The sequence below is a fragment of the Hemicordylus capensis genome, chromosome 2 (genome assembly GCF_027244095.1).
Source record: "Hemicordylus capensis ecotype Gifberg chromosome 2, rHemCap1.1.pri, whole genome shotgun sequence".
Classification (NCBI taxonomy): domain Eukaryota; kingdom Metazoa; phylum Chordata; class Lepidosauria; order Squamata; family Cordylidae; genus Hemicordylus; species Hemicordylus capensis.
This window is the reverse complement of record NC_069658.1, coordinates 298,650,225-298,938,582: the sequence shown is the minus strand read 5'-3', so window position 1 is coordinate 298,938,582 and position 288,358 is coordinate 298,650,225. Positions and strand designations below refer to the sequence as shown.

At 44.2% G+C, this 288,358-nt stretch overlaps 2 protein-coding genes and 1 long non-coding RNA gene across 17 annotated transcripts; 2 read left to right on the top strand and 1 right to left on the bottom strand.

Annotated features, from left to right (window-relative positions):
* The first annotated feature begins 83,248 nt into the window (after positions 1-83,248).
* Positions 83,249-139,636, top strand: TXNRD3 (thioredoxin reductase 3). 4 transcript variants are annotated; one of them, XM_053289903.1, is made up of 16 exons: positions 83,249-83,563; positions 96,613-96,673; positions 99,775-99,884; positions 100,412-100,531; positions 104,253-104,325; positions 106,877-106,996; positions 107,663-107,805; positions 120,974-121,089; positions 121,180-121,405; positions 121,616-121,708; positions 122,510-122,586; positions 123,060-123,216; positions 123,803-123,910; positions 132,000-132,095; positions 132,530-132,664; positions 138,395-139,636. In XM_053289903.1, the coding sequence occupies exons 1-16, from the start codon at positions 83,438-83,440 to the stop codon at positions 138,455-138,457; spliced, it is 1,824 nt and encodes a 607-aa protein (XP_053145878.1). In that variant the 5' UTR covers positions 83,249-83,437; the 3' UTR covers positions 138,458-139,636. The 4 variants fall into 4 exon arrangements, with proteins under 4 accessions (XP_053145878.1, XP_053145881.1, XP_053145879.1 ...); XM_053289906.1 differs by lacking the exon at positions 83,249-83,563 and adding an exon at positions 83,578-83,735; XM_053289904.1 differs by lacking the exon at positions 83,249-83,563 and having other exon boundaries at positions 99,775-99,816.
* On the bottom strand, positions 115,644-145,115 carry LOC128342530 (uncharacterized). The gene is made up of 4 exons (XR_008315047.1): positions 144,650-145,115; positions 143,354-143,429; positions 116,693-116,770; positions 115,644-115,952 (listed from the first exon to the last, which is right to left on the bottom strand). It is a non-coding gene; the product is annotated as an uncharacterized LOC128342530 (long non-coding RNA).
* On the top strand, positions 144,333-283,291 carry LOC128342526 (uncharacterized). Of its 12 annotated transcripts, XM_053289891.1 has the most exons (36): positions 144,960-145,193; positions 145,903-146,037; positions 148,082-148,247; positions 149,949-150,034; positions 157,485-157,559; positions 158,483-158,568; positions 159,112-159,198; positions 159,936-160,045; positions 164,101-164,223; positions 164,388-164,464; positions 167,338-167,555; positions 168,557-168,722; positions 172,983-173,189; positions 174,412-174,573; positions 189,965-190,045; positions 191,532-191,694; positions 194,920-194,994; positions 196,033-196,185; positions 200,344-200,452; positions 215,052-215,157; positions 219,744-219,949; positions 221,195-221,283; positions 223,294-223,368; positions 224,546-224,678; positions 225,466-225,620; positions 229,163-229,355; positions 234,002-234,060; positions 244,146-244,238; positions 247,078-247,177; positions 258,134-258,165; positions 261,431-261,453; positions 265,237-265,308; positions 265,722-265,852; positions 277,199-277,334; positions 279,306-279,506; positions 281,152-283,291. In XM_053289891.1, the coding sequence occupies exons 3-36, from the start codon at positions 148,134-148,136 to the stop codon at positions 281,276-281,278; spliced, it is 4,023 nt and encodes a 1,340-aa protein (XP_053145866.1). In that variant the 5' UTR covers positions 144,960-145,193; positions 145,903-146,037; positions 148,082-148,133; the 3' UTR covers positions 281,279-283,291. The 12 variants fall into 12 exon arrangements, 11 of the variants coding, with proteins under 11 accessions (XP_053145872.1, XP_053145866.1, XP_053145875.1 ...); XM_053289900.1 differs by lacking the exon at positions 145,903-146,037 and having other exon boundaries at positions 144,960-145,116; positions 148,082-148,116; XM_053289892.1 differs by lacking the exon at positions 145,903-146,037 and having other exon boundaries at positions 144,960-145,116.
* Positions 283,292-288,358: the final 5,067 nt, after the last annotated feature.

Sequence of the window (288,358 nt, the reverse complement as noted above, 5' to 3'; positions counted from 1 at the left end):
TAATCTTTTAATATTTCAAAAACTATTTAGCAGTGGACGTAGCCAGACCAAAAAATGCTGGAAAACTACAAATTTCAGTATGCTGGGGCTCATGAAATACCCAAATACTATGTAAGGTGTACTTGGAAAACTAAACAGAAGAGTCTAATTCTCTACTATGCATTGTAGCATCACTATTACATAAGTTTTTAAAATAAATGGAGAATTTGACTTTTCCCAGATACTCTGAAAGGATATGCAGAGTAAACTGTGTCACTGCTTGGAATATATTCTAGTATTTCAGAAAGACAGTTAAAATGAGAGAAAGAGAGCAAGAAACTCCCAGTGGGCCTTAATACTAAGGATTTCACACTGATTCAAAGACAAACTCACCATTAATAGCCATATTATAAAGACATCACATTTAACTCACTTGTCACGAGAAGCAAAGTAAGAGCAAATGAATACAATCCTAGCTCATAAGCTTCAGCTCAGGATTCACACGCCCTGATTCTCTGTACATAGTGCCAAACTGAATATCTGTACAGTGACTTATATTATATTAATTTTTTAAAACTGGTTTATCTGTAGCCCCTTCAGGGGGCTTTCTAAAGACTGGGGTGGGTCTGCAAAGGTTCCCCCTCCCCCCGCTGGCCTCTAGGGCCTTGTAGGGACCATTTGAGCATGTGCGGTGGCTATATCTATCTATCTATCTATCTATCTATCTATCTATCTATCTATATATATTTCAAATGGCCACTGAAAACAAAATGGCTGCCGTGCATGCTCAAATGGACTCTGCAAGGCCTGGCATGGCCTAGGGCCTCACAGAGGCCATTTGAGCATGTGTGGTGGCCATTTTGTTTTTTGCAGCCATTTTTTAAAAAATTAATTTTAAAAAATGGCGCCCCCCTTCAAGTGGTGCCCAGGGCACGTGCCCTGCCTGCTCCACTGTAGATACACCCTCATCCAGCACTGAATGTGGGGAGGGAGCCAGGGAGGATGGACAATACACCACATTGGCACACAGGGTGTATGTAGCCTACATGCTCCTATTGCTTCACGCATAGGCACTCCATGGAACCATATCATATGAGGAGGGTGCACATGAACAATGTCATAGATGCCATCTCTCATATCCCAATGCATGATTTCTAAAATGGGTGGAATTGGAATATAATTAATGGACAATGTCGCACTAGGAGACTGTACAGGTTGAAAAAGGGGGCCATCAATAACACACATACAGTCTCAGAATTAGAGTCAGATTTTTTTAAAGTTTTATTTTTAAAATAAATACCCCCTAAAAAACATATGCCCCCACTAAAAAAGAACTCAAACTGAAAAGGGGAGAAAATCACATGAAGGATAGATAAAACCATTCTGTTCCTAAAGTACAACTGGGCTCATTGAGTAATATTCTACTCAGGGGGGCCTAGCTAGGGGAGTGGGGGCCCGTATTCACCCCTCTCCCCGGCAGCCCCTCGGAGTGAGGGAGATGATGAGGAAAATAGGAAGGGATGGAGCTGGGGAGCCCGGGTTCTTTGGACCTATCTGTTCAATTATAGTGACACCCCTACAATACTGGAGTACATGCAAAAGGAAAACATAATACCACTGGGTTCACAAACAAGGTCCCAAGATCTTGTTGGGCTACAATTCCAGTCATCCCCAGCCACAGAGACTGAGGGGAGCCATTGTGGATGAGAGAGATTGGAGTCCAATGACATTGGACTTGAGAAATCCTGTAATACTGGATTAGGAAAACTAGATAACAAGCTAAATAATTGCTTACAGATAGAAAGTTACTTCTAAGGCTCATACAGATTTGCAGCAGTCAACAATTGTGTATGAGCATTTCAGGAGAGGAGAGCTGGTCATGTGGTAGCAAGCATGACTTGTCCCCATAGCTAAGCAGGTTCTGCCCTGTTTGCATATGAATGGGAGACTTGATGTGTGAGCACTGCAAGATAATTTCCCTCAGGGGATGAAGCCTCTCTGGGAAGAGCAGAAGGTTTCAAGTTCCCTCCCTGGCTTCTCCAAGATAGGGCTGAGAGAAATTCCTGCTTGCAACCTTGGAGAAGCCTCTGCCAGTCTGTGAAGACAATACTGAGCTAGATAGACCAATGGTCTGACTCAGTATATGGCAGCTTCCTATGTTCCTATGTTTCACAAACTAAATAATATCATTTTGAATCATGTATATGATGATTTGGCAGAATCTATAAAGTTAAGAAAAGAGTTTGAACTTATTAATTTATCTATCAAATTTCTATACCGCCTGACATGTGCATTTCTAGACAGTGTAGATAAGTTAAAATACAACAGAACTTTCAACATCTATTAGCCCTGAGGGTCCCACAGATCACTTTATGGAGTTTGGATAAATGCTTCTTCAGCTTTGAAAGAATTTAAATTATTTAATCTTTCTTACTCAGTACATAAGGTTAAGAATGGCATATGATTCCCATCCCCCCACCACCACCCTCCTTCCTGGAGGGAGCTGAGAATAGTTAGTTCTGTTGCACAAGGAAACAAGAAGCAAGCTGCATCCTCATCTAGGGATGGTTCGGTTCAAAAGTTCGCACTTGAACCAAACCGGGCATTGCATTGGCAATGCCAGTCCAAGTTCGGACCAATCAAACCTGGTTCGCTTTTAACTGGTTTGAACCGGTTCAAAGGCTCGAGCCTCCATTTTAGGTGCAATCCTCCATTTTGTGTCACTTGCGTTGCTTGATTTCATTTGTCGAGCTCATGCTTCGCTGATTGGCCAGATGAATCTGGCTCTCTCGTAGACTGCAGTGGTGGCACTCCTTGAGAACTGGCATCCTATTTGCCAGGGGGGAGGGCAAAGGTGGGGGCTCCAAAAGTAGGGAATTTCAAGTTCTGTTTAAAGGCAAGCCTCTGGCCTTGCAAAATATATCTTGCTGCAGTCCTCCTTGGCTTGCTGAGTGCTGGCTGCTACTTCTGCTGGTGAGAGTCTGCCTGCAGACATGTGCTGTGTTTGTTCCCTTCAGTCCCCCGCCTGCCTTTTTTCCTGCTTCTTCTCCCCACTTTGATTTAAACCTATTTTTCCCTGGTGTGAATGTGTGTGTGTGTGTGTGTTTGCTTCTGCTGCTGTCCCCCCGCTCCCCCACCCTGAGTGAGTGAGTGATCAGTGAGTGACTGTCTCTCTCTCCCCTCTCCAGCTCTGGGCCAGGGTGGGGGGCAGGCCCTTTGGCCTCAGAGGCCTCTCTGGCCCCACTGTCCCCCCACTGTCCCCCCACCTTTCTTGCTTCTGTGTTGAGTAGTGGCTGCTGCTTTTAATTCTGGGCTGTAGAGTCCTCAGCTCAGCAGCTGCTAGTTGTTTTATTTTATTTTGGGAGTTTGGGGGGGTTCTTTTTTTCTGGAGCAGGTGCTTTTCTTTTCCAACCCTTTTCTTGCTGTGCGTAGCACACTGTCTGCTCCAGAGTACTCCAGCAGCTCCTGACTGTATTGTATTGTATTGTATTGTATTGTATTGTATTGTATTGTATTGTATTGTATTGTTGTGGGTGGAGTAGGGTTTTTTTTAACTAGGGTGTGTGTGTAAGTGTGTGGGTTATTTTTTTTAATAGGGTTATTTAGATTTCCCCCCTCCATTTATTTATTTTTTTCTAAAAACACACACACAAAAACCTTTAAAGCCCCCAGGGTTTGGGAATGCTGAGTGCCGTGTGGGGAGAGAACTCACAGCTAGGTGTCTGGCAGAGGTGGGAGGGGTCCCCATGCTGGCACAGGAGGATGGGGTGGGGGCAGAGAAGACAGCATGGGGGTCCCACAGGTCCCCATTGGTGAGTTCTTTGCCCCAGGTGAGATGGTGGTGTGAAGGCTCTCCTATCTGGAGGAGCCTGCTGCTGCCGAGCCAGGCCCAGCACCAGTGGCTGGTCCATTTGGTGTACTGCTGGTGCTGCTGCCCCGTGTGGGGGGCCTCCTGCCAGGGAAGCTGCTTCCGTGGCAGGGGTGGAGGGCAGGGGATTGATGGCTGACAGTGCAGCCAGATTTTCCCTCCCTCTTGCAACCCCTCCAATGCTCCTCTCGCCACTCAATGGGGCGGGGGGGGGGCTGATGATGCCCAGGTCATGGCGGAGTCCAGTTCTGGGTCCTCCCAGTCTGCCTCCAAGGAGGAAGGAAGTGCTGCAGAGGTAGAGGTGGCCTCTCCTCCAATGAAGCCAGGCCCTTCTTCTTCCATGCAGAGTGGAAAGGGGTGGGTGATGGCAGCAGGCAACCACCAGCAGCTTCCCCCAAGTCCACTGTCACTCCAAAGGCCCAAGACGGCATCTAGGACATCGACAGTCACCCAGAGTAGTGATGTCTGGCGGCATTTTGAGATCCTTCAATATGCCCCAGCTGTTGCTCGCTGTGTCCTCTGCAGGGCACAGGTCAGTCAGGGCAAGGAAGCTAAGCATTTGGGGACGACTTCCCCAAATTTGGGCAACACATGCAACGGCATCACCAGGATCTCCATGACAGCGCTACTGTACTTAGTGTGCTTGTGACTAGTGCTGACACAGGCCATGTGAAAGCTTCCATGAAGCAGGGCATACTGCCAGTCAAGCAGTAGATGCAGCCGTCAGTCAAGAAGCATCCTGGTCATGTGGACCCACGTCTCTTCACCCACTTCATAGGGGAGATTATGGCCACTGAAGAGCAACCTTTTCAGTTGGTCAAGAACACCGGCTTCTGCTGGCTACTCCAGATGCTAGCGCTTTACTACACCACCCTCTCAAGGACCATGTTCATACAGAATATGGCCCCCTCCCTGTACAGGCAGTGCAGGGAGCTTGTGTCAGCCATGCTGCATGCAGCACCAACTGGCACCAGCGTGCATTTCACCACTGATCTCTGGAACAGTGTGAGTGGAATGCACGCTGCCTTCTTGGCCCTGACTCTTCACTGGTGAAGCCCGGAGAGAGGGGGACCTCTGGTACTGTCTCTAGCTCCAGTATGTCCCACACCACATTTCGGCACAGGTGGACCATCTTCAGCACAGGTGGGCCATTGGCACAGGGGGGCCATTGGCACAGGTGGGCCATCTCCATCACTTGTGGAGACCTTGGATGCCAAGCACACCAAGGAGGAGGTGGCAGCCATACTCAGCCATCAAACTGAGGAGTAGATAGGTGGGTTGCCACATTGTGGGCTTCATTGTGACAGACAAGGTGTCCAACATCACAGCAGCAGTAGAGTCAGTGTTGGACTGTGTGAACATCCGCTGCATGGTACACATGCTCCAGCTGGTTGTCAGGGATGCCCTTGGCCTCAAGGAGGTGACAGCATCCAGGGAACAGGGCTGTCCCATGTTAGGTGCTGTTGCTGCCATGGCTACGCTTGTGGAGAAGTCCGGCAAGATTTCAGCTCACTTCCACCGGAGCAGGGACATAACTATAATAGGGCAAGGGGAGATAGGTGTCTAGGGTCCCATTGCTTTGGGGGCCCCCACAGGCAAGTCACATGACTGACTTCCCCAGCCACGCACCCACCCGGGCTTCCTTCAGTCGTATTTATCCTCCAAAATTGATGTGAGTGTTAAGATCTGGAGCTACCAGAACAGCATGTCTTTCTCTAGTACCATTAAATGACTTGCATCGTCCACACTTTGCAAAACATTTTTAAAAATAATTTAGGATGATGTTCTATTGTGGCATAGAGGATACACACACACACACATACATACATATATATAGTTATTATGCTTTTTGTTACCACTATTCAGCCTTATTTAAGATTTCTTTACTTCATGAGCTGAGCTTCAGTGAGGGGGGGGCATTTTAAAATCTTATATCTGGGCCCACTCCAACCTTGCTACGCCCCTGCACTGGAATGAGAAGTCCAGGTGCCTGCTTCATGAGTGGCAGTGTGACCTCATTGTGACAGTGTGATCTCATCCCTATGGATGTAGATACCTGGTGGAACTCCACTTTCTTCTTGTTCCAGTGCCTGCTGGAGCAGGAGGTGGCCCTCAACAACCTGGTGAGGAACGAGCCTTTGGGCATGTGTGACCTATCCAACACAGAGTGGAAGCTCATGTCCGAGATGGTTCTGGCACTTAAGCCCACTTGAGCACTTTGCCACGAAGAGCTTGTGTGGCTACACCACTCCTCTGAGTCAGGCTCTGCCTGTGGCTCTCCTGGAGAAGCTGATGGGTGAACTCCGGACCTCACTGACCATGCCAGAGGGCCGTACTCTGGATGGAAGGTTGAGTGCTGGGGTTGTCGACAGACTGGTAGATGAGTTGGGTGACAGAGAAGAGTACATCATGTCTTGACTCTGTGACCTGACCATCAAGGGCAATGTCATTTGCGTGGATGACTTGCCCAGGAAGAGGTCATGAGGACCGTCAGAGACCTGGAGGGTGGTGATGGTGCACCTCTTGAATGTGCACAACCCACACCCAGCAGCAGCAGTGCAGGTGGTCCTTCAGCTCCCAACCATTCTTCTTCCCAGTCCAGTGGTGCAGCATCCCAGGCAGCGGTGCCAACACAACAGGCAGTTCGTCCTGCTAAATCAGCCCAGTGGTTTAAGCGGGTGTGCCTTGGCGCCTTGCCAGGTTTGCAGGAGGCTCGGCCTAACAGGCCCACCGGTGCTGCGCAATGCATTGCCCAGTACTTGGAGAACCCTGTGGAGGAAGACCCCAAGATGGACTGCACACAGTTCTGGGCAATGCACTGCAAAGTTTGGCCGGACCTGGTGGTGGTTGCTGAGTGCCTAATCTCCTGCCTGCCAACCAGCGTCCAGAGCGAGCGGGTATTCTCATATGCTGGTGACGTGGTAACACTTGCTCGGTCCCAGCTAGACTCTGGCTTGGTCGAGCAGTTGGTCTTCCTCAAGGTCAACCTCCCCTGCTGGGCTACCCCAACATGGATGTTGAGCTGGGTGAGTGATTGGCCCATGGTGTTGGTCAGCAACAGCTTCTGCTCATCCTTCCCCTCCCCGCTTCCTTCTTCAGCCATCCCATGTCACAGCGTGCCCGCTAGCGCTGTGACATGACAACTGGACACACACACCCACTGGCATAACCTGATGCTTAACAAGATCGTGGTTCTGCCTGACCACAGCACTCGGGGGTGGAGTACACACATAGACACTAGGCAGTTTTATAGGTTTGTAAATGTGTAGATTTGTAAATATGTAGATTTGTTAGTATGTACATTTTTGAATATGTACTTAGGTGACTGAGGGGGAGGCAGCAGCAGGTACTATAAAAATGTGGATCTGTGAAAATGTAGATTTGTAGATTTGTAGATTTGTAAGTATGTACATTTTTGTATGTGTACATATGTGACTTGGGGGGCAAGTCAGAGGCGGGGGCTGTAAAAATGTAGATTTGTAAAAATTTCAAACTGTAAAGGTGTAAGTATGTGCCTGTGTAGAAGTGATGTGTGCATGCGTGGAGGTTTCTGTTGTGTGGGTGTCACTAGAGGTTTCTTTCTTTTGTGTAGATAGTGTTTTGGAACCTTTCGTTTGTGTAGCTGGTGTGTAAATATGACAGCTGTAGAGATGGATGTGTGTATATACTTGAAAATAATGCATTTGTACAATGTGTAAATACTGCAGCTGTATAGATGGATTTGTATATACTTGTATATATGTATTTGTGAAATGTGATTTTAAGTGATTTTTAAAAACATTTCTCCCATATGGGACAATGGGGATTGAGGCAGCCCAGCCAGCCCATTCCCCACTCTTGGGGGTACCTGGGCAAAGTAAGTTTGGGGGCATGGCAGGTTGTGCCACAACTCCCCCCAGGGACCCCCAAGCCAGTGTGGTTTATGTTTCCCCCCCCCCCAGGAATTGTTTAGTTCCTGGCTTCTTAATAGTCTATCAGAGTGGATTCGTGTGTGTGTGTGTGTGTGTGTGTGTGTGTGTGTGTGTGTGTGTGTGTAAGTTCTTCATATTAGGGATTCATTAAGAGAACTCATACAGCAGCAAGTCCAAATACAAACTGGATTATTGGTTGCTGTATGAGTTCTCTCAATGAATCCCTATGAAGAACTTTTCTTACACACACACGCACACGCACCCCCAAGAATCCACTCTAATAGACTGTTAGTATGTTTAGAAGCCAGAAACTAAAAAAATATTGGGGGGGGACATAAACCCCACCAGCTTGGGGCTCCCTGGGGGGAATTGTGGCACAATCGGCCATGCCCCCATACCCACTTTCCCCAAAGAAGGGAATGGGGCTGCCTCAAATTCCCATTGTTCCCTATGGGAGAAATGCAAAAATTGGAAACATCTTCGCAAAAAAATCATTAAAAATCACAGGAGTGTCCAATTGCTTTGGGGTTTGGGTGGCAGTTGGAACCTCTGGGTGCCTACCACCCACCCCAGTTTTGTGTCCCTAGGTGCTCTGCATAATGGACCAGTATGAGGTTCCATTATACCCTATGTAGAAACTTTTATAAATGGTCCAAATTGGGTTCTAATTAGAACCAAACCAGGGAGGTTCGAGCAAAACCAAAATCAAACCTACCTTCTCTGGTTCAAATTAGGTTTGAATTCGAACCAGATAGGCAAAGCCAGTTTTGTGCACATCCAGCCTATTCTCCATAGAGAAATGCAGCTAAAAGAGCAACCTGGGGATCTCTTTTCTCTTCGCATAGCAAATTAATCACTTGCTGCTATTTTGAACAAGATCAAAATATAAGCTGATGAAATATTGTGACACCTTTTCTTCTTCTTTTTTTTTAGCAGTTGATAGCAATTGCCTTTTTTAACAGAAATATTTTTCTGAGAGTTTACTTGAAATAGAGGAGCTTGTTTATGTTTTATGACTAAAGCATCTTTGCATGTGTCCTTTCAAAAGTTCGTTGTCATTGATGTCTGTCTTGGCCTTAGGCTTATCTAGCAACACTGTCTTCTTTTCTCCGGAGAGACCAGTTCTGCAACACATTGATAGGGGTTTTTTTTACATTGTATAACAGAATCTACATGTTCTGAAGGCATTATTAGCTCAGTTGCTTATATCCATTGTAGGTTGTGCATTTTATTGTTATTTTTATTATTATTTGCAGATTTGGGATTTTAAAGAAAGTTTCTAGCCTGTTTGATTGTGTAGGAAAGTTTGACAACATCAACAAGAGGCTTAGATATTCAGAGGGATTCCAGGACTGAAGTCCTGGTAGTCTGTGCCATGCAATGAAGTTTGATAAACACCTGGGATGTGGAGGAATGAGACCTTGCCAAAACAGACCTTACTGATACTTATATTTATCAGTTTTGCACTTACAAATAAATCACATAATGCCCTTGTTTTCCACCACAGTGTGCCTAGGAATCCCATTGGTTCTTAAGGGATAGGTGTTCTAGCATTAAACCTGATATAAAAACTGAGAAAGACTTCAGTGAATTTAGTGAAACCTAAAAATGGTGTGTGTGTGTGTGTGTGTGTGTGTGTGTGTGTGTGTGTGTGTGTGTGTGCGCGCGCGCATATGAGAGAGCGGGGGGAGGGAGGGAGAGATTATGTCATGTGATTCAGACTGCCATATGATTAGCTATCATATGGGGATGGAGGATGTGATTCTAAATCTCTGGGCTTTGGCAACTCTACAATCTCTACAAAAACAGTGTACGAATATGACAAATATTTATATACCGCTTTTCAACAAAAGTCCCCAAAGTAGTTTACATAGATATAAATAAATAAAATGGCTTCCTGTCCCCAAAGGGCTCACAATCTAAAAAAGAGACATAAGATAGACACCAGCAACAGCCTCTGGAAGGATGCTTTGCTGAGGATGGATAGAGCCAGTTGCTCCCCACCGCACCGCTAAATAAAGAGAATCACCACTTTTTAAAGGTTCCTCTTTGCTCAGATAGCAGGGGTGAACTATATACTCAATATTTCTAAATAGGTCACCATGTCATTTTACAGATGGGGAACATTTGCACATCAGACCCTACCTTAGGGCGGGGCAACCGGGGTGGTAGCCCCGGGCCCCGCGTTTGGAGGGGCCCCACTGTGCCAGCAAGCAGCCGTCAGCCTCACAGACTGCCCGCTCACTCGGCTTCTGGTGGTGGTGTGCACGGCAACCGTGTATGCTTGCCTGGGCGAGGGGGGGAAAGCAAGCCCCGAAGCAAGCTCCACGCTCCGTTTCAGAGCAAATCCTGGCAGAGCTGCGTTCAGAGCATGGCTGGGAGCTGCTCGCAGCGCTAGCCAGCATTAGCTCTGAAACAGGACACGTGGCCCCGTTTTAGAGCGAGGCCACGCCCCCTGCTGCGTCTGACATCAGATGCGGGGGGGCCCTTCACCCCGAGCCCTGCAACCCCCCCCCAAGGGGCGACACTGTTGCACATAATGTGAGACTGGGGGTTGATGAACCCGCAGTTAAAATTTGAAACGGTGAATTGCATCGCAGATGTTTGTCCGACTACAGTTAGCCAGCCTTCGGTTTCAAGGCTGGGTGACCCCTCCTTCCTCCATGGCAGCTGAGGCCGTATCCCATGCAGCCATGCACCACTCGTGTCACCAGACTGAGGGCAGGGTGTCAGCACATCATCCAGGTTGCTGCCTTTGACCACGATCCCCAAGGGGTCATGTCAATCGTTCTTGGCTCGTTCCAGCTTTGCTGGCCAGCTTAGTCGGGTCAATGACAATTTAACCTCTACTGACAATTTAACCTCTACTGACAATTTAACCGTACTCACTCACTAATTCTTGAATCACTCACTAATTCTTTAACAGCAGAGTGGTACATCCACGTGGGGGGGGGCATGAGTCTGGGCGGGGGAACTTTACTTTTTATAGCCCTAGCCATTTGCCTGGATGTGGGCAGCATTGGGGTGGGAGGCTCGAAAAAGTCTGCTTGCCATTCTCCTCTCCATGATTGCCAGATAACTAGACTTTCGACTCCCTCTGCACCCTCCACTTTCAGAACCTAAGGACCCATGGAACAAAACATATCCTGGTTAATTAGAAGCAAGCTCTTTGCACACCATCTACCCCCAGCACCATCCATTTAGAACACAGCAAATGGAGGGGTGGGTGGCATGGGGTGGGCGGGAACATGTCCTCTCCTGCTGCATCCAGCCACCTAAGCTGCCCCCTGGATGTTAGGGGTGTGCACAAAACCAGCTTGGCCTGTTTGGTTTGATTTTGAACACAATTCAAACCAGGGTGGGTAGGTTCAGTTTTGCTCAACACCCCCCGCCCCACGCCGGCCTTGGTTCGGTTCAAATTCAAGCCCAACTCAAACTGGTTCGAAAAGGTTCTACATACTTAAGGATGCCCCATCTGACCCCCTGGGGTGGGGTTGCCTGGGCACCAAAATGGGTTTGCGGGCAAGGCACATTGTGCCACAAAAACCTCACCCCCAAGTCCCAAGCCGGTGGGGTTCATGGTTTTTTTTTTTTTTTTTTTTTTTTTAAGAATTAAAAAGATTTTAGTCAGTTTCAATGCAATTTATATGAATCCCTCTCCCCATTCAGAAAAAGAACAGTGTGTGACCTTAATTGCTGTGAACTCTGTGAACTCAGAGTTCGATTTCTACGCGGGCCGCTGGCTGCCCACTGCCATCACCCACCTCTCTTACACCCTGCGTGCCAGAGGGCATGCTTGAGGCTGAGAGGGTGCCTCCTTCACAGCAGCAGACCCTTCCTCGGAGTCAGACTTGGTCTGGAGGACCCGGAACTGGACTCCGCCACGATTGGTGGTTGGGCATCATCAGGGGCCCCTAGTGAGTGGTGAGAGGAGCGTTGGGGGGGGGGACTGCAAGAGAGAGAGATAGTCTGGCTCAGCAGCAGGCCTCCGGATAGGAGAGCGTTTGTGCCACCACCTAACCTGGGGCAAAGAATTCACCAATGGAGGACCTGTGGGACCCCATGCTGTCTTTTCTGCCCCCCACCCTGGCCTCCCACACCAGTTGTGACACTCCTCCCACCTCTGCCTGCCACCCTGCTACAAGCCTTACTCGCAACACGGCTCTCAGATGTCTTCCCAATTTCCAGGGGCTTAAATTTTTTATTTTATTTTTTAAATTGGGCTGGGGGGGTGGGTTCAAAGAAAAATTCTTTAAGCCCATAGGGTATGTGGGCATGGCCTGTTTATGACCCTCTTCCTGCACACTCTCTTTGGTTCTTGGACAACTCAAACCCTGTAATGTCAGAATGTGTGTGGGCTCCCTCTCTCCCACATGGCCTAAGTTCCCAGCCCATGGATTCCCTCCTTGGCAGTGGAGCAGGGGCGCACCTAGGCAAAACTGGTGCCTGGACCACCCTTGCCGTGAGGCCCCCACCCTCTGACCGCCTGCCACAAAGCCCCCCCCCGGCATGGGGTGGCTCCTACCGCCACCCCACGCCCACCCCACCATGACAAACTGCGATTATCTTTATTTACTTGACTTTAGCCGCCAATGTGTGTGTATGTGGGGGGGGTGAGCCAAGCAGGCCTCCCCCTGCTCCGTGGTGGCAGTGGCCGGAGCAGCCACTGGGCCTGCCTGTCCTTGCAAACTGCAAGGCACTCCTTTCTGTTCAGGCTTGCCGGAGTGCCTCATAGTTTGCAAGGACCACTGGGCAGGGCCAGACAGGCAGGCAGGTTCAGTGGCCGCTCCAGCCATCATGGGGCAGAGATAGGCCTACTCGGCTCACCACCACCCCACTCCACACATTGGTGGCTAAAGTAAAGTAAATAAAGTAAGATAACTACAGTTGGGTGAGGTGGGGCAGCAGCGGGTTAGGCGGCGTGGCAGAAGGCCCCCTGGAACCCCCCCCCCCAGTCCATTGGAGGCTCCCCCAGGCCTTGGAGGCCATGGGCCAGGTCCCCAAAGTTTGGGGTTTAGAGCACCTCTGCAGGGGAGCATTTGCAACCTGGACAGGTAGCAAGAGCAAGTCTGTCTGCCTTGTTGATTCCCCCCACCTCCAACCCCCTTTTGGACAAAGTGGGTACATCCATGCTTTTTTAACCACCAAGGGGGCCCACCCAGAATTGTGATGCTGCCGTGCACATACTATCCCTGGATGTGTCAGCACACACACACACACCACCATGGACAGGAACCAACTTGTCCTTGGTGTGCTGTCAATGGATGTGTGGGCTGCAAGAAAGAAGTGTGCAACACTTTTTTAAGCAAAGAAGAACCCCCACTTCTGGGGATTCTGGAACAGCTATTACAGTAGTGTGTGGAGGGGGGATAGAAGATTTGGAGTTGGCAGGTCAGCAGGGGAAGGGAGACCAGAAATTTAATAGCAACCCATGGGGGTGGTTGGCACTCTCTGTGCACTACACCACCACTCGCTCTGGGACACCCCAGCACCCCCCAAGTGCAGTTATGGGGCTGCTTAAACTTCCATTATTCCCTATGGAGGAAAACCTTAAAGATACGTAAGCTTCAACAAATGACAAAAAACCAGCCCTTTGCCAATTCATCTGAAAAAATTCTAGTAGCTACTTGCCCCCATTGGGCACTACCACCCACCACATGCCACTCTGGGCCACACACACACACACACACACACACCCCCGACATGAAGCGATACATTTGCTGAAACTTCCATTATTCCCTATGGGAAGAATTTTAAAATGGAAAAAATTTCAAAAATCCACAAATACTCACTGGAGTCTTTGATTGCCTTGCTGCTCCCTGGGTGGTAGGCACCCCTGGGACCCCTGGGTGCCTACCACCATCCCCAGTTTTTTGCCTCTAGGTACTCCACACAGGGAATAATGGGCAATAATAAAAATTTAAAAATTCATAAATATCGTAGGAGTGTCCGATTGCTTTGGGGTTTGGGAGGTAGTTGGCACCCAAGGGTGCCTACCACCCAAACCAGTTTTGGAGGTTTGAACCAGTTTAAACTGGTTCAAAACAAACCAGGCTCAGTTCGGTTCAGATTTGAACCAGCAGGTCAAACCCAATGCCTGGTTCGGTTCAAATTCAAACCATCGAACTGAACTGGTTCAAATTTGATCCAGTTCAAATTCGAGCCAGTTTGCACATCCCTAGATCAGGGTGGTGCTCCATGGGTGGAGACTCCTAGCGTGTCTCCATTGTCATGGATGGACCACCATCTGGTTACGTTTGGTTTCATGGCCACAACCCACCTCTTCAGGGGTGTAGAACCTATTAGGATGGTCTGCCCAAGAAGGCTGTTGGATCCTATAGGATTTCAATAGCCCTTGGAGGGTTTGGGGGTTGGTTCTGCCAGTGATTCTGTTGATGCCCTGTTGGAGACCTGGAATAAGGAGCTTACCAGGGCAGTAAACACTATTGTCCCTAAGCATCTTCTCCACTCTGCTTTTAAACTAGCTCCATGGTATACTGAACAGCTACAGGAACTGAAGAGGCAATGGAGAAGATGAGAGCATAAGTGGAGGAAGAGCTGACTTGGATCCGATAAGACATTGGACAAAGCCCATTTGAAGGCTTATTCTGTGGCAATACATGCAGCCAAGAAGCAATTCTATTCTGCACGTATTGCCTCCGCAAGTTTGCGTCCAGTGAAGTTGTTCAGAGTTCTGAGAGGATTGACTCAGGTTCCCTCTTCTGTGAACATAGATCTAGATTTTTCATTATCCCACTGTGATGCTTTTAACAACTTTTTTGCAGATAAAATTTCTTACATTTGAGCCGACTTGGACTCCACAGTTATGGCAGGGTCAACTGCAGACACCAGTATCTCCTCTGGTTCAATTAGAATGGATCAGTTTCAATTTGTGACTCCTCAGCATGTGGAAAAACTCCTTGGAGTTGTTCAGCCTACCACTTGTCATTTGGATCCTTGCCCAACGTGGCTTATAATATCTAGCAAGGAGGGATGTTGTTAGAGATGGCTTAGTTGAAATCATAAATGCCTCACTGAGGGAGGGCAGGATGCCTCCATATTTGAAGGAGGCCATTGTGAGACCTTTGTTTAAGAAGCCTGCCATAAAGCTCTCAGTGATGGATAACTATAGGCCAGTCTCCAAGCTCCCTTGAGTGGGCAAGGTAATTGAGAGCATGGTGGCTGATTAACTCCAGGCAATTTTATTTATTTATTATTTATTTATTTATTAGATTTATATAACGCCCTTCCAAAATGGCTCAGGGCAGTTCACAGCATGATAAAAACAATTAAAACAAATTAACAATCAAAATCAAACTATTAAAACACAATAAAACCAATAAAACAGCTAAAAGCCCTGAAAATCAGGGCAGCAATTTAAAACAGTTAATCATTTAAAACCCTGGAAGGCCAGGCCAAATAGGTAGGTTTTAAGGACTCTCCTGAAGGACTCTTTGAATAATACTGATTATCTAGATCCATTTAAATTGGCTTTAGAGTGGGCTATGGTGTAGAGACAGCCTTGGACAGCCTGATGGATTATCTCTACCAAGGAATGGACAGGGGGAGTGTGAGTCTGTTGGTTCTTTTGGACTTTTCTGCAGCTTTCGATACTATCAACCATGGTATCCTTCTGGATCACTTGCAGGGTTTGGGAGTAAGTGGCACTGCTTTGCAGTGGTTCCATCCCTATCTCTCCAGTAGAGATTCCAGACAGTGTCACTCAGAGATAGTTGCTCTCTGAAACGAGAGCTATTGTGTGGTGTCCCTTAGGGCTCCACCCTATCTCTGATGCTTTTTAATATCCACATGAAACTGCTGGGTGAGATCATCAGGAGATTTGGAACAGGGTGTTATCAATATGCTGATGAAACCCAAATCTATTTCTCCATAACATCATCATCAGGAAATGGCATAGCGCCTCTACATGCCTGCCTACAGGCAGTTATGGACTGGATGAGGGATAATAAATAGAAGCTGAATCCAAGCAAGACTAAAGTACTCATGGTGAGGGGTCATACGTTGAGAGACATAATAGATCTTCCTGTTCTGGATGGGGTTGCAGTCCCCCTGAAGGAACAAGTACATAATTTGGGAGTGCTTCTGGATATAGGCCTTACTCTGATTTCTCAGGCTGAGTTCTTTCTATCAATTTCGGTTGATACAACAGTTACATCCATTCCCGAAGATAATGATCTTTGAACTGTGGTGCATGCTCTGGTAACCTCTAGGCTTGACTTCTGCAATGTGCTCTATGTGGAACTGCCTTTGTATGTGGTTTGGAAACTTCAGTTGCTTCAAAATGCAGCAACTAGATTAGTCTCTGGGGTTTCTTGGAGAGACCATATTATGCCTGTTTTAAAGCAACTGAATTGGCTGCCAATAGGTTTCCGGGCAAAATACAAAGTGCTGGTAATTACTTTTAAAGCCCTAAATGGCTTAGGACCGGGTTACCTGGGAGAGTGCTTCTTCTGCATGATCCCCACCGCACATTAAGATCATCAAGAGTGGTCCATCTCCATGTACTGCCAGCTCGTCTGGCGGTGACTGAGGAGCAGACCTTCTCTCTAGTGCTCAAGGGCTGTGGAATGCTCTCCCTAGAAACATTCATGGCTTAACATCTTTGATTGATGATTAAGTGCCATCAAGATGATTAAGTGCCATCAAGTACCACATAGATTCTCTCCAGGATGATCTGAATTCAACTTGACCTTTAAGGTCTCTCTGTGGTGCATTCATTGCTGTCGTAATTGAGCTCATCCACCTTGCTGCTGGTCATCCTCTTCTTCACTTTCCTTCCACTTTTCCAAGCATTATGGACTTCTCAAGGGATGCTGGGTTTCTGCATAATTTGTCCAAAGTATGATAGTCTGAGCATGGTCATTTGTAATGCGAGTGAAAATTTGGGATTGATTTGTTCTATGATCCATTTGTTTGTTTCCTGGCTGTCCATGGTATTCTCAAAAGTCTTCTCCAGCACCAGAGTTCAAAAGTGTCAATACCTTTTCTATCTTGCTTCTTCAAAGTCCAGCTTTCTCATCCATAGAGTGTCACAGGAAAAATAATTGTTTGAATTATTCTAATCTTTGTAGGTATAAACATGTTACAGCATCTAAATAGGCCTTTATTGGAAGGCCTTCATTGGAACCCTACCAAGTGCTAATCTGCGGCATATTTCATAGCTGCTGGATCCTTTACTGTTGATGGTCAATCCTAAAAGGCAGAAGCTATCCACCACTTCAATGTCTTCATTATCAGTTCTGAGGCTGGTTGCTGCACCCATTGTCATTAGTTTAGTCTTCTGTACATTTAGTAATGGGAGATGTGATGGCTGGGTGATGAGTGCCCCATCTCGATCGTAACACCCACACCCAGATACACCCAAATGTAGAATAAACCCACAATGGGGTCTTGAAAATTAACTGTGCACCCCCACAGTAGCAGCCTGTAGGAATTCAGCCATCTCATATTTGCCAGGAGGCAGTTTGACAGCACAAAACAAGTTTTAAAATGCAGCAGGGAGAGCACAGAATTGCAAGCTATGGTTGATCAGCATCAGGAGAAGAGTGCCCTTGCTGTGGGTGCATTGGCACCCCATGGCCACTACCTTCCATCTGCCCAGGACCCCAACAATGTGAATTGCTTCTGTGCAGATACTACCGCTTCTATGGAGAGCCACCTCTGTTGGGGCTGTGTAGGACTGCAGCACAGGTTTTCAAGCAAGGGGCATAGTTGCATAAGGGACTCACCTGCACCCAAACGTTATTGGGGGTACAGTGATCCCAAAGAGGGGGCCCTTTCGGGATGCAGTGTTGTAGGGATGTGCACGGAACCGGTGGGGGCTGGCTCAATGGTGGGGGGATGGCTTTAAAGGGGGGTGTATGCACTTACCCCCTGTGGTCACGTTTCCCCTGCTGGTGCACGAGTCCTTAAAAGCCCATCGGGGCAGCAGTGTACTTCCCTGCTGCCCTGTGCCAACGTTTACCAGATGTACCCCGAAGTAGGGACTGTGACTGCACGCATTGAGTGTGATGTGCACAGTCACTGTTCCTACTTCTAGGTACATCCGGTAAATGTCAGCAAAGGGCAGCAGGGAGGTAAGTTGCTGCCCCAACAGGCTTTTAGGACTCACGCACCAGCAGGGGAAAGGCTGCAGGGGGGGGAGTTATGTACACCCACACCCACCCTTAAAACCATCACACACACGGCCATCAAATTTTCGAGCCGGCCAGGGTTTGAACCAGTTCATGCACATCCCTACAATGTTGCTGTACAGAGCTGTGTTGTGCACACAAGTGTTTCTGCACATATGGCCACCAGTATGACTTTAATGGCCCGACATGTGCAATGGTGGGTAGGACTGCCTCCTCACTTGTCACCGTCACCATCTTTCTCTCTCAGTTTTCTGTGAGGGCACCCAGCTCCCCTTAAAAGCAGCAGAAAGCCGGCAAAACCCAAAAGGGTTGTGTCTCTTTAAAAACTCTGAATGTGTTACTGTTCCCAGGCAGAATGGGGAAGAGAAAGGAGGGTGGTGGTGGTATGGAGCTTTCCCTGAGAGGCGGCCATTGAGAGCCATGGCATGCATGGAGCTACTGCATCCCTTGGCAGGTCTGGGCTACCCTCTCTATTATTACCATTCCAAAAGCAGCACAAAACTACAGTTATGATAGCGTCCACATTTGGACGCAATGCTGCCACTCAGGCCAACCTCAGGTTGAGGTGGTGAAACTTACTACAAACTGAAGGTTCAAAGTGGAGTATGGTGAGGCAAACCCCTGGTAGCTTTCACCTCAAAACCATAGTTGCACACATTTGGACATAATGGCGCTACCACCTCTGCTCCACTTAACTCTGGTTTCACATTTTGTCCGAATGCAGCCTCTGGAATAGTGATGGCAGGATCCCAGAATTCAAGACCAACTCTGACCTCTGGACTACCTCAATTCCAGATTATTCTGGACTTGGTCCCCTCCTTGGATTGTAGCCACATAAATATAGCTGCCATCTCCAATATCCCTTTAAACAAGTCTTATGTTTGCCCCATCTTGCTTGCATTAGCTATGGCTCCTTAATAATTTAGCTTATACAATCATGGCAAGTAAACAGCATTTCGCTCTCATACAGATGTCGTCGGCTATTTATTATGAATGAGCATCCATAAGTTGTGATACTTGATTATCACTCTGATTATTGATTGATTAACATTCTCAAGTTGTTCCCCCCAAAAAACAGTGTTAACTGGCTCTGATGTTAAGCAGAAATGCTTTCCATCCAATTCTGTTAAGCTGTGATACACGATGCCAAGGAATCTGCTGAGAATGCCTTTGAATGCAGCCAAATATACATGTGCATATATATATCATACACGGGTGCATACAGATGCAGGGATTACTATATAAATAACATTTACAAACAAACAAAAAACCTGTTACACGCTACAGTGGCTTCATGAATTTATAGCATATGGCACCGAAGCACTTGGAAAAACTGTAAACTATAAAGAGGGTTATACAGTTCCTTCATTTATCAAGTTGCAATGAGTAATTTGTACACCAGGCAGGAAGAAGAAAATCTACACAGTCAGAGGCTGTATGTATCTCTGAAGTTCACACCAGAGATCTTTTCAGAAAACACACAGACAATTTGAATTCCAAATCGAAAGCCCTCAGCGACAGCACACAAGCTAATATTATTACAGCAGTAATGTAGCCACTCTAAAACCTAAAACCTGCATCCATATCACAGAAAGCAGCAAGTGGATCCTGGAGGAGCATCTGACACTGGGATTTAAGGGCTTGTAGTAGGGGAATTCCCCCCCCTAGTCCTGCTATGCTGCTTCATCGGGGCGGGGGGGGGGTGTTCCTGGGAGGGCTGAGTGAAGTACGCCAGGAGGTCCACTCCCAGTAGGGTCACCCAAAGCGCGAAGGTCATCCCAGCTGCCCAGCTAAAGCAAGCAGGCACCTATTGGGCAGCAGCGATATAGGAAGGTGCTGGAGGCAGACGATCACCTCAGTGACAACAACAAAGGCATCGTTTCATACTGCGCAGGAGAAGGCAATGGTAAACTACTCCTGTATTTTACCAAGAAAACCACATGGATAGACAAAACAGAATGATTGTCGGTGCAGTGCCAGATGATGGGCCCCTCAGGTTGGATAGTACTTAACATGCGGAAGATCAACTCTGCGGAAGCCAGGTGAGTGGTGGAGCCGATCTCTCACTGCCCAGCACCGCACTGCTGCCCGAAGCAGTTTGCAGGTGCAGCCAGAGTGGAGGTAAGCACCTATTTATGCTTAAAGGTGTCTCTTGCCACCCCCACCCCCAGTGGCGCCCGCACCGGCCGCTACTAGAAGAAGAAGAGATGGAATCGTAGGATCATTGTGGTGGTCATGAAAAACATCAGAAGTAAGAAGTTACATCCGTCACTGCCCAGAAGGGTCCTAGCCACCCCTTGCAATGGCTGAAAACCTGTTTACTTTGAGCAGGGCTGCACAACATTTGCCCTCTCCTGCAGATGTTGGCCAACAACTCCCATCATCCCTGACTATTTGCCACTGTGGCTGGAGATGATGGGAGTTGCTGTAGTCCAAGAACAGCTGGAGGGCTTTCGAGAGTCTTTATAAAACTGCTCAGTTACAGCACGTGGAGCAGACCGGACCTCACTCCAGGCAGAATCACAAAGGCAAGTAGCTGAGGGTGACTTGGGGGGGGGGAGTTATAAAGAGCGGGGGCCTGTGTTCAATGAATGAACATTGGGGGGCCACTTTTTTCATGGCTTCACTGCCCCCACCCTCCTTTTCCTTCTTCTGCCCCTCCCTGCTCCTCACCCCTGCTGCTTGGTAACCAATTCACACAATGATATGTGAACACAGGATATGTACATCACCACCACTACTACTACTACTACTACATATTCCACTCTTCAACCAAAGTTCTCAATAATACATAAATAAGATGTTCCCCTTTCCCCAAAGGGCTCACAATCTAAAAAGAAACATAAGGCAGTTATCAGCAACAGCCACTGGAGGGATGCTGTGCTGGGGTCAGATACAGCCAGTTGCTCTCCCACTGCTAAATAGAGAATCACCACTTTAAAAGTTGGAGGTTTTGCACAGTTAGCACTAGGGGTGTGCACAAAATCAGAAAACCCAGTCCAGCTCGAATCAAACTGGACTTGAGCCGAACGAGGTCAGATCCAGTTTTGTGCATATTCAAACCGGGCCTGGGGTGTTTTTTTTGGGGGGGGGGTGAAACCATACTGGTAAAGGATAATCTGGTAGGGGGGCTTAGCTAAAGAGAGTTTTTAGTTATTTGTTATGCATTTATTTAATTTATTTATATGCCACCTGACTCCGAGGCTCTAGGTGGTTCTGGTTTGTTTGTTTGTTTGTTTGTTTGTTTGTTTGTTTGTTTGTTTGTTTTATTTGATGTATATACCGGCCTTCCAAAAATGGCTCAGGGCAGTTCTAGGGCCCCAACTCAGAGTGTTCTAGTTGGGGTGGAAGTTAAATTTTACCTTAAAGTTGCCGTTGCCACCGGCTGCAGTGGCCATGGGGGTGGTCAGGGGTGGCAGTGGGGACTCCCCTCAAGCCTGTTGGAACAGGCAGGGCTGTTTTGGGCCCAGTTTGGGCCTCTGTGCATACATGGAGGTCAATAAAATGGCTTTCATGCATGCACAGAGGCCATTTGCATGATCATGCAATGTGGTCACGCAAATGGCCTCAGAGCATGTGCGGAGGCCATTTTATTGACCACCACCCCCTGCCCACCCCCATGGCTGCCACAGCCAGTGGCGGCAGCAACTTTAAGGTAAAACATAACTCCCTTCCTGCCCCAACTTTCTTTTGCTAAGCCCTCTGGTCCCTCCGCCCTTTACTGTTAAAGGAGAATCCTTACAGATTCCCCACTTATCAGTATGTTCTGAGCCAGTTCGAGTGGAACCAGGCCCAGTTCGGCTCAAATTTGGGCCAAACAGGGCCCAAACCCCCGTTGAGCTGGCTCTCACACTCCTAGTTAGCACTGGTCATATACACTGTCGTTAATTTGATGGGTAATTAGAAGAAAAACACTGACAGGGGAAGTGCAAGTGCTGAGGCTCCTGAGCAGGCTTAGATGAAGCACATCTCAGGCGTGACTGGTATTTGGGGACACCGATTTTTTTCTTCATAGAGACAGGTCTTCACAAAACATTCAGATTGTCTACATTCTAAAACAAATATTCCACAGTTCCACATATTGGTTTATTTTTTCCTCATTCGTTCTCATGGTGCATTTGGGATTTTGCAGAATGTATAGTATTCTGGTAAGGAAGGGGTTATGAACAAAAAACCTGGAAGGACAAGAAATTTTTATTAAAACCTATAAAACAAGAAGAACAGGTAGTTGTACTACCTGTGATGACTGGAAAGCCTCTTTTGTTTTACAAGTCATTAACTGAAGACATTAACTGAAGAGTTCCTTTTTCTCTTTTGTAGTCATGAGGACTAGAAACAGGCTTTTCATATTTAATGTAAACCAAGGTCTGGACAGAGCTGAATTTTGTGCCAGATTTGCACAAAAGCTGGCAGATGAGCTGAATACCCAAATCATGAGTGACAGCTAGCAACATGGTTTAGGAAATCCAGCTTTGCACATTTCCATTTCCAAGCATGCATGTGTTCAGAAATAACCACAGACTTGAACATCCTATAGTTTCCTAACTGTGAAATGCGATCAAGCTCTGGGGCTTTACGAGATGCCACAACTCAAAATGCATTATAGATTTAATTCCAGAGATATGAACTTGAGTCAACTTGCCCCAGCAGGTTCAGCTCCGTGAGTCTTGTTTTGAAATGGAAGAAAAGAAATATTTGGTGAGTAAAACACATCACTGAGCGGCTGAAGACATGGACTCTGTTTCAAGCTCTGCAACTAATCTGCCATCTGACTTAGGGAATTCTGTCTCAGGCTTCCTGTCTGAGAAGGGACCTAATCAGCATCTGCCTTATAAAGGTGACTCAGACTAACAGCCGCTGACAACTGAAAAGCATATGGTTTGCGGTGATTTTCTGCTGCTGCTATTTCTCCTATTCATTTTCATCTCCATTCTGGATGGAAGTTAAAAGTCTTAAAGACAATGAAACAGACACTATACTGAAAGCTAGACAACAAGGTTAGATAAGATGGAAAGTAACAGATTGCTTATTTTTATAGAAATAACATCATCCTGTGGTGACAAAAACAATTCTTCAACCTTGGATTTGCACTTTAAAAATGAGGAGGGGAGGGGACACACTATATCCCTATTGGAGCACAGTAATATGGTTGGAGTAACCCAGGAGTGTTGATTCAGTCCCATTATTCTCGATCAACAACCCTTGATTACACAGAGAAGATACCTCAGGGTATGTGGACACAGAAAAATAGGAAGCTGTCTTACATAAACCATTGGTCCACCTACTTCACTGCTATTCATGCTAGCTGGCAGTGGCTCTCTAAAGTTTCAGTCAGGAGTCTTTCCTAGCCCTACCTGGAGATGCCAGAGATTGAACCAGGGACCCCTTCTGCATGCAAAGCAGATGCTCTACCACTGAGCTACAGCCTCATTCCCCAGAACCACACTTTTTTTGTTAACCATCACACACATGCCTTGTTTGAGGTCATGTTTGAAGAGAGATTTGAACTGGGGATCTCAGAGCTCGTAGCAAAATAGCCCCATTTTGAGTTGAAACATTTGATGTTTTTTCAAGCACCATTTTGGAGGCCTGTTTTTCCTTGGTGATTGGTTTTCTGGCACTGGCTTCCAATAGGCTTGCAATCTCCTTGCTTCCATGTTGCCTTGTAGGGTTGTGCGCTTTTTTTTTTTTTCTGTTTTGTTTTTGGCCCAAATCCGAAACACCCCTGTTTTGTTCTTTGTTCGAAATTTGCAAAATCCTAATCTGAAACATTTTGGATTTTAAAAAAATGGCCAATGAAGGTAAATTTTACCCTTAAATTTCCTTAAAAGGAATAAGGAGGCAATTGCCAGCAGATCAGCCCATGCTTTCACTGGCTAGTCCGCAGGCTAGAAGGGTCGGAAATTCAAACAGATGTCAAAACTCAAAATGGAGACTGAAGGAGAAAGACTTTTCGCGATTGCAAAATGGAATTCCAAAACAGCCAAAACAACAAAACGTTTTGTATCCGGAATAGGGACATTTTGTTTCAGCTACAAAATTTTGTAGTCTTTCACAGAACAAAGTAGCAGGGGTTTGCTGTCGTTATTAATATGCACATACCGATTTTCTGTTTTGAGCATTGGGTGTTTTGTTTCATCTACAAAACAGCCAAAATGGCCTGTTGGGGCACAAAACATTTTGTATCCAAAATGAAACGCACACCCCTATTGCCTTGTTATCATAAAAACAAAGTGTTGTCATGGGCAACTGTGCCTCCATTGGCTGTGGGGGGGGGGGAGAGGGAGGGGGAGCCAAAAGGAAGCTGTTCTAGTTGAGCTTATGGCTGTTCTTCCTGCTACGGGTTCTGTTGTGGCAGCTGTTGCAAGGCTAAGAAGTAGCATAAGGAGTCATAATTGTGTGAGAGAGCGAGCAACTTGTACCAATGATGTTACTGCAGCACAGGCACTGTGGCTGGCAGTGGATTCTGGTTCAGTGATTCTTTTTTGGCTATTGTTGGACTGTGTTTGAAATGTGTGATCTTTGTTGGGAGGGACAGATTCCCTTTACTGTGTGCTTCTAATCTGTAGTGTTCTTCAAGGCAGGGTTGCAAAATTCATTGCAAATTGCAATGCAAAACGTGTGTGCACTCTGTGAGTGCAGCTTGTTTTGGCCATAGGGAACAACGGGGAAACTCAAAACACTCCATTGTTCCCCATGGGTAGCTCCTAGGGACACCAAAGTGGGTTGTGTGATAGGACATGATGGATCCTATGGGGATCTGGAAACCCACCCCACCCCATCCCCATGAGTTGGTCACATGCCAAAGTGTAAATATGCAGAGTGGGTGTGGAAGGAGTGAGGGGGCAGTTTATGCTGTTCCCACAAGCTGTGTAATGAAAGGCCTGAAGTTGGTGTCTGGACTTTCCAAACCCCCATATGATCCATCATAGGATTCTATGGGGTTTTTTAGGGGGGGTGCTAAAAAGTTGTTAAAAATCACCTGCTTGCCCTTTTCTTTTGAGGATTGGGTAGCAAGTAGCACCCATCATGCCCTACTACCCAACCCACTTTGATGTCCCTAAGAACTACCCATGGGGAACAATGGGGTGTTTTAGGTTTCCCCATTGTTCCCTATGGCTGAAACACTAAAAATGTTCTGAGTTTTGTTTCATCGAAACAACCAGTTCATCTGTTGTTTTGACTAAATGTTTCAGCCATCTGCATTTCCCCCCAAGCTCGAAACAAAACACAAAATCTCTTTTTTTGCACATTGCTACCTAGCTCACACTCTATGCCAGCACACACACAATCTCAGAATGTTTACAACTAAGGATCTCTTAGTCTGAAATAGAATTCTGACTACTTTTGCTTCTCTTGTGGTTTATGATCAGAAATACCCTCCCATCATTCCCACATCCTTCTTTCTGACTGTGTGAATCTGTGAGCCTCTGCATATTTGCAATGCATTTTAAGAAGTGTATAATACATGTCACACACAGTATCTGGGAACTGGATTTCTATTCCCAGTGGAGAAAATGAATTGTGTAATTTTCATCCTGGCCCCCATGTCCCAGTGCAAGCTGTTTAGATCTTCTTTTTGTTTCAGCCAATGCCCCATGGAACACTTGAGCTAGGTTGAGGCTCCTGGGTCATTGCTAAGTCGTTTCTCTTTCATCTCTTTTAACACCAGCAGACACAGCTTGAAACGAATGTACAAGGTGCTGCTTTACAGCATCCCTTATTCACTGGCACCTTTGAGACTCCAGTTCATTGAAAGTAATAAAACCGGATCATCCAAAAAAAATTCTTTTGAACAGGTTTCGGCTCTGCTGTGCTACTTGGTTACGGATATTCATCTTCCTGGAAATTGTGCTGTTTGATTCAGCACTGCAATATGAAAGCACCAGCTGCCTCCCTAGCCTTGTTAACCCATTGAGCATCAACATTCAACACTGCAACCTTTCAATAGCAATGGGGGGGGCATTTATAATGGCTTCAAGGAGAGTGCCATGTTCTTCAGGCTATACGCAAAGCACACTATGGTCAAATGAATCTTCTGCTCCTACAGCTGCAGTGACCCATCCCTCTACAACTTACAACATACGTGACAGATGACACAGTGGGCAAAAGAAGATAATCCTTTTAAAGGGATCCTTTAACATTTGTTTTGAGGCAGGGATGGCATTCATTTGATAGTCCCTTTCTTACAGCCAGGAGGGATCAAGGATGCTGCAATAATTACATTGGCTGTGGTTCAGAGAAGCTTCTGTTTTGTCTTTCAGTAGTTTTTGCAGTTATGGATGGTTTGCACCATTTGTTCACCTTTCACAGAACAAAGTAGCAGGGGCTTGCTGTCGTTATTAATATGCACATACTGATTTTCAAAAAGAGTTCTCAAAGCAGTTTGCACAGAAAAGGGAATAAAGATAAGAAAATGATTCCTGTACCACAAAGACTCACAACCTAAAAAGAAACACAAGGGAGACACCAGCAACAGCCACTGGAAAGATGCTGTACTGGGGTTGGATAGGGATAGTTCCTTTCCCCCTGCTAAATATAAGAGAGTCACTATTTTAAAAGGTGCCTCTTAGTCCTGTTAGCAGGGGATAAAAATAGGCTGCCATCAAAGTAGGCAGAGCTTATTCCATGTTGACTGTGGTCTAACTAATCAGCACAGACATGGAACAGAAGCTGAGAAATGCCAGCGGAATCAAGACCCCAAACAGAGTTTTACTAAATATCAAGGCATGTTTACGAATTGGCAAAATCTTTGCTATGCGAACATACCATTTTTTACTAGATCTAAACCCAGCAAGTAATTGTTTGCTGTTCATTTGGAGAGTTCATAGAACAGGAGGCCGTGGACTGGGGGCCTTTGGTCTCCAGATGTTGTTGGACTACAACTCCCATCATCCCCAGCCATCATGGACCTCAGCAAAAGTGTCAAGGGATTATGGGAAAGGTAGTCCAACAACACTGATGTGTAGGGACTCTCCCTATTCATGGGAGAGAGAGGCATAACTCACCCCCATGCCGTTGTCCCATTCCCTATCAGACCTTTCAGCAGCTTTCCCTACAAAAGTTTTCATATGTGGGGGTGTTAAGCATCCGTTCCCTCTACTCCTTCTCTGCTCCTAACACCCTTACCAGAAGCTTTTCTCCTCTCTTCTAAAAGAGTCAATAGGCTGCCATTACACGTGTCCATATGTAAACATTGACTTTGGGCCTAAAGAACACCTAACACAGACTTATTTTATATTTTATTTATTTATTTATTTATTTAATACATTTCTATACTGCCCCAAACCAAAGTCTCGGGGTGGTTCACAATAATAAAACAATACAAAAGCACAAAACATTAAAATCAATTAAAACACCAAAAAGCTGCCTAAAAACAAAAACAATTTACAGTATTTAAAATTACAAAAGTTAAAAGGCCTGGTTAAAAAGATGAATCTTCAAAGCTCTTTTAAAAACCGCTAGAGATGGGGAGAGTCTTATGTCAATGGGAAGTCCATTCTAAAGTCTTGGAGCAACAACTGAAAAGGCCCATCCCTGAGTGGCCACCAAATGACTTGAAGGTAGCCAGAGACCGGCCTCCCCTGATGAACGCAGTGGGCGATCGGGATTGTGCAGAAGAAGACACTCTTAAATATCATGGGCCTAAGTTGTTTAGGGCTTTATAGGTTATAACCAGCACTTTGTATTTTGCCTGGAAACCTATTTGCAGCCAGTGTAACTCCTGTAATATAGGAGTGATAAGGTCTCTTCGAAATGACCCGGAGACCAACCTGGCTGCTGCGTTCTGTACTAATTGTAGTTTCCAGACTACGTACAAAGGCAGCCCCACATAGAACACATTGCAGTAATCAAGTCTGGAGGTTACCAGCAAATGTACCACTGCTCTGAAGTCATCAATCTCAAGAAACGGACGCAGCTGGCGTATCAACCGAAGCTGATAAAAAGCACCCCTCGCCACCGCCTCAACTTGAGAAACCGGGGAGAGGCGTGAATCCAGAAGCATTCCCAGACTGCGTACCTGTTCCTTCTGAGAAAGTGTGACCCCATTCAGAACAGGCAGATCAATATCGTTTCCTGAGTAATGGTCCCGCACAACATGTACAACAAGAGCCCCTGGTGGCGCAGTGGTAAAACTGCCGCCCTGTAACCAGAAGGTTACAAGTTCGATCCTGACCAGGGGCTCAAGGTTGACTCAGCCTTCCATCCTTCCAAGGTCGGTAAAATGAGTACCCAGAATGTTGGGGGCAATATGCTAAATCATTGTAAACCGCTTAGAGAGCTCCGGCTATAAAGCGGTATATAAATGTAAGTGCTATTGCTATTGCTATTGCTACTTCCATCTTGTCTGGATTCAGTCTCAGTTTGTTATCCCTCATCCAGCCCATTACTGCCTCCAGGCAGGCATTCAGGGAGGATATGCCTTTTCCTGATGAAGTTGACATTGAGAACTAGATTTGGGTGTCATCAGCGTACTGATAGCACCCAGCAACAAATCCCCGGATGATCTCTCCCATGTAGATGTTAAACAGCATTGGAGACAATATGGAACCCTGAGGGACCCCAGATAAAAGCTCAAGTTTTGAAGAGCAACAGTCTCCAAGCGACACCGTTTGGAATCTGCCTGAGAGATAGGAGCGGAACCATTGCAAAGCAATGCATCCTACACCCAACTCCCTCAGACATTCCAGAAGGATACTATGGTCGATAGTATCAAAAGCCACCGAGAGATCCAAAAGGACCAAAAGAGTCACACTTCCTCCGTCAAGTCCTAATTGAAGATCATCCATCAGGCCGACCAAGGCAGTCTCCATCCCGTAGCCCTCCCGAAAGCCAGTTTGAAATGGGTCTAGATAATCAGTTTCTTCCAAGACTGCCAGGAGTTGGGAGGCCACTACCTTCTCAATCACCTTACCCAACCATGGGAGGTTGGAGACAGGCCTATAGTTATTAAACTCTGAGGGATCCAAAGTAGGCTTCTTAAAAATAGGTCTAATAATTGCCTCCTTTAAACAAGGAGGCATCCTGCCCTCCCTCAGAGAGGCATTAATAATTGCCACCAGGCCCTCCACAACAACCTTCCTGCCAGATAGTGTAAGCCACATTGGGCAAGGATCAAGTAGACAGGTGATAGGATGCACCGTTCCAAGCAGCTTGTCCACATCCTCAGGAGTCACAAACTGGAACTGATCCAGTTTAACCACATAAGAGGAGTTGCTGTATACCTCTGCATCTGATACTGCACTAACTTTGGAGTCCAAGTCTAAATCGGCCCGAATACGAGAGATTTTGTCCACGAAAAACTCATTAAAAGTGTCACAGCGGGCAACTGATGGATCCAAATTTTGATTCAAGGGAGCAGGGGGTCCTACTAGCCCCCTCACAACCCTAAAAAGCTCTGTTGGACGTGAGTTTGAGGAAGCAATACAGGCAGAAAAGAAGCGCTTCTTTGCTGCACATATAGCCAGAGCATAGATCTTTAAATGTGCTCTATGTCGCAATCTGTTGGATTCGAGTCGAGTCTTCCTCCACTTGCGGTCCAGTCATCTACCTTGCCGCTTCAGCTCCCGCAAATCTTCCGTATACCAAGGAGCCATTTTTGAAGCAGGTTGGAGAGGATGCTTAGGAGTAATCCCATCTACTGTCCTGGTAAGTTGACTATTCCCATTTTCCACTAGGGCATCAATCAGATTGTTGGCCAAGCCAACATTAAATCCAACCAAGGCTTCTTGGAATCCTATTGGATCCAATAACCTTCTTGGACGGGCCATTGTAATAGGCCCCTAACCCTGCAGAGGTGGGATGTAACTGTAAGTCCAACCTTAACCAGATGGTGGTCCGTCCATGACAATGGAGAAATCATAGGAGTCCCCACCCACGGAACACCACCCTGGTCAGAGTAAAAGACCAGATCAAGCGTGTGACCAGCAGTATGTGTCAGCCCGGAGACCACTTGGGATAGGCCCATAGTTGTCATGGCCGCTATGAACTCCTGAGCTGCTCCAGACAACCCGGTCCAAAAGTGGATGTTGAGGTTCCCCAGAACCACAGGCCTGGGGCACTCAAACATCAAATCTGAGACCAGGTATGCAAGCTCAGTTAGGGACTGTTAGGCAGCGGCGTGATCGGTACACCAACAGAAGTCCCAATCTATCTCTGGTCCCCAAGCGCAAGTACACACAGTCGATATGATCAGATGTTCCGACAGGGATTCTGGTAAGGGAGATATTATCCTTAAAGACCACAGCCACTCCACCTCCCTGCCCACATTCCCTCACCTGCTCCTCAACAGAGTATCCTGGGGGGAGAAGCTGGGCCCAAACTGGGCCACCAGCCTCCCCCAGCCAAGTCTCTGTAATACACACCAGGTCAGCCCCTTCATCCATGATCAAAGCATGGATTACTTCAGATTTATTTTGGACTGACCTGGCATTAAAGAGGAGCAAGGCAAGGCTCTGCAGGTAGTTGGCACTGCTCCCCAAGGTCAAAGAGCTGACAGGGCAGCCGGAAGGGAAAACAGCTACCCTGTTTCCCTGAAAGTAAGACCTAGTAGTAATTTCTGATGTACCGCTAATATGCCCTTGTGCATTTTGGGGGGCTAAAATTAATATAAGACACTGTCTTATTTTCGAGGAAACACATATTAGGTTTCTGATTTCCCTTCCCCTGTAACGGCCTGCTGACTTGCCAACATAGCTTCTTCTATTCCCCATCACCACTGGAATAGTTGCCCCGAGACCAGTGAACATGCCCCTCCAAGTCCCCATCTCCAGAAAGACTCAAAACAATGAAAATAATCCTAACCAGGCCAAACTCACTCCCCACCAGCCCAAAGGAACTGAACCGGAGGTGGGGGGGTAGCCTTTGCCCTTGTTGCTCACCAAGGTGGCTCCCCAAGGAGGTGACTCCCTTTGGTGTCGCCCCTTCAGTGGCGGGCCTGCCACCACTGGCAGCCTTCTTAAATAGCCCAGGGTGGGCAGGTGGAGCCAAGACTACTCAGTCTTGTAGCCCAAGGGCCCCAGCCCTGCCAACACTCACACAACCAGCAGAGGTGGCAGGCAGAAGTCTCTCAGGCAGTTGGTAGCAACAAAAGCAGCAGAGGAGCAGCACCCAGAAGTCAGACACAGTCTCCCACCCTGTGCCCTCCTGCTGATAGATGGAAAGTGGTCTCCCCCTCTGCTGGGCACAGGTAACAGGCAGCAGCTGTTAACATGCATACGCATGAAAGTGTCCAGATAATCAGAGTGACAGAGTTATTCACTCTGGGATCACCAGAGGTTAAGGGTGATGGGTGTTGTTTTTACACTTTCTCAAGTTGAGTTGCAACTCTGCTCCTGATCCTATGCTTTTAAAGCCAGCTTGACATGCAGAAATTCAGCAGGGGTCACTTTCCCCATCACTTTATTTCTATTCCTAGAGATGTCTCTCCTACTAATTTCTAGATGCCAGGCTGTTTTGAGAGGCGCAGCCAGGACTGGCAACCTTGTTTTCAGTGCATTTGTATGTGTAGAATGGGGATTCTAATCATAGGAACGTAGGAAGCTGCCATATACTGAGTCAGACCATTGATCTATCTCGCTCAGTATTGTCTACACTGACTGGCAGCGGCTTCTCCAAGGTTGGAGAATCCCCATTAGTGACTGTGTATGTAGAAACAAGGTGCAGTGGTTAACTTTGATTAAACTAAAAGACAGGTGTAATCTTGAGTCTATGATTCTTTCATATAAAACAAGGAATTAAACACTGTAAGGACTTCAGCCATTATAGCAGCATTCATCATACATAGCTGCTAAATTTTGACTGTTAGAAACTGAGAGTTGGAAAAGGAACACAGAGACATGCCTCTGAATACCATTAAAAGTTAATATACTGTAGATGGTGTCAGATGCTCTATGGGTGGAGGAGTGTTTCAGAGAAGGCCTCTTGTCCATATGTCATTGTTTTTATTCTTATGTGTATATATTGCCTTTCTGTCAGTATGTTCAAAGTGGTTCACAGTTTGAAACAAAGACTTGCCATGTAATAGACACAATACAAAAAAGAGAAGAGACAGTGGAGAGAGAGGAAAACAAGCAAATTCAGGTCCCATGGGCCACTCCACAAGCTTATTCTGGGAGGAATCAAATGGCCATCAGTTCTGGTCTTCTCACTCTCTGATGCAGCCAAGGGTAGGGCAGGACAAGGCAGAGCAGGACTAACATTTGTGATTATGTTTTTGGAAACAGGGACAATAACTTATTCTTAGTCAAATCTTGAAAATTGATACAGGCTGGATGGATTAAGCAAATATTGTTTGCTCTAGTAAGTGGGTCATCTTTAATTGATTCAACACAAAACTCCAACCTGAATCAGCAGAAATGGTGACTATATTTGAAACAGGGCACCTAATGTTTAGTAAGGCATTCCATCCTAATTGCCAAAGAGGGCAGTAGTAGTTGTCACCTGCTAACTGAGCAAAGAGGCGCCTTTTTAAAGTGGTGATTCTGTTTATTGAGCAGGGGGAGAGCAACTGGCCCTATCCATCCCAGCACAGCATCCCTCCAGTGGCTGTTACTGGTGTCTATCTTATGTTTCCTTTTTAGATTGTGAGCCCTTTGGGGACAGGGAGCCACTTTATTTATATCTATGTAAACTGCTTTGGGAACTTTTTGTTGAAAAGCGGTATATCAATATTTGTCATATTGTCATAGTGGAACAGGACAGGGAAAGGAGGAGTCAGCAGTAGGCATGTTAGCATGAAGTAGCTGGGGGATGGAGCTGGGTGAGAGGCCCATGGGGAGGAAATTAGATGTGGAAAGGTCTACCAGCGTGAGTCTCCTTCACACCACAAGAAGGCCACCTTGCCTGTGTTGTCAGTGTTTCCCTTGAAAAAATAACAAAATCTTATTCTGGTTTAACTAAGACTTTATTCAGAAGCAACATCATTTTTATTCCTTCTCCGTCCCCTCCTTTTTCTTTCTGACTCCACCCTCCACACTCTCTACAGGATCCCGACTGGGACAAACGTCCAAACAACACAACACAAAAGATAACTAGATAGAATGCAACCCTGCCAGGTGGTCCCCCTACAGCTCAGGAAAAGTTATGGATGTATTCATTTATTTCAAACATGTATAAATGAAACATAACATTTTCAAATAAAACTCTTCCAAGATGTTTACATTGAGGCCTGAGTCTTTGTTATATGGGACCCTAGGAACATTCTGAGCTATAGGGAAGCTTACACTGATGCCTACCTAGCATCAGATGAGTAGAACATGGTACAAAACAAACCTGCCAGCAGGTGGATGGTGACGGCATACAGCAGTGTAGAGAATGGCCAAATTCGCTTGAATAGCTCTTCATGTGGTTCCAGCATCACTCATCCCACCAGCACAAATATGTTTTGTTGTTGGGTGGGTGGTTGCTGTTTTGCAACACATATTTTCCCACAGGCAGCTGCTAGAATGTGTGAATCAGATCTGCCTCTGCCTGTTCTCTCTGCACCCCAAAAGATTTCATTTGTAGGGTGCATAAAATTGAAGGAGGTAGCTCTGTGTTTGGCTGACTGCCTCTGTGTGACTGTGCATTTATTTGTTTGTTTGTCACATAAAAGCAATTAAAATTACCATAAATAAAACTTTAAAACATCATAAACTAAAAGCCTGATAAAACGGCTGTGTTTTCAAAAGTCATTTAAAAACAATCAGAGATGGGGAGATTCTGATGTCATTTGGGAGAAGGCCCAGTTTTGGATTGCCGCCATGCGAGCAACTGGATCTCCCCTGATGATCTTAATAGGCAATGGGGTTCATGTAGAAGAAGGTGCTCTCCTAAATAGCTTGGGCCCAAGCCATTCAGGGCTTTATAAGTAAGATCCATTATTAATAAGACCAACACCCTGCAAACATACTTCATGGAGGCAGGTGTTGATCTGGCGTTTGTAACTGAGACCTGGGTGAGGGAAGGCGAGACAGTCGCCCTTATTGAATTAAACCCACCTGGGTTTAAAGTTCTTCATCAGTCGCGGGCCAGGGGTCGGGGTTGCTGTCCTTATCCGAGAAGATTATTCTTATAGTGAACTCCCCGCCCCTGAGATCCCAGGAGTTTACTGTGTGGGTTTAAAGTGGGACATTGCTGAGAGTCTAGCTATCTGGTTGGTGTATCAACCACCTAATGCACCGCCAGAGGCTTTGCACATTCTGATGGAGGCGGTAGCGGGGTGGGCTCTGAAGTACCCGAGGCTTTTAGTTCTTGGTGATTTCAATGTTCCCGTCGATGACCCGGTCTCTACTCAGGCACAGGAGTTAGTGTCAGCTATGATGTCCTTGGGACTCTTGCAATTTGTTACGGGTCCTACCCATCAACTGGGTCACACCTTAGATCTGGTTTTTGGGATGAGGTTAGAGGTGTGTCCGTTTTCAACTGAGAGGGTGCCATGGTCAGACCCTTACACTTTGAAGGCACAGCTGGGGGTCACACCGCTGCCCCGTTCAGAGGGAAGGCAGGTCTATGTTCACCCCAGGAGATTAATGGACCCATTGAAATTGCAGCACACTTTATGGGATCCGATGCCCCTTGATGATTCATTGGATGCCCTAGTCGCTGACTGGAATAGCCGGATTTCTGAGGCTATTGATACGATTGCACTGCGGCGTCTTCTGAGATGTTCCCAGAACCCAGCTCCGTGGTATACCCCAGAGTTGAGGGAGATGAAACGGCGTCTCAGACAATTAGAGCAGGGTTGGAAGAGAACCCAGGATGAATCGAAGAGAACATCTTATAGATCATTCATGAGGTCCTATGAGGCAGCGGTGAGGGATGTGAAAAAAGAGTTTTTTGGGGCTGCCATCACATCCACAAGTTCACGTCTGGCTAAAGTATTTGAGATAGATCTCTGACAAGTTTTTCTGGTACAGATCATGAAGTTAGAGAATTGGGCATTGACTGTGAGGTGTTTAAGGGCTTTTTTGCAGATAAAATCTCATTGCTCTGCCAAGACCATGTCATGGCTCAGATGTCTGACTCAGACTCAGAGCAGGAGGATTCGCCTGCTAATGAAGGCTCAGAGGCACAGCAACAGGATTTGGCAGGGAGACCAGACTCTGGAACTGGGGATTCGCAACAGCTGCCAGACATGATTTCTGATGGGGAGGAGCCTAGGATTTCACCTGTCTTGAGAAGGCATCTCAAGGGGCAAGCTCAATGGCAGTCATGCAGGCGCAGGAGATCACAAGAGAGGAAGCCGAAGTGCTGACTCAGGGAAGCCTGATTGGCTGCTGATTCTCTTGAGCCATATATACTTAGCAGTCTCTCACTTGCTCAGATGCTGTTTGCAACTTTCGCTGGTAGCAGATAGTGTGCTATTTAAATTCCAGACTTTTCTCAGTTCCAGTTTGCCTTGTTTATGCTTTCCTGCTCTGTTCCATTAATTCCTTGTTCTGGTGTTCTTCGCTCGTTTCATTCCTTGCTTTGTGTTTTCTTTTCACTTATTACTCAGTTATTGTTAGAGAGGGGTACCTAGTTCAGTTCAGGAGACTTAAGTCATTTACTATTTTCTTTGTGAGCCTTTTCTTTTCTTTTCCTTCTTGCAGTTTCACTACTGCTTTCTGTTATCTCACAGGGGGAATGTTGAAGGGGGTTGCAAATCCTGTTGGGTTAGCTGAGCTAACAGATTTACAACAGACCACCTCCTTGCTTCTGATGCAACTGAGGAATTGGAGGTTCTATGGTCATCTACCGGGCCAATTTTGGAGAATTTTAACCAACTTTTAGAGGCCTATGTTGAAAGTTTTTTGATGGCTATGAGGCCTACCACATGTCCCCTAGATCCTTGCCCCTCTTGGCTGGTGAAGGCTGCCCGGGAGGGGTTGCAGACCTCCCTTGGGAATATTATCAATCTTTCCCTGGAGACAGGGATTTTCCCTGGAGAGCTGAAGGAGGCATTGGTTAGGCCACTTTTGAAGAAGCCATCGCTGGATGTCTCAGAGTCAGCTAACTACCACCCAGTATCAAACTTGCCTTTTTTAGGTAAGGTGATAGAGCAAGCGGTAGCAGTACAACTTCAGGTGTTTCTGGAGGATGCAGCGATTTTCGATCCCTTCCAGTCTGGTTTTTGGCCTGGGCATGGGTTCGAAACAGTCCTTGTTGCCCTAGCTGATTATCTCCATTACCAGCTTGATAGGGGAGGGTCAGCGCTGCTGTTGCTGTTAGATCTGTTCAACACTGTGGATCATGATATTCTCATCCACCACGTAGCTGATGCTGGGATTTGAGGCGTAGTCTTGTTGTGGCTGCATTCTTTCCTACAAGATCGGGGATATGGGGTGGCAATGGGCGATGAGAGGTCTTCACGTCATGTATTAACATGTGGTTCACGTCATGTATTAACATGTGGTGTCCCCGAGGGGGCTATTCTCTCACCCTTGCTGTTCAATATTTATATGCAGCCTTTAGCAAAGCTGGTGAGGAGTTTTGGGCTAGGGTACCATTAATATGCAGATGACACCCAGATTTTACTGCTGATGGATGGCAGGGATGAGGACACCATAGCCCAGTGGACCAGGTGCTTGGATGCAGTCGTAGACTGGCTGAAACAAAATCGTCTATGGCTTAATCTGGATAAGACTGAAGTTCTGTGGCTGGGCTTGAAGAGGTCGGGGGCGTTTCCAATTACCTACCCTTGATAGTGCTTGCTTGATATCTCAGCCTACAGTCTGGGTGTGATTCTTGATGCCTCTTTGAATATGGAGGCTCAGATCATGGAGGTCACTCGAAAGGCCTTTTTTCAGTTATGCCAAATATGGAAGCTAGCCCCTTATCTGTTCCCTCCGGATTTGGCCACTGTGATCTATGCAAAGTCACTTCTAGGTTAGATTATTGCAACTTGCTTTATGTGGGGCTGCCACTGCACCTAACTCGGAGCTTGCAACTGGTGCAGAATGCAGCGGCCAAGGTCCTTACTAAGGCGCCTTGGCGAGCACATGTGACACCTTTGCTCTTTCAGCTGCACTGGTTGCCGATCGAGTCCCGGGTTAGGTTTAAGGTATTAACTTTAACATTTAAAGCCCTACACAGTATGGGCCCTCCGTACCTCCAGGACCCCCTTGTTCAATATGTCCATCACCGGGTCCTGAGATCGGCCACAAGTAATACCTTGGTGATCCCAGGCCCTAGGGATATTAAACTGCAATCAATGAGAGCCAGGGCCTTCTCAGTGGTGGCTCCGGCTCTATGGAACGGTCTCCCGGATAATATCAGAGCTCTCCACGATCTGCTGGCTTTCCGTAAGGCATACAAGACTGAAATGTTCCGTCGGGTGTTCAGTCGCTGAGATAGCTGGTCGTAGAGTGATCTTGTCGTCTATGGTTACTATGTCATGTGAGTACCCAGAATGTTGGGGGCAATATGCTACATCATTGTAAACCGCTTAGAGAGCTCTGGCTATAGAGCGGTATATAAATGTAAGTGCTATTGCTATTGAGTACTGTATGGGGTTGGAGTTGTGACATTATGTAAGATGTATTTTATAGAATTGTGTTGCTGTATGTGTCATTGTTTGTAAGCCGCCCTAAGACCTATGGAAGTAGGACAACATATAAAACTAAACAAACAAACAAACAGTGCTTTATATTCTGCCCGGAAACTAATTGGCAGCCAGTGTAATTCTTTTCAAAATAGGAGTATTATGGTCTCCATGGGTGAGCCCAGAGACATTCTGCACCAGTTTCAGTTTCCAAACTAGGTACAAAGACAGCCCAACGCAGATTGCATTGCAGTGAAGCCTGGATGTTACCAGCATATGAACCACTGTTTTAAGGTTGTTTGTCTCGAGAAATGGACATAGCTGGCATATCAGCCGAAGCTGATAAAAAGTGTTCCTGGCCACTGCCTCAACCTGAGAGATCAGGGAGAGCTTTGGGCCCAGACGTGCTCCCAAGCTATGTACCTGATCTTTCAGGGGGAGTATAAACTGCATCCCAAACAGGCAGAACTCAACCACTTCCAAAGTTCAGGCCTTCCACAATGAGTCTATATTATATCTATATCATTATATCTAAAGTGCTCTACAAATTACAGTTTTGTGGGAGTTCTATCATTTTTTAACCATTCCCTACCATTCTTAACACCTACCTAATGGCGCAGTGGGGAAATGACTTGATTAGCAAGCCAGAGTTTGCTGGCTTGACTCCCCGCTGGTGTGTTTCCCAGACTACAGGAAACACCTATATCAGGCAGCAGCAATATAGGACAAAGCTGAAAGGCATTATCTCATACTGTGTGGGAGGAGGCAATGGTAAACCCCTCCTGTATTCTACCCAAGACAACCACCGGGCTCTGTGGTTGCCAGGAGCCGACACTGACTCGACAGCACACTTTACCTTTATTTTACCTATCTTCACACAACTATAATCCCCGTGATCTCCTGGGAAGAGGAAGAACTCTTTAGAGCAGTTCAAAAACCTGTGTAGATACAGCCTATATACATGCAGGCAAAGAAAACAGTGTAATGTATTATTTTAAGGATATATAAATCAGTGGAATATTATTTTTTAATATATCCTTAAGTATATTGTTTTGTAGCTGCTTCCCTCATACAAGGAAATCTTAAGCAGATTTAAGTAAAGATGTGTTCAGCAACAACTCCATTTTCTCCTTCTCCCCCCGCCCTTCCTCTTGACTCCTCCCCTACACTCTCTACAGGATCCCCCTTGGGACAAATGTACAAACAAACAACAAAAGTTTACTGAATAGAATACACCATGTGTGTGTCTGTGAGTCGACATGAATTTATCTGCATGTTCACATGCATGTCCAGGGCCATGCAGGTCTGCATATGATCGATGCACACCCTAGAAGTGGTACTGGAGATGAGTACATGTTTATATGCATAGAAGCAGAAGCATCGAAGAAGCCTTCTGTAGAAACAGTTCATAAGCTACTAGAGCATTCACTGAGAAGGCAGCATCTCTTTCTAAGCTCTACATCAAAAACAGTACAAAACAATTCTAAACCTTCAGGCTACTGTAGGATTATACAGTCATGAAATACTTTATCCTGCCTTAAAAGCTGTCTTTGACTTTCTGCCTAGGGCGGTTTTACAAAAAAAAAAACCCAACTGCACAGCAGCAAGAGCTGAGTTTGCAAGACATGTGAAGGAGAAATGCAGAAGCCCATCAATTTACCCAGCCCAGAGAGCAGGGCTGACACACACTGACCCTGAAATCATACCCCCCCCTCCCCACGGCCATACATACTGCAGTTAGAAACTAACTGATAATTCAGCCAGAGTATGGGATGATACTGCTAGGGGTCTGTTATTTTGTGAATGGAAGAAAAGAAAGCAAGCCTAGAGTGGGAGAATTTCCTGAAGTGAAGCTTCTGCCATGAATAGAGTCATGCAGGGCTAGCCCAAGCCCTGCTGGTGCCTAAGGCATCACAGGGAGCTACCACCCCCTGGCCTGCCACCTCCCACACCTCTTCCCAGAAGTGTGCAAAGTACTCCATTCCTCCTGCCCCACAACACCCTGGCTTTTCCTTCCCCTCCCTTCTCCCCTCACCCAAAATCTCATCCCGCACCCCCACCCCACATCTTCTTGGTGGTGCACAAAGTGTGCCACTATTTCCACCCTTTGCCCTTGACGTGGAAATCATCCACTGGAGGCTAATTTAGTCAGTGGAGGCCACACCATCCATCAGGTTCAAAGCTTTATTAATTAACATGCGGCCGGGTGCACCTCTAAAACAAAAGGCACACCTGTGGCCTATAGCCAGCAGATTAAATAGGATAAATGACATTATTCAAGTATGCCTTATTGCAGTGGTCACTAAACCAGTCATAAAGATACACAGAATACGAAGTTCTCCTTTTGCATACCAAAAATACAGACCCTCACATTCCACCCACATTCCTATAGCTTGGTTTCCCTTTTATGGCTTGTTTATTCTTCTTGAGTACTTCCTCACACATTCGGACACTGGCCAACACCCTGTCTGGCCTGCTTTTTTCCCTCACTCTCGCTCTTTCTTTCCCTCCTCCCCTTCCTGTCCCCTCTTCCCCCCTCCCCCACAACATCTTCCCAACTATTCCCCCCGCGTCCGCAACCTGGCTGTTGCATACTTCCATTCCTTTCCTTCTCTTTTCCCTCCCCAGCTCTGGCTCTTCTCTCCCTTCCTGGAGCATGCCAAGTGAGCCACTCTTCTCTCCTCCATCCCAGTGGGGCACTCTTTTCTTCTGCTTTACACTTCCTCTTCTGCTCCCTTCCCTTTTTGAAAAGCCAGATGCAGGAGTGAAGGATGAAGGTGGCAAACAGTCTACCACCTGAGGCAGCCACCTCACCCAGCCTCATTAGCAGACCAGCCATGTTGTCATGATAGATAGATAGACCCCAATATTCTTTCCTGCTTTCCCAACATTCCATCACACACTAGATGATTATGTCACAGAACTGAGGATGGGGCTGTGCAGATCTGCAGAGGCTACCAAAAAAGGTGCATGCTTGATTTTGAGTGGTTGGGATCAGCAAAAGCAGAGTGTATGTGTAACCTTGCTGGTGCCCCTCTTTATTTCCCCCTATATAAATGAATGTATGCCATTCATTCTTATGAGGTGGAAACCGCAATGCATGTGGGGACACTTTTGCTGAGGGCAAATGTACTGCCTGCTATGCCTGGTACTGACTGGCTTGGCCTCCACTGACAGAGTTTCTGCTGGGAAGTACAGTACAGCAGCCCTTCCTCCCCACATACCCTGCCCACTATTTTCCAGTAAAAAGACTCTGAATGTTTGGTTGCTTTTTGTATCCTCTTTCAGGTATGTCGCTGTCAGCCTTTAGTAATTGTTTGTGGTTAGTCAACCATGCTCAGGCTTGGCTTCCCGGTGGACATTATCTCTGAAACACATTGGGGCTGAGAGAATAGGACAGCCTTTTACTGCATTCAGTCTAGCCAAAATGTCAGTAACCTTCCTGCTATGCAGATCCAAGCAGAAACATCTAAATGCAGAAATTCGTCCAAATGACCATGTTCTCATCTGCTCCCAATAAGCCTTCTGATCGAGAGAGGTAAGAGGCCTACATTGCCCGTATTGTCAGATTCAGCTTAGTGGCTGTTACACCTCTGTTCTTACACAGAGGTTTTCTTACAGATTCTTTTTTTCAGGGAGCTCACAGAAAGCTTAGCTCTTCGGGAAGGATATGGCCTCCTCAGCTCACCCACAAGCAGCTTACTTAAGCTACCAGACACATGCATGCTGGTCAGGGTGAACTGAGCACCTCTTCCCTTTCTTTTTTAAATAGCAAAGTGCCTACCATGAGCAAAAGGTTTCCCAGAGAGGCTTGAGCTTAAGGAAGGCTTTCTTCACCTTCACCTTTGAAGGTCTTCCATCTTCAAAATGGAGATAACTTCTCTGTGGGAAAATATGTGAGATGTAGAAAACTAACCCCTGCTAACTTGGCAAAGAGGCACCTTTTGACGTGGTGATCCTCTTTATTTATTAGGGGGAGAGTAACTGGCCCTATCCATCCCCAGCACAGTACATCCAGTGACTGTTGCTGGTGTTTATCTGACATTTCTTTTAGACTGTGAACCCTTTGGGGACAGGGATCCATCTTATTTATTTGTTATTTATTTGTGTGAACTGCCCTGAGCCATTTTTGGAAGGGCGGTATAGAAATCTAATCTAATCTAATCTAATCTAATCTGATATATATATCCCTATGCAACCCAACATAGTGCCTGCCCCAGCAATGGCTGTTGCTGGTGTGTCCTTTGTGTTTCTTTTTAGATTGTGAAATCCTTTGGGATAGGAATTTTCTCTTTCCTTTTTCTGATTTCTGGGCCGGCTCAAGGGCTCACCCTCAAGCCGGACCAGACCCAGTTTGGCTTGGCCTCGAGCCAAACCCCTCAAGCCAGCTCAGAGCCAGTTGGGGGGTTCTAAGTTTTGTTTTTTTAAATTAACTTTTAGTACTCACCAGAGGCCCATTGGGCATGCATGGCGGCTTCCAAAATGGCTACCGCCACAGGAGGAAGGGCTGAAGCAACCCGAAAACGGGTTGAGTCAGCCCTTTTTAGAATGGGAGAAGGCTGGCGGGGGCGGGGGGAGATGGCAGAGACACCACCCCCCATGGCCGCCATGGCCAACCTAGACCCAGAGGTGAGTGTGAAAAGTTTTTTTAAAAAATTAAAACTTAGAAGCCCCGAACTGGCTCAAATTCGAGCCGAGCCAGGGGTATCTTCAGGGGGCACAAAACTAAACATGCCCAGATCAGTTCAAGTGCAATCCAGACTCGAACTGAACTGGGCAAACTGGTTTTGTGCACACCCCTAATTTCCTCATTCTTTTTGCTATGTAAATTGCTTTGTCCACCTTTTTTTGCTGAAAAGCAGTATATACTTAATCATAATATGTGTTGATTAAACATGTCATCCTTGACACATATATATTATGACAACATTAACAAAATCTGTGTTTTTGCACTAAGTCCCTGGATCAGGCAACAATTTCAGGCACCCTTTGCCTGACTGGCGCACTTGCAGCACAAAGCATACTCATGTACCAACACTGTAATATGCAATATTTTGTAATATATAAAGTGACAGTCAGCTATCCTTGTTCAAATGAATGGGCTGATGTGTTTTAAAAATCTACTGCTTGATTAGTGCTCATATATTGTTATGGCTAACCATTTTTTGTAAGGCAGATTACTGGTTAATAGCCCAGAATGGTTGGTTAATGTTTCCTCAATTGCAGCTAATAGGAAATAATTGGAAATTCCTCTGTAGCCCTATTGAGATGTTATGCTATAGGTGCACACAGGTGTCTGTATACATGTACATGTTTCTGTGTGAATGACTGCACATGCGTATATTTTAAAAGTGAACCTGGTCCACAAGCCCACTCAAGTGCTGAAGGGTCCCTCTCCACCCCTCTGGCAGGGTGCTTGTCCTTAATTGCTCTGACACCGAGCAGCTGGCCAGCCCTGCCCATTGCTGTGTGAGAGATAGCTGATTGGGCTTTTCCAACTCTGTGGCCTTTAAAAGAAGGAAGCCTCTGCTGGAGGCCCAGCCACCCTTTGGTGGTGGCCTTCAGGGGTGGGGCTGAGGCCAATGCATTGTTTTAGACTCCTGGTAGGGACCCTCCTGTTATTTTGTTGCTGTCCTGTGATTAGCTGAGCCGTAGGTATGTGTCTTGGGTGGTCCAGAGATGGGGAGGCGGGGGGCTTCTCTGGGGCAGCCATTCCAGTGGTGGTGGGGAATCAACCAAGATTTGGTGATGACAGATCAGCAGGTCATAATAGGGGAAGCAAATTTAGTAACTTAATTGTGGTTTCCCCCTCAACCAGGCCTACTACCTCTTTGACCTTGGAGGGCAGTGCCTACAACCCACAGAACCTCACCTTGTTGCTTTGTAATGCCAGGTCAGTCCAAAATAAGCCTGAGATCATCCATGATTTGATCTTGGATGAAGATGCCGACCAAGTGTGCATTATGGAGACCTGGTCGGGGGAAGCTAGTGGCCCAGTTTTGTTCCAGCTCCTCCCAATGGTGGAGCAGGTGAGAGGATGTGGGAGGGAAAGTTGGATGGCTGTGGCCTTCAAGAATACTATTTTCCTTACCAGAATCTCTGTTAGGGAGTTGGCGTATATTAAATGTATGTTCCTAAGTCTAGGGACCAAGGATAGATTGGAACTTCTGTTGGTATACCGAACACCCCATTGTCCAACTAAGTCCCTAACTGAGCTAATGGACCTGGTTGCTGAGCTGGCATTGGAGTGGACCAGTTTGTTGTTGGTGGGGGACTTCAATGTCCACTTTGGGACCCGGTTGTCAGCAGCAGCTCAGGAGTTTATAGCGGCCATGACGACTATGGACCTATCCCAAGTGGTCTCTGGACCAACGTATGGTGTAGGTCACATGCTCGATTTGGTCTTTTGTTCTGACCAGGGTGGTGTCCTGTGGGTGGGGACCCCTGTTAACTTCCCACTATCATCTGGTTAAGGTAAGGCTTGCAGCCACAACTCACCCCTGTAGGGGTGAAGGACCTATTAGGTTGGTCCACCCGAGAAGGTTATTGAATCCAACAGGATTCCAAGAAATCTTGGAAGGATTTCAAACTGGCTTTGCTAGTGATTCTGTCAGTGCTCTGGTGCAAACATGGAATAATGAACTTACTAGAGCAATAGACACAATAATTCCTAAGCATCCTCTCCGACCTGCTTTTTAGTCAGCCCCATGGTATGCAGATGAACTGTGGGAGTTGAAATGGTGAGGTTCAACAGTGAGTGCAAGTGGAAGAAGACTTGGCATTAATCTGATAGATTGTAACAACGAGCTCATTTGAGAATCTATGCTCTGGTAGTGTGGACGGCAAGAAAGTGGCTCTTCTCTGCCCGCATTGATTCTGCAAATTCATGTCCAGCTGAGTTGTCTAGGGTTGTGAAGGGGCTAGTTCATGCCCCCTCCACCTTGAATTTGAACTCGGAACCATATGTCACTCGCTTTGATGTTTTAAATAACCTTTTTGCAGATAAAATATCTTGTATTTGCGCTGAACTAGATTCCATAGTTTCTGCAGAGTCTATCATAGAGGTGCCCAGCAACCCTTCTTGTAGGATTGAATTGGATCACTTTCAGTGCTTACTTCTGAAGTTGTGGACAAACTGCTTCAGACTGTATGTCCCACCACCTTCTCTCTTGTCCCTTGCCCAACTTGGCTTATTTCATCTGGCAGTCAAATTATTAGAGAGGGTCTGGTAAATATCATAAATGCTTCTCTGAGAGAGGGCAAATAATTAGACCTTATTTGAAGAAACCTGCCTTGGATCCCTCAGAGTAAGCTAATTACAAACCTGTGTCTAATCTTCCTTGGTTGGGAAAGGTAATTGAGTGAGTGGTTGCTTCTCTTTTTTTCCCCAAATTTGATTTTTATTGATTTTAGCAATAATAATATTGTCATTCATTACAACATACACAAAAGTGGACTTCCCGCACACCTCTCTTCATGAGTCATCGGCTATAAAGTTTACCCTTGCTATAATAATAATTCAAAACATAAATTTACACCCTGACAAACACAGTTGAGTGAGTGGTTACTTCTCAGCTCCAGGCAGTTTTGAATGACACAGATTATTTTGATCCTTTCCAGACTGGCTTTCATGTGGGCTATGGGGTTGAGACTGCCTTGGTCGGCCTGATGGATGATCTCCAACTGCTGATCTACTGAGGGATTGTGACTCTGCTGAACTTTTTGGATCTCTCAGTGGCTTTTGATACCATTGACCATGGTATCCTGCTGGGTCACTTGAAGGAGGTGGGATTGGGTGGCACTGTTTTACAGTGGTTCCGTTCCTACCTATCTGGCAGATTCCAAATGATGTTGCTTGGAGACTGTTGCTCTGAAAAATGAGAGCTAAAATGTGGTGTTCCATAGGGCTCCATACTGTCTCCAATGCTTTTTAACATCTACATGAAACCGCTGGGAGAGATTGTTGGGAAGTTTGGTCTGGGGTGCTATCAATATGCTGATGACACCCAGATCTATTTCTCCATACCAGCTTCATCAGGAAATGGCATGACCCTCCTAAATGCCTGCCTTGGGGAGATATTGGGCTGGATGAGGGATAACAGGCTGAAGATGAATCCAGACAAGATGGAGGTACTTGTCATGCCCCCACTTGAGGACATTCGAGAGGAGTGGGAGGCAGGCGACTTAAAGGCAGGCCGGTAATGTGAATGGGGAGGTAATTGAGACAGCCCAGGGCGAGTGTTTGGCACAGGAGGGACCAGAAGGACTCGGAGATCTTCGGAGAGAAGGGTCATGATCTGAACTAGAGTTTGAACGGCCACTATCTCCTCAAGAACACAGACAGGGGAAACGTCAGCAGCAGGTGAGGGGATTATGACAAAGTAGTCGGCTGGCGAGAACACAGAAGCTGGATTGAATCTATGGGAGCTGTCAGGGGTGGAGTGTTGATTAAGTGCACGTGGCTGCTGACTATAAATTGGGCAGCCTGTGTCTTGAACAAACTGCTGGAAATCACGTCAAATCTGCTTGGAGCTTTTGTCAGAGAGATTGTGGCATTGGAATTTGGGCTTCTCACTCCTCTCTTCTGTATTCTTGGTGAGACTGTTAAACCTGACTGTTTAGCAGTAAAACTGAAACTTGTTCTGATCTATGTGGTCGCTAAGAGTCGACACCGACTTGACTGCACGTAATCAATCAATCAGCAGATCTGTTGCCTCACAGGAGTGCCTAGTGTATGCCTAAACAAATATGCTCCACTTGTATATTTGTAAACAGAATTAATAATGTATGGCAAAAATGTCCAAAGTATCCAGTGCTCTCTCATCCAAAGGAAACAAAACCTGGTCATGCTACCACTGTTCTTCTCCAATGGACAGTGAGGTAACTGCTCCTAGGTAGGGCTATGCATGGAACCGGCTGGTCTGTTCTGGTTCAAGTCTGAACCAGACCTGGACTGAGCCAGTTCAGTTCGTCATCCCTCTGAATCCCCCCAGGCCACGCAGAGGCCCATTGCACAGGCGCGGCAGACACCAAAATGGCCACCACCCCGGGGGAAAGGCCTGAACACAGCCAGATGGGGCTGTTTTTGAAGGAGGGGAGGCCAGCAAGGGGAGGGGGAACCACTGCAGACCCCACTCCCCGCTGCCTCGAAGAAGAACACCCCCGGAGGGGGTTAGTTTAAAAAAATGTTGTTGTTGTTGTTAAAAAAAAATTCCAATGAAAAGGTTCGTGAACCCTCCCGAACAGGCCGGAGTGTGGGGGGTTCAGTCTGGGGTTGCAACCCTGAGCTTTTAGATGCTGCTTTTTTGGCAGTGTGCTAAATGGCAATTTCAGAACTTCCGTTTCTTACAAATGAAGATGAGAGGTTCTATTTTTAACAAGTAGCAGTTAGAAGCAGTATATTTGGGGGATGGCACTGATCTGGAGGAGATTACTAAAGTAAATAATAAAATAATAAATTAGGATGTATTTCAAATACGCATTTCAAATGCACCTCACACTCAGGCTATTCCATATTTACCTATCCCATTCAGACCTTTTTCTGGAAATGTGGGTGTGTTTGTTTGCGCTGACCTTCTGCATATATATTGGAACTGTCCTAGGATTAAAGTTTTTTGGGTTAGAGTTCTTAACAGTGTGAGGAAATGTCTCGATATAAACTACCATTAAATCCATTGACCATACTGTTTTGTAACTTGCCCTCAGCAGTTTGTTCTGTAGATCAAGAGCTGCTTGCATGCTTATTAACTGATGTAAGATCAGTTATAACTAGTAAACAGAAACTTGCTGGACACCTCCCCACCCCTTTGAATGATTTGTTGACCCTGGCAATGGTAACTCATGCCCCCATCATCTCTCATTTGGATTACTGTAATGCGCTCTACCTGGGGTTGCCTTTGAAGATGACCTGGAAGTTTCAGTTGGTCCAGAATGTGGCGGAGAATATGGGGTTGCCTGCTTATGGGCACTAAAAGATATTATAGTGTTACACCTCTCCTGCAGTCGCTGCACTGATTGCCTATTTGCTTCTAGGTCCAATTCAAAGTGCTGGTTCTTACCTTTTAAAACCCTTCAGGGCTTAGCGCCTATTTATCTTCAGAACCACCTCTCCTGGCCAGTAGGGATGTGCAAACAGGTTCAACTTTGAACCAGGTTGGTTCAACTGTTCGGGGTTGAACCGAACCCCTCCTCCGTTTGGTCTGCCCCCAGACTGAACCCCCTGGCCAGTGAGGGGGGGGGAGTTGCGATTTAAAAAAATAAAATAAAATTCAAACTTAACCCCCAGAGGGGAATTATCCGAGGTGGTGAAGGGTCCACAGAGGTTCCCCCTCCACCACCGGCCTCCCTTAGTTGCAAAACTGGACCAGGACAGTTTGGTCCGGCAACTCCTTGAACCCCGCCCCCACCTTGGATAACTCCACCAAAGGGGTAGGTTTGAATTCTTTTTAATTATTTATTATTTATTATTATTTCTTGTTCACACAGTCAGACAGGTGTTATTGACTGGTTTGTTTTATCCAGACAGCGAGTCCTTCCCAAGGACCTGGGATGGCTGAATTTTATTGTCAATTGTTATAGATATCGTCGCAGAATATAGGCTGTTCCCAGTCAAGCTGCTTATTGTAATTGACTGATGGTGATTTCTGTGGCCCCTATGGTGTTGAGGTGCTCTTCAAGGTCTTTTGGAACTGCACCCAGGGCGCCAATTACCACTGGGATTATTTGGGTCTTTTTCTGCCACAGCCTTTCAATTTCAATTTGTAGATCTTTGTATTTGGTGATTTTTTTCTATTTCTTTTTCTTCTATTCTGCTCCTGGTACTGTTATGTCGATTATTTTGACTTGTTTTTCTTTCTTCTCAACTACAGTTATATCTGGTGTATTGCGTGGCAGATGTTTGTCTGTTTGTAGTCGGAAGTCCCAGAATATTTTTACATCTTTATTTTCTACCACTTTTTCAATTTTATGGTCCCACCAATTCTTGGCTACAGGTAGCTTGTATTTTTTGCAGATGTTTCAGTGTATCATCCCTGCTACCTTGTCATGCCTTTGTTTGTAGTCAGTCTGTGCGATCTTCTTACAACAGCTGATTTCACGGTCCACGGTTTCATCTGCTTCTTTACAAAGGCGGCACTTGCTGTTTGTGGTGGATTTTTCGACTTTTGCTCTTATTGCATTTGGTCTTAGTGCCTGATCTTGTGCAGCCAGTATTAAACCCCCTGTTTCTTTCTTCAAGTTGCCATTCTTAAGCCATTGCCAGGTCTTGGTGATGTCTGATTTTCCACTTATATTGTGTAAATATTGACCATGCAGGGGCTTATTTCTCCATTTTTCTGCTCGGTTCTTGACTTGTTCTTTCTTGTAGGCCTGTTTTGTTTCATTGGTGTTGAATAGTTTTGCGTTATTGACCATTTGAAGTGCATCTTCTTCACTGTCCCTTATATATTCTACAAGGCCTCTTTTCTCCTGCTCTACTGTTTGATGGACTTTGAAGGGCATTTTCTGTTGCTGCCCCTTCACTCTGGAACTCTCTTCCCCACCAGATTCTGTCTCCCTTCTCCCTTTCAGCCTTTAAAACCTATTGAAGACATTTCTTTTCCACCAGACATTTGCCCTTTAATTTGTTGTTCTTGTTCTTCGTTTAAAAAAAACCAAAAAAAACCACGTCTGATGCTATTCTTGTTTTGTACACCGCCCTGAGTCTGTGGATTGGGTGGTATATTAAATCTTTAAATAAATAGATAAAATGTGGGATCTTGTAATTATGGTTAAATTGACTAAATTTATTCGAATGTGGGAAAGTAGGCAACAAGATTATAATTGTATGCTGAATTTTAGTCTTTTTATTAATTGCTGGAATAAGAAGGTACAAGATAATATTCAACCTTTTCTTTCATTTAGTGCAATTTAATATAGTTGACATGTAATCGTGATGTTTTCTTTTCTCTTCTTTGGCTAATGAATGATATTTCTGTTAATGACTAATGATAAATATTTCTGTTTATATCTGTGAAAAATTAAAAAGTATACAGTCGTCCCTCACCAACTCAATTTGTGACTGGGAAATTGTGGCAGGTCTCAGCAACTGAGACCTGAATATCCATGGTTTGGTGAGATTTTTTGGAAATCGGGGGGTTGGGAGAGGAATTTTGGGGGTCAGGAGGTCATTTCTGGGGGTCAGTGGGCAACTTTCAGAGGCCTGGGGAGATTTAGGGGGTCTGGTGATTTTTGGGGGGTCAGGGTTTTTTTTCTATTTTTAACTGTTTTTTTCTGTCTTTTTGTGACCGCGATTCCCCTAACCCCGTTTCCCATTAGTTTTAATGCCTTGTCAACTGCGAATTTTCCAAATGTGAGGTTTCCTAGGAATGGAACCCTCATGGTTGGTGATGATGACTGCATATTCAAAGCACTTCACATGTATTATGTACCCCTGCTAACTGGGCAAAGAGGCAACTTTTACCGTGGTGATTCTCTTTATTTAGCAGGGGGAGAGTAACTGGCCCTATCCACCCCCAGCACAGTACTTCCAGTGACTGTTGCTGGTGTCTATCTTATGTTTCTTTTTAGATTGTGAGCCCTTTGGAGACAGGGAGCCATCTTATTTGATATTTCTCTTTGTAAACCGCCCTGAGCCATTTTTGGAAGGGTGGTATAGAAATTGAATTATTATTATTATTATCTCTGAAATCCTTACAACTGCTCTGTAAAGTAGGCAAATACTAGTAGTAAAGTAGACTAATATTAGCGTATTCATACTGCACAGGAGGGTTGAGACTGAAAGAAGAGTGGCTTTCCTATAGCCCCACCTAGTGGCTTTGTAGCTGAACTGAGATTTAAACCAGGAACTTCCAGGCTTAAAGCTCACATCCTTGGCTACTCAAAGAATTAGTATTAAAGGGACTTCTTGTTTAAGATAAATATTTAATTTTCAAAATAAAAATAAAAAAATAGATTGGATTTATCTTGAAACTATTTTATGAAACTTCTCTAAATATTTGCAGTTAAGTAGATCTCGTTTGAGTTGCCTCTAGATGGAACTGATATAGAGCATTGGGAGGGGATGGATCTTCACTAATTTCTCCTCATCTTTTATTGTGTATGGGCTAGTTTGGACAATACGTCCCATCTCCTCTTAGCACAACATCCCATAGATTCATCCAAACCACCCCTCACATGTGATTTATCATGCCCACCTCCAATTATTAGGTAGCGGAATGGCACAATGGGAGAGGGTGGTATGTGCATGCTCACATCCCTACTTCATATGGATGGGGCTGGTTTGGGCAATACACCCAAATTTTAATATTATTTAATATGATATGTCTGAACTAGCCCTATTAGGGGACACATTGACAAATATGACATTACATCAGAACAATGAGATAAACCGTAGGTTCCTAAGTCTGAGGCAAATTATATTCTTGTCATGGGTAGAAGGAAAGCCTCACCCTGGAATGGAGATGGAGAAAGATGAATGTCACCATCCCCACACCACCCCAAATGCAAAATTTCAAGAATGTAAAATGCTTACAAATTGCTTTATTACCATTGTCATGGATGGATCTGCTGAAGACTGGACTGAGGGTGGACCCAATACACCTCTGCAGCGGTGGGAGACCAGTTAGGATGGTCCACCCTCAGAGGCTTGTGGATCCTAATGGATTCCTGATGGCTCTGGGGGATTTTCCTGCTGAGAGAGTGGACAATCCTGTTGATGCCCTGGTCTCCATCTGGTATGAGGAGATGGGTTGGGTGACTGACATGGTCACGCCTAGGCATCCTCTCGACCCACCAAATCCAAGAGACTCCCTGGTACACAGGTGAGTTGCAGACAATGGAGCAGATCGGTAGATGACTTGAGCATTGTTGGTGGCAAAACAGAATGAATCTCACCAAACACAAGCGAGAGCCCATATTAGGGCCTATTCTATGGTGGTGATGGCGGCGAAGAAATCCTACTTTTCTGCCACCATCACATCTCCTCAATGAGCTTTTTCGAGTAGTTCAGGGCCTCCTATGTGAGGGCCCCAAAGACCATCAAACAGAATCCTCAGCAGCCTGTTGTGATCAATTTGTGTTACATTTTGCAAATAAAATCATTCATTCCCATTCTAATTTGGATGCTAAGGTTTTTGCAGCACCAGAACTGGATGCTACCAATATACTGTTTGGTCTTGTTATATTGGATGGTTTTCAGACTCTGTTGCCTGACGAGGCGGAAAGACTGCTTGGAAGGCTAAGGCCTATCGTGTGTGTGCTTGACCCTTGCCCTTCACCGTTAGTGAAGACTGCTAGGGAGAGACTGGGTCCAGAGTGGGGGTGGGGGTGAATGCCTCTCTGAAGCAGAGGGTGGTGCCCCTTCAGCTGAAGAGGCAGTAATTAGGTCCCTTCTTTTAAAAGCCCTTGTTGGACCCAGATGATTTAAATAATTTCCAAGCCGTTTCTAATATCTTCTCCTTGGTCAAGGTGCTGGAGAGTGTGGTGGCATCTCAGCTTCTGGCAGCCCTGGATGAATCTGTTTACTTAGATCCTTTCCAGTCTAGCTTCTGACCTGGATACAGGATGGAAATGGAAATTGTTATGGTCACCAAGGTGGCTAACCTACACCAGGAGATAGACAGAGGGAGTGTGACTCTGTTGATTCTCCTGAGCCTCTCAGCTGCTTTCAATACCATCAACTATGGTATCCTTCTACATCATCTCTATGGGTTGGGAGTTGGGGGTATGGTTATACAATGACTCTGCTCCTACCTAGAGGATCATACTAGAAGATGGTGCTGGGGAACATCTGCTCCACCCCTTGGCCTTTGGCCTATGGGGTGCCACAAGGATCTGTCCTGTCCTGTCCTGTCCTGTCCTGTCCTGTCTATGCTGTTTAACATCTACAGGAAACCTCTGGGAGAGGTTATCCATGAGCATGAGGTATGGTGCCATCACTATGCTGATGACATCCAGCTCTAACTATCTTTTAAGTCAGCAGACACCAGGGAGGCAGTGAATTATCTGAACCGGAGTCTGGAGGCTGTTCTGGACTGAATGGGGGCAAACAAGCTGAAATGTAATCCTGATAAGATGGAAGTGCTCTGGGTTGAGGTAAATCTGGTCTTGGAAGGAGTCACACTCCCTCTGAAAGATAAAGTCTGCAGCTTGGCAGTGTTTCTGGACCTGATACTGTCCTTGGAGGCACAGGTGGCAGCAGTATGCAGAGCTGCTTTTTACCAGCTATGGCTGGTATGCCAGCTGCGACCCTACTTGGAGAATTTGGACCTGACCTCAGTCACTCATGCATTGGTAACATCCAGATTGGACTACTGTGATGCACTTTACATGGGGCTGGTAAACCTATCGAACTACATTCACCCATATAACCTGCCAGGGTCCTCCACTCACCATCTCAGGTCCTGCTCATGGCCCTTCAACTAACAGAGATCTGGTTGGTGGGGACTAGAGACAGGACCTTTTTGGCTGTGGCCCCTCGGCTTTGGAATGCCCTCCCCAAAGAACTTCATCATGCTCGCTCCCTCAATGTTTTTAAAAAACAATTAAAAACACATCTTTTTAAAAAAGCTTTTTAATGTTTTATCTGCTGCTTATATCTGATAGAGCTTTTTCGTTCTCAGTTTTTAGCTTTTTATTAATAACTTTTAATTTGAAACATTTAAAATTTCTAATTTCAAATGTGGTTTTAGCCTGGTCCTTTAACTTGTTTGGTTTTATTAATATTTTACTTTACATTGTATCTATTTTATTAATGTTGTGAGCCACCCCGAGCAGTAGTGTACTGGAGGGGTAGGGTAGAAATATTTTAAATAATTTTTAAAAATAAGAAATTGGTGGAGCAGGGGAGGGAAGGGTCTCAAGACATTCATTATCTCACAGACATCTGGGGGCATACTCATTAGTTTCTTATCTCTGGTGCTAAAAATCAAATTTTTCTTATTACTATTGCTAAGAAGATAAGAGTTCCTCTCCTAGGGTTTGAAGTTACAAGCACAGCCCTAGTCAGCTCTGCAGATACAAATGTTAATGAACAAATTGTATCTGCATAATCTTATTAATTTGATGAATATAGAACTGATCACAGAATTTGCGTTTTCAGCCAACAGAATTATGGAAATCTTTTTTTAAATATCAAAATAACAAAGCTCTAGTATAGCTGGAAGTAAGATATTTCATTGTTAATATTGAAGTGCACACCTGTTTGCTGTGGAAGCTTTATACTTTTGCCTATAGATTCCTTATAATTAGATTAATAATTCTGTGTTAACATAAGCAATAGCAGCAGAGCTGTCAGTCATTGCAAAAGTCATGAGTCTGAATATCAAACCAGGCAGAGCTGCAAGAAGGAAATTCATTAATTACTTTTCTGTAACTGGCACATGCTTTTTCTACTTGCTTTTTAAAATGACATTTTCTCGGCTATTCGTTTACTGTGAGCATCTTCAGCGGTACTACCCTCCCTCCAGTACAGCCAGCTCCCTCAAGAACAAAATTAAATTTAAGCTGCTAAAGTCAGACCTTTCTGAAGTAAAGAGAATCTTTAGAATGGATTTTTTAAAAGGTCGTTTTGAACTTTATCCGAGTACACAGGAATGGAAAGGAGACCTGTACCATTCAGCTAAATAATGCCATCCAACTAGCTCTGTCACCATTACTAGGACAAATGCATCACTTACTTTAAATTGTCTTCTGCCTTCTGCTCCCCACAAATACTTTTTCCTGAGAGCTGCTCAAACTAAACAGCTAACACTGAAGCAAGTATGCTGGCAGAGCATCAAAGTCTGACTAGAAAAAAGAGCTGGAACTGAAGATCTGTTTCACTGTTCCCAGGCCACTCAGTATGTGACTTACTAAACCTATCACAGCTCCCTTATTTTTGATACTGGCTTGCCTTCTTGGGACCACAAAAACAACTGTATTGTTCAACTCCTGGTAGGCCATAAGACATGGTTGATGAGCTGGGTTAAGTTTCAAGCAGCTCTGGATTATTATAATCCTCATGTTTGAATAATGTCAGATGAATCAATGGAGCTACAGTTTAGAACCAGAGGGAACAAAATGGTCAAGTTGTCCAATCCTCATCCCATTGGCAGCAGCAATATCCACCCAGAAACCTTGTGTATGTACCCACGAAAGCAAAGACAGTGCCGGACATTGAGAGCAGTATCTGAGGATACAGCAGGAGGCGCTGTGTACTCTCAGGGACAAGTTGGTCTTTACAGTCAGAGGCTTCCCAAGCAACAGAATATGGATGTGGGGGAAGGGTGGTTTTTTGTTGTTTTGGGGGGTTGTTGTTGTTTTGCCGATCTCCTCTTCCTCCAGAAGAGCTCTTTGTCTTCCAGCAATATGTCCATGAGGGGACCAGAAATATGTCCCTGAGGGTACACCTCATGGAGAAGGTGTACACAGAATAAATACCATATTTACCTGAATAGAAGACAATTCTGAATTTAAGATAACTTCCACTGAGTCAGTGAGGAAGTAGAAAATACAGAAGCAAAACCAGGAATAGCTCCATTAGCCATGTTAATACAGGAGGACATAGACATATGAATGGGACAGAAGCAGAGTAGCTGCTAGGACTGTGCAGTCATGTCAGTCCAACGGGGATGTTGGATCCAATAAGCCAGGGGTGTAGCTAGCGGGGAGGAGCCACGTGTTCGCCCCTCTCCCTGGCGGCCCCTCAGAGTGAGGGAGATAATGAAGAAAATAGGGAGGGATGGAGCTGAGAGGCCCTCAGAAGCTGAACCCATCCACTCAATTATAGGTACACCCCTGCAATAAGCCCAATGCTTGTCACTTGGCAAGTGTTCCTTGTAACATGGATTCTCAGATGTTGCTGACTACGACTCCCAGCATCCCTAGCTGCAGTAGATTTTGGTTGGGGATTATGGGAGTTGTAGTCAACAATGTCTGGGAATCCCTATCACAGGGAACACTGCTTGGTGGAATCAATTCCTCCAAGAGAAGAGGGACCCCCCACACAACAGCTGAAATTCCAACTAAAATCCCTCCTGTCCTGGCAGAACTCTATTGGGATTCCAACATCCCTGTCGGAGCTCCCCCTGCACTGGCCTATCCCCTTCCCCCTCCTTTCCGCAGCACTTTTCTTGCCTTCCTCTGCCTTCTTCCCATCTCCCTCCCTCGCTTGGGATTCTGGGGGGCCAGGGACAGCAGGCACAATGTCTTCTTCACCCCCTATGGAGCACTGGAGTGAGCCACCACATCTGCTTGACTTCACTCAGCTCATCTTTTGCCTTCACTCAGCTCATCAACTGGTCTGAGCCTTTTTGGAAGGGCAGTATGAAAATTGAATAAATAAAATAAATAAAAACAATATTTTAAAATGAGTGGGGAGTTTGTTTGGGGGGGCGGGTTTGGAAGCATCAGGCCCCTGGCTGGTATAATGGATGACGGACTGTGAAGCTCTTTTAACTGATGCGCCTCTGGTGTCCATTATGAAAAGAAGAGCCACACGGAGGCAAGCAGCTGCCATGCTGGTTTCAGTGCTCCCTGGGGAGTGAAGAGGACATTGTACCTGCTGCCCCAGCCCCCACAGAGTCCCAGATAAGGGAAGAATATGGGGACAGCATGTGGGGAGGCAGGGAAAGGGTGCTGGAAGGGAGGGGGATGAGGACAGGCCAGTTGGGGAGGAAAACTACCGGATAAAATGTTGGTAAAATGCTGAATCCAATCTGACCCCAACAGCTTTGGAGGGTCATATTGGCCCTCTCAACAATTTTGGTGGCTTGGGGAGTTGAGTCGGATAAGACTTGACTTTTTAGGAGGGTGCACAGGCCTAATAGTTGTTGTGGTGTAGTTCAACCATGTAGCTAGCTACTTGTATGTGCATGAGCACAGCTACAGTTAAGAATCTGTGCAGGTATAATGGTCTAAAATGGGAATTCATACATAGTTTAGGCTTGGTCTACACATGGAGCAGAATGAGGTGGTAATTAAACAAGGTGAAGCCTGAGATGGAAGCATTAACCACTTCAGACTGCAGGTGGAGTAATCACATTTTTCAAATGCTCTCCTATGCAAAAGCACCTTGCAAACAGAAAACTAGCCTGATAGGCTGTCAGCAGCAGCTGGAACCTCACTCTCTGTGCTACTTTCTTATTTTTCAGGAAGTGTTTTTGTGGGAGAATATTCAGAAGTGGCACCATCTTCCAAGGTGGTTCAGTCCATCCTACGGCCACCTTCAGACGTACCTCTTAACTGCAGTTGCAAGGTAACCACAGTTACTCTCCGGTTGCGTTCTATTCCCCCATCATGCTCCCAGCCAATGAGGAGCTGCAGTCTGGGAAACTGCAAAGTAGGGGGACTGGCTGTGCAGGCTTCCCTCCCACACAGGAAGCAGCAGCAGCCAATGACATTTGAGCAGCAGGAGAAGCTTCCTCTCCTAACTCCGGTTTTGGCAGCTATAGGAATCTGGATGTCACTCTCCAGCCTCCAGACCCTCAGTTTAGTAAGTGTATCTTCAATCTAACCAATGGTCCATCTGGAGGTTGGTGGGGGGTGGGATCGGAACCATGGGTCGGTCCTGTAACCACAGTTCCGATAATTCAGACATCATGCTGTGGCAATCTGAGCTGAGTTCACCTCCAGTTTCCCATGACATCTGAAGGTGGCCTACGTCTTTAGGATTTGACCCATTGGAGGCACTAGGGGAAGAAAACTGAGGGGAGCACAGAAGAGACAACATGCAGTTTTGGGTGGGCGAGCTACATCCCACATGTTAGATTTCTGGAACAGAAATGAGGGATCAGGTTGGGAGCATTCCCCCCCCACCCCAAACCACTCTTGATTTGACCTCATTTTGCTGCAGATGTACACTAAGTCTTAATTTTACATGGCTCTGTGGAAAAGGCATGGTTGCTGACTTTGAAGCACTAGAACAGCAAATAAGCTCAAAGAAAATATTCATAGCTCTGCCTTAAACCATAAAGATGGATTTGTTCATTTACACCATCAGAATTCAGAGGTGGTTGTCCCCATGTCTTTACCTGGAGAGGCAGAAATCTGTCTACACAGCCAAGGAGTTCCAAGATGATGCAGCTACACCCCTTCACATCCTAACTAACTTGGGTATGCAATCTGATTAATCTCTTCAGTGCGCAAACCAATGTAAGTTGAAGTGAGAAGATGAAGCTATGGCCCTTGTCGGGTCGGAAAACATGTTACTGAATTTAGGTGGAAGTAGAAATTTGTCTCAACATCTTTGCCTCCAAATCTCCCCCTGTCTCCCATCTCGTGTCTATCCATGTCATCCATTTAATCCTTGCTGGTTGCTTCCTGTCATACCACAGAGAGAGCATTGCGACAGTGCAGAGGCCAGCTGCTTTGTCAAGTGCTTCAGGATCTTTCCAATTTGAAAACCCTATATTCAATCAGTGATAAAATGTTGCATTATGATGGGTAGCCAGCCTGCATTATTGCCATCTGCAGTTCATGATTCTTCCTTTAATGAGGCTGCTGTTGAGAACCATACATAATGGGAAAAGATACTGATGCTAGCACTTTCCTATTACTATAAAAATTAAAGCAGTCAAATCATTACAGCATAAAAAGACTGCTTTTTTAAAAACTCTGAAACCCTCACGTTTGTCGGAAGTACTTTTAATTTTCCGTTATTTAGTTCTTCAGGCACTAGAATGGCCCGGTTCCCATCCATGCGACATAATTCTGTAAAATGCTACACAGAAACGTGACAACACACTGCCCTCTGCTGCTTTTTTCCCCCTGTGGCATGTTAAACATAAAAAAGGAAGACCTGTTCATTTGTTGCAAACCATTCTTGGGCTTTTATTGACCCCAGCAGATGGACTGTTTGCACTCTCAAAACTTCTGTGAGCAAGTAACATGATAACCGAACCCATTTCTACAAAAGAGCAGAAGATGAGACTGTCTATTCTGTGGCTTGCAAGTTTTCTCAGTTGTTTGAAATCAATTATCTGTTTGTTTGTTTTTTGAAATCTATTTGGGAACCCCTTTGGATAGCCCTGAGGGTGAAGGCACCTCATTATTGAGCTCAGGGCTAGGTAAGAGGAGGTGCTGACCAGGGTGAGAGTTTGCATTCACCCGACAATATTTTTGGACTGCATTAAGTGTGCTGTTAGAAGGAGCTTGTGAGAGGGGTATTTTTAGACCGTTGCCTACTGATGGGTGTCATGTGTTTTGGGAAGGAGAATGGGAACTTAGATCTGGATATGGCCATTCAACAATTGGTGGGCAGAGCAGAGTTGTGATGGGAGATTGTTACAGGGAAGAGTGGACTGGCCCCACTTTCCAGACTTCCTCCCAGCTAATAGTGTCCTGATTACATTCATGGTGTCCGCCTTACCCCGCCAGGCTTAAAACATTGCTGCTGACTGCCAGGTTAACTAAATAAGAAGGCAAGTGCCTCCTAGGATTTGATCCTGGATGAGCATTCTGACTTGGCATGTATTGTGGAGATCTGGCTGAACATGGCTGGGAAGATGAATCCACTGTCCTCCAGGTCAAAGCTGGGGAGAGGGGTAGGGAAGTGGGTGTTGCCCAACAGTTTTTTAAATTTGAGTTAATGATGTGGTCTTGAGGGTGGTGCTGGAGTTCCCCAGGCTTTAGGGATGAACATTCACACCGAGACTGCTCAGTGCTGTCAGAATTTCATGGCCTTCATGAAATTCTGCTGCTCAGAATTTCATGGCTTTCATGCACCTGTCCCAGGCTATTTTTGGCCCTACTCATGTAGCAGATCATACTCTTTATTTAGTTTTTTGTGGTGTATAGGATTATAATGATCTTGGGATGGGTCAGCTAATATCATCTCCTTCACCAATGACAGATCACCATCTGCTAGGGTTTAGGCTGACTGTGGCCCCTAACCTCTGCAGTGGCAGAGGGGACCTATTAGAATGCTCCAGGAATCTGCTGGATCTGGAAGGTTTCCCAAGAGCTCCTGGGGATTTTCCTACCACTTCTGTTGTCCCTGGTTGACCTTTGGAATGAAGAAATGACTTGAGTGGTTGACATGATTAATTTTTAGCATCCTCAGAACCAAGAAGCCTACACTTCATAGCACTTATTTACTACATTTATATTCCACTCTTCCTTTGAGGAGCTCAGAGCGGTGTACATGGTTTTTTGTTTTTGTTTCAATCCTCACTACAGCCCTATGAAGTAGGTTAGGCTGAGAGATGCACGACTGGCCCAAAGTCACCCAGTGAGTTTCATGGCTGAATGAGTGTTCGAACTTGGGTCTTCCCAGTCCTAGTCCAACACTCTAACCACTATGTTATGCTGGCTTAGAGGTATATGCCTCATTGGCAAGTTATAAGTCTGTCCTAGCCACGCCACAGACTAGCTCTTTTGTTTTTTCCCCCCTTAATTGAAAACAATCAGTTAGTGCCTTTGCTTTTATTTAAATCTGGATATTTGACCTTTATGATACAGCACTTAAATTCCTTTCAACAGATGCATTATAGATGGATTAAGTGCATTAAAATTAACTAGAGAAGTTATTAATAGTCACATGCACTGCTCCTCACTACAGAAGTACTCACCAGGTGCAAGAGGTACTGCTGAACATTTGGATCAGAGAGCAATCGCAACAATTCAAGGTAGACATAGATTTTCAGTATGCCACCGATCTTTCCCTGCATTTTGTATAGTGCATGTACCAAAATAATCTGGACTGGAATGTTGGGGAAACATTAAATAATTAAAAAATATCTATTGTAGTTTCTAACATTGAAGGATTTAAAACCAAAAAAACCTGCATTCTGAAACCACCTAAGGGCTAGATTTCCTTTTTTTACATTCAAGTAATAATCTGAGGATCAGCAATGTACTTGAAATTAATAATTTGATATTTGTGTTTGAAAATCTGACATGATAAACCTGGCATGATCCAGTGAAAGTTAAGCATGTTTAAGTTCCACAAAGGTTCCAAATGAAGAGATTTACAGCCAAACCTGCTTTATTTTGAGGAAATAAGGACCAAACTACTCTTGATGTTAATTCCATCACGAACAGATAGGCATAAACCATAATGCAGCGCAAATGTCCACTTTTATGTTGCAATACAACTGACCCATCCTCAATCCAACTTGGAACTGTGATGCACATTGAGGAGAGGTTAACTGTTTCCCCGTGTGTTATTTGTGCCCAAATTTTCACATGTACCTGCCAAGTAGGTTTGCAAACATTCCACTGCCCGAATAAGGGACACAAGGAGGGGTGCATGCAGGAGTAATTGGGAGCCTGAGTGCTGTATGTGTGTTTACCACTTTCAACTTAAACTATGGTATAAGTTACAACTTAGATTGCTTCTTCTCTGCTCATTATATAACCATGGTTAGCCAAATTGGGTATAATGTAATTTTGTTTTCTAGAAAGAGAAGCGTTGTTAGCCTAGTTTCTAGAAAGAGAAGCGTACTTAGTCAAAGTCAAAGTCCTTTATTTGCAACCCAAGGTCAGCATAACATAACATAAACAAAACATCTCATAACATAGAAAGATACACTTGGAAAAGGAAATATGTAAATATATAGATAAAGAATATAGATATAGAAGCGTACTTAGTAAAAATATGAGGTTCTTCTCACGATCTGTGAGAAGAGCCTGGGGAGGGGTTGCAAGGAAAGCGGGCTAAGCCCGCTCTTCCCGCAGAAGAGCAGCACTCTGCTCTGGGCGGCCGCCCACATGACTGCCATCTCCGTCATGGAGCCGGCGGGGGCTGGGGAGTTCAGGGGCTGCGTGGCCCCTGGAAGCTCCAGCATGCCCTGCGTGAGCGTGGAGAGACCCCCGAGCCAGGAGGCTGCTTTTGAGCCTCTCAGTCAGGGGTCTCTTTGTGAGTAGCCGCGGTGTGGAGCCACACCGCAGCAACTCACGATTTTAAAAACTGGGTTTGTGGAGCGCTCACTCCGCAAACCCGGTTTAAGGGGAGGGGTAGTTTGGTGGGTTAACTGCCTGGAGGCCACCGGGCCTGCCTGCGAGCCCAGTGCTTCTCACAGTCAGGCGAAATCGGGCTAGGCTCCCCTAGCCCGATTTCGCCTGATTGTGGGAACAGCCTCTTCGTTTCACACATGAGTACTATCTAGTACTAGTCATTGCTTGCATGATTTTCATGATTCTGATACCTGGATAATGCTCAGTCAGCCAGTCATCGATGGCTGTTAATATCCCCAGTATGGGACTGTTGGCAACCCTAGGCCAGCAGCCCACCAGCACCACAGAGTACTCTGGTAGGGAGCAAGAACGGAAATGAGTTGGAGGGAGCTCATTAATCATTTCATTATTAGTGAAAATAACTGGTTTGATCTGAGCCATAGGTTCTTCCCATTAGCTGAAAATAAGGGACAAATCGCATCCTGTAAGGGACAGCCAATTTGGGGCTGAAATAAGGGACGTCCCTGCTAGTAAGGGAATGTTGGAAACCCCCAAGTGATTAAATTGCTATTTAGCTGCTTTGGAAATAGTTGTTTCAGGAATAATTTTTCAGCGTAAAAATAGTTCATGGGGAAGCCCCACTGAACTCACATAACATCAAACCCATCAAATCTGCTTGAATTTTACTTCCCCCCCCCTCAAACTGGATTTTAATTAAACATTGAGACAACAGTATTGAGGAGACACTGCACTGTATGGAAGAATATTCAGTTACCAAAGGAAAAAGATGTGAAAAGAGAATTCAGGAGACCAATTGCTAATACATCTGTGACAAAAGGCAATGGAAAAATATCTACTTTTGAATTATTATCTGACCTTCCTGCTGTGCATACTTGAGTTGCTGCAGGATACAATAAATTGGTTGTGTGAACATAACGGCAGGAAATATTTGAATATTCCTTACCCAGAAATGTTAACCTTCTATTGTTGCTGGCCTTCCTGCCAAATCCAAGAATATGACTGTACCAAGGAAAGAATTTCATTTTCAGTCTGTTTTATGTTGTTGTAAACCACCCAGTGATGGAAGTTTGGGGCAGTCTACATATTTGAAAAAACAAACAGATAAATTTTGAATTAAATGAAAAATAGAACTGAAAGCACAGCTAGGAGTCGCAAATGTGTCCACAAAGCTAAATTCCTACGATAAGGACAAACTCAAGGCGATACTTCTCATAATATATATTTTTGAATGTTCAATGTGTTTCTTGGTATCCTTACAACAACTCTTTAAGGTATTAGATAGCATTGTCATCCCCATAGAGCAGATGTGGATGGGTTTGTGGAGGCTGAAAAATAATGGTTTGCTACCTAGTGAATTTGTCACGGACACAATATTTGAACAAGAAATCGCATGAGACTACAGATGTGCATCCCAATTGTCCTGGCAACTGGCCCATTCTGAAGAACATCTCATTTAATCTGGCAGCCTCCTGCTTGTTCCCTGCCTCTCTGCACCAGCACAACATGCCAGCTCCTTTGAGCTGCACAGGAACAGGGTACCAACAACCTATTTATTCTTGGGTGGTAGCATATATCTCCCCTACGCACTGATGTAGACATCATCTCTGGCTGGAGACCTGGCAACCCTTATTTACTATTGTACAATTCACTATTGCATAATAGTCACTGTATTCTAGGGATGTGCCCAAAATTGCTTCGGTGCTGGTGGGGGTAGTTCTTTAATGGCGGTGGAGGGTACACTCACCCCTCCCGCCGCATTTCCCCTGCTGGCGCTTCGTTCTTTTCGAGCCCCTCGCGGTGGCAGCGTTCCTCCCTGCCGCCCCATTGTCTTCATCGGCCGGAAGTAGCAATTGTACGTGCACCTGTCGCACGTGCGCCTGTGCCCATCTGTCGTGCACGCAAGCGCATGCAACGGGCAATCGCTACTTCCAGCCAATGAGGACAACGAGGCGGCAGGGAGGAACGCTGCTGTCCCGAGAGGCTTGAAAAGAACAGAGCGCCGGCGGGGGAAATGCGGTGGGAGGGGTGAATGCACCCTCCCCCACCCTTAAAGAACTACCCCCGCCAGCACTGAAGCGCCAAAATGGCCCCTGGAGCTGAAACGTTTCGGAGGCCTTTATAATGACCGAAACGTTTCAGGCTCAAGCCTACTGTATTTACTTGAATCCAAGACTAGGTTTTCCCCAAGTTATTTGATGTTAGAAATTGGGGGGTCATCTTAAATTCAGGATCCACTTCCTTTTGAATAAATAGTATAACCTATATTTGACCCATAATTTTAAGGGGGTCATCTTATATTCTGGGTCATTTTCTATTTGGGTAAATACAGTATGGACTATTATACTGCACGCTACTACTACAACAGATATTTATATATCACTTTTCAACAAAAATTTCCAAAGTGATTTACATAGAGAAATAAGAATATATATATAAATAAATATGGTTCCCTGTCCCCAAAGGGCTCACAATCTAAAACTCTGTGTGAGGTTGCCCATGAAAATGTTCTGAAACTTCAGCTAGTCCAAATGCAGCAGCTAGACGAATACTGGGAGCCCAAGAGAGAACTCCAGAAGCTCCTCTTGGGGACATCAGAAGCTGCCTCATACTGAATCAGACAACTGATCCATCCAATTCAATACTGTCTACACTGACTGGCAGAAGTTCTCCCGGTTTTCAAACAGGTATTTCCAAGCCCTTCCTGGAGAGGATTCCTTTGCTTTATCTCAGTTATTGCCTCCCAGTCTGTGTTAGTGCTATAGGGTGTAGAGTGACTTACAATGATGTCATTACATTACTAATACTAATAACTAATAACAATGTCTGACAATCCTGACTAAATGTACTAGAGGAAGTCCTGTTGAAATTTAATAGACCTTGAGAATACTGTAATTCCTGATTAGTACTATTATGTAATTTAATCAGGATGTAAACCAACATTATTTAAGAATTCTTGATAAAGTACTGAATGACATGCCCCACAGTTTTACCAAGGTGGAGCAATAGCAGGCGAGGTTTGCCTCACAGTTGCAGTACATGGGGAGGGCGAGAAGGAAGCAATTTTCACTTCTTTCCCCACCTTGCAAAAGTCATTTTTTAGTCTAGGAATGTATCCGTGAGGGCTGTGCAACCCTCATAAACATATTTCTGAACACAAAAATGGCTTTTGTGGAGAGGGGAGAGAAGCAAAAACCGCTTTGCCCTCCCCCTTCCCTGCATGGCAGCTGTGAGGCAAACCTTGCACTCACTTGGTTTGTTAGCCTGCGGGATATATCAGCCACTATGTTATGAGATTTTTTGAGCAGGTCCTTCTCTGTGCGACTCCCACTTCCATCTCTGGCTGAACAGAACAAGAGCAAGAAGGGAAAGAGGGCAGCACCCAAAATGGAGAACAGTTTGAGTTTAAAAGTTCCATATTTAACTCAATAGTATACATTCTGCCCTTGGGCATCAGTTTACCCTTCTGCATGGGGCTGGGCTCAGGTCTTCTCTGGGGTAAGTGTCAGAATTGCTGTGGAAAAATCTTCCAAGGGGGATTGCCTGCGATCTTGCTGAGCCAGTGCTTTTATTCCCCCTCCTGGATGAGTTTGTGCTGTTGCTTTTTAATGCTCTTTTGTTGATCTTGTATAAGCTTTTATTTGTTTTACTAGCTGACCCCACACATAGCATCTGTGCAGGGGTGTATCTAGGGTGGGGCAGGCAGGACACATGCCCCGGGCGCCACTCTAAGGAGGGCGCCATTTTTTAAAATTTAAAAAATGGCTGCCGAAAACAAAGTGGCCACCACGCATGCTCAAATGGACTCTGTGAGGCCCTAGGCCATGCCAGGCCTCACAGAGGCCATTTGAGAATGCACGGTGGCCATTTTGATTTTAGCGGCCATTAAAAAAAAATATTTTTAAAAATAGACACTGCACATGCTCAAATGGTCCCTGCGAGGCCTTAGAGGCCAGCGGGGGGAGGGGGAACCTTTGCAGACCCTCCCACGGCCTTTAGGAAGCCCCCCAAAGGGGCTGCAGATAATTTAAAAAAAAAATAATATAAGTCACTGTACACATATTTAGTTTGGTACTATGTACAGAGAATCAGGGCTTGTGAATACTGAACTGAAGCTTATGAGCTACGATTGTATTCATTTGCTCTTACTTTGCTTCTTGTGATGAGTTAAATGTGATGTCTTAATAATATGGCTGTTAGTGGTGAGTTTGTCTTTGAATCAGTGTGAAATCCTTAGTATTAAGGCCCACTGGGAGTTTCTTGCTCTTTTTCTCTCATTTTAACTGTCTTTCTGAAATACTAGAATATATTCCAAGCAGTGACACAGTTGACTCTGCATATCCTTTAATTATTTACAGAGTATCTGGGAAAAGTCAAATTCTCCATTGATTTTTAAAACTTATGTAATAGTGATGCTACAATGCATCGTAGAGAATTAGACAGGGACTTCTGTTTAGTTTTCCAAGTACACCTTACATAGTATTTGGGTATTTCATGAGCCCCAGCATACTGAAATTTGTAGTTTTCCAGCATTTTTTTGGCCTGGCTACATCCACTGCTAAATAGTTTTTGAAATATTAAAAGATTAACGAGCTTGACTTGTATTTTTCAGCTGATATTATGGTAAAGTTATCTGAAAGATGGGTGTCAGATGTTTGGATGGGGGTGCAATTTCAGTGCTTGCCCTAGGCGCTATTTTCCCTAGATACGTCTCTGCTAACATCGTTGGCACTGACATGCACCACGACAGCTGACTCCTCCTCAGAACTGCCTATCTAGGCGCTGTGTGAACAAAGAACAAAGTAGTATATAAATTATACAAAGAGCATAAGCCCTAAGAAGCCAAGTTAGATGGTTACCAAAGCTGCATTGTCCATCCTTACATGATACATGGAATAACTGCATCAATTCTTTTTTTCTCCGCACGTGTATGTATTTATCATACTATTGTGCTAACTTTGTTACTTTGGACTATAACCATCCAGTTTTTCCAATGAGTGTGGGACCATAACTCAGTGGTAGAGCACATGCTTTACATGCAGAAGGACCTGGGCTCAGTCCCTGGGATGAGGGCCTTTTGGAGTGGATGGGAGAGGGCAATTGCCCTGGACCCCACACATGGAGGGGGGCATCCAAAGTACTGTTCAGTATTTGAAATGATCAGATCAAGCCTTTTCTTTCAGGACAGTAAAACTAATCAGTCAAAACCTTGAACCCCCAGATCAAGAGTTATTTTAGTATTCTTTGGTCATTGCACTAACGCAGAATGCAGTGGCCGACATACTGCACAACATTGCACACATGGTGGAATGAAACATATGCACAGTTGCGCTGTTGCACAAGCACAAAAACGGAACCAATGGAGTTGTGCAACAGTGCAGTCATTATATATAATGGCTGCTCTGTCGTGCAACCCCATTTGCACATATTTTGTTCTTGCACAACGGCACTCTTGCACACCTGCACAAATGGTACATCCCACCACATGCATAACATTGTACAATATGTCAGCCAGAGAGAAGAAGTGGGGGGTGGGAGCTCAGATTAACATCCTGCCTCCACACCTCTTGGAGTCTTAAAAGGCCCTACCTGGCATTTCCAGTCCTCAAGTAGTAGAGCTAGGAAAGATTCTGCCTAAGTCATTGGAGCTGTTGCTTGTTAAAGTAGACCAAGACACTAGGCAAGATGGATCACTGGTATGGCTTGGTATAAGGCAGCTTATACCATACATTCTTTTTACTATTTGTTTTTCAAAATTCCTCTCATAACAATTAACAGCAAACAGTGTTACTCTGCTCCTCAGTAGAGGTGTTTATTCCCCCATCTGCAGAGCAATTGGAGTTTCTGATTTCCTCCTAGCTCTTTGAGAACTTCCTGAATCCCACACCCATCCCAGGTTTAGAGTGCGACTTTGTTGTGCAAATCGCACACGGTAATTACAGTCAATAATAAGGTACTTAATGGTGCCAAAATTTGTGAACCTGCTTCAAAGATGTTTGACTTAATTTGCCATCAACATTAGTCAGTAAATCTGGGATGAAGGCAATTTTCATGTCACCCAAATGACTGGATACCAATGAGGCTTGTGAGAGGCTCCTCCAGAATGGCTGTCTCACTTCATTGTTAGTCTTGCAAAGCAGACCAAGGGTCTTGGATGAATATCCAGGGCTGTCTTCTGGCATACGATTGATTCCTACGATAATCTAAGGTCAGCCATTACCATCTATTTCAAAGAAAGCACACATTCCTTATTCTCTCCATTGCATTCCTTCACTACCTGACAGGCATTTTGGTCAGGGGTGTAGCTAAAATGTATCAGTTGGGTTCAAAGAACCTGCCCACAGCTCCTGAGGGGCCCCCAGGTCCACCCCTCCCTATTTCTTCATTATCTCCCTCACTCGGGGGGGGGGCTGCCAGGGAGAGGGGTGAATGTGGGCCCCCTCTCCCCTAGCTACAACCCTGGATTTTGTAGTTATTTATTTTTAAAATAGGGATACTGCCTATACAAAACAAATTGCTTAAGATATTTCACAATACAAATTAAACATCTATATTATTGATTCTCCAAGACGGGGCATGTGTGGGAATGTGGTAGAAAGGAGGCAATTGGCTGACAGAGTTTGCAAGCAGAAGCACGGCACCTGATTGGGCAGTGGGGATTCCATATGCAGATAGGGAGAAGGAGCCTGTGAGAGCAGAAGCACCATGGTGATTGGGCAGTGGGGATTCACTATGCAGATAAGGAGGAGGAGCCTGTGATGGTTAAGGTCAGTTGGAATGCAACTGTTACTGGTCGGAACGGAAGATGTACTTGATGGTAGAGGAGAGAAATCTATATATATAAAAGGATAGCAGGCAGGGGTCTGCAAAAAGACAAGTTCTGAGGGAGGAAAGAGCCCCTTCAGGAGAAAGAGGATGCTGTTGTGTGAATTAAATGAGGAAACAAGATGAACAAAATATGTTAACTCAGGAAGGGAGGGAGAGAAAAACCATGAAGAGAGGGGGAAGAAAGAGTGGGGAAGAGTGAGTGGAGGAGAGAGAAAGAGAAAAAGAAGAGAGGGGGAAGAGAGACAGAAGGAAGGGCAAGGGATGTGACCGAGCCTGTCAGCAGCCTGAGGGGAATGGGCGGCCATGGCTGCACTGGCAGCAAGGAAGGGCCCAGTCAACCACTGCTGCTGTTTGGGGCTACCGAGGTCATTGTCAGAGGCAGGCAGGCAGACAAGGAACGGGTCTGGGTCTGTCAGTGGCCTGAGGGGAACAAGCGGCCATGATGGTGGCAGCAGAAAGGAACGGCCCGGTCAACCACTGCTGTTGCTCCTGGGGGGAGGAGCAGGAGTGGGTCTCAGGTTAGAGTTGGGAGGTCTCTGGGGACAGGGGGCTGCAGTTTGGCCAATAGGTTCCAGCAATGAAGTAGCTGCAACCAAGAAGGGTGAGGGGGATGGAAGCAACAGAATGGAGGAGGAGCAGGAGTGCAGCTCAGGTGAGGGGTGATCTCTGAGGTGAGTACTAACGCTCAGATGCTCTAGAGCGCTCAAGAGTTCCAGCATTGAAGCAGGGAGAAATAATGGCGGCGGTCAGGATGCAGAAGTGGAGGGCTGGCAAAGCCCCTCCAGCCAGGAAGAGGAGGCGGTGGTGGAGAGAAATAATGGCGGCGGCGAGGAGGTGGGCGGATGGTGGGCAAAGCCCTACCAGCCAGGAGGAGGAGGTGGGAGGTGGCGACGGGATGGCCTAGCCCTGGCCTGCCCAATGGGGAGAGCACGAGCGCGCTGTGGGGGGGCGAGCGGGAGTGCCAAACTAAATATGTGTACAGTGTACAGTGACTTATATTATATTAATTTAAAAAAAATTATCTGCAGCCCCTTTGGGGGGCTTCCTAAAGGCCGTGGGAGGATCTGCAAAGGTTCCCCCTCCCCCCGCTGGCCTCTAAGGCCTCGCAGGGACCATTTGAGCATGTGCAGCGTCTATTTTTTAAAATATTTTTTTGAATGGCCGCTAAAATAAAAATGGCCTCCGCACATTCTCAAATGGCCTCTGTGAGGCCTGGAATGGCCTAGGGCCTCACAGAGGCCATTTGAGGCAACAGCACAAAAGATGATGCCATCCTACAACATTTTCATGAGGAGCAAGCAGATTAAAGCAGTGGACTCATAATGTGCTTTCAGGTCTCTGAACAAGAAACCTCCAAAGAAGGGCAAATCCCCTGAAAAACAGACCCAACACTAACCATATTGAGGGCAAGGATAGGAGGAGGATGTGGCTCCACAGTTTGCAATATTGCCCTGCCTCTTTTTAAAGGGTGCACCTTCTACTTTTAAGCCAAGCATGGCACCCAACAATGGAGACGGGCGAGTAGTCAAAAAGAAGTTTATACTCCCCGTAGCTCATTTTCTTCCTCCTTGTGAAGGCTCATGTCACACTTCTGTTTTCATGGCAATCTGTATGGATCTTGTCATGCAGCAGTAAAATAAACATCCAGGGTAGGTAGTCTGTGTCATAATGTATAGTCTGGGTTGAAAGGCAACAAGGTTCTTGGGATTTTAGCTGAACAATGACAGAAAATTACAAAGGAAAGAAATTATAGCAATCATAAGAGAGTGAGTCATTCCTTTAAAGAAGTGCTTTTTGCCCAGTTGGTTGTGGTAACGTTTGAAGTACTCCTAGTTGTGCAACTGTTGCCTTATTTTCCTTTGCTTTCCTGTTGACATTTTTCTTTGTTTGATCTAAAGATTATGGCCACAGCCCAAACAAAAGTTAAGCATGCTTCTTAAACCCATTGATTTTATTGAGCTTAAGCAGCCTAATCCTGTGTTGGATAGTAGCCCATGAGCTCTGGCAAGAAATCACAAACTTTCACTCTGAATGCAGAGGTCTGAGTTACTGTTATAAGAGCAATGTCTTTTCATGTTCCCCTTATTTATTTTATCCATTTTATTCATTATTCTCTCTTCTGTTTCTGCACAATAATTTCTTCACAGCCGGATTTCTTCTGGTGCTCTGCCCACAACATAAATTTATCTCAATAGAGAAGATGCACTGTCAGACCCATTCCTCCAGGTGGCAGATTTTGCCAAGCTTTCTCATTCCCTAAACTCCAAAAGTATAGAAAAAAGGAGCTGGGTTTTAAAATATCACATACTGCACATCTAAGTGGTTCACTGGGGATATAAGTTCAGCCACATAATTTGTAGGAACCATTTGCTTTGAAAGAAATGTGCAAAATATTTCACAGTTGTAAGTATGTAGTCATTACTGTGAAATTTCAAACTGTGTCTAGCTGATGGAAGCCCAGCCAATCAGTTGATGTGTTTTTCTCATACAAGACAACACAGTGCAGCACAGTGCACAAGCCTAAGTCAATGGCAAGTGGGTGTTATAAAGCACTACCATTGTATGTTATAAAGCACTGCCCTCCCCCAGTAAGTGAGCAAAAGAGATGTTTAAAGTGTTGGAAGGACTTTGCACTGTCTCTTTGCCTCAGACAGTGGAGGACAGACTAGTAAGTCAGAGGGCTAGAGAGTCAAGACATTGGTCATCCCTTCTCCACTGCTCTGATGCTATCCCTTTGAAATGTAGATTGCTACTCTTAAGAAATTCAACTTCCTTCCTCTCTCTCTTCCCTACCTGCCTTTCTACCTTGCAACACGGCAAGCCTCTCTCCCTGCACCATGTGTGCAGAGAAGATGCAGAATCCATCTGCATCCAGCTAGATCCTAACTCCTCACTTTCCTATCTAGAATGGAGTTCCTTAATAAATGCCTTATATATTGATTTGAAACTATGAATTGGCTCCAAGTTACTTTACTCTCAGCGTACACACATGCCTAAGCAAATTCCACTGTGTTGTGCCTCTGTGCACTCTGCTATAATGAAAAAGGGATTCTCTTACCACAGAGAATTTCCAACATAAAGTGGAGGCTCCAAAGAGTGGCAGAAACTGTCCCTATTCCGTCATGCACGGTGCCCCCCCCCCACCCCCGAGGCTGTTTCTGGTGTCTCCCTTGTGTGGCTTTTGAGTCAGGGGAGGATGACTGATGAAGTGTGGCAGGGCAATGGCCTCAGGAGGCGTCTACATCGTGGGACTGAGTGCAGGCTTCTCGCCCCGCCCCCTTTGCCTATGAGCGCTGGTCTGCCACAGCTGCCTGTTCTCCAGCACATCACTGCCCCTCTCTTCTCCATCTCGAGGCTCTGCCTTCCTTTCTGGGCAGGCTGTGGCAGGATTTACAGTACAGATCAGCAGTGGTTGGTGAAGGGATGCTCCTTTGCCAGACATTGCCAACCTGAGCTTTAAAACCCCTTTATGTTCTGCCTAGAAGACAACGCAGAAACAGAAGATGAGGAGAAGTGGCGGGAGGGTGAGGAGGAAGGGGATGGCCCAGCCCCCTGACACTCACAGAGGCATCGGCTTCCCTTGCCCACCTGCACATGTGCCACTTTCCCTAAACATGCGACTTAGCATTACCTTCCAGGCACACTACATTACCTTCCAGACCACTAGGGGCATTAGGGGTAGCTACAGTCGGTAAGGGCATTCCCCTCTGACCATGCTTTCCCTGCTCTCATTCTCCTTTGTTAGACTGATATTCTCAGGTTTCATTATCTCACCTGAAGAGACAAACTTCCGTCTTCTTCTTCTCCCGGTGCAACAAACAGCTAGGCATTGGGCTTAACTATCTCTCTAGATGTATTAGTATTCTCCTAAATAAACTGCTTGGAACTTTAACTCCATGTCTCCAGAGAATATGGCAATGCTCTTCTTACTTGTGCACTTCTGCTGCAGGTGGGGTGGCTAAACAAATTTCCCCTCCAACCTCTAACACATAGAAGGAGATGGATTGGGTCCACCCCTGACAATGGCATCAGTAGACACCAGACTGAAAGACAGTGCTGCTTTTAAATTATGAGCCTCTTTGGGACAGGGAACAATCTTGCCACTCCTTTTGCTATGTAAACTACATTGAAAACATTTATGCTGAAAAGCATTATAAATATTCTAAATAATAACAGTAGTAGTAATCATAGTAATCCATTTAAGGGCAGAGCACATTGGCTGACATGCAGAGCAAGGAAGCACTGGTGCAGCGAGAGGAGCAGGCTAACAGCACACTTTCAGATTTTTGACACCTTCCCCTTCTCTGGGAAGTTGTCTGCCTTCTGATAATATCCCTGAGGGCTATGCAGCCCTCAGGGACATATTTCTGGGTGGCACAGAAGTATTTCTGGGCAAAGGGAGATTGTGCCTTCTTCCCCCCATTCTGCCCTCAAGGAGTGTGCTGCACATGGTTAACACCTGCCAGCATGCCACAGCTGCTCCTACCTCAGCTCCTGCTTCAACTCCACTCTCTTCTCCTCCTTCTCAAAAGGGAGTGGATTTGGCTGCTGGAGAAGTGGCAGTAGGAGACTGTTGGCAGCCCCTTCTTTTTGCTCCACACTCATTTCAGAGCCTGCAGAGGTCGTATCTTTTTTTGATCCCACCTAGGGCTGCCAACATTCCACTGCCTACATAAGCAGCAATGGCTGGTGCGGGCACTGCTGGGGTGGGTGGGGGAAGCAGCGGCAGGCACCTTTAACTGTAAATTAGTAGGTGCTTACCTCTCCTTCCGCCACACCTAAAAGCTGTTTGGAGCAGCAGTGTGCCACCGAGCACCTGCTGCGGTGGAGGATTGGCTCTGCCACTCAGCTGGCCTCCAACCATGCCTGGAGGCCATTTTCTGGCCACACAAATGGCATCCGCCTGCTGAGTGGCAGAGTTGATTGATTCTCCGCCGCAGCGGTGTGCTGGGCAGCACACTGCTGCTCCAAGTAGCTTTCAGCTTCAGCAGCAGGAGTGGTAAGCACCTACTAATTTAGTTAGAGGTGCCTCCTGCCTCTGCCCTCAACTGGCAGTGCCCACACCAGCCACCGTTGCACATAAGAGACAGGAGGCTGGAGTAATTGGGAGCCCGAGTGCGGTATGTGTTTTTAAGACTTTCCATTTAAACTGCGGTATAAGTTACACCTCAGATTGCTTCTCCTCTGCCTATAGATATAACCGTGGTTAGCCAAACTAGGAGTGCTGTAATTTTGTTTTCTATAAAGAGAAGCATTGTTAGTCAGTAAAAATAGGTTTTACACATGAGCCGGCTGTTCCGGTTGCTTCCCCCAACTGCAAGATCCCCTCATGCACCACCTTCAGCAGGTGGGCAGTGCCCTCACTGTACCAGGTGTGCAGGGAGGCCGTGTTGGGGCTGCTGTGTGCAGCAGCACCCAACACCAGTGCACATTTCAATGCAGAACTGTGGGCCAGCCACAGAGGACTGCACATTGCTTTCGTGCCTCTAACTGTGCACTGGTGGGGGCAGAAGAGAGAGGGGACATCTGGCACTGCTGGCATGGACGGCGCCTCCCATGAAGTAAAGCCCCATTGGGCAGTGCTGCATGTGGAAGCTATGGACACAGACCACATGGCAGATGAGTTGTCAGGGGCCATGGACCGTCAGGTGGATGCTTGGCTTTCCAGGGAGCCAATCCTACAGCGAGGCTTCATGGTCACTGACAATGCAGTGAACATAGCCATTGCTGCTGAAGACAGTCGATTTGTGCACAACTGCTGTGTTGTACACACTTTGAAGCTGGTTGTGCAGGATGCACTTGGCCTCAAGGAGGCAAAGGCCAGGAATGATAGGGGGCTCCCACAAACAGGACTTCCTGCTGACCTTTTTCTTACTCCAGGGCATGCAGGAACAAGAGATGGCCATCCACAGCCTGGCAAGGTGCAGTGGCTTGGATGTGTGCAACCTGTCCAACCAGGACTGGAAGCTCATTTCCGAGTTTGTCTCGACACTCAAGCCATTCTTTGTTGCTACGAACAGCTTCTTTGCCAAAACAGCGATGCTGAGTTTGCCCACCACTCTTCTCCTCGAGAAGATGATGGGTGAGCTCCAGTCCACGCTGACCCCTGGGGCAGCAATCTCCCTGGCAGGTTGGCTGAGGACTGAAATGCTGGATTGGCTCAGCAACCTGTTCTCAATAACACTGAACTAATCTAATTGTATAATCAAGTATCAACCGTTGACAGCTAAAGTGTCTTTTTGTTGTTATAACAAAGTTCATGCTTTTAAAAATACTCAGTTATTATTTGAACAGTATTTGATCAGTCAATTGACTCTCTGCTTTCCCTATATGCTTTAATTTGGGTTAGAGAAAATGGCACACACTAGTTATATAGGTTATATATAGGTTATAAATTTGTTAAATAAATAAAATATATTTGAAGAGGAAACAAGGTTGATATATGGAGGATGCAGAAAAGGGCACAAGATAGGGGGCAGACAGTCCTTGGGGCTATTATCTGTATCATCATGAGAGGACAGATAAGTCTGCAAAAAAGGAAGCGAATCCTGCATTTGTGAGAAAACATGCAGAGGATTAGACTTTGCAACAAGTTGGCTCTATTATAAGTTTACAAGCAGAGCAGAGGAGTACAAACCTGATGTTTTGATAAGCTTGAATAGTTGCTTTGCTGGTTTTGGTTCAGCATGCACATGACTGCATTCTGCATCTTAAGAAAAGCTGACTCAAATGGTTTAGAATTTGCAACCACAGAAGATCCAGTTGTTAAACATACATAAGGTTGTGCTCTGATGCCCTGAAAATTTATGTTTTAATGAAGAGTAGGACATTGAATATAGTATTTTAAATGTATAAATAAAGATAAACTATGCAGGAGGCTGCTTGTCAGAAGTAAACATGTAACAGTATATTAAAGTTTGACATAACATGACTGACCTCAGTTTCAGTATTGCTCCACCGAATGGAACAGCGGGGAAATGACTTGACTATCAAGCCAGAGGTTGCCAGTTCGAATCCCCGCTGGTATGGGAAACACCTATATTGGGCAGCAGCAATAGAGGAAGATGCTGAAAGGCGTCATCTCATACTGCGCGGGAGATGGCAATGGTAAACTCCTCCTGTATGCTACCAAAGACAACCACAGGGCTCTGTGGTTGCCAGGAGTCAACACCAACTCGACAGCATACTTTACCTTTTACCAGCCTGCAAAGGAAAAAGATTGGGGCTGAAAGATCTTAGGAAAATATGAGTGCATGGATGCTAAGTTATATGAGAAACTGTGTAGCATATTTGTTGTTTACATGGCACAAAAGGCTGCTACTTTATATATTATATAATTATATATTTACTTATAATTTTAATGCTTTTTGCTGCAAAGTGAATGCATAAGCCTTAAAAGTATTTGTTTCTCAAACTGAATATTTTTAGTTCTATAATAGGCCCATCTCTGGCTACCTTCAAGTCGGTTGGTGACCACTCAGGGACGGACCTTCTCAGTTGTTGCTCCGAGACTTTGGAATGTGCTTCCCACTGACATAAGACTCTCCCCATCCCTAGCGGTTTTTAAAAGAGCTCTGAAGACTCATTTTTTTTAACCAGGCCTTTTAACTTTTTAACTTTAATTTTTGTAATTTTAACTACTGTAAATGGTTTTTGTTTTTAGGCTGCTTTTCGGCATTTTAATTGATTTTAATGTTTTGTGTTTGTGTATTGTTTTATTATTGTAAACTGCCCTGAGACTTTGGTTTGGGGCAGTATAGAAACGTATAAAATAAAATAAAAAGAAATAAATAATAGAAATTAAAGTTAACTGATGATTAGATTAGCCAACATAAAATAAAGGTAAAACATCTCAGTTTATAGGTCGGGAACTCAGACTAGGAGAGAGTGTTTTGTTCAAAGACATGTACTGAGTCAATCTCTGAACCTAGTTTTTTTCCAGGGACTGTTCTCTGTCCATTAGATCATAAATGATTATGAAACTGCCTGCCCATTTCATCTAGGAAGGCTCTGTTCCAGGTTCATTGCAAAAATGAGTGTACATTGTATTAGGAAAACTGGTTCTCTGAGTTCACACTATCTCAGCATCTTTGATGTTAGGCAGAAAGGCTGCACATTTGGTCTTATGGTTTAAAGCAGACTTTTGCACTTCCCAATTTCAGTTTCCATTAAGTTGTTACTCTGTTTGACCAGCACTTGCCCTTAGAGTTGTTAATTTAATAATACTTAGCATTCATTATAGCATACAGAGCATTTATTTATTTATACATGTTTATACCACTTTAACTATAGCCTCTAGTACAAAATTTAAACCACAGTTAGAAAATTAAATGGTTAAAACACATGAAAACAATTAAATGAAATACACATTTCAAATGTATTTTCTTTGCAGAATATCTACAGCAACCCTGTGTTATCCCCAGATTGCAGCTAGGAAGCTGAGCCTGTAGGGCACTTTCCAGATTACCCACTACAGCCGTGGTAAAATGCTTCGGCTTGGCAGGGTTGTATTCACAATGACCCCCAGAATCTAAAAATCCGACAGTGGGAAAATACAGCAACCGTTTTGCGATGCACATACAATATTATAGCACTATATTGCAGCGATTAAATCTGAAACAAGGCATCCAAAATTGAATGGCACCCTGCTGACAGCTAGGGACTGCGGGGTCACAATACAGGAAGTACGGAAGCACATTTAGCAGATACGCCATGACCCCGTTGTAGGGTCTAATCTGGAAAGCACCCTGGAATGGCTTGCCTAAAGTCACCTAGGGAGTTCACAGTTGAGATGAGATGCTAAACAGGACATTCCTGATTTGCAGCTTAGTCTCTTCACCACTGTGTTACACCACCATCATTTTTGACGTATTTTGGGTTGCCACTGACCAACGACGTGAAACTGTAATATGTGAGGCTGTTGTGTGGGGCTGATGTCCTGGTCCTACCTTCTGATCAAAGTTTACCCAGAAATGTCCCCACTGGTGTCAAAGGAATTTTGATTAATTTTTATAATTAAGCCTACTGAATTCAATAGGATTTACTTATGAGTAAAGGAGCATAGGCTAGAGCTACATGTATGATACACTCTATGGATAGATCCTGATTAGACAGTAAATCCCAGGATTATATAAAAGGACAACTTTCCTGGGATGCCATAATCTAATTGCACAAGTAGTTTGTTGTGCAGGCTCTCTGGGTTACCATTTTTTTCTTATTCTTATAGGAATGTAATTGTGGCAGCTTTATAATTACCCTCCACTCCAAATTTACCCACCCTCTGTTTTTATACTTGCCTGCTCAGGGGATATGGAGGGAGTGTTCTTTCTTTTTCTTTCTTTGAAAGGCAGCAGCAACTTCAGCAGTGCTTCAAGTACTGCCAAAGCTAATGCTGCCCACAGAGCTGTGACAAAGAAAGTGGGGTTAAAAGAAGAAAGAAGCCCTGACATTGCTATACTCATCCTACAGAGGCTTTATACACAGGGCTTCTACCCCGAATCTCCTTCAGGAGGGAGTGTGTGCATTCACACATCAGCCAAACTTATCCCGCAGTCCCTTCAAGATGCTTGGACCCACTCCACACACGTCGGGCTTTGTCTTTCAAGGTTTTTAAAATGCTGGTTTTAGGCTTTTTTAAAAAAACAACAACAACACTGGAGTAAATAGGGTACTCTCTTTACAAATGCAGAGGTAGCTCTTTAGTAATCCACCCAATTGGCTAGAAGGAAAACATGAACACCTGCCATGTGAACTTGCAACAAAAGCAAATCTGAGAGCAGAGGGGAGGGGCTGCTTCCCTCAATGCCAAGAGTGTACTTCGAAGTGGCTTTGCTCAACATTTACCCTGCAGCATGAAGCCATATGTGACTAACTTCCAGGTAAGTGCTTAAAAGCAAGTCTGGATTGAAGTCTATTTCATTAAGTAATGATACACAGAAGCTATATACGAGGACTTAGCTAATACACTACTAAATCAAGTGTTAGCTCAGCTTCTCCAAAAAAACCACCCAAGCGGGTTTGTTAAAAGCAGACATGAATCAGGCCAAGTAGGGATGTCACTGAACACAACTGAAGCAACTGAAACACATTTTCACCCATTAGGAATCCTGTCAATAGACTCTGGCTGACATCCTGGCTAGATTTACTAGGGGAAGCCCCACTGAAATTAAAAGCCCCTTTTAAAACCCTTTTAAGTCTCACCTCTTAAAAGGTGAGACTTGAGGTTCAGAGTATTAAGACAGAAAAAGAAAATACTGTGTATGTGGATGACACCCTTCTTACTCTTTTACATCCAGAACATTCAATTCCCATTTTATTTCAATATAGTAGAAAACAGTAGTAGAAAGTGTCACAAAAGCACTATGGTGATTCTTTGTATTCCAGAAATACCACTTTCTCTTGGTAGCAATCTGTACAAACTTTGCTGGGATAGCTCCATCACAGTCAGAGCTGCCCAAAGGAGGGCATTTCCCCTTACTGGTGTAAGAGCTAGAACTGACACAGCTGGGTTTCTTTATTATTTATTTTAACTCTCTTGTAAATATTTCGTATCTGAGTATTCAAATATTTCTGTTCTTATATATGTACCAATAAAATTATTTTTGTTCATTGCAAAAAATAAAATAAAATAAAATAAAACTGTAGTGAGCACTTTCAGGAAAATCATTCAGAGCAAATAAAAGGAAATGGGATTGCCTAAACTATGAAATTATCAGATATAATTTGTTTTAACTCAGGCAATTAAAGGGGTGGGAGAGAGAGGAAGAACATCCTAATCTTCCTAACTAGATTTACTGGGAACAACAATTTCTGTCTCTGTTGGAATTTTATCCACATTCATCCCAGTTCTTAGAAAAAAGCACTATATTTCATCTCCAATAACAGAATAAATATTTGAAAAAGGTAGCAACTCCAAAAGAAATTGCTGCCTTCTATAACCTAGGTTCCCTAATATAGCACAATCCAATACTGAACTTGGGAGGCAAAGTCTTAAATCAAGTTTTACAATATCTAATAACCTTTGATGATACTAGGAACATAAGAACAGCCCCGTTGGATCTGGACAAGATTGCCCATCTAGTCCAGCACCCTGTTTCGCACAGTGGCCCAACAGATGCCTCTGGGGAGCCCACAGGCAAGAGCCCACAGGCTTGCCCTCTCTCCTGTTGTTGCTCCCCTGAAGGAGGCAATGTCATGAGTATGGCAATGTCATTATCAGATGCTACTGATGATGATGGTATTCTGGCACGTTATGAAGCATTGTGAAGCAAGTATTCTTTATCATCCCATGAAAAAGGGCATTATTTACACTTAGAAATCTATTGACAACAAAATTTGGGCCAGATGCTTGTACCATTTCAGAAACTCCATTTGAGAAAGAAAGCAATTGCAAAACACTTCAAAACCTCATCCAGTTCCAATGTATTTTTTTTTAATCTTTGCCATTTTAAAGTTTTATTGATTTTTACAATATCTTAGCAATCAAGTTACACTTAATTAAGTAAATAATGACTTCCCGCTTACCAGTCTGTGTGGTTCTTATTAACTATACATATAAGCCATTGCTATAATATTACAAAACATATATACTCCGCCTTACAATTGGATTTTACCCTACCCCAACCTGCTGTGATACTAAATTTCAAACCCTGCTGAAAGGTCCATGTTAGAAAAATAGTTCTTTAAGTAAAGTAAGAAAGGTTCCCAATCTTCTTTAAAACAGTCCAAGTTTTCGTCCCTTATAAGTGTTGTAAGTTTTGCCATCTCTGCATATTGCAAAATGTTCAAATGTATTTTTAAACGTTAATGTAAAATGGCTAGCAAGTTTCAACTTCTAAGGGAAAAATAGGGAGGCTTGGGGTAAGGAGCTTAATGGAATGATAAACCCTAATCAATGGAATGAAACATTAAAGACTTTAAGAAAGCAATGCTGGGTATAAGATTACAATTCATAATTATCCACAGAGTGAACTGGATGCCTCAGCAACTTGCAAATAGAAAATGAAATCAGCCATATAAATCTGGAGGTGCTCTGTGTTATGCACTTGTTTTGTGGGTATGCTATGTTCATGTAAGCTTGTCCATCAATTCTGGAAATAGGTCACTGAATACTTAAATTTTATTTTGTACATGTTAACAGAGAGCGTAACAAAATCCAGGCACCAGGGGGCCATGGCACCTAGACTACAATATTCAGAGGTAGCGTTATTTAATAGTTTTAGCCTACTTTCCCGTAGGCTTATGAGATCACCCAGCATTCCATGTGTGTCTGTGTGTCCGTCTGTGTCTCTCCCCACCACCCTCGATCAACTTCGCAATGCCTGGATCAATATGAACCAAATCGAGTACAATTATAGGGACACATAGGGACTTCTCAATGGCATAGTTTGTAATGATGTCATCCAGCCCAATTCAAGATGATGGACGCATTAATATTTAGGCACAAATGGGCTAATTTGTGGACCGCCTAACTGATTTGGATCAAATTTGCTGCAGTTGTGGTGAGTGACACAAAGGGACACTTCAACGATGTACTTTGTGATGATGTCATCCACCCCAATTCAAGATGGCAGATGCATGAACATTTGAGGTGCCTTCTTTTGTTTTACCTTCCTGTGTCAAGTGCATTATAAATTATTATTATTATTAATAATAATAATAATAATAATTTATTATTAATTGTTAAAACTGAAAATCTGCCCTTCCTACACCACAAAATGCAGTTTTATTTTGCAGTAAGATTTATTAAGTAATATATTAGTATTGAGTACACAAATATAAGATTGCCTTTTAATGAAAAATCTTCCATTGCAAATCTTTTCTATTACATAAAAATTATTTATTTCTGTTCTATGGTGTTCTGGACAGAGGTGTAAGAAAGTTGCTTGAACCTGGACATCCTAGTTCATACTCTTAAGTTTCTTTCTTCAGAGTTACACTCTTGGATGTTTTCTTATCTGTGGGTTTGCTGCTATGTATTTCTTTCTTCCTTTTTAAATTAAATGACAGAATACAAGTAGCTGTGGTTACCTTGGAGAAAGAGAGCTGCTCTTCTGCAGCTTTTATGAAGGGATGTTCATATGAAATTCTACAGATGCACTTGTAAAGGATTCTACAATAACGTGTGTGTAGGGGGAGGAATGCCTATTTCAAATGTATTTGGGGGAGCTATTGGGTGAGTGTGAGTATGTGCATGCATGTGTGTTGCTTACTCCATTGAGCCCTATATCATTCTTTGCTTTTAACTGTGACCACCTGTTTGCAGTTTTTCAAAAATCAAGTACATTGTAAGATTGCTGTGGGTCTTCTTCTTGTATGCCTTCAGCATCAAGTTGTGTGGTATAGTGTCTCTGAACATGTAGGCTAGGTCAGGGGTGTTAGAGGTTGTTGATTTTTACCCACAACAGGTAAAACAGCAGAGCACTAAGGAATGAGCACACACTCCAGTTACAGAGTAGGTAGCAGAGGATGGTTTAGATATTGCAGCTATTTAGAGAAATCACATGGAGATCCTTGTATGACTAAACACTAAATATTTATTGGTTAAATACACTTAGATAGGAAAGACCTATACTTAATCTAAAGGAAAACATAATGGATAGGTAAGGAGAGAGAGAGAGATGTTTCCATCTGCTCTCTAGGAGGAAAGGAAGCATTGTGACTCAGCACAGGAAGTGCTGCAGAGTCAGTTCAGGAGTCATAGAGAAGGGACAGATAGGGAGACCCTTACTCACTGTCTCTACTCCCAATGCCCCTAGTGGTCATTAGGACAGTTGGTGCAAAAGATCAATGCACTGGACGTTCATCTCCAACAAGGGGTGCCCTTCCCCCCGAACTTCCAGGTAGAAGTCCAGGGCCCCTACACAGTTGTGTTGGCAAGTGGACTTGTGAGGGTGTGAGGTGGCAGTAAAATGTCAAATGGCTGTGCAAGGGCACACTAGGTGGCAGTGAGGTGACTGGATGCCTTTTGAACATGGAAGTTCTACATCAGAGGTATTACTGCCCACTATGAGCAACTAAAATACTACCTTGAAACATGGTGATTATGAATATGAAGATCTCACTTAGCAAGCATGGGTAAGAGTCATATATGTTACATTTCTCTTTCCCAGAGTGCCCAGTCAGATATTCCTTTTCAAAAAGCTTGGAAATTCAATAATAAAAAAACTTCGGTTCAAGTTGAGAGTTAAGATGGCTTTTCATTTTACTTGCATTGTAAAAAGCATGGAAATCGCAAATTAAGATGCCCATCTTAACTTCCACGCCATAGAAACTGTATAGACTTTGTGCAGTCCTGGATTTGCTCCTGGCTTTAGAAATGAGACTCCATGCACCCACACTTTGCTTTGTTCTAGGTGCATGCAAGGAACCACTCCGGGGCGGTTCGGTTCAAGTCCAGAGTCATCTGGTCCACATGCCAGTTTATTTCGTACCTTGAATTGGGCTGAACTGGTTTGGCCCAGTTTGGAGATGCTTGCAAAACAGGGTTCCCCTCTTCAAGCACCGAGGGAACCCTACTAGTTTGGAAAAGGGCAGCTGGGGGGTGGGTGGACACCTGACATGTTGTGGTGGTGTGGGCTGGTGTAATATCCATGCTTTTCACAGTGCAAGTGAAAATGCAAAGCCATCTTAACTCTCATCTTGAACCAAACGGTTTAAAAAAAAAACAACAAACACCTGAATAAACACCGCTGGATCTATGGGTATTGCACAAATACACTAAATAAATACAAGCCTTGGTAGCAACTGTTATGATTTTTAAAAATTATTTGAATAAAATGTAAATTGTTCGACCTTCCAGTAATTTTTTCCAGTTTTTGTTTCTTTTAAAAGCCTAACGGTAAACCCCTCCTGTATTCTGCCAAAGACAACCACAGGGGCAGGGCTCTGTTTTTCCCCTGCCAGGAGTCGACACCGACTGGGCGGCACACTTTACCTTTAATACCAAAGGGGAGGGGTCGTATGATCGCAGGAAGAGGATAGAAAACTTGAGCAGGACGACAGTTTTTGCCTTTACCCCTTCATTTGCTTGCAGTCATTTGGCCTATCTCTATGCGCTCCCCCTACTGGTCTGTCTAAGAGCTTGTGAATAGTCCCGCCCCGCCACCTCTTGAGACACAACTCCAGACGTCGCGAAGGACAGGCGGAGCTTTGCTCGGTTAAGGCTGCCCTGCGCATGCGTGAGGGCGAGAGGCTTTTGCAGTCCAAGTCAAGAGGAGTTGCAGCTTTTGCTGCTGGTGCCGCCGTCGTAGTAGCGGCTCTTCCTCCTTTCCCAGCTAGGGCGAGGTAGTAGGTGCCCGCTATGCCGCCACCGCAGCAGCAGGTTCGGCTCCCGGACTGGGACGCGCTGAAGCTCCGCGTGCGGACTCTGATTGGCTCTCACCGGGTCATGATCTTCAGCAAGACCTACTGTCCCTTCTGCAGGAAGGTGAGAGGCAGGGAAGGAGGGGCGGGCGAGCGAGCGAGCGTTGCCTAGGCAACGACCCTGGTGGGGAAGGGAGAGCGGAGGCCGGAGGAAGCCCTGCAGGCCCGCCTCGCTGTCTGAGAGGCGCCCGCTTCTTTTCTTCTGGTGCTGCAAGGGAGGGAGGAGTAATACTAAGGCAAGCAGCCCCCCCCCCCCCGCGCTCTTGTTTATTTTTCTTCAGTGCTTTGACATTAAGCCCCTTAAAGGCGGGCTCAAACGGAGGGTGGGCACAGGTCCCCTCCCTACAGACACGCCTCCCTTCTACAGCCCGTCATCGTCTCGGAGCTGGCACATAACGGGGAAGCGGGTGGGGTTTTTACGGCTCCACACTAAATTCTGGAGCGTTAACACGTGCCTGCCTCTTTGAGTAGCTAAAAATAGGATGTCCTAATGATGATGATGAGATTCGACGGCTCTCTGTCTTGGCAATGCTTATTTAGCCTTGCTTCCGCTCCCCCCCACCCCCCGGTCTTCGATTTGAGCACGAACTGGAAATCTCAAGTTCGTATAAAACCAAAATGTCTTGATCTTTGTATTCCTCTCCCGCCGCCAAATCGCTGCAGCGCGCCTTAAATAATTGGTGTCGGGATTTCTTAACGAATTGCAAATAAGCGTACTTAAAATGGAAGGCCTGCTGAACTGCAGACCTAAACCTGGTGCTTTGGAAGTAAATTTCATTGAAATCAGCGGGATAGCTGAGTAAACATGGCTAGGATCAGGGTGCAAATGCGTTTGCGTTCAAGTACTTTGGTTTATGTTGAACTCTGTTGCTTATATATCACTTTGAGAATATCTGTTGAAAAACTGTTTATATAGAAAAGTAAACAAGACTTCTATTAGAACTCCCAATAGAAATAGAAATATGGAAGGGAAGAATGGGATGCAAAACGCATTGAAAGCTGTATCAAGAAAATAAGAGATTTTCTAGGCATCTCCCCTCCCCCCAAAGGCATAACTCCACTTAAACATAACTCCACTTTAGCAGGAGTGTAATTTGACTGTTAGGAATTTAACCAACTAATCTGTTGTTTGAGCCATCAGAAGTCCTTTAAAATATTCAGAATGGGGAAAGAGAAGATGATGTAATCATAGGGTGGGAAAAATAATGGGAATTAAGTTTGGATTAAGTCTCTTCCTCTCCATTTTTTTCTTTGGTGTGTCTCTCTTAACACCCACTCTGGAACTGTTGGGATAGAGGCTTCCCTGATGGAAGTAAAGTCATTAAGGGCTGGGCAACATGTTGAATTCTGGAACCATATTGTATCCTTGTGGCTACAGCTGATCTGTAGGTGTCTGATTTAAATAAGTGTGTGATTAAAACTTACAATAAAGTTTGTGGAACAATGAATCAGATGATGTGATATCAGAGAAAAAATCTCATTTGTACAGTTTCTAAAGTGTGACTTGAAGTAGGAGTTCTAAAATATTAAAGAAAATTCATGATTAATTGATTTATCAGGAGAAATGATACTTGTAGTTTTGGTAGATCTCACATGCAGTTAGTCTGGCACTAGCTGCATGTTAGCCAGCATGGTGTAGTGGTTAGAGTGTTGGACTAGATAAAAGAGCTTGACTAGCATGTATTCACTTAAGCTTTTTAATTAGAATTGTGATTTTAAATTGTTTTAACTCTTGTCTTAACTTGTTTTATGTTGTAACATAAGAGATGCAAGTTTGGGGCGGTGTACAAATATAATAAATGGCAGAGAAGGAGGAGGTGACTGATCTAACTACTGCAGTACTATTACTTTTCAACAGAAGCTCTCAAAGTGGTTGACATAGAAAAATAAATAAGATGGATCCCTTGTCCAAAAGGGCTCACAATCGGGTGGTGAGGGGTATAAGGTAGATACCAGCAACAGTCACTGGAAAGATGCTGTGCTGGGGTTGGATAGGGACAGTTGCTCTCCCCCTGCTTAATATCCTTAAAAAAAATTCTGTGTGATATTATAGTAGCAACATCAGACCTGTACAGTATCACTTTGCAATAATTTGGCTCATTTGCTTTTCTGATTCACCCATAGGCCAGTCATCTCGGTGGAAAGGTATTGGTTTATTGGGTGTGGTCTAGAGGTAATTGCTGGCTATTATTGTTAGTATGCTTGAAAGAAATATAAAGTGTTTCACTGTTCTGCATTTAAATTGTACTTACACTGTTCAGATTGGGATATCGCTTCTTTTGTTGGATATGATGAGTCAAAGCACCACGGCAGGGATGGTCCACTCACACATAGACTTGCCAGCTTCCTCTTCTAGCATTGGCCTCCAACCCAAAAAGTCCCCCAAGAAAAGAGGCCCCTTAAATAACATTATTTGAAGTGCAAGGGAATGCCTTCAGAAGGAAATCCTAGCCTGTATCTTGTTAATGTTATGCGCAAAATATAACAATTTTCCAATCTCCTTCCCTGGCCCACACACATATTCATGGGAAGTAAGTACCTATATAAGCCAATTCCCCCCAAATATGTCTACAATATTGGAAATATGTTGAGACTTAACATTTGGTAGTCCATAAGATACAAACTGCCCTTGCTGGCCAAGGTAAATGTGAACAGGAAAGCAAACAAACTGCTTTAATTCTTGAGACATGTGGAAGAATAACCACACAATGCTTGACAGAACTCTCTAGTCTTGGCTGGAACATTTATTTATTTATCTGTCATATTGATGGTGTATGCTGGTCTCACCCTTCCTGCAGTAATTCAGGTTGAGAGATAGTGACTAGACACAGTAACCCAGTGAACTGAGTAGAGATTTGAACTCGGGTCTTCCTAGCTCTAGTCCAGCACTCTAACCATTATACTACATTGACTCATTTTATTGTGTATCTGATACATAAAAATCTGTATCCATGCATGTGTATAACAATCTGCAAAATCAACTTAATTTGTGTTACAAAATCCTAATTGACTTATGAAATGGCAACATGGGAGTTGGCCAATTAGACTTGCTGCAGTTTAAAGTAGATAAACTAGTTTAGAGGAACTAAGGTAGATAAACTAGTTTTAAACTGTCTGGAAAAAACTGAAAACTAACAAATCACCAGGGCCGGATGGCATCCATCCAAGAGTCCTCAAAGAACTCAAATGTGAAATTGCCGACCTCCTTGCTAAAATATACATTTTATCCCTGAAATCGGGCTCTGTACAAGAGGCCTGGAGAGTAGCAAATGTAACACCGATTTTCAAAAAGGGATCCGGGGCGATCCGGGAAATTACAGGCCAGTTAGCCTAACGTCCGTTCCAGGCAAATTGATGGAAAGCATCCTCAAGGGTAAAATTGTAAAGCACCTAGAAGAACAGGCCCTGCTGGGAGTGAGCCAGCATGGTTCTGCAAAGGTAAATCTTGCCTCACCAACCTTTTGGAGTTCTTCGAGAGTGTCAACAAGTGTGTGGATCAAGGTGATCCAGCTGACATAGTATACCTGGACTTCCAAAAAGCTTTTGACAAAGTTCCTCATCAAAGACTCCTGAGGAAACCTAGTGGTCATGGGATAAGGGGACAAGTACATGTGTGGATTGCTAACTTGTTGAAAGACAGGAAACAGAGGGTAGGTATAAATGGAGAGTTTTCACAATGGAGGGAAGTAAGAAGTGGGGTCCCCCGGGATCTGTACTGGGACCAGTGCTTTTTAATTTATTCATAAACGATCTAGAAGTAAGGGTAAGCAGCAAGGTGGCCAAATTTGCAGATGATACCAAACTCTTTCGGGTAGTAAAATCCAAAACGGATTGTGAGGAGCTCCAAAAGGATCTCTCCAAACTGGGGGAGTGGGCGACCAAGTGGCAAATGCGGTACAATGTTGGCAAGTGTAAAGTGATACACATTGAGATTAAAAACCCCAACTTCAAGTATACACTGATGGGATCTGAGCTGTCAGTGACTGACCTGGAGAGGTATCTTGGGGTCATGGTGGACAGCTCACTGAAAGTGTTGACTCAATGTGCGGCAGCTGTGAAAAAGGCCAATTCCATGCTAGGGATCATTAGGAATGAGATTGAAAATAAAACTGCTAATATTATAATGCCCTTATACAAAAATATGGTGTGACCACACCTGGAGTACTACATACAATTCTGGTCAGCACATCTAAAAAAGGACATTGTTGAACTGGAAAAGGTGCAGAAGAGGGCAACCAAGATGATCAGTGGCCTGGAGCACCTTCCTTAGGAGGCAAGACTACAACACCTGGGGCTTTTTAGTTTAGAAAAAAGACAACTGTGGGGAGACATGATAGAGGTCTATAAAATCATGCATGGTGTGGAGAAAGTGGAGAGAGAGAAATTCTTCTCCCTCTCCCTTAACACTAGAACCAGGGGTCATCCCATGAAATTTATTGCCAGGAAATCTAGGACCAACAAACGGAAGTACTTTTTCACACAACGCATAATCCACTTGTGGAATTTTCTGCCACAAGATGTGGTGACAGCCAACAACCTGGATGGCTTGAAGAGGGGTTTGGATAATTTCATGGAGGAGAGGTCTAACAACGGCTACTAGTCGGAGGGCTGTGGGCCACCTCTAGCCTCAAAGGCAGGATCCCTCTGAGTACCAGTTGCAGAGGAGTAACAGCAGGAGAGAGAGCATGCCCTCAACTCCTGCCTGTGCCTTCTGGCAGCATCTGGTGGGCCACTGTGCGAAACAGGATGCTGGACTAGATGGGCCTTGGGCCTGATCCAGCAGTGCTGTTCTTAAGTTCTTATGTCCTAAAAGCAGATGCTACAGTACCAGCAAATACTGTAGAAGGTAGACTCAGTTGTATACTGTCAGACTTCATTGTGCAGTACTAAAGCTAGTACAGTTGCTGCTGCTTGGGAAATATTGCTTTGCTAATCTTCAATTCTCTCCCCCCCCACTTTTTTTTTTAAATTAAGCAATTAAATAAATTCATGTTCTGTTCCAGCTTAAGTGAGCATCGATATATTAGCTCTCGCCCCCACACAAAAATTCCCAACTATTCACAATGCATTGTGCTTTTCCCACCATTTGAAGAGTGTTTAAGAGAAGAAGCAAGCTATTATCAATAAGATTAGTCGTGGCTGTTTTTCCATCTTCAGCTGCATTTGTACAGTGTTATTGGTATGTCACTAGGCTTCCTACCAGTCATTTGGGCACCTGCCCTTTCCATGTTGCATGGGACAGTTCCATACTGGGTGGATGAGAGATCACAGTACTGAGTAGACTAAAAAGTTATTTTTCAAAATTTTAACTTCTTAATAACCACTTCCATATTAATATATTATTTAATATGTTAAATAAATACATGTTACATCGTGATTTCATAAGATCAGCAGCATCCTGTTTCACACAGTGGCCCACCAGATGCTTCTAAGAAACCCACAGGTAAGAGGTGAAGGCATGCCTCTGTCCTGCTGTTGCTCCCCACAACTGGTATTTAGAGGCATCTTGCCTCTGGCGTGGGAGGGGGCATATATCCACCAACTAGTAGCCACTGATAGACCTGTCCTCCATGAATTTGTCTAAGCTCCTTTTAAAGCTATTCAAGCTAGTGGCCACCATCACATCCCGTGGCATCGAATTCCATAGATTAATTATGCAGTATATAAAAAAGTACTTCCTCTAGTCGGTCCTAAATTTCCCAGCCTTCATTTTCATGGGATAACCCCTGGTTCTAGTGTTGTGAGAGGGAGCAAAATTTCTTTCTGTCCACTCTCTCTACTCCTTGCATAATTTTATACATCGTTATTAGGTCTCCACATAGTCTCCTCTTTTCTATACTAATAAGCCTCAGATGCTGTAGCCTTGCCTCATAAGGAAGGTGCTCCAGAGCCCTGATCATCTTGGTTGCTCTCTTCTGCATCTTTTCCCTCCCTACAGCATTCTCCTTAAGATAAGGTGACCAGAACTATACACAGTACTCCAAATGTGGCCGCACCATAGATCTGTATAAGTGCATGATAGAATTAGCATTTTTATTTTCAGTCCCATTCCTAATGATTATGGAATTTGCCATTTAAAACTTTTAAAAACTCATTTTAAACTAGTTTAACTTACTCACATCTTTTGAATTGTGACCCTTGATCAAACATGTTGGTTGACATCCAGACTGACTGGGAAGCACTTTTGTTTCCACACAGAGGCAACTTTCTGCAATCCCTTCCCTCATTCCCTCTAGGAAGGGATTCTCAAGGATGTATTTTTTTGGAGGCACAGGCGGCTGCAGAGGGAGGAGGCGATTGGTGAAAGCCATGCCTCCGCTCTGAGCAGAAGCACTCTTCACACACAACTCTTAGTCTGGATGTCTAACACTGAAATAAATTGCTTTTCTATATATTAAAACATGGAGCAACATGGATTTTTGAGGCAAGCATTTTCACTGTGTCAGCAAACTATGAATATTCTGCCAACCAATATTTGTGGGCACCTGGTTTTCCACCTTATGGAAAGACATTTATTTTCCAGCAGTTGTCACGCTTGCTTCCTGAAAGCTCTGTGCAAGGGGCCACAATCAATGTGACCGCTAATTTTTAGCCTACTTTCCAGTATGCTTATGAGATTTTTATTTATTTAACATATTTTTATACTGCCCAAAACGTACGTCTCTGGGTGGTTTACAACAAAGCAAAACAAACAGAAAAGTTAAAACATTACAACAATTAAATTTTTAAAAAATATTTTAAAAGTTTTAATACTATTAAAACAATATTTAATTTAAAACCTGGGTGAACAGACAAAAAGTCTTTAAAGACTTTAAAAGCTGTCAGAGATTGGGAGGCTCTTATTTCAGCAGGGAGCATGTTCCAAAGCCTTGTGGCAGCAGCGGAAAAGGCCCATCCCTGAGTAGCCACCAGACAAGCTGGTGGCAACTGCAGATGGATCTCTCCTGATTATCTCAGTGGCATTCTGATCACCTGGCATTCTGTGTGTGTGTCCGTTTGTGTGTGTTCTCCCCCATCTTTGCAATGCCTGGACCAATATTAACCAAATTGAGTACAGTTGTAGGGACTCATAGGGACACTTCAGTGGCGTAGCTTGTGATGATGTCATCCTTCCCGATCCAAGATGGTGGACACATAAACGTTTGAGGTGTATTGGGTGAACTTGTGAACCGCCTGACTGATTTGAACCAAATTTGCTACATCTATAGGGGAACGTGGGGAAACCACAATGGCATAGTCTGTGATGATGTCATCCACCAAAGTTCATGATAGTGGACACGTAAACTTTTGAGGCGCAAATAGGCTAACTTGTAGCTCTTGATTTCAACCAGATTTAGTCCAGTTGTAGAGATAGTGAAAGGAAAGTGTGCAGATTAGATCTTACTAGAACAACTTGTTTTTGTCTGTGAGCGGAATGAATTTTGTTCTGGGCAACAATATCAACGCAGTGTGTGTGCATGTGCATTCAGAGCAGGGCCTTCCTGATTCAGTCTGAGCAGGATCTGAAATTGACTGAGCAGACATCCAAAAACTTGTGAGCATGCACATACCTTAGAGGGAACACTGCCCACAATCCAGCATACCTAATTCTGTACTGGAAATTAGATCACTCATTTGAAGACAAGGAATGCAATATTGTACTTGTTTGTGAGTGCAGAACCAGACACAAACACTTTTGCTCACATTCTATGTAGCATTGTTGGGGTAGGGAGAAGCATGGCTGCAAAAATGTCTTGGAGCTGAGCCCAGAAAGTTGCCAAGTCTGCAGATACACATGGAGAGAAGGGGGAGAGCAATGTTTTTACTGCTGTCTCCTCCCTTGGGTTCTTGCAGCCCTCAGGGATCTATTTCTGAAGCCAGAATGTTATATTGCAGGGAGGAGAGAGCAATAAAAAAACTGCTCTACCTTCTCCTTCCATGTGCATCTGCCTGCTTAGCAAGTCTCTGGATTGAGCTTCTGGACAATATTCTTGCAGCCCCTCTGCTGCCCACCGGAGATCCTGTTTTTCAGTTTGTATATGTGTCATTTTCAAGAATGGCAGTATTGCCATTTGCTTCCTTTGTTGATTCGGGCATCTAGTCAAGCCTGTTCAAAGCCATCCTCAGTACTTCCCATATTAGTTAAGACTAGAGAGCATGTACATGGTATAGGAGAACGATTGTGTGCTCCTTAGTGAAACACCTGACCCAAATTTCAAAGCACGTCCAACATGTAAGAGATTGCATGATCTGCATATTGCACTGGTCAACAAGAAAAGTTGTAAAGCTTATGATAGAAGTCAGTGTTCTTACTCCAACATTGTCTTTAGCAATTCACAGCCTACATGCATGGGCTAGGTATGATCACCATCTTTGGGAATAGTTATAACAAAGTTCTCAACTATCAGCGGAAGACTTTAAAAAGAGATTCTCTGAGCTCTTTGAAGTCTGCATATTTAAACACGCAGCAAACTGGCACAAAAACATTTTAATGGACTGTGAATTTAAGAATTTATCTGGGAGCTGCCCTTTAAGGGGGTGGGTTTTAGTTTACAAACCAGGGTGGATTTGATTTAAATCAAACTGATTTAAATCACGATTTAAATCACTAGCAGGGTGGATAAAAATAAAAAAAATCCGATTTAAATCAAAAAAATCGGATTTTTTTGATTTAAATCGGATTTTTTTATTTAAATCGGATTTTTTTGATTTTTATCCACCCTGCTAGTGATTTAAATCGTGATTTAAATCAGTTTGATTTAAATCAAATCCACCCTCTTACAAACTGATGAGACTTTAGAGATGCTCAAGAAATCTCAGTTTACAGCAAAAACCTTTGGTCCACTTACTAAACGTGTACACTCTGTATTGATCCACTTTTAGTGATAAGTGTTTGTTTGGAGCATCCATGACATTCAACAAAGATCAACCTTATGCAGTGGCATTGCACACAGCACTAGTCACCTTTGCATGTCAAAGAACAAAGCCTTTGCAACTGTGCTTTCTCTGCTCTTTCATCTACCCAAAGATTCTCAGTCCAAAAGTCTAGTAATCCCAGAAATGATACTATCATTTCTTCAGTGGTGGTGGTGGTGGTTGTATTGCAACCATCGGTACAGATAACATTGGACACTGATTGATTGATTGATTGATTGATTGGACACTTCATTCATTGGTTGTTGAGCCCTCTATCGGGATTACAGTGGTAGTGGGCCTTTGGTCATGAGAAGAAAGCAATCTCTATTTAAATATCTGGAACTGCTGGTGATTTAAAATCAATGCATCTTTCCTTCCCATGTTGTGGAGCAAGGTAGTCCAAGCTACAATACCATAGCAGTATCTTACCTCAACAAGCAAGGAGGAATGGTTTCCAGGTCCCTCTGCAAGTTAATAATTGTACAGTGGAACCGATGCATATACCACAATGGCAATACACATTCAAGAGGTAGATAATATTCAAGTGGCTTTTCTGAGCAGACACTTGAGCCTTCCTCAGTCTCATGAGTGCAGCATGTCATGAACTCACCTTTGCCCAATATTTAGGAGGTGGGGATTCCCATCAATATCCCCCTCTCCTTCAAAAGTTATCAAAAAATTGGATCAGTACTGTTTGAAATTGGGATGCCTTTTTCATAAAGTGAAAAGGAACACTGTTTTACCTTTCCACACCATTTCCTTTGATCCAAAATGATGTCATAGGAAACTGACTGTATTCTTCTCCCTCCATAGTGGTGGAGATGATGCTGGTTTCCTATTCTGAGTCTGTTTCAAGGTCAGTTCATCAGAGTTCAGAGGTCTCAATTTCTTCTATTGCAGAATACTTCACCACATGCTCACTCTGGATGGCAGCTTGGATAATTCAACCCAAACTGCACATCATGATGTGCTGACAGACATTTAACATACCAGGAAACAATCTACAAGGGAGTATAGAAATGAAAATACTTTGTCTTATGTAGGAGAGCATCACTTTCCCCCAGAATCTACTTAAATGCATCTGATTCTATTATACTTGGCATCTTGAAAAGCACTGGGTTTCTCTAACTCAGCAGTGATTAAGGTACACCTTACAGTCATCTCTGCAACTTCATAGATTTCTTACTAATGGGAAAAGGTTATTCACTCATTTTCAGAAACGTTTAGTTGCTGGTTGCTGATGATGTTAAAACAAAACATAGCCAATTAGTGATCCAAATGGATATGCACTCGTCTCGCATCGTTTTTCACTCGTCACTGTCAAGTAGACTAGTGGATTTCCTGTGCCCTGGTTAAACTGTTTTTGAATTGTGTTAAACTGTTTTATATTGGTTTGGGTTTTCTTTTTTATTGTCTCCATTTATTGTCTCTGAACTGCCCAGAGCAGATAGATGGGTCAGAATAAAAATATAATAATAAAAATTTCCTCTTGGGGGTGTCTCCCAAGAAGGAACTTTCTTCTGGGCTGTCAACCAAAGAAACACTGCTGCTCTCAGCTTTATAAGCAATGGAGGAGCTGGGTGATCGTCTGCTTCTGTTTGCCTGTCTACTTCCCTGTGCCTTGGGGACTGAGCAGCTCTTTGGAACTGCTTTAAGTTCCCACAATGATTCTTCTTTTGAATTTTGGATTTATTTCCAAGCAGAGTCCAAAGAATCAAGTGAGAAAAGTGTGAAAATACTGATTCCCTTTGCAGCATCCTACTTGTGTGAATCGAAGTTTTCAGCAATTGCCACTATAAAGAGCAAATATAGGTCAAAACATGAAGCCCAAAATTAGATTGGCAGTCTCAAACATAAACTCCAGAATTGAAAAACTAAGCAGGAGCAAGGAATCTCATCCCTTTCATTAGGAACAAAGGAAACTGCCATATACTGAGTCAGACCATTGGTCTATCTAGCTGAGTATTGTCTTCACAGACTGGCAGCGGCTGCTCCAAGGTTGCAGGCAGGAATCTCAGCCCTATCTTGGAGAAGCCAGGGAGGGAACTTGAAACCTTCTGCTCTTCCCAGAGCGGCTTCATCCCCTGAGGGGAATATCTTGCAGTGCTCACACATCAAGTCTCCCATTCATATGCAACCAGGGCAGACCCTGCATAGCTATGGGGACAAGTCATGCTTGCTACCACAAGACCAGCTCTAAATGTGCATTACAGGTGACCCCTGGTTATCTGCAGTCCCAGCACAGGTGGTAAATGTGCATTACAGGTGGCCCCTGGTTATCTGCAGTCCCAGCACCTGCGGTTTCACATATCTGCGGTCGGGCAATGTAGACCTGACCTTGTGACACGGTTTGAAAAATAGTGAAAACTTGCCTATCCACAGTTCCTGGGTGGCTGGGACTGACCTCTGAGGTCATTTCCGGCCACCATTTTGCTGAGCTGTTCTGTGGCTCTTGTTTTAAAAAAACAACACCCCCCCCCACCAACTTTTCCTGCTACTTTTTTTTGTGGAAAATCGCCAGAGTATGGGGTGGCATTGCTGGAGACCTGGAGAGGATGGTACAGCACTTTATTTGGCTTATTTCTGCCTTTTAAAAGTCTTTTTCCCCTCCAGAAACCTAACCCCCCATTTCCCATCACCTCAAGTTTTAGTTAACCAAGGTTTTGTTATCTGTGGTTGTAGCAAGAACAGAACTCCTGCGGATAAGGACCACTTGACTTTATCTCTGCTTAATCAAATCGGTATCTTTAATCATGACCAGGATAGAGTCTCATAACTTCATATATAATTTTAGGTGGTCACCGTGTCAAAAGGTTTGAGAAGCCCTGCTGTAAGAGCTAACATAGCTTGGATTTCCTTCTTTACATTCTTTATGATAACATGTAGCATCTGATTGCAGGACTTATGATTAGGACAGAAACCTTGTGATAGCTGCAAGCCATATCTGGCTTTGGCAACTCTGTTACCCTAGTGTGTGCTAGATTGCTTGATCCCTATTTGTTATTGGAGTTCAGGAAAATACATCCAGCGATAGATAAAAAAGTTTAAAATTCCGAAAGCCAAAACCGCAGTTTCTGATTATTTCGTAACTTATACTATTTTGATAATATTGCAGATAATACTGATTGTAACAGCTACTTAACATAGGGATAAACTTAATGTTGAGAATTTGAATTGGATTAAGGGAATGATTGGGTATTTTGTCAATTACCTAATCTCACCTGAAACTGTTTTAACTACCAGCTCCTGGTTAAAAGCTGTTTAAAATGTGAATATTGGCAAGTCTTATGGAGAACTTAGGATATGAACCAACTACCTTTATAAAAAATGTACTGATAATTACATCTGCGCTAGACTTTCAAAGGACAATATTTTAAGTAGAAACTTCCTGGGCTCTGACACCGTGCTTGTCAGTATACTGTCTGAAGTGACTAAAACACTTCCCTTAGTGAACTAACCTTATCTTTTCACATTGTATTTGGATACTTTTTTCATTCTGCTCAATTTTCATAGATTCAGTAGATTCAGTCCTGTTATGACACTTTTTAGCAATCTAACCAAGATTAAAAAAATCATTCTGTACTTGTTAGTCTTCCTCTCTTGATGCTAAACTTTGTTTTATAATGTGAAAATAAGGAACTCCTCACATTTTATGTAGCCTTTCAGGTTGTTTCTATGAAGAGTATTTGTGTACTATAAACGTGGATAATGGCATGTAACTTCAAGTGTTATAACTCTAGTAGATACACAACACAGATTTAGAACTTATATCTGCTAAAATGTGAGGTGCAATGCATTTTAGTTGGGCCAGTGAGACTGTACCAGTACCCAGTGTTTAAGGCAACTTATTTGCATTTCTTACTTGTTTAAGAGGTTGCTTGATGCAGTTTCATCCTAGCTGCATGCATAAATCACAGAAACCAGATAAAATTGTAGCAGCTTGCTGTAGACTAATGTAGATAAGTATTCTTTTCCAAACTCGTGCAAATACTTTTGATCAAATTAAAATTGAAATGTGAATCTTTTTTTTACAATTTCTTATCAAGTAAACTAGCAAGCATCCACGCAAGGTACCTTTTTAAATTGCTAGCACTTCCTGTTCATCTGCAGTTTAATTGTATTCCATAAGAACTAAAAATTCGCCATAGTTCCAAGAGTAATAATGGTTGAGTTTTATACCTTCTCATAGATGTATATCCTTTTTTGTTTTTTTGGCAGGTAAAAGATCTTTTTCATTCTCTAGGAGTAGAATGCAGTGTTCTGGAACTTGACAAAACTGGTAAGTTAAAATGCCAACCTATGTAGAAGACATGTAATCTCTTCTCCAAACTCTCACTCTCTCCAATCCCAGATCCCTTCTGACAGTATAGTATTGACCAAAGACCTCTTTAGGCCTGCGTAAAAAAAATAAATGGTATGTGCTAACCCTTCTTATGCACTGAATTGTTGGGTCTTAAACCTAGCTTTCCTTTGGTGGTGGGAGAGTGGGGAAAGCTTGTGATAAGAGTGTTATTTATGAGAACAAGTGTATATGCTACCTTTCTCCAAATGCTTGCTTAATAACTTATTAGTGCTAGGCCTAATGCATAAGTAACTTTCAAGAAGAAAGTTACTGAGTTATTGGCAAGAGTACTGAATTCTAGTACTGATTGTCTTGTCTCTTCTGTACTGAATCTATTTATACTGAGTGTGAGCTTTTTACAACACAATCCTATTTATGTGTACTCGGAGGTTCTGCTGTGTTCAGTAGGATTTACTCCCAGGAAAATGTGCATAGAATTGCAGTCTTAGTTGAATAGGACTTTCACACAGAATGAAAAGTAACTTTCAAGTAAGCTGAAAGCTTATTTTATCCCTTCACCAACATAAGAGAATGTCTTCTTCATTATGAGCCCCACCGCTCATTGAGGTCATCCAGAGAGATCCGTCTCCAGTTGCCGTCAGCTCTGCTGGTGGCCACACAGGGACGGACTTTCTCGGTTGCTGCCCCAAGACTTGTGGAATGCGCTCCGTACTGAGATACGATCCTCCCCATCTCTAACGATTTTTAAAAAGCATTTGAAAACCCACCTCTTCACCCAAACTTTTTCAGTTCTTTAAAATCTTAAGGTTTTAATTTGTAGGTAATTTTTAAATTCTTAAATTGTTTTAAGTTTTTGTATATATTTTAACTTGTCTTATGTTTTATGCTATTGTTAACCGCCCAGAGACGAAAGTTTGGGGCGGTGTACAAATTTGATAGATAGATTAAATAAATAAATAAGCTGACCAAATTAAATGTTTCTTCTTACCTCTTTTGAACATTCTGGGACCATTACTACAACAGCCATTAATATTTGGTTCTTGCAGTCTTAAACAACATATCCAATGCTCAAAGTATTACATTTTGATTCACTTTCCTCTCTTCTCATAAATCGTTGGGAGCTTTGAAGGAAACTAAAGACCATATTTCCATATTACAAATACTTATACTTTGCAACAAAAGTTCCCAAAGCTGTTTATATAGTATAGATATAAATAGATACATTAAATAAAATGGCCCCCTGTCCCCAGAGGGTTCACAGTCTAAAAAAGGAACATAAAAAAAGGAACACCAGCAATAACCATGCTGTGCTGGGGATGGATAGGGCCAGTTGTTCTCCCCCTGCTAAATAAAGAGAATCACCACTTTAAAAAGGTGCTTCTGCTCAGTTAGGGGATCGCTTTCTGTAGAGCTACAGAATCAACATAACTACTTGTTCACGATCTTCAAATGCTATATTCCTTCTAGACTATTTTAAGACATGATAGTGTCTTGAACTCATACGGCTTTATTTTTCTTGCTTATGAGCTTCCTTGGGGACTCAGTTTATATTTTTAAAGGAGCTAGAATTTTAAAAAATGGAATATTGTATGGGAAAAACAGCTGAAATTGATTCTGTTCTGTAGATGTGCTTTACGTAAATCAGCATAGAGAAAAGCCAAGTGGTTGGGACAAGCAAGGTCTTGTCTCTTATAAAAATTCTTGTTGCAATGACTAAATGAGAGGCTTGACAAAACACTCTGACTGCATCTGTACACCCAAGGCTCTTGGCTCCATATATAAGTGTGTTATCAGTTTGTAACCAGATTGTTTGTTTTTTGCTTCATCCCAGGAAAGGTTCCACTGCCTGAGACTCACTTGGTAGATGTTGCAGTAGCAATGTACTTCATCAACTAGCCTACTTATTTCCTTCTCAAGATGCATTGCATTACAAATACTGTATTAGAATGCTACATTTGTTTTTACAAAATTCCTAGATTCCTCTTAGTCATATGCAAATGACTAATCTTGAACATCTATGAAAATTAGTAGACTTTTGTGTGGAGTCTTAGAGTTATGATTTTGCCATAGTCCTGTAATACAAGTATTGGGCTCAGCATTATCTAAAATCCACTCAGTTCTACATGCTTTCTTATGAAGCTTTAACACTTGTTGTAACTGGAAGAATACTGTCTTGTAAAGCATATTAATTATCAAAGTTGTAATTGGTCAAATGTGTGGATTTCAGCTCTTGATTTGAACACGACCTACTCAGTGACATAGGTTTTCCAGGGGAAAAAATTCCAGTGCCTTAAATTGAATGGGGTCCAATTTAGCATGTTTGACTTAGGTTTAGCAAACAGTTTTTTTAAAGTCACTAGCTATACCTCATTTAAAATGATCTTGAATGGCTTTCCAGTAGTAAAAAATATTTGACAAGAGGGTTAGGGGAAAATAAAACTGGCCTTAATGCAACATTTAAAACTTTGAAATTAATTTTTAGAATGTAGATATTTAAGTCCTGATAACTTTAAGCATACACTTCCTTGCATTGTTAGAACTTTAAAGGGGGTGGGGAATTAAGCATGCCAAAAGTGTAGTATAGTGGTTAGAGTGTTGGACTAGGACCAGGGAGACCAGAGTTCAAATCCCCACTCAGCCCTGAAATTCACTAGGTGACTCTAGGCCAGTCACACATCTCTCAGCCTAGCCTACCTCACAGGGTTGTTGTGAGGACAAACATGGTCATGTACACCGCTCTGGGTTCTTTGGAGGAAGATTGGGATATAAATGTAATAAATAAATAAAAGAGCTATACATGCATATTTCCTAGGAAGTATCACCTGAAAAAAGTTTACATAACTTTGAAACTGCCTAGTTTGACTAATATGGTATCCATTCATTATGTTTCTTATTAATTTCTGAAAATAGTGCATTTTTTAGAAATGGAAAATTTTAGAAATGGAAAATGTTCCATTCCACATTATTGCTAAGGATTTACCATATTAAAAGCAGCTCTTAAGGATAGTTAATATTCTCGGACTTATTCTGAACCCATATTTTACAGTTGTAAATATAATTTTCCTCCTTGTCTCTAGATGACGGACCAAGTATTCAGGAAGTATTACTAGAATTGACAGGTCAGAGAACTGTCCCCAATGTTTTTGTAAATGGAACACATGTGGGTGGATGTGATCAAACTTTTCAGGTAATCCTGCACTTCTTCCTCCTTAGCATGAAAACAATTTATAATAAGCTTGTGACTTGGATTTTGTAACAAGCTTATCCAATCAATATCACTTTCGCAACTTTTGGTTATACAATACAGTACTGAACTTTTGTAACTTGATTACAGCTCTAGCATCATATATGATGGTACAGAGTAAAGAGGGACTTTTTTTCACCTGAATTGTTCTCATTAGAAGGTAGGATTGGGGTTCCAACCCTACCTTCCAACTTTCCTAGCATCTCCACTTCTGAAATCATCATAGTCAGATTCTGTGTGTGTATACTTGGAAATAGATCCCACTGAGTTCAGTGGTAACTACACTCACGTTAATATGCACATAGGATTGTGGTGGTAGCTACAGCACCCACTTCAGTAAGCATTGAGATGGAGCAGGGTTGACTGTTGGGTCAGTTGCAATGGGGAAAACACAGACCTGTCTAAACATGGTTAGTAAACTAAATAAATGTGTTATATCCCAAGTTTAATGTGTCTTTTGTTCTGTGCAGGCTTACCATAGTGGGTTATTGCAAAAGCTTTTAGGAGCTGGCAAGGATGAAGAAATGGAACCCTATGACTATGACTTAATTGTGATTGGTGGTGGTTCTGGTGGACTTGCATGTTCCAAGGTATGAACTTTGCTTGGCACTTATTTGTATACAGAACTTCGTATGCCTCTTATTTATTTATTAAAGTAGTTATACCCCACCTCACCAGGACACTACTCCTTGGGGCTCACAACATAATAAAAAGATACAATGTAAAATAAGACTAATAAAGTTAACCAAATTTAAGTTAAATAATTTAGACGAAGCTAAAACCACATTTAAAACTAGGGTTTTTTTTAAAAAAAGTTTCAAATTAAGTTATTTATAAAGCTAAAAATTGAGAACTCCAAAAACTAAAGAACCTTCCAGATATAAACAGAGATGGAAGATTTAAAAGTCCTTCTAAAAAGATGTTTTCCATTGTTTTTTTAAAAACACTGGAGGGAGCATGGTGAAGCTCTTCAGGGATGGCATTCCAAAGCCGAGGGGCCACAACCGTAAAGGCCCTGTATCTACTCCCCTCCAACTGCATCTCTGTTATTGGCAGGGCCGTGAGCAGGGCCTGAGATGCTGAGTGGGGGGCCCTGGCACATTCATATGGGTGAATGTGGTCCAACAGTTACTCCGGCCCCAAGCTGTGAAGAGCTTTAAAAGTCAAGACCATCACCTTGAATCAAGCCTGGAAATGGACTGGTAACTAATGAAGCTGCCAGAGGATGGATGTGACACTTGTGAAGTGACTTGAGCCCATGAGCATCCTTGTGGCAGCATTCTGGACCAGCTGAAGATTGCGTACTATCTTTAAGGGCAGCCCCATTAGAGCACATTACAGTAGTCCAATCTGGATGTTATCAATGCATGAGTGACTGAGGTCAGGTCCAACTTCACCAAGTAGGGTCGCAGCTGGTGTACCAGTTGTAGTTGGTAAAAGGCGGTTCTGCACACCGCCGTCACCTGTGCCTCCAAGGACAGCGTCTGGTCCAGAAACACCCCCAAGCTGCAGACTTTGTCTTTGAGAGGCAGCGTGACCCCATCCAAGACCAGATTTACCTCGCCACTCGGATGATCAGTATTATCCACCCAGAGCACTTCCGTCTTATCTGGATTGAGTTTCAGCTTGTTTCCCCCCCATCCAGTCCAGAACAGCCTCCAAGCCCCGGTTCAGAGCATCCACTGCCTACCTGTTGTCTGCTGACTTAGAAGATAGGTAGAGCTGGATGTCATCAGCATCGTGATGGCACCACAGCCCACACCCACGGATGACCTCTTCCAGAGGTTTCATGTAGATCTTAAATGGCATAGGGGACAGAATAGATCCCTGCGGCACCCCAAAGGCCAAGTGGTAGAGCAGGCATCTCCCAGCACCACCTTCTGAGTAAGACTATCCAGGTAGGTGCAGAGCCACATATAACCATGCCCCCAAGTCCTAACCTGGTCAGACATCCCAGAAGGATACCATGGTCGATGGTATCGAAAGCCACTGAGAGGCTCAGGAGAATCAATGAGAGTCACACTTCCTTTGTGTCTTTCCCGGTGTAGGTCATCCACCAGGGTGGCCAAGGCAGTTTCTGTCCTGTATCCTGGTTGGAAGCCAGACTGGAAAGGATCTAAGTAATCAGATTCATCCAGGGCTGCCTGGAGCTGAGATGCCTCCACACTTACCCTTTTTAAAAACTACTATTGGGATGTTGTTCCGTTTACCATGTGGCAGTTTGTCAGCAATGAGTTGGATCCTAAGATATGACAGTGAAAGGATGTTTATGCAAGTGAATTTATCTCTTCCAGAAATGGTTTCTGAGGGTTAGGGGATCTGGTGGGATGGAGTGCAGGGAGCTGTTTGGAATTCCCTTAAAACTGAGTGCAAATGGCTTCCCATAAATGGAAGGCAGCTGTGGAGAAGAGGGTTTAGGAAGCTAGTCTGCATGAACTTCTACCAGCAGATCTTAGGATGCAACCCACTATTCTGTACTGGAGTAAAACTACAGTACAAAGGAAAAACTGCTTAAAGCTCTCATCCTCAACAAAAGGCGGAAGAAGCTCTCGGGAAAATGTTTGAGAGTTTTCTCCTAGCAGACAAGAAGAAGAGAATATTTGCATGTACCAACTGACTATAAGTAGTGTGAACTAGATAAATAAATATTGTCAGTAGGATCTACATTCTGATTGCCCAATGCATAACTTGTACAAAGGATGTTTTAGTGGGCTTCTTAAAGGAAATGATAATAGATTTGCTAGCATGGGTTGTGTGCTCTAGAATTCATTGGCCTGGTTCACACAATCATTCAAACCTAGTTTTAATGTGGGTACCAATATTAGCATGATTGTATGAACCCATACAAAGTTAGAAATCTCAGGTTTCTCTCAAGCCATAAGCTACCTTGCCATGGGTTCACACAGTCATGCTAATGCTGGTTATCAACTTGAAACATAAATGTGAATGATTGTGTGAACCAGGCCTTAGAAGGGATCATATCTTTCAATGTTGGCCTGTGAATTAAACCTACTCATTGGGGCCAGTTCAGACATAATGTAGAATCATGGTCTGTCTTGGCAAGTTTTATAGTTTATAGGTGTTAAAGTGACTGAGGGGAGGCAGTCTTGTTTGGGAGTTAAGCTAGGAGTTGCTGAGGAGTTGAGTAGCAAGCAGAGAGCTCTGAAGGAGCTTATGCTGAACTTGCCCACTCCCTTCCAAATTAAGACCTATGATTGGGGAGCAGTGGGTGGGGGTGAAGCCTTGCTAACAGCAGGGCAGAACAAAGCAGACTGAGATTGTGTTGGGACTTTTTTGGAGGGAAGGGACAGGACAAACCAACCGTGATACAGTGAAACATCTGAGATTGGGTGTTTATCTGTGATTCTCCTCAGCATGGCCAGGGAGTGAGTGAGAGAAATGCATCTTGCACAGAATGTGTATGTGGGTGGGTAGGTAGATAGGTAACGGAGACCTGGAAACATTGAACCTGGCAAAATAACCAAGACATAGAAAAGATTAAAATGAAATTTGTCTTTATTCTATGAAAAGAAGATAAATTGGCTGCTAAATCCTTTTGATATTCACTATACTGAACTGTTTGTGTGCATGGGTTTTGGATATTTATATTGTGTTAGTGGGATTTGGTAGTATTTTGTGTGTGTGTGTTTGTGTGTTTAAAGGATATGCAAAAATGGTGTGTGTTAGAAGAAAATGAGGCTCTCCACATGAGCAGTGTGGAGAGCCAGAAGGGGTTTGGCAAGGAGAGCAGGCTTGACCTGCTCTTTCTGCACACAAGCATTCAGCCCTCCCTTGGCGGCCGTCTGGCCCCTGGAAGTCCCCGCATGCCCCACACAAGTGCATGGGGCATTCTGTGGAGACCCCCAACGCCGGGAGGCTTTTTGTAGCCTCCCAGTCGGGTGTCTCCTCATGAGTCAGCACAGAGCCGTGCCGTGGCGACGCACGATCACAAAAATGCGGTTAGCAGAGTGCTTGCTCTAGCTAACCTCATTTGGGGGGAAGGGCATTTTAGAGGGCTAGCAGCTGGGAGCTATGCATCTCCTAGTGCTGCACACGACCACACAAAACCGGGCTGGCCGCCCTTAGCCCGGTTTTGTGTGGTCGTGAGAATAGCCTCAATGTCTATTGATGTTGAAGTAAACTGTGTTTACTAAAGTATTGGAGAAACAGGAGTGTGACACTGCATTTCATTCAATATCTGCTCCTTTGCTTGTCAGAAATTTTAATTTTGCTACTCCCAATACATAACTTGTTTCATTAAAGCTTTACCTTTCACAGAATATGTTCTGATTTTCAGCTCATTATTTGCAGGAAGCTGCTACCTTAGGCAAGAAGGTCATGGTGCTAGACTACGTTGTACCTACACCTTTGGGCACTACTTGGGGTAAGTTGTTGGGTCTGGGGCTGTACTTGAGTAGATTTCAGTGCTGGTGTAGCAATATTCTAACAGTTCTGGTTTTGCTGTCTTACTGTGAGTTGCCAGTTCTCAAAAGGATTATTTTGTGAAAGTAACATTGACCAACATGGGTGTCTTCCTAATTAACAATTTGTGTTCTCTTCAAGTTCTCCTCTGAAAAATGAACTCTTTAGTTCTGTGTCCTGATCATGCAACTGTACTACAAAAACTAATACTATAGAGTGCTTCACACTTGTATTCAGAAACATGCTTCCCTCAAATATAAAAAATTCAGTGGTGATTTCTTAAATTGTATAGCATGCTGCTATTTGGGTGATGCAGGGCATATATTCAATTTATGGTAAAAGTAAAGTTGATAAAATATATGCTTATGGCAGGGTATCTCTTCATTATAATTTAGTTTGCCTCTGGACTGCTTCATTCTTTAGTGTGTCAATGGGTTGAGTTGGCTCATACATTGCTTGTAAGAAATAAACTGAAAGCACAACTACTGCTATTCTGTTGCATAAGCACCTGCTGTTCTTTATTGTGACTACTGTATTTTCACACCAAGAACCCACCCATGGCAAGTGCCCACACCTGCTTAGAGTCCTCAGTCTTAAGTGGTTCTTGTTCAAAATGAATTAGAAAACCCACACCCAGCTGCTATCCACACCCAGCGGGCTGGGGGTGGATTCTTTGCATCCTCTCCTCCTACAGTGTAAACTATGTGCCTCAGCAACTCATAATGGCAACTTTGTAGCTCCCAGAACTAGTGATGTGCACGGACTGGTCCGGAGGCCATTCTACAGGCCTCCGGACCGGTCCGATCATGGGGTAGTTCAGCGGTTTGAACGCCGGGGGGGGGGGGTCCTTTAAGGGCAGGGGGAGGGTATACTTACTCCTCCTTCCGCTTTTCCCCCACCAACGCACATTTTTTGGTAAGCATTTAGGGTGGCAGGATACCTCCCCGATGCCCCAAATGCTCACCAAAAAACACGTGCCAGTGGGGGAAAAGCGGTGGGAGGCGTAAGTACATCCTCCCCCCCCATCCTTAAAGGAAACCCCACCCGTGTGCCAGACCGCAGCTCTGCGGTTCCATGCACATCCCTACCCAGAACCAGCCAGCTGCCCCACTTGCGTCTCTCTCTTCTCCATACTTGCTCTCCCATTCTGCCTCTGCAATGGAAGGGAATCCAAAGAGACACTTTGTGTTTGGAAGTCGAGCAGGGAAGGGTCTGAGTTGGGCAGCCACTTATTCCAGTAGAAGGAATGCACCAGGCACAGCCCCCAAGAAGGATAGGCAGGCAGGGCTCTTTCCAGGCACTGGAAAGGGGAAGGAAGGCAGCCAGCATGGTGCAGCAGACAGCATGCTAGAACTAGGCAGGGGAAGCCTGTGGTTTGGGCATAATTAACTCATGAGCAATCCTGTGTTAATGGTTTGCTAGACAGCTCCACACCCTTTAAGTTCTGCTCCCTCCCTTTCTCTTTGCAAAAAAACCTGCGGTGTCATACACAAAAAGGATCTTATTGAAAAAAATTTAAACTGTTTCTTTTTAGAAATTAAAATGAGCCACATCTATCATAGTACTCAGCACTTAGGTGGTCAAAAAGAAACCGAGGAGAGTGCCCAACCACTAGTTATAATGGAACTCCTGCATGAGCAGGGAAGTGGTTCTGGGTACAGTCAGGAGCTATAGAATTCTACCTGGATAGTCCTGCGCAGGCGCAGAACCCATACTTATGGAGGTCATCGAATTTCCATCCAGATCCCGTGATTTCTTGGTACAAATATAGGTACTTCATAGAATGTTCAGCCTTTGCTTGGTGATCTTGGGACATTGTTCTATGCACCCGCATAGTGTGGGTGCATAGAACAATGTTCCGCAAGATCACCAAGCAAAGATTTTAAAAAGGAAAAAAGCAAGGTTTTAACAAAAGGTGCTCTATCAGCATGGCCCCTCCATACATCTCAGAAGAAACATCAGTGTATATCTGATATATAGTAGTATCCCAAAAAGCTTCTGTAAAAAGTGAAACTCTGGAGCTTAGCCCGCATTATCTCCGCGCTAATGTTCAGGGGAAAACCCAAATCGTGTATGGAGTGCTCCCCGATATCTTGCATGGACTTCAGCGTAAATCCGCCTGATATGTGAAATCGCCACCTGGGAACAGCCTGGTAGCATGATAGAAATCCTTGCCATAAGCTGCTTGTACCTGAGCCGTTTTTGGAAGGGCAGTATAGAAATTGAAGAATTATTATTATTATTATTATTATTTGACAGCCATCAGACAGTCTTTTGTTAACAATAACTGGAGCATCCTGCTTCTTGAAATGCTTCTCTGCATGGAGGAAAGCATTGTATGAGGCGGGAGAGTTAAGTCATAGAGCTGCATAATCAAATGCTTCTTGTGCAGTGAGCGTTGTAGAAGGGCAACTAATATAAGCACTTCTGTACATTTGATTGGCAGAGTTTGCCCATATGTAATGTTAATTGAAACACTTTTTTAAAAAGTAAATGTGCAATTTGTATTTCAGGACTTGGTGGCACTTGTGTAAATGTAGGTTGTATTCCTAAGAAGTTGATGCATCAAGCAGCCCTTTTAGGTCAAGCACTCCAAGATTCACGAAAGTTTGGCTGGGAGTATGATCAGCAAGGTTTGTAAGAAAGCGGAACATTTTGTTAAGTACGGATAACTACCAGCACGTTTTGGTAGTTTATCCTTGCACAGGCTTGCAACTGGTGTAAAACTAACTAAGATGTTGGTGTGTACCACTGAAAAGGAATGTAAGAAATTTGTAATGCTGTTTTCATCCCTTCATTAGGCTTCACAGTCTTAGTAACCTGGTGAATGCTTATTTTGCATTAATTTGTGTTTCGTACTTTTGCTTAGTGTAATTTTTTGGTCAATATAGGCAAATCCTGCATTGGCTGTAATTCACAAACTGACATCCAGACTAATGAAGCACTGGTGCTATATGAGAAGTGGCAGTGCTCCTGATGTTCCTCACTTAACTTGGCACTGGCACGGATGCACCACCCTTGGGAACATATTATTGGGTGGCACAGAGTGCTTCTAGCAGGAGGGGAAGTACTCAAATCCCCAACCAGCAAGTGATCAGAGGCTGCTGAATTAAAGCCATTGGAAGTGCTTCTTACAAAGCATACAAGTTCTTCCTTAGTTTGGATGTTGGCTACTTTCATGACTTAATTGATCCTAAATTAAACTGTAATTTGCTCCATTTTTGCAATATTGTTTCATCAGTTGGCTCTGACTAACAACTTCTAGATAGCTGTACAAATAAATATTTTTTCTTCTTCAGTTAAACACAATTGGGAGGCAATGGTAGAGGCGATTCAAAACTATATAGGATCCTTGAACTGGGGGTATCGGATGGCCTTGCGTGATAAATCTGTGACATACATCAACGCCTATGCAGAGTTCATTGGATCACACAAGATTAAGGTATGTGTAGAAACACATGGCTCTGTGGTCACCAGGAGCTGACACCGATTCGAGGGCACAACTTTACCTTTAGGATCTTGCAGTTATGGATCTTGTGGTGGTGGTATAGGTTCTGTGAAGAGATTATGGAACATTTTAAAAATATCACTGTATAGTAATAACCAAGAAATCTTGATGCCTTTAAATTATGTTTGTTGTAAATTACATTCTCACACATAAATTTGAAACTCCCCAAGATCTCTCATAAATGACTTTGTGAATACATGATATTTAGGATTAATTATTGATGAATCTGCTCTGTTCTTCTACGTGGTCTCTGTGCTTTACACGAATGGGCTTTGCGCCTGCACAGAGACCACATTGGAGCTTCTAAGGTAGAGTTCTAACTTTTTTGGTGGTAACCCCACCCCCACGGTATATAGGTGGCTGCGCGGGCTTCCCTCTTCAGTCTTTCTTTGTCTGCAATAAAAGACACATTGTTGAGCACTCCTTGCTAGATCGCGCTGTTAAGTATCTACCCTTGCCGGTTTTTACCCTATATTTTGTTTAGTATTCCCCTTCATTAGTGTTTTTATTTCGTCCCCGCTACCCCCCCTTCAAAGTTTCCTTGGACTTTTGCCGTTCCGTCGTGGCCCTCGGGCCCGGTATGCTACGGTTTCCTTGGTCCTTCACCGGCCTATGGCTAAGGCTACAAACTTTAAGCAGTGTGGTCGCTGCAGATCTAAGATTCCCTCGACCGACGGCCACAGACCTTGCCTTTTTTGTTTGGGTGAGGCCCATAAGGTTGGTTCTTGCCCGCACTGTGCGGCCTTTACCAAACAGGCACACAAGAATCGAGCATTGCGTCTTTGTTCTTGGCTTTGGGAACAAGCCTTCAAGTGTTTGGGCTCGGACAAACCGCCTACTATGCAGGCCTATTCGAGCGCTTCTCCTTTTGGCCCGCGGTTTACAGCCAGTTTCCTCCCCACTAGGGATCTCGGTGAACACACCAGAGGCCAATGTACCGGTCGATCCCGTGGCTCGCGCTTCGACCTCGGTACCAAAGAATTTTCCTTCAGAGGAGGGTTGCATCCGCAGCTAGGATGGGTTGTCTCGACCTCCTGCTCCTAGACAGGGCCAATCAAGAGCTTCGGCTCACAGCAGGAGGGAGGGGCAATCCCCTGATCTCCCAGTTCTTCGCCCTGTCTCGCTCCAGCAGGACCGTTTCTTCGCTGCTCCTCTTTCCTACTTTCGCTGCCTTTTACTCCTTGGCTATATCTCGGCTATACCACCTGATTAGAGCAAGGGGAGAAGAAAGAGATTATTTCCTCTCGCGGCTCCCTTCATACCCATAGTGATGATGGAGCTTCAACGCGAGGAGAGAGAGGCACACTCCGTGTGCCAGGCTGAGTGGGCTGCGGCCTCTGCTCCCGCGCTCAATACCCGGGCCCAGGGATCAGCCAAGGCCGCTATAAAACTCAAGAAACTTAGCAAAGCTTCATCGGCGCCCCGCGCTTCCAGGGCCCGATCTCCTCCCCATTCGCCCGCCCACGGAGGTCTAATTGGAGAGGGTGGGGCGATTCTTCAGCTCCAGTTCTTCAGCGGGAATCAGAGACTGGGGGAGAGCTTTCAGGTGAGCCCGGGGATAGCCTGCAAGGGGGATCGGGGCTGGGGGACTCCCTTTCCGCCCCTCCCGCTAAACGCTTTTGCCTGGCCGCCGGGTCTGGTGCTGCTGCTGCAAGCAGAGCGGCCTCTCCAGATGAGGAGGAGGACATCCCCCCCCCCCCCGTTTCACAGCGCTCCTGCGGCGTGTAGTAGCCGAGGAGCTTCAGAGACTGCCCTGGCTCTCCCAGTCCATTGCGACGCAGCACTTCTTTCCTGCCCAACCACCCGCGGCGCCATTTTTACCTCCCGCCCAGCCGCTTCCCGCCACTTCTCCGGGGGCGGCCATTTTGCCTGCGGCTCAGGGCACTCAAGGCCCGGCTCCTCCTCTCAGGCCTCCCGCTTCTCCGGTCAACGGCCCGCCTTCCCTATCCCCCTGCTGCCCGGCTCCTCTCCGGTCGGCTGTGCCGGTTCCCCGTTTGGCGCCCCGCAACCTCCCTATACCATCGGAGGCTTCGGGGTCAGATAGGGAGGAGGGGGAGCTCTCTGGGGATGAGGAGGACCCCTCCCCCTCTCACCAGCCTAACTATTGGCTGTTTCCTCAAGCCGACTATCCTGTCCTTCTCCACAAGGTCAGGAAGACTCTCCGTCTGGAAGAAGTTACCCAGTCTACTTCAGAGGACACTGAAGGGGACCCTACCGTGCTGCCTTCCCTGAAAAGCCAGGAGATTGTCGTCCCCTGTCCCCAGCTTTTCCTGGACCTCTTCCAGGTCGAATGGGACAAGCCCATTGAGGGAAAAGGGCCCCCTCCTGCTGTTAGGCGCATGTACAATCCAAGCGCCTCCCTTTCTAGTAAGCTTAAGGTGCCCCTTGTGGACGCGGAGGTGGCCTCCCTTGTCACGGGAGCGGTCCTCCCTAAGGAAGGAGAGGACGCATTAAAAAACATAGAAGATAAGAAATGTGACGCTGCACTGTGCAGGTTGCATGAGGCAAATGCCCTCTCCATCAAAGCCTCGGTCGCCAATTCTATCTTTGCAAGGGTGGCGGTTTTGTGGGTACAGGAACTTACCCCCATTGTCCCTCCTGAACTACCTGTTCTGCGCCAGGGTCTCAATAAATTACGAAAAGCGGTCAGATTTATGGCAGATTCCTCGTTAGATTCCGCCCAGTTGTCCGCCAGGGCGCTGGCCTCTGATGTCACGGTTCGACGCCATTTGTGGCTCAAGAGCTGGAAAGTTGACCACAAGTCGTGCACTAACCTCGCCAACGCTGCCTTCAAAGGGGGCAAGCTTTTTGGCGAGGCCTTGGAACCCATCCTTATTCAGACTAAGGACAATAAAAAGGCCATGCCGTCCATGCCCTTCTCACAACGTCAGGACCGCAGGAGCTACTCCTCTTCCATGCCTGGGTTCAAGGGCTACAGGTCTTCCTTTCGTCCCAGGCACAACAGGCCCAATAGGTCTATCTGGCATAAGGCCCAGTCCTCCTTCTGGGACAACGCCTTTCGCAGGTCACAGCAGTCTGGCCAGTCATCCAAGCCAGGCTTCAAGCAAAACCAAGCTCAATGATTCCCCCTGGGACCCCCGCCATCCGGATTGGGATCCCCCCACAGTAGGGGGCAGGTTGGGGGACTTTGCGCATGTCTGGGCTCGGACCTGTTCCGATGCCTGGATATTGCAAACGATCTCTTCAGGGTACTCTCTGGAGTTTGCAGCGCAGCTGCCGGATCGGTTCCTTCCCTCCCCTTGGTCTCACAAGTCATCCAAACATCGCCTGATGGAGGAGGCCATTTCCCACCTGCAGGCCATTCGGGCAATCGAGACCGTTCCTCCAGTGGAACATGGAAAAGGGGTCTACTCCATCCTATTCTTGGTTCCCAAGAGGAACGGGGAGTGGAGGGCTATTCTAGACCTGAAATTTGCCATCAGGTTCCTGCGGAGGAGGGGCTTCCGCATGGAGACACTCCATTCCATTCTGGTGGCTCTACAGCAGGGGGACTTCCTAGCCTCAGTAGATTTGAAGGAGGCCTACCTCAATGTGCCCATTCATGAGCAGGACCGCCGCTTCCTCAGGTTTGTTTATTGTGCCCGTCACTTCCAGTACCGGGCCCTCCCCTTCAGTCTTTCAACTGTGCCTCGAGTGTTTACCAAGATCATGGTGGCACTCGTGGCGCACTTGAGGACCAGGGGGGTCCACCTGTACCCGTACTTGGACGACCTGTTGATCAGGTCCCCCTCCCTCGTCAGGGGCTACAGGGATGTCAAGCGGACCCTCTCTGTTCTGGAGGCCCATGGGTTCATTGTCAACAGGCCCAAGAGTTCCTTGATCCCTCAGACCAGAGTTCTCCACCTGGGAGCCGTGATCGATACGGTGCAAGGGACAGTCTGCTTGTCCGAGGAACGCAGGAATTCCCTACTTGCATCCTGCCGCACTCTGATAGCCCGCCCCAGGACCGACGTTCTGGCCCTCTCTTAGTTGCAGGGCCGCATGGTGTCCACCCTGGGCATAGTGCCGTGGAGCCGGTTTCACTCGCGTCCGCTCCATTGGTTCCTTCTCAGATATCAGAACCAGGTGATGGACCGCTCCAGGCTTCCCGTCATTCTTCCCCCTCGAATTATTCAATCCCTGCACTGGTGGGTGTCCCCAGCAACATCACAGGGGGTCAGCTTCCTTCCAGTGGAACGCGTCCAGGTGACCACGGATGCCAGCCTCCTGGGTTGGGGCGGTCACTGCCTGCATCACGTAGCGCAGGGTCTTTGGTCCGAGGCCGATCACTCTCATTCCATCAACTGGCTGGAGCTGAAGGCGGTTCGTCTGTCACTCCTGGAATTTCTCCCAGTAGTTCAGGGCCGTCATGTCCTGGTCCGCACGGACAACGCCACAGCCAAGGCACATGTAGCTCAGCAGGGCAGGTCAAGATCCAAGGCCCTGATGAGCGAAGCCTCCCTCCTTCTGATGTGGGCAGAACAACACCTCCTATCCCTAGAAGCGGATCTCGTCAGCGGAAAACTGAACATAGTCGCAAATTGACTGAGCCGCTCTCAGATAGACCCGGCAGAGTGGTTGCTGGATCCTCTGGCCTTCAGGCGCATTGTGCAAAACTTTGGTCAGCCGGCCATAGACGTGTTCGCGAAGCCAGAAAACGCCAAAGTGGATCGCAATCTGTCCAGGTATCAATCTCCGGGAGCAGTGGGAGTGGACGCTCTGACCTTCCCGTGGCCTCGGGGGCTGATCTATGCTTTTCCGCTGTTCGCAATCCTCCCACAGACAATTCAAAGGATTCGGATGCTGCAGGCGGAGGTCATCCTAGTGGCTCCACACTGGCCGCGCAGGCCCTGGTTTTTGGACCTGGTGGAGATGTCCATCGAACCGTCCCTTCAGCTGGGCTCGCACTGCCAGCTGCTTCATCAGGGTCCAGTGTTTCATCCGGATCCGGCGTGGCTCAATCTGTCCGCGTGGAGGTTGAGCGGGAGGCACTAGTAGCTTGTGGATACCCTCGCTCCGTTCAGGCCACAATCCTGGCTTCCAGGAGGCCTTCCACAGTCAGTCTACCAATCGACCTGGAAGGTCTTCTCCAGATGGTGCAGTGCGTACCACCGAAATCCGCCTCCGTAAACTTTGTCTTGCGCTTCCTCCAGGAGGGCCTGGATAAAGGGCTCCGCCCCAATACCCTGCGCCGTCAAACCTTTGCCATCTCCTCTGTGTTACCATTGGGGAGTTCTTCGCTGGCTCAGCATCCCCATGTGCAGAGGTTCCTCAAGGGAGCCTCGATTATTAATCCCCCTACTGTTCATAGGTTCCCGACTTGGGACCTTAATTTGGTTCTGAAGGCCCTTACCAAAGTCCCGTTCGAACCCCTGCAGTCCATTCCCTTGCGTTTGTTATCCTTTAAGGTCTTATTTTTGGTCGCCGTGACTTCTGCTAGGAGGATTTCGGATCTTCGTTCCTTGTCCGTGCGTAAGGAATTGTGCCTAGTTTACCTGGACTATGTGCTGCTTTGCACAGACCATTCCTTTATCCCAAAGGTGAACTCTGTGTTCCACAGAGCCCAAGAGATTATGTTGCCTTCCTTCTGTCCTAATCCCGCTTCTCCCAAGGAGCGAGAGTGGCACAAGTTTGATGTGCGCAGGGCAGTGAGGATCTACCTGCGGCGCACCAAGTCTTTTCAGGTATCAGACTCCCTTTTTGTTTCCTTTCGGGAAGGTTCCTTGGGGAAGCAAGTCTCCACTCCTACCTTGTCGCGCTGGATTTGCCAGTGCATTAAGTTGGCTTACGCTAGTTCAGCTACTCCAGCCCCAGAAGGGATTACTGCACATTCCACCAGACGCGCAGCCTCTACAGCTGCGTTTTCTACCTTAGCTCCCTTGGTTGACATTTGCCGCGCTGCCACTTGGGCTTCTATTTCCACATTCGTGAGGCATTATAAGATCCACGATTGGGCCTCGGCAGACGCGGCCTTTGGGAGGAGAGTATTACAGCAGGTGGTTTCCCCCTGAGCCAGACCTCAAAGCTCCCACCCGGTATCTCAGGGGCTATGGTAGGTCCCATCCTAGCTGCGGATGCAACCCTCCTCTGAAGGAAAATGAAGCGTTGGCGCTTACCTGAAAGGTCATTTTCTTCAGAGGTATGGGTTGCATCCGCCCCCGCCCGCTTTGTTTGTCTGGTCTGCTTACCCTTGCTGTCCTGTTACCCGACTTCCCATCTGTCTCCGATGTATCTGTGGGGCGGTTTCGCTCTGGGGTGGCTGGTACCCCTTGCAGGGTTTTAGTTGTCTGGGCCCTTCCTTCTGGAATTGGCCCTTGCCGAGTTCCTTCTGCTGTTTTTTGCCTTTTTTCTGCCTGGCATCTGTTTGTTCCACTAGGCCTGTTTGCCTTTTACCTTAACCTTGACTTGATCTCTCTGGAGCAGTGCTAGAGCTGGCTATGAACTGGAGATCAGGGGATTGCCCCTCCCTCCTGCTGTGAGCCGAAGCGCTTGATTGGCCCTGTCTAGGAGCAGGAGGTCGAGACAACCCATCCTAGCTGCGGATGCAACCCATACCTCTGAAGAAAATGACCTTTCAGGTAAGCGCCAACGCTTCATTCTGTGGCAGTGTCAATCTCATTGAACCACGCTCCATCCAACCGGCCAAGAAGAAACAGAGAAGGAAGGCCTGTCATGCTCCGGCGGAGCCCCCTGAGAAAAAGCATAGATCGACATTTGATACCGATCACCAATCCTGTATGCTCCAGAGACTATTCTGAATGCTGAGGTGGCTTATGCATCTAGTCCCCACGATCCCATTTGTGAATCCGAGGCTCTTCCACCGGAACAGCCCTGTCGATGGTCTAATCGAGAACTTGAGGCAGCCCTTGATGAGCGCTACGCCCGTCAGGTTGAAGACAAGGCGGACTATTTTTATGCCCACCAGGAGCTTCGCCAACACCGCCGAACCCAGGCAGCTACTGAACTGCCCCTTCGGCATTCTACCTCACCCCGGACATCTGCTTCGGTACCGGCATCGGTACCAAACCTTCGCTCGGAGGCTACACCTCTTCCTCCTCTGCCTCCACCCCGAACCACATCTCTGCTACTGCCGCAGGTTCCACTGAGGAGTTCTCCCATGCAGGCAGCCACGGCTACGATCACCCCGGATTCTAGACCACCTCCTACTCAGCTTCGAATCCAACCCCTCCCTCCTCCGATCTCGAGCGACTCCTCAGATTTGTCTTCGGGTGAAGGGGGACCAGAGTCCTCTATTTCAGACAAGATATTGTTGGGCTCTTCGCCCCCTATACTCATTATGGAAGGCCTAGCTCTCCTTTGGAGGATTTCTGAATATACACTGACTTGGTCTCCCGTATGGCTACCTCCCTGGGAGTTCAGCTTTCCCAAGGGGATAAGTCAGAGCCAGATTCTCTCTTCCAATTGATTGAAGACGATGCCCGTCCTTCAGTCTTGCTTCCTTTGAATCCCTCCATCCTCAAGGTCACCAAGGCCTCTTGGTCAAAACCCTCCTTCCTTCCCCAGACATCGAAGAAACTTGATTCTTTCTATAGGGTGCACGCTTCCCCTGAGCAGGATGACTCCTTTCTAAAAGTCCTTGGGTTAGGGCCGTATAAAAATGTGATAGATAAATAAATAATAAAACAGCACCCTTCTACTGACTCGATTGTAGTAGAGTCCTCACTCTCTAAGTTCTATGGATATACCTCTTCCACCCCACCCGACAAAGAGGGGAAGAAACTGGACACATTTGGGAGGCGTTTGTATTCAATTTCATCTTTATTGACCAGAATTGCAAACTATCAGGCTTACTACACCAGATACCAGTCTTTTCTGTGGGACCATGTTGCTTCCTTCCTGGACCATTTGCCTGAGGAACAACAAGGTCCAGCTAAAGTTTTCCTCCATGAAGCTACGCAGGTCTTGAAACAAGAACTTCATGCAATTCATCACTTAACAGAAGGCGCCTCTAAGGTGATGGCATCCTCAGTCGCTCTTCGCCGCCACGCCTGGCTCAGATCTTCTGGACTGACACCCGATGCTAGATCCAGAGTGGAAGATCTTCTCTTGATGGTTCATCGCTATTTGGAGAAAAGACGGATGATACCCTTCAGAAACTGCAGAAACTTCGTAACGCGATCCGCTCTATGGGGCTCCAACAGTCCTCATCCCAGCCTTATAGGCCCCAGAAATGGCAGCAACAGACATACTCCTCTAAACACCAGTACTACCAACCACAAGACAGGTCCTTGTGGTTATCAACCTTGCAGAAAGCGCTCCAACTTCACTGGCTCCAAGCAGCAGCAGCACTCTAAGGGGTCCCAGCCCCATACTAAGAGACAATGACAACCCCTCCCAGATGGGGCACCAGGCTCTCCGCCTTCATCTCCACCTGGGAAAATATCACCACTGACTCCTGGGCTCTTACCATCGTGAGAATCGGCTATGCTATAGAGTTTGCATCCACCCCACCATACAATTCTCCACTCCCCACACCAGCCACCCTGGCTCTCCTTTTGGAAGTCAACTCTCTACTCGCAAAATCTGCAATAGAACTGGTTCACAACCCACAATCCCCGGGTTTCAATTCCTGATACTTCACAGTACCCAAGCCGGACGGCTCCGTCCACCCCATCCTGGATCTCCGGGAGCTGAACTCCTATGTCACATACCGGAGGTTTCGTATGGTCACCATTCCCACTATCATCTCTCTCCTGCGCAGGAACCAATGGTTCATCTCAATGGGGATGCCTACTATCATATCACCATCAGACCTCAGCACTGTCGTTTCGTCTGCTTTCAGATAGCGGACACCACTTACCTGTTCCGCGCCCTCCCCTTCGCGCTGGCATCCACTCCGTGGGTGTTCACCAAATGCATGGCTCCAGTGGTGGCGGCCCTGCAGCAACAAGACATTCAAATTTTTCTATTCCTTGATGACTGGCTCGTGGTAGCCAACAACCCACAATCCCTACTGAGGGATCTCCACACGGTCATCGACCTCCTTTCCAACCAGGTGAATTACGAGAAGTCGAAACTCAGCCCTTCTCAAACCATAGAATTTTTGGGGATCATCTTCGACTCCATTCAGTCAAAGATTTTCCTGCCTCAGCGCAGGATCCAGGCTATCCTGGATCTGTCATCCCACCTCCTCTACCACCCGTGTCAGTCTGTACGTACAGTCCAGCGCCTGCTGGGCCACATGGCCTCCACCACCTACGTTCTCCCTCACTCTCGACTGCGTGCCAGGACTCTTCAACACTGGTTCCTCTCTGTATTTTCCCCACACGAAGATTTCCTCACCCGCACCCTTACAATCCCGCCTCAAGTCCTACGTTCCCTCCTGTGGTGGACGGACCTTGCCAACCTTAGCATCGGCTCCCCCTTCCAGCTTCCGTGTCATAGCCTTCTACTCACTACGGTGCATCCATGGAAGGCTGGGGTGCCCATGCCAACAACCACAACATCCATGGCACCTGGTCCCCGGCCGAAGCCACTCACCATATCAACTACCTCGAACTGCGGGCCATCTTCAAGGCTGCCTTTCTTCCTCTGATACAAGACTCTCGCGTTCTGGTCCAAACAGACAATACTACTGCCAAGGCCTACCTGAACAGGCAAGGCGGCACCTCCTCCAGCTCCCTCCTATTCGTAGCCATGGAAATGTGGTTCTGGTGCATTCGCCATGGCATAACCTCCCTGGGGGTCCATATTCAGGGCCAGGACAACGTCACGGCGGACAGATTGAGCAGGACTCGCTCAGCATCCCATGAATGGCAGCTACATCCCCCCACACTCCGCTCCCTCTTCTGCTGCTGGTTCCTCCCAGAAATAGACCTCTTCACATCAGAGACAAATGCGCGTCACCTGTGTTGCTCCGGGATTGAGCCCAACTCCCTCAGGGACGCGTTTGCTATGAACTGGGCAGGACTTCTGGTCTATGCCTTTCCCCCGATTCCTCTACTTACTCGCGTTCTTCAGAAAATCTCCCAGGACCGACCACACTGCATACTCATTGTCTTGTGGTGGCCCATGAGGCCCTGGTTTTCCCTGCCTCCTCCACCTCTCCAATCATCGATACCTCCGCCTGCCACACAACCCTCGCCTCCTCTCCCTGCAGAACGGTCGCCTCCTCCATCCAGACCTACAACGTCTCCATCTCACGGCTTGGCATATAGTCCCAACCTGCCCGTAGACCTACAGAGAATCGTTAATGCTTCATGTAAACCTACTATCCTCGCCTCCTATTCCCATAAATGGACATGTTTTTGGAACTTTCTAGAAAACAAGAACATTCCCTTACACTCTGTCTCTGTAGAACATGTTTGTTCATACTTACTGTCCCTCAAGGCTGGACTGAAGATGCCTGCCTTGTGAGTTCATCTCGCAGCCATAGTGGCTAACTCTCCACCGTCTACGCTGTCGTGGTTCCAGCACCCCACGGTCAAGCATTTTCTAAAAGGTCTCACCCACCTTTACCCGGACCCACCGGTCATGGCACCTGCATGGGACCTGACCTTGATGCTCTCCTCTCCCGTGCACCCTTACTTCAAACCCATGGCCACGATTTCTCTGGACCTCCTTTCCTGTAAGGTGGCCTTCCTTACGGCTATCACTTCTGCCAGGCAGGTCAGTGAACTCAGAGCACTGAGAGTTGACCCTCCTTACCTGGTTTTCCATAGAGAGAAGGTCGTCCTCAGACCAGACATTGCCTTCCTCCCGAAGGTAGTTATGTCCTTTCATTGCTCCCAACCGATCTCCTTACCTGCGTTCTTCTCTGAACCATCGTCTGAGGCCAAACGATGTCTCCACACCCTCAACGTTCGTAGAGCGCTCGCCTTCTACGTAGACCGAATCTCTGCTCTCTGCACCCCTACCTCTCTCTTCATGCTTCACTCTGGACCCAACAGAGGCAAGCAGGCCTCTGCACAGACCATATCCAGATGGGTGGTTCGCTCCATCACTTTAGCGTACCAGCTCTCCAAGAAGCCTCTCCCATCCTCCATCAAAGCACACTCAGCAAGGGTGGTCGCGGCTCACACTGCCTTTGACAGGTCCATTCCTTTGGATGTCATCTGCCAGGTGGCTACGTGGGCATCAAAACACTCATTTGTGCAGTGCTACACCCTGAATGTCCAAGCCAGAAAAGACATGGTGTTTGGCAGGGCGGTGTTACAGTCTATCTTCGCCTGATCCCTTCTCCAAGTGAGCATGGCACGGGTGCAGCTTGCTATGCGCCCATTCATGTAAAGCACAGAGACCACGTCGAAGAATGACAGGTTGCTTACCTGTAACTTGGGTTCTTCTAGTGGTCATCTGTGCTCTTACATGCCCTCCCATTCTCCCCTCTTTTAATGTCTTTTCTGCTAGTCTTTCAGATTGGCGGACTCAGAAGACTGAAGAGGGAAGCCTGCACAGCCGCCTATATACCGTGGGGGCGGGGTTACTGCCAAAAAAGTTAGAACTCTAGCTTGTAAGCTCCGATGTGGTCTCTGCATAGGCACAAAGCCCATTCGTGTAAGAGCACAGATGACCACTAGAAGAACCCAAGTTACAGGTAAGCAACCTGTCGTATAACTTGGGGAATTTCAATTGAATTGGTCATGAACAATTTGCTAGGGTAGATAGTTTGTTCTTCCGAGAACAAGTGTTCTGAACACATACAACTCAACAAATTTGGTCCCTCACTGATTACAACTCATACTATGGATGTGCAAGAACCTTTGTTCATGCAGCAGTTCGAATATGAACCAGTTTGTGGTTCTGTGAACTGGTTTGGGTCAGTCACGAACTGGTTCAGTGGTTCAAGAGCAGCACCTTTAAAAGTGAGTACAGCAGGTCCTTACCTGCATGACCGCCGTTCCATGCAGCTTGCTGCTGCAGCGACATCCTCCCCAGCAGCCTCTGTGTGGTGCAGGCACTCACATGGTCTCCGCAGGTGTGGAAGCCATTTGTGTGGTCAGTATGGTGTTGCTGACATGCAAATGGCTTCCGTGCATGTGCAGAGGCCATGTGCATGCCAGCACCACACACAGGCTGCTGGGGAGGATGCCACTGCTGCAGGAAGCTGCACGGAGCAGTGGTCATGCAAGTAAGGACCTGCTGCACTCACTTTTAAAGGTGCTGTGTGCTGCCCTTGAACCGGCTTGCAAAACCATGAACCGGTTCGAATTCAGACCCCTGCACTAATCAAAGTCCTAGTTCAGGCTGCTGCTACCACCTACCTCAGCTCAGCAGTCTTGTTTGTGAATGGTTGGGCTACATACTTATCAGTAGGCAGGAAGAGTTGGAAGGCCGTTGCTTTAGCTGTTACACCACTGCTCCCACAAGCACACAGAATTGCTAATCTCTCAATTGCTTGTGCTGAGCCAGCCCAACCTGAAACTTAGCATGTGCATTACAACTTTATTTAAATTTTGAAAACAGATCCCAGTGTATCCCCAAGTTCTGTTCCATTGTGCTCTGCCTTGCTCTTGCGATGTGCATACAGAGAATCTGTCTGAGCTGCTCTGAAGTATTGCCCAGCAGCTTAAGGGGTAGTTGTGCTTGCTTTTTCTTTGGTTTGCAGACCATGAATGCTGGCGGGTGTGGGGTTGGCACCAGTGCACTTCCCAGATTACACGCTACAACAATGTCACGACTGTCCACTAAGAGTGGTTCCGTACGGCCTGTGTTGTGACACTGCAGAGTTATGAATAGGGGACATAGTTTTTCTTTTTAAGTTAGTAAGCACCATTGAGTTATCAAATGAATTCTTTCTAGGATGATGTATTAAGGTTGGTACTCCATATCATTTACATATAGGTTCTGTGTAGCCAAGATCATTTGAATGGTCAAGTTCATAGAGGACAAAGTATGGTTATTGCTTGGAAAATGTATGTTCGTAGTGGTAAATAGATTGTATAGGTTTCACACTACTGCTATTACTACATGCAATTATTTGTTGTTCAACTAAATTGCTGGTAATACTTTGTGGAAAAATATTGCTGGCTACCAAAGAAAAACCACAGGGCTCTGTGGTCACCAGGAGTTGACATTGACTCAGCGGCACACTTTACCTTTAGAGGACCACTAGTTCTTCCTCTTGTTTTCTGTCTACTAGGCAACCAACAGGAAAGGGCAAGAAACTTTCTACACAGCTCAGGCATTTGTTCTAGCCACTGGAGAAAGACCTCGATATTTAGGTATCCCAGGTGATAAAGAATACTGTATTACAAGGTGAGCTGCAACGAAATTAATCTATTTTTAGTAGATTACTAAAAGATTCTGAAGCTTTTAACCATTTGTGCTAATACTACTGTTTTTCAGTGATGACCTCTTCTCACTGCCCTACTGTCCTGGAAAGACTCTAGTTGTAGGAGCTTCTTATGTAGCTTTGGAATGCGCAGGGTTTCTTGCTGGCCTTGGTATGGATGTCACGGTTATGGTACGCTCTATCCTTCTCCGTGGTTTTGATCAAGAAATGGCTGAGAGAGCAGGTGCCTATATGGAAACACATGGTGTAAAATTCATCAGGAAGTTTGTTCCTGTTGAGGCAAGTATCTCCACTTGTTAATGAAGTTCTTAAAACAAAGGGAGAGGAATGCTGGTGCCCCGCCCTTTTTTGTGCAACACTGTGATGCAGCAGATGTGGATTGGTCTGACTTGTTAAAGTTAGCTTGTGGGTTAATGTAAGCACTGATTTAGTAGTAACGTTTTGTGAATTGAGAAAGTTACCAAGACTTTTGTTTTTTGTTCCATCTAGGTTACAAAGTTGGAGGAAGGTATGCCTGGAAAACTCAAAGTGGTTGCAAAATCAACTGAAGGATCACAAATGATTGAAGGAGAATACAACACTGTAAGCACTGGATGTGTATAGGGCTGAATGTAGAGTGGTCCTTAAAGTGATAATCCCTACAGACTTTGTCCAAAGTCATCTAAAGATTGCTTTTGGCAGCCTGATGTAAGCGTAACCATCAAATAAAATTAATTTGTGCAGAAATCCCCAAAATGATTACTAGATAATTATTCTTGGTCTGGGCAAGCACAGTACTTCTTTATGATAGTGCTGAAGTTGGAACTGTGGGAACAGTACAGATTCTCTGTCTGTGTCTCTAACATCCATTTACATAAAACAGTGGCCAACTTCCTATCTAATTCTTTTTGCAATACTTTGGGATTTCCCAGCATATTTTATTTATTTATTTATTTAACACATTTATACACTGTGCAAAAGCAAGTCTCTGGGTGGTTTACAACAAAACAATAAAAACAGATAAAAAGATAAAAACATTACAACAATTAAAATTTAACACATTAAAACTATTAAAAACACAATTAAAACAAGATCTAATTAAAAGCCTAGGTGAACATACGAGGATAGGAGGGCTGATGATGTTCCATTCCCCTCCTCTGCAGCCCCATGTGCCTTCTGAAACTGTCCAGGTGGGGTTGTCCCTCAGCCTAGAGGCTGTATTTTAGGGAGGCACCATTTGATTTTAGAGGGATCAGTGAAAATCTCCCCCCATCCTTGTTCAATGGAAAACATTCACATATCTGTGCAGGATTAGTCTGGGTGTCAGCCACAGTTTCCTAGTGCAAGAGACAACTTTCAAATAGAATTTTGCTTTGCTATAATTCATCTGTGCTTTTTGTGCAGGTTTTGATAGCTGTTGGTCGTGACGCTTGTACCAAAAATATTGGCTTGGACAAAATTGGTGTGAAAGTTAATGAAAAGTAAGTGTTTTGTCCTCTTGGTAACTGTGTTTCAGGACCTACTGATACTTGTCCAGAAGCCTGCTTTAGTCTAACAGATCTTCCTTTCCTCCAGATTTTTCCTTATTCATCTTCTATTTTTATGTCTGTCCAAAAATGATAAACTACAGCTTAAAAACATGGATAACTGACTCATAAGAATAATCCTGTGTATCTTAATGAGCATTGTTTTCAAATGTTTAGAATTCATTATTAACAAACTTAAGATATAACACAATTCAAACGTTTCAATTTTAAACCTCATTTAGTTCAATTATTGGCTTTGCTAGTTAAAATTAGTATTGTGAAAGAAGCAAAAGAGCCTGTTTCCTTAAATTAGAAAATTGCTTCCCCATTCCGAATACAATTGAATCACATTCCAAATCTACTTTATAGAAACCAATGAAAACATGAAATGAGTTTCATGATCCTAATTTGTATTTGTCTATAACAAGGAATGGAAAAATACCTGCAAATGATGAAGAACAAACAAATGTTCCTTATGTCTATGCTGTTGGAGATATTTTGGAAGGAAAGCTTGAACTTACTCCAGTTGCCATACAGGCAGGCAAGCTGTTGGCCCGCAGACTTTTTGGAGGGAGTAACCTAAAGGTAAATCTGTGATGTCTAGTGGTATATGTAGCTTACTTTTTAGACTTGGACAAAGAACTGCATGTTTTTCCCCCTGTAATAGTTCTGTGGTTATAATGTATCATTAATGCTAGGAATTTGATCAAAACTAGTGATAGTAGTGTGTGTTTAAGCTTATTAGCCACTGCACCAACCCAGCTGGCCATAGGACTGATTGTAAGAGTATTAGTGGAAGGTCCACTTGGTATTCTGGCCATAACTTCTGATCCTTGTCCCATTACCTATACAACACTTGTTTCTTTTGTGTTGGTGTCTAACCCCCTGCTCATGATGACAGTTGTAAGACCCCACAGGATCTAGTAAGGATGGAATTGGGAAACTGGCAGGGCCAGTGACTACCCTTCATCCCAGAATTCGCTGGGATTGTCTTGGAGTGCAATATAAACAGCTTATAGTCTCGGTAGGCTAGGAAGTGTTAAGCCGGCTGTTTCAGTTGCTAGAGTGTAAATAACTGTGCCGCAGCTAGTAAAACTGTTTATAATGTAGAGTCATTGGTTCTCTCAATTACTTTTTATGTTTGTGTTTCATTGTATGCTTTCAATTTTAGTGTGACTATGTCAATGTACCAACTACAGTGTTTACGCCTCTGGAATATGGTTGCTGTGGATTATCAGAAGAACGAGCTATTGAACAACTTGGAAAAGAGAATATAGAGGTAATACTGAGGTCTTAAAGCTTTTAACTGTAAATACGTAGTCAAAAGCTTCCTAATCTCCAGCTTGAATCTAGAGGAGTTATTTTTGTATGCACAATAATCAAGATAGTTTTTTCCCCTCTTCTGGAAATCTTCTCTGCATTTTCTCTGAGCTCAGTTCCTTCCCCTCAGTGTTTACACCAGTGAAGGAGTAATCCCACTCACTGCAAAAAGGATTCTTTTCCCAGTCCTGAACTGCTGAGGGCTATCGTCTACTCATGACTCTCTGCTGCCCAGGATGTTCGTTGGCAGCATGCGTGCGCAATCTACATGAGAGGCCCTGCTGGATCAGGCCAAGGTTCATCCAGTTCAGCATCCTGGCTCACACAGCAGCCAGCCAGGCACACTTGAGAAGTCTGCAAGTGGGGGTGGCTGGGAAGAGGGAAATATCCTCCTCACTTAGTACTCCCTAGCACCTGGTGCTCGGGGCCATGCCACCTCTGATGCTGATGAAGTGTATAGCTACCAAGGCTAGTAGCTGTTCTCCATGAATTGTCTGATCCCCTCTTAAATCAACTAGATTTTGTGGCAATTGCCACATGTGGCAGTAGGGAATTCCATAATTTAACTACAATTTTTTTGACATGGTCTCTATCTTTACACTTCTAGGCTTTGCACTTGCGCAGAGACCACATTGGAATCTTCCAAGCTCCATCTTCTGCTTTTGGTGGTAACTCCACCCGTAGCTGCTATATGTGGCTGTGCCTCTCTTCATCCCCTTCATCTTTTGCTGTCTGCGCTTCAGTAGACTTATTTAGAGGCTTCTAGTTCAGCAACGAGTAGAAAGGAAAGTTTGTGTCTCCTATTTGTTTGTTTCTCCTGCTATTTCTTTCCCCTTTTCATGCCTTTTTGTTTTCCTAAGATGCAATTACTCCAACCTTTGGACTTTCAGAATGCATCTGGCCCCATTTGCCATGGCATGGGCACAGATGGATTCTTTCGACCTCTGAGATTCCTGCTACTATATTTCCATCCACCGTCAGCATCACTGTTTCCTGAGATTCAAGATAGGTGGAAATACCTACCAATTCAAGGCCCTTCCCTTTGGTCTGACTTTAGCCCCATGGGTCTTTACAAAATGTATGGCTCTGGTCATGGTGTTCCTTCAAGAGCAAGGCGGATCCAATTTGTAGGACTCATCTTCGATACCCTCCAGGAAAAGATTTTCCTACCATGCACTCACATCCACACCATCACCAGGCTCGTGAGCTCCTTATTTGGGAGGACCACAAAATAGTTCACAAAAAACAGTTCGCACAAAAAAATAGTTCACACAAAATCAAGATAGTGCAGTGCCTCCTGGGACACATGGCAGCAACAACCTATGTTCTTCCTCACACTCGTCTCAGGATGCGCATCCTTCCATCGAAGCTACCTCAATGTGTTCAACCCTCATCAAGACTCAGATTGCAAGCTTCTCCATCCAGAACATGTCTGTGGCACAGTTGGTTGGTGGCTCAACACTATGCATCTTATAGTGGGCAACCCTTCCATCCTCCTCTTCCGATGGTGGTTATTACATCAGATGCCTTGGAAATGGGTTGGGGCACACACATGGACCAGTATCACCTAAGCAGACACTGGACTGTGAGAGAGGCTAGTTGCCACATCATCCACTTGGAGCCTCTGGCTGTCCTTCATGCTCTACGGGGCTGCCTTCCCATGATCTGAGGCAGTCATGTAAGATTACAAACAGACAACATCAAGGCCCAAAGCATACCTGAATCAAGGGGTTCCCGGTCTCTCCTTTCCCTTTCAGTCCTTCTATGGCTGTGGTGCATCACACACAAGGTTACTCCGCAGGTGGTTCACATTTAGGGTGTAACAAATGTACAGGTGGACAGTCTGAGCAGGTCCAGAACAGTCTCTCACGAATCAATGCTGGATCACGGTACCCTCCTCGATATTTTCAAGAGATGGCATATGTCAACTCTGGACACTTTTGCTTCACAGGAAAATTCCCAGTGCACTCTGTACTACTCCAGAGAGGAGGAGAATGGCTTCTCTGGGAGATGCATTTGCCCTTCCCTGGAGCGGCCACTGTTTTTACCACTTTCCTCCCATTCAGTTTAGTCCAGAAGTGCACCTGAAGGCCAGAGTGGAAAAGGAACACTCTATCTTGGTAGCACCATGGTGGCCAAGGAGGCCCTGGTTTCCGGGACTCAAGAAGTTGGCAAGAGATTCTTTCACTGCCCATGCCTTCCTCACCTTTTGCAGGCCAGTGGTCAAATTCTCCATCCAGATGTGCAGTCACTGCATCTCACAGTGTGGAGGATCTCACCAGTTTCCCTCTAGAACTTCAAGAGATTCTCTTCTCTGCGCAGAAGCTTGCAACAAGAAAATCTTATGCACATAAAGTGGACTCCGTTCATTACCTTTCCTACTCAGCATGGGTTTGATATTTCTTTGTTGAAAGTTCAGGAGATTTGTTATCACTTGCATTTAAAGAGTTCAAGTTTGGAGTTATCCCCTCTGCGTGTCCACTTGGCTACTATAGTGGCACACTCCCCTAATCCTGGAGCTTCCTGGTTTAAGCACCCGCTGGTGACGTGTTTTATGAAAGAGTTAGCCCATTCCTTACTGGATGATCCAGTAATGGCTCCCACCTGTGATCTATCCATTGTACTTGCCAGCCTTTTGTGGCCTCCGTTTGAACCATTGGCATCTATTGAACCTCGACTGCTTACCTGGAAAGTAGCCTTGGTGGCCATCACTTCGGCCCGGAGAGTGACCTGCCTTACCTGCAATTTCATCCGGATACGTTAGTGCTCCAACCAGATGTTCAATTTCTGCTTAAGATGTCTACGTTCCATCCACAACCAATTAACTTGGCAGCCTTCTTTCAAAACCACTCATCCCCTGTAGAACGCAGGTTGCACTGTCTAGACGTGTGATGGGCCCTGGCTTCTATGTCTAGAGATCTCCTGTTTGGAGAAAGTTGTCCTCTTTGTTTGTATCTTATGATGGGACCCAGCAGGGTCTTCAGTTTTCTGCACAGTCATTATCTAGATGGATCGTCTCCACCATTGAACTCTGTTACGAGTTAGCGCATAAGCAACTGCTTGTGACCGTCAGAGTGCACACCGCAAGGACCATGGCTACTTCATAAGAACAGCCCTGCTGGATCAGGCCCAAAGCCCATCTAGTCCAGTATCCTGTTCCATACAGCGGCCCACGAGATGCTGCTGGAAGTCACAGGCAGGAGTTGAGGGCATGCCCTCTCTCCTGCTGTTACTCCCCTGCAACTGGAACTTGGAGGCATCCTGCCTTTGAGGCCGGGAGCCCTCCGAATAGTAGCCGTTAATAGACCATGAAGTTATCCAAACCCTTCTTAAAGCCTTCCAGGTTGTTGGCTGTCACCACATCTTGTGGCAGAGAATTCCACAAGTTGATTATGTGTTGTGTGAAAAAGTACTTCCGTTTGTTGGTCCTAGATTTCCTGGCAGTCAGTTTCATGGGATGACCCCTGGTTCTAGTGTTATGTGAGAGGGAGAATTTCTCCCTATCCACTTTCTCCACACCATTCATGATTTTATAGACCTCTATCATGTCTCCCCTCAGTCACCTTTTTGCTAAACTAAATAGCCCCAGGTGTTGTAGCCTTGCTACATAAGAAAGGTGCTCTAAGCCCTTGGTTGTCCTATTCTGCACCTTTTCCAGTTCTGCAATGTCCTTTTTTTAGATGTGACCAGAATTGTACACAGTACTCCAGGTGTGGCCACACCATAGTTTTGTATAAGGGCATTATAATAATAGCAGTCTTATTTTCAGTCTTCTTCCTGATGATCCCTAGCATGGAATTGGCCCTTTTCACAGCTGCTGCACATTGAGTCTACACTTTCAACAAGCTGTCCACCATGACCCCAAGATCCCTCTCCTGGTCAATTGCCTTTAAACGTTCAGTTCCTCTTGAGATTGTCAGACTGCCACCTGGGCATCTCCTCACTCTTTCATACATTATGCTGTTGATGCCAGGGTGCATAGAGACATGGCATTTGGCAGGGCATTTCTGCAGTCCATTTTCAACTGAGACCTACCTACAGATATGACAGCTTGTGATGAGCCCAGAAGTGTAAAAGACAGGCACCATGCCAAAAAACAGATTGATTACCTGTACCTTTGGTTTTTCTAGTGGTCATCTGTCATTTTACACTCCCTCTCATCCTCCCCATTGGGTCTATTGAAGGCGGACTTTGTGACTGAAGTGATTAGGAGAGGCGCAGCTGCATATAACGGCTGGGGGCAGGGTTCCTGCCAAAAGCAGATGGGGCTTGGAAGATTCCAACGTGGTCTCTGCACAGGCTTAAAGCCTAGAAGTATAAAAAGGACAGGTGACCACTAGAAGAACCAGTAGGGATGTGCATGGTCCGGAGCAGTCCGGACCAGCACCGAAGGGGGGCCTGCATTTTAGGGCGGGGAGGGCTTGTTTACCCCTCCCGCCTCTTTGCCCCCCGCCAGTAGCCGTAATCTATGGTAAAATTGGGGCGCTGGAAACCAGCAGCCCCAGCCGCCGCCACTTCCGCCGCCCCCCCCCCCCCGTGAGCAGATTAGAGAAGGAAAGGCTACTGCCGCCCTCCCGCCCCGCCACCCCCCCCCCCCCCACGAGTGCTCACCAAATTTAAAGAAATTAGAGAGGAGCTCGCGAACAGAGCTCCTCTCTTATAGAAGCCTCCGGCCCAACTGGGGCTTTGGGCGCGCGCGCACGCGCGCTAGAGCTCTTTATCCGTTAGAGCTTTTGCCGGAGGCCCAGTCTACCTGGCTTCTTCCCGGCGGGTAGACCGGGCCTCCGGCAAAAGCTCTAGCGCGCGCACGCCCAAAGCCCCAGTTGGGCCGGAGGCTTCGATAAGAGAGGAGCTCTGTTCGCGAGCTCCTCTCTAATTTCTTTAAACTTGGTGAGCACTCGTGGGGGGGTGGCGGGGCGGGAGGGCGGCAGTAGCCTTTCCTTCTCTAATCTGCTCACGGGTGGGGGCGGCGGAAGCGGCGGCGGCTGGGGCGGCTGGTTTCCAGCGCCCCAATTTTACCATAGATTACGGCCTCTGACGGGGGCAAAGAGGCGGGAGGGGTAAGCAAGCCCTCCCGCCCTTAAAGTGAGACCCCCCCACCCGGACCCGGACCGGCCCAGCAGTTCGGAGGCCATTAGAATGGCCTCCAGACCGGTTCGGACACACCCCTAAGAACCAGTGCTACCAGTGAACAACCTGTGATGCAAAAAAGTGCTTCCTTTTTGTGTCTGAAATCTCCCAACATTTAGTAGGGATGTGCACGAAATACTTTGGGCACATCCCAGGGGTGGGAGGAGGTTCCCTTAAGAGGAGGCAGGCAGATCCTATTTGCCCTTCCTGCAAGCCTCCGCCACCCCACTGCGGCGCTGTACTCTGTAAAGGTCCACCGTGAAAGCAGCAATGCCGGTGCCACACAAGGGATGCTTGGAGCAGCATCCCGTTGCCGCGACCGGCGCCTTAAAGGAGTCAGCAGCACAGGCTGCTGCTTTCACAGTGGACCTCTATGGAGTACAGTGCCATGATGGGGCAGCGGAGGGTCATGGGAGGGGCAGGTAGGATCTGCTTGTCTCCATTTAAGGGAACCCCGCGCCAAAACGTTTTGGCTGCAGGGAGCCGAACCATTTTGGCGCCTCTTCAAAGAGGTGCCAAAATGATTTGGGCACATCCCTAGCATTTAGCTTCAACAGATGACTCCAGGTTTTAATATTATGAAAGAGGGAGATAAACTCCCCTCTATTTACTTTATCCATACTGTGCATAATTGTATACACCTCCTGTCATGTCTTCCTCCTCCATGTCTTCTTTCTAAATCAAAAAGGCTCCAATGTTGTCGTCATTCCTCTTAAGTGTGTCACTCCAAACCCCTGATTGCTTTGGTTGCCCTTCTCTGCACCTTTCCAACTTCACAATGTCTTCCTTAAGGTGTGGTGACCAGAACTGTACACAGTATTTCTATTGTGAGTGATTACACCATAGATGTATATTACTACATTGCAGGGGCGTAAGAAGGCTGGAGTGGGCCCAGAGACAAAATTTTAAAATGGGCCCCTCGCTGACACACACACACACACACACACACACACACACACACACACACTTCACAATATAGTCATGTGACTTGCCTCTGAGGGGCCCCTCGAGGCGTGGGGGCCCCCAGGCAGCCGCCTCCCCTTGCGTAATAGTAGTTATGCCCCTGCTACATCGGCAATCTTATTTTCAGTTCCTTTCCAGATGATTGCTAGCATGAAATTAGCCTTTACTGTTGCTGTACACAGAGTCAACAGTGAACGATCCACCATAACACTGGTTCCAATACAGATCCTTGGGAGGGGGGCCTTTTCACATCCCTACACTGAAAAAAGTCCATGTATTTACTTTATGAATTGTTAAATTTTAATACTGCCTTTCGTAAGACATCCCAAGGCAGTTTACAAATTTAAAATACCATAAAACTCCACATTTAAAACTTTAAAATAAGTAAACAGTAAAAACCTTAAAACACGCCCCAAAGAAACCAATCATAACAACCATTTTTTCCTACTTTCTGCTTTGTTTTTCAACCAGCTACCAATCTTTTAAGAGGGCTTGTCCTCTTACCCCATGGCTATTGTTTGTTAAAGAGTCTTTCATGGGGAACTTTATCAAAAAATATTTTGAAAGTCCCAAGTGTGCACCAAGCAGTATCAAATATTGCGTGCTGACATTTTTCAAAGAAGTCTAGGAGATTCATTTCCTGCCATTTGGTGGGCCAAGGGAATCATTCTGACTAGGGATTTGCACAAAACCAGTTTGGCCTGTTTGGTTCAAATTCAAACCAGGGTGGGTAGGTTCAGTTTTGGTTTTGCTTGAACCCCGCTCTTGGTTCAGTTCAAATTCAAGCCCAACCTGCACCGGTTCTAAAAGGTTCTACATAGGGTATAATGGGGACTCAGACCAGCCCGTTATTCCCTATGCAGAGCACCTAGGGGCAAAAACCTGTGGTGGGTGGTAGGCACCCAGGGGTGCCTACCACCCACTGAACCCCAAAGCCATCGGACACTCCTGCGATTTTAGATGATTTTTTGGAAGATTTTTCAATTTTTTGCATTTCCCCCATAGGGAATAATGGGGATTTGAAGATGCCCTAGCTGCCCCCCTGGAGTTCAGTAGGCAATGAACAGTGTGTAACCTTAATTGTTATGAACTGAGTTTGGAGTTCACAGCAATTAAGATCACATAGTGTTCTATTTATGAATGTGGGAGGGACTCCTATTCATTGCATTGAATCAAGCTAACATCTTAAAATACAACACTGGCTTGGGGCTCCCAGGGGGAATTGGGGCCATACCTGCCTTGCACCTAAACCCACTTTGGTGGCCAGGCACCCCCACCCTCATGGGGGGACTATTGGGGCATCCTCAAATCCCCATTATACCCTATTGGGAAAATGCAAAAAACTGAAAAATCTTCAAAAAAAAAAATCTACAATCTCAGGAGTGTCCGATTCCTTTGGGGTCCAATTTGTTTGGGGAAGGCACCCCAGGAGCCTACTACCCACCCCGGGTTTGTGCCCCTAGGTGTTCTGCATAGGGAATAATGGGCTAGTTTGAGTCCCCATTATACCCTATGGGGAAAATGCAAAACCTTTTTCAAAAAATCATTTAAAATCGCAGGAGTGTCCGAGTGCTTTGGCGTTTGGGTGGTAGTTGGCACCCATGGGTGCCTACCACCACAACCCGGTTTAGGAGGCTTGAACCTTTGAACCCGTTCAAATAGAACCAGGCTCTGTTTTGGTTTAAACTTGGACCGGCATGGTAAATTCAATGCTGTGTTTGGTTTGAATTCAAACCTGTTTGCACATTCCTAATTCTGACCATATTCTGCTACTTTCCATATGAATAGACTATTCCTGTACTTCCTTCCCCACCTTATAGGCCCTTGGGATATCTGTATGCAGGAATCCTACTTGAAGTGCATAATCCCTATATTTCTGAAGTACAGTAGAAGGTACATAGAGGGAAAACTGAAACCTTAAAAGCCTAAGTTTCTTTCTTTGCTTTCTTCCCCAGGTATATCACAATCTGTTCTGGCCACTTGAATGGACAATACCGGATAGAGATAACAACACTTGTTATGGAAAAGTAATCTGCAATAAGCTTGACAATGTACGTATGTATTCAGTATTTTAAAAATTGCCCTATGGGTTTACAAAGTGTGAGAGATACCTCCTGGTTTTCAATTGCTTAGTGGAAGATAAAACTTGACTGCTTCCTAAAGTAAAATGTCCTCTAAGTATCAGGTGGTAGTTGCAGTCTATTGACTCTTTCCTTTTTGAAGTGCTCAAAGCAGTTTTCATTCACTAATTCAGGAAGTAGACAAAAGCACATTGCTTTTCTGGTTTATGCAAAGTTAAATGTTCAAAGTGCTACAAATGGAGATGGAAACTAAATTATTGAAACTAATCCTATGTTCAGGTGGTACACATCTTTCAGACATGCCAAAGATGGGCAGATCTTCCAAGAAGTAATGAGAAGCCTACAATGATAGGTGGTAGCCAACTGGACTAATTTGTGTTTTCTTTCTCCCCGCCCCAACAAAGAACCGTGTGATAGGATTTCATGTTCTTGGACCTAATGCTGGGGAAATTACCCAAGGGTTTGGGGCAGCAATAAAATGTGGTATCACAAAAGCACTACTTGATGACACAATTGGTATACATCCAACATGTGCAGAGGTAAGACAGTAATTATAATTCCCATTTGAATAGTGTCTAACTTGTTTTAAGTAGGCTTCCTCTCTCTTCTCCTTTGCTGCGTTCTCCTTCCCTGATGCTGAAAGAGGACATCTCATGGGTTATACCTCCCCATCGCTCCAGAGGCAGGATTATACACATTAGATTGGAAAACTTAAATATTTCTGGGGAGGATAACCACCACCCAGTTTCTTCAAGTCCTGTGTTTGCTCCAGAGACATTTTTTCTACCCTCTTCAAAACCTCTTCATATTCCTGGTCAACTGGGCAAAGAGCCAATTTTATACCTATCAGCAGCTACACCATCTGGGAGTAATAATAGATACCACCCTGGACACATTGATTCTACCACTGGAACGCATTCAGAGGATTCTGGCCACAGTGTCCTCTATTTGCACAGGTAAAAGGATTCCACTTCTAACTCTAGCCCGCCTACTATGTCTAATGAAGGCAACCCTGGATTTGGTAGCCTGGGCCAGATTCCAGTGGTTTTTACTCTTTCCAGGATACCATAGCACAGAAATCCAAAATGAGTCTTAGTGTTTCCTGACCTCTTTCAGTCTCTGACCTGGTGGACAGCCCCAAACAATCTGTCCCAAGGGAAACCATTCCTAGATCCACTCCCCTGCCCCCCATTAGTATCATGATTGATGCCAACCTCTAGGATGGGGACCCCATTGCCTTCAACATTCACCTCAAGGGAAATTTTCTACTCAAGAAGAGGACCACAGCATCATTTGGTTAGATCTGAAGGTCATCCGCCTAACCTTAATGTCATTCCAACACCTGTTGACAGGCAAACATATTTTGGTGTGTATCGGCAACACCACGGCAAAAGCCCACAATCAACAAGGAGGGACCAGGTCACAATTTCTAAACCAAGAAGCAACGCTGCTACTACAGTGGGCGAAAATACATCTTGCATCCCTGTGGGCAAACCATGTGAGTGGAATTCTAACCACCAAAGTGGACTGACTCAGCCGGTCAGAGATTCACCCAGCAGAATAGAGCCTCAACCATTGGGTGTTCACTCTACTCACAGTTCACTTGAGATACCCACAGATCAACCTCTTTGTGGCACCTGACAACGCCAAATTTCCCGAGATTCTTCACCTGCCTTCTGTGCGAGAGCGCAGAAGCAGTTGATGCCCTTTTGACATTGTGGCCACAAGAGCTACTGTATGCATTTCCTCCAGTGCCCTTGATCAGCAGATTCCTTCACAAGATATAACTTCACCAGGCAGAGGTCATCTTAGTGACTCCATATTGGCCAAGAAGACACTGGTTTCTAGAGATCCTCCATCTCACCACAACATGCCCCTGGCTCCTGCCAGTATCATCGGTCCTCCTACAACAAGGACCCATTGTAAACAATCCAGCCTGGTTAAGATAAGCCACCTAGAAACTGAAAGTAACCTCCTGAAGCAACGTGGCTACCCTGACAAGGTACTGAACACCATATTAGCATCTAGGAAAGACTCCACAACAGGATATATTGGTTCACTTGGATGGCATGTTTGCGTTGGTGCTCTAAACACCACAGGCATAGAGACAAGTGACCTCAAACACCTTGATTCCCTCCAGGAAGGTTTGGACAAGGTTCTAAAACAGGCCTGCTCAACTTAGGCCCCCCAGCTGTTTTTGGACTACAGCTCCCATAATCCCCAGCCACAGTGGCCAATAGTAAGGGATTATGGGAATTGTAGGCCAACATCTGCAGGAGGGCCGAAGTTGAGCAGGCCTGGTCTAAAAGCAGCACATTCTATCAACTCCCTTCTGCCTCCTATCCTATAAACTGGCACTCCTAGTAGCTGTCACCTCCACCAGAAGAGTGTCAAAGGTTCAGGCCCTATCAGTCAACAAACAGGCATATTCTCACTGGACTCAGGCTGATCCCCAACACTTTGTTCATTCCAAAGGTTCCATTAGTTTTTCACAGATCCCAGGTTGTTATCCTGCCATCCTTCTGCCCTAAACCTTTGCATCTATTGGAGCATGCCTGGCACAAACTAGATGTCTAATGTCTAGAGATCTACAGTCAACATACTGAGCCGTATCATTCATCTACTGAATGACTACTGAAGGGACTGCCTTATTTCTCTACAGTGCTGTACTCACCTTATCCTTCAAATTAATATTTCTGTCTTCTCGTAACTTGGCTACTCAGAACTGGGTGGGGTTATCCTTCCCAGGTCTATTTAAGTTTTCCAATCTAATCTAATGGAGACCAGGGATAGACTGGGACGTCTGTTGGTGTACCGATCGCCCCGCTGCTCAACAGAGTCCCTAACTGAGCTGACGGACTTGGTCTCGGGTTTGGTGTTGGAGTCTCCCAGGCTTGTGGTGCTGGGGGACTTCAATGTTCACTTCGGGACCAATTTGTCCGGGGCGGCTCCATGATGACTATCTGTCTATCTGCCATGATGACTATCTCCATTAGCAGCCATGATGACTATCTGTCTATCTCAGGTGAACATAGGAACTTAGGAAACTGCCATATACTGAGTCAGACCATTGGTCTATCTAGCTCAGTATTGTCTTCACAGACTGGCAGCAGCTTCTCCAAGGTTGCAGGCAGGAATCTCTCTCTCAGCCCTATCTTGGAGAAGCCAGGGAGGGAACTTGAAACCTTCTGCTCTTCCCAGAGCAGCTTCATCCCCTGAGGGGAATAGCTTGCAGTACTCACAAATCAAGTCTCCCATTCATATGCAACCAGGGCAGACCCTGCTTAGCTATGGGGACAAGTCATGCTTGCTACCACAAGACCAGCTCTCCTCTCCGTGGTCTCAGGACTGATGCACATTGCAGGTCACACGCTTGATTTGGTCTTTCACTCTGATCAGGGTGGTGTTTCGTGGGTGGGGAATCCTGTGATTTCCCCATTGTCATAGACGGACCACCATCTGGTTAAGGTTGGACTCAGTCTCACCCCACCTTTGCAGGGGCGAGGGACCTATTAGGATGGTCCACCTGAGAAGGTTATTGGATCAAATAGGATTTCAAGAAGCTGTGGAGGGATTTAGTGTTGGCTCCGTCGGCGATCCTGTTGATGCCCTGGTGGAGAATTGGAACAGCAAACTCACCAGGACAGTAGACATGATCGCTCCTAAGCGTCCTCTCCGACCAGCTTCAAAACTGGCCCCTTGGTATATGGAAGAACTACGGGGGCTGAAGCGGTGATGTAGACAACTGGAGCGCAGGTGGAGAAAAACTCGGCTTGAATCCGACAGATTGCAACATAGAGCCCATTTGAAGACCTATGCTCAGGCGATACGTGCGGCAAAGAAGCAATTCTTTTTTGCCCATATTGCACCTGCAAGTTCACGTCCAGTGGAGTTGTCCAGGGTTGTGAGAGGGCTAGTATGTGCCCTTCCTTCCTTGAATCGGAATCTGGAACCATCTACCACCTGCTGTGATGTGTTTAATGAATTCTTTGTGGACAAAATCTCTCGTATTTGGGCCGACTTAGATTCCATTTCCACAATTACTTCAGTGTCTGAAGTGGAGGTGTCCAGTGACTCCTGTTATGTGATTAGGTTGGATCAGTTCCAGTTTGTGACTCCTGAGGATGTGGACAAGCTGATTGGAATGGTGCGGCCCACCACCTGTTCTCTTAACCTTTGCCCGACATGGCTTGTTTGATCTAGCAGGGAGGTTGTTGTAGAAGGCCTGGTAGAGATCATAAATGCATCTCTGAGGGAAGGTAGGATGCCTCCTAGTCTTAAGGAGGCAATTATTAGACCGCTTCTAAAGAAGCCTACCTTGGATCCCTTGGAGCTGAGTAACTACAGGCCTCTTTCCAACCTTCCGTGGCTGGGTAAGGTAATTGAGAGGGTGGTGGCCTTCCAGCTCCAGACAGTCTTGGAGGAAACGGATTATCTAGACCCATTTCAAACTGGCTTCCGGGCTGGCTATGGGGTGGAGACTGCCTTGGTCAGCCTGATGGATGATCTCCAACTGGGAATTGACAGAGGGAGTGTGAGTCTGTTGGTCCTTCTGGACCTCTCAGTGGCTTTCGATACTATCAACCATAGTATCCTTCTGGAGCGTCTGAGGGGGTTGGGGGTGGGAGGCATTGCTCTGCAGTGGTTCCGCTCCTACCTCTCGGGTAGGTTCCAGATGGTGTCCCTTGGAGACTGTTGTTCTTCAAAATCTGAACTTTTGTATGGTGTCCCTCAGGGCTCCATATTGTCTCAGATGTTGTTTACCATCTACATGAAACCGCTGGGAGAGATCATCAGGAGATTTGGTGCTGGGTGTTATCAGTATGTTGACACCCAAATCTATTTCTCCATGTCAGCATCATTGGGAGAGGGCATAACCTCCCTAAATGCATGTCGGGAGGCGGTAATGGGCTGGATGAGGGATAACAAGCTGAGTCTGAATCCAGATAAGGCGGAGGTACTCATTGTATGGGGTCGAAACTTGAGACACGATTTTGATCTGCCTGTTCTGGATGGGGTCACACTTCCCCAGAAGGAACAGGTACGCAGTCTAGGGGTGCTTCTGGATCCAAGTCTCTCCCTGGTGTCCCAGGTCAAGGCAGTGGCCAGAGGTGCCTTCTATCAGCTTTGGCTCATACGCCAGCTGCGCCCGTTTCTTGAGACAGGTGACCTCTAAACAGTGGTACATCTGCTGGTAACCTCCAGACTGGATTACTGCAATGCACTTTATGTGGGGCTTCCCTTGTACGTAGTCCGGAAACTACAGTTGGTCCAGAATGCGACAGCTAGGCTGGTCTCTGGGTCATTTAGGAGAGATGTTACTCCCACATTGAAGGAGTTACACTGGCTGCCAATATGTTTCTGGGCAAAATACAAGGTTCTGGTCATAACATATAAAGCCCTAAACAGCTTGGGCCGTGGGTATTTAAGAGAACGTCTTCTTGGTCATGAACCCCACCACCCATTGAGATCATCAGGAGAGGTCCCTCTGCTTTTGCCACCAGCTCGTCTGGTGGCTACTCAGGGATGGGCCTTCTCCGCTGCTGCCCCAAAGCTTTGGAATGCGCTCCCTAGTGAAATAAGAGCCTCCCCATCTTTGACAATTTTTAAAAAGTCTCTAAAGACACATCTGTTCAACCAGGCTTTTAACTGATATTGTTTTAATGTTTTTAGAATATTGTTTTTTAAATTGCTGTGTTTTAAGTTTTGTTTTGTTTTTAACTAATGTTTTATCTTTGATTTTATCTGGTTGTGAAAAGTTTTTGGCGGTATAAAAATGTTAAATAAAAAATAAATACGTTAAATAAATAACTTGCATAGTACTGCCTCTGGACAGGGAGGTATAACCCACAAGATGTCCTCATACCCAGCAGCAGGAAGAAGCCTTCATGTTCTGATCTCCCATCTTCAAACTCCACTCCTTGTCCTATTACAGCTACAAGTTATAGCATCATTCTTTTTCCTCCTTCCCTTGTGATTCTTCTCTGTTGCTGCAGTATTCAGCAGCTCTGCTTATCTGAAGCTGCTGGGTAGTATGTTGCCTAGAAGCAACTTGCTGAAGATTGTATTAATCTTAAGCAAAATATTTGGAAGCATGTGGATTGCCGGGAGAACCATCCTGTCTGATTTTCTGTTCACACGAAGTGGAGGCTAACACAGACTTTTAAGATTTCAGTATTGGGATTAAGTCTAGTTTTGCAGACAGAATGATGTCAAAGTACAGATTCTGAAAAAACATTTAATAAAAACAATTTCTTTCACTCCCTCAGGTATTTACGACAATGGACATCACAAAGGCTTCAGGGCAAAGTATTGCTCAAAGTGGCTGCTGAGGTTAAGCCCTGCTGTTTAAGCTGTTCCTTGTTGGCCCAATGTATCTGTGCTGAAGGTTTTAGAAAGCATACAAACGTACACGGGTAAATGAGAGTAATATTTGATCACAGTATATTCTACTGCGGATGGTACACTTCTGAACTTTTTTTTTTTTAAAGGTAGTGGTGTCTGCAAGGAACAGTAAAACAGCAGGGTAAACGTAATCCTGACTTGCTTAGAGTGGCACCTTAGTGCATTTTTGAAGCTTTGGCTCTGAACCCCATTTTTGAAGGCGAGCCATGGCTGAGGACTTCTCTGCAAAGTTGGGAAAGCCGATTCGTCCAAACAAGTAAAGATTCTTTCTAGAGAAACCCCTGAATCGCACAAGTGAAGTTTAAAGTTAATTTTCTTAGTGTCAATGCTTTTGTATGAATGCATTGGGCACAGTTGAATGTATAACTAGTTACTTTTGCTAGCAATTCCTCAATTCACTAGTGTATTTAATTGTTAATGTGGATACTGAGGGTTTTTTGTTTATAAATATCCCAGTTTAATTTGTCTTAAATTGGAAAACTGCATTAGCATTCTAGACTTAGGTGCCCTTGAGTGATGTATCAAAGCTCACATAATGGTGACATTTCTTGAATGCATAGCTGCTTGTTCACCAGAAAAAACCTAAGGCACAAAATTATCACCATTGAAACCTTCACGTTACAGAGTGGTTTGGTAGATCAAGGCCCAAGATCTCTGATGCTCTTCAGTAATTTTCTGTAGTCCCTGACCCCCACCCCTGCATTTCATGAATAGAAGATAATATTTGAGTGAAGCTGAAATGTCATCTCCCCACCCCCACCCCGGCCCATGGTAATCTTAATAGATTGCCCTTTAAATGCAATAACAAAGTAGTCTGTCAAAATAGATTGCATTTGATTTGGATTACTTGTATGAATATGCTTTCTGTAAAATTCAAATGGCTTTAAAAACAACCATGTGTCTTGTCTCGTCTTCTCTCCCCTCCCTCCATCCCATGTGCCCTGACATTTCCTAGTTTGGGAAAGTTGTGCTTGGGTTTAGTTCAGTTTGTCCACACATCTGTTTGAAATGCTTAATTTCAAAAGCTCTATCTTATATAAAACTTTTTAAACTATTTATGGTATATCATGAAATTTCAAAGTTCAATAAAGAGCATTGTCACATGGTTTGCAGTGTTACATGGCTTCAATAAACTTACCTTTTGCATACATTATGGGGAGAGGCTTTAAGAGTGATCCACCCTTGACAGCACTACATGGGTGTGACTGCTGGGCCAGTCATGGCTTACACATATATTATCTATTATATATTTGGAAGACTTTGGGGAGGGGGGTGTAAAATGGAGTTGTGCTTCTCAATGACCTGCAGATACCAAATTTTGCATACACAGTCCTTCCACTGCAATTAGCTGGATGTCCTGCTTTTTACTCTGGAATAAGCTGGACCCCAGAATATGTCCCCCCCCCCCAATCCTGCTATGCTGCCTCATCATGGTGGGGTGTGTGTGTATTCCTGGGAGGGATGAGAGAAGTACGCCGGGAGGTATACTCCCAGTAGGGTCATTCAAAGCACGAAGGTAATCCCAGCTGCCCAGCTAAAGCAAGCAGGAACCTATATTGGGCAGCAGGATATAGGAAGGTACTCTTTATTTAGCAGGCGGAGAGTAACTGGCCCTATCCACCCCCAGCACAGTACCTCCAGTGGCTGTTGCCTATCTTATGTTTCTTTTTAGATTGTGAGCCCTTTGGGGACAGGGATCAATCTTATTTATTTATTTATTATTTCTCTGTGTAAACCGCCCTGAGCCATTTTTAGAAGGGAGGTATAGCAATCAAATTAATAATTAATTAATTAATGAGGAAAATGGAGTTGGACTGTATGGCCTAGGAAACAGAATTAAGCAGGAGAATGACTTACTAGTTTATGCCAATTCAATGATCTCTTCACTGCAAACACATTCTTCAAACAACCAAAGTGGTGCCTATACACATGGACATAGCCAGATGGAGTACACAGAAATCAAATTGATTACATTATAGGTGCAAGAAGGTGGAAGAGCTCAGTTACAATAGCAAAGACGTGGCCGGGGGCTGATTGTGGCACAGTTCACGAACTGCTGATATGCAAGTTCCAAGTCAAGCTAAAGTGGAAAAACAAAGCTATCCAGTTTCCATGATATGATCTTGAGAATGTATCCACCATTTTAAAGGAGAATATCAGAAACCGCTTGAAGTTCTGAACCTCATTGTTAGGGAACCAGAGGAACTGTGGAATGAAATCAAAGAAATTGTTAAGGACAGATGTGAAAAGAGACTGCCAAAGACCATGAAACAGAAGAAAGTAAAATGAATGTCAGAACAGACAGAGATTGCCAAGAAGAAGAGGGAAGCCAAAGTCAAAGATGAAGACCTCAGGAAGGAACTTAATAGGGAATTTCAGAAAGCTGTTAGAAGAGACAAGGAGCAGTACTACGACGACATCCGTAAAGATCTTGAGGATAGAAATAGACATGGAAAAACAAGGGAAATTTTTCCAAAAGATCTCTGAACTCAGGAGGTTCCAACATCAAATTAGTATGTTAAGGGATGCCAAAGAACAGATAGTAACTGATTCAGAGAAGATCAAACAGAGATGGAAGGAGTATATTGAAAATCTGTACAGCAGGGATGTAAACATCCAAGATATTCTTAGAAGATATTCCCTACTTGCAAGAACCTCTAGTACTGGAAGATGAAATTAGATCAGCACTCCAGTCATTACCAAGTTGGAAAGCTAAAGGAATTGATGGAATAGCTACAGAAATATGGCAGGCAACAGAAGAAGAATCAGTCAAGTCTCTAACAAAACTATGCCAGAAAATTTAGAGAATGACATGTTGGTCAACAAATAAGAAGTCAGTCTAAATCCCCATACCAAAGAAAGGAGATTGTTTAAACAGATTGTTTAAACCATCACACAACATTCTTAATTTCACATGTTAGCAAAAATAATGCCCAGGATCATCCAACGCAGATTAGTGTGTGGAAAGGGAAATGCCGGACTTTCAAGCTGGTTTCAAAAAAGGCCGAGGAACAAGAGACGCTATTGCAGATGCACGCTGGAGAAAGCCAAATTGAGAAAGCCAAAGAATAAAAGAAATCAATATGTGCTTCATTGACTGCAGAAAAGCCGTCGATTGTATCGACCATGTCAAGTTGTGGAATATCCTTTTTTTTAAATTAAATTTTCATTAATTTTAACAATATCTTAACATTCACAACATATTGAACAAATATGGACTTCCCGCTCACACCTCCTCGTGAATCACCAACTATAGAATTAACCCTTGCTGTAATAATAATTCAAAACATAGATCTAAACCTTACAAACACGATTTTGATCTACCCAACCTCCTAATATTACTAGATTTCAAACCCTGTTGTAAAATCAATATTAGGAAAATAGTTCTTTAAATATAATAAGAATGGTTTCCAATCTTCTTTAAAGCATTCTAAATTTTGGTCTCTTATCAGTACTGTAAGTTTTGCCATCTCCGCATATTCCAAAATTTTTATCAGCCAATCTTCTTTTGAAGGCAGTTCATTACTCTTCCATTTCTGTGCATATATTATTCTGGCCGCTGTGGTAGCGTACATAAAGGATGTTAAATTAGTTGTAGAAAACACTCCTTGCGTTATTCCCAGCAGGAAGGATTCTGGCTTCTTAGGAAATGTCATTTTAAATATTTTCTTTAACTCATTATATATCATGTCCCAAAACGCCTTAGCCTTCCTACAAGTACACCACATATGAAAAAAGGTTCCTTCAGAGTGTCCACATTTCCAACATTTGTTTGAAACATTTTTATACATTAATGCCAGTTTTTTTGGTGTCAAATACCACCTATACATCATTTTATAATAATTTTCTTTTAGAACATAACATGCAGTGAACTTTAAATCAGTTTTCCATAATTTTTCCCAGGCTGCTATTTCTATATTGTATCCCACATCTTGAGCCCATTTTACCATAGTCGTTTTAACCACTTCATCTCTTGTCTCCTCCAAAAGCAAGAGCTTATACATTTTAGAAACTAATTTTCCATCATTTTCACACAGCTCCTTCTCAAATCTCGACGTCTGATCCTCAAATCCAACTTTAAGATCCTTCTTAAGTTGTGGAATATCCTTAGGGAAAATGGGCTTCCACAGAGTTCTTCTCACATTGTTAGAAGAGCTCCAAAGTTTTGGCAGCACTTTTGTCTTCTACCCAAAGTATGTTCTTAACTTCAAGTTAAATTACTAAGGAGTAAACTTCATTACTAATGAATTAATGTAGAAGGCTTTTGTATTTTGGAAATGTAACAGTTTAAGAATTTCTAAAATGTAATTAACATGCTTTTGCAATACTCATTTGAACCACGGAAAAGTAAAATAAAACAGCAGCTAGTATTTTTGTGTGTTTGGGGGGTAATTGCTAGATTTCAAACAGCCATATCTGAAAGGGCAGGAAGAACTGGATATTGCAGCAGGAAAGCATTAGTAGCTGCCAGCACCCATTGGTTCATCCCCATTACTCACTTTATGAACTGCACATTCCAAATTATCCTTCCCACACAAGCATCTATGTGTTAACAGTAATTTTAAAACTTTTGTGGTGTTATTGCCAGGAGAACATTCATTGCATGGATGTAAAAGGTGTGTGTGTGGGGGGGGAGCTCTAGTCTGTAGTAGTGCTAGGCATTACAGTAAATAAGTGGGAAGCACACCTTGCTTGGAAATGGAACTTGTTTTATTTTAAAGCACATTCAGAAGGCAAGAAAATTGTGCTACCTTGAAAAATTGCTTTAGGTTGCTGAAGGTAAAGTAGTTCTGATAAGATAGGTGTGACTGAATTCAACTTACCATATGGATACACAGTGGGACTGTTGCCATGCTGCACATGCAAATAGTTCCTAAAATTGTATAAGCTGCAATTCAACTGTAAAAAGATGAAGGTGGAAAGAGATGTAGGCATCCTTAAAATATCTTCCCCCACTAAGACCTCATGGTTGAATAATGATACTTCCTGGAGCAGAATATATGGAAACCTTATAATGTTTTCATTCCATGTTACCAACTCCTTGTAATAACCCAACTAAATAATCCACAAATTGCAAAGTCTACTTTGCTGATAGCTGCATTTAGGATGGTTGAGTTTTTAGTTTCTGTATCTCAGAATATATCTTCAAAGCTTTGCTTGCACAGTGGAGAGAATATGAAATACTTTTATACTGTCAGCAGAAAAAGAATTGAGTCCATACATGGCTAAGGATCTGGCCTTCAAAAAATCTGCCTGGTCATATATTTTTATTAGGTCAGTTTTGTTAGGCAACTAGTTCTGCCTTAACCAGAGTTGTTAAATCCTAAAAGATTTCTGACAAAGCTTCTGCTGACAAAGCTTAACTGATTTGAGTGACTTAAATTCTATGGTGTTGCTTTTATACATACAACATGTGGCATCTAGGACATGCTCTTAAAATGTTCAATAGTCAGTGATTTAGCCTGTCACACCTTTGTAGTTTATTTTATTTTTACACTTATATCCTGCTCTTCCTCCAAGGAGCTCAGAGCAGTGTACATGGTTATTTTTATCCTCACAACAACTCTGTGAGGTAGGCCCAGAGTCACCCAGTGAGTTTCATGGTTGAATGAGGATTCTAACTCGGGTCTTCCTGGTCCTAATGCAATCTAGCACTCCCACATTGTTCACATAACTTGGTGTTTTCCTGCAACTAATTTACCATAGCATTTATTGATCTTACTTTCACGCTTCTTTCTTGTATGCAAGACTTGAACGGGAGGGGGACGAGATAGGACGCTAATACTACTGTATTATTCCTTGGGAAGCTGTGCAGCTGTTTGTCCCCTAAAGGTTTTTGGGGAAATGGCCCAATCTAGAGGACAACAGAATGAGGGGGTAGAATCTCGACACGATAGAGTGGGCTGTACCACTTCAGGCTGCAAGAAATGCCACGTTTGAATATATCAGAGATATATATATATATATATGATATATGCAAATATATAAATAAATGTCACTCCCTACAAGTGGCGAACGATCAGGGACAAATCTCTTGGCTCAGTCTTCTACCGCCTGTTCTAGCGTCTGCTTACAAAAAGTTAAAAAGCCCATGTTTTAAAACCACAGGAAATATTTACGCATGTGATGATCCTTAGTTGCATCCTGAACTGGCACCATCAGTTTTATCACCTCACTCGAAAGAGGTCTCAGTAGGGCCTTATAAACATTGGCTACTCCCTTCGGAGCAATGTACAGTTGAGAAGAAATCCGGGCGTCGTCCAACTTAAAGGTAAAGTCCCCCTTTCAGTGGCTTCAAATAGTTCTCATTGGTCTGGTAAGCCTCCTAGTCGCTCGGCCTGATTTGCTTGCCTAGAATAGCCAGGGACGCTGGCTAGGGAAGCCAAGCCAAGCCGCTATGCCCACGCGGCCGGCGCTCGCCGCCGCCGCCTCCCCGCCTGCGGAGGAGGAGTTCCGAACTGAAGGGAGTGGAAGAGACGCGGGCGGTGGCGGGCGTCGCCGAACCTCGAGGGCTGGGCAGTTGACTGGCGACACCGCAGCTCCTCCTCGCCAGGACTTCCATCTACCCGCCCAGCCCTGCCACGGTGTGAGGCTCTTTCTCTTGACAAGGATGGGCTGAGGCACGGGGCGCAGTGGAGAGCGCCTCCGAAGCTATCCCTAGAGGTTCCCTTTCCCAGTATTGTTCAGTCTATTAGGATCGCCAGGGTGGCTTTGAGTTTTTTTTTAAGTGGAGAGCGTTGCCACTCAAAAACCTGCCTTTCGCTCCGAGGGGTTCCTACAAATAAATAGCCGCCCCACCCCGGTTTCATTCCTCCAAAGCTTTCATTTTGGTAAAGAGCAGTCAGCAGCTGACTTGGGAGGTCCACTTTTGTGGAAGACAGGGGTATTGGGAACATAGGAAGCTGACATATACTGAGTCAGACCCTTGGTCCATCTAGCTCTGTATCGTCTACTGGCCGCGGCTTCTCCAAGGTTGCAGGCAGGACTCTCTCTCAGCCCTAAGATGCATGCTTTGGTAGTTTGTTGGTTAAATAAAAAAAATCTTGTCCTATAAAAAAAATCGTGTCCTAAGATGCCACGGAGGGAACTTGGAACCTTCTGCTCTTCCCAGAGTGGCTCCATCCCCTGAGGGGAATATCTTAAAGTGCTCACACATCAAGTCTCCCATTCATATGCAACCAGGGCAGACCCTGCTTAGTTAGGGGGACAAGTCATGCTTGCTACCACAAGACCAGATCTCCTCTCTTTGTTGGTAGTGAGCAAGCAAATGGTAAACGCTGCTGTCATAGCTGCTGCACTTGCTTCTTACTGTTGCTGATTCCCAGGGCCACCTCTGAAGCAGTTATTTTCTTTCATCCATTCTCTATATAAGATGTGTTCTGATGGATTAGATTGAAGGTCCAACACGCAACACCTTGCTTCCAGCAGTAGATAGGCAGATGCATCTGGGAAGCCCACAAGCAAGGCACAAAGGCAACAGCCCTCACCTGTGTTTGCCCCAACTCTGGTATTCAAAGGCAGACTGCTTCTGTACTGGGGGGGGGGGGGATTGATGACAATGTGAAAAGTAAAGTGAGTTTTTCCAAGACCCCAGACTCTGATGCTACAAGCAAACTAACTACCATGAGAAAACATCTGAAGTAAAATTCTAGTAGATCATACTTAAGAATGTTTATGCAAACTTATTTCTCTTATCCATGTATCTATCAGTGTCCAGGTCTTATAAAAATTTACAAGAAGAAAAGGTAATTGAACATCAGCAAAGTTCATTTCTAATAACCAGAATGCACTGGTGTGTTGTAGCTGCATAAGCTCTGTGTATTAGTTACAAACACATACCACTGTGCAGTTCCACACTTTCCTTTTAAAAAAGCAAATACAACTGTAATAAAGAGTTCTCACCCGCTCTTTTCCTTTTTCTTACAGAGTAATAACCTGCACCTTTCCAAGGTTTGGCCCGCTTCTGGGAAGGGATGCGCACAAATCGATTACTCAAAAGGTGTGGTGGGGAACCTTTGAGACGAGGAGAGCAGGTCTGTGCCTGCTCCTCCATCACTTGCTGCAGCAGGAAGCTGTGGTGTTGTGCTCCCCAGCACCCCTCACACACCAGCAGTGGGAGGCACAGTGCTGGCACACAGATGGCCATCACACATGCACGGAGGCCACATGCATGCTGCTCTTCTCACTCTTAAAGATTCCCCACTGCACCTTTTGAATAATAAATTCATGCACGTCCCTACTTCTGGGAAATTAAAAGGTCTACACCCCTGAACCTTATAGTAACAAAGTCTATAACTTAATTCTGCATTGCATAAATAAGTATTTTCTTTTGTTTGGCTGGTGTGTGTTGCCAGTCAGTTTCACTGAGTGGCCAGAGCTCTAGCAACAGGAAAGGGGAGCAGGGGCCGGGGGAGAGAACTATCCCTGGCCACTTTCTGCAGACCATTCATAATTTTGTCAATCTGTACCACAGCCCCATCCCTCAACAATTCTTTTTCTAAACGAAGCAGCCACAAACACTTTAGCCTTTCCTCATGAGGAAGGTGCTTCAACACTTTGATAAAGGTTGCTCTTTTGCTGACCAAAAAGGCACCACGGTAGAGGTGTGCAAACCAGCTCAACCTTGAATCTGCTCAGCTTGAAAGCTTGACCTTGAGCTGTGCTGGGCCCAGTTTGGCTCAAGACTTAGCTGAAGGGCTGGTTTGGGCCCAGCTTAGGCCCGGTCCAATGGACGCAGAGGCAGTAAAATTGTGTAAAAAAATGAATGACTTACTGCTGCAGAGGGCTGCGGCAGCCTTGGGGAGTGCTTCTACAGCCACGGGGTGTGTGTGTGTGTGTGTGTGCTGTGGCAGCTCCCTCTCCTCCTGCTGGCCTCCCCCTGAGCCTCCCTGGGTCATTTTGTGGCTGCTTCAGCCCTCTGTGTGTGTGTGATGGCCATTGATTTGGGCCATGCAAATGGCCCGTGGGCATGAGCAGCGGCCCCCCAATATGGCTGCCACATGCACAGAAGGCCAAAACAGCCCCGAAACGGGCTGAACTGTCCCAAGGAGACCGGGGGGGGCTGGCAGAGGGAGGGGAGCCGCCGGAGACCCCCATGTGGTAATCGTGGCGCGCGCGCGCACACACACACACATCCGAGGCTGCCACAGCCCTTGATGGCAGTAAGTCATTAATTTTTTTAAACAATTTTACTGCTCCCCTCAAGCCAGGCCTGAACAATTTCCAGCCCAACCGGGCCTGGCTCGAGTACAATACTGAACTGGACCTGGTTCTGCTCAAGTCTGGTTTGATTCTAGCTGAACCAGGTACACTACATCTCAAGTGCATGTTTTTCTGTGTCAGAAAAATTGTGAAAAACAAAATGAAAGATTTTTTTTTTAAAGCAAGTGTAATGTGGTGAAGGAAAAGCAGCCTGCATATGCTTAAAATATTTTTTATTATTATTAAATCATCACTTCTGAAGATCCTGGGTTGAACCTTAGCATTCGAGAAAAACTGGATTGCAGGCTAGGGCCTCATGTCCATGGGTCAAATACTTTTTTTCCATTCAGACCCTCACAGAAAGATGCAGTGAACCTCCAGTATTGTAAGTATCGGGATGGAATGCTGCTGCAAAGGACTAGACAAGAGATGCTGGTGTTGCAAGTAGGAGGTTTGCATTCCTATGACACAGAGCGAAATAGGATGGGTAGAACATCTAGACCTCGAAGTTTAAAGGTGTATGCGCACTTGGACTATTTTAATATTTTGTTTGAAGTATCATTTTGCCTAAGCTGCTTCTGTGTGTTCTCCACTTACCTATCTTCACTTGCATGTGTCCATCTCTGGAACATTTCTCACATGTACTTCCTTAATTCTATTTCTCCCTTATCCTTGTTATCTCACACAAATTTCAGTCTCTGTTGTTCCATTTCATTATTCTTAAATGCCAGCTGTAATTGGACCTTTGGAGACCAAGCTGAAAATGGTTGGCAGCCTTTCTATGAAAGTTACCAGAGCCACTCCCTTAATTACTGAAAAACATCTCTACAATAGTCCAAGTTGCCATTGGCCTAAGGGAGAAGGAAAGCTTGCCCAGTTCTTCTATAATTAGATGAAAGTGCTTTTGACCAGGCTCCCCTTCCAAATGACTCAGAGGGCTAGTTCAAACATCACATAGACCATGGTTAAAGCCTGGTCTTGTATAACATTCCCAGGCCTCAAGAATATGCCTCTTCCTTTGTCTGTGCAAGGGTCTACTTCCAATTTAGGTTAGAATAAACCAAGAATGGTCATGGTATCCGAACCAACTGTTCTAGATTTATTCTAATCTACCTGAAATAAACTATGACCTATAACCAAGGTTCAAAGTGAGCTACAGATCATGGTTTATTTCCAGTAAGTAGGTTAGAATAAACCAAGATCAGTCAGTAAAGATGTAATGGCTGAACCTGTCCCATCTAGATTGAAAGTAGATGTCCATGCAGGCAAGGAAGGGGGAACGCTAAGGGCGAACCCAAGGCTTTGGACTTCATGTGGGGCCATGGGAAAATGTGCTTCTGAGCTTTTTGCTTATTTGCTTTTTGCCACAGCATTAGACTTCCCTATATTGTTAGAAATTGTGTTGGAGTCTTCCCATATTATACTGAGCCCCCGTAGCTTTTAGATTCCTAAAACGAGATGTTTCACCTGTGAGGAGGAAGTGACAGGCCACACCCTGCAGAATTTTTACCATCTTAGAGTTCTTTCTCACAGGTGAAAGATCTCACTTTGGGAGTCTGAAAGCAATGCTGGCTCAATATGGGAAGACTGCAGTTGAATCTCTAACATTATTATTATTATTTTACCTTTTATATCCCGCTCTTCTTCTAAGGAGCCCAGAGCAGTGTACTACATACTTCAGTTTCTCCTCACAACAACCCTGTGAAGTAGGTTAGGCTGAGAGAGAAGTGACTAGCCCAGAGTCACCCAGCAAGTATCATGGCTGAATGGGGATTTGAACTCGGGTCTCCCCGGTCCTAGTCCAGCAATCTAACCACTACAACACACTGGCTCTTTTTATATATGGAGTTCTGATTTTAAATATAGGTGCTCTGAAGAACATTTAATTATAGCAATGACAAATAACAGCTAAAGTCAAAACTTCCACCAAGAACAATTTCTAGAAAATATTGATCTTACTTTCTGTATACATTCTCTGTAAAAGAGGGATAAGATGCATTTACTTGAAAGCTTTTGAAGCTTGATTCCTGAGCTGTTTATAAATCTCTTTGAAAAGCAGTCAGCTTTTTCACTTTATTATGTGCATTAATGTCTTTTGTTATTAATTTCAGATAAATGTTTTATTAGTTAATATTTTAGAAGACTTCACCTGCATTAGTTACTATTTTAGAAAACTCACCAGAAAGAAATCTACCTAATTTATTTCATGCTTACTAGGCAACAGCTTTGGTGATGGAACTAGATCAAACAAGTAGTGCTTTTAAAAAGCCAAAAAGAGGACATACAAGGAGTAAGAAGAAAAGGTAAGGTTTGGTGATGTAATTATTAATTTTAAAACATGTTAGCATTTTTTGTGTTCTTTGAGTTTTCTAAATGTAACTTAAAAATATAACACAATCGAGTATATATCAGAGACTAGTGGTATGCATGGAACCGGCACCTGCCAGTTTGAAGGTGGTGGTGGGGAATCTCTTTAAGGATGGGGAAGGGTGCTCTTACCACTCCCAACCCCATTTCCCCTACCAGCGCTGCCTTTTAAAACAGTCCAGCGAGGCGGCAGCGTACCTCCTTGCTGCCCCGGTGCCTCCTCAGACCGGAAGTGACCAGAAGTTGCCACAGCGTGTGCACATCCCTATCAGAGACCACTAACAAATTTTATACTTCAAATAGTTTCCAAGTGAATTCTTTCTTTTTAAGTAGACAGATAAAGCAAGGGATTTGCTAAGTGCAATATACCCATGTCTCATTGAAATAAGTGGGGTTTGACTGCATAGTTAGTATAATTGATTTAAATAGAATTTAGACACAATTAACATTTCTCTAGTTTGTTCCTGCAGTAGTTAGAGCAGGCAATTTGAAGCCAGAGTTATGTTGCTGACTTGCAGCTGTCATGTATGGTGTCTTAGATCCCCCCACCTCCTTTTTGTTTGCTAAATGCCGGCATGATCAGCTCAGCATTTCCCATCAGATCTCATCCAATGTTGTTGTACACCGCCCAGAGCCTCTGGATGGGGCGGTTTATAAATGTAATAAATAAATAATAATTAATAAACTGGATATCCTCTTTCTTTTTAATCATCACTTTTGTTATACATATTGGAGAATAATATGACAATTCCTATGGAGCCATAATCTGGCCTATCACTGGTGATAAAGCATAGCAAACACATTATCTACGATTAGTGGTATCGTTCTCCAGTTATGAAACTTTTTTGTGCAAATTGCACAGACTAAAATATTGTTATCCCAGTTATTTTGACATAATTATATCCAAGACATTTTTTGGTATGTTTTACCCAGTATAGAACTGCATGTTATCTTTCTGCTTTTGTTTTTCCCCTCTAATATGGAAATAATAATCTCTCAGCCTTTCCAAATTTTTGTAGATATTTGGATTAAAAATTTATATCTGCACTATAGTATTTATTTGAATCTCTTATTAAATACAGATAAGACAGTAGTGAGAGGAATGTTAAGTGCCCTGCTGTAGCAAAGGTGATCAGCTCTTGAAAACAGATCAAATTTATATATCAAATTTGTGTACTGTATATACAAAGATAATGTATTGTGGCAGACAGGGGTGGGGAATCCTGTGTCCATCACCCAAGGGTATATATACCTGCAGTGGTCCTGCCCCATGCTTGTACTGCCCTGGATAGGGACAGGAATCATGATTCCAAACATTCCCTTCACCCACCCAACAAATCATTGGTGTAGTCAAAACTGACAGCACTGATAAGACAAAGTTGTCCTGCATTCTGTTTTGCATAGTGCATCTGGGAAACCCACAAGTGTTCATGGTTGTTTCCCCATCAACAATACAACTGCTGTTCAAAAGTATACAGTACTGCTTCTACCTATTCAACAGTGGTAGACTTCTCTTCCATGAATTAATCTAATCCCCTTTTAAAACCAAGGTAGTGGTAGTCACCACATTCACTGGCAGCAAATTCCATTAATTAATGGTGATCATTTGTTCATTCATTAGATCCTCATGCAACAATGTACACAGATCTTTAGTTGGGATTACTGTAGTTAATATTAGAAAAGTTACTGTATTTAACTGAATCCAAAACTATATTTTTTCCATGTTATTTGATATTAGAACTTGTGAGATTGTTTGTTTTTTATTCATATACTAGTATTTTTAAGCCCGTTATGATAACGGGCGCTAGCTTTCTATCCCGTCTTTTCTGTCTCTCTCTCTCTCTCTCTCTTCCTGTCTCTTTTTTCCCCCCTTGTCCCCTCTCTCTTTTTGTTTTTTGTTTTGTTGTTGTCTCTGTTTTTGTTCTTCCTTATTTTGCTTTTATTTTTTGGGGTGTGTGTGTGTGTGTGTGTGGATGAATAACGGCCAAAATGGCCCATGAGAAGGTGGCCGCCCCCGCCTATCGCCCTCCCGCGCACCCAGCTGCCGGAGCCCACCTTACCCGCTCCAGCCCGAAGGAGAAGAGAGGAACTCGGGAACAGAGCTATTCTCTGTGTTAAGCTGCTGCCTATACTGTCGCAATGGACGCAATAGGCGTCCTTTGCGTCCATAGCGGCAGTTTGAGCAGTGACTTAGCACAGAGAGGAGCTCTGCTCGTGAGCTCCTCTCTTTTCCCGTCTCGGTCTTCCCCCGCCGCCATTGCCCTCGCCTTTTTCAGGGCGGCCGCTTCTGGTTGCCTCGGCCTCCTCTCGCCGTGCCGCAGCTCATGGCTGAGGCGGTGGCTCCGCCGCCGCCTCAGCCACTTTCCCCCGCCGCCACACACCGGCTAATGGCCGCCCGTGGCTGTGGGACACTGGTGTCTGAGGTCCTGTGTCCCTTGGGCTCTTCTGGGCCTGCGCTTTGCGCAGGTCCAGAACAGCCCAGGGAGGCAGGGACGCAGATCCCCAACGTTCCAAAGCCACGGCCACTCACTTAGCCTTTTATTATATAGGATTTACAATATTTATACCCCACCCTTCCAGTACACCACTGCTCAGGGTGGCTCACAACAATAAAATAGGTACAATATACAATAAAAGTAATACAATTAACCAAATTATGTACTCAGTTTAAAAGTCAGGCTAAAAACCACAATCAGTATTAAATTGTAAATTAGAAGTTATTTAAAAAGATAAAATTTAAAATTATAAAAACTAAAAACCAAAGAACCTACCAAATATAACCAAAGATGGAGCATTAAAAAGCCTCTTTAAGAAGATGTGTTTTTAGTTGTTGTTTTTAAAACACTGAGGGAGGGAGCATGGCAAAGCTCTTCAGGGAGGGTGTTCCAAAGCTGAGGGGCCACAACCAAAAAGGCCCTACCTCTAGTCCCTTCCAACTGGATCTCTGTTAGTGGCGGGGCCATGAGCAGGGCCTGAGACGATGAGCAGAGGGCCCTGGCAGGTTCATATGGGCGAAGGTGGTCCAATGGGTACCCTGGCCCCAAGCTGTGTAGAGCTTTAAAGGTCAAGACCAGCACCTTGAATCTTGCCTGGAAGCAGACTGATAACCAATGAAGCTGCCACAGGATGGGTGTGATACTCATGAAGCAACTTTAACCCATGAGCATTCTTGCAACAGCATTCTGGACCAGCTGAAGCTTCTGAACAGTCCAAGAGCAGTGCCACATAGAGTGCATTGCAGTAGTCCAATCTGGATGTTACCAATGCATGAGTGACTGAGGTCAGGTTTGACTTCTCCAAGTGGAGTCACAACTGGCATACCAGCCATAGTCCATAAAAAGCGCTTCTGCACACCACCGCCACCTGTGCCTCCAAGGACAACATCAGGTCCAGAAGCATCCCCAAGCTACAGACCTTTTCTTTCAGAGGGAGTGTGACCCCGTCCAAGACCAGATTTACCTCATTACTCGGACGATCAGTTCTACCAACCCAGAGCACTTCCATCTTATCTGGATTAAGTTTCAGCTTGTTTGCCCCCATCTGGTCCAGAACAGCTTCCAAGCCCTGGTTCAGAGCATCCACTGCCTCCCTGGTTTCTGTTAACTTAAAAGATAGGTAGAGCTGGGTGTCATCAGCATATTGATGGCACTGCAGCCCATACCCATGGAATGCCTCTCCCAGAGGTTTCATGTAAATGTGAAACAGCATGTGGGACAGAATAGATCCCTGTGGATCAAAGGCCAAGGGGTGGAGCAGGCACCCCCCAGCATCACCTTCTGAGTACGACCCACCACGTGGCAGAGCCACCATATAACTGTGCCCCCAAGTCCCAACCCAGAGAGACATCCCAGAAGTATACCATGGCCGATGGTATCGAAAGCCGCTAAGAGGTCCAGGAGGATCAACAGAGTCACATGCCCTCTTTCTGTCTCCTGGCTTGGGTCATCCACCAGGGCAACCAAGGCAGTTTCCATCCCATATCCTGGTCAGAAGCCAGACTAGAAAGGATCTAAGTACTCAGATTCATCCAGGACTGCCTGGTGCTGAGATGCCACAACACTCTCCAACACCTTGCCCAAGAAGGGGAGGTCTGAAACTTGTCAAAAGTTATTTAAGTCATCTGTATCCAATGAGGGCTTTTTAAGGAGGGGCCTAATGGCTGCCTCCTTTAGGCAAGAGGGGACCACCCCCTGCTCTAGAGAGGCATTCACCACCCCCACCACTCATGGACCCAGTCCCTCCCTAGAAGCCTTCACCAACCATGAAGGGCAAGGGTCAAGGGTGCATGTGGTAGGCCTCAACCTTCCAAGCAGCCTGTCCAACTCCTCAAGCAACAGAGGCTGGAAACCATCCAATATAACAAGACCAGACAGTGCATTGGCAACATCCAGTTCCGGTGCTGCAAAAATCATAACATCCAAGTGATATGAGTGACTTTATCTGCAAAATGTAACACAAATTGGTCACAGCGGGCTGCCGAGGCTTCTGTTTGATGGTGTTTGGGGTCCTCATTTAGGATGACATTGAGCTGATGCGATGGTGGCAGAAAAGTAAGATTTCTTTGCCACCATTACTGCCATAGAGTAGGCCCTAATATGGGCTCTAGCTTGTGTTCAATCACATTCATTCTGAGTTTTCCACTAACAGACCATCTACCAGTCTGCTTCATTGTCCACAACTCACCAGGGAGTCACTTGGGCTTGGCAGATCGGGAGAGGATGCCTAGGCGCAACTGTGTCAATTGCCCAACCCATCTCCTCAACCCAAAGGGAGACCTAGGCATCAACAGGAGTTTCCTACTGAGTCCACTCTCTAATCAGGAACCTCCTCCAGAGCCATCAGGAATCTATAAGCCTCCGAGGGCGGACCATCCTAACTGGTACCCCACCTCTGCAGAGGTATTGTGGGTTCACCCTCAGTTCAAGCTTCACCAGATAGTGATCCGTCTATGATAACGGTACTGAAGCCTCCTGGACTATCCACGAAGCACCACTGTCCACCATTGACCCAAAGACCAAGTCAAGCATATGGCCTGCTACATGTTTGGGACCAGAAATCAGTTGAGACAACCCCATGGTCATCATGGAGGACATGAAGTCCATAGCTGCCCCAGACAAGGAGGCCTCAGAATGGACATTAAAGTCCCCAAGACTAACAGCTGTGGGGTCCTCAGTGTCACATCCGAGACTACCTCAAGCAGCTCAGACAGGGAGACTGTTATACAATGGGGTGGGCGGTATACCAACAGAATCCAAACTTTGCCTCACGATCCAATCACTACATGCAGACACTCGAACTGGTCAGAAAGGCTGACAGTGCATCTAGTGAGGGGAATGGTCTCCCGATGAACCTGGGGAACCCCACCTCCCTGCCCACCCCACCTTGGCTGATGCTGCACTCGGAAACCCGGTGGGTACAACTAGGAAAGATTTACATATCCCCCACCCCTGCATCCAACCAGGTCTCCATAATGCATGCCAGGTCTGCATGCTCTACCAGAATAACCTCCTGGGTGTCTGTGGTCTTTGCATTTATGGACCTGGCATTTAATAGCACCAGCTTTAGGCAAGGTGGGCTGCTGGGAGAGTTACTGGGGTCTCCTTGGATGGGAGAAGGACCAGCGTGTATGATGGCTTGAATATAGCCAGTGCACCTTGCCTTCACCTGGCACGTCCTGCTCCCACCACCATATTGCCCTCTGCCAAGGACCACCTCAATCAGAAGGGCCACCTCCAAAGTAACATGCTCCCCCAAACACATATTATGAAGACCAACACCTTGGTAATAACAAATAATAAAGACTCCCTCCTATTAAAACTGAAGTAATACTCTAGTTAATCTGTTAGGTTCTATACAGCTATTAAAATTCCAGAAAGGCATGGGGAGGGCAGTTGCCATCAATGTTCCTGCTTAGCAGTGCACCAAACTCAATCGCCTCCGGCTGCTGCAATCCACGGGCTGTTCCCCACTCGGCTGAGAGCCACAGAGGCGAGAAGGAGAGGTCTGAAACCTCCCTTGTGCTCTCGCCCTTCGACTCATGCCAAGAGGCTCACACCCCTGGCTCAGCTCGATCTTAAATAGCAGTCACCTGGAAGGGGTGGAGCAGAGGCAGACAATCAGGGCCCTGCCCAACAGAGCCCTTCTTCCCTCTTCTCTCTTGTTTTAAATTCAGAGTTCTGATCCATTTGGGTAAATAGATATAAGCTGCATTTCACCTCTTATTTTTTAAGGGAGTTGTCATAAATTCAGAATTGTCTTCTATTCAGGTAAATACAGTAATATTCTAGCTGCTTGAGCCTGCATATTTACTGAATTTACTTGATCTACATACAGTATTTACTCAGATCTGACCAGTTAAGTTTATTCACAGACAAGTGTACATAGGATTATAATCTAGATAATTTTATTGTTTGGAAAACACTGAACAATATTAAAACCTTTTGCTTTTATTAAAGTTTCTCATGAGATCCAGAACACAAAAAATTTGGACTGAATAGAGCAGGGAGAACTGAGGAAGTGGTGGAATGGGGCATGTTCACAGACCTCCCATTCACCTTATGGCCCCTTACTCTATCTGTATGTGTTTCTGTGCATAAATATGGGAGGAGGCGACGGGGAAAGTCAGGGGTCTGCTGAGTCTTTTGGAATTCTCCATACTTGGGTGCTGCATCCACAGTGGACTAAATTGTATCAGTACAAAAATTGATTATACAAATATAACATAAAGAAGCAATGCTTTTTATTCATCTTCATTTTGTTAATATCGTTCCTAAAGCTGTTGAGAGGCATCCTTGTTATAAAAGCATGTTGGTTTTGTTATTTTCTTCCCAGGAGGTCGTGTGAGGCAGTCACCACAGGTGGGAGGGGCACAGGGGGCAGCAGGTGTGGTGCCCCTGCCCCCACCCTTCCTTGCCCTTTTGGTGCATACTGTTAATTTCCTACTTGCTTGGCAGACCAGGAATGAGTGAATGTTTTGATCTAATCACTAATGAGAGATGCTTGCAGCCTACACTGACTATTTTTCCTGACTGTCCTGAGCTAGCATCTCTCTATGTGAAAACTCTGCAAGGGCAGAACTAAACAAACCAAGATTGTGGGTTCTGACATCATGTGAGACTATGGTTGTGACAAACCAAGGCTGACAAACTAACTTCATACTGTGGGTACAGATCATGGTTAAACGACCCAAAATAAGATGCAACTCTGGCTTGCATGGGTTCAGATGTGCAACCTAACCACAGTTAGATGAAATAAATAATGGTTCTGCATGGCATCTGAATCCTTCCATTGTGTTATCATTCTAATATGCTTTCTCTTAAATGTACAAAAAATGTGGGTGATATCTATTGCTTGTCTAATTTTAATTTTTATTATGTTATTGAAAAGATTAACTTTTCAGGATGAAGTAGATATCACTAGATCAGAAGACGATCTAAAATCAAATGACATAACAACCAAAGTGTAAGTCCATGTCCTATCTATGAAATTTGTCTGGAATGCAACCTAAAATCTGGAGGATATGAGTAACTATCTCATTCTTCTTGAGTTTCATTTTTCTTGTGTTGGAGTGTTTTTATGCCAACAACAAATATCTAAATTGTTGTGAGGTTGTTGTTGTTTTTTTTGGGGGGGGGGTTCGGCTGAAATGCTTCATGAGCATAATATATCATCTTTTGTTATTTAATCCAAATAAAAAGTGTGCCATATCAAGCCCATTTGGCGACTGCTGCTGGATGTGTTGTAGGCCACTCTGGAAGTGTGCTACAAGCATGCAGTTGCACAATAGTGCAGTTGAACTACTTAAAACAGTGCAGTTAATTTATTTAGAGTGCTACTTTGTTTGTTTAACACATTTACATCCACTCTATGTAAAATCACAGGGCAGTTCACAGTTTAAACAAACAGCACTGGAAACTGTGTCAGTAGTGCTGTGCAACTGTGGGAGAGTTGTTATAAGTAGCTGCACAACTGCACTCTTGTGCAACAATGCTATGGCTGCCTGCATCATGCACAGTGGCGTCTGCCAATAAACGATGCTGGCATTGCATTGCACATTATGTTTTTAAGGTGGGGTGTTTTGCGGGGGGTTGGTTGGTTAAAGGCCTTATTGTAGGAGATGTTATCTTGCCTATCAACTTAAAAATGTGCTTATGGCTAGTCACTGAAAAAGGAGTAGCATGGGTGATTTCATTATACTCAGAATTACCCTTGAGTCCACGGTTGTGAGTTAAATGTTCAAGGTGGAAAATGAGTCAATTTCAGCCAAGTGAAAATCATTCCAAATTTTCCAGTCAACATTTTCTTCATTAGAAATTTCATTATTGACTACCATGTTTTTTCAATGCTACCATGTTTGAAATATGAAACTTTTCTTCCTGTTGCAGAATTGCCACAAGGGGCACCACGGTCCTTACTTTTGGTCTCTGCTTGGTAAAAAACGTCTCCCAGCAAGGCCTAGATTTAATAGGAGGTAAGAGGAAATAAATTCTGCCCTAGCAATCATGGGTTGTATACCAAGAGGGCTAGTCATTACTAGACATCATTGAAAACAATGAGACAAGTTAGTCATGGCCAAGTTAAATCCTGTTAATAATTTCAGTGGGACTTACTTATCACTTACGTTTTTTAAATAGAGCCCAACAATAAAATTGAAGGAATGTTCTAGTTCCTCCAACCCAGTGGTGTAGCTATGGCAGAGGAGACCTGTGTTGCTCCTGCTACAGCTGCCTACACTGACTGCACTCTCCATTCCCAGCCAAGCCCACCATGCATGTGTCCTCAATTCCCAATTGAGGTGGCAATGGCGGCAGGCTGGCAGCAGAAACGGCCAGCTGGCCAGTGGTGGGAGGGAGGGGGGGAGCGAGGTCACCCATTTTCTGCGAGGAGCGAGGTGGCCCCTGCTCTAATCCTTACCCCTCTCTCTGTGCACCTTGGCATGCTTTCCAGTCACAGAAATCTAGAATTTTTGCCTATAGTCATATCCTAAAACACTCCTCTTCATAATTTTTTTCAGCAACCTATAATACTAAGACCAAAAGACTGGTCCTATTAGATGGCAAAGGATTGTTCAGCTTGGATTTGCTTCCTTCTAATTGTACTGGTAAGGAGAATTTATGATCTAGTTTCAGTTTAGTTCACATAGTGCATTGTTTTAGATGTGTACCTTCAACTGGAAGAATTAAATGGGAATACCTTATAGTGTGCCTACTACTATAAGCTGTATACCAGGATCAAATTTAAAGCTTCATTGCCAGCTCTCATTTGGTTGATTTCTCTGACGAACTTTTGGGGTCTTAAAAGCATTGTTCTGATACTGTTGTTTCGGTTTTAATTGTATTTTCACTTTGTGGAAGTTGCTGTCTTGTATCAAATTGAGGTAGATATTCTATATTTTATCCTTATCAGAGGGTGTGTGTGTAAATTGGTGCAATAAAATGTACCATTTAACATTTTATATTAAATAAACATTTATTTATTTTTATTAAACAAACATATGGTGTGGGAGAGCCAGAATGGTGTAGTGGTTAGAGTGTTGGACTAGGACTGGGGAGACCCAAGTTCAAATCCCCATTCTGCCATAAAACTCATTGGATGACACTAGCCTCTCAGCCTAACCTACCTCACAGGGTTGTTGTGAGGATAAACACAGCCATGTACACTGCTCTGGGCTCCTTGGAGGAAGAGTGGAATATAAGTGCAGGAAATAAATAAATAAATAAATGTGTCCCCTATTTATTTCAGTGTTCTAACATCTGAGGAGGTCTGCTGAATAATATAGAATAGATGAATTAAATCACAAAGCTTATTTTTCTGACCCTGCTTTTGTTTGACTTTTAGTTAAAAGAGAAATGTGTTTTGAAAAATATAAGTTCAACATGGTGAGGATCATCACTTACTCTGAAAAATACAATGTTTACTTTGTTCTACACAAAGATTTTTCAATTAAGGTAAAATTATTATTATATTTTTGATATGCAGTGCTTTTCTTATGAAATAATGAAAAACGTAATGTGCAAATTCTCTCGGTAAAACTAATTATAAATAGCGGGCGGTGTCCTGGCAATTGAAGGCTTTCCCACTTCTACAGCACTTGGGGGTTGGGGGGCGCAATTTAGCTGATCTTTGCTGCCCCCAGAAGTGCTCTGTGCCTTCCGAAAATATGTCCCTGAGGTGGCACAGCCCTTAGGGACATAGTTTAGGAAGGCACAAAGTACTTCCAGAGACAGAGAAAATAACTGAAAATCACTCCTCACCCCACAGATGTGCTGCAGAAATGAGGAAGCCTCCTGCTTCATTGGGAGCAGCCTCCTGCTGCAAGAATGCAATGCCTGCTGTGTCCTTGCTTCAGTGGTCAAGATTAGGGATGTGCACGGTCCGGAGAAGTCCGGACCGGCACCGAAGGGGGGCCTTGTTTTTAGGGCGGGGAGGGCTTGCTTAGCCCTCCCGCCTCCTTGCCCCCGCCAGCGCCCGTATTGAACACTATAGGGGCGCTGGAAACCAGCCGCCCCCCCCCGCCGCCGCGGCGAAATAACCCCTAAAACCAGCCAGCCCTCCCTCCCTCCCAGCTAGCTGCCCGCCCGCCCCCCACCCACTCACCCACCCACCCAGTCGCTCACCCGGTCGCTGGATAAAAAGCGAGAGGAGCTCCGGCACAGAGCTCCTCTCGCTTGGAAGGCCTCCAGCAGAATGGTGGCTTGCGCGCGCGCGCGCATGCGCGCACCGCAAACCACGCCATTCTCCGGAGGCCCGGTCTACCCGCCGGGAAAGGGCCGGGTAGACCGGGCCTCCGATCGCTGGGTAGACTGGGCCTCCGATCGCCGGAGGCCCGGTCTACCCAGCGATCGGAGGCCCGGTCTACCCGGCCCTTTCCCGGCGGGTAGACCGGGCCTCCGATCGCTGGGTAGACCGGGCCTCCGGAGAACGGCGTGGTTTGCGGCGCGCGCATGCGCGCGCGCTCAAGCCACCATTCTGCTGGAGGCCTTCCAAGCGAGAGGAGCTCTGTGCCAGAGCTCCTCTCGCTTTTTATCCAGCGACCGGGTGAGCGACCGGGTGGGTGGGTGAGTGGGTGGGGGGCGGGCGGGAAGCTAGCTGGGAGGGAGGGAGGGCTGGCTGGTTTTAGGGGTTATTTCGCCGCGGCGGCAGGGGGGCGGCTGGTTTCCAGCGCCCCTATAGTGTTCAACACGGGCGCTGGCGGGGGCAAGGAGGCGGGAGGGCTAAGCAAGCCCTCCCCGCCCTTAAAGACATACCCCCCACCCGGACCCGAACCTGGCAGGGCCGGACCGGTCCGGCAGTTCGACCATTCTTTGGAATGGCTGCCGGACCGGTTCGGGCACACCATTAGTCAAGATGTCAGCCCCTGAATCCAAGAAGATTTGAGTAGCACAAGATAACAGGACTAACTACATGTCCCATGCAAACACGTAACTGAGCCTCAACAGCATCTTTTAAAGTAAAAAAGCAACTTGTGGAGAGGTAGTGTTGAGAGAGTAGGTACTTAACCCTTTCTCTACTGGCTTGTATCCCAAGAAATTGTGGTGGTCGGGGGGAGAAGTGCACCTCCTCCCTGCACCACTTCTTATCCCCCTCTCCTGAAGTTACTTTTTTGTTGTATATTGGGGCTTAGCAACATATGACTGTAGCTCTGTGAAAAGTAACTGTTGAATGTGCTCCAGTTGTGCTTGTTTAACAGGAACGTTGCCAAGCTTTTGGCACCTGACCTGGGTGATTCACTGTCTCTATTTGTCCCTGTACACTTTGAAGAGATTAATGGGGTGACTTATGAAAAAATAGCCATTTTGAGCTGCTAAAGTTGTCATTCTTCAGGTTTCAGCTCTCTCGCTCCCTCTCTCCAGTGTCTAGAAGTTACCTCTCTGAGGGTGACAGACAGATGCATATTGTCTATAACTCACGTGCAGGTAAATGCACATGAATGAACACTGCAGTCGCAGGCATAAGTGCATGTGAGATCAGGACTGTGACAAGTGCACAAGTGTTCCAGTTTTCATCTGTAACATTTTGGAAGCTTCACTGTTGATTTTCACCCTAGCAATTCAAAAGAAGTTTGTTTTGTTTCAATACAGTTTGTCAGCCCTCTTAGCTGCCTCCCTGAACTGACTGTATCCTGTTTTTATCACAGCATCTTAAAAATTAACTACACACTTGGCTCTAGTAGGACTGATAGTTTCCATGACTGTACATGTCAGGAATATTTATTATTATTATATATTACTTTTATAAACCACCCCATCCAAAGGCTCTGGGGCCTAAATTTGTACAACAAATTTAAAGAGACATAAAACCACACATCATTTAAGACACAGTGCTAAAAACAATATAAAAACAATTCAAAAACAATTAAACAATTTAAAACTAATTAAAATACTTTTTAAAACAATTTAAAAACCTTGGAAGTACAGGCCAAACAAGTAAGTTTTTAGAGCTCTCTTAAATAATCAAGGTTTACAAAAACACAAACAAAAAACAGAACCAAGTATTGTTATCTCCACAAAACCAAATACAATGTAATAAGGACAATGGCAAGCAAAATAGGGCTTTTGCCATAGCATTATCCTGATCTATCAATTTATATAATTCCCTTGAATATAAACATTCATACTGAACATACATTCATAGAAATATTTATGTTGAACATAAACATTTCCAGGGCAGTTCTCAAAAGGCAATAAAGTTATACAGTAAAACACAAGAAAAATATGAATAAGCAATAAAGCAGCTGAATAAAAAAGCAGCATTAAAGCATTATTATCAGATGTTGAAAGAATTGAGAAAGTAAATACATTGGTTCTAAACATATATCAATGTATACGTACTTCTAGATATGGAGTACTTAGCCAGTGTATTAGAATATGAATTACTGTGATCACTAATGCTGAACAGTAGGATACACTCACTGAGATATAGTTTGGAATCAAACAATTGTTTGCTGTCCAACCACATTTAACAGCGTTAAACATATCATTAGGATTTTTAACTGGCCTACGTTTCTTACTTATTTTGACTACACAGTGGGAATACAAATTGGGCATTTTAAATTAAATTTTAAAAGGCCAACTGAAACATCTGCCAGTGATGACCCAATCCTCTGGACAAGACAGCTCTAAGATTGGACCCAGAGCTGTGTAAGTAGAAGTCTCCTCGCATTCTTGTACCTCACTGCATACGAATACGATGAATATTTATATACTGCTTTTCAACAAAATTTCCCAAAGCGGTTTAAATAGATATAAATAAAATGACTCCCTGTCCCCAAAGGGCTCACAATCTATAAAGGAAACATAAGATAGACACCAGCAACAGCCACTGGAGGGATGCTGTACTGGGGATGGATAGGGCCAGTTGCTCTCCCCCTGCTAAAACAAAAGAGAATCACTACTGCAGCCCCCAGCACCTCCTGAAAGGTCAGGAAACCCTCAAGAAGGGTGTGAAATGGTGCATGGGAGTCTGCAGGGAGATGCGGTGGGGGGAGGGTCACCAAAAATCAAGTGTAAGTGCCTTGCAGAATGGAAGCTGCACCCATGCAAAGTGTCTCCAACTGATTTTTTATGATTCTCCCAATGTCCCATATGACATCCCTCTGGAGATTCCCCTAATCCACAGGAAAGACTTGAAAGATCCAGGGGAACCAATAAGGAGGAGAGGAGAGGAAAACTTTATCAGAAGCTGGCTTATGCAGCTCTGTATCTTTCCTTATTTATTTATTTTTTCATCATCTTTTCAGGATGCATTCTTGTGTTCAAAGATGTGTGTTTCCCAGACTATGGGAAACACCTATACTGGGCAGCAGCGATATAGGAAGATGCTGAAAGACCTGAGCCATTTTTGGAAGGGTGGTATAGAAATCAAATAAATAATAATAGTCTCATACTGTGTGGGAGATGGCAATGGTGAACCCCTCCTGTATTCTACCAAAGACAACCACAGTGCTCTGTGGTCATACACAATCTTTGATAAATTGTTTTGACATCAGTATTTATTTCTTAAGGTTTACAATAAGTATTATCACGAGGTTTGCTCACTAGAAAATCCAGGTCCAGGACGGGTAACATTTATAGCATTCAACCCAGTGAAAGATGAAGTCATCAGTGGAGGACTCAGAGGAGTAAAGGTAAGGGATGACTTATTTTATATTTCTCCTATGAGTGTTGGTTGCTTAGATTATATTTTTATGCAATAAGCAGTGTGAATTGCTTGCTGAAAAGGGTTTCACCCTTACATTTTCAGCCCAAACTATTCAATTATATTGATAATTTATAATGTTTTGTTTTTTAGATTTGGAAATTTAAAGAAAAGGCGGCTCCAGATTATGCTAATCCTGATGCCATGTTCCATTATAGTCTTATTTTCAGGTATACTAATTATCTGTCTGAGTTGTGGACTGAACATTTATTCAATATGGCTTTGATCCAGATGCTTACATATGCCCCAGTGCAGCATCTTTAGTTTCTACATTATGAATATACAAATACGTTTGGAGGAGCATGACAGACTGTGTGAAATATATGCAAAATATCTTTATTTGCAATTGTATGAGAATTGAATGCTTTTATAAGTAATCTCTGGGTGCTAGAAATAACACACTAAGCACAGTCTGTAAATTTTTATTTCTACTCTTTTACTTTGGTTGCATTCAAGCCCAATGAAGCCTAAACAAGATGCATGCAGCTTGGATGTGAATTGCTAAGAAACTGATCAATCAATCAGTCTTTATTATGGTCTAAGACCAACACAGGTTATAATACAGTAAAATGGATTGGGCAATCAGATTATTATGAAAATGAATGTTACGTCTATTACTAAGACTGAGAATGATATTACATTTAAGACTAAGTGAAGTAAGATCTAAAAAATACAAAATATTTAAAATATTCTATGGAGTGCAAACAAGATAATTAAAATATAAGCTGTACTAAAAGAAAGTGTGAAGCATCTAATTAAAATAGTAAGGCAACTAACTTAAAAGGATAAAATATAACTTTAAAACCTATATGCAATTCTAATAATAAAATACAACTCTAAAACTATAAGACAATTCACAATGTAAAATACTCACGGCTAATCCTAAAATTTACATGAAGGTTAACATAATAAAAATAGAAGAAGCGTATCTAAAAGTGTAAAATGGATAAAAAAACATAGGGGAACTACATAAAACATATATAAAAACTATAGCGTGGCTGAGCAAATTAACATTATACAATCTAATAAAATAAAAAATCTGCTGCCAGGGGTATCAGCTGGCGATCAGGCCCCGGCGGATCTTGCACGTGCTAAGTGACTGGCTTCATTTAGGGGCCTAGAAATCCTGCTCTTTGCTGATATTGAAGATGCAATGCAGAGCTCCTAGAAGTGGCATATCGAGAGCCCATTACATACATAAAAAGGAACACCTGGTATAGGGTTAATGACTTACAGGATGCCTTTTTGGAGTGTTTTATCTACAACAAGACTGCCCCAAAATAATAATAGTTGTACCCTAGTAATCTGAGTCCTTGGCCAGGTGACATACGCAAAACTATCCTCTGTTTTGCTTACCTTTTGTCTCCCATTTATCTTCTTCTATCTTGTTCCCTTTCTCAACTTACCTTGTTGAAAACAAGACTTCACAAAGGTCCAAGATGGTTATAGAGACCTAATTTAATTATTAGTAGCTCCTGTTCTTCCCAACAATTCAGTACCACTCAAAAGCCGTGTGTGTGTGTGTATGCATTTTTCATAGCTCTTGTTTTTATCTCAATTGAAATTGTAATTGTGCTCCTTAATTTCTATCATTGCATTATTTTTATCGATAATGAAAAATCTTAAGTTATTGTTTAAAAGTTGTTTTAAAAATCTATGAACTCACTATATAGCTTTAGGAAGACTTTCTGCCAATATCTCTCAAGTTGACTTCACATTTAATGGCAGAAAGTAAGTAGGAAGGAACTGCCAGTCCTCAATCCTGAGGAAAATTATAATGTGTTGTCTAGAAAAATATGTTGTGGGTGTTTTTCTCTGTACCCCATTGTAAAGAGTTGGAAATTTCTCCATTTTCTGTACAGTTGTGGTTATGTTGTGTGTTTCAAAATGGCTGCCTGGTGTTGTTAATCAGTTGCAGGCTAAGGTGAAAAGGTTAGCCAAGGAAGTTACTTACAGGCTAGATCAAAAGGTTAGCTCAAAAAATAGTAACCAAAGCTGGAGAAATGAAACTTAAAATCTTGTTAGAACAGAAACCAATAATGACAAATCTGCTCTCCTTATTGGCTACTTTAGAGGAGGGAGTCGTTTTAGGGTATAAAAGGCAGAGTTTCACAGGGGTTAGTCAGAGTTAGAGAGAGAAATAAAAATCCAGAGGAAGGAGGATCAGAGGTGATGCAGGAAGCTGTTGGAAGGTCTGAGGACCTGATGAGACAGGCTGCAATTAGGGACACAGTTTAGACAGGATAGCTGGATGCATTTATCCTACTTTGATTTATTATACTTTGCTCTCGCTCTCTCTTTTTAATAAAAATATTCAGAAAACAATTTCTAAGAATATAAATTAGATTGTTTTGTTTTCTTAAGTAAAGACATAACTTTGTTCAAATATATTGTGGTTTCTGAGTTTTGTTCACCATCCCATACTTATGTACCATCCTACTCTATCTGAGTGTTGCTGGACACTGGGGGTTGTATGGTGGAGACAGTCAGGACTTCTACTTGGTGGCAGCAGTAAAGTCCAAGAGGTTGGTTTCCTTGCCTTCCCTCCCTATTCGCAGGGCTGGCTACTGCCAGACCATGACCTCCATGATGTTGGATATATGGTGATTCTTATATTAGAGAGTACAAAAATTGAACCTGCAGTCCCAGCTGTATATGTCCTTGTAAAAACTCTGAAAACAGATTTTATATGGACATATTAGGCCTGTCTAATAGCCATAACACTATGAACCAAAGATTGGTGTTCATCTTTGTTTGGATTATCAGAAGTTCTCAAGAAAAGTAAAAGCCAAGGAGCACCAATAAAACCAGCTGAAATATATTCTATCTTTTATTCAACCCACAGCAAATCTAGTATGCTCTAAATTGACCCACGTATCTCTTTAAAATGCTAATTTTCCATGCTTCCTGCTCAACAGCAGCAAATCATATGAACACACAAGCAGTTCTTGTGTTTATCTGATTCTAGGAATCATGTATTAGATTTGAACAGTTTTCATAATGTTTTCACACTGCAATGTTTTACTAATGTTTTAAAATACAGTACAGAATATCCATACATGGGGAATAAATTGTGCACAAATATGGATTTTGATGTCCTTATGCAAAGATTCTACTGCTTTTCTGACTGCCACTTCTTCTGCTACGACATCAATGGGACAATGCTATTTGAGATACCAAATGCACACCAAAGCGCAATTATCTCATGTGTCTATTCATTGGATGTTAACATTTTGCTTACTTCCTCCAGAGGCTCTGAAAGTAAGTTGGCTTGGAGAAACTGCAAATAAACTGATCACATCTTCATACTTACTGTTTTGTTTAACTACTAAGTAAAAAAGTGCAAGTGTTTAAAACCATCATCTGTCATTTAAATTGCTGGAATTCTGATTGTTAGTTTTTACATGCTATGTTTATAGGGATAGTAAAGTAATATCTTTTCACTCTTTAAAGAGGTACAAACCTTTGCACAAGAAACTCCAGAAGTAGAGAGTTAAACAAGAAAAGTGGGTGATCATTGCATGAAAACCACCAGGCTATATTTGCTTGTAGGATTTGTCTTGGTCTTGGCTCCAGTCCTCAATGGAGTCAGAAGACCCCGACCCTGCCTTCTAGTCAAGAGAAGCTGCTTTTTAGCTCTTGTGACTGTTTCCCTGACACCATAAAGAAAGGGAAATTGATATTGGGAGAGGGTGAAAATCTGTTATCTTCTGCCCAGGCTTTCAATTTTGACTTAGTCTTGATAATGATAATTATATCAGGAAATCTGTTGGGGTATTGAAAAAGGCTAAGCTAATGCTGTTTTACAAAATCAGAACAAGGATCATGATGTTCATGAGTCCTGAGAAAACTTAATTAACTCATAAGAGGAATATTAAGTAGTAAGGAGTAGTAGATGTATTGCAAAGCCAAATTCATATGTTAGGTTTTTTAAAGAGAACAATCTACCTTTTCTCTTATATTTTAACCTCCTGCAGCAAGCACTTTGAGACTTCAGGAAGAAAGTCTAGGGTTGGGGTGGTCATCAGTAGGATTTGATATTAGACAATTGTACTTAGTCTTGTTGAGTGCTAAGGCTTAGACTGGGGAAAGATCCTGTATTGATAATAAGTGTTAAGCTAAATGACATCCAGGACTCTTTCAACTCTCGAGCTTTATGAGGTAGCATTGTGCTTGTTAAAATAACTGGAGATAGGTTTGCAGATTATATTCATTACTGAATTCTTTTACTCACTGTTTTCTGTTCTCCTGTTTATATGCAGTAAAATCTTGGAATGATCAAGGCTCCTTGCTACATGTATTTCAAGGTCACACCAAAACTGTCACAAAGATTCTACTGCACCCAAGCACTGCTTCCTTATTTATCTCTGGATCTCTAGATGGATCAGTCAAACTTTGGTCATTTGATACAATGGACATTTTTTACAGGTAGTTTAAATAATTTTATATCACTCCATCTGTAAATCAGGCCTAATTTCAAACTGCGTTCATAGAGGCGGTGGCACAGACCTGCCCGAGGACATGGCTGCTCCATGTTTTCTGCGTTTCTCACTGGCAGCTTCTCAGAAAAACAGTGCCATCCCTCCTGTCTACTATGTAGCTATGGAGTTGCCAGACTACAGGGACACTGCCATGCCCATCCTGGACTTGTCAGCCCATAAAGCTGCACAGTTACGTGGGGGCATCCAAGATTCTCACTCTGGCAAGTCATAGAGAGAGGGCACAGGATGACAGGACAGGCACCAGGTGTACTGCTCCCCAAGGAGAGAGCAACAGTCGTGTATGTTCACAAACACTCCAATTGGAAACATAAGCAGGGTACCCCATCATAGCACCAGGAGGGAACTTTTGGCATGGGGGGGACCTATGTTAGGGTATAAAAGGCAGACACAAGCAGGGAACCTAGAGCAGTGAAGTTCAGTGCCCCCCAACAGACACATATAGGTTGGGGAAGGGGGACTCAGTCCCTTCCACGGGTGGGGATATTTGCTCCCCAGTCTTGCTCATTGGAAGAACCATCTGTGAGGACTAATTGCAAATGTTCAAGGTGGTATTAGCATAGTACGAGAATCGTCCTTAATATGCTGGAGATGTAGCCCATAATCCCACAGACTGCTCTCTCACCAGAATGGCAGACTAAGGTGAGCAAGGGAAGCTGCTCTAAGAAAAGCTGCAGGCAGTGGTGGAGCAGGACCACTGATCCCGCGGCCGGAGAGAGTTTCCCTTTAACTGCCGAAGGGGCTGCGCAGCCCCTTTGGCAGCTAAACGAAGGCAAGCTCTGCTTTCGCAGTGCAACCCAGAAGCAGCAGGGAAGAGCCACTCCTGGCCTGTGCTGTGAAAGTAGCGCCAGCCTTTTAATTCCTGAAGGGGCTGCGTGGCCCCTTCAGGAGCTACTTAGGCTGGCACTGCGTTCGCAGCACGCAACCAGGAGCGGCTCTTCCCTGCCTTTGCAGGGAAGAGCCACTCCTGGCTGGCTCTGTGAACATAGTGCCAGCCTTTCTTTAGCTCCTGAAGGGGGCCCCCACTTGGGAGCTAAACTAGCTTCCCCGCATCTGACGTCAGATGCGGGGGGCATGTTGTGGCCGCTCTTGTGGCCCCTGATTGGTCGGCGGCCCTGGTTCTTTGAGCCCGTTGGCCCAATGGTGGCTCCGCCCCTGACCACAGGGACTGGTACTTGGGCGAGTGCTGTCCCAGTCTCAGTGACTGCCACCAGACTGCTGTCAAACCCTGTGCCCTGCCAGCCCGCACACCCATGTGGGGATTTGCGCCCCTGCCCATTGACCCAAAGGGTGAGCACAAGGTCCCAAAGCAGCTAAAAACCAGGGCTCACCTCTCCTGGGATTCCCTGTGCCGGGAGATCTGCATATGGTGCCACACCGGATCAAGCCCGGGAACTTTGAATGGGTTTAAAGGGTCGTGCCCAACCCCTGGGTCTACTGCATCCATGCAAGTGGAAATGCCCTGGCAAAGGGCACCCTCATGGTAGGGATAACTAGCATGAGCAGGGCATTCCCTCTCTAGCTGGGAAGCAAATATTGGGTGGGGGATGCTCCTATCTGGGTTTGAGAGGCTTCCACTGCAAGCAGGGATTCTGGAGCTGCCAAGTTCTATCACACTGCACACAGGAACATAGGAAGCTGCCATATACTGAGTCAGACTATAGGTCCATCTAAATCAGGATTGACTATACAGACTGGCAGTGACTTTTCCAAGGTTGCAGGCAGGATCTAGTCTCCCATTCAAATGCAACCAGGGTGGACCCTGCTTAACTAAGGGGACATGTCATACTTGCTACCACAAGACCAGCTCTCCTCTTACGGAAAGGTTGGAGGAGGGGCCCATCCCACCCGCCTTTGGTGGGTTCATGCCCCCCAGGCTTACTCATGATCAAGGCCAGTCACCTGGGTCAGTATTGGGTAAATTGAGATCCTTTTTCAAGAGTATAGCCACCAGACCCAGGGCTCACTGGTCAGGCATGAAAGTAAAAGGCCACAGGGACACCCCCAGATAATTCATGAGAAGGACCAGCAGAGGGGAGAACATTGCCTGGGCAAATCTGAAATGCTGCCAGATGGCAAAGCATCCTCTTCTCCCACTAACAACCCCCTCATGGGAGTGTCAGGCCATGGGTGCTCTAAATAGAGCAAGGGTGTTTTCTGGATGGCAGCCACGGGGAGTGGTATCCTGAAGACTGCTTCTTTGTCCTGGGGACTGCAGATAAGCTGCTGTAAAATTGTGCACCCTTGCCAGTCTGCCTGCCCATGTGTACATTTTCACCCTTGCCATTGCCCCAGAATGGCCCCTCCCCCCACTGTCCGGGGGTGGCCAGGGAATGGGGGCTCTCCTCTCTTGTAAATCCACACTCTGGGAGATCTGCATATGTTGCGACAACAGACCGGGACCTCGGAATTTTTGAAGGTCCATCCCGGTGTCAGTCCTTCCCTACCCTCTGTGTACGCACCCGCGCAAGCTTAAAAGGAGTGTCTAGATGGCCTTTAGGTGCATAAAGGTCTGCACAGAAGAAGAGGGTGGGGAGGTTTAAGGGGGATGTGTTCTGTTTTTTTCCATAGAAAGGGTTGGGAAGTGGGGCCCAGACACTTCCCGGGGCAGGGTTACAACCCTGGCTTACTCATGAGCAGGGTCAGTGGGATAAGAATCTTTCCTTTTGTGGGGAGCAGTTCTTCCTCTGTGACAATGATGGTTACCAAAGTCCACGCGGACCACGCTCACACATGAGTGTGTCAGGCCATGGGTGCTCTTAAATAGAGATGTGTTGGGAAGGGGTATCCCAGAGACTGCTTTCCTGATCCTGGATGGCAGCCAAGGTGCCACGGTAACAAGCCCCCGCCTCCCCATCTGCACCTGTGCATAGGTGCACCCTTGCCTGCAGCCCTTGCAGTTGACCCTGCTGCCCCAGGGCTAGGAAAGAAGAGGAAAGTGCCTTTTCCCACGATTCCCCGTGCCCACTTGTCTGCATACGGCGCACAGATGTAGCAGACCTGGGCTTTAAATTTTTTTGCAAATTCACAGTCCTGTTGGTGCATTCCACGGTTGCATATACGACCAGGCTATGGCACATGGGAAGTCAGGGTCTCCTCTGGGGAGCATGCAAGGCTTCAGACGGATTCAGGGAGAGCGAGGTAGTGCAGAATCATTTCTATTTTTTAACAGAGTTGGCAGCCCCACTAAACAGGGCCCCCTTGACTATACTCGTGAGCTCGCAGTATGCAGGTGGAGATTTGCCTTTTGACAGGCAAGACCAGTCTACATCCCCAGTAGCCTGGCCCTCTCATGCGACTGCCAGCCCACCCAGCAGCAAGCTGCCAGACAGAAGGAATTCACTTAGGTCTGGATGGGTTGCTTTGCCAGGGTCACCACTCACAACATCTTCCCAGGTTAGGGTGGGACAGACACCCTGTCCCCCACAGCATCCTTTGCCCTCCCCCATCTGCATATCCCTTTCTAGCAAAAATAGATTTCCCACACCCACCGTAATGAAAGCAGAATCCAACCCCCACCCATCCCAAAACCACTGGGGAATTCGTGCTTGTGTGGTGCTTTCAGAGCAAGGGGGTACTTGGGGGGATGGTGGTGCCATGGCTGGCAGAAGAAGCACTGGCATTGCAGGGCATTTAAAGGGCTTTCAGGGCCCTTTCCCTGCTGAGGGCAAGCAGAGCACTCCAAAAATGCACAATAGCACTCGGCACGCCCCTTCTAGATTGTGGCCAGTTGTGGCCTAGTCACTGACGCAGTGATGCTTTGCCTAAAGTCGGGCTGTGGAGCTGGCTGTGATCGGCCTTGGAGGCTGAGCAGCAGGGTGATGCTACCCTCTCCTGCAACTGAAGTTTGGCTGGCCATGGTTTGGTGAACGTCTGCGATGTGAATTGGAGTTAAGAATTGGAACTCCGGTTGGCCATTACGTCTGAATGCGGCCTTATTGTCATCTATCTGCTTTTTTTGTATGTTTGTAAGATACAAATGCCAAACTGACTCAGCACATATGTTTGACTACTGTTTTTTCCTCACTGACATCAACATTTGAGCATAACATAGATAGTTATTCATGTAACAAGTATGACGTTTGAAGGACATGCATTTCATTATCATGCATTTCAACTTGGATTCTCTGTAGTAGGTAACTTTTCTTCATTTCACATTTGGTCTGTAATTTCATTCTTTTATATTCAGCTTATCACCATTCCATGATGGAATACTTCGGATTGGCACAATGGACAATTCATTTCTTTATTGCTTTTCTGCCCGCAATCTTCATATATATGATTTGAACTCATTTACCAGCTTCTGGACTCATGTCCACAGTCAAATAAGTAATCTCTCCCTCTGTAGTGCTGATGGGAAATCCAGCAGAGTGGTTGCTCTGGGTGCTGACAACAGGTATGTAAATTTGTTAATGGAAATAGCAAAAAGGATTTCTATTAAAGAAATACTTTTTAAAGAATTAAACCTCTTAATGTCGCAAGAGGTTGCCCCGACTTTCTTTGTAGGATGTAGCTGTGTGTGTTTTATTTTAAAATTGCTTTTATCTTGTTGTTAACCATCTTTGGATGAAGGGCATTATAAAAATATAAATAAGAAATGAAATAAATATGAATGAAGTTCTAAGAAGGAAGGTGATGACTGTAATTCCTCCCAAATTAATTATCTTAGTAATAATTATCTGCATGATATCACTCTGAAATATTTATTAGTTGCTGTCAACAGTGCAGCATTAGGAAGGCACAGCAGGAGCTGTACCCTCACAGCAAGAGGTGCTCTCAGAGCTCAGCAGAAGGTTCACAGAGCAGCAGACTCCCCGAGAGCATCAGAGTGCACACATAGGGAGAATGCTTTTCACTGGTCTTCCCTTCCTCCCAAAGTCCTCTTTGTTCTCCAGGAATATATTCCCGAGGGCTGCATGTCCCTCAAAATATTATTGGAAGCTGGAGGATATGGATGTGCACAGAAATGGTTCCATGCACTCCAGGAAGGGTGGGGGGCGGTTGCTTTAAGGCGTGGGGAGGGTGTCCTTACCTCCCCCACCACATTTCCCCCACCACCGCTGCTGTCAAAATCACTGGCGTGAACGGCTGTATACCCTCTTGCCGCCCCAGTGAGCGTAATACCAGAAGTGGGCAGCATGCACATGCCAGCCACTCCCAGTATTACACTGACCAGGGCAGTGAGAGGGTATACAGCTGCCCTGAGCCAGCGATTTTGACAGCAGCGCTGGCAAGGAAAACATGGCGGGGGAGGTAAGGACACCCTCCCCACCTCCAAACCGGTTCAAACGCCAGGCTTTCAAACCAGTTCAGCAGTCTGTGAATAGACCACTGAACTGGTTCGTGCACACCCTACTGAAGGGAGGAAAGAATAGTAAAAATCACCTCCCCTCTCCTTGCACACATGCTCTGCTGCTCAACAAGCCAGTAATCTTTAAAGTCTTATCAAAAACTGAAGCCTATCAAAAGCTATCAATTTCCTAGATAATTATGATATTGTATATGGAATCTTTTTATGACAATGATGAAGAGTTCTTTTGAATAATTATCTTATTAATACTATAGCTCGTTTGCAGATTTAAAAATTTTACTCTTTGCTTTTCTGTTTCTTTCCAAAGTTTAAGAATATTTTCTCTTCATAATGGAACAAAGTTATGCACAGTTTTGCCACCTCCTTTTCCCACTCTGCTTCAGCCGGTTCTAAGTTTCACATACAATCGAACTAATGGAACTGTTTACTTTCTTTTGTCACCCTGGGATATATGGGTATATACAGCAAGGTAACTAATATTAGCACTTTCATTTTAGTAATTGAAAATATCATAAATCTGTTTAAATGACATTAATAGTGGATAATTGATAGGGAAAGAGAAATTTAGGGAATCCACCTAATGGTGCAGTGGGGAAATGACTTGATTAGCAAGCCAGAGGTTGCTGGTTCAAATCCCCACTGGTATGTTTCCCAGACTATGGGAAACACCTATAGCAATGATATAGGAAGATGCTGAAAGGCATCATCTCGTACTGTGCGGGAGATGGCAATCAAAAACCCCTCCTGTATTCTACCTAAGATAACCACAGGGCTCTGTGGTCACCAGGAGTCGACATTGACTCGACGGCACACTTTACCTTTACAGAGGTGATACAGATACATTAAAAGAAAGGTATCAAGTATGCCTCTTCTGTCTAAAACTTCTAGGATGACGTATGGAGTTTACGGAGCCAGCAGTGATTTTCCTCTAGTTGTGGAAATGTGAATGAGATCTGAACTCATTCATTGTCATGTATGTTGTCATCATCATTCAAATGATGATGTCATTATCATTTATATTGTAACTGAGAGTTGGAGAACTATTCTTATTGCTAAGCATAATGAGCAAAAAAAGATGTATATGTTGGGAGAGGGCATGACTGTGGGAAGAATCCAGATTTGAGTTGTGCTAGTATAAGGGCATTGTGGGAAGAAAGTACAGGTCAAGAATCCTTTATCCGGACTCCCAAAATCTGGAAAGCTCTGAAATCCGGACACCACGCTGAGGGGGGAAAAAATTATTGTAGCTTCAACCTCTCTCACACACAAAAAACCCCCCTCAACACTTAAACTTCAGCCCCCAAACTAATCCCGGCCCGAACTCAGCAGCTAACAGAGTATATACAGTACTGTTTAACAAAGCAGCAAAAAGCCCACAACTCACAGAGAGAACATCAAAGCAGCTCCATTTGCAATGATGGTTGCCCTGTCTCCTCCTCAGCCTTGGCTCCTCTTCCCTTCCCACAAGGACGGGCACATTTAAGGGCACTTGCAGGCAGGGCAGGGGCCAGAGAGGCAAAGCAGCACCTGGGGCTCCGTCTGCAATGGCTCTCTGAAAGGAGACGGGACTTTGCTATCTGCCTTTTGTTTACTGCCTCTCAAGCTTTGCTTCGATTATATACTTTAAATAAAACCTTTTTTAAAAAGACGAGTAACCTTTCATGCCCAAGATATCTCATTTATGAAAATATTCTGAAATCAGGAACACCTCTTGTCCCGAGCAGTCCAGATAAAGGATTCTCAACATGTAACTTCTGTTCCAGACTAGCTCTTACCCTAGTGGAAAATGCTATGCTATGTACTAGAGGTAGTGCAACATGGGGTATTAGCTAACTGTTGAACATGTTGCAAAACCTTCTGCATGCTTTTGTGTGTGTCCTGGAGAAGGTCTTCCATTAGTGGTTGTACAACACTGCAAGCAGGGTAACCACTTCCAAGTGTATATTTTCTCCCATTATGCTAGTGCAACACTAATCTGTGCCTTGCCCACTGAATATGTCACTTGAACATTTTAGTGACAGTTGTTCTCTTTTAGTAGGATGTGTTCACCTATATAGCATACTATATAGTATACTTGTTTATACTTTTGCTTTACGTTGAGATTACCAAGTGCCTAACTGAAGCAAGATGACCATTTAGCCCATTTGCTTCTGCCATTCCAGCTACCACATTAATCTGTATCCCTGTTCCAGAGCCCTATAAATGCTCTGAAGCTCACTTGAGTCTCTTAATGATGAAACCCATTCACAGAACTTCAATGGATGGAGAAGACTGAAATTCAAATATTTTAATGCATGTGAAGTTTCCCCTTCCTCCTTAATCTACACACACACGCGCGCGCGCGCCTACCTGGAGGCAATAATAGGCTCGATGAGGGATAACAAGCTGAAGTTGAATCCAAACAAGACGGAGGTACTATCTGTAGGGGGTTGGGACCTGCCTGTTTCGGATGGGGTTACACTCCTCCTGAAAGATCAGGTACATAGTCTGGGAGTGCTCGTGGATCCCAAACTCTCCCTGATCTCTCAGGTTGAGGCAGTGGCCAGGAATGCTTTTTATCAGCTTCAGCTGATATGCCAGATACATCCATTTCTGGAGGCAAACAGTGATACATATGCTGGTAACCCCTAGGCTTGACTACTGTAATGCACTCTGTGCAGGGTTGCCTTTGTATGTAGTTCGGAAACTACAATTGGTACAGAATGCGGCAGCCAGACTGGTCTCTGGATCAACTTGAAGGGACAATATAACATTCAATTCAATTCAGTTTATTACGATCAAAGATCAGCACACAGATCAAATCCAGATACAAGAGTCCCCAAAAGTGAACATCGATACCAGTGCATGCATATATATATAAACATACACATAAAATATACAGTGAAGAACTATTACATGTTTATACTATAAATGGAATAAGATAACAAAATAAAAACAAACCAAATTAAGAATCTGTATTAACCATCTCCGACACACTATATGCAGGTCTTAATTGCAGCTGTACAAAATTTGGCCACCAGATGCGAGACATCCGTATACGTATCAGAAAGAAATAAGTTTATATAAAACTCATCAGAATTATTTGGATATCTAAAAACAAGAGGGGCAATAAGTTTAAGACACAGATCACGATACAATGAGCAGTACAGGAGCACATGACCTACTGTTTCAATATCACCATTCCCATAAGGAGACAATCTCTCCAAAAAAGGAACCCTCCTAAATCTACCGTCTAATGCCACAGAGGGCAACACATCCATCCGGACTAGTGTCAGGGCTCTTCTGTGAATTGGATATATCAGATTATACAGATAGTTGGCTGGTTTTTGCAAGGGCTTAACTGCTCCTAACCACCTGTAACTTGATGCCCAACCTAAATCTCTCTGGTGTCCCATATTGATAATACACTGCTTAAGGATTATTCTGGCATTATCATAGCCCAGGAGGAGTAGAAGTTCTATTGACAGGCCATATACTTTTAAATTTTTAGTGATTACGAAGGTCCAATCAGAGGAGTGTTCATCCTTAAAGACTAAGGGAGCAAAGCCCCTTTTAAATTTATTTTTTTAATTTATTCATTTTAAAATTTATTCATAAATGATCTAGAATAGGGGTAAGCAGTGAGGTGGCCAGATTTGCAGATGATACCAAACTCTTTCGGGTAGTGAAATCCAAAACAGATTGTGAGTTGATCCAAAAGGATCTTTCCAAACTGGGTGAGTGGGTGACAAAGTGGCAAATGTGGTTCAATGTTGGCAAGTGTAAAGTGATGCACACTGGGACAAAAAACTCCAACTTCAAGTATACACTGATGGGGTCTGAGCTGTTGATGACTGACCAGGATTGGGATCTTGGGGTCATGGTGGACAGCTTGTTGAAAGTGTTGACTCAATGTGTGGCAGCTGTGAAAATGGCCAATTCCATGCTAGAGATCATTAGGAAGGGGATTGAAAATAAAATGGACAATATTATAATACCTGTATACAAAATGATGGTGCAGCCACACCTGGAGAACAGCATACAATTCTGGTCACCACATCTAAAAAAGGACATTGTAGAACTGGGAAAGGTGCAGAAGATGGCAACCAAGATGATCAGGGGCCTGGAGCCACCTTTTTTATGAGGCAAGGCGACAACACCTGGGGCTTTTTAGTTTAGAAAAAATATGACTGTGGGATGACATGATAGAGGTCTATAAAATCATGCATGGTGTGGAGAAAGTGGATAGAGAGAAATTCTTCTCCCTCTCCCATAACACTAGAACTAGGGGTCATCCCATGAAATTGATTGCCAGGAAATCTAGGACCAACGAACGGAAGTACTTTTTCACACTATGCATAATCAACTTGTGGAATTCTGTGCCACAAGATGTGGTGAAAGCCAACAACCTGGATGGCTTTAAGAAGGGTTTGGATAACTTCATGGAGGAGAGGTCTATCAACGGCCACTAGTTGGAGGGCTATAAGCCACCTCCAGCCTCAAAGGCAGGATGACTCTTAGTACCAGTTGCAGGGGAGTAACAACAGGAGAGAGGGCATGCCCTCAACTCCTGCCTGTGGCTTCTAGCAGCATCTGGTGGGCCACTGTGCAAAACAGGATGCTGGACTAGATGGGCCTTGGGCCTGATCCAGCAGGGCTGTTCTTATGTTCACTTCTTCAGCAAGTGCACTGGCTACCTATGGTCTTCTGAGCTAAATTCAAGATGTTGGTACTTCCTTTTAAAGTATTTCATGGCCTGGAATTAGCATACCTTAAGATACTACGTCTCTCTCTATGAACCTCCATTCTAGTTAACATCTTCTGATTGCGAGTTGTACTGTTTACCTGAATAAATGGGTTATAGCAGCAGCAGCTAAGACCAAAGTCTTACAGCAATTGCCTAAGGATTTCGAAAGGACCTACCTATAGAGCTCAAGATTAGCTACTCCATTGTGGCCAGTGCTGGCTGAATAGGCCGTGTGCTGGGTAGGCCTCCCAGTAGGAGATGGGTGAAAAGTGCTTCCATTTATAGGTTACCATGGGGAGGTAGTGGCAGAGGTTATCTCCGTCAGTGCTGTGCAAATGTTCATTTGCTGACTGATTAGCAGCAAGGGCTGAAATCTCCCCCACTTCCAGTGCCATTTCCCAACTGGTAAGGACAGGTTTTCCCCTCCTGTCTCAGTTATCCCACAGCAGTGTCAGATGGTATTCACTAGAGTTCTGCCTCACCAGCCACTTCTGCTTCTAGCCTTTTAGCTGATTTGATGGGTGGGGGGCTAGGCTGGGCTGGGGGAATTATCTGAATTTTGTTGTTGTTGGCTGCCAGGTGTTGCTTGTTTTTATTTTACTAATGTTTTCAATTGTATTGTAAATATAATAGAAGTATAGGTTCTGTGAAGTGAACTGTGAAGTTCTTCCATTGGCCTTCACTTCTGCTGTTAAATTGTGGCCTTTTGCTGTTCCCTGCCAACTCTTGCCGAAAAGGTATTGCCTCAAACAATGTGCTTAGTGAATTGCAAAATTTTAGCTTAGACATCCGCACTAGTGATTTATAAATGTTATCCACCCATAATTCCAAATGATTCGCTTGGATTAATTATTGAGAGGTTTTTATCTCTGGCTATTGGGGTGAGGCTAGCAACTGACATAGAGGATTTTTAAAGCACTTGTGACATTGCATTGCAGATTTCATTATGATTAGGCACTGAAGGACTTTCAATGGGGCTTCTCAAACAGAGGCAGAAAATAGCATTGCAAATTGGAAAGTCCGACTTGTGTTCTCTTGCATATTGTTGTAATTAGGCAAAACAATATATATTGCCACAAATTAACCTAAGAGTAACCTGGAATAAAGAGAATTGCAGTAATTATTAATGGCCCACATGCTGTGCAGAGAACATTTGCAATCAGCCCATGCTGCTTACAGGCATTCAAGGGAGTGCTGCCAGTGGTTTTGCACATGTGTGCAAATACTTAGAATTGTTCATCTGCAGTTCAGGGTGCACAATTTCCAATGTAAGCAGTGGTTCTGAAGTGCAGATGTGCAATTTAAAGTATCTGTGCACTTGCACTCTTGCCAGTGCTAAGACTGCCAGTGCTACCTTAGATGCCCGTAGCAGTGAGGGCCATTTAGAAGTGCCCATGTAATGCTGTGCAACATGTGGGCCAATATTTCTTATTCTAAAATACTTTATCCTCTCTGGTGAAAATAGAATAAAGTGTACATGACACCAAAATATAACATTGCTCTGCAGTTTGGAAAGGGAAATAAAACACTGTCATTCCTGTTAGAGATCCAGCTCTAGATGGCATCGTCCTTTTGCACTGATAACCCTAATAACAATAGGGGCATTGGGAGTAGTGATAGTAAAGGTTTCCTTCTCTTTCCTGTTTATCTCTGCTTCCCAGGGGTGTAACTGTAATAGGGCAAGGGGAGACTGGGGGCCCACTGCCTTGGCCCCCCCCCGAGGCAAGTCACATGACTGACTCCCCCAATCCAGAAATTGATGTTGGTGTTAATACTTGGAGCTACCAGAACAGCATGTCTTTTTCTAGTACCAATAAATGACTTGCATTGTCATTTATTTGTTGGTACCCCTGGTGGCGCAGTGGTAAAACTGCCACCCTGTAACCAGAAGGTTGCAAGTTCGATCCTGACCAAGGGCTCAAGGTTGACAGCCTTCCATCCTTCTGAGGTCGGTAAAATGAGTACCCAGAATGTTGGGGGGCAATATGCTAAATCATTGTAAACCGCTTAGAGAGCTTCCAGCTATAGAGCGGTATATAAATGTAAGTGCTATTGCTATTGCTATTGTCCACAATTTACAAAACCTTTTTCAAAATAATTTAGGATGATGTTCTATTGTGGCACATAGGGGTGTGTGTGTGTGTGTGTGAATATATGAAAAATTTACTTCAGTGAGGGGGGGCCCATTTTAAAATCTTGTCTCTGGGCCCAATCCAACCTTGCTACGCCCCTGCTGCCTCCATGACACTTCAGTTGATAGAATTTACTCAGGAACTTCCTGGGAGTGATTTCCTCCTCTTTCCCAGAACGTTTCTATAGGTCTCTCTCTGAACACCTTGTAGCTAGCAGCTAGGGTATAAGTCTTTCCTATCATCGTGTACTTCTAAATAAAGTAGATTAGTTTAACCTTAAATCAGTCTCCATGCTTATCATTTACACATTGTTGCCCCTGAGATCCTGTTAGCTTCTGCAGTAATGGGAGTGAGCTAGCTCCTGAAATAGTCTATAAGTGTGTGTAAGTGTGTGTGTGTGTGTGTGTTTAGCCTGCCTATAAACCCTTATAGGTTTGGATGCCCAGGGCTCAAACTTTGAATATTACTTATCTCCAACAATTCCAGCATAATTGTTCCAGCATAATTCCAGTTTAGTGGTACATAACTTTATGTCCAAGCCAGATCCAAGAATATCGAGTACTATATTTTTGTTTATATACCCCAAGGGTTATACTTCTTTGTTTGTTTCTCACAAGGAGGGTGTGGAGATCTAAGTGGGTGCAGGTTATACGAAAGTATTCTTACAAAGGCCTTTTTTGTCAGTCTACAAGAGATTAGCAGCCTTCTGGTGCACAAAGGGGCAACAAGCAGTGTTTTTGTGAAAGCACAGGGCTTGGCTGGGCAGTCACATGTAGCACTTGGGATGGGGGCAGGAAGGGGGAGAGAGAGAGACTGTGCTGCTTTTTGCAGACTCTGTAGCGCGTTGCACTGCTGCACAGTTTGGAGAAGCACTACTGATGAAGAAGCCAAGTGGTGACCACCGCCTATGTGCATTACTCAGCTCTGTCTGGGGCTTTGCCATGATCCTCCTCGCTCTCCAATGAGGAAGCTAGAAGGAAAACTCCATCCCCACTTCACACAGTTCTCAGGTCTCCAGTGCAGGAAATACACAGATGTGGTCTATGCATCATTTTGTTTTACTTAAATGCTCACTTTTCATTGATTATACTCTGGTGTGGGTATAATTCGCACCAGAGTATAACCTGTGGAAAGTTAGCATTTAAGTAAAATGAAATCATGCATAGTATATATGTGAGGTCAGGAGCGAAGCCACCATTGTGCGAACGGGTTCAAAAACCCCAGGCCACCAGTGAAAAAGGCCGCTGAAGCCCGTAGGGGTGTGTGGCTCAGGCTTTGGAAGATCCCCAAGCGAACTCCCCACTCCTGGGATCCGGAGAGCCCCAAGCGAGCTCTCCCCTGTCTTTTTCAGGCAGTGTTAGCTGTCTGACAGCCTTTATTTCCCTTTCTCTCCCTCACTGGAGAGAGAGAGAGTGAACCCAATAGTGCCGATCTGCAATGAGAGCTGCAGGAGAGTATTAGGTATGTTCAGGGAAACAGTTGAAGCAGATCACCAGTGAAGCCTTTACAGATCTGGGCAGTGCCTCTGTGTGAACTGACTGGAGCATAGAACAATGTTTTCCACAGAGGTGCAGGGTTTCTTCATTGGACAAGTTAATTTAGAAAGGATTCCATGAAGCCAGAAAATTTGAGAGAGCCCGTGTGCTATATCAAAGCAAAAAACAAAACAAGGCTGGTCTCATGAGCAGCCCAATCCAGACTAGGGCAGTCCAGCCTGTGTTGGGGCTGCATGTGTGGAGTGCCGGGATTGAGCTCAATTCCAGTGCTGCCCTAGTGGGTAGCCTGTCTTTTTAGCAATAGCAATAGCACTTACATTTATATACCGCTCTATAGCCGGAGCTCTCTAAGCGGTTTACAATGATTTTTAGCATATTGCCCCCAACATTCTGGGTACTCATTTTACCGACCTCGGAAGGATGGAAGGCTGAGTCAGCCTTGAGCCCCTGGTCAGGATCGAACTTGCAACCTTCTGGTTACAGGGCGGCAGTTTTACCACTGCGCCACCAGGGGCTCTTTTTACCCCGGTCTTTAGCCAGGGTTAAGGGTGCAAGCATGCCCTTAACCCTGGTGTTGGGGTCATTTGTGTGCCCGGGCTGCAGGCAACTCACACACACACACTCAGAGCTGGGTGGCAACAGCATTTGGCTGAGGGAGGATCCCTCAATGCACCACGCTCCTGGCATAGTGCTTTGAGGGATGCCAGAGGACGTCTTCCTCCAGCTCCCTGCTCTGCTGCTCACAGCAGCATCACTCGTGCCACAGCGAGTGGCAGAGTAAACTGGGGAGGGTGATTGTGTATGCCACTGGCATTTTTGATTGTGTGCACGACCTCAGTATGTGTGCAGGACCTTGGAAGTTCTGTAATCTTTGCAGACATAATGCAGAACTATGATTTATTTCATGTGATTAGTTTTACCATCTGAACATGTATCGCTTCACCAACCACAGCTTATTTCAGGTATACTAACTAAGATCTGTCCCCTAGGTGTTTGAAGTTGGCTTGTTGACCTAGGTTAAGAGTAGCTAGAGTTCAGTGTTGCATCTGCACCTTCCTTTCCAAGATAAACCTTGGTATTTGACTCTCCCTCCAAGGACTGCTCTAGGCTGCAAGTGTCTTTCACTTCTGCCAGCTCGAAACTATACATGGTCTGCCTAGAAACTTCTTAGGTAATCTTTCAGTTCTTTGCCTAGTAACGTAGGATACCAATAGGAACATAGGAAGCTGCCTTATACCAAGTCAAACCATTGGTCCATCTAGCTCAGTATCATCTACACAGAATTCAAACCAAAGCTTTGTATGCAGATCAATTAAATAACAAGTGATATCAATAAACCTTTTTAAAAATCAAATTTTAGTGTATTTGGGAATTTAGATTAATTGAGGAGAACATAAACAACTAGTAGACTTGCTACAGATGAAAATGCATAAATATTTTCAAGTTGATAATTTTAAATTAGTTTTAAATTGGTTAAATTACTTCTGGGCTCTTTTAAATGATTGCTGGGGAGCATATGTTATTTTGATATGAATCAAAATAAGCTCAGACTGAATTCCACCAAGACTGAACTACTTTTACTCAGCCCTTGTACCGGCCAACAGCTGGATGTGAACCTTGTTCTAGATGGGGTGGCGGTGCCCGCAAAGGAGCTTGTTCATGATTTGGGGGTCCTTTTGAACTCACACCTCCTGCTTGAACAGCAGGTGGAGGCTGCAGCCATAAGTGCCTTTGCCCAGCTCCATTTGATCCGTCAATTACGCCCTTACCTTGATCGGCAAGCATTAATGACAGTGACCCATGCCCTTGTTATCTCCCGCCTAGATTATTGTAACACCCTCTATCTAGGGTTACCTTTGAGGACAATTGGAAAGCTACAACAGGTCCAGAATGCAGTGGCTCGTTTACTTACGGGTGCCAGAAAATATGACAGGGTAACTCGTCTCCTGCAGTCATTGCACTGGTTGCCTATTCGCTACTGAGTTCAATTTAAGGTCCTGGTTTTGACAGCCTTGCGGAGTTTGGCACCTGTCTACCTACAGACCCACCTCTCCCATCCAGTTACATCCCGTCCGGTCAGATCTGCCCAGATGGCCCTTTTGTCTGCCCCTGATTTCCGAGAGGTTCGGGGTGCTAGGACCCGTGAAAGGGCCTTCTCGGTTGCTGCCCCACTTCTCTGGAATTCCCTTCCCCTGCAGATTCGTTTAGCTCCTTCCTTGTTGATTTTTAAATCTTTATTGAAGACTTTTCTTTTCACCAGGCTTTTACCCTGTAGTTTACCTATTTGCTTTTTTCCTCTTTTTCTTTTTGTTAGTTACTTTACTTATATTCAGAATGTAATTTTAATGCTGTCTTGTTTTGCATGTTTTCTACACTGCCCTGAGTCTTCGGAGTGGTATATCAAATGTTTATAATAAATAAATAAATAAATATGTTGTTAATATTTGCTTTATGAATCATACATTAGTGTGTGTACAAGATAATTTTGAATTCTAGTTTTAAAATTTTGGAAATGCCAAAGTTTTATTAAGATTATTTTTACTTAGCTTCAGAATATACATCTTCTGAGAGTGAATTTAAATTATTGATTTAAATTATAACAAGAATGACAGGCTTATTACCTCCATTTGTTCCCATTGTTCAGTAATAGAATGATTTATGATACATTTTACACAATCAATAAAGAATGAATAATTGTAATTAAGTGGCAAACAAGATGTTTACATGTACAATGAGCCATTCAAATATTCACATCCATTAAGTGTCTTAAGAAAACAGGATTACTGCCAAACTCTGCCACACCCACTGTTATTTATGTTGCCTAAGATTACTATCATCAACTTTTATGAACTAAAGTAATAAAACTGCTCAAAACATTATCATCCAATTTGATTTTTAAAATATGTATCATTTTATACTTGTTAACATTGAACCATTTTTGCCATTTTGTTGCCCACTCCCCCAGTTTGGAGAGATCCTGTTGGAGCTCCTCACAATCTGTTTTGGATTTCACTACCCTAAATAGTTTGGTGTCATCTGCAAATTTGGCCACCAAGCTGCTTACCCCAACTTCTAGATCATCTATGAACAAGTTAAAATGCACTGATCTCAGTACCAATCCCTGGGGGACCCCACTTCTTACTTTCCTCCATGGTGAAAACTCTCCATTTATCCCTACCCTCTGTTTCCTCTCCTTCAACTAGTTACCAATCCACACATGAACCTGCCTCCTTATCCCATGACTGCTAAGCTTTCTCAATAGTCTTTGGTGAGGAACTTTAAAAATCAGTGTTACATTGGCCACTTTCCAGTCCTCCGGTACAGAGCCTGATTGTAGGGATAAATTATATATTTTTGCAAGGAGGTCAGCAATCACACATTTGAGTTCTTTAAGGACACTTGGGTGGATGCCATCTGGCCCTGGCAATTGGTTAGTTTTTAATTTTCCCAGACAGTTTAGAACATTGTCTCATCACCTCTATCTGATTCAGTTCTTTAGCCTCTGTTCCCAAGAAGCTTGGTTCAGACACAGGTATATGCTCAGCATGTTCTGCCATGAAGACAGATGCAAGGAACTCATTTAGCTTATCTGCTGCTTCTTTTTTCTTATTCGCCTTGATGTATTTCCCTAAATGTTCCTCAAACTCTCTTTTTGCCTCCCTTATTGTGTCCTTGCATTTCTTTTGCCAGAGTTCTGAAGGAAGTTTTCTTTATAACTTCCTTGACTTTACTTGTTACCCATGCTGGCATCCTCCCAGTACCTTTCCTCTTTTTTGGTATACAATTTGGTGTACATTTTAACTGGGCTTCTATTAATGTGGTTTTAAATAAACTCCATGCATTCTGGAGCAAGGTGACTCTCCTGATTTTCCCTTACAGTCCCCCCGCCCCCCCAACTCCTCATTTTAGAGAAGTTTCCTCTTCTGAAATTCAAAGTGTCTGTGTTAGACTTTCTTGGCAATTCTCTCCCCACACTGACATCTCGTATCAGGTCCTGTACACTACTCAGGATTAAGTCGGTCGCCTTCTCTCTGGTTAGTTTCATGACCAACTGTTCTAGGGCACAGTCATTCAGCATGTCTAGAAATGTGGCCTCTTTGCCATTATCTGACTGTGAATTTACCCAGTTTATGTATGGGTAATTGAAGTCACCCATTATTACAGCTTTTTGATGCCTCCTTCTGCAGCTCCCAGTCACTGTCAACATTTTGATCAAGAGCAGGGGTAGAGGGAGGCCAGTGGTGACCCAGGTCCAGCCTGCTGCTGCGGCCCCCTAGCCCCACCCCTGCATCTGATGTCAGATGCGGGGGGCATGGCTGGGGCATGAGGCACAGATCCTGAGGGGTGGCAGCCCGGGTTCTTCGGCCCCATTTGCTCAATGGTGGCTCCACTCTTGATCAGGAGGGCGATAACACATTCCTAGTAGCACATTTCCTTTCAGGCCTTGTATTGTCACCCGCAGAGTTTCCGTGGAGGACTCTGGGCCTGCTAGGTTTTCTAGCTTGTTGGATTCTATCCCTTCTTTAACATACAGTGCTACTTGTTGGAGATGAACTTCCAGTGCATCGACCTTTTGCACCAACTGTCCTAATGACCATTAAGGGCATTGGGAGTAGAGACAGTGAGTCAGGGTCTCCTTATCTGTCCCTACTCTATGACCCCTGAACTGACTCTGCAGCACTTCCTGTGCTGCATCACAATCCTTCCTTTCCTCCTAGAGAGCAGATGGAAACATATCTCTCTCTCCTTACCTATCCACTATGTAGTCCTTTAGATTAGAGATAGGTCTTTCCTATCTAAGTGTATTTAACCAATACATATTTAGTGTTTAGTCATACAAGGATCTCCATGTGTTTTCTCTAAACAGCTGCAATATCCAAACCATCCTCTGCTACCTACTCTGTAACTGGAGTGTGTGCTCATTCCTTAGTGCTCTGCTGTTTTACCTATTGTGGGTAAAAATCAACAACCTCTAACACTACTCCACCTCCAAGGCCCCCCTCCCTGTCCTTTCTATAGAGTTTATATCTAGGAATAACTGTGTCCCACTGGTTTTCACTGTTCTACCATGTTTCTGTTATGCCAACTATATATATGTTTTTATTAGCAACCAAGCACTCCAGCTTACCCATGTTGGCTCAGAGGCTCCTGGCATTGGCATATAACCACCTATATGCTGTTTTTCTTTTGGCCATATGATCTCTTTGACAAGCTAGCACATCTTTCTGCCTGCTTTTTATCTGGTTCTACTCTTTCCCCTTCTTGTTTAACTGAAGCATTTTGCACCCTCACACCTTAAGGGATGGCATCTGTCAAACCGGGTACTACACAGCTCCTATTGGCTATTCCCCCGGCATCATTTTAAAAGCTGCTTTGAAACCTTTTTTATTTTAAGTGCCAGCAGTCTGGTTCCATCTTGGTTTAAGTGGAGCCCGTCACTTTTAACAGGCTTGTCTTCTCCCAAAATATATCCCAGTGCCTAACAAATCTAAACTCCTCTTCCCCTCAGCACTCTCTCATCCACACATTGAGACTCCTCAGCTCTGCCTGTCTCACTGGCCCTGCGCATGGAACAGGTAGCATTTCTGAGAAATTTTTGAGGAAAGCACCTGAAGTGTGTGCAATGCAGAAGAATTGTGCATTAATGGAGGAGGGAAGTAATTGAAATATTGAACATGCAATTTTATTTTCAGCACAATAAAAGACTTTTTAAAATTACTGATCCCTGTTAAACGGGCAAAAAGGCATCTCTTAAAGTGATGGCTCTCTTTATTATTAGCAGCGGAAAAAGAAATGTCCTATCCAACACCAACACAGTGTCTGGTGAGTGACTGTTGCTAGTGTCTCCCTTGTGTTTCTTTTGAGATTGTGAGCATTTGGGGGGGCAGGAAAACATCTTCTCATTCCTTTCTCTTTGTAAACCACTTTGAAGAGCAATATATATTCTGCTTAAAAATATAGCAATTATCTTTGGTGAGGTTTTCCTCTGCAGAAGGAATAAACAGTACATCAGTAATAGACTAAGTTATATTAAAAAATTATGGTTTGTTGAGAAAGTTCCACCTTTTCAAGCTAATGTTTACAAAACACCAGCAATGGAATAAGCCTAGATAGTCTTTGTCTCCATACAATACCATAAAAGATTCAAGAATTTGAGCAACATTGTCCAAACAGCTCATAGCCCATTTTATTCTGTTCATTTTCTGGAATATCTGTTGTCTGAGGACAGACATTCACACTGTCTTCACTCTGATTCTTAAAGGATTACTATTAGACTCAGGAGCGATTTTGTGTTCAGCTAAATTCAGCATCTTCTGATTCAAGCTATTTATAGGAGAAGCATCTGGGGAAAATCTCCAAATGTACCCCAAAATACTCTGAATTTCTTCAAATTTCACAGTTTCAGCCCATGTTTAAGCATTATTTATTCAGTAAATTTGTATACTGCCCACTACTGAAGTCTAGACAGTGTACAGCATAAAATAAACACATAATTTAATAGTTAAACATATAAAAACCAGATTAAAATATCCATAAAAACACCAACTAACTAAAAAGCTTGACTGAAGAGATGTGTTCACACAACCAAAGTGGGGACTGGGAGAAAGGCAGGACCCTACCTACTTTTGCCCAGAGAATTGGAGCTTCTTTGGGCCTCTGCCAATTTGTGCACCCACACAACCAGTGTAGTGGCAGAGTCCTAAAGTGGGGTCGGGAGGAGGAGGTCCTCCTGCATACCACAATGCACCACACGGGCAGTGGAGACAGCAGCACTCCTCCCCCTAGACTTGTTTTCCACAGCACTCTATGGCCACCATTCCCCAGTCCCAAGTGAGCTGAGGGTTTAAAAAAAATGTTTCTACTTCAATGACAGGCTTGGTTGTTTCTGTTCACCATTTACAATTACAATTTCAGAATAAGGTGTTGCACCAGACACACTCTTCTATGATTTCATTTTAAAGAAGGAGTCCTAGAGGCTATTCACACAATGGGACAAAATCGGGCTAGCCTCCGCTAGCCCGATTTCGTCTCACTGTGGGAACCACCAGGCTCGGCTGCGAGCCCGGTAGTTCCTCAGCAGGTAACCCACTCAAGTAGCCCGCCCCTTAAACCGGGTTTGCGGAGCAAGTGCTCCGCAAACCTGGTTTTTGGGATCGTGAGTAGCCCCCTGGCCAGTATAACCTTTATACTGGGTCTCTCCAGTATAACCTTTGCACTCACGCAGGGCATACTGGAGCTTCCGGGTGCTGCACAGCCCCCAAACTCCTCAGCCCCTACTGGCTCCATCACAGAGCCGACAGTTGTGTGGACGGCCGATCCAGCCACCCAGGCAGGTCTGCCCGATCATCTGAGGGGAGAGCGGGCTTAGCCCACTCTCCCCGCAAACCCGGACAAAGCGGGTCTCAATGATCGTGAGACCTGCTTCCTAGAGTAGTAGTTTAAGCGAATTAAGGATTGGTGGTGGTGGTGGTGGTTTTTTACACCGGAAGTGTTGTTTGATTCCAGGACCGACCCTGCATGTAGAGCAGCAGTGTGGACTATTGGAGAACTACAACAACACTTGTATAGAAAACATCCCTTACACTCGTGAGTTCCCGCAACTTGCTTTTACTGCCCGCAACTTGCTTTTACTGAGTTCCCGCAACAGACCTTCTACTGCCAACTAAGTTATTGTCTGATGGCTTTTTCATCTGGTGTAGACTTCAGTTCACTAAAGATTCTGGTCAATTCCAGCCCTCTGCAGTTTATTGATACAGCACTTATGTGTGCATAAACTGACTGGCTTTATCTTCTGAGCTAGTTATGCTGTGAAACAAAATTATGGTGGTTGACATCCAGAATGGCTCTGTTGCATTCCCTCCTAGAGAGGCTGTTCTTTATTCAGCCAGAATCTTGTTGAGCAGCAGTGTGAGAGCCTGGGAGGAGGGGAAAGGAGAGTCGCTACTCTCCCCTGCCTCTGTAAGTGCTTTTTGCTTTCCAAAAAATATATTCCTGACTGGACTGTGCGGCCTTCAGGGACATGTTTCTGGAAGGCAAAGAGCACTTACAGAGGCAGGAGAGAGCATCAAAAATGGCTTCCCCACATGTGTGCTCTGCTGCTCTGGAAGACACTACCCGAGTTAAGAGCAGTCTCTCTGCATAGGCTGTGTCCCCAGACTGCTGCTCCGGATGTCTGTCAGAATTTCTAAGCATCATTTGTAAGCCTTGGTCAATGGAGTGATGAATGCAAGCAGCATTTTAAAGAAGGCTAGTAAATAAGAGGGTGCCTGTATTCCAGAAGTTGTGTGCTGAATATTTCTAGTTCATTATTAGAATCTTCTTAGTGGCAGGTGTGACAGGCTGGGGTTCAAGATGAAGCATCCACTTGTGGATTGAGTTGCAAGTGTGCTGTAGGGATCTGACTGAGTCATTTCTGCCTACAGAGAAAATGTATCTCTAGTGGTATGTTGTATACAAGATGCTGGTACCTTATGCAAATAGTTAAAGCAAGAATATGTATATATTTATTTATTGCTATATTTAAGCAATATCTATTATCATTATAAACAAGAAAGAAATTGGACTATACCACAAACCAGGTTAGCCTGAGCCTGAAGAATGGTGCAGACTGTGGATCTAAATTTGTGGGAGGGAGTTTGCTTTGTTAGCTCTGGAAAGATAATCTAATCAGATGAGTGACCAAAGCACATATCTCCCTCCAAGAGGGAAAATAAAAATAAAGCAATATTGATTCAGTTGTTATTACTCAAAGGGTTTCTCCTCTGTGGTCACACTTTTCTTCAGGATTCCAGGGAGCTATTTGCTGAAACAGCCTTACTAGTTTCTTTATATTAAACCTTTTCTCCCTTGCCACCACCTGTATGTTGACCATTTAATATAATACAGCATTAAATGGGTGGGATTAATTAGCAACAAATTAGTTCTGCTTAAGATTTTTCTCTATTTAAGAAAAATTAAAAGAAAATTGGCCAGAATCCCTTCATGAAATTACAAAGTCTATTGCATGCATGTAAACTGACTTGTGTCCAATATATGCACACTTACTTGGATCTTCTTCAATATGCTTTCCTAGTTGTATACAGAAGAATGAATACTTTCAGCATACTCAAACAAGAAATTTTAAGACTCCAGTGAGCTGTGAATGCCTCTGCAGCTTGTCTTCACCATTCTGCTACTTGACAGATGAAGGGCTGGTGTATGCAGATAATCAGGAATTTCTGGTTCTTGGTATGCAGGTAAAAGAAGAAGATATATGCATGCAGTTTAAATTAATTGGCTAGGTTTGTTCTTCCAATTATAGGTTACTAGAGAATAACATGTAAATATGCATGCTGCACAATTGGAAATACAGATCTTGAACTCTGCAAATATTTAAATATTGCACTTAAGGATAGACTAAATTGTCCATATGTCAGCTTAATATAGAAGAGAGAGAGCTATTTTAGCCTGTTTTATGGGATCCCAAAATGTTCTGTTTTGGAGGGATTTCCCTTCTTCTTTCTTGAGGAACTACCTGAAGTCAGAGGTGTGTCAAAAAGAGCAGGTGTGTGCTTCTAGAACTACAAAGTAGTCACATAGATTTCCACAAAGCTTATTAAGATAACATCCAAAATTAAAGTAATGTGCAAATTAAAGCATGGAATAAGCAGATTGTGCATTTGATCGAAGTGACTTTATATTACTGGTCTGTCTATCCCAGCATTGTCTACCTGACAGGCAGTAGTTCTCCAGGATCTTAATCAGCAGTCTTTTTCAGATGTTAGGAGTTGAACAGGGACAATATTAAGGGCATAGCTATAATTGAGAAAGAGACAAATGTCCCTGGACCCCTGTGAAAAGGGGGACCGCCAACTTGGCAACAGCTCATCCCCCCCTCCCACATCCCTGATGCACTGACATGCTGCTGGCTCCTGATTGGAGGACTCATATATGCTGCTAAAATGTTTCTGAGCCAGGTAAATGCACATGTCCACGTGTCTAGGGGAATGTGCATGCATGGAGAGTGTGTGATATAATTTGCATAGGCATGCAAGGAGGGGTGTGTTTTTCACCATGTCCTTGCAGTTCTTCAACAGCAAAGATAAGGGGAAGGCAAATCTTTGGCAGGGGGTCCACTCTAGGGGCCCATCTTCAGTATTTGTCCCAGGGCCCCCTTCAACTGTGCGATGTCCCTGGACAGTCTATATGCAAAGCATATGTGTGCTCGTTGAGATATGGTCTCCTCCCTAGCTGAAGTGCTTTTACTTGGGCAACCACTGTCAGAGTCTTTCCATGTGGTGCTTAATTCCATCTTGACTGCTGATCCTTATGGGTGATGTTGCTGTCAGTCCAAATGACATTTTGCCCATTATTTTCTATTGTGATTTGCCTGCCAGTTCGTGAAACACCAGTGGGTGTACCGCCCCCCCGCACACACAACTTTTTCTTAACATGGAGGACCAAAGCTGAATGAGCCTCTAGCCCTCCCCACTGTACTGGCCTTCTCATGAGGGGGCTAATCCTTGTGTGACAAGCCGACATGGGGGCAGGAGTTTAGTTTGGTGTCCCTGGACTGCTTTGCCAGGATCTACCATCGCAAGAGCATCCTTGGTCACAGAGAACCAGACTCTAGGATCCTTTGCCCTCCCTCATATACATATTTCCTCCTAGGAGGTGGGCATGATCCCTTCCTGGAATTCAGAAAAATAGTGCCCCTTGGCATCCCCCTGTTGCCAGCAATTGTGCTTTTGTGAGACTGTTTTGGTACGGGGCTCTTACAAGCATGGTAGTGCAACTGCTCTCAGAAGAAGGGCTTGCATGCCATTTAAAGGGATGTAAATACCCTTTCCCTGGTGAGGGTTTGTGGTCCTTTCATTCCGAAGAGGCACAATTGCATTTGGCATGCCCCCTTGAGGATTGTGGCCAAAGGCTGCCACCCTGCAGATGCTCTAATGCCTTGCTCACTGTCTGGCAACACAAGCGCTACAGAGCTTGCTGGGATGTGACCTCAGTGGACAAGGAAGAGGTAGTGACTCATCTACTCTGAAACTGGAGGTTGCCGGCCTGGGGTTGGATGAATGTCTGCAATGCGATTAATGGTTACAAAAATTAACCATGGGTTTAGCAAACTTCATTTTCATGTTATATGCGAATTAGTCCAGTGTGTTTATATCTGTTTCCCTTGTAAACACCAAGTATCTTATGTAGGCTTAACTGAGAACTTTATTTTTTTTCAACTCCATATCTTTCCTCTCCTTTCCTCCTCCTGTCCCTCTCTGCCCCAACTCTACCCCTCAAAATTTCTACAGAATGCCTATGAGGAGAAACTTCAAAATAAAATAACAAAACAGAAAGTTAGATGGGACACAATATACAGTTTATTTGGTGATGGCACCTCTTTGCAGTTCCCTCTCTGGGAATATCCATCAAGCTTCTTCCCCCTCTGTTTTAAAACAGGCAGTGAAAACTTTACTGTTCTGAAATGTTTTTGGTGTCTGGTTTTGGTGCGTACTCTGGCTACTCTTTCTCTTGTGTTCATGTTTGTTTACATTTATATCCCGTCCTGCCTCCAAGGAGCCCAGAGCAGCATACATGTTTATGTTTATCCTCACAACAACTCTGTGAGGTAAGCAGGCATGTTGGAAGTGGTGGCGGGGACCATCCCAGGCCTGAAATGGGCCACTGCATCACTTGGGAGGCCGGTGGGGGCAGGGGGTGGAAGGAGCCACCACTTCCACCATCCCCTGATGCTGCAGTCATGGCTTGTTTTTTAAAAGTTAATGCAAATGCAAGGCTCCCCACACCTCCACATGTAACCCTTTACTTGTAAAGAGGAATCCTTGCCCCTCGAGCCAGTCCGGATTCGAGTCAAACTGCCCGGCTTGCTCATCCCTAAAAAGGCTTTTTCGGGAAGGAGAGAGAAGCAAAAATCACATCCCCATCCTCATGCACCGGTAGCTGTGCAGCAAGCCATCAATGCAGCTAGTCTCCTGGATCCCAGCCAGGGTGGAGCTGCAGAGAATCTTGGCCACTGTGTTTAATGGGCCTACTTCCAGGTAAGTCTAAATCAAATTGTAGCCCTAGTGGTTTTAGAAAGTGATGGCACCTAAGGACTCCCCAGCCCCACAAGCACAACTGTGCTTGTGGGAAGGGATCAGCAAATGACTCTGTATAATTATTTTCTGTTTCCCTCTTGTTACATGTGCATGGGTGTGCACAGATTGTAGTGCACCCATTACTCAGAATAGTACTTTCCCCTGATTCCGTCTTCCATCCACAGTCTCCTATGGTTTATGCTTGGGGACTCTCTGGGACATATTTTTGGTGGGCAGAGGAAAAGGAGAATTGGTGATAATTGCCCTTCTGCCACAAGCACAAACAGAAGAGTTCCACTTGAACAATTTTCTTCTGGCTTCTGCTCAGTGTGTGCATGTTTTTAATTCCGTATTCCATCACACTGAATATAATGTTCCTTTCAACAGGATGGAAGAATTCTGTTTCTGCATACATCAATACAGAATTTGGTATATTATGAGATGAGAGTCTATAAAGATCCAGTAAGTGCCCTTTAATTATTATTTTCTGACCATACTTGATGATATATAAAAGTGTATATTTTAACTGCGCTAACCATCTGGTCAAGGTTGTGTGTGCAGTTTCTGAACCAGAAATGGGAAAGGACTACAGCCCCTGGTGGTGGATGCAGCCATCCAGTTCTGGAAACTGTGTCCACAGCACTTGTTTGTGTGCATGATTCCCAATCTAGTATGACAGCCTGCTGCTGCACGTGCATCCTGCTCAATCAGATAAGGCAACTGAGGTCATTTTAAACTGGTACAATAACAGAGATGGTACCAGATTTGTAACTAAATTCATTTTATAATAATGGTATAAGAAGTGCTCTGCACACTCAGTTCATAGTGCACATAAAGAATTATAATATGTAATCTGAGCTGATTTTAGATACTTCAGACAGTATCACCTACCTGTCTGCCTGCAGAATATATAAACATTTTTTCATGGACCCAACAATTATTAAATGTCTGAATTTCATATTTTCATTTGAAGTGTTTAATACTATTGTGAGCTAATTTGAAGCAGTTATTCCTGTTACACTGGCATATAAACATACTTACTTATAAAGCATCTTACTTCTAAAATGTATATGGAAGTGTGTTTTCAGTAGGTTCACTGGCTGACATGCTGACTAATGAAGTGCATGCGTAAAGATGGGCTGTAGGGAGACAACTGAAGATGGCATGCAACTCCCCCGGCACCTCTATACACGCCCTGTTGCACAAGCGGGTGAAATAGCCTCACTCTGTCCACACTCTAGAAGAAAGGAAACCCATTGTTCAGGGTCAGCAATGTATTCCCTCTCTTCCAGAGCATTTCTGGGCTGCAGGCAGAGTGGGAGCGTTTTGCCCACTTGTGCAACAACATATTCATAGAGGGACTGGGGGAGTTGCATGTGGGCCTCAGTCGTGTCCTTCTTTACACATGCACTTCATTAGTCAGGATGTCAGCCACTACTTTTTAATTTTTTTTTAATGGGTTTTATTGCAGTTTTTAAAGACAATTATCAATTTATTTAGGTAATTCATTTAAGGCATGATGTGGACCAGCAGCAACTGATAATCATGTGCCAAGGACCATACTTTAAACGTGTACATTTCAGAAGCTTGCCTGCTCTGGAGTTGGTCTGCTACATTGATGTCTCAAATGATACCCTTGTTTTTACAAGGCTTGTGAGTAATAAGATTTGACTAATATTGTGAAAATATGATTGTGAGACATATTGCTGAAAATTGTATAATTATTGTGACCTATTTAGCTATTATAAGATTTCTTCACATAGTTCCTGTGAAGCATCTATTTTGTGGCTGAATGTATCTCTGGACTAATCTTGTAGGACAGAATATGGTGGTCAGTTTTTACTCCAACATTACTACAAAATCTGTGTATTTTGTAAGTCGTCTTCCCACATTACAGAAGTAATATCGCAACTGTAGGAATGTGCAGAATATTTCGAGCTCAAAACATTCCAACTTGAAATGGGCTGTTTCAAGTATTTTGAGTTCTAAACAGAACTCCCTTCAAATTGTTTCGAGCTCAGAATCTAATGACCCTATTTCAAGTGTTCTGAGCACAATTTATGTGGGCTGTTTTTCCTACAGTTTGTATGATAACAAGCCAACCAAGAAGCAAGGAGATCTCAAGTCATTCAGAAGCCAGTGACAAAACCAGTCAGCAAGGGAAAAACAGCCCACCCAAATGGCGTTCAGAACAAAACGTTTCGAGCTCGGAACAGAACGCAAATTTCGTTCCAAGCACATTCCTACATGACAGGCACTTCTGCTAGCACAAATATATTGTAAGAAAGGGCTTATACATACTGACCCCTCTTGGTCACTCCTCCATCACTTTACTCCATCCCCCTCACCACTCTAGGTTGCGGCTGCAGCGCCATGGCCACTCATTGCCCTCAGGCCACTGACAGGCCTAGGCATGTCCCTTACCTACCTGCCTACTTCCGCCAATGGCCTCGGAAGCCCCAAACAGCAGCAGTAGTTGACTGGGCCCTTCCTTGATGCCAATAGTTGCCACCATGGTTGCTCATTCCCCTCAGGCCACTGAAAGGCTCGAGCCTGTCCCTCGCCCTTCCTTCTTTCTCTCTTCCCCTCCCTTCTTCTCTCTCTCTCTCTCCCCCCACTTGCTCTTCCCCTCCTTTCTTCTCTCTCTCTCTCTCCCCCCCCCCACTTCCTGAGTTAACATATCTTATCTTGTTTCCTCATCTAATTCACACAATGGCAGTCTTCTTCTCCTGAAGGGACTCTTTCCTCCCTCACGACCCCTCTCTTCACAGACCGCTGCCCACTATCCTTTTTTATATATAGATTCCTCTCCTCTACAATCAAGAACATTTTTCAACCAGTAACAGTTGCATTCCGAGTGACCTTAACTATCACAGGCTCCTCCCAATATCTGCATATGGAATCCCCACTGCCCAATCACCACAGTGCTTCTGCTCGCAAACTCTCGTGAGAACTGCCACTTACGGAATTAGCCATGAGTATGCCTCAGAGAGAGAGAGAGAGAGAGAGAGAGAGAGAGATACACACATACTAGCTGGGCCAGGCACAGAACATCTGTGCCTCCGCTGGCTTGCCCAGCCCACTTGTTCACTCCTGCCCAGCCTGCTTCTTCCCCACCCCTGCCTGGCCTGCTTCTCCCCCCACCCACCTGGCCCGCTTCTCTCCCCACCTGGCCTGCTTCTTCCCCCCCGACCATGGTTTCTGGCTGGTGGGCTGGCTGGACAGCTGGCCTTTCACCTCTGCCCACCCGCCTACCAATTCCCAGTGGCCAGCCCGGCCCATCACTGCCTGTTGCTCATGCTGCCTACTCCCAGCAGCCGGGCTGGCCCGCCGCCACCTGTTGCTCCCAGTGCCCATTGCTTCCGGTGGCCAGCACGGCCTGCCGCTGCCTGTTGCTCCTGGCTCCTGTTGATCCCAGTGGCTGGCCCGGCCCACTGCTACCTGCTGCTCCCAGTGGCTGGGCGGCCCACCGCCTGTTCCTGCCAGCCGGCCCACCATTGACCACATCCCTATTTTCTCCCCCATCCCCGTTGCTAATCGGCTGCTGCTCGCAAACTCTCGTGAGAGCTGCCATGCATGGGATTAGTGACAGATACACCTAGGAGAAATAAATATATAGATGGAGTTTCAAATAGAATATTTCTCCAGATTTTCTCCAACTCTCCTCCAGTTTTCATTACATAGGACAATCACTTTGGATGCCACTTGTATATATATATATTTTTTGCCAAGTTACTTTTTTTTTTTTTTGCGAGGGAGTGTCTAGAAATGCATTCTCATGACATAAGATGGATGATGTAGAACAGCCAGAGACATAAATTGAGACATAGTGTGGAGCAATAATAAACAGTGGTAAGGAAGAGAACCCACAATGGTATTAAAACAACTGTATTTGACTAGTTCAATATGGAAGTGATGGTTGCTGTAGTCCTCTGTTCTTCTTTGTGCAGACAGCGCAATGGTTCCTGATCACTCTCCCTCCTCCTCCTGCCTTCATTAGCCCCTTCAGCTCTAAACCAGCATGCTCCCTCCCTCCCCCTCCCTACCTCTCTCATATATATGCCCTCTATTCCTCCTCCAACTGCCACAGCTGCTGCAACCACCACCCCTCTCTCTCTCCCCACCTCCTGTTGCCACTGCTCACTTCTTCCCCCTCTTCCTTCTGCTGGCACCAGCACTGCCACTTCCTGGCCAGTTCGTGCACCAATAAGTGGCTGAACAAGCTCTTTCCTCTCACATAAGAGTGAGAGGAAAGGACACATCAACCCCCGTACTGCTATGTGTGCCGGCCGGAAAATGGTGATGGTTCTACTGCCCATTAAGGGGATGGATGTGCCCTTTCCTCTCACTTGTGCATGAGAGAAAAGGGCTCATTCAGCTGCTTACTGCCAAGCAAACCAGCAGGAGGAAGACTGGGAGGGAAAGTCAGAGAAAGAGTGCAGACCAAGGGCTGGACCTGGCATTGAGATGGCTAGCACTGGCCTGGATTGCACAGCGGTGGTGGGTGAGTAGGGCCTTGACAGACGGAGGGCTTGGCAGAAGGGTGGGTGGGCAAGCAGGAGCTTCCCAAAAATGTGGCAATGCCTCTGGTGCCATCCCAAAAAGGGATCACACCTGGGCAGCTCGGTGGCTAGCCCCATTTCAAAAATAGTGAGTATCACTTCTGTAGCCATTCTATCAGCCTGTACATAGGAGTGGTTCAGATGTCACATGGAACCATGTTTAAAGCCTGGTACTATGCAACATCCCTGAGAGCATCCTCTCCCCTCCCACTGCTCACGTAAGCCTTGGAAGAATTCTACTTCCACTTTAGATTAGTAACCAAGCAAGATGGGTTGCAACATTTGAATCAACCAATCTTGGCTTATTCTGACTCATTCCCTATAGTAAATTAATAAATCTGAAATTAAGGTTTGAAGTAGAGTTCAGATCTAAGTTTATTTTAGGCGAGTTAGTTAGAATAAACCTAGATTGGTTGGTTCAGACTTGGTGAATTGTCACTATTTAAATCAGAAGAATTCCTCCTAGGCTTGCATAGACAGAGGAGAGGGAAGTGTATACTCTAGTGATGTGCACGGACCGGTCCGGAGCCCATTCTACAGGCCTCCGGACTGGTCTGGACATGGGCGGTTCGGGTTCGGGAGGACTGGGGTGGGGGTTCCTTTAAGGGCGGGGGGAGGGTGTACTTACCCCTCCCGCCGCTTTCCCCCCTCCGGCGCGCCGGTTTTAGTTAGCAATTGGGGTGGCAGGATACCTCCCTGCCGCCCCTTCCCCCGCTCGGCTGCAAAAGGCTTCAAGAGGCCTTTTGTGCGTGCACACGGCCATGCACACACATCGCGCGCACACACAAAAGGCTTACTGAAGCCTTTTGCAGCCAAGTAGGGGAAGGGGCGGCAGGGAGAAATCCTGCCACCCCAATTGCTAACTAAAAAAGGCGCACTGGAGGGGGAAAAGCGGCGGGAGGGGTAAGTACACCCTCCCCATGCCCTTAAGGGAACCCGCACCCCAGTGCCGGACCGCAGCTCCGCGGTTCCGTGCACATCACTGGTATACTCCCAGGGCTGGGGGATGTGGCACAGAACCAGGCTTTAACCATGGCTCTCTGTGGCATCTGAACTGGCCCATACAGACATTGAAAAAGAAGTGAAAGTTGAGGAAGGATTTGAATGAGGAAAGACTAACAGCTTGATATGAAAGAGTGTTCCCTTCCCTGCACAATGGGATGGCCAGTCTGAGCCTTCCCTTCTTGACTTGAAAAGTTATAAAGGATATTGAGTTGCATATACCAAACTAAAATGATATGCATTTCAGAACAATTCATTGTTTCTTGGCCTGAAGTCTGGAGCTGTAGATGTTTTAAATATTTTAAACGAAGATGACAAGAAAGTGTATTCTGAAAAGACTGATGTGAATAATAATGGTAAGATCGCGTTTATTGTATATGTTTACAGAATTAAGGATCATTTTTACCTTTCCTCCAAGGGAGGGGGGGAGGGAGATGTATTTTGGAACATTTATTGGGAAGAAACTAGCTTCAAACATTTTAAAACTTTGAAAATGTAAAACTTGAAGGAGTTGATCATGTTGCAACAAATAAAACAGCTGCTACTCTTGGATTAAATTAATCTTGCCCACCGTCTCGCAGTCAGCAATGTATTTTGTTTTTGATGAGCTCTCTCATAATATCTGATGTAACACAAAGCATTAATATTGTTATCTAGATTATGGTTTGATGCTGTATGTTTAAAGGACCAAATGGAAACAACTTCTGCATCTCAACCCTGGCTTTCCATAAGCAGCTAGTCCAGTTTGACTCACATACTTTGGAGGTGTCCTTGCGTGCTTAATATGGAACCTCATCTGCTTGCAGCAGCTAATTGATTCCTTCTTACACATGATACCAGCACAATGTTCAGTGTAGGCAGCATACTGCAAACCTTTCTGTGTAGGCAGCACTATGAAGACCCAGATTTACGTGAAAAGAACACTTCCTGAAGTCAGTTCCTTCAGTCATAACCACAATTATATAGCTTGTCTCTGGCATTTTCATTGTGGTACAATTTTAAAAAACAAAACAAAAAACCACCCATTATCTCAACATAGTAAACAAACTAACTCATTTCTACTCATGTTGCTAGTAAAGATTGTCTTAATTATTCTGCTGCTTGGATCACTTATATTTTCCATCACAATTCTACACCTCATTCTTGGATTCTGTCATCATCATCATCATTATTATTATATGAACTAAATACTATATGTTTCAAGGGTGTAGTTATAATTGAACAAGGTGGGACAAATGCCCCTGGGCCCCTGAGGGAGGGTAGGGAGGGAGTGGGCAACTAGTTGGGCAACAGGTTGCTCTTCCTTCTTACTCTTGTGGAGTGTATAATATTAGAGAAAAGGACGAGGGAAATATTTTGTTTTTCAACACATACTTTCAGTTCTGCAGAAAAACACAGGGAGAAGAGGAGAAAGTGGGGGCCAGGGGGGAGGGGTCCATCTTCATTTCTTTCCCCAGGGCCCACCTTGATATGCTTCTAACATGATTGTGTAGACTTGCCTATGAATCCTTCCAGATTTGGAAATGTTTGGAAGGTAACCTCAAGGTACATAGGAACGCTGCCATATACTGAGTCAGACTATTGGTGTATCTAGCTCAGTATTGTCTTCACAGACTGGCAGCAGCTTCTCCAAGGTTGCAGGCAGGAATTTCTCTCAGCCCTATCTTGGAGATGCCAGGGAGGGAACTTGGAACCTTCTGCTCTTCCCAGAGCAGCTCCATCCCCTGAGGGGAATATCTTACAGTGCTCACACATCAAGTCTCCGATTCATGTGCAACCAGGGCAGACCCTGCTTAGCTAAGGAGACAAGTCATGCTTGCTACCACAAGACCAGCTCTCCTCTGAGGTCGGAAATAAAGAAAATGGAAGTTTATGACATAATGTATATGTGTGTTGCAAATATGAAATGTGAGAAAACATTTGATTGGAAAAGAATTAGTTTACAAGTTTAAAAAAAAAACAGAAATATTGTTGGCACTAAGCTGATAGGTTATTAAAGGAAAGACAGTAAAGCTTGTTTGCAGAGTACTTTTCTCTCAAATTTCTTACTTTTCTGTTATCTCTGCACAATATATTTTTGCTTGTGCAAATGTTGGCCTTTTGGCAATAGCATTAAGAGCAGATTGCACCTATTCTAGCATCAGACTGATTGTTCTGTCAGAGCACCCTTTAAGTAAATGATTGTGTCCAGTTCTATTCCAAGACACTGCATATTTCTGCAAAATAATTAGCTATTCCTCAAAGGACCTCTAACTTTTTCACACCCACCATGACTTCCTGTGAACCAAGGCCAACTAAACATGCTTTTAACTGTGTCGTGTCTCTTTAGGGGCTTGTTTTTACTGCGAAGTAGCAGCTGTTGGGGCCCCAGCCTGGATCAGGAGGACCACAGCACAGCATTAGCAAATACTTAACTCTCCTGCATCGTTTCCTTGCCAAAAATCACCCTCTAAAGGGGCAATTTAACTCCAAATGTCAAAAGTGTTACTACTCCCAATGTTAAAGTATTACAATGGCACTTTCAAAGTTGAATAGCTGCTAGGGACAGATTTTCAGCAGAAAAACAGCTTGGAAATAAGAGGTTAAACATCCCCTTCATGTAAACACAAGTCCTTTGAGCAGATGATGACATCTTTAATATCTTATCTAATGTTGCCCTCGGAGCTTTCCCAGACAGCAGACTTTACTGCAGGTTTACTGTGAGGCTTTACTGTGAGTTCAAATTTGTTTAAAAAAAAAAAAAACTGATGCAAAAAGTTGGGTTTTTTAATCCTGGACATGAAACAGGCTAGTCTCTAGCATGGAATGAAAAATCCAAATCTTGTATTCTTTCAGGTTTCCTCCCTGGCATCTCCAAGATAGGGCTGAGAGAGACTCCTGCCTGCAACCTTGAAGAAGCTGCTGCCAGTCTGTGTAGACAATACTGAGCTAGATGGACCAATGGTCTGACTCGGTATAAGGCAGCTTCCTATGTCCCTATGGATATGCAGTGCTCCCCAATATTTATATAATTATTTATTTATTAAAATATTTTTATACCGCCCAAAACATATGTCTCTGGGCAGCTTGCAACAGAATAAAAACAAAGTAAAACATTCATTAAGACAAAAATGGTGGGGGGGGGACACACACACACTACAACAATTTAAAATTTTTTAAAATAATATTTTAAAACAGCATTAAAAACATTAAAACAACATTAATTAAAAGCTTGGTTGAAGAAATGTGTTTTTAAAGACTTTTAAAAAGCTATCAGAGATGGAGAGGCTCTTATTTCACTAGGGAGCGCATTCCAAAGCCTCGGGGCAGCAGCGGAGAAGGCCCGTCCCTGAGTGGCCACCAGATGAGCCGGTGGCAGCTGCAGACGGACCTCTCTAGCAGATCTCATTGGGCGGTGGGGTTCATGCAGAAGAAGGTATTCCCTTAAATACCCAGGGCCCAAACTGTTTAGGGCTTTATAGGTTATAACCAGCACCTTGTATTTTGCCCAGAAAAATATCGGTAGCCAGTGTAGCTCCTTCAATACAGGAGTTCTATGGTCTCTCTGAGATGACCCAGATACCAGCCTGGCTGCTGCATTCTGGACCAACTGTAGTTTCCAGACTATGTACAAGGGCAGCCCCACATAGAGCGCATTACAGTAATCCAGTCTGGAGCTTACCAGCAGATGTACCACTGTTTTGAGGTCATTCACCTCAAGAAACGGACACAGCTGGCATATCAGCCGAAGCTAATAGAAAGCACTTCTGGCCACCGCCTCAACCTTGGACACCAGAAAGAGGCTCGGATCCAGAAGCACACCTAGACTGCGTAACCTGTTCCTTCTGTTGTTGAACTTCCTTCAAGTTCATGCAACATCTTGCATGAACTTTGCAAATCCGGCTGATATGCGAATGCACACCCTCCATTCCGAGCTAAAAGCCCCATCTGGAAATGCCCTTGATGTCTTCATGTTCTCTTATTTGTGTATGCATGTGCGTAGCCAAAGGGAATACTGTCAATTTAAAAACGGCAACCATTAAACCATTCAGTTCCCTGTTCAGTGGTTGATACTGCTTCCTCACCACAAAGGTATGGGCCAAGCCTAGGGCTCTGAGAAAGTTGAGTAACTATGCATAATCAACAGTAGTAGTCAGAGTTTCCCCCATATCTTATCTGATTACCATACAGAACTTGTTTCCTACATAATTCCACCCACATAATTTTTAGTTAATAAGAGATTTCTTTTAAAATGACCTACATTTAAAAAATGACCTACAGGTTAATTCTGTAGGTTGCTATGTTTTCCCATTTTAAAAAATGGGCTCCATAATTGGTGCATTTTAGCCCAGACCTAATTAGTATTGGCATGCTGGTAACAACTGTTTTTAACTTGTTTGTTTAAAACTTTTATACCCCACCCTTCCAGCACACTGAAAGTAAGTACAAATCCATTCCTCATATAAGTACTGATCTCTCCCTCATATTCTTGAGAAAGGCTGTTTGGACAGTTAAATAGCTGACCATTACAGCTGAGGCCTATCCTTCTAATAAACTACCTCTAAATACTGTAAACAGCCAACAAAACCAGTATGAAGATAGAAGGTCAGCAGGAGGAGGGGCACTTCCCAGTGTATTGCTCAGAGTGCCTTATGTATGACTATTTGCCCCATGGGCAGAAGTCAAGGGTATGTGCTTAGTGCAAGGAACTCCTGGGTCTTGGGGAACAAGTTCATTCCCTTGCGACCAAAGTGGTAGATCTGGAGAAGCTCACAGAGAGGCATGCAGATGAGACCTTCAGGGATGTGGCAGAGGCATCTCACTCCAGGGCTGATAGCTGCTCAGGGAGAATGAACAGCAGACAGGGAGAATGAACGTCTCGGGGAGGGAGGACATCAGTCGGAGGAAGAGGGAAATGTTCGTTTAGAGGGCACCCCTTCCGTGGAAGATGAGCCCATATCATCTCGCACATGGGATACTCCTTCGGAGGGGTGTGGGCGTCCTTTTAGTAGGTGATTCAGTCATTAGAGGTATAGAGAGATGGGTTTGTTACCCATGTGTTGACCACACGGTTACTTGCCTGCTTGGTGCAAAGGTTGAGAACATCACACAGTGTCTAGAGAGGCTCTTAGGCAGTGCTGGGGAGGAGACAGCTGTTGTGGTGCACATTGGTACCAACGATGTGGGAAAATGTAGTCAGGAGGTCCAGGAAAGCCAAATTTAGGCTGATCGGTAGCGTTTGGAAATCCAGGACCCCCAAGGTAGCATTCTCAGAAATGCTACCTGTTCCACGTGCAGGTACAGTGAGACAGGCAGAGCTGAGAGGTTTCAATGTGTGGATGAGACATTGGTGCCGGGGGGAGGGGTTTAGATTTGTTAGGCACTGGGATACATTTGGGGGCAAGCAAGGCCTGTACAAAAGGGACAGGCTTCACTTGAACCAAGATGGAACCAGACTGCTGGCGCTTAAAATCAAAAAGGTTGCAGAGCAGCTTTTAAAATGACATCTGGGGAACAGCCGATGGGAGTTGGGCAGTATCCTGTTCGGCAAAAGCCATCCTTTAAAGTGTGAGGGTGCAAAGGATTCAGATAAAACAGAAGGGGACAGTGCAGAACCGCATAAAGAGCAGACGGGAGCCTGTGCCAGCTGTTCAAAGAGTCAACAGAAAGATAGCAGACACCAGGTGAGAGATTCAGTGTATAGGTGCTTATATGCCAATGCCAGAGGTCTCTGAGCCAAGATGGGTGAGCTAGAGTGCTTGGTTGCTAACAGAAAAAGATACAGTGGGCATAACAGAAACATGGTGGAACAGTGAGAACCAGTAGGACACTGTTATCCCTGGATATAAACTCTATAGAAAGGACAGGGAGGGGTGCCCTGGATGTGGAGTAGCACTGTATGTTAAAGAAGGGATAGAATCTAACAAAGTAGAAAACCTAGGTGGACTGCGGTCCTCCACAGAAACCCTGTGGGTGACAATAGAAGGCCTGAAAGGAAATGTGCTACTGGGGATGTGCTATCGCCCTCCGGATCAAAAAGTTGACAGTGACTGGGAGTTGCAGCAGGAAATCAGGAAGGTGTCAAGGAGAGGCAGGACTGTAATAATGGGTGACTTCAATTACCCACACATAAACTTGGTAAATTCACAGTCAGGTAATGACAGAGAGGTCAAATTTCTAGATACGCTGAATGACTGTGCCCTAGAACAGTTGGTCTTGGAATCAACTAGAGAGAAGGCGACCTTGGACTTAATCCTGAGTGGCACCCAGGACCTTGTGCGTGATGTCAGTGTCATTGACCCTTTAGGGAACAGTGACCATAGTGCGATCAAATTCAGCATACATGCGGGGAGAGAATCACCAAGGAAGTCTAACACAGACATTTTGAATTTCAGAAGAGGAAACTTCTCCAAAATGAAGAGTATGGTGAAAAGAAAGCTGAAAGGGAAAATCAGGAGTCACTTCGTTCCAGAATACATGGAGTTTACTCAAAACCACAATACTAGAAGCCCAGTTAGATTGTATACCCAAAAGGAGGAAAGTTACCACTAAGTCCAGGAGGATGCCAGCATGGCTAATAGGTAATGTCAAGAAAGCCATAAAAGGGAAGAAGACTTCCTTCCAAAATTGGAAGGCCTGTCCAAATGAAGAGAACAGAAAGGAACACAAACTCTGGCAAAAGAAATGCAAGGTGACAATAAGGGAGGAGAAAAGAGAGTTTGAGGAATATTTAGCTAAAAGCATCAAGGGGAATAACAAAACATCAGATGCAGGAAACCTGCCAGGGAGGTGGTTGGACCATTAGACAATAAGGGAGTGAAAGGGATTGTTAAGGAGCATAGGGAGGTTGCAAAGAAACTAAATGAGTCCTTTGCGTCCATCTTCACAGCAGAGCATACTGAGCATATACCTGTTCCTGAACCAGGCTTTTCGGGGATGGAGGCTAAAGAACTGAATCAGCTAGAAGTGACAAGAGATTATGTTCTAAACTGTCTGGAAAAACTGAAAACTAACAAATTGCCAGGGCTGGATGGCATCCATCCAAGAGTCCTCAAAGAACTCAAATGTGAAATTGCTGGCCTCCTTGCTAAAATGTTTAACTTATCCCTGCAATCAGGCTCTGTACCGGAGGACTGGAAAGTAGCAAATGAAAGACCAATTTTCAAAGAAAGATCCAGGGGTGATCCGGGAAATTACAGGTCAGTTAGCTTAACATCTATTCCAAGCAGATTGATGGAAAGCATCCTCAAGGATAAAATTGTAAAGCACATAGAAGAACAGGCCCTCCTGGGAGTGAACCAGCATGGCTTCTGCAAAGGGAAATCTTGCCTCACAAACCTTTTGGAGTTCTTTGAGCGTGTCCACAAGTGTGTGGATCAAGGTGATCCAGTTGACATAGTATACCTGGACTTCCAAAAAGCTTTCAACAAAGTTCCTCATCAAAGACTCCTGAGGAAATTTAGCAGTCTTGGGATAAAGGGACAAGTACATGTGTGGATTGCTAACTGGTTGAAAGTCAGGAAACAGAGGGTAGGTTTAAACGGAGAGTTTTCACAATGAAGGGAAGTAAGAAGTGGGGTCCCCCATGGATCTGTACTGGGACCGGTGCTTTTTAATTTATTCATAAATTATCTAGAAGTTGGGTTAAGCAGCAAGCTGGCCAAATTTGCAGATGATACCAAACTCTTTCAGCTAGTAAAATACAGATTGTGAGGAGCTCCAAAAGGATCTCTTCATACTGGGTGATTGGGCGACAAAATGACAAGTGCGGTTCAATGTTGGCATGTGTAAAGTGATGCACATTGGGATGAAGAACCCCAATTTCAAGTATACGTTGATGGGATCTGAGCTGTCGGTGACTGACCAGGATTGGGATCTTGGGGTCGTGGTGGACAGCTTGTTGAAAGTGTCAACTCAATGTGCAGCCGCTGTGAAAAAAGGCCAATTCCATGCTAGGGATCATTAGGAATGGGGCTGAAAATAAAACTGAATATACAAAACTGTGGTGCTGCCACACTTGAAGTACTGCATACAATTCTGGTCACATCTAAAAAAGGACATTGTTGAACTGGAAAAGGTGCAGAAGAGCAACCAAGATAATCAGGGACCTAGAACACCTTTCTTATGAGGCTAGGCTACAACACCTGGGGCTGTTTAGTTTAGAAAAAAGATGACTGCAGGGAGATATGATAGAGGTCTACAAAATCATGCATGGTGTGAAGAAAGTGGATAGAGAGAAATTCTTCTCCCTCTCACATAACACTAGTGATACGATAAGGGGGTTGCTGATTGGTGGTTGATCTGCCCCTTATCCTACCACATGCAGCCAACAAGCTACCTCAAATGTTAGTTTTCTGAGATTCATGGGTGGTTCTGGAAAAGGAAAGATGACACACACACATACATACACACACACACTCACAACTGTGAGTTTTAATGGGCTTTATTAAGGCTAATGATTACAAGTGTAGGTGATTAGGCATATAGGCAAGTAGTTATCAATTTCATTTTTCTATTGTTATAGTGTAGTGTTCAGTAACAGCTAAAAGCATTCCTAAAATCATTTCCCCCTTTGCCAAAATGCAGAGCTGCTAGCTAGGAAAGAGTTTTGGCCTCACCAAGAAACAGACAGTCGTGTTATCCGCAAGCTGATTAATTCATCTTCTGTGTGCAAGAGCACCTTATCTTGCTGCTACTTAGCAACAAGTCGAAACATTTCCCCCAACCTGACAATTCAATCAGTGTTTCCCCTTTAATTTGGTCTAATAATTTCTATGGCAATTAACTCATATCAATAATAAGTGCAAGGCATCTTTGACTCTTAACAGAAAAAGCATTTCTTTCTAACCCTTCTACTAAATGCTGAATAGTTTAAAACAGTTTCCTTTCATTAGGAGCAAGTGGCTGAAGGCCTTTTGCTATCTCCTGGTTGTTCCAAAGCTATCCAGAAGCTGTGCTGGCAGAGAGCAAGAAGCTAAAGTTTAGTTTTCAAAGAGGAAGGGAGACCAGCAGGAGGAATGTCCATTAAGGCAACTTGGGAAAGGGGGAGAAGGAGGGACCAAAAGGAAGAGAGGGGGAGACAGACACCGTTTCCTGCCACCTGGTAAACAATGGTTATGTCAGGGACTTCACTGGAGCTCAGGATAAGTGAGAGAGAGGATCCAAGAACAGAGAGGAAAAGAGGGGGGAAGCAGGTGTGTTAGTCAGAAGTGTCTGGTTTGCGAAGGCATGGCTCTGGGCAACATTTACCGGCTTCCGTGTCAGCTGGAACAACCTCCGGAGGGCAGTCCTTCCTTCGGCTGGCTTTCCCCGTGGGAGGGTGACTTGGTTTTGGAAAAATGCAAGGAGAGGGCCGCACAGCGCTGCTTTCAGTTGAAAGCAGTGCCTGGCATTCCCCTCCTTCTTTCTAAAGGAGAGGGGCTACATGGTACCTCTTCCTTGAAGAAGCCCATGCATTCCTTTCCCCCGTGAATAGCAGTCTGCAGCCTTTTACCTTTTTACCACCTCTCAAAGTCAAAACAATCACCTCATCTCCCCAGAGTGTCTCCTCTTTCATAAACAAACTCCAGCCTTCCTCCCTGAATTCCTCTCCCGCCCTCCAGGTGATAAGCCAACCAGGAGCTCGACCTGGCTCTTTGTCTGATCAAATTCAAGATAGCAATAGCAATAGCACTTACATTTATATACTGCTCTATAGCCAAAGCTCTCTAAGTGGTTTACAATGATTTAGCATATTGCCCCCAACATTCTGGGTACTCATTTTACTGACCTCGGAAGGATGGAAGGCTGAGTCAACCTTGAGCCCCTGGTCAGGATCGAACTTGTAACCTTCTGGTTACAGGGCGGCAGTTTTACCACTGCACCACCAGGGGCTCTGCGCCACCAGGAGCTTTTACCACTGCGCCACCAGGGACTTTACCACTGCGCCACCAGGATAGAGACACTTTTTTAATGTCCAGCTGACCCTGGCTTGTAGCCATCTCAGATCCTCGTCGATGTTCTTTAGCCATAGGTGAAACTAGGGAGGGCAGCCAGGGCACGTGCCCTAGGCACCACTGCGGGGGGGGGCGCCAGTGCCATGCTGCCCCCCACCCCCTCCCTAATTTGCAGATTTTTTAAATTAATTTTTTTTAACCTGTAGCCCCTTCGGGGGGCTTCCTAAGGGCCACAGGGGTGTGTGTGTCTGCAAGGGTTCCCCCTCCCCCCGCCGGCCTCTTAGATCACTGTTGCAGCCTGTCACGGGCTAATTTTCAGACCTGTTTGGGCCTATCAAGATCAGTGCAGTGGCCATTTTGGAGGTCACCGCACATGCTCAAAAGGCCTCTGCAAGGTCTGGCAAGGCATACAACCTTGCAGGAACCATTTGAGCATGTGCGGTGGTCATTTTTTAAAAATTAAAAAAAGGCTGCTGAAAACAAAAATGGCCACCACACATGCTCAAATGTCCTCTGCAAGACCCAAGTCTAGATTTTTCCCTGATCTAAGGAGTCAGAAGAATGCAAAGTTGTTGGCAAGGGACCTGAGCATTTAAAAAACAGATATAAATGGCACAAAAGTAAGTGAACAAATCATCCCTTAAAAAGACAATGTTGGTTTAATACCTTGTAAGCTGGCAAAACTGAAGGGTGGGGGGGAGAGGCAAGGAATAAAATAGAAATATTCACTTGCATGCTGTTTAATTCTCTGTGCAGAGCTCTGTCTTTATCTGAATACTTGTCAAGCTATCTGATTATAAGGTTTGTGGGATTTCAAACTTGGAAAGTGCCTGCCTTTAACTTGTGTGGTGCTTTTAAAACACACACACACACACACACACACAAATTGAATATCACACTCTTACTGTTCTGTGGCTAGTTGCAACTTCCACCTTCTTCCTGATCAGGCTGCTGGATCCAAGCCTATTGTAAGCTGCTGGATAATTTCAAATTGTTTGGGGCCCCTAGGGTTGCAACCATCTCCCATCTCCCATTGCAACCATCTCCCTTTAAGGCAAAAGCTGTTTGGACAGAAAAAAACCATCCCTGAATTTCTTGGAGGCAGCAGCCTGTAGTGAGGTGTGCTGAGGTGGCAGAGCATTTACTAAAGAGAGCTTTCACTGCTTAGCTCTATGGAGGCATGCCCAGCACATGGATGTGCTGTGTTTCCTTGGGAAGGCGACTGGCACATATGTGCCACATGTGTGGTTGTATGTGTGTGTGTGTATGCATGTGTGTGTTGCTTACAATCTGTTTCCTCTGAAAGTGTCTGAACTTGTATTTTTGAGCAGATGTTATGGTAAAGTTATCTGAAAGGTGGGTGTCAGATGTTTGGACAGGGGCGCAATTTCAGTGCTTGCCCTAGGCGCTATTTTCCCTAGATACGCCTCTGTCTTCAGCCCAGATAAATATGTTAGAAGGACAGGGAATGTTACATAAGCAAGAAGGGTTTCAGTGTTATATGAATGTGTTAGCCCCCATAGCATGGTGTAGGCGTTATTATCTATATGTGGTTTCTTATAATTTCCTAAATCAGCTAGATATGATTACGCTTCACCTATGTCAAACTAGTTCTCATGATTGGATTTAGCAAGTCAACGAACAGCCCAAGGCTTTTTGCAAGGCAGTAAGCAGGCTTCAAGGCTGGGAGAGTGAGGGAAAATTCCCTTTCTTTCTCACCTATCAAGGTGAACATTTCTGTTCACTGGCTTGGCCTAGAGCAAAAATCAAGTCAGACTTCCATTTCTTGCAAGACAATAGTCCCTTTTACAAGTCTCAACCTTCCCTTCTTATTTTTTTAGGGCGGTCACCAGTTCCAAAAGGGGTTCTGCCAGTCTGTTCATATCACTAGAACCAAGGGTCATCCCATGACATTGATTGCCGGGAAATCTAGGACCAACAAACAGAAGTACTTTTTCACACCATGCATAATCAACTTGTGGAATTCTCTGCCACAAGATGTGGTGACAGCCAACAACTTGGATGGCTTTAAGAGGGGTTTGGATAACTTCATGGAAGAGAGGTCTATCATCAGCTACTAGTTGGCAGGCTATAGACCACCTTCAGCCTCAAAGGCAGGATGCCTCTGAGTTCCAGTTGCAGGAGAGTAACAGCAGGAGAGAACAGCAGGAGAGAAGCCCTCCTGCCTGTGGGCTTCCCAGCGGCATCTGGTGGGCCACTGTGTGAAACAGGATGCTGGACTTGGGCCTGATCCAGCAGGACTGTTCTTATGTCCTTATGTATACTACTGCTCGGGGCAGCTCACAACAATAAAATAGATAAAATGTAAAATAAAAGTAATCAAATTAATCAAATTAAGCAAACAAGTTAAAAGTCAGGCTAAAAACCACAATCAGTATGAAGTTTCATATTAAAAGTTATTTTAAAAGATTAAAACCTATCTGTTTGGCCTGGCCTTCCAGACTTTTTAAACTGTTGTAAACTGTTTTAAATGTTTGCCCTGGTTTTCTAGGGTTTTTAGACTTTTAAATGTTTAATTTGTTTTATTCTGTTCTTACAGTTTTGATTTTAATTGTTAATTGGTTTTAATTGGTTTTATTCTATTGTAAACCACCCTGAACCATTTTGGAAGGGCGGTATATTAAATAAATAAATAAATAAATTGAGAATTTTAAAATCTAAAAACTAAAGCACCTACCAGATATGACCAAAGAGAAAACATTAAAAAGCCTCTTTTAAAAGATGTGTTTTCAATTGTGTTTTTAAAGCGCTGGTGGAGGGAGCATGGCGAAGCTCTTCAGGGAGGGTATTCCAAAGTCAAGGGGCCACAACCAAAAAGGTCCTGTCTCTAGTCCCCGCCAACTGGATAACTGTTCGTGGTGGGGCCACGAGGAGGGCCCGAGATGATGAGTGGATGGCCCTTGTAGGTTTGTATGGGTGAATGTGATCCGACAGGTACTCCAGCCCCAAGACATGGTAGAGCTTTAAAAGTCAAGACTAGCACCTTGAATCTAGCCCCAAAGCAGAGCAGTAACCAAAGAAGCTCCTGCAGGATGGGTGTGGTACTCATGAAGTGACTTAAACCCACGAGCATCCTTGCATCAGCATTCTGGATCAGCTGAAGCTTTCAAACAGTCTTCAAGGGCAGCCCCATGTAGAGCGCTTTATTTATTTATTTATTTATTTATTCTATTTCTATACCGCCCATCCAAAAATGGCTCAGGGCGGTTTACATAGAGGGATAATAAATAAATAAGATAAGATGGATCCCTGAACCCAAAGGGCTCACAATCTAAAAAGAAACATAAGATAGACACCAGCAACAGTCACTGGAAGTACTGTGCTGGGGGTGGAGTGGGCCAGTTACTCTCCCCCTGCTAAATAAAGAGAATCACCACGTTAAAAGGTGCCTCTTTGCCAAGTTAGCAGGGGCTAGCATTGCAGTAGTCCAATCTGTATGTTACCAAAGCATGAGTGGCTGAGGTCAGATCCAACTTCTCCAAGTAGAGTCGCAGCTGGCATACCAGCCATAGTTGGTAAAAGGCACTTCTGCACATCGCCACTACCTGAGCCTCCAAGGTTAGCATCATGTCCAGAAGCACCCCTAAGCTGTGTACTTTTGTCTTTCAGAGGGAGTGTGACCCCATCCAAGACCAGATTTATCTCATTACTCGGATGAGGTAAATTGTCACTAGTTGTTACTAGTGAAGGGAATTCACAATTCCATTTATCGCCCCCCCCCCTTGCTTTTTCTTTATTAAGCCTTGGAAAGAACCAGGATGGATCATGCCCTATTTCAGAAGGGGCGGGCGGGGGTGGGATTCATAAAACTTTGTATTCAGAGTTCTGCAACTTAATGTACCAGGTCAAACTGAACCATAACGGAGCTAAGCACCCTGTAGTGTTTCAATCCCCCCTTGTAATATTGTTTAAAATCATAGTTTATACTAATATGGATTTGGGGATATCAGCAACCCCTATTGCATTGCATGAAAATGTTACTTTTTGTAATATATTACTGTTATGAAAGCAGAAATCAACCATACAGCGACAAATGAAACCATATGCTAAATGGTCCTGAGAAAATTATATGTTATATTCTGGAACATGGTATGATGATGGTCTCCTTACAATCAAGGGAGGCATCTGGTGGGCCACGGTGTGAAACAGGATGCTGGACTAGATGGGCCTTGTGCCTGATCCAGCAGGGCTGCTCTTATGTTCTTATGTTATGTTCAGGGGCATAGCAAGGTTGGAGTGGGCCCAGAGACAAGATTTTAAAATGACCACTCCCTCACTGAAGCTCAGCTCATGAAGTAAAGAAAAATTAAATGAGACTGAATAGTGGTAACAAAAAGCATAGTAAAATTTACACACACACACACACACACACACACACACACACACACACACACACACACATCTATGTAGAACATCATTCTAAATTATTTTTTTAAAGGTTTTGTAAATTGTGGATGATGCAAGTAATTTAATGGTACTAAAGAAAGACAAGCTGTTCTGGTAGCTCCAGGTCTTAACACTCACATCAGTTTCGGAGGATGAATACAACCCTGCTAACTGGGCAAAGAGGCACCTTTTACCGTGGTGATTCTCTTTATTTAGCAGGGGGAGAATAACTGGCCCTATCCTCCCCCAGCACAGTACCTCCAGTGACTGTTGCTGGTGTCTATCTTGTGTGTTTTTTAGAATGTGAGCCCTTTCGGGACAAGGAGCCATCTTATTTATTTATTTTATCTCTGTGTAAACCACCCTGAGCCATTTTTGGAAGGGCGGTACAGAAATCAAATTAATAATAACAACAACAACAATTGAAGGAAGCCCGGGCGGGTGTGTGGCTGGGGGATTCAGTCATGTGACTTGCCTCTTGGGGGCCCCCCCCAAGGCAGTGGGCCCCCAGATAACTGTCTCCCCTTGCCCTATTATAGTTACGTCCCTGGTTATGTTCTTAAGGGTGTATTCAAAAGCAGAAATTAGATATTTAGAATTCACAAACTATATCAAAGTATTATTTTTCTTTAAGGGGAAGATGAACAAAAAGATGCTTCTTACTACTCAGAAAACTACCACAAGGGTCCTGTGATAGCAGTCGATTCCTGCAAGAATCTGTCTATCTTTTTAAGTTGTGGGTAGGTGCCAATTTCTCTATTGTCTTTTTCTCTCATTTCCAGCCAATGAACCTGGAACTAATAACACAGGTGTTTACCAAATGCATGGCTTTACACATTATCTTGTAGTGTATACAATTCCACTTATATTACTATTATTTTGAATATTTATATAATACTTTTCAACAACAAACTGCTCAAAGCAGCCTGCATAGCAGAAGAATAAGAAGGTAATTTCTAAAGGGGCTCAAAAGAAATTCAAGTATCAGCAGTAAGCATACGAGTAAAATTTCTCAAGATGCAGGGCTTGTATATGCTTTGCATATAATTTGGTGAAATTGGTATTTCATCATATGGGATCTCATGAATAACAAAGTTTTGGCTTCGTCAATGTGTCTTCATCTCCTTTCTGTCTCTTGTTGTTCTAAGAAAGAGATTTTTAGATACTGGTTGACCTCAAGATGTTTATAAGCTGCTTAACAGAATAACCTTTTTAAGTGATCCACATGGTATTATTTAGCTTGTATTCTGCGAGGTCCTGCACAGGCGCACTACCCAGCATTATGAATATCTACGGATCACTTAAAGATCAGTAGTTACAGGTAAGCAACCTGTTTTAAGTGCAAAGAAGGCAAATGTAGTTATTGGGCAAACTGAGCAAAGGCATTTATAGTAAGGAAAGGGAAACATTAATACCCTTGTACAAGGCACTAGTGAGATCTCCAGTGTTGGGCAGTAGTACAAGTGATTTAACTACAGTACTGCACTATGCTTGAAATCTCATCAGTGAGATCTCATGGTAGATTAAATAGATCAACTAAACTACAATGAAGTAGTTTGATGTATATCTCAAGTGGTGGCCGGCATGTTGCACAGTGTTACATGGGCATTTCTGATCAACTCATGCTGCTGTGGTTGTCTAAGGAAGTATTGGCAGTCTTGCACAAATAATTAAAGCTGGGTGCCTTTTTTTTTTTAGCACAATTTTCTTTTGAGACAATATAAGCTGAGCTTCTGAAGTAAAGTCATGCAATTTTAAGTATTTGCACTTTTGCACAAGATTGCCAGCATTTCCCTAGATGCTCACAGCAGTGTGGGCCAATTGGAAACACCCTGTGTAATGCACAACATATGAGCAACAGTGTTCCCTCTAGCAGGGATTCCCAGATGTTGTTGACTACAACTCCCATAATCCCCAAGCAAAAGACATTGCAGCTGGGGATTATGGGAATCGTAGTCAACACCATCTGGGAATCCCTGTTAGAGGGAACACTGGTGGGCAGTAATTGTAATTACCATTCAGCATATGAAAAGTACTTAAAGTATAACGTGGTTAACTATCAACAAAAGTACAGTAGTTAAACTGCTAATAATTACTTCAATTCAATAGGAATATTACACATACTTATTATTGTTCGGTGGCATTCACAGTGGTGCTCGTGCAAGAGCTTGAGCCACTTCCTCCATTCTCTTCCTTCTCCCTACAGCTTCCCGAGCCCCTTCTTAAAGCCATTCCTGAAAGCTGAGAAGTCCCTAAGCAACAGCATGGGATGTAGCATAGGATGTAGCACAGGTGGCTACTGGGGAAGAGAAAACTTCCAGAAATCAGGCAGAGATCTCCTGAACTCCCCTGCTTAACTGAGCAAAGAGGCACCTTTTAAAAGTGGCAATTCTCTTACTTTAGCAGGGGGAGAGCAACTGGCCCTATCCAACCCCAGCACAACATCCCTCCTGTGGCTGTTGTTGGTGGCTTTCTTAAGTTTCTTTTTTAGACTGTGAGCCCTTTGGGGACAGGCAGCCATTTTTTTTTAATTTATTTATTTATTTAAATCGCTTTGGGAACATTGGTTGAAAAGTGGTATATAAATACTCGTATTCGTCGTATCCTTCACCACTTGCAGAGGGTATCTGCAATACCTGCAATATCTGCAGAGCCAATCGGGATGAGGAGATTTTACTAGTTCTGGATGGGGTTGCACTCCCCTTGAAGGAGCAAGTTTGCAGCTTGGGGGTATTACTGGACCCAGCTCTGTTTTTGGAAGCTCAGGTGGAGGCGGTGGCCAGGGGTACCTTTGCACGGCTTTGGCTAGTGCACCAACTGCATCTCTTTCTCGAGAAGGCAGATCTGGCCACAGTTACCCATGCTTTAGTCACGTCATGGCTGGATTACTGTAACACGCTCTACGTTGGGCTGCCTTTGAAGAATATCCGGAAACTGCAGCTAGTACAAAATGCGGCAGCTAGGGTTTTATCAGGAGCTGCCCGGTGGGAGCACATCACACTCATTTTGAAAGAGCTGCACTGGGTACCAGTTTGTTTCCGGGTCGAATTCAAGGTGCTGTTTTTGACCTTTAAAGCCCTTAATGGTTTGGGCCCGGGATACCTGAGGGACCGCCTGCTCCCAAGGGTTGCTGCCCGCTTGATGAGGTCATCTGAGGGGGCTCTGCTCTGGGTGCCAACAATGAGGGAGGCTCAGTTGTCGTGCACACAGGACAGGGCCTTCTCTGTTGCTGCCCCCAGACTCTGGAATGCTCTCCCGGTGGCTATTCGCTCCTCGGTCTTCATCACAGCTTTTAGCAAGCATGTTAAATCATGGCTTTTTACTCAGGCTTTTATTTGATTGTCTCTGCTGCTCCTCTTTGTACTCTGTATTGCTTTTATGCTTTTGTTTTAAATTTTTAATCAGATTTGTTTTATATTTTTAGCTTAATATTTTAATTGTGTCTTTTTTACAATCTTGTTTTTAAATTTTGCTGTAAACCGCATTGGGATTGTTTTAATGAAAGGTGGTATATAAATTTAACAATTTTAGACAGATAGACAGATATAGATATAGTTTCTTGGAATTACTGAAACAGCATCCTATCTCATTTTTCTGTAACCTTTTACTTCACATCTATTTTCCTTTGAAGTTCATAAGTACATATTTTCCTTATGTTCTTATGTTCAATGTATATAAAATAATCTGCATAGCTTGAATCAGGTAGATCTCTAAACACCATCCATCTTCAAGGAAGATAAAGTCAAACTGAAAAATGAAGAAAGAGCATCTAGGAAGAGCATTTTTTTTTGTAATCAGTCTCATAAGCAAAGACTAAGGGTCAAACTAGATTATGTGATGGGGAGCTGTGATTGGATCTCCCATCTCTTTAAATCTTGGTAAATGGTAGTTACAGAGGGAATTAGCTAAATGCTCCCCCACCACATTTCTTGATTTAAAAAAATCCCCCATTGCTGTTTGTCCCATTAATTATTTATATGTACAGGCTGCGTACATTGATAAAATGGTACCGGGATTCTCCACCCCTTGCTGCTATTTGTTAAAATTTAGATTGGGAAATCACAGATTTCCATTGTTTCATCTAGTTGGACCTGGAAAAGCTTTGAAAAACAAAAGTAAGAGAAGGGGGATATGACATCACTCAACAAATGTTATCAGGGTTATCAGCAGAGCTATTTGGGGTTGTTGTTTTTTTTATAAAAAGTTCTGGTCATAATCTAGGATAGAGTTAAGCATGCTTAAGCTCACTGAAATAAATGACTGTCATCTATGTATATAAAACTGAACTGATATAAAACAGTCATTATACTAAATATAAACTGGATGTGAGCCAAAAGGGTTTTTATCAAAATAAGGTATAACACTCTGAAATGGTATCCAGTAAATATTTGTGGGAACAAAAGTGCCCACCAGTTTCAAAGCAGAGTTGCTAGATCAGTAAAGGTTATCTCAAGGTACATCCAGATGGAAGACTTCCTTGGACAAGCTTCCTTGGGCTCATGCAAGAACATGGGAATCAGCATTAGTACAGCATCAACATCAATTCCATACATTGCTGTATTTGCAGATTTTCCTCCTGCAGCTCTCCATCCACACTATGGTGTAAATGGTATCATACATTGCAGGTACTGGTTCCTCCCTCCTATCACACCACGCTCTCTATCACCACCCCATTTCAGGTGGTTGTGCACATGCACATCCAGGGTATTGGAAAATATTTCTGCATTGCAGACTTGGGATATATCATGGTCTGAAAGTGCTCTCAATTCTTTTTGATCAAGAAGAAAAGTCATGGGCTGCTCTTTTGGGACAGGGACAGAATACTATGGATGATGTTGACTTCCTGTTTTTGTAGGACAAGATCTCAGGATAGCTTAGAAGGGGCAATGCTTTGCTTTATTTGTTTGTTAGATATTGGCATGGTAAATCTGTTGGCTAAATAGATCAGTCATACAACTGATCAGGCATAATCACTTTTTTTGTTATTGTAATTAATTCTGTTAGCAAAAATGAAAGACATTTTCACACCTTAATTATTTGCATTGTCTTTGGCTTATAATGTAATGAGTCTTTAGTATTTTGTTCCATTTCCCAAACTTGGGGCTTTCACCTAGCAAAAACAAAACCCACACAATACTGTAGGAGCTTTTATTGGATTCCTGTCTCCAAGGTGAAACTCAGATTAAGCTGAGGTCCCACAGAAAACTTGTGTACAGTTTACTACCTATTTAAGAATTTATGCCATGTGAGCTTTTAGGTAAGCTTCTGCACAAGAGAGAATTAAATTCTCCGTTAAAGCTCTGAAGCTGTTTTGTTTATTTTTTAGTTCAGATTTCATAATAAAGATATGGGACATTCAGAAGAATTTGGTGGCTGATATCACTCTTGATAACACTTTAACTGCAGCCTGTTTCTTGAATACTTCTGGAGATATTTTGCTAGCTTTCAAAAGTGATCTTTATGTCTTGACTCACGATAAGGCACTGGGCTTACCAAAGACAAGTGTTGACACCTCTAGAGTCTCAGCAGCAGGTAAGATATATTCTTATATTACCTGAATCACACTGTGTTTGTTAAATATTTAATACACATTACCAAATCCTATCAAATTTTATTCACGTTAGTTATGTGAATATAGGTAACTATGACAAGCAGGTCACCCGCTTTGGTAGCCTTCCCTAAAGCCCAGGTTTGCAGAGCAAGTGCTCCACAAACCCGGGCTTTCTGATCGTGAGTAGCTGCAGCGTGGCTCCGCGCTGTGGCTACTCACGAGGAGACCCCCAGAGGGAAGGTGAAAAGCTGCCTCCCGGCTCCAGGGGTCTCGTCAGCGTGCCCTGCGCACTTGCGCAGGGCATGCTGGAGCTTGCGGGGGCCCATCAGCCCCCGCTCCCCCGAGCCCCCACCAGCTCCGTCACGGAGCTGGCAATCGTGTAGGTGGGTGATCCAGCCACCCAGGGCTCCCTCCCCGCTCACCGCCCCCAACCGGGTCTCACTGATTGTGAGACCTGGCTCCATGGCTTTTTATAAACATGAGGAAACTATCCATTTCCTCCCCACATGCAAAAGTATGAGGCTTGTGCTGGTAATGCCAATCTGTGGTTTAGCATTGTATCTGAACTCACCCTATGTAGGAAGGAGGAATGAGTATCAAAAGCATATGAAAATATCACCCATTAATTTTTTGCAGGTTTCTACTTGGTTCTGCCATATTGACAAATGCACAGTATTTCAACAAGATACTGTAAATTTACTGATCCACATCTTCCATGGCACTACAAGGACAGAAGAAGGGTTCTGCCTTCGCAGAGCAGCTGGAGCCTAGCTGCATTGAATTCTTGCTCTATAGCCCAGCGAGGGCAAGGGGGGAATGATCTTAGCTTTTTTTCCCCTCTCTCCAAAAGCCCTTTTTGTGGACTTCGGGGACATATCCCTGGGAGTGAAAAGGACTTTGGGAGGGAAGGGAGAAATGTGAAGATTGTTTCCCCCTCTGCCTGTGCTGGGCTGTGGAGCAAGGCTTCAGTGCAGCCAAGCACTGGCTTATAATGGCATCATGTTTGGCAACATAAAAGACATCATAAGTGAAAGTAACAAGAAAATCTTCAGTTGTGCTGTGGTGTTCATTTGGGTGAAGCACCAAAATTTATTAGTAATGAATATGCACATGAATAGCAAATAACATTTCTGGGATTGTAAACTGTCATGATAGTTACACTGTAATACAGTATTGTCATATAAAATGCCATAATATGAGAACTGCCACTGTGGTCTCTTCTCCAGAATCCTATATTTTTGAAAGCCAATCATCAGATGTACAAGAGAGAGACAAAATTGCTGTCTCGAAATCTATTGAGATGGAGTCGTATCTGGTATGTTTTAATTTTAAATATACAAGGAAACCCAGGCTGAATGAGCCACTGTGCTCTTTAGGAGAGGAATCATCAATGTGAATGGCACCTAATATCAGATGCAAAATCTGTCACCCTTCAGTACATTGTATTGCATTAACTCCATGAGATGTCTCTGATTTTAGGATTGCTTTAAAACCCTAGACTTTGACTGCGGCATTTACAAAAAAAAGCCTTTTTAGTTCTATGAGGCTCTCCTCACAAACAGTGTGGAGAGCCTGCAGGGGGGTTGCGGGGGGAACAGGCTTGACCTGCTCTCCCCACACATGAGCACGCAGCTCTCCCTGGGTGGCCGAATTGGGGTGGTGGGGATCAGGGGCCTCCTGGCGCCTGGAAGTCCCAGAATGCCCTATGCGAGGAGCATTTGGGGAGTCCCATCATGCTGGGAGGCTTATTGTAGCCTCCTGATCAGGGGTATCCTTGTGAGTCGCCACAGCATGGAGCCACACCACAGCAGCACATAGCCAGGTAAACAAGATTAGCACAGTGTTCGCTCTGCTAACTTTGTTTAAGGAGGGGGGGAATTAAGAGGGGTTGTCACCGGGAGCTGCATGGCTCCCGGCAGTTCACATGTGCAATGGAAACCGGACTGGGGGTTTCTTAGCCCGGTTTCCACCGTGCATGAGAATAGTCTCCGAATTATTAACACTGAACTTCTATAGCGTATATTTCTAATGGCTAGAAATGCATGCATCTGGTTTTTTTTAATTAAAGTTTTCCTTCTTCATAGTCACTGTTCAGGTACTTCACCTGCACAGATAACCATGTGGAACATTCAAGCACTTTTGACCCCTGCCCAACTTTTAGCATAAGAGCCCCTTAACAACAAGGGGGTAGCAACAAGCAAGATCTTCTCTTGGTTCTCCAAGTGAATATTAGCCTACAGCTTCTAGGTTTGCACTTAATTTTTCCTGAGCAGCTTTGGAAATTATTAGGGAAACTACCAGCCATGGAAAGGCACAGTAATTGCTGCTTCTGTTTAGGTGAGGAGCATAAAATGGACACTTGTGCATACTGTCAGCATTTCACTAGGTAAGTGTCATGAGCATGCTGGAAGACTCTGAGGAGGAGTTGGAGGCAGAGGCAGAGCTGACAGCAGAGGAGGGTGGGCAAGGACCAGAAGTTGCAAAGGAGAGTGGGTCTGATGCACAAGGAGTCAAAGATGAGTTAGAGCCAGGTGAGGCAGCTCTTGTGGAAGAGGTGTGACCGGTCTCAGCTGTGGAGAGGCGCTGGTCCAAGAGACAGCAAGAGTTAAGGAGCCGCATGCGTAGAACAACAGGCAAAGCTGCTGACTCAGCAACTCTTAATTAACAGCACTGGTGGTCAGCCTATTTAAGATGCCTGTAACATAGCTACCCTGCTACAACAATCAAGCAACATCAATTTCCTGTGAGCTAATCCGCTGTGTTAGTGTATTCCCTTGACCATTTTTGGACCCTGGACTGTGTTGACCTTGCCTGTGGATTTCGCTTTGGACTCTGTTGCATTTATTGGATTGACTCGGACTGGACATGGTTTGAAGAATTTATTCCTGTTAGACTTTGCTGTTCTGCTTCTGCCTCTGTTATGCTTTGTTTGGCTAGCCTGACAGATTTACGACAGCAAGCATAGTGGCACTTCCTCTCCCAGACTTTGTGTGAACCTTTGGGAGTGATGGTCTTGGCTTCAGATTCAATGGCTCTCCCCTCCACAGGGGTGATGAAGGCCATTTGCTCAGTATCTGCCTCTCTAGCTTTTTTGCTGATCCACATCTGAGCAAGCATTTGCACAAGGAGGAACACTGAACCCAGCCATAGCTATCACCTCAGACTAGGTCATGGAATCGGCAGCAAAATAAAATACACCACTGCTGGCAATTTTCTATGAACACTGAACCTTTGAGATATGTTCCTAATGATCAGAAATTCATGTATAGTTGTCTTATATAAAGGATGCTTGAATCATGCAATGAATACTGTGTTGTTTCTTTAGGTTCCTTACAAGGGATTTGCCTTTACTGAAGACTTCACATCAGAGTTGCTGGTTTTACCGAAGAAGAAAGGAAAGGTTAGGTTATATAGGCCCCACAAAAAAATGAAGCATGTTTCACACAATGAATAAGTTGTGCTCAAAATGTGTTTTGAGCTCCGACTCGTGACACAATCCCTGCACCTTTAACAGGGAGGAGAGCAGGCCCATGCCTGATCCTCCTCTGCTTACCACCACAGGAAGTTCAGCAGCGCTCCCCCCAGCTAAGATCATGAGCCAGTGGGGCATCTCCCAGCCGTCCTTGTGCGATGGCGGCAGCATGCACTTGGCCTCCATGCATGTGTTCTGGCCATGTGGGTGCTGGCATTGTGCGAGGGCAGCTGGGAGACTCTCCACTGGTGTGCAGTCTTAGCTGAAGAAAGCACAGCTGAACTTCCTGTGGCGGCGAGCAGAGGAGGATCAGGACCTGTTTTCCTCCCTGTTAAAGGTGTGGAGATTGTGCCTAGGGATGTGCATGGTCCAGAGCAGTCCGGACCGGCACCGAAGGGGGGTCTCCCTTTAAGGGCGGGGAGGGTTTACTTACCCCTCCCGCCGCTTTGCCCCCTCCAGCGCCCGTATTGCTTGTAAGAATTGGGGCAGCAGGAGACCTCCCCGCCATCCCTTCCTCCTCCTCCTCAATGCCGCCCGCCTCCAGGACGGGGTGGGCGCGCGCTCGGCTTCCCTTTGAAAAGATCCAGAAGATGCTGAGGGACTCATGGTTTAATAATGCTGCCAATGTATTAAGCTGGAACAGAAGCCAGCACAGCACCGAGCCGGCCTCCACTCCGGCGGCTCCCCCATCCTGAGCAGCAGGCACTGAAAAAAGCTCCATCAGTGAGGATGCGCCGCAGCGCCCAGGCAACCCTCACTTCCAGCTTCCATGCGACTCCCCCCCCCCCCCCCCGCATACAGCCATTTATGATTTTGGTGTGGTGTTAAAGTACAAAACGAGAGAGAATATTAAGAGCTTTCTTTCTAACAATGACTAATAGTATGTTATTTAATAAACTAAAGTAATCAGACTGTATCTTAAAGTTATTTCAGTATCTCAAAAAGGCATCCATATTGAGATTTGTTACATAAATTTATTTAAATTTAGTTGTCTAATTCAACAGTTTAAAAACAGATTATAAACAGCTAAAACTTATTTCTTGACAATCTTATTTATTTATTTATTTATTTATTTATTTATTTATTTATTTAACTTACTTACTAGCCTGCCTGGAGATTGCCGATGGCTCCCTCAAAGATCTACTGCTCACCCTGTGCCTCAGAAGCATCTCTAAAAATATTTGATTTCCTGCTCCAACCTAGAACCCCCAATTTGGAAGAACAAGATAAAGCTGAAAGTAATGGTTTTAAGGAATAATTTAATTAAACAAAGTGCCCTTTGATCTGATGGGCTGTATTTTGGTATTTAGGACTGACGTATTATACTCTAGTTCCCACCCTCCACCCCTCAGTACATATTAGAAAACTGTATCGGAGTGCATATTTAATCTCCAAGAAATAGTTAGTGGCTAAGAAATAGGACAGTGTGATTAGGGAAAGTTAGGGTGAAACTACGTACTACATTAAGCATGTGTACTTAATACTTCTTAAATTAAAAGGGTTTTTTAAAAATGTTTCTGAATTTTAGAAATTAAAAAAATAAATAAGGTCCAGTGGCAGGGGCGTAACTACTATTAGGCAAAGGGAGGCGGCTGCCTGGGGGCCCCCACGCCTCGAGGGGGCCCCCAGAGGCAAGTCACATGACAATATATTGTGAAGTGTGTGTGTGTGTATCAGCGAGGGGCCCATTTTAAAATTTTGTCTCTGGGCCCACTCCAGCCTTGTTACGCCCCTGTCCAGTGGACTGGACCTGCAGCATGGGGTCACAGTGGCAATGGCATTAGAAGTTCTGATCTGTGGGAGGGACCAATAGGCTGCTATTTGCTCAAGGAAAAACAAATTATCAATGAAGGAAAAGATCTTTATTGAATATTTACTTTGCTGAAGAAGCATGTCTAATAAAGTTTTTCTAATAGAGTGTGTATTTCTTTAGTCACACATTTCATTGGCTCACAATGTATGTTAAGATCATAGGAAGCAGTAGTGAAGGACCTGATTTAAGTGGTCACTGTTCTCTTTCTTCAGTGTCTAGAAGAATGGTTGTAACCAAAGATATGAAATATGTGCTTGGGCCAAAACCTGCAGTGCCTGCATGTTGGGAAATCCCTTTCTTTGGAGTTTCTCCATGTTCATCAAAAATCTCTGAGCAGTCAGACATAAGAACACAACCTGAGGAGCAGGTTTGTATGACTCCCTTGTATGGCTTTAATATTCTACCAAAGCTGTCCCTTCTTGCAGAATTTTAAAACAGCCACTGTAGATTTTTCTGTGTTGAGCATACATCCTCTCTTTAAAAATTCTGTTTGTTGGCATTGAGCTGAATGGCATAATTTGGCTTGGGATTCTTTGGCATCCAAAGAAACATTCACAGAACAACTTTTTGAACTTCAGGTGCTCTGCAAAGTTACACTATCAATACAACCCAAACGCTTGTTGTGCAAGGAGTTCCTTATTTGCCAATAAACATGCTTGTTCAAGAGGTTGTGCAACAGTTGCAAGATGTGACACTAACACAAGGTGTTCTGAATATCAGATGATTTCATGCAGTACAGGAGGACCTCATTGATCACTGGTCCAGCACTCGTGGTTTCACATATCCACGGTTGGGTAATTAACACCCAACCTCAGCATACGCAGGGGGGGGGGAATGGGGGAGGGTTAAACCCATATATCCATGGGTTGGGGTGGCCAGAAATAACCTCTGAGGTAATTTCCAGCCACCATTTTGAGTACCGGAGCAAATTTGTTGCTCGTTTGCTGAATAAATGGGCAAACCCCACAATTTTCAGCTGATTTTGGGTGCTGTTTTTGCTCGTGGGTGTGGTAGGGCACTTCTAGGGGGTCATTTGGTGGTGATTGGGATGATTGGGGGGGGCAGGGGGAAACTGCAATTTCTGGTTGATTTGGGGCAGTCCAGAACCTAACTTCCCCATTCCTATAGCCCTAATACTCCAGTACTTGTGGATTCACTATAATTCCTTGGGGAATTATATTAATTAATTCTTCCTTCAGGAATTATGCCCTCCTGAACAGAACCCCCACAAATAATGGGGTTCTCCAGTATTACTCGAATGAGATAGCATCCAAGAAGGTTAAATGATTTTTATTGTCTAATATCCAAAAGGATTACTCACATATCATAGATGCTGTTTCCTCAGAGTTTGTTGGTGGGTTCATTTGGATTGATGATGCTTGAAGATTAAACCCATTAGGTAAAAAGACAATTGTTTTCGGCTGGGTTCAGGTGAGGATTAAAAGTATCTTTCCCAGAGAGGGCATTTCCCCCCGCTACCAGTAGGATCAACAGGGAGAAGGTGAAAGGCAAAGGAGGAGCCAGTGCTTTCACTGGCTCTCAGACCGAGACAGCCCTGCTAAGCTATTCCTTATACATTGATTCTAAATAGGCTGTACTAGCTGTTCTCTGCTTATATAATCAGCATGGCTTCTAGTTCATCTAATAGCATAGACAAAGTCATTCTTCTAGAGTTACATACACCAACAGGAAGTCTAACAATATTAACCTGGCTTTCTACTTGCATGCATACCAAACCCGTGATGCTGTTCAGGCAGTACACAAGGAAGCTCTCTTCACAGTCAGTGAGGAGAGCTGCCAGGGTTAACTGTGGGGAAGGAGGGCTTACCTTCCCTTCCCCACAGACGATTTGAGGGGGTTTCCTGCATGGGCGGATCAGTGGCGCAGATGAGCGGCGGCTCTCCTGCCCTCTGCCTGTGCCTTGCCTGGCAGCTCCGGGGCCCTGGAGCCCCAGTAATGCACCATGCGAGTGCACAGTGTATTTCAAGGGCACCCCCCGCCCCGAGTGTGTCCACTGCATCTGCAAGCAGCCGCGGCAGACACATGATCAGAAAAATGGGGTTAGCAGAGCATGCGTTCCACTATCCTTGTTTAAGGGGGGCATTTAAGCGGGCTTGCCACTGCCAGGAGCCTCACTGCTCCCATTGCAGCACACGACCAGCCAAAACTGGGCTTGGCTCCCTTAGCCCATTTTCGGCTGGTCGTGAGAATAGCCTCAAGGACTAGACTGGAACAGAGGTGAGTTTTTGTGTGTGCAATGACTGTGCACTATGCCCTTATGTAAGCACAAGACTAATATGGATGCTATCTTGGGTATTTAGAAAGTGTTCGTGCTATTTTCAAACCAGAGCAATCCTCTCTTTCACTCATGTGATAGATAAGAAAATAAGCTTGTATCGCTCTAAAAGAGCCAGATTGTCAAGGAACAGCTTTTATCCATGACTAAGGGGGCATTTTTGCTAATGCTCCTAGATTTGCTGGGAGAGCAATTCTCACTTTAAAATTTTGGGACATTTGTTCTACTTGTTAATATTAATAGCAGTAATCTGGCATCAGACTCACAGCCAGCCTAAAGTGGGGGTGGGGGATCACAAAAATGAGGGTAGTCCAGGTTATATGGCATTTTAAAAACAATTTGCAGCCTGATGCACTTATACGGTAGTGCAAAAGTCAACAGAAACTGCAGTGTTCTAAATCAATATCCAATAAAAATTCACATGGTTAAAACATTAAGTGAGTTTCCTTAAGCAATTACAACAAGAGTATGCTTATCATTTATAACAAATAAAAATCCACATATTTTAAAACTGTGAACTGTTTTCATTACCCAATTACAACAGAGTTATTATTTATAACAAATAAAAATCCACATAAACTGTAAACTGTCTTCATTGAGCAACCACAACAGGAGTCCTTGTAGTTTATAACAAAGGTTTTCTTGCCTTTGCAGAAAAAATTTGGTTTTAAAATGATTAGAAGCTTTTAACCCAAACTAAAAGCATACCTGCTTGCTGTGATCAGGGCAGGCTGAGGCCTTGCCCAGCACACTGTTCTGTGTTCCACAGTGAGCAGCCAGACAGCAGCTGGGACGCCCACAAGCAGGAGCGGGTTGTGGATTCCCCTCTCCTGCTGCCTTGCTCCCCTGTAACTCACATGCAGTGAATGGCATATTGCCTCTGAATTAAGCATGAAAACATTCTGGAACAGAAAACATTCTGTGAATGTGCCCATTTCACATTCCAGAAATACAGAGGTAAATCCAAGGTAAAGGATAGGCAGAGCAAAAGTAAACCATAGATCTGAATCTCACACACAGCAAGACAATCAGAAAGGAATCCATGGCAGAGGGAACAGTAACTAATCATTTCTTATTATATCATGCTTTTCAGCAACACATTCTCAAAGCTGTTTGAACAGCAGACACATAGACTTTTCCCACCAGGAGTTAAAGACCCACTGCTGCAGCCAAAGTGCCTTACAGATTACCTTGTAGAAATCATTCTGATCAAGGAAGGAACTTTAAACATTGTATCTTTGTGAAGGTAGTCTATTAAGGTGTCAGCTTCATATGACTGTGGTGAGAAAATTATGAACTACATTCCACTATCCTCAGTGTGACTCTCAACCAAAGACATCTGATTAAATGTAGACTTGGTGGGCACCTTCAAAATGGAACTTTTCATTGGCACAATTTTCATTGGAGCTGCAACATGGCAGAAAATAACCTCCTGTGCACTATGATATCAATCCTTATTGGCCTCCCCACAGCTGTACTTTAAAAAAACCAAAACAAGACTGAATTACTCATTTAATGTAGCAAGTTGTTTGGCCCAAAGAAAGAGGTTGGGATAGAAGGGGTTTTTCCCTTCTTGAAAGCTAGTATTTTGTTTTCTTTCTTTGTTTTTTAAGGTTGCTGAAGCAGAAAGTGAGTTGGCCATTGTGGAGCTGTTAGAAGAAACTCCAATCAAAGAGCAGCAACAAATCAATGAAGAAATAGCTCCAGAAGCTATAGCTCCAGAAATAATGCCAGAGTCTGCTTGCACTTTGGACAATGTCAGCACTCTGGACAAAAAACAGACCTTCGTGTCAACATTAAACATAAGTATTGCAAGATTTTTCTAGTATTTATTTTATTGCATATCAAAATATTATATATATTCTAATATCAAAAAACCTTCCATTTAAGGGAAGGGTTAAGGCACTTACAATTTCACTTATGCACCAAGAAAAGTGGAAAAAATTAAGTTGGCCACCTTAACTTCCATGTAAGCTATAAGCACACACTATAGCCTCACAGTCCCAATCTTCTTCTTGTGCAGGATGTGAGCAACACTGATGCTACACTGTGGAGACCATGGCCGCTGACCTCCTGCTCTCCCTATATGCTTTCATTGAGTTAGAGAGCATGTCAGTCATGATGGACTGTATGTAAGGGGATCAAGACAAACATGAACACAAAAAGTATTTATATACTGCTTTTCAGCAAAAGATCCCAAAGCGGTTTACATAGATATAAATAAATAAGATGGCTCCCTGTCACCAAAGGGCTCACAATCTTTAAAAGAAACATAATATAGACACCAGCAATAGCCACTGGAGGGATGTTGTGCTGGGGATGGATAGGGCCAGTTGTTCTCCCCCTGCCAAATAAAGAGAATCACCACTTTAAAAAGGTACCTCTCTAATCAGTTAGCAGGGGACTGTCCATTTAATATTGTTTTTTAAATTAGCTAAATCTATTATTTACCTTATAGATAGAGTGTGTGTGTGTGTGTGTGTGTGTGTGTGTGTGTGTGTGTGTGCGCGCGCACACACATGAGGGGGGAGCGCTGTGGGAAACCAGACACTGGAGTAAGTGTCTGTCTTATGAGGTTACACAAATCAACAAGAGGAAGGAAGTGGGTATGTTCTCAGACCATCAGATTTGCAATATACATGATTAGCCTTTGCAGCAGGTTGGCTGATTATGTTTAAAAATGAATTAATTAAATATTTAGAAAGGAGGAGCAGAGCAAGTCTGATGTTCTGATTATGATTGAATTATTATTATTTTTAGGTTAACTCCAGATGCACAAGACAACTCTGATGCTGCAGACAAACTGCACGAGATTAGTTGTTAGAAAGTGATTGCTAATTTTTTAGAAAAACAAATTGAGTCTTTACTAAAAATGCATAGGATCACAGTGTAGAGCTTGATAAGCTATGTGGCAGGTTGGTTGTTAGAATCAGGAATTTAATAGGATGCATGCTTTGATATTCAAAACATTGATTCTGCATTGACTGCATCTTTAGTTTTGCCCCAGCTAGGGATGTGTGAACCGGCTTGAGGTTGAGCTGGCTCACCATCAAACAGGTCTAACTCAAAGGCTCACCCTCGAGTCGGGCTGGGCGCCACCATGCAAATGGCCAGAGAGCATGCGTGGTGGCCTCCAAAATGGCATCCACCAACGGGAAAAGGGTCAGTCCGAAATGGCCCTTGCAGGACTGGGGGGAGGCCACCAGGGGAGAGGGAGACTGCAGCCACACCAGCACCCCCTGAGGCTGTGCCAGTACCCCCTGAGGCTGCTGGACCCACGACAGTGAGTTAAATCATTAGGTGTTTTTAAAAAAAAAATGTTTAGAACACCCAAACTGGCTCGAATTCAAGCTGGGCCTGGAGGGGAGGGGCGTTCAATGCAACAAAACCAAACATGACCAGTTTGAGTCCAGTTTGAACTTGAGCTTAACTGGACAAACTGGTTTTGTGCACACCTAGCCCCAACTTGTAGAGAAAACTGCAGAGGAAACAGATTAGAGCTGAAAAACTAAAGGGAAGTATGCATTTATAGAGCAGGTGTTCCCAACCAGTGATACTCCAGGTACTGCTAGGGATGTGCACAAAACCGGTTCGCCCGGTTCTGTTCAGATTTGAACCGGGTTCGAACCAGGAGGGGGTGGTTAGGTTTTGGTTTTGTTTGAACCACCCCCTGGTTTGGTTCGGATTCGAACCAGTTCGGACCGGTTAGGACCAGTTCAGACACCCAAAAATTGGTAGGATGGTAGCTGGCGCCTAGGGGTACCTGTCACCCAAACCCCAAAGCAATCGGACACTCGTACGATATTTTATGAATTTTTGAAAATTATTATTATTTTTTTCTCATAGGATATAATGGGACTCGAACCAGGCCATTATACCTTGTTGTGGAGCACCCATGGGTGCCAATAACTACCCAAACCCTGAAGCAATAGGACAGTCCTACGATTTTTAATGAATATTTGAAATATTTTTAATTATTTTTCTCATAGAGTATAATGGGACCCGAACCAGTCCATATCCCCTATTGTGGAGCACCTAGGGGCACAAAAGTGGGGTGGACAGACAGGGGTGCCTACCACCCAAAAAACCCCAAGGCAATTGGACACTCCTCTGATTATTGGTGAATTGTTAAAGTATTTTTGAATTCCTCATAGAGAATAATTAGGATTGCAGCAAATGTATAGCTTCACGTCGGGGGGAAAGGGGTGTTGTAGAGTGGAGTGTGGTGGGTGGTAGTTCCTAGGGTGGGCAAGGAAGCTATCAGAATTATTTGAAAGGAATTGGGCAAAGGGCTGATTTTTAAGTGATTTTTGAAGTTTACACGTCTTTAAGGTTTTTCTCCATAAAGAAGCATGGCGGTGTCAGCAAATGTATAGCTTCACGTCGGAGGCAAAGGGGTGGCCTAGAGCAGTGTGGGGTTGGTGGTAGGGCCAGGTAGGGGCAAGGAAGCTACCTGAATTTTTTCAAAGGATTTGGGCAGAGGGCTGATTTTTGGTGAATTGTTGAAGTTTACGCGTCTTTAAGGTTTTTCCTCATAAACTATAATGGAGCTTTCAGCAGCCCCATAAGTGCACTTGGGGGGTGCTGGGGTGGCCCAGAGTGAGTGGTGGTGTATGGCATATAGGGTGCCAACCACCCCCATGGGTTGCTAACCCATGGCGTACAGGGTTCTGTTGTTTTTGAGGTGTTCTGAGTGTGGATTCTATGATAGCAAATAAGATTTTCAATTAGACACCATGAATCCACTCACTCTCATTTGCTGGGTCCACCAAAGTATATTACATCTACCATATAGATATGATTGCACCTTTTGTCCAACAAGTGATTTAAAATGGGAATCTTGAAATGTTATTACTTTAGGAATACCTCACAGATTTTTACCAAACTAGCTAAAGGCATAGGATTACAATATCCTTGAAGGTGGACATAATCTAAATTGGGAAAAGGAGAATTCTAAAATATGTTTTTGGGGGGCAAAAAATAATGTCAGAATCCATATGAGAGGCCTGATTAGAAGCAAATATTTTGAACAGCTATAATTCAGCCACTCTTCATTAGAAGTTTCTGAAATGTGGTCAGATTATACAAGATAGATTCTCCATGGCAAATTCCCTATGCTTAGTAAAAATTGTCTTGGTTTTATGAGTAGATTTTTCAGGCTTTATAATGATAGGATGCTGAAAGAGCCAATCATCATAATGATATCGGCACCCATTTCCCTGTATAATTTTTTTGAAAGTAGTATTGGCTTGCTTAATGGCCATTCATGTAGTGGTTAAGGCTATGAGCTAGACTTCATAGCTCAGTCATAAACTCACTAAGTGGACTTAGGCAAGCCGCTCTCTCTTAACTTCAGCTCCATCTGTACTATGCCAATGATAATATCGTTACAAAACAGGTTATCTTCCATTTTGGAATTTAGCATTCACCCTGAGGCTGGGAGAGGCAAACATTTGATGCCACATGAGCGAAGTAAGTTTTCATTTGGATCAAAATAGTTTGGTCATGCAGCCTGAGTCAAGAAAATAAGTATACTTATTATAAAATATCCCAGTGGACTCAGTGGTGTTGCATTCTCAAAAACATTGTTTTGATAGCCATCTGTTATATTCAATAAAAGCTCCGTTCATGTATTTGGGCTGGCTCCAGACACACGTGGAAGCAGGTGCTGTTCTACAATCACTTGTGCAAGTGCTTACAGCATCAGAAGAGTTTTGTGCAGTGCTATAAGAAGGCAGCTTCTGTAGTAATTCACATGCTTTTGTTTGTGCAGGAGCTTTCAGAAATGGAAGTGTGTCTTTGGACTGTTTCATTTTGCTAGTGTGAAGTATAAAACAGCCCTTCTGTGAACAGAAGACACCTCTCACATGCAAGCAGGGGTATAGCTAGGGGAGGGTGGGCCTGTGTTTTCCTACCCCTGTCTATGTGCCCCATTACCATTGGTGACCCTGCCACCAGTACCTCAACAACCACCTGGACATCCTTCCCAGTCTGTAGGAATGATGCTCACCACTCAAGCCCACCGCATCACTTCACTGCTCTACATGCAGCCGGCTCCCAGGTGCTGGGAAATGAGGAAAGAAAGCCCCGAATGGGGACTTTCCTCTTTCTGCCTGGCCCAGAACTGGATGCAAATGAAAGACATGCATATGCATCCTCCATTTGTATCCATTCCTGGGCTGGGTGGAAGGAGGAAGACCCCCATTGGGTGTATGTAGCAAAGTGGAGAGGCAGGTCAGGTGGTGGCGAGCTGCGAGTAAACAGCCAAGGGCAGGAGTAGGTAGCTGACCAATAGGGAGAGGGGGGAGGCTCCCAGATGCTGGGCGGCTCATGTTCTTTGAACACTTCCACCTAATTATAGCTCCACCTCTGCATGCAGCTCTTTATTTTCAGGTACATGATGCAAGAACATAAAATGGATTATGTGTGAGTTTTTAAAATCAATTTTACAGGTTCTTTCATTTATGAGAAAAGAAAAGAAAAGATTTCCAAGAAAGACAGTAAAGTCAAGGTACTTGTTATCCTTTTTTAAAACCTGTAAATACCATTTATTTCAATAGGAGAATTAGACATGAGCATAACTAACTTCTTTTGTAATCTCCAGCTGATCTACTGCACAGCGCTACAGGCATCTAAAATAAAATCAGTCCTGTTGCACAAGAGCACTCTTGTGCTACTATGTAAGATGATGCAATCATGCTTGCATGATGCTGCAGCCATCAGAAATAATGGCTGTAGTTTCATGGAACAGTGATTGCACAATTTTACATACTGGCATTGTTTTAAGACAGCAGCATTGGTGGTGAAGAACCACCTATGGTATGTTGAATGGCATGTCAGCCCTTGACCTAAAATAGTGCTTGTGTTTGGCTGAATTGTGTCCTAAATAATTATTTTCCACTAATTCAAATGTGTATGGTTTTTAGTTTAAGACTCCTAAACAGTTTACTACTGTAAATATCACTGTATATGGGTAAACAAATTAGAATGTGGAAGCATAGCTGTACTAGGAATCAGACAATTACTGTGTAAAGAAAGGCACAGGTTCAGACTAGGTGTGGTATTGTAACAGAAGACATCAAGATACTGAAACAGGAATTAGGGCAAGGCTTTAGCATCAAGATGAAGGCAAGCATCAGAAATGTATCAGGTTCTTTATCTTATTTATGTATTTATTATTTATTTAGTATATTTGTATACTGCCCAAAACATAGACTGCATTGCTCAAAGACTTTCTTCATTCCTCTTGGGACATGATGTGCTTGAGGATAGCCGATGAGAGGGCAATAGGAGAGGCACAGTCAATAGCCTAAGAGACAAGCTTCTTGACCTAGGTTTCCTACATCAGCTACTGCATGACTGAAGATTCACTCATACTCCTTCAGCACTTAGATCAAGCTTCACTCTGCTACTCCGTCCTGGGTGGTAGGAGTGAAGATGATACTTTCTGTTTATATTACACTCAAACTTGTTTTGTGGTCTCAGAAGATGGAAGCAATGGTGAATAAAATAAAGGACTTGGAAGGAAAATAATCATCATCTTTTAAATTTTTTCTCTGGGGTCTGCCTGGGAGAAGGCAGGGTATGGAGGCTACAGAACATACAAATAGATCTCAAAGGCTGGTTGTGTGGGGGCACTGGTATCCAGCTTCTGCCTCCAGGATCCAGCAGCTACACAGAGTTCTGTGTTGCACCATGACTGTGCTATTTGCATGCCACTATAGAAATCTGATGAGTACTTTTGCCAAATAACTGATTGCAACATCCATATGATATGTGTGTGTGTGTGTGTGTGTGTGTGTGTGTTGATTCTCAGTTTGCCTCACGGAAGTCTCCTGTTGAGGAAAGCTCCACCCCTGTGAACAGGACTGAAGAACTTCAGGAAACAGCCGAGGTCTCTGAGTTATATCTCTTCAACTCAGTCCTGAATATAAAGAAGTATCCCACACTCAGTATCCCAGCAAAATGAGTCAACATCGCATCCACTTGCAGTATTAGCAGCTCTTTGCTGCCTGTACAAGTAGTCTGGAGTGGTAATGTGTGCCCCAATGATGTTTGCCTCAATTGTTTGGCTTTGCTGCCTCTTACTGGGGTGGACCTACTGTGTCCCAGATGTTGTTTGTGTGAAGAAACTAAGAGCAACCTGTTTATGTAACATCCATTATATATATTTTAAGAAGTGTTTGGTTGGTTGGTTTCTGCAAAATAAAGTAAGTCATACTTCTGAGTTAATTACAGATACCAAATTTTGAATGAACAATCATAAGAACACTAGAAAAGTCCTGCTGGATTCGGCCCGTGTGGATTCTCTGCAGATTCAGATTACTTTATTTATGGTCAATGACCAAAAGAAAGATATACAGTGGTAAATGACATAAAATAGCATAATATCCTTAAAATATTATGCTATTTTGAGCCCTTGAGCCCCTGGTGGCGCAGTGGTAAAACTGCCGCCCTGTAACCAGAAGGTTACAAGTTCAATCCTGACCAGGGGCTCAAGGTTGACCCATCCTTCCGAGGTCGGTAAAATGAGTACCCAGAATGTTGGGGGCAATATGCTAAATCATTGTAAACTGCTTAGAGAGCTCTGGCTATAGAGCGGTATATAAATGTAAGTGCTATTGCTATTGCTATTGCTAAAATAAGCATATACATATATCTAAAAATAGCAATTTTAAAATACACTCATAACTCTGCATTTTGTTCCTGCTTTCCTGACTGAGGAAAAGAGAAGGGATTTTTTTCTCCACCCCCTTCCTGCTGCTGAGACAATCACTGCCTGTGCCTGCTGTCTGTTTGAATCGATTCGGGCACAAAGCGATATATACCCGAATCTACCTGTTTCAGGAGATTTGTGGACAAAACAAATCTAGCTAGCTGGCTAGATTCAGACCCAAAACAAATGGGGGGGGGAATGATTCGATTTGGGTACAAATCAAATCAAAAAAATCAATTTCTGCACATCCCTATTCAATAGCCTCTCTTCCCGCTTAGCTTTTCAGTTGGCACACAGGGAGATTTAAAGAAGCAGCACAAGAGGCGCAGGCAGCTCCATCCACTTCCACCTCTTGCATCCATTTCTTTAAGCCTCCCTGCACAGCAGCTGAGAGGTTTAAAGTTTAAATAGCCCCTCTCCCCACGTCTCAGCTGCTGTGTGAAGAGGGTTAGATTTTAAATACCCACTCCCCACACACAGGCTGTTCCATCCACTGCTGATGTGAGAGTGGATTGTTTAGCTAAGGAAACCCAATTCTGGGGCTACTGCTAAAGCACTCCAGTATTGTGGTCAAGCACTACCGTTGTATTCTTGAATGTTGATTTATTGATTTGATTGATTAAGTGCCACCAAGTCAGTGTTGATTCTTAGCAACCACATAAATCGATTCTCTCCAGGATTTGTCTTCTACTTGGCCTTTAAGATCTCTCAGTGGTGCATTCATTGCTGTCATAATCGAGTCCATCCATGTTGCTGCTGGCTGTCCTCTTCTTCTCTTCCCTTCAACTTTTCCCAGCATTATGGACTTCTCAAGGGAGCTGGGTTTTCATATAATGTGTCCAAAGTATGATGGCTTGAGCCTGGTCATTTGTGCCTCGAGTGAAAATTCTTGATTGATTTGTTCTAGGATCAATTTGTTTGTTTTCCTGGCTGTCTATGGTATCCTCAAAATCTTCTCCAGCACCAAAGTTCAAAAGCGTCAATGTTTTTTCTATCTTGCTTCTTCAAAGTCCAGTTTCACATCCGTAGAGTGTCACAGGGAAAACCATTGTCCAAACTATTCTAATCTTTGTAAGTATAGACACGTCATGGCATCTAAATATCCTTTCCAAGGCCTTCATTTCAACCCTACCAAGTGCTAGTCTGCAGCATATTTCTTGACTGCTGGATCCTTTACTGTTGACGATCGATCCTAAAAGGCAGAAGCTATCCACCACTTCTTTCATTATCAGTCCTGAGGCTGGTTGCTGTGCCCATTGTCATTAGTTTAGTCTTCTTTACATTTAGTCATAGTCTCATTTTTTCACTGTGCTCCTTGACTTTCATTACTAGAGCTTGCAGATCATCCACATTCTCAGTTATCAGAGTGGTGTCATCAGTGTAGCGCAGGTTATTGATGTTTCTTCCTCCAACTTTAAAACCATGCTCATCTTCTTTCAATCCAGCTTCTCTCAGTATATGTTCAGCATATAAATTGATTAAATAAGCCGAAAGTATACAGCCTTGTCTTACTCCTTGGCCGATCTGGAACCAGTCTGTTTCACCATGTCCCATCAGGACTGTGGCTTCCTGTCCTGTGTATTGGTTTCTCGTGAAAACAATTAGGTGTTCTGGGATGCCTATTTTCCTAAGGATATTCCAACTTGACATGGTTGATGCTATCAAAGGCTTTTCTGTAGTCAATAAAGCACATATTGACTACTTTCTGGTATTCTTTGGCTTTCTCAATTATCCAGCATGCATCCTCAATGGTGTCTCTTGTTCCTCGGCCTTTTCTGAAACCAGCTTGAACATCTGGCATTTCCCTTTCCACGTAGGGCTCTAATCTGCATTGGATGATCCTGAGCATTATTTTGCTAGCATGTGAAATTAAGGATATTGTGCAATGGTTTCCACAATCTGTTAAGTCTCCTTTCTTTGGTATGGGGCTGTAGACTGACCTCTTCCAATCTGTTGGCCACTGTGTCATTCTCCAAATTTGCTGGTATAGTTTGATTAGAACCTTGACTGATTCTTCATCTGTTGCTTGCCATATTTCTGTAGCTATTCCATCAATTCCTGTAGCCTTCCGACCTGGTAATGACTGGAGTGCTGATCTAACTTTATCTTCCCATACTAGAGGTTCTTGTAGGTAGGGAATATCTTCTAGAGTATCTTGGATGTCCCTGCTGTATAGATTTTCAGTATACTCTTTCCATCTCTGTTTGATTTTCTCTGCATCAGTTACTTTCTCTCCTTTGGAGCCCTTAACATACCAGTTCGAGCTTGGAACCTCTCAGTTTCTTGGTCTTTGGCAGTCTCTTTTCACATTCGTCCTTAACAACTTCTTTGATTTCATTCCACAGTTCCTCTGGTTCCCTATCAATGAGGTTTAGAACTTCAAAGCAGTTCCTGATGTTCTCCTTGAAAATGGTGGGTACATTCTCAAGATCATATCATGGAAGCTGTATAGCTTTGTTTTTCTGCTTTAGCTTGACTTGGAACTTGCACACGAGCAGTTCGTTATCTGTTCCACAATCAGCCCCCCGGCCACATCTTTGCTGTTATAACTGAGCTCTTTCACCTCATTGCACCAATAATGTAATCAATTTGATTTCTGTGTACTCCATCTGGTGATGTCCATGTGTATAGGCGCCACTTTGGTTATTTGAAGAATGTGTTAGCGATGAAGAGATCATTGGCTTGGCAAAAACTAAGAAGTTGTTCTCCTGCTCCGTTTCTGTTTCCTAGGCCATATAGGCCGACTGTGTTTTCCTCCTTACCTTTTCCACCTTTGGCATTCCAGTCTCCAGCCACCAGCATCACATCTTGCTTGCATGTCCTGTCAACTTCAGACTGAACCTGAGCATAAGAACATAAGAACAGCCGTGCTGGATCAGGCCCAAGGCCCATCTAGTCCAGCATCCTGTTTTGCACAGTGGCCCACCAGATGCCACTGGAAGCCACAGGCAGGAGTTGAGGGCATGCCCTCTCTCCTGCTGTTACTCCCCTGCAACTGGAACTCAGAGGCATCCTGCCTTTGAGCCTGGAGGTGGCCTGTAGCCCTCCAACTAGTAGCCATTGATAGACCTCTCCTCCATGAAGTTATCCAAACCCCTCTTAAAGCCATCCAGGTTGTTGGCTGTCACCACATCCTGTGGCAGCGAGTTCCACAAGTGGATCACACGTTGTGTGAAACAATACTTCCATTTGTTGGTCCCAGACCTCCTGGCAATGAATTTCCTGGAGTGACCCCTGGTTCTAGTGTAGTGTGAGAGGGAAAAGAATTTCTGTCTCTCCACTTTCTCCACACCATGCATGATTTTATAGACCTCTATCATGTCTCCCCGCAGTCATCTTTTTTCTAAACTAAAAAGCCCCAGGTGTTGTAGTCTTGCCTCATAAGAAAGGTGCTCTAGGCCCCTGATCATCTTGGTTGCCCTCTTCTGTACCTTTTCAAGTTCTACTATGTCCTTTTTAAGATGTGGTGACCAGAATTGTACGCAGTACTCCAGGTGTGGTGACACCATCGTTTTGTATAAGGGCATTATAATATTAGCCATTTTATTTTCAATCCCCTTCCTCATGATCCCTAGCATGGAATTGGCCTTTTTCACAGCTGCCGCACATTGAGCCCACACTTTCTATGAGCTTTCCACCATGACCTCAAGATTCCTCTCCTGGTCAGTCACCGACAGCTCAGATCCCATCAGCATATACCTTAAGTTGGGATTTTTCATCCCGATTTGCATCACCTTACACTTGCTAACATTGAACTGCATTTGCTATTTTGTCGCCCACTCACCCAGTTTGGAGAGATCCTTTTGGAGCTCCTCGCAATCTGTTTTGGATTTCACTACCCCGAAGAGTTTGGTGTCATCTGCAAATTTGGCCACCTCACTGCTTACCCCTGCTTCTAGATCATTTATGAATAAATTTAAAAGCACCGGTCCCAGTACAGATCCCTGGGGGACCCCACTTCTTACTTCCCTCCATTGTGAAAACTCTCCGTTTATACCTACCCTCTGTTTCCTGTCTTTCAGCCAGTTAGCAATCCACACATGTACTTGTCCCCTTATCCCATGACCGCTAAGCATAAAACTCATCAACTTCCTCTCTTTCTGCATCAGCCATTGGGGCATAGACTTGAAGAACTGTCATATTAAAGGGTTGTCCATGTTAGTCGGTCACTGACTGCATTGTACCCAGATACTGTCATTTCTATAGCCTTCCTGACTATGAAAGCAACACAGTCCCTTCTTTGGTTTTCGTGTCCTGAGTAGTGATTTTCTGACTGAATGTGTCCCATACCAGTCCATTTTAATTCACTAACGAGCTGACCCCACACAGAGCGTCTGTGCAGTTGTGCACTGAGCCTGTGGCATCCCCCTGCAGCGCTCTTGCTCGCTTGCTCCCCCCCCCCACAGCACTCTCGCTGGCTCGTTCCCCCCCACAGCACTCTCGCTGGCTTGCCCCCCCCGCAGCACTCTCGCTGGCTTGCTCCCCCCCACCGCAGCACTGTCGCTGGCTCACTCCCCCCCACAGCACTCTGAGTCATTCGCTCCCCCCTGCAGCCCGCCCGCTCACACACTCTCCCCCACAGCCCGCCCGCTAGCTCCCCGCACAGCCTGCCCGCTCGTTCCCCCCGCAGCCCACCTGCTCGCTCGCTCCCCCCCCACAGCCCGCCTGCTCGCCCACTCCCCCTGCAGCCCGCCCACTCACCCCACAGCCCACCCACTCACTCACTCCTTCTCCTTATCTGCATGGAATCCCCACTGCCCAATCAGGTGCTTCTGCTTGCAAACTCTGTCAGCCAATCGCCTCCTTTCTACCACGTCCCCATGCATGGCCCATCTTGGAGAATTAATAATATAGATGTCCAAGATGTCAATCTGTAGTTGATTCATTTCATCTTTCTCTGTGTTGAGCTTTCCCATATTCATGCTTCTTATGTTCCACATTCCCGTTGTAATTCTGTCTTTGCAGCTTCAGATTTTCTTTTCCCGCATGGTATCATCAGCTGCTAGACATCCATAAGGCTTTAGTCTAACCGCATCATAAACACCATTGGTACTCTGAAAGATCCTCAGCTCTTCCTCAGTAGCATGTTGAGTACCATCCAACCTGAGGGGCCCATCATCTGGCACTACATCGACAATTATTCTATCTTGTCTATCCATGTGGTTTTCTTGGTAAAATACAGGAGTGGTTTACCATTGCCTTCTCCCGCGCAGTGTGAAATGATGCCTTTGTCATTGTCACAGAAGTGATCGTCTGCCTCCAGCACCTTCCTATATTGCTGCTGCCCAATATAGGTGCCTGCTTGCTTTAGCTGGGCAGCTTGGATGACTGCATTTTGGGTGACCCTACTGGGAGTATACCTCCTGGCGTACTTCGCTTATCCCTTCCAGGAACACGCCCCCCCTCCCGCCACAATGAGGCAGCTTAGTAGGACTGGGGGGGGGTACCCCCATGATATTAGAGTGCCTCCTGAATTTCATTTCTTGAACTTTCCTAGCAGTGTAATCTACGCAGAATGGCTTTGCCTGGTCAATGACGGGCCTCACCTACAGTATGAGTATTTAATATCTGAAAAACTGTATAAATATGGGTCCATTGACACATTCTGTATAGATAGATCATTTTACTGTGTAGCCATAGACCATTACAATAGAGTACAAACGAACATGTAGGGTGTGCATGAATGGTTAATCTTGAACCTGTTTTTCTTGAACCGGGACTGGTATGGAGGTTCAATCCCGGACCGAACTGGGGACCCAGTTCAGGCAAACCAGTTCTGGACAAATGGGGGTGGCTGAGCAGAGGTGGCATGATGGGAAAGAAACTGCTTACCTTGGCCTGTGCGGCAAGTGCATTCCCCCTCCGTTACCGAGTCACTTGCATGCCGACGGCTTGGTTCTGGCCTCTGCACATGCATGGAGGCCATTTTTGTTACCTCCATCCATGCACGGAAGTTAGAACCGAGTCACCACTGAACTGATGACTCAGTAAAGTAGGAGGGAGCGCACTTGCCACACCAGAAGGGGAAATGGTGGCTCTGGCAGCCGCACTGGCCTGCTGGGGTAAGTAGCTTTTTTCCCCTCTCACCACCGCTACCACCTAGGGGATGCCCCTCTACAATGCCCCTTTACTTGTAAAGGGGCATACTCACTGGATTCCCCTTTACAATTATGTCCCCTGAACTGGTTCAGCCTAGTTCAGTGGTTGAACTGAACCAGACTGGCCAAACCCCTACAAACATGCGACAAATGAAAACAAAAACTACTACAACAAAACACTTCATATCAGTAAAATAATTAATATACAAGTACCAACTAATGATGCAGCGAGGAAATGACTTTACTAGCAAGCCAGAGGTTGCTAGTTTGAATCCCTGCTGGTATGTTTCCCAGACTATGGGAAACACCTATACTGGGCAGCAGCAATATAGGAAGATGCTGAGGTGATTCTCACGATCGCCCAAAAGCGGGCTAAGGGAGCCTAGCTTGCTTTGGGGCAATTGTGTGCTACAATGGGAGCTGTGTGGCTCCCAGCAGCAAACCTCACTAAGTACCCCTCTCCTAAGATGAGGTTAACGAAGTGAGCACTCCATTAACCACGTCTTTTTGCTCATGTGTTGCCGTGGTACGCAGTGACACACGAGTAGACCCCTGACCAGGAGGCTGCAAGCAAGCAGCCTCCCTGGCTCATGGATCTCTCCAGGATGCCCTGCACGCTTGTGTGGGGCATCCTGGAACTTCTAGGGGCCGTGCGGCCCCCTATCCCCACAGCCCCTGCCGGCTCTATGATGGAGCCAGCAGTTGTGTGGGCAGCCCCCGCAAACCCCCTTATGGCTCTTCTCACCGATCATGAGAATCGCCTCCCTGAAAGGCTTAATTTCATACAGCATGGGAGATGGCAATGGTAGACATTTCCTGTATTCTACAAAAAGACAACCTCTGGGCTCTGTTGTCACCAGGAGTCAACACTGACTTGTTTGGGAGAAGCAACCCTTCCCTCCCTTCCCTGGGCATAGTGGGAGCTTTGCCTGGTCTTCCCATTGTGTGGCTGAGTAGGATTCTTTTGGTTGTCATCAGTTTGGCCAAATGGGAGTTATTATTGCTGACCTCACACTATTTCCCCTTAGTTAGCTCGGTTTCTACTATACAGCAGGTACAGTGCTGAATAAAAATGGTTGTATGAGGTCGGTGAGCACTTTAAGGCACATGTTTGGTGTGATGAAGAGTCACTGTCTAGATCTGGCTGGGGGCTTCCTCTGTGCTGCTGAGGCATCACCAGTCTTATAGGCTTGTGGGTGGATGATGCCTTATACAAGTGCCTTGAACTTAGGTCAGCTAAGAAGGGCAGCATTTGTCACAGGACTGGTGATGTCTGGAGCCAAGGTGTGTTTTAGGTGGGACTTGCACCCTGTGTAGCAAGTCTCTTGTTACCATATTGTAGGGGGGTGGAGTGCCAGTCCCCTTCAGTTTGATTGCAACTTGCTAATTAATAAAGTTGTGGCCCTTTTAACTCCATGCCTTGCCTTGTGTCTTCATTGATCTGGGTGCATCGTAAACTGTCTGTGACTTTAGGTTGCTTACATAGGAGAAATTTTTAGCTACTGTCATCTCTGCTATTTTCAGACCAATCATTGCCAAATTTCAGCAGAGCACCGTGTTTCTCATGTACTTCATCTGTAAGAAATTTCAAGTCAGTAGGACTAATGCTATAGGATGTTTTGTATACTGGAAGGTAAAAAATGTCAGGCAAATTTCCTTAGGAAAATAGTCTCACCTTTAATTCAGAAACACTATTGTGCCTCTGTAATGTCTATAAGAATAGGTATTTGGATTATGTGTTTTTATACAATGTATCATATAATTTGTGTCTGTTATGTTTAGATGCCTGTGTCCAAGAAACTCCTTGGAAAGGAAAGTTTAGGACTCAGAAAGATAAGAACACCAAAGCACAAAAGAGTTTTTTCAGCAACTAAGGTAACTTTTTGTTTAACACATGTAAAGAAGTACTCTGGATTTTTATTATTTTAATTCAATTGTTCATCATTCGGTGCAAGTGATAGAAAATTTCTATTCTAATGTACATGAATAGTAGGATTTGTATTTATTTATTTCGTTAAAGAATACTTATAATACACTGAAGTTCATCTTAGTCCATTGAGTTTATTAAATAAAGGCCTACACACACACACACACACACACTTTGTTTTTCTTTTTACACATTGTCAGTTTTAATTTATTCATTACTACCTTTGGAATATGAAATGCCAACCTACCTATTTGTTGGCCCAGAGAATTCTGACCCATAAGAAGCTGGGATTAAGAAGGCTAGGTCATTTTGAGCCAATATTTTATTTTAAGACATTGCTGGCTTTATTGGACTGTGGCTTTATTGTTTCTTTCTGTCCTGCTTGCTTTGGCTTAGGCTAGAAAGCAAACAAAACAAGCAGGTAATCAACAAAACAAGTACATAATAAATATTAATAAATTATTAATATGTATTATACATTATAAATATTAATTGCTAGTTAGGGATTATTTGGTCAATCCTTGTTAACCATGCAAACCACGGAAGTCTTCTTTATTTCTGTTCTAAATCTCATCATTTGTAATGTGTCTCAATGAATAGCCCATAGGATTTTCCACAAATAGCTCTTCTCTTCACCTGCAGGTTTTTTCCCCATCTTATAGAATTTTTCTCCACTGCAGTGAGGAATCTCGCACGTATGTGTTGTCCAGTGCAAATTGTCAGAAGAAAGGTGGAATTTAGTTGGAGATAGTGCGGATGAGTGCAGTGAGGCCAGAGTAATTTTCCTTAATATTGTGAGGCCCTAGTGCTGATCCAGCATCAGTCACTTATTAACTGTGCAATAATACAGGAAGAAGAATGATAGGAATTTATTCTTTCTGTTATAGCTGTTCTGGTTTTAGTGTTGTTGTCTGGCCTGAGTTCTTGATGTGGTTTATGTTAGATATTAAAATAAGCCAGTAAGCAACCAGATAAATAGCTGGCAATTAGTTATGTAGGGATCGTTTGCTCCATCCTTGTTAACTGGAGAAACTGTTGGAATATTTCCCTTATCTTTTCATGGAGGAGCTACACTGGGACCTAGCTTTTCTAGAGTATGTTGTGATGGACTACAAAACCAGATATTGTAATAGGACACAGAAATGAACATATGCATTGCACGCAGTGGTATGGACGTCCCTGAAAAACAGGGCAGAGCTACAACTGGATGGATGGATTCCAAGAACCCAAACTGTCCACTGCATCTGGCAGGGCTTCTCACTCCATCGCCCGAGCGCTGCTGCTGCTTGCCAGCTCCCAGGTCCATTTTCCTTCCATCGGAGCTGCTGGGAATAAGAGTGCACAAGGACCCTGATGGAGACACAGCACGCGCATACGCCCTCATTCTCAGTAGCCCTAGTGGAAGGAGAATGGGCCTGGGAGCCAGTAAGGCGCAAGCAGGAGTGCTGGGGGAAGGGGAGTCATGAGACATGGGGCAGCAGAGTGGACGCGACAGTGAGGTGAATGAGTGGGGACTGCGCATGCACATGCACCACCATGGGGAGGGTGTTACTATGAGAGGGGAAGCCATCCATGTTCACTATGTGGACATGGGCCCATTCTCCCCTTGCTACACCACTGCTGAAAAAACAGCCTATTGTTTGTGTCTATATTCTAACTGTCTATATTCTATCCAGGACCTATCCACCATTAGGGCTGAATGCTGGTGCTTTCCCCCACCCGCAAAATCATCTTGGTCTCAGAGGAGTCAATCCTTGCGGTAGTGTTTGAGGGCAGGTAGCTTAGAGAAATTGCTGGCAGGGGTTCAGAAAATTAAGGGAAATGCCTCTCATATATTGCCATATGACTCCTGCCCATCAGGGGGGTGGGGAGAGGGAGAGAAAAGTACTTCTCCTTCCCCACTTCAACCCACAGATTATACTACTAACAGGCAGCAGAGACCCCCTTTTGGCCTGTTTAAAAAACAAAGCATTTGCTAATACCTCTTCTTCCCAACCAACCACCACAGGTCCAAAGTGCACTGAAGCCTTCTCTCTCTCTCTCTCTCTCTCTCAGGCTGTTCACACAAGCAGCCGTACCCAGGCTTGTGCAGCCTTACCAGGGTAGGGCTACTCGTGTGAAGCATCAGAATTGTGGCTCATCCTGGCACTACCCACTGAGTACCCAGGGTTTTTACCTGAGCTTTTACCCAGGCAGAAGGGAGCAAGTGCACCCTTCACGCCCCCCAGTCCCCAGTCATGTGTCTGCTCGGGCTGCAGGCATCTAGAGTGCCTGACTGAGGGGGAATCCCACAATGCACCATACTCCTTCCACAGTGCATTTAGAGATATCTGGAAGCTGGGCTGCGTCATCCCAGCCTCCAGGACACCCACGCTGCCGAGAGTAGTGCTGATCATGCACTCCTAGATAGAAGATAGAAGCACTCCTGCCTCCCCCCAGCCTTCCCCGCCCAGCTAAAAAGGTTGTGTGAATTACTTTAATATCTCCCAGTTTCAGTTCAAGGCTGCTTCCTTATCCCTGTTTAACTATGTTCTTTTTAAAAGCCAAACTAGTCTCTCTCTGTGTATACTTATATGTTGTGCTGATGCAAATATAATACTACATCATAGTTAAAGCAAACCATGGAAGAGAGGGGAGAACTTGTGCATGGGGAGGGAGAAAGCACTCAAGCCAATGGCACACATTGAAGCTCCTCACCATGGTACATCAGTGGTAATGGGTGTGCCTCATTTTGCAGAATGTTTGTTGAAGAAAACTAACACTCCCTTTCTTTTGCCTACAAATCAGAGTGCTGTGATTTCCCAAGATGTCTCTTCTGTCTCGCATGCCAAGTCAGCTATTTCTGTGGATAAGGTGAAATGTACTGAAGTTAAATTGGAGACGGCAGGTACTGAGAAATTAAGAATTATTTTCACAGTATGGTTGTAGGAGACATACTTAAAAAACAAAGTGAGGCTAGTCCATATAAGTGAATAAAGGTTGTATTTCATGAATATTTCCTAACTTTGTAAGGCATTGTATCTTTTAAAAATTGCAGTATTTAGGGAGTTATTCAAATGATGTAGTACATTACTGGACATACTGAATAAACTAGTTATTTTTGTCCATTCTGTAATTATCTTGTTTCCTTCTATGGGCTTTCCCCATCCACTCTTCTTGTCAGATCAGATATCTCCAGCTGACCTGAAAATAATCCATAACTCTATAATTGACAATATAAGTGTCCAGCCAAAATTATAGACACTAGCCTCAGTGTTTTTGAGAGTTTGTGCTTCACGTTATTTCACTGAATGCCAAACTGATCAGTTCTCCAAACTGTCAATTTTCCAGTCAATTCCATATAGCTGTGAGCTATGCCCCTGCAGGTTTTCTTAGGGTGGGTTCAGACAACACAGGAAGAAATGGTGAACTGCCAGATCTGGATCGAGACCCGTCGGCAGCTATAAGAATGGGTTCTGTGCCTGCGCAGGAAACCCACGGTAGCCATGCCTCAGCTTGCCGAAGCATCCAAGCCCCACCCCCATGCAGAGCGTGCTATTTAAGGGCAGGGTGGATGCGACGTCCCTCAGTGCGTTTCCGACCGCCTTTGCGTTTGGACCTCGGTCTGCTGCCTCTCCGTCGGAAAGTTCCTCATGAGTTCATTTTATTTATTGTACTTTTTTAAAAGACTGATTTTAGTGTATTTGACCTATTTCTGGCTGACAGTGATTCTAATTTCTGACTCGGACCAGCTGACAACCAATGACTGGCTTTGATCCGCGGAACGGACTGGTTTTCCGGTCCCTCTCTTGGTGGACAGAACGCAGAAACCTCTTGGAGGGCGTACCATTCCAGATCCCGTTACCAGCAGTATGGCTAACAACAGGTGCTTCCCTTCTGGGCTGGGGGGCACATTGCACAGGTCAACAGACCCAAGGGAAATGGACCCCAAGCCAGAAGCAACCTCACATAAACTTCTTGAAATTGCTTGCAATTTTTCTTGCTCTACGGGCCTTCTTACCAATTTTACAAGGCACCTATGTCCAAGTCCAGCTAGACAACACGACGGCACAAGCATACATCAATCGTCAAGGTGTTATTGTCTTTCAAAGCTTGAGTGCACTTGCTGTCCAGATGGGGTACTGGAACGGAGGTCTCTGTCGGTTGCAGAGGAAATTTGGCGCGCAGATCTCGATGTCGACGTCAAAGACTTCATGGTCGTAGGCTTTGTTCATCTGAATCAGGACATAATTTTACCTACCTTTTTCTGGAACCCGCAGTCATCCCTGGAGAGGACCATGCATTCGCTGGATGTGTGCAGGGCTCTCTTCTTCTATACAACACATACAAAGGACTTTAGATCCTACACGCCTCTTCGTCGCCTACAGTAGTTCCGCCAAGGGCTCTTGCATATCTAGGCAAAAGTTGTCAACATGGCTAGTTGACCTCATCCTGCTCACCTACAAGATACAACAAAAGGCACCACCGAAAGCCATCAAAGCCCATTCTACTTGGGCCTATGCTTCTTCAGTGGCACACCTTTGGGGAGTTGGCTTCTTAGATATCTGCAAAGCGGCCACCTGGTCATCAAATCTCTCTTTTGTTAAGCATTACAGCATAGATGTGTGCTCTGCTGCAGAGGCTAGCTTCAGGAGAAGCATCCTTAAATGGGTGTTGCAGTAGCACTACTGCACCCTCCTCCATGGGGAGCTTGCTAAACACCCATTCTTATGGCTGTTGACGGATATTGATCCAGATAAACAGGTTGCTCACCTGTAACTGATGATCTGGTAGAGATCCATCAACATCCATAAGACCCTCCCTACCTACCCCCTGCAGTAGTAGTGTTCTGCTATGCACATATTGATGTGCATGCTACTGCCCTTGAATTGCTCAATCATCAAGTGTGAACTCACCTTGGCGGTTGTCCAAGAACTGAGGGACGTCGCGTCCAGCCTGCCCTTAAATAGCATGTTCTGAGTGGGGGCAGGGCTTGGACACCTCGGCAAGCTAAGGCACGGCTACTGTGGGTTTCCTGTGCAGGCACAGAACCCATTCTTATGGATGCTGACAGATCTCTACCAGATCATCAGTTACAGGTGAGCAACCTGTTTTTCCTTGAGCTTATCAGCGAGCTCAACTTCAAATCTGGCTCAGAAGATTTGTTTCTGGTTCAGAACTACAAGCAAAACAGGATATGCCAACATATTTTTTAAAGTATTTATTTATTTATTTATTATCAATTATCAATGTCCTCATATTGCCCCCAACACCACCAGAAACTGGGCTTGCTGCTGTGGCAACTGAACCTACCCTTAGAATCTCAATGCTACTAGATTATTCCCATAATTTAGGGAAGTTATGGTTCACAGCAGCTTCTCAGGACTAACCACTGAGATACAGCTAAAGACATGTTTTATGTTGCTGAAATATTTTGAGTGACCATAATATTAAATCAGAAATAGAAAACAGCTAATACAGTTTGTAATTTTAGATTGGTTATTTTTTTAAAATCTCATTTTCAGTTGCACCAGTTTCTCACCAGTAGGATCTCATAGAGCATACATCCAGGCTAATAGTTTTGCATTTCTGATTTTAACCACACAGGTTTTACAGACTAATATGACTGGAATTTTGAAGAAAATAGTGCTCAGAAGAGAGTGATATTAATTCTTCTGTTGGACTGGTTAAAAGCGGGGAGGGGCATGGAAATCAAACTTTCCACCACTTAAAAAAACCTGTCTCATTTATAAATATAAATAAATTGAATATATCAAAAACTGCCACTTAGAAGAAAATACCATTTCAGAAATATTAAATTCTGTATTTTATATTACCAAAACCTCAATAAAGGTGCTTTTAGAGAAATTAGAGAAAATGTGGGAAAACATTTAATCTAATAAACAAAAACTGCCAATTGTTAAAAGGAAAAGCTATTTTTAATTTCATATTACAATCATACACCAGACCCAAAATAGGATTTAAAAAACCCAAGTGTGCCTTTAAATCTCATTGCCAATTAAAATTGCCCCCCCCCAATTAGTCAGTGGTGTGACTCAATAGTAGAATGTCTGCTTTGCATGCAGAAAGTCCCAGGTTCCATTCCTGACATCTCCAGGTAGGACTGGGAAAAGACTCCTGCCTGACATCTTGGAGAGCCACTCCCAGGCAGTATAGATGATACTGAGCTAGATGAACCAATGGTCTGATTCAGTATAAGGCATGACAGCTTCCTTTGTTCCTAAAATTGTGTTAATTTATCAATTACATCAACTGAATCTTGCTGCCTTAAGGGGAGAAATCCATTACAGTTACCTTAATTGGCCAGAAGGTGGAGCACAGGCTGCATTGTTTGAAGCTTTTTGAGAGAGAGAGAGAGAGAGAGAGAGAGCGCTCAGGTGTTTAAGACTGATATAGAATAGCCATTAAATTCAGAAAAGAGAAGCATAGATTAAATGCCTGGAGAATTCTGGCGGTAAGCAAAACAGAAGGCTTTTTTGTAAGCAAAATTTCTTCTTCAAGAAATAAATGGTGGCTGTGCTCTGTGCCTAGGTGCTCCTTCCTGGTCAATGCTTCTGGCATGGGTTGCCACAGCACCATAAGTAGGATATAATTCACTAATACAATTGTAATAGTAAGCGCCATACATTGTCAAAGAAGGATCTTCTGAAGGCCAAATTCAGGATTTACATATAGCTGTGTGAATCCAGAGTAATTCTGAACACAAAACCTTAACAGTGGCCCACATCTGGTTCTTCCTCAGCAACGCTGTCTCCTTATACATCCACACTGATACATAAACATACTTTGAATTGCTAAGAAGGGGATTTTTGCAGAGGTTTCACATGATAACACTGCAAGCAATCCTTCCACTTCTACACGAAGAAAAGTGTAGAAGCAGGGGTAAGCAGAAAAGATCTAGAATCAGGGGTAAGCAGCAAGGTGGCTACATTTGCAGATGATACCAAACTCTTTTGGGTAGTGAAATCCAAAACGGATTGTGAGGAGCTCCAAAAGGATCTCTCCAAACTGGGGGAGTGGGCAACAAAATGGCAAATGTGGTTCAATGCTGGCAACTGTAAAGTGATGCACATTGGGGCGAAAAACCCCAACTTCAAGTATATGCTGATGGGATCTAAGCTGTCAGTGACTGACCAGGAGAGGGATCTTGGGGTCATGGTGGACAGCTCATAGAAAGTGTGGGCTCAATGTGCAGCAGCTTGGAAAAAGGCCAATTCCATGCTAGGGATCATGAGGAAGGGGATTGAAAATAAAATAGCGAATATTGTAATGCCATTATACGTAACTATGGTGCGGCCACACCTGGAGTACTGCGTACAATTCTGGTCAGCACATCTTAAAAAGGACATGGTAGAACTGGAAAAGGTGCAGAAGAAGGCAACCAAGATGATCAGGGGCCTAGAGCACCTTTCTTATGAGACAAGGTTACAACACCTGGGGCTTTTTAGTTTAGAAAAAAGACAACTGTGGGGAGACATGATAGAGGTCTATAAAATCATGCATGGTGTGGAGAAAGTGGATAGAGAGAAATTCATCGGCTAATAGTTGGAGGGCTAAAGGCCACCTCCAGCCTCAAAGGCAGGATGCCTCTGAGTACCAGTTGCAGGGGAGTTTCAGCAATTGGGAAAAGTCACATCTATAACCTGCCAAACGACTCCAGTACATCGGAGTGGTAGTAGACATGGAAGAACAGAGGGCATACTTGCCAGAAGACAGATACGAACGCATTCAAAAAATAGTGAAAGCATTCCAAATGACTCCACTACAGAGAGCAAGGGCAATCCAGGTACTTATGGGCCTGATAGCATCATGCACATCTACAGTACGGTATGCGAAACTGAGACTGAGGAAGCTGCAAACATGGTACTTGTTGGAATTCCACCCCAGTGTCGATCCACAGAACGAGCTCCTGCTTATACCAAAAAAGGTGCTCGCCTCTCAACGCTTGTGAGCCAACAGCACAAATCTCCAAAGGGGAATTTCATTCAAATCTCTAGTGCCCACACTGACGGTGATGACAGATGCCTCCATGCTGGGTTGGGGAGCTCATCTATCAGAGCTAAGGTTGCAGGGCCTTTGGACTGCACAAGAAAGGCAGTTGCATATAAACTTTCTGGAGCTATTGGCTGCCTTCAAGGCTCTGCAGTCTTTTCAAAACACCATCATGGGCCACGTGATCCAGATACAAATGGACAATACTGCTGCGATAACATACATAAACAACCAAGGAGGCACCATATCAAAGCCACTGTGTCAACTCAGTTTACGAATGTGGAACTGGTGCATCGCACGAACGATTCATATGGTTGCCATCCACATAAAGGGGGAGGACAACACATTAGCGGATGCACTGAGGAGGAGTCATATGCTCCAACAACATGAATGGGAAATGAATCCCTTACTCCTGGAAGAGCTGTTCACATGTTGGGGGACACTGACAGTGGACCTATTTGCAACTGACCAGAACAAGAAATGTGGGCAGTACTGTTCCAGAATGGGACTAGGAAGCCGCTCCAGGGGCGATGCCTTCCAGTTTCAATGGACAGAGTACATTTTATTTGTATCCGCTGTATTCCCTGCTGAACAGGGTGGTAGTCAAGGTACTGCAGGACAAGACCAGAGGAATTTTAATAACTCCCTGGTGGCCAAGACAGCCATGGTTCCCGCAGCTACTCAGACTGTCTGGCTGGAACCACAGGTGACCACCACAGCAACCGGACCAGAAAAGTCAAGAGAAAGGTCAGCTGCTGCACCCAAACCTAGCCACACTAAATCTTACAGCTTGGAGGATTTCTGAGGAAAATCTTACTGAATAACAGAAAGAGTTCCACCAGGAGAAATTATCAAGCCAATTGGAAGAAGTTTTGCAACTATACAGAATTGAAACACTTTACGCCCAAGGAAGCAACACTAAGAGAGGTGTTGCTATATCTCACATCCTTGAAAACACAGGGACTTGTGAATGTCTCCATTAAGGTGCATATGCAGGAATTTCAGCACGCCACAGTAGATGGGATGAGAAAACAGTGTTCCCACCCAAGGTGCAAGGAATTCCTGAAAGGAATAAATAATATGTACCCACCAGTACGACAGCCCATGGACAAGTGGAGTCTGTCTCTTGTGCTTTCCATGTTAATGGAAAAACCTTTTTGAGCCAATGGCAACTGCTGCTATGAAACTGGTGGCATTGAAGACCATATTCCTCGTGGCAATAACAAGTGCGAAATGCATAAGTGAACTTCTAGCACTTCGTATAGATGAACCATATACAAAATTTTATCAAGATAAGGTCGTGATGCGCATGGATCCAGACTTCAGACCAAAGATAGTCTTGGACTTTCATTTGAACCATGATATAGTTCTGCTGACCTTTTTCAGTAATCCACCCTCGCCATTGGAGCATGCAATGCATTATCTGGATGTGTGTAGGGCAGTGCTGTTCTATTTAAAAAGAACACAGGATTAGGAAAACAAGACATCTATTTGCATGAGCAGCCAGCGAAAGCGCCAAATGCCATCACACCAACAAGTATCACATTGGCTAGTGGAGGCGATAATGATGGCATATGAACTGCAAAAAGTGACCCCACCAAGATCAGTGAAGGCCCATTCAACAAAGGCGTATGCAACATCAGCAGCGTATTTGTCTGGCGTGAGGTTCAAGGACATCTGCATGGCTGCTTCCTAGGCATCAGACCAAACATTTGTCAAGCATTATGCTTTATTTATTTATTTATTTATTTATTTATTTATTTATTTATTTGACGTATTTCTATACCGCCCAAAACTTATGTCTCTGCAGCGGCAGCTGATTTCAGAAGGGCAGTACTAAAAAAGGTGTTGCAATAGCTTGCGGCTCCCACCTCAAGGGAAGCTTGTAATTCACCCACTGTTTATGACTGTCGTGAGATCACTATCCAGATAAAGAAGTTGCTTACCTGTAACATATGATCCAGTAGTGATCTCACAACATTCATAAAACCCGCCCAGCCATCCCCACTGCAATACGAACTGTGAATTCAGAGATGCTTACAGGAAAATAACATTAGTTGGCCAACAAGAAACTGAAAGAGGGATGCCTAACTGCCGGTATAAGAATCTGCAGGGCATGTGCAGGAGGCAGTTGGGGGTGTCTCGAGGAGCTAACGAATTTTACCCAAAGTTGGTCTGCGCAGGCACGGAACCCTTTGTTTATGAATGTCATGAGATCACTTAACACAATCAAAGGCTTTTCTGTAGTCAATAAAGCACATATTGACTTCATGTTGGTATTCTTTGGCTTTCTCAATTATCCAGTGTGCATCTGCAATGGTGTCTCTTGTTCCTTGGCCTTTTCTGAAACCAGCTTGAACAGCTGGCATTTCTGTACCATAAAAAATACTATTCTCCTGATGGGTGTATAGTGTACTTCAGATGACAAAGGCTGAATTATTATTTTAATTAAATAATAATCATCATCATCATCCACAGCATAATCTCAAAAGATTATTGGAGCATCAAGCAAGCAGGCAAACACAGGTCCTTAACATACTCAGGTCCCAAACTACTTAAGAGGTTGAAAGGCAACAGCTTGCGCCTTGAACTGAGCTTGGAAACAAACAGTCAATGTAAATTGCCCAAAATTGTGTTCCCAAAGATCAGCCCTTCCTAACCGCTGAGCAGCAACATTTTGTACCAAGCTTCAGTTTGTACCAACTGAAGCTTTTCCAACAATATGAGCTACAGAAATGCCTATCAGTATGAAGAGAGGTGCATTTCTGCCACATTGACACACTTACAGTGACACACCAGTCCTGCCATTGTGATGTAGTGTTGGTATTTAATGACAGATGAAAAAGATGTTTTTTTTAAAGGGGGGGGGCTCATCTCCATTGGCTGAGAACAACATCCTCAGGTAAAGCTATAAAGCATATATCAAACTGAGCTAAGGTTTTCAATTCATACTGAGATTTTAATTATTATGCTATTTCACACACACATTTCTCTGACGGCTACAAATTAATTTTGCATTTTGATATATTGATCACTCTCAATATCAAATGTTCTAAGAGACCATCACTAAAAGCAGTTCCTAGCAGCTTCTTAGGGAATGCTTTGTTTTTCAGGTTTAAAAGATCCTAAAAGTAGAATAGTCCTTCTTACAATCTAGTATCATGAAGCCAATTAATCTTGTCGGTTTAATAAATAATACAATTGCTTCCATCTTTTGTCCACTTCCATCCAATTAATATTCTTCTGGGGTGTTTTTAAAAAGCATTTTGTTGAGCACTGTCTGCTTGCGACCTCTGTGAGGGAAACCCTTTTATCTTTTAAAATACAAGTGGCCCTCGTTATTTGCGGGGTTTCCATTCTCGGCTATAAACGTGAGTACAGAAACCGCAAATAAAAGAACAATACCAAGGTTCCTTTATTCGCAGTTTCTGTACTCATGGTTGTAGCCGAGAACAGAAACCTCTATGGGAATCTAGAGGTTAGATTCCTATGCACAAAACATATACCAAATACAGGTGAAACTCGGAAAATTAGAATATCGTGCAAAAGTCCATTAATTTCAGTAATGCAAATTAAAAGGTGAAACTGATATATGAGACAGACGCATTACATGCAAAGCGAGATAAGTCAAGCCTTAATTTGTTATAATTGTGATGATCATGGCGTACAGCTCATGAAAACCCCAAATCCACAATCTCAGAAAATTAGAATATTACATGGAACCAAGAAGACAAGGATTGAAGAATAGAACAATATCGGACCTCTGAAAAGTATACAGTGTACTGTGCTTGATTGGCCAGCAAACTCGCCTGACCTGACCCCATAGAGAATCTATGGGGCATTGCCAAGAGAAGGATGAGAGACATGAGACCAAACAATGCAGAATTGCTGAAGGCCGCTAATGAAGCATCCTGGTCTTCCATAATACCTCATTAGTGCCACAGGCTGATAGCATCCATGCCACGCTGCATTGAGGCAGTAATTACTGCAAAAGGGGCCCAAACCAAGTACTCAATACATATGCATGCTTATACTTTTCAGAGGTCCGATATTGTTCTATTCTTCAATCCTTGTCTTCTTGGTTCCATGTAATATTCTAATTTTCTGAGATTGTGGATTTGGGGTTTTCATGAGCTGTACATGTTTTCATGATCATCACAATTATAACAAATTAAGGCTTGACTTATCTCGCTTTGCATGTAATGCGTCTGTCTCATATATCAGTTTCACCTTTTAATTTGCATTACTGAAATTAATGGACTTTTGCACGATATTCTAATTTTCCGAGTTTCACCTGTATAGTAGAAAGGGAAATAAGAGTCGAAATGGATAGTACCTTGCTCTCCAGGGCTCTAGAAATGCCCCTGAAAACCCCCAAATCCACCAAATTTTTGGTGAATATTCACCCCCAAAAAGGTTTTTTAAAAAGAAAGAAAGAAAGCCTCAGAATGGCTCCAAGTTCTAAAATGGTGGCTGGAAGTGATACCAGAACTCATTTCAGTGTCATTTCCAGCCACTCAACAATTGCGAATAGGTGAATTTTAGCCTATTTTTGTACTGTGGATAAAGAAACTGGGACCCATCTGTGGATATGTGAAACTGTGGGTGCCAGGCCCATGGTTTAACGAGGGGAACCTGTAATGTGTCAATTAAGGGCAAGCCAAGAGGTAGTGCCGGACCCTAATTCTTCCCATTTTGATATTTAATATTCTGGGCAGTCAGTTACTTCAATACCTCTCAACCTTTTGAAATAACAAGTATCCTCTAACTTCTGGAAAATGTAAGTAAGAAGTTAAAAAAACATTCCTTTAAAATTTATAAATATAAAACAATAGTAAAAATTAGAATTCTAAAATAATCTTTGCTGCCTTCCCAGAGAAGTTCACCAGCAACAGTAAATAAAATTGTGCAACCAGCCCGCAGAGAAACCCATTTGTATGTTTCTAAAATAATATTTTGCTCCCTGCCCCCACAGTCATTATTTTGAATGAATTATCTTCCTACATGAGAACACACCATGGAGACATCTATACAGCAACACAGAAACAATAGCTTAACCCCTCTCACATTTATTTTACTTTTTTGTTCCTGCAGAAATGTACCAGTGTACCTTTACAATTCTAGTACTAATAGAAACATTAGAAACACTAGCTGACATCTGGACTAAAGTTTCATACATGCAATGGGGAAGGGACGATTTTCATGTATTTGCTTTGCTGCCCTCTGAGCCTCCAAAAAATGTCCCTGAGGACAACAGGGGCTGCAGAAGTAAGGGAGGATCTACAAACATTACCCCTTCCCTGTTGCGTGTGAAACATTAGTAATGATGTAAGCCATTAACATTTTTAAAACCCACCTACTCTTTAGGCCCATTTCTGTTTTCTTTCTTCCCTCCACAGCACAGAAAATGCTCACGGACACATTAAAAATTAAATTCCTTCGATAACTACCACAGCCATTTTTTAAAATGTCAATTCTCAGAAGAGTAAAATATTTACTTTAATGAATACATTATGAAAATTTAAGAATTCTGGGTTTTGATGGGTTTTATCCCATTTGGTGGACATTTCTGGTAATATGGAACTCTAGAATCCAAAGGAAAATTTAGAGATTTTTTTCCATTGTGTGTGATGAGAGTTATCTTGCTTTTAGAAGAAAATGGGAAAAGCCACTGTGTATGTGGAACACTTATTTATGTGTTTGTTTTTTCTGTATGTTGTTTTTTCTTAGATAACTTTGGTTGAAGAGCGGTGTATATATATATATATCTGTAGTAGTTATTGTAGTAGTTTAAAATAGCCAAATATACATAATATTGGCTCCTGTTTTGTTTTCTCTCTCTTCATACTAGGGGGAAAAGTATTTCCAGCCCTTGAAATTGAGGTATGGCATATTTAGCATTGGTATGATATTCAAAGGACCCATTACTAGAAAGTTATGCTTTGAAATGTAGCTGTGTTGATCAGCACTCTGGGTTTTTTGAAAACTAATAGAAACAATTAAATTGAAGGTTACTTTTCCCTACATCCATTCTGCGTGTTCCCTTGTGGATCAATATTGCTACTAAGGATGTGCAAACAGGTTTGATGTTGAACGTGTTCGATGTTGAACCAGTTTGGTTCAACAGTTCAGGGTCAAACCAAACCACCCCCTGTTCAGTCCTACCCCAGACCAACCCCCACAACAGCCATTTGGGGGTTCACAATTAATTTTTTGCACACACACAAAAAGTTTAGTACTTTCCCCCTCCTGGGGGCTTCTGCAAGGCTGCAGGGGGGTCCTGGTCATGACTCAGACCACACAGAGGCCCATTGCGTATGCATGGCAGCCTCCAAAATGGTCGCTGGGGGAAAGGGCCGAAGAACGCCCGAACCAGGCAGTTTTTGGCACAAGGAAGGTCAGCGGGGGTGAGGGGACCTCCGTGGACACACACACACCCTGCGAGGCCTCGGAGAAGCCCCCTGGAGGGGGTAAGTAGTTAAGAAAATGACTCACGAACCCTACCGAACCGAACTCAGGGGAGTTCAATGGGGGGCAAAATTGAACTGGCCCGGTCCAGTTTGGGTCCAGTTTGGACTTGAACCAAACTGGGCCAGCCAGTTTTGTGCACACCCCTAATTGCTACTAGCCTTGCCTCCCATCAGTAACTAAATCTGAGTCTCTTTGGAGTCCAGAACTGCTGGTCTTTCAGGGTGGGGCTGGCTGCAACAATGTGAGTTAAGAATCAGTCTTTTTTCCTTTCTTCATATTTCCAAGAATATCCCAACTGCAGCTATAAAAGGACTTTATGGATCCTGGAATAAGTATTTTGAGATTGTTGGGTTTTTCTAGTTATACTCTTGGAGTGCCTAATTAGTATTGGTGCATTCATATGCACCTTTTAAAGGGGTAGTCCAATCACAGCACACAAGATTCCCCCCCTCCCGCCATTTTTGTATAATTAAGTCATCCTATACCCTACTTTAGTAAGACTGTTATTTACAACATCCTGGAAAGTGCTTGAAAACCAGGTCCAGCATCCAGACTAAGCTACTGAAGACTAAGTCCCATTAATTAATGGGACTTAAATTGGGCCTGACTAATTTGTCTCATTGATTGCAGTGGTGCTTAATCATTACTAGAGTCTGGATGCTGCCCTAGAATTTTTCAAGGTGTGATGAATACAGTAGTCTTATCACATAAGGGCAAATTCACAAATCTGCCTTGCTGTACAAAAATTGTGGAAAGGCCTTCAGGGGGATTTTATATCAGAAGTGGACATGTGGATCAGAACTGTAGTCTTGTACATCTTTATTAACCAGTTTACTTCTGCACTATGTATTTATTATTTAGTTATTATATACCCCGCCCCTCCAGTACACTGCTGCTCGGGGTGGCTCACAACATAATAAAAAGATACAAGGTAAAATAAAACTAATATAAAGTTAAGCAAATGTAAGTTAAAACAAGTTAAAAGATCAAGCTAAAACCACATTTAAAATTACAGGCTATTTTTTTTACAGTTTCAAATTAAAAGTTATTTTAAAAGCTAAATAGAGAGAACTATTAAAACTTAAGAACCTGCCAGATATAAAAAGAGATAAAACATTTAAAAGCCTCTTTAAAAAGATGTGTTTTTGATTGTTTTTTGAAAACACCGAGGGAGGGAGCATGGTGAAGTTCTTCAGGGATGGCATTTCAAAGCCAAGAGACCACAACCGAAAAGGCCCTATCTCTATATTTTGTGGAAGTTCTCAATCTTAACTTCCCACTGCTAGTTTCCTCTTCTGTAGTGAATGCTCATTTTCCAGACAAGCAAAGTCAGTAGAGTGACAAAAGAGGGGAGTCAAAAAGTTAGATGTATAATCTAGTCATGAATTTCTGCCTGATAGGCTACCTAGAATATTCTTCCAGGTTTCATCAGGGGCCAAGGCCTGGAATACAGCAAGCAGGATGTACTGCTCTTATCTAGGCAACAGAAGAAGACCAAGATGGAGCCCCTAAATTCTTAACACAGCCCTTGCTAGCTACTTTGGTCCTGACTCAAGAGCAATCTGTAGTAGTTTCCAAGCCAGGAAGCGCACCAAAGGATACTACCAATTAGTATTCTTTCATGTGTGACATTTACCAGCTAGGATGTGTAGGGTGGGATGTTCTAGGGTGGGATGTTCAGCTGAGGAAGCCCTTGAATATCATAGAGATTACATTCCACAATACCACTGCAGATGCTGAAACTGCAGTAATTGAAACTTTGTGCCTATTGGAATGAATGGGGTTAGGTTCACTGGTTGGAGAACGTACATAACAAAGAACAAAACATTACCCAAAAAAATCCAGAAATAAGAGAGGGGTACAGCACCACACCTTGGCCACATCATCTATCTAGCTGTCTTCAAGTAATGCCCCCCCCCCAAACCAAAAAAGTCTCAAAACCACATTCCATCATGGCTCCACACTGCCTCCAGAACTCTCTTCAAGCTGGAAATGCAACCAGAAGTGTGAAATTCACACATAGGAACTGCAAATGGCTGAAATTCACCCCCATAATAATTGAAACCAGGTGTATATCTAGTTTAGCTGAAGCTCCTAGTGCAGAATCTGTGACATTCAGGGCCTCCTGTACATACAACCATGAATGAAGATTACACACATCTAATTTGCTGCACATTCAAGTATTTGGATTCCACTGCCAATTGTTACTTCATAATGTGTTTATGGGCATTAAAATAAATATACACACAGTCTTTACATGCGATGAAATCTCTGTAACCAGATGCGGAACTCAGATTTAAAGCAGATAATAAGCTTTGTATAAGTATAGCCTGCTTTCCATTAGAAATTGTTGGGGGATCTTGAAAGTGGTGTTTGTCTTTTGCTGTAAACCGCCTTGGGATTGCTTTAATGAAAGGCGGTATATAAATTTAATAATCAATCAATCAATCAATCAATAATGGGGGTAGGGAGATTACCATAATTTGCTCTACAGAAAATACTATAGCCTGAATCCTGAAAAGCTTCAATAGAAATAATAAGCATATAAATTTTCCACTGAAGTTAATGGGAGTTCAAGGGTTTGGAAGCTCACAAGATCCCCCCCCTTCACTAGTTTTATTACTATTCCAAATTTCTGTCTATATGTTGTTTCATGCCATATTTCTCTCTGTTTTAGGGTTTGGCACCTGCTGCAAAAAGGTATATTAAATGAAAATATTAAAACATGCTCCTGCCACCATCAGGAATGCTGCTATGCCTGATCCCTATTTATTCTATGTGATATCCAGCCGGAGTAGAGATTTCTTTGGGATTTTATTTATTTATTTATTTATTTATTTATTTATTTATTATGGTTGGGAGGGGGGAGTATCCATGGTAAACAAATCCCATTGTAGGGTATAATCCAGGCTAGATACCATATTAATATATTAATATTTCTGTTCTGCAATTAGAAACAGAAAACACTGCATCTATCATAAATATAGTGTCATACTGAAAATTATTCATGCTGTGGAAGTTTTTCATGCTGTTTGAAACTATTGCTCAGCTGTACACCCTGTTGGATCAATTGTCAGGGAGAGCAGTTATTCATCATTTGTTGTTCAGAGCTGTTCTTTTCTTGCTTGCTCCTTCAGTGATTTCCAAGCTAGTTTATTTTCATGAAACAAGAGAAAGATAAGAGAGTTATTTTCCTTATGCATGCAATGTGCTTTCTGCAATCATTCCTGAGTAGAGTTCTGCTGAGACCAAATGTCCATCAAGTCTAACATTCTTGTTTCTCACAGAGGCCAGCCAGATGCCTCTGAAGGGATTGCAAATGGGGAATGAAGGCGCTAGCCCACGCCCAAGCAACTGGTATTCAGAGATATATTGGTTCTGAACCTGGAAGTTCCACTTAGCCGGCATGACTAATAATAGCCTTCTGACAGACCTCATTAATGTATCTAATCCCCTTTTAAAGGCATCTAAGCTAATGGCCTTCACCACCTTCCATGTATGCGTGAGCTGTATGTGGTGCAGAATGACTCCCTTTTGTTTATACTCTCAATTTATGAAGAAGTGCCACCTCCTTGAGATGCTGTGACTCAACAACTAGGATAATATTTAGCAGAGGATGGTAAAAGTGTTGAGAGACCTACTCAAAATAGTGTTCAACCAAGTAAAACATCTCAGTATTTTACAGATTATTTGGGGGTTAGCTTGAGCTTTGTTGTGTTGCACGTCGCCCTGCAAGTTCCATAAACTGAAGGGCAGGATTTAAACTTATTAAAATAAATGGGTATGTCTGTATTGCATAATGTATCCAAATACATACAGGTGAAACTCGGAAAATTAGAATATCGTGCAAAAGTCCATTAATTTCAGTAATGCAAATTAAAAGGTGAAACTGATATATGAGACAGACGCATTACATGCAAAGCGAGATAAGTCAAGCCTTAATTTGTTATAATTGTGATGATCATGAAAACATGTACAGCTCATGAAAACCCCAAATCCACAATCTCAGAAAATTAGAATATTACATGGAACCAAGAAGACAAGGATTGAAGAATAGAACAATATCGGACCTCTGAAAAGTATAAGCATGCATATGTATTGAGTACTTGGTTTGGGCCCCTTTTGCAGCAATTACTGCCTCAATGCAGCGTGGCATGGATGCTATCAGCCTGTGGCACTGATAAGGTATTATGGAAGACCAGGATGCTTCATTAGCGGCCTTCAGCAATTCTGCATTGTTTGGTCTCATGTCTCTCATCCTTCTCTTGGCAATGCCCCATAGATTCTCTATGGGGTCAGGTCAGGCGAGTTTGCTGGCCAATCAAGCACAGTACACTGTATACTTTTCAGAGGTCCGATATTGTTCTATTCTTCAATCCTTGTCTTCTTGGTTCCATGTAATATTCTAATTTTCTGAGATTGTGGATTTGGGGTTTTCATGAGCTGTACGCCATGATCATCACAATTATAACAAATTAAGGCTTGACTTATCTCGCTTTGCATGTAATGCGTCTGTCTCATATATCAGTTTCACCTTTTAATTTGCATTACTGAAATTAATGGACTTTTGCACGATATTCTAATTTTCCGAGTTTCACCTGTATATATGAGCATCCCATGAAGTTGCAGGACAATAGAGCAGTTATAAAAATCATTACTGAACTTTCTGTGGTACACCCACTTAAAATATCATTAGAAACAGATGTGACTGAGAAGAGCTCAGCTGCAGTCCTAATGCTGCGTTTGTACAAGGATGCTGTGCATAGTGACTAAATCTTCATAGAAGGTGCCAGGACTCTGTGGAGGAGGGGCATGATCATAACAGGTAGCCTAGAACACAGTTGTGTGCATCTAAGTTTACTCTGGAAAATTAATTTCTCCACTTTGCTCTAGCTCTACATTTTCCGGCTGATAAAATTAAGAAATGAAATTAGTGGACAGTCTTCAGATAATTTTTTCTAGAACACTGGCTTCAGATAATTTTTTCTAGAACATATGGGAGAAGCACTGGTATAGCACCAGTGCTCTGAGGGGTTCCAGACTAACACTGCACTGGTACTTGTGAAGGGGAGTGGGAATAATTTAGACAACCTCCTTCCCCTCCCCCCACCCCAGAAGCCTTCTGTGCCACTCAAAACTATGTTCTTGAGGGCCGTACAATTCTTATGGATATATTTTTGGGTGGCATAGAGCACTTTTGGGGAAAGGGGAGGTTGTCTGAATTTGTGTCCCCCTTCCAGAGCCTCATGAGCAGTGGAGCTGAGTTAGTTGAACTCTTCAGATGCATCAGTGCTTCTCCTGTAGCACTGGCGCGTCATTAGTGTGGGTGCACTTAAATACTTTTAAAAAATGAAATATTTAAAATATTGTAGAAGAGTTAAAACTTTCAGTCCCTTTTACTCTTTTTATTTAAAGCACAGAATTAAAGTATTATGAATCTTTACTCAGATCCCTGGAATAGTAGCCTATTACAGTCCATGAATTTCAGTAAAATGTGTGAATTTATGCCTTATCTATTTTTCTGTTATGCAGAAAAAAATGTATTTCCTGAGAGTCTTTACCATAAATAACCCACTGGCCATGATTCATGATTGACATGTCCAGTCATCCCCTTTACAACTTAACTTTGCAGAGATTTCCAAATTAAATTTGGATTCTATGTAGACTACTTGAACTGTAGATGATTTATCTGCATCAAAAGGAGCACACAAAGTAGTACTCAGACTGAAGTTTTAAGTTGCATCTGATTGAAAATTTTTGTTCTAAAAGAGTACTATAATAAGCAATATGACTTTGTATATATATCCAGTAATAAACTTAACAAGCTTAGGGTCAGATCATACATCAGACTAAATGCATCATTTGTGCTTGTATTTTTACCCCTTCAACTAAAATAGTAGCCATAGGCAGGGGATCAAGGATCAGGACCACGACATGCAGGGAAGGGGCATTTAACTCCCTTGCTGCCTACACCATTGTCCTGCTGAAAACAGCCATCACCAAAACAAGGAGATGAAGGGTTGAATTTAAAAAAAAAAAAAAAAAGATGGATGAGCAGAAGCATGGCATTTCTAGATCATCATTATGCTATTTAAAGGCATAATGTGGAATTTTTTTGGTGGGGGGAAGTTCCTTATACATTTTATTTATTTGTTTGTTTGTTTGATTTCTATGCCGCCCTTCCAAAAATGGCTCAGGGAGGTTTATAGTAAAACTAAAATCAATTAACTGTTAAAATAGAAAACTCTAAAAACAACATAAAACCCCTATCAAAACATTTAAAACAGTTTTTAAAACCCTGGAAAACCAGACCAGACCTTTACAGTTTAAAAACCCTGGAAGGCCACATATTAACACATATTTCAAATGAGGTTATTATTTTATGAACTACATCCATATGATGTCAGATAATTTTGCTGTTGTTTTATAGTACTTATACATTTAATCTTGGTTTTGTTTATTTATGATGAATTTTCTTTGTAGGCCCCCTTCGAGAAGGACTTACCAGAAGACAGAGGAAGTGTACGAGTCCCCTTCTGAGAAACGTGTTGTAAGGTACAGATAATTATTTATTTATTTTTTAAAATGTATAACCCACATTTCTGTCACAAGGGAAGTTCAGGGTGGTTCACACTAAGACATAAAGCATAAGCAGGCTTGTCCAATACTCGTCTGGAACACAAGCTCCAGACTTAGGACAATAGTTAGCACAAAAGCTTTGCTCTAGCATAACATCCTCTTGCATGTAGTTTGTTATTTTGTATGTCAGCCAGTGAAAATAAAATAAGAAAAGTGATGTGAGATCTCATTCTTGGCATGCTGTTTGGCTGTCAGATGTGAAACTGAACTTATCATGTACCCTTCTAGCCCTCCTGCAGAATGGCAACCACAAAACAGAAAGAACCAATGACACTTTAAAAGCATCCAAGCTAAGTTCACAGCAGCATGTCACATTGTTGTTTGTTTAGGGCAGTGTCCTGGAGGAGGAGAGAAAATGAACGGATTCAGCAAGTAGAAGAACGACGACGTTTAATACAAGAGTTTGAAAGAAGGCCCTGTTCTCGGAACCGCTGTTTTACCCCTACCAATTCTCAGCAATGTAAGACATTAAAATATAGATAGATAGATAGATAGATAGATAGATAGATAGATAGATAGATAGATAGTTAGACAGTGCTGTCCTGAAATGCAGGGCTCAGAGAGGCATAAGGAATGATGTATTAATAAGACTCTCTTTATCTGTGCTTCCTTTGGTGAAATAGATGTCAGACTGAAGTAGAAGGCATCAAACATTTTTTGGGGGGAGCGGGGAGTGTTATTTGTAATCAACACTGTGGACAGGCAATTACGGATTAAACTTAAGGACTGAGTTCTTAATAATTTTTAATGCTGTTATTATGACCATGTGGAGTCATATCTGTTAATTATTTGGAGCTCCATAGGGAAATACACTTTGAGGTGGGATTTGGAGCAGATAAATGGTGGGAAAGGGAAGGGGTAAGCATCCCCTCTCCACTTCTACTTTTCTGATCCAAATTACCCCTTTCCAAAGAGGCTGGAAGAAAAAAATCAACAGATGTCAAGGCTTTTTACATACATTTTAATGTAAGGTGTCATTAGCGCCTGCTTGTTCTGGGGAACCTCAACATACATGGGTTTGTTTTAGCAAATAACTGGCCTAGCATGTATGCCACAACACATATTTGATTATTTGCTCTTGTGAATATTCTCTAAAACTCCCATAATATAATGGAAGATATTGCAGTTATAGTTACAGTAGTCCTGCTGGCAAGTGCAAAAGATCTAGCAGGTACCACCCATATGACAGGGTAAGCAGAGTCTGGCATAGTTAATTTCCTGGAATGAGGAGTCTAGTGGTTGTTTCTAATGAGTTATCAACTAGGATCAACTGGGCTGATCTTCTAAGGGCACAGCCTATCACCAGTGATGGGCCGGTGGAGGATTTGGGCCAAATAAGAGCTAATGGCTGGTTATTGGACTGCCAATCACTCCTGTGCTTCACTGCTTGTAGAGCCTTACACCATGGAGCACTGTGTGTACTGGCCTTCAATGTATGAGTTATTCTTAATTCAGTCTTACTGTCTTGCAAGTTTTTGACAGTATAGAAATGTGCCAGATAAATACAATTGTCAAGTTTTTCATAGGGAACAAGTTGTTTCTCAAGCCAGATTGGCTAATGACCAAAGATGAGATGATAGGGAGTTTCCTTCCTTAAGAACATAAGAGCTCTGCTGGATTAGGCCCAAGAGCTGTCTAGTCCAGCATTCTGTAATTCAAAGAGGCTCACCAGATACCTCTGGGAAGTCTACAAAGCAGGAGATGAAGGCATGCCCCCTGTTGCTGTTGCTCCCTTGAAACTAGTATTCAAAGGTATCCTGACTGAGTCTGGAGGAAGCCTACAGTTGTAATGATTAGGAGGACCTGATGAACTTGTCCTCCATGAATTTGTCTAATCCCCTTTTAAAGCCATCCAAGCTGGTGGCCATCACCACATCCCATGGCAGAGAATTCCATAGATTAATTATGTGCTTTGTAAAAAGGTACTTCTTTTTGTCGTTCTTAAATTTCCTGGCAATCAGTTTCATGGGATAACTCCTGATTCAAGTGTTGAGAGAGAGGAAGAAAAACTTCTCTCTCTCTATTTTCTCCACACCATCCATAATTTTATAAATATCTATCATGTCTGCCCTCAGCTACCTTTTTTCTAAATTTATAGCCCCTGATGATGCAGCCTTGCCTCATAAATAAGGTGCTTTAGGCCCCTGATCATTTTGCTTGTCCTCTTCTTGTTTAGCTCATTTGTCTAGATATTTACTTGCAGGAGCCTTTCTCAAATACACCTCTTTGTGCTTGTGGCAGATTATAGTCTGGATTGTGAATGTTGATCTGCGAAGGGTTGGTGGATGGATTGTAGCAAGGGTTAGCACTAATTTGCATTTGGGGCACCTTCCAGTATTGTATGTCATGCTCTTCAAGCTCTAAAATAATTCTTTTTATCTCAACAAAAATGCTTTTCCTTTTTGTGCTTTTTCTAAAATATTCCTGTTGCAATAAGGCCACAGGTAATCTGAGCTGCTACTGGAATATAGGTCTACCCAATTAATCATTTCTCCACAACAATAGGTGGGGCAATCTCCATGTATTCATACATACACTTAAAACTCATAAAGGCATATATATAACAAGGCTGTCCTCACACACAGCCTAACCCAGGCTAGGGATGCCCAGCCCAGGTTAGGTTGTGCATAAGAACCTCTGGGATCCACGTGGATGCTGGTGGCACCTCGGCGGAAAACCTATCAAAAAAGCCCACCGGTTAGCCAAGGGCTAACTGCTCATGCAACGGCGTGGCTACTCTGAAGAGGGATCCTCACAATGCACTGCACGCTCACGCAGTGGGGACCGGGACAATGCCTCCCAGCCTCCGCACTCCCTGAGGCAGCAGCAGGCCTTCTGGCAGCAGCTCTGGGCATCCCTGGGGCAGCAGTGATGTGCTTGCCCAGACAGTCCCTGATGATTTTCTGCAGGGAAGGCGGGCTTCTGCAGCCTTCTCTGCTGCTGCCTGCCCGCCGTCCCACCCATCTGATCATGAGAACTACCTCAACACCATTTTATCCAAACAAAACCAAACCACTACCACATGCTATTCCAGGCTTCCTCTATTTCTTTTTACTAGAAATGTCTGTAACAATAATTTATGTGTATCACAACCCTGTAAAATATGCCTGCACTTATGCTTTTAAAATAACAATATACAACTGGAAATATGAAACACAATTCACAAGAGGGCTGGGCATGCTGAAGCCCTGTTGATTAAAGTGGACTCTAACCATGCAGAGTTGTGCACTGGGTTGTGCCATGTGTTATATTTTCCAAATAAAATTACATACAAATAAATTGCAGATGGCGCGATCCATATCTCAGAGGCTCAGTAACTGGCATCTTCAATTAAAGGATTGCAGGCCCTCAAGATCCAACTGCCCAGCATAGCAGACAATACTGGGGCTACCCAGACCCCTGTTCTAACTCAGCAGAGATAGCTTTTGTTCATATTTTCTCTTTCTGTGCAGAATTGTAAACCTGCCTGCATGTTTTTCATCTGACTGAGGCTTTCTCTGCTTATGCCAACATACATCAAACTTATCTGGTCTAAAATAATGCACTAATCTTGCACTTAGGGATGTGTTACTATGGAGATGTGTTAAATTAAAACGTGACTCTTCCCTTTCACCTTACCACGTCATTCAGTGTCTTGAATTGAGAACTACATCAACAGTTGCCTGATTTCAAAATGACTCCTCTGAGCAGTAAAGCAGCGTTTTCTTTTTCATTTTAGTCACAAGACGTTTTTTCTGAGTAAACTGCTATTTTTCCTGCTCTTTGGCATGCAAATGTGTAAAACATTCCTACATCTGTTTTTTTTAAAGTTGAAATATTGATATACTGCTTTTCAACAAAAAAGTTTTCAAAGCAGTTTACCTGCAAAATATATTTTAAAATGGTTCCCAAAAGGACTCGATCTTAAAACAAAACAAGGCACTTTCCAGATTAACCCATACAACAGTGTTACTACGGATCTGCTAAGTGTGCTTCCATACTGTCTGTGTTGTGACACTGCAGTCCCTGTGCTGACAGCAAGGTGCCGTTCACATTTCTGATGCCTTCTTTCGGATTTTATCTTTGCAATATAGTGCTACAACATTGCATGTGTGTCACAAAAAAGTAGCTGTATTTCCCCATTGTACGTGTTTAAGATTCTGGGGATTGTTTTCAATATGATCCTGCCAAGCCAAAGCATTTTACCCCTGTTGTTGGGTTTAATCTGGAAAGTGCCCAAAACAACTCACAAATAATACACGTGAGCGCTTTCCAGGCTAGCTGCTCAACAGCAGCAAAATGCCTCCATTCAGGCAAGTCACATTTGAAACGTAAACAGCAGGGAGAGCAGCCTTGTGGAAACTAACAACCTGAAAAAACAGCAGCTTCTTTACACCGGATATATGATGCCCTAGCTCTATATCACAGTGATTACATTCGAAACAAGGCATTGGAAATTTGAACGGCATCCTGCTGTCCGCGTAGGGACAGTGGTGTCACAGTTCAGGAACTGGGAAGCACACTTCTGAGATATGACGTGACCCCGTTGCAGGGTCTAATTTGGAAAGCGCCCAAAGATTCAGCTGAGCTGAATAGGGACAGTTGCTCTAACTCTGCTAATTATAAGAGAGTCACCACAAAAGATGCCTCTTTGCCTAGATAGCAGAGGTTAACAGATGTCACAGAGGTCGTTATATACTCAAAACAGGCAAAAAAAAAAAAAACCCCACCCTATCTGCTTAAAAAGTCACTTGAATATTGTTAATATTTATGTTGCTCATGGCTGCAGTTCAGGAGAGGATGAATTTGCTTCTGAGTGCAGTCTTGCAGCTGGCTTGCATGCATAGCGTATCAAGCATAGAGTAACTTGTGGCTGGCTACCCACAAGTTTCAGTAGAGCTCTCCCCACTCCCTGCTGGGCCATCTGTGTACCAGGCTGCCACAGTTTTGCCAGATGTTCTTCTCCAGGTCTCTGCATGAAGCTTTGTTCTTGCTTTTCCTGGGAGCGGCCTGCACACTGGGGACTGCTCTCTTGCAGCAGAAGGTCTGGCTGTGTGCCCATCAGCACAGCAGGAGGAAAAAGAGAGCTCTAGTGAGTCCAATGGCACGGCTTTGCAAAGTATTCTGTGCATGTGGGCCCTGCAGGATTGCACTCTTTATGATAATCTCAGTATCAGATTCACAACATTTTTTGAACAGCAAAGAAATTAAGGGGTGATGCCACGCAAGCCAATAACAAATAAAAGCTCACTAAAAGGACGAAAAGAAGCTTTTCAGGGACAATATTTTATTCTTTTTCTCTAGTCTAGGCTACATAATAGGCAAATCAAATTTAGAAGTTGTGATTCATTCATTGCCAGCATGTTCCTAGCCTTGGTTTATTTGATGATGGCCTGTGTTCTAAGTAAGGATGAACATGTGGTTTACATATGAGGCATGCTTTTGGGAGGGAGTAGATCCTGCCATGTCTGAGGGCCTTCTATATAATTACTGTACTGGCAGTTTTAAAGTGCTGGCCTGGTACACACCCATTTCTGAGCCACTATAGACAGATGATCTCAACAAAATAGATTTTCCATTTAAAATAAGAGTCTCATCCCTTGGCATGTTTATAGCTATACAATATTTACTTACTTACTTATTTATTTATTCATCCATCCAGTTTATATACCACCTTTCCTGAAGTGGCTCAGGTTTTGATTTTAAAATAAAAAAACTCATAATAAAACAATTAAATTAAAAACAAGGAACATTTAAACCAGATTAATTCTCATTAAAATCAAGGTTAAAACTAGATATTAAAAGCCAGGCTGAAGAGATGGGTCTTTAAGGCTCTTCCGAAGGCCTCCAAAGAAGACAGTCTTCTTATATGAATACGAATATCATAGGGCAGGCTTCCCCAACCTGCGGGCCTCCAGATGTTGCTGAACTACAACTCCCAGCATCCCTAGACACAATTTATTGTAGATGTTGTAGTTCAGCAACATCTGGAGGCCTGCAGGTTGGGGAAGCCTGTCATAGGGTATTATTACAAATACAAATACCATGGGGAATATATCCATGGGGAGCATGTTCCACAACCTAGGGGCAGCAACTGAGTAGGCCTAATCCCATGTTGCCACCAGATGAACTGGTGGCCCCCAAAGATCGATCCCTCCTTATGATCTTAATGAATGGTGGGGATCTTGAGAGATCTAAGTTACCTGAGAGAAAACTCAGGTATCTGAGTTACCTGAGAGAAAGGGGCTCTCTGGTATCTCAGACCTAAGCCATTTAGGCTTTAAAGGTAATAGCCATTACTTTGAACTTTGCCTGGAAGCACATCAGCCAGTACAACTGTTTAAGAACAGTTAAAATGTGGTCTCTCTGGGATACCCCAGAGATCAAGTTGGCTTCTGCATTTTGAACTAACTGCAGTTTCCGAACTATGCACAAAGGCAGCCCTACATAGAGCACATTGCAGTAGTCTAACCTGGAAGTTAACAGCTGGTGCACCACGGTTTTCAGGTCATTTTCCTCAAGGAACGGGCAAAGTTGTTGAATCAATTACAGTTGGTAAAAAGTGCTCCTGACCACAGCCACAACCAGATCTCACCACGGTGTGACCCAGATTCAAGAGCACTCCCAAGCTACAAACCTATTCTTCCTGGGGGAGTATAACCCATCCAGAACAGGAAATTCTAACCCATCTTGCAGATTATGACCCCAGCAATGAGCACCTCTGTCTTGCTTGGATTCAGCTTCAGTTTGTTATCCCTCGTCCAGCCCACTACTGGGGCAAGGATCCAAAGAACAGGTGGTAGGCTGTACCACTCCAAGCAGCTTGTCCACATCCTCAGGAGTCACAAACTGATATTCTACCACAAAACAAATGTACAAGCTATTGTACTAATAAAATAACATCATTTTACCTGCATATTCAGCTTTATTATGTAAATAAGCCCAATGATTTGCATAGGTCTTCTTTGGTAAGAACAGTTTAGTTGAGTGATAATTTGTACAGTCATGCCTCAAGTTGGTGCGTTTTAAAAATGGCAAAATATTAGATGATTCATCTAATATTAGGTGATTCACATGCCTTAATAACATGTCTGAAAATACAGATCAGATTACATTACGAAAATGAACACGCTTTCATTCCTTGAGGCTATAAACTGGCATTTCTTCTTGAAGACAGGTTCATTCTTCCAAGGTCTCATATTTTGCACTGTCAGGCCCAATTTATAGGTGATGCTTAATGGGCAAGAATAGCTTACCCATGCAACATTGCATATATAACACCCAGCATCTTGTTTAAATTGAGTCCTTAGCCACTGCATATCCTGTGTTCCAAGGCAAACATTAAACATATGACGTTGCCTTCCACTGAGACCAATAGTGGTGGAGGTCAGGGTTGGCAGGGACAGGGGGTGGGGCTGGCAGGGGCAAAGACCAGCCCATACAGCGCCAGTGATAGTTGTGAAAAGAGAGAAAGAGAAATCGCTGGGGCAGGGTGGGGAGAGAGAGAGAGAGAGAGAGGTGGCCCTTTTCCCTGCTGGCACCAGCTGGCACTGTCTAAGGCAGACTATCAGTTTGTCTAGCACAGTACCAGGAAGGAGTGGTATTCTTGATTTCAGTCACCATTTAAATCATCAAGAGAAAAACCTGATTTGTCATTTATTTAAATCAAGTTTCCTTGAGATAAATCAAGTTTTCTCCTGATACTTCTTCACATATTTCTTGGTGCAAATCTGATCACTGAAATTTGTCAATTTGCGGCTTAATAGAGCATTTACAACATCTAGGGGGTATATTTTGCCTGAACTTTTAGATAATTTGATTTTTACTAATATAGGAAATAATGATACTTGGGGTTTTTTTTGTAATTGATACCTTTACTCATTATTTGTGTAATGAGAGCTACAGATGCAAGCTACAGATGCAGCGGCAGTACATTAAGAATGTAAATCACACACACAAACAAATTTAAATGTTACATAAATGCTTCACATTTGCAATTGCAGCAGTCTCCTGAGTTGCCTAGGCTCTCCTTTTAAAATTTATTTTAAAAATCAGATTATATGAGCTCTTAATAGATCCAAATTATACTTCAGACATCTTCATCCACAGCATGTTCTCCAATAAGCAGTTTCCCCCCTTATTAAATGTCATTCTTGTGACTAGGCCCTGCCATCTCCTTTTTGCCCTGCTTGTACTTGACACATTTCCCTTTTATACCCAGGGAAGAAATTTCTTCCAAATATTCCCAGTTACGATCTCTCTTACCAGAAGCCATGACAGGTGTTTTTTGTTTGTCTGGTAGCAAAGTGTGATTATCTGGCCCTGGTTATCTATCCTGGTTAAGTGTAATTTAACCACAGTGGTTTGACCAGGATTGGCCAGGAATTCTAGGTTCTTACAACCAGCTCCGTGGGGCTCAGCAATCTTGGTTAACTCTTTAACCAGGATTGCCTTGATTGTGAAACCAGCCTTTATATGCTGAGTTTAAATCAATGTTCCTATTTGTAATACATATATATTTTGGGGGAAATGTAGCTACCAATAGGTTACTATAACCATTTAAAAACAGTGTTTGCAACTAAATAGAGCCTTTATACTAGCAATGAGCATAATCCAAAATATGTGAACTTGCAATGTGCATACCACTTGAACTATATCGTTAATGAGATTCTCCATATGAGCAGTGTGGAGAGCCTTACCAGGCTCTGCGGGGAGCCATCCCTGGGCGGCTGGATCAACCACCCATGTGACTACCAGCTCCATCACATAACCGGTAGGGGCAGCAGAGATTGGTGGCCACCCGGCTCCTGGAAGTCCCAGGATACCCCATGCAAGTGTGCGGGACATTCTGGGGAGACCCCCAAGGCTGGGAGGCTCCTTGTAGCCTCCTGGTCAGGGGTCTACTCGTTTGTCATCATCAGTAAGATGGGGTTAGCAGAGTGATCACTCTGCTAACTTCATTTAAGGGGGGGAACTTAAGCAGGCTAACCGCTGGGAGCCACTCGGCTCCCAGTGGTTCCCACGACTGCAGGAAAGCGGGCTGGGCTCCTTTAGCTCACTTTCCTGCGGTCGTGAGAATAGCCTCAATGTCTACTTCAAGACAAGGGGGACAATTTTGGTGATAATATGCCAAGACAATATGCAAGATTACATACCTGAAGACTAAGGCTGCATCTTATGCACATGTACACAGGAGTTCATCAGAGGTGCACCTACTCACCTCAAGACAAGCATCATCCCCCTACACACACACACACATACACACACACACCATGACAAACAGTATTTTTAACACATGAGTTCTTGAGGGCCCAAACAGCAACTGAACTCTCAAGAACGTAAGGATGTAAAACAAGTATATTTATGCAAATAAGTATTAGCAGAAACATTTCAACACACAACTTAACACATTCCCATCCCACATGTTTGTTTCCCTCCGCCCTCCCTCCTCCCACTCTGAAGGATCCCATATTTAAGTAACTGAATTTGCAAGGATGTAAAACAAGACTCTTTATGCAGATATGCATTAGCAGAGACATTTCTGCTGGAACTGAGTACAAGCCACACCCACACCAAAGCACCCAGAAAACAGACCATAACGGTAGAAGCAACAGATCCCTCTTCTAGTCCCAGCACCATGCCCCCCCCCCACAACCACTCCAAGACCCCAACCCACAGTATAACATGAGAACTCAGTTGACTCATTTTACCTGTTGTTCTCGCTCACACATTGCTGCTGCTGCTGATGGTGTGTGTGTGTGTGTGTGTGTGTGTGTAGTTGGCAATGACAACCCACCCAGCAAGGGAGGCACACACTGGCTGGCTCACTGCAGGCATGCCTGCTGGGCTGGCTGCCACACTGCTGCCTCTCTAATCACTGGTTGTCGCCGCCACAGAGCCTCCAAGCAGGATGGGAGAATAAGAGAGTCGGTGACTCAGTGGCTGCAGCCTGCTGTATCTGCCTGCTTGCCTCCCAAGGCCACAAAGGGGCTGGCCTCGTCATAACTGGAGCCCTGCTTCCTCACAGCATGCTCCGTTCCCTTGTGCACTGGCTAATACAACGCATACGTCACATGCTCACTCACACTGTGGCAGTGTGCTGCTGGCCCGGCAGGAAGATGACTTGGGGTGCTCTTGCTGACCCGGGCAGCCACTACAGCCACTGCAGAGGCAGACGGCCATTGGCTGGTCACACTCAGCCCTCCGTCAGACCCTGGCTGCACAAGAGAGGAGATTGGGCAGGCTGCAAATGGGCCATGGGCTGGCTGCAGCCTGCCCTCAGCACAGTTGTGCACTCAGCTGCCTGGTGCAGCCAGGGCAGGCGGCGGCATGGCCACCCCATCCCCAGGATATTTTAAAGAGAATTTGGGGGGCCCAGGGGGTGTGGGCAACCAGATTTTGGCCCAGAAGTCTAGGGGGGAGGGTGCCCTTGGAGTTCATTTTACTGAACACTCTGAGGCAGGTCTCATGATCCGTGAGACCTGCTTTTGTCAAAACTGCGGGGAGAGCGGGCTAAGCCCACTCTCCCCGCAGACGATCGAGGCAGTAGTTCTGGGCAGCCGGATTGGCCGCCCACACGATTGCTGGCTCTGACAGAGCTGGGGAGCTCGGGGGCCATGCGGCCCCAGGAAGCCCCAGTATGCCCTGCGCAAGCACACAGGGCATACTGGGGAGACCCCTGGAGCTGGGAGGTGGCTTTTCACGTCTCCTCCAGGGGTCTACTCACGAGTACCCATGGCGTGGAGCCGCGCCACAGCTACTCACGATCAGGGAGCCCGGTTTTGCGGAGCACTCGCTCCGCAAACCCGGGCTAAAGGCAGCGGTACTTAGGCGGGTTACCCGCCTAGGAACCACCGGGCTCGCAGCCGAGCCTGGTGGTTCCCACGATCGGGAAAAATCGGGCTAGGAAAGTCTAGCCCGATTTTTCCCAATCGTGAGAATAGCCCCAATGCCTGCCATGTTGAGCAGCCACCCACTGCTGTAAGAGAGCTATATCCTTGCACTGTGGCTGTAAAGCAGCAGAGTGTATATGGGGTGCGAGGTGGGGAGGGCTCAAAAATATTTGCTGATTCCTCCTGCCTCCATTAGTGCTCTTTCTTGTCCAGAAATATGTCCTTGAGTGTCACACAGCCCCCAGTGGTATGTTTCTGGATAGCAAAAGGCGCTAATGATGGTAGCGGTGGGGGGAATCAGCAAATATCTTTCTGAGCTGAGCTCAGAGCAGCCTCACTACACAATGGCGCAGCTCTCTTATGTTAGTGAATTGCAATTCAGGATGCCAGCCACTGGGTCTTGCTTCTGAACAAATGTGCCCAGGACTGTGCTGTAAAAGCCTTGAACTTTCCACAGGCAAGGGCTGGTAATTACTTTGTAGAACATTATTTCCTTATAAGATGCAATGTCCATTTTCATGCAGTTTGATTGGTAGAGTCATAAATATTCATAACTTCAAAGATCACAGATCACAGGTAGTTAAAGAGCTCTGTGGTTGGCCCTGTTGAGCAACAGAGTGATGTCTCCTGAATCTTAGCATTTATGATGATATGCTAGTCTTTGAATCTAGTGGGAAATCCACAATAATATAAATGATACATGACTTATTGTGTCATACTTATAATGCTTGGCCTTAGCAATTGGATATTTTTCTCCATGGGTCTGTCTTGTACATAGAAAAGCAGCCTTTTGCTCACTGGGCCCAGTGCAGAGAATGTTTGTTGTGCTTAAGTGCCATTAAAACCAATTGGGTATGTTTAATAAATGGAATAAAGTAAGTATCCCCAAATGTTCATACCTTCAGAGCTCCTTCTCTTCTTTTCTAATTATCTAGATCAAAATCTACAGCCTTCAGAATCCCTTCCTGAAGCATTTTTCACCTGGATGAAGCCTTACAGCCAAATTCCTAGGCGTCCATACACTGTGATGGAAGAAACTACCATCCATCTCCCTAGAGACTTTTCTTACAGGTAATTAGGGCATAGAGCTCGATGATTTTAGAAAATGTTCTGGGCTTTTGATCACTTAATTCCATATAGCATATTTTAAAAGGTCTTGCAGTGATTCATACAAATCAAAGTTCTGTTCTCCTGAAAAGAAGGCAGTGGAACATCATCTATTCTGTTGGTACTACAATGGAGAATAACAGTTTGGAGTGGGCCTGGTTGGAGTTCCTCAGCTTTTCAGATGGGTTTTCTAGTCCTATCTAGATATGCTATCAATTGAACCCGGGATCTTGCATGCAAAGGTTGTGCTCTGCCGGTGATGGCCCTGCCTCTAGTCTAGAAATATGACATAGATTCTGCGTTTCTTGATTTCAGCAAAGTATTTGACAGAGTCCACTGTGATATCCTTGTTGACAAGATGGTAAAATGTGGGCTAGATGATACTTCTGTTAGATGGATTCTAAAATTCTATTAATCTATGCATATTCCCTGTGACAAAACCTGTGCCAAGAGACACCCTTTCCCCATCCTTTTTTATTTATTTATTTATTTTAAATTATTTGACTACTGTGGTGGTGTTGTGTTTGCCATAAAGTACAACATAGTTTTTAAAAAGTGAAGAGTGGCAAATCTACCACTACCCATTGCCTGCCATTTTGTGAACCTTATTAAATGTTAAAGTTATCTGAAGGCTGTGGAATCTCCCTCTGCTTTGCTTGTACAGGTATGTAGATATAGCCAGGCTTAAAGAGGAGGAGGAGAAAAGCAGCATGGATTTCATGCCCAGCTGTTCCATGACATCCAGAAAGAATTTTGCATTATTACTGTTGTGTTGACGCCAGTGGGGAAATTGTGCAAAGGGTGAAATACATTGAGCACACTTTACCTGGTCATGCAGAAAGGCTTGAGTAATGGATCCGGATGAAGAAATAAAGAGATGAGACATGTCAATTGCACTGAAACAAGGGCCAGACCTTTATTATTATTTGGCTGCCATGAGGTGACTGTGGTCAGAAAAAGCAGGTTATACATCTGATAGATAGATAGATAGATAGATTTCACTTGGGGATCTGAAGTAGCCTAATCTCCAGTTCCCCTCCCTCCACCACTGGATGTATCCAGTAAAAGCATCAGAGGGCACTCCTCTGCATATATCACACCTGTATGGCCAGGTGAGTCCCACGCTGGCTTTGAGCCCAAGAGCAGTTGTCACAACTATCCCCCATCTGCTCACTGTCACTCATTCATGTATATGTTGAGAGAGGCCTGCCCACGTCATTGTCGCCCCCCACCCCACCCCAAGTCCAGGAGCTGTGAGTGGGCAAGGCAGGTGTGGTCTCAAGGTAGTTCTGTTCTCTATCTCTCTAACAGCAGGTATAGAGAATCCACCTTCACCCTCCAATTGATGTCTCGGGTACTTACCAATAACTTTTTCTCCTTCTTACTCACACTGGTGCTGCAACCAAAACTGGGTTTATGTACACTAATTAGAAACACTGCCTTACCTAATGGATTCCATGATAATGCAGAGTTGGTGAACCTGAATACCCTCACTTGTACACCTCTGGGAAGGGGGGTGGGATCTGACTTGGTCCATAGGCGACTGATTAATGCTGCACTGGGACTGAAAGAAGGTGGGTGAAAGCCAAACTGAAATTGAGGAGGTGGGCAGGCACAGGACTTTAACTAGCCTCACATGCCTGGCCAAATAAGGCCTGGGTGTCCTTTCTCACTTCTTCCTGGTGCCAGCTGCGACACTATTCCCTACACAACACACCTGATGCATGGGAGTGGGAAGGGAGTGGAATTGCATATTTACTCTGAAGTGTGTTTCATTATGTTAAATGGGGCTTATTCCCAAGTAAGGTGTGCATAAAGTTGCAGCCAGTCTTGGATGTAGGTTTATTATGTGTGCCTTCACAACTGCTTCTATTTGTCTTTAAGTTTTCTTTTGTCTGCATTATGAGAGATCAGTTTAACCTGTTATATTCATAGGCTGGCCTGGGGGACACCTACCACTCAAAACCTGGAGATAAAGATGTATCAGCCCAGGATGAAGTTCAGCAAAAGTCTCAGTCAAGAGCTCAGTAAGGAGAATAGTAAAGATCACAGTAAAGATCACAGTAAAGATCGCAGAATGAGCAGCCTGCCTGTAGAGAGAGATCTGCAACCAACCAGATCAATCCCAGACAAAGGGTAAGTTTGGAAGACTACAGTCACTCTCACACCTGCCTGCTTCTGCCAGTGTATCCATCCCTTCACATATGCACCTCTCACTTACTACTTTCAGAAGTCACATGTACATTACATAGATCTATGGAAAACTATAAAGAGCTTTCCTTTTCAAATTAATTTTTTTAGTTTCAATTTATTTTCTAGAGGTTTGGTACACTTAAAAAATAGATGTGGGTTTTTTTGTTTGAGGAAAATTCACAATTCTCCTTACTTTAGAAAAATCCTAATGAACATGTATTCATTAATAAATGAGATGCTGGCCTATTATTAGCTTCTTTTACAGTAGGCATTACAATATCTTTTGCTAGTTAAGGTTCACTAAAATGGGCAGATCTGGATTTTGGACTGGATTTTGCAGTTCCAGACAAGCAGGATCCATTGCACTTGTTTTGATGGATGCTTATCAAAGTCCACAGTTGGTTAGACTTGGTTCTAGAAGGTCCTTCATAATCCCAGGCCTCATCAGAACAAGCTACCACATGGCCAGCGTATGACAGTGATGTCACTGGGGTATTCTAAGGTCTCCAGAGGCCTTTGTGTAGCCTCTTGCCTGCACAGATAATTATTCTATCATTGCTGTCTCTCCAGGGGAGTCGGCTCAGCAGAGAGAGATGGCAATGAGGGAATGATCTCATCTTCACATTTGTGCTACATACGTGCTCTGCTGGGCATATTATAGTAGTTCCCACTCACTGTGCAGGCTTGAATACTTGCACACACACATGCAGCAGCATTTAAAGACTCAACTGAGGTTGTGACTTAGTAACCATATCCGTCACTTGATAAATATTACTCAGACCAATTTAGTTGTAAAATATTAAAGTACTGATAAATGTATGTTACACCAAAAATTAACATTTAGTAGGACTGATTGAAGTCTCAAACTGGTTCTGAATTGACATGTTCATCCTTATGGAATTAAAACCACGAGAAGTCCAAGAACCTTGCTCTGCTTTTGAGAGAGATTGTATCAGAGAAAGGATGCTAAGAGAGTTCTCTTCGAAGGAAAAGAAAAACCCACATCTTTTTATTGTCCTTGAGAAAGATTTTAAATCAAAACGCATTGGTCTTCCCACCATTTTTGTTCCAGAATAAATAAATTTGCCAATTCAGCACAGGTTTGAAGTTTGCCTCTCTTCTCCTGTTTTTCACATCTCCTGTAATGCACTATGAATTTTAAATGAGCAGGAAACTGTTCCTGCCATATTGGATGTGTAGCAAATCCTCTCTGAACTTCTTCATTCATTCATTTGGCTAGAATAATAATAGCCCCAGTGTTGGTAACTAGTGATGAGTGAATTCCCCTTAGCTTGATTTGGAATTGGCTCGACTAATATGGAATATGTTCCAAAAAATCAGAGTAACTCAATATTTTCCCCCAAACCTTCTTCTGAAAGTCATCATTGTCTTGATAGCACACAGGGGTCTGAGAAATGCCCCCAACTACCACTGTAAGAGCCCTGCCACCCTTTTTACCTGGGAGTGGTGACATTAGAAGGTCCTTGCAGGAGGGCTCATGATGCTGTCATGTACATTATATAGCATCCACCTTGACATATTTTGCACTATAATATCAATTATTACATATTTCTCTTTCTCTTTTCAGGAAATACATCTTAGTGAATGACCCTATTCCAGCATCATCCACTCCTGCTCTGAGTCCATTGGAGAGCAAGTTACTTAGTGCTCGTTTTCCTAGACAGAAAGAAAAGATTCTCCGTTCTCTCTTCTAAGACTTGCGGGATGTCTGCTAGACTATCTTGGGCAGCTTCATCTTAAGTGAATGAGACACCTTCAACATCTTCCATTCCTTCCACAAATGTGTGTCAACAGGATTGTCTCTTTTGATATTGTTTGAGGAAGTCTCCAAGGCTGGCTAGCCAAGTAATAACACCAATATCTGAGCCCTTAGATTTCTTTCTGCAGTATGCTATTTTAATGATGTACTATTTGCTGCTTTTAATTCTCACATGAATACATCATATCTTATTTTCCTGAGGATCCAAGTATTTAGTAAATAATTACTAATAGGCAAACAGGGAGCACATGCAAATGAATTACTAATTGAGTCAAAAGCCAGCAATCCTTTATATAGGTGTTACATAGCTTAGAAATTGGGAAAACCTGGTTTCCCAACAGAGTAAAATTATCCCTCCTTAGTGTCAACCTCATTTGGGCCTGGGGTGGGACTATCAACCCTTTCTTATAAACTAGACACATTTCTCTTTCCTCCACTCATTGTTATGCAAGAAGTAGATTGTCATTGTTTTTGTGCATCAACTGACCTGTCTACCACCACCACCAACACCACATATTTTTGGCAAGCTGATGCTCTTTCCTTGTGTGTTCTCTTCCTTTTTTTGTGAGGACAGATACATTAGGAAAATACATAGATAATACCCATTACTACTGATAAACTCTGAATGAGATCTGAAGTGTTTCAGCCATGTGAATAATCAGGGGGATAGATGGATACTCTTCCATCTCAGAAATGGTTGTGTGAGTTGGCTCTCAAACTGTTCAGATTAACCCATTTGAGTAGGTTTTCTTCCCTCTAAAATCCTGATTTTGAGATGGCATGAAAAACAACGGGGTCTTGCCTTTTTGAATTCCTTAGCATATTCTAATAGGATAGCAAAGTTTGGAAAGACTTCAGATCTTTAATCCAATACATTGCTATCAAAGTTAAAGTCATTCTAGTTTAAGGTCCGTTAAATCAATAAGTATGCATTGTTTAAAAATTCGATTTTTTATCAACATGATCAATATTGTACACAATATTCTTCAATTTTGTATTTTTCTTTAGAGATACTTAATAGATAAACTTTGAATGCAAAGGAAACTCTAATTGATTACCAGATTTGCAATTTTGTCAGGTCAGATGGCCTATCAAACCTGGAGTTCTTTTTTGCACCTTTTCCATCCCTGGAGCACCTGAGCTTCATAATACTCCCCCACAGCTGAGACCAACCACTTCCACTTCACTCAATATTCAATACTCAATACTCATTTCATGTCATTCTCTACAAACTGCAGCAGAAGCAGTTTCCATGGTTATGATGGAAAAGGTACAAATTCTCTCAGGTTTCTCCATACACATTTGATTCAATCCAGCTTCCTGCAACACAGCATTCTATCCTTGCCATATACCACTTATTAACTTCACTAGCACAGATTGGCAGCAAACCCTCAAAATCTCCAGCACCCCACCACAAACTCACCCAGGCTTTCACATTTATATACATCTGCTCGGTCCCTAAAACTCATGTGTTCCTTGCCACATTCTATCTGCAAATCTTGGCAAAAAACAGCAAATTTAAGGAAAAGGTTCAACATCTACCCTACCAAGTCTTTTGGGCTTCAACACACACACACACACACACGCGCGCGCGCGTGCGCGTTGCCTCCATCTAGCCACCTCCATTGATTCAAACTAACTCCATATGATGCACATGATTTGTGAACTCAGAATGAACTTCCATAAAGAGGGGTGCATGGAGCATCAGCAGCACAGATGTGGTTATGTTTTCATTTATTATAAAGTGCATACTCCACCAGCATGGTTCTATGAAGCCCTCAGGATGGCTAACAGTGTGTCTATGAAAGTCATAACTAAGCACCCTTGAAACTGATTAAGTTTGTTGTGACTAACTTAAGTCCAAGGAATTTCAATGGAAACTTAAGATTCCTTGGATACAGTTCACTCGGAACAACAATAAACATTTAAAACAATTTAAATACATAAACATATATCATGTACAATATATGATGGCTGCAGCAGATCAAAAGACAAGAAACAAAGCCATATCCTTATGGATGATAGATATATGTCTGTTGGAAGCGAGTATGTCTGAGTAATGTCCAGCTTTGGTCATCCCTCACCACAAAAGGCCTTCTGAATTTGGACACAGTAACTTCATCCTTTCTTCCTTCCTAAGTTGAAACATCGTCCAGAGGTTGTGTAAGACCTTTCAATTTGAGTTAGTAATTAGTGATCACTCAAACGGGGATTTATCGATACATTTTAAACTATACTGCACGCTAAATATATTCCAAATGCCCTTATGGCTTTCTGCTAGCATTTTGTTTTTATAAGATTGTCACTGACCCTAGGTGGCTGGAGTTAATTAAAAAAAAAAGCATTACATAGTTTTTTTAAAAAAATCCCACATCTTGTAATTATTTATTTACACACGTATACACAAACTTTCTCACGCACTGGTAAAAGGGCTTGCAATCTGCAAGCGTATGAACATCTTATCTCTCTGTGTGTGACTCTAGTCCTTTTTCTCTGTCTGTGATGTAACTTTGTATTTTGTGGAATATTAATGAATTTTTGCAAGGCTTTGAATTTCTGTGGTAGTGTAGCCAAGGTCTGGAACCTAACTGTGAAAACAGCATGTTTCTAACTTTGATGGTTTGGTCTGGGAGTTTCATGGTAGTCTATGAGGTGATTCACACAAGCAACAGAAACCAAGCTAAGGGAGCCCAGCCTGGTTTCTGCTGCTTGTGGGCAGCAACAGGAACTGTGCAGCTCCCGGCAGCAAGCCTGCCTAAATGCCCCGCCTTAATTGAGGTTAGCGGAGCAAGTGCTCCGATAACCCCATGGGGGGGCTCATGTGTCTGCCATGGCTGCTTGCAGCCACGGCAGACACACAAGGGAAGAGGGGAGAGGGACCCCACAAATGCACTACACACTTGCACGGTGCATTAATGGGGCTCCCGGGGTGGGGTGCTGCATGACAGCACTTCCCTTTACCCAACCCCTGGAGCTGCTGGATGAGCTACGGCCAGGCACAGGAGTGCCTAAGCGAAGCCGCCACTAGTTTGGGTGGGCAATCCGCCCTCCCAGCAACAGGCCAGTAATAGTCTGCAGGGAGAGTGAGTCAAACCCGCTCTCCCCACAAACCCTATTATGGCTCTTCACACTAACCATGTGGAGAGCCTCAGTGTGTGAGTGAGTCAATGAGGGTTTGTAATTTACAAGCATATGAATATCTGATCTCACTGTGTGACTGCAGTCTTTTTCTAGCTCTATAAGGTCTCATTCCCCATGTTTGCCAATGTAGAGTTTTTCTGGATTTTCTGGGACATTAATTAATTTTTCTGGGATTTGGGGTTTTTTGGGGTAGTCAGGGCAAGATCTGGAACCTACTTGTGAAAACAGCATTTCTCTATCTTCTATGGCTTGGTCTGGGAGTTTGATGTCAGTCCATCAGTGAATGAGTCAGTAAGGCCCAAGCATATGCTTTATACTATTTATATACAATATGTATATTTTAAACTGCCAGCATTTTTAATGCAATAACTGAGTCAGAAACAAAGGGACCAATCCACACTCTACAGCTGACTTCCCATCCCCAATCCCAGGCAGGCAGGCTCTCTGCCTGCCTGATGGCACAAGTATGGGAAGGGGTCTTCCTCTTTGTTTTGCAGCACTGTTTGCGTTTTTAAAAGAGTTTCTATCAGATCACTTTCAAAACCCTGCATCAGTTCTCAAAACAGTAGTATATTCAGGCTTCAGCTTTACATGCTGGGCTATTTCAAGTACAGCTTTAACCACAGAGACTATGATTTGCTTATATATTTATCTAGCATGACACTGGTTGCATTGTTAGTTTGAAGCTCTGAAGAAGATACACATTTATTCCCCATTCCATCAACTGGAAAAGAACACCTGAGTAGTGTTCAGTTTGGAAAGGACCTAGACCTTGTGGAAAAGTTCTACAGCACTGAATCAGCTCCTTATTTCAGTCTCAATGGCAAGACTCAATGGGCCAAAATGTCTTCCCAGTTCAATGCCCATTGCCTAGCGTGTGGCTGAAGGAGAAGCAACTTGGCTGCCCTGTGGTCTTTGAAACCTGGTGCTTAGCTTACCAACAGGATTAGAGGTGAAGCTGGAAGGAAGTTGAGTTTGTGTTGAAGACTCAACACATAGGCTTAGAGGAGATAATAGTGATGATTGATACTTAGGATTTGCATAGCAGCTGAGGGTTAAAAAAAATTCACAAGAATGATCTATTTGTAATCTTTACAAGAACTGTGTAAGTTAACCCCCTATTGCAACTGCGGACCTGAGGCGGAGAGGGCATGGCATGCCTAAGGCTACTGAGTGAGTTTGTGGCAGGAAGGAGGTTTGAACCAAGGGAAATCATGTTGCGTAGCTCAGTCTCTTAGCCACTGTCCTACTCCAGATGGGAGCATGCAGGTGGGACATTTACAGCAGGAGCCACCGACCATCTCTGGGCTAATCTAACTGGCCCTAACCACCCCCAGCACAGTACCTCCAGTGACTGTGGCTGGTGTCTATCTTATGTTTCTTTTTGGATTGTGAGCCCTTTGGGGACAAGGAGCCATCTTATTTATTTATTATTTCTCTGTGTAAACCGCCCTGAGCCATTTTTGGAAGGGGGGGTATAGAAATCGAATAAATAAATAAATAATCACCTGGAAGAGAAAATTATGCAGAGGTTCTCAGAGATGAGTAATACAAGCCTTCCCCTGATCCATGCCTCATGCATTCTGTGCTTTTAGATATAGATATAGATATATAAACTTTTGAAGACAGGGCACTTTGCCTGTTGTAAACCCAAAGTATGGGAAGTCCTCCCCCATCCCCCACACTTTGCAGCAATTTTGTGCACTCTGGACTGTCCACCCCTGGTTTTAGAAACGCTCTTAGAGATCCCTCCCCCCTTTTATCTGAAAGCTATTTGCTTTTCTTCTCCAGTGCAATTGGTTGCTTCCTCCACCAAATATAGGCAAACATGATTCCTCCCCTTCTCACCAGGACTATTCTTCATTGCAACCAAGTTACTCTATGACAAAACCAAAAATCCATTGAATCATCTGAACAAGTCCTTAATTCCTTGTGGCAGGTTTCCTTTTTGTTTTCCTGGTTAGTGGTTTGGATGCGGGGGAGGGATGCTTGGACTTCCTGCAGCCCTGTCAATATTATTTTTCTGTGCCACAGTAATGTTGACTTAGCCTTGAAACAGCCACTTCTAACTACAGTTTGCCACTGTGGGCCAGGTTGGTGCACTCATGTATAAAAGGACTAATCTCTGTGGTTTGATGTCTCATCTGGAGTTATAACAAAGTCAAACCTTTTCAAACATATTTTAAAACAAAGTGCAATTGGGCATATCTCCTGACTCCCCCGCAAGAGGCCTGTTTACTATTAATGGGATCCTTTAACTCAAACCACTGGTCTGGGCTTGAACTGCAGGGTTATTTGTTCTGACATGCTGACAAAAAATAAAATCATTGTTAGCAGCCTCAGCTTTGGCACAGTACCTGTGCAGATGTTCATGGCTACTGCCAGTGGGCAGAAATATTTCAAAGGGGGACGCCCTTTCCATTTGTTGCTCAGATATTTGTCATATTTTTCTCACAGAGAAGTGGATCACCTATCTGTGGATACACCGGAAGCCCTAACGGAGGAGAGCAGGCTGTGCATGGGTCAGATGTGCAATATCAATGGGGAATGAGGGCTGGGCAGATGCATTACCATCTGGAAATACCACCTGATGTCCATCTGGACATCAGCCTGATGTCAAAGGGGAGGGCAGGATGGGAAGATGTCTACCCTTCTGTCCATAACCTTCAAGGCCCTTCAAAATGTGAAAGGGGTGCCCCAATGCAGATTAAAGAGCCATTGGTCAGAGGACTCTCAGGCCTGGATTCCCCAAAGGGATCCTTGAAGTGGCAAGAGGACTGCCTCCGTATGGGGACCCTGGATTCCTTAGAAGCTCCATTGGGCTATACTGAGGAGAACAGCTGAAAGGCAGCCTGCCCACCTCTGCTGGTTTTTCACTGCATTGTACAACCATCAAGGAATGTTAGCTTGTTATTTTAAGACACACACTCCATTCACAGAACACAGTGGTAAGGAGGCCCAACAGTGAACTGAGAACCATACTACAACAATGGTCCCTGTGTGCTTGGTTTTTGTCTTCTAAATAGAAAGGGGCCTGATCAGGATCAGGAGCATGGCATCAGCCCCTGCTGTGATCCTTATTCAGACTGAGTCTCCCCTGTGGCCACTACTTGCCTCCAGGGGGAAGCTGTCATGGCTTCCTTCTGAGTTAAATATGCGGAGGATCAGAATGTAGATTGTTGTAAGTCTGCGTCCTTAAGTAAGTCTGCGTCTTCCCTCAGCAGAGAATGGGATCCAGCCTAAATTAAGTCCTTTGAATTCTCAATAATTCAAATAAGAACATTAACTGTGCCTAACCTTTCCCCCAATGAAATCAAGGGGATATTACAAATGTTTACTTTTGGCTGGATCATGTCCAGACATACTAGTAAAGTATAGTGATGAAAGGCCCATGCATATCTATCACTTAATGACTGCTGCATCAAAAGAATGACTTGCATGCGTGAATCAGTTTTTGCAACAATAACTTTGCCTCATCTTCTTAAACATAGAGCCAGTTTGAATTATAGAGCTGCTGCCCTGCCACACACCCAGCCAGTCAGCCATCATCCCATTGCCACCTAATCATGCAAGAGATGGTGCATTTAATTTGCACATTTTTGAGATAATTTGCTTAATTAGGTGTGGCAATGGGATGGTATGCCAGGTGGGGAAGATACACGAGTGCCCATGCTCATTCCCCACATTTTTAGGATGGGTTGTCAGACATTGTTCAACCTGGCCCCTTATGAAACTAAGTTCACACATTCAACTGCCACTCACCATGTGTGCAGTAGTCAATGTATGTAAATACATAGCAATAGCAATAGCAGCAATAGCACTTACATTTATATACCGCTCTATAGCTGGAAGCTCTCTAAGCGGTTTACAATGA

Excerpts from the sequence above, each read along its gene's own strand:
- LOC128342526 (XM_053289892.1), top strand. The coding sequence starts at position 148,134 with ATGCTGCTGCAAAGGACTAGACAAGAGATGCTGGTGTTGCAAGTAGGA. Across the intron at positions 221,284-223,293 it reads TTGAGATGGAGTCGTATCTG|GTTCCTTACAAGGGATTTGC; the intron begins GTATGTTTTAAT and ends TTGTTTCTTTAG. Across the intron at positions 277,335-279,305 it reads CCTAGAGACTTTTCTTACAG|GCTGGCCTGGGGGACACCTA; the intron begins GTAATTAGGGCA and ends TTATATTCATAG.
- TXNRD3 (XM_053289903.1), top strand. The coding sequence starts at position 83,438 with ATGCCGCCACCGCAGCAGCAGGTTCGGCTCCCGGACTGGGACGCGCTG. Across the intron at positions 121,709-122,509 it reads TTGAAGGAGAATACAACACT|GTTTTGATAGCTGTTGGTCG; the intron begins GTAAGCACTGGA and ends CTTTTTGTGCAG. Across the intron at positions 132,665-138,394 it reads TACATCCAACATGTGCAGAG|GTATTTACGACAATGGACAT; the intron begins GTAAGACAGTAA and ends TCACTCCCTCAG.